This window comes from Plutella xylostella, chromosome 27, assembly GCF_932276165.1.
Source record: "Plutella xylostella chromosome 27, ilPluXylo3.1, whole genome shotgun sequence".
Classification (NCBI taxonomy): Eukaryota; Metazoa; Arthropoda; class Insecta; order Lepidoptera; family Plutellidae; genus Plutella; species Plutella xylostella.
In genome coordinates this window covers 6,299,994-6,588,351 of record NC_064007.1, presented here as the reverse complement: position 1 = coordinate 6,588,351, position 288,358 = coordinate 6,299,994, and the positions used below count along the sequence as shown (strand labels likewise).

Sequence of the window (288,358 nt, the reverse complement as noted above, 5' to 3'; positions counted from 1 at the left end):
ATTTTATGACTTTTAAGTTTATAGTGGCCAGTAACTAACGATGGCCAATAACTGGCAGTTTTACCCTATATCCGTTGTAGAATATATGTTATAAACGTTATATATTATGAACGTTATGCATTTTAATCGTTATATCAATTGAAATTATACTTTTTGAACGTTATTCTTTACGAAATTATGTATTTAGTAATTATGCCTTTCGTTTGTTATGCACAGTGATCGTTATACTTAATAAATTTATATCATATGGGCGTATACCTTGTGAATGTTATACAATTCGTTTTTATACCTCGTATTACTTACCCATATTACTTTTGTGGAATTATAAAGAGCTGCAATTACACTTCGTTCTTGTTATTTTTTTCAAATGTGAATTTAATTTCAACTTTAATTATTTTTGACGATGCCATATTATGAGGCACATTTAAGAATAAAATATGCGTCACATTGATAGACTTCACTTTGCCAATAAAGCCACACCCAAAAGACCAAGTTTGTAATTGTAATATTATTGTGAATGATCAGCGCTGTAAATACTTTTGAACTGAGATTTTAATGTAAACATTTTTATTAATGTGAAATAATCAGTGCTGTAAATACTTTTGAACTGAGATTTCAATTTTTTTATATAAACCTGTGTTTGAAATCCATTTCTCCTTATAATATAAACCTTGTGTTATTCAAACCTTCTTTCATCCATCTTTACATCAGCTTCAGTAAGACACTTGAAAAGTACCTACTGTAACATTTTCGAAGTAAATTTTAATATGATGGAATATTATGAATAATTATCGAATCAAATTTCGTTACTGATAAATCAATTATCTCTTTTAGCACCAATTACATAATTCTACTAAAATTTCATGAAGAAAATGCACTTAACCACTCTAAATACATAATAGTTTTCTAACGCTCGGGAATACGACCGTTGCCGAACAATGACGAAGATTTCTATGTGCATTATCAATTTTGGGGAACTGTACTTATTTTGATTATCAATATTTAAGTAGAAACATAAGCTTTTAGGGTTTTAAACTTTTACTATAGAATTGTTTTTAAAAAACCAGTTTTATGTGTTTTCCATTTTAAAAATATTTATTTATATGGCGTTTGACAGCCAACTGACAGCATTTACCATATGTTTCTGTTTTGATGGTAAGGGCCCAAGACTCTAGTTAGTCCTATTTATGAGGTAGGTAAGTTCTAAAAATGAAAATTGTGAAGTTACCTTTCTAAAGGCTCTGTCAAACCAGGACGCGTTACTAGCGCGCGTCATACGCAACGCAACGCTAGCGCTGGCGCTCTGTTTACCATAGTAGTACAACACATCTTGGCGTCATAGCGCGGCGTCAAGTTAGCGCTCTGACGCGCGCTAGTAATGCTTACTGTTTGACGTAGCCTTAAGTTATTTTAAATTTGCGGTAAGTTATACATAGCCCTCATTGTAACGTACTTTAGAGCGGTGGTGGTGTAATGGATACAATGGATAAGGCCTCGTCCTCTCAATCAAGAGGCCGCGGGTTCAAATCCTGGCCTGTACCAATGAATTCTTTGAATTAAGGAGTTTAAGTACAATAATACCACGTGCTCTTACGGTGATGGACAACATCGTGAGGAAACCTGCACATCTAGATTCTAGATGTGTATCCTAAGTGCATGGTACTTATCCCAAAACGGCGATATGGTTCGCAACCTATCACGTGAGTACAAAATGTGCTGCGAAAAGTGGGTGGCTCGCTTGTGAGCCACCTCTGACTACCCCTTCGGGGATTATAGTTGTGAGTGCATATGTATGTATATGTATGTATGTAACGTACTTTATCGCTGTATTTGCAGATGCGTGGTCAGAAGCTGCTGCGGGATAACTGTGGGGGCGTGATACTCACACAGCACCACGTGCTCACCGCTGCGCACTGCTTATTTCGGTAATAAATTCCTATTTTTTGTATGTTCTTAGCTTAGTTACGATTTAACGGTCAGCTATATTTCCCTGTCATTAATTTACAAACTAGTATTGACTAATCCGATAGGGCGGGTGCACCAATATTAAACTCACTTGTTACCATTTACTTATTTATTACTTTTACAACATTTGCACCTGAACATTCCACAATTAATCAGAAATAATAATATTTAATTGTTTTGCTCGGTGTTGCAAAAAGGGTATATCAAGCCGAAACCAGCATGTGCAGCATGTTATGTCTAAGCCCGGGAAAGAAGTCAGAATCTCAAAATACGGTACCGTTTTTGAATAATTAACGTCCAAAGTTTTACTCGAAAACTGGGTACCAACAACCCTGACGTGACACAGTGACCTACATATCAACGACCTTATAAAATCACGTAGCTATGGAAACCGATCCGTTCATGGTCCTCTCGCCATAACATCAAAATCAGCAAGAAAATAAAATCACAACCAAAAGTCGGCGGGCGCGCATGGAAGATTCGCGAACAGCGGCGTGAGACGGTTACGTAACGGTCGATCAGAGGTCATCGCAGCGTACTTCGAGTAATCAAGCACGAATCTACATAGAAAGAAAGAAGAAAAGGAATACGTCGCAACACGAAATACGTGCAATCCTACTGTGCGTTTCGTAAACCTGACAAATTCTCCGAAAAAGCTTCGCTGTGCCACGTGCTACGTGTCCTCACCTCGACGCCTGTGACCCCATCACAATCTTCACATCAAGCTGCTGATCAATCCATCAACGCTACGGTCGCAATCAACTTCGCCGGGTGCTGAACTTCGCTCCAGGTCATCGCCACGCGGTGCCACGCACGTCATAAGTGTTGGCAATCGTCGTCTGCCTGCAGCCATCGGGGACATCAGGATAAAACAAAGGCCGTGAGATCGTTCCAATTATCCCTTTCACATTCCCGACTTACATTCACACCCACCCAGCCAAACCTTGCCTTTTCCACTCTTAAATTAGCCTAACCTCATCTTGCATATTTAATTCTTACCTTAGATCAAAAAGTAATAATTATAACCTTAATTAAATCACCTAATTACATAAAACATTCTAAAATTTAAAGACAAAATATTAATAATCTCACTATAATTCATTTTAAAACAGTGCTTAGGTATTACACTTTTTTTCTTCGGTGTCTTTGCTAAGGATCGGACGTGTGCTGTGTTTTAAAGTTTTTGCTCTGATTTTTAAATTGTATAATTTAATTCCAAATTTCGAAAGTATCGGCGCCTCTCGTTTCATCTTGGGGACTCCACCATAAGACCCGGCGGCCATATTGCGGAGTGTCGGACTTCTCGCTCTAGCGGTGACTGGTGAGAGGATTGCTGTTACCTACTACAATTTTGCGTTTATTAATAAACGAAAAAGAAGTTGTCGGCGGAGGATTTGAACCGGCGGCCCTCGGCTCCACGACCGGCCGCTTGAACCACTGCACCAATCTGCTTGCCGACGCCGTGCCCAAAATACATACCTGTTTCGTCGTCGTGCTTGTAGCACTTGTAGTACTCGTAGCGGTGCGTTGCTACGCAGCGTAGGCTTCAGCATTATGCCAATCTGTTCGGGCTGCAGTGTAGAGTTAGATGATAAAAGACGGATTCGGACGACCGAATGGCGTAGTGGTTAGTGACCCTGACTACTGAGCCGAAGGTCCCGGGTTCGATTCCCGACTGGGGCAGATATTTGTTTAAAGACAGATATTTGTACTCGGGTCTTGGGTGTTGATATTTATATTTAGTATCTATCTATCTATGTATTTGTGTAGATATATCAGCTGTCCGACACCCATAACACAGGTTCTGCCTAGCTTGGGGTCGGATAGCCGTGTGTGAGATGTCCCCACATATTTATATTTATTCATATTTATATTTAAAAGACTGTTTTGCAAGCAATGTAAAGGGTTCTATGACCTATCCTGCGCAAATATATTGGAGAAGGACTTCAAAAAATTTACCTCGGAAGAAAAGTCTTGTTGGATTTGTGCATTTTGTAAAAGTAAAAATAGGAAGGGAGGTGACAATACTAATACCCCAGTAAGATCTAATAGCGCACCAAAGCTTGTTGAGGAAGATCGCAGTGCTCATGTCACACTTCGGAGCCGCGACCGCCAGCGCGGGCTATCCGGGCTCCCGGTGCCGCCGCCTGACCAGGACGTTGGTCATACAGGGTGTAGTAGGAATGGAAGAGTTAAAAGATTTGATAGCAAAGGAAATCAAGGAAAACTTATACTCCAGCATGTTTAGTATTATCTCAACCAAATTGGAGCCTCAGCTAAAAACCATTCGCGAGGAACTGGCGGACTACAGCCAGGCGATGAAATTTTTCAACGATAAGTTCGAAGAAATCGTAACCAAACAAAGTGAATACGTTGACAAAGTCAAGACCTTGGAGGCCGAAAATCAATTTCTTCGTGATCATGTGGAAAAGATTAATCTCTATGTATTTGATTAAACTCACGTAGAAATCAAATACATAGCTAATCATAAATGATCGTGCATGTTCTTTTATATTTTATTGGACTCATCATTCGATACTTTAAATTTTTACTACCAAAATACTAGAGGACTAAATACTAAAACTAATGTGTTCTTTCATAATTGTAGTCTTGCAAATTTTGATGTGATCGTTGTAACGGAAAGTTGGCTTAAAAGTAACGTATATGATTGCGAATTATTCGATAATAGATATCAAGTTTATAGGCGCGATCGTGAATCCACAACGTTTGATCCTCAGAAAGCAGGAGGGGGCGTTATAATAGCCGTTCATAAACGTATTAATTCACATAGAGTTCTTGAATTTGAAAGCGGCTGCGAAGATATGTGGATAGTTTTAGATATAAAAGACAAAAATAAAAACAATTGTAAATTATATATTTGTGGAGTATATTTAGCACCACCCATGAAAAAACATATCTTGGATCATTACATACAAAATACAAATAGAGTTTTAGAAAATCTTGAAAATGTTATACTGGTAGGTGATTTTAATTTGAGCTGTATTTCATGGACCCTTAATACTGAAAATTATACTTGTTCGCCTGGAACTAATAATAGTTCTTTTGGAAATGAATTGGTGGATTTTTCTGTTTCAAATAATCTCTATCAATATAATCATGTATTGAATGTAAACAATAATATATTGGACTTAGTGTTCAGCAACCTGCCGATCATCAACCTGTGCGCGGGTTCTGATTCTTTTGTCCCGATTGACCCACTTCATCCTTCACTTTTATTTTCTGTTTCATTTGTCAAAGACAGTACTTTAATTCCGAAACCTCAGCTTAAACTCAACTTCTATAAGGCCGATTATAATGTGATTAACAGCAAAATCGAATCTGTACCATGGGCCAATAAATTTTCTTTATGCAAAAACATTGATGATATGGTTGATGTTTTTTATAATGAAATCAATGACATAGTAAAGAATCATGTTCCCCAAAGTAAGATTGCTAGTTCTAGTAAATATCCACCGTGGTTTACCAATACTCTAATTAAAATACTACGAGAGAAGCATAAATTGCATATAAAGGTCAAAAGATACGGAAATCCGATGGACAAATTATCGTTTGAGTTGCTTAGGGCTCGATGTGATAAACTACGCAAAGAAAACTTTAATAATTATATATCTAAAATTGAAGAATCAGTAATATCTAACTCTAAGTTGTTTTGGTCATACATAAAACAAAAAAGGCAAAATAAAAGTACATACCCCGCAGAAATGAAAATGGGTACCAAAGTAGCTAAAACTGGCGATGATATATGTAATTTATTTGCTGATATTTTTTCTAAGGCCTACAGTCGCTTCAATCCCCAATGTAGAGATGATTCAATTAACCAGCATTCAAGCAATAACTGTATAACCACTGCATCATTTAGTCATTCGGAAGTCTTTATGGCTTTAAAAAGATTGGACCACGCCAAGGGTGCTGGAGCGGATGGCTTACCGGCAATTTTTGTTAAGAATTGTGCTCGGGCGCTTAGTTATCCCCTTCATTTAATATACAACGCGTCTTTACAGTCTGGAGTATTCCCTACGGTTTGGAAGGAAGCTAGAGTAATCCCGCTCTTTAAAGCCGGTGATAAAAGTTCAGTTACAGATTACCGTCCTATATCAATATTATCAGTAGTTGCCAAAGTTTTTTAAAAACTTATACACAAAATTTTGTTTTATCATGTTAGGCCTCTTCTATCTAATAATCAACATGGCTTCATGAAGGCGAGATCTACCTGTACTAATATGGTGGACTTTGTGGATGAAGTTTCGCAGGCTGTTGACTCTCGAATAAGTACAAGTGCTATTTACACGGATTTTAGCAAAGCTTTCGATCGGGTGAACTATTCTATACTGTTAAGGAAACTTGAAAGCCTGGGGGTGGGGGGTGGTTTGCTGTCTTGGCTAGGATCTTATCTCCATGGTCGAAATTCTAAAGTGGTAATAAATGGCTATTCATCGTATTCATTTGAAGCCGTATCTGGGGTTCCGCAAGGATCACACCTAGGCCCATTACTTTTCAATGTTTTTATAAACGATCTTCCCCTTTGTTTTCGACACACAAATTTCTACCTTTTTGCTGATGACCTGAAAATAGTGAAGCCCATATTGTCGTTAGAAAGCAATGATGAACTTCAAAGTGATTTAAGTCGTCTGGTTGAGTGGTGTGATGTAAATGGCATGCCCTTAAACACATCTAAATGTTATCACATGATGTTTTCGCGATGTAGGCAAAATTGCATACCTCATACATACTACATAAATGACTCCCCTTTGAAAAATGTGGTTGAAATCAGGGATCTAGGTATAGGACTGGACAGTAAGCTACAATTTAACAAACATGTAGAGTGTATTGTGAATCGCGGCTTTAAAATGTTGGGTTTCATAATCAGAAATACAAAGGACTTTAAAAGTGTTTCAGCTAGGCTAGTTCTCTTTAATTCATTAGTACGTAGTTGTTTGGAATACTGCAGTCAAGTGTGGAACCCCCACTACGCTGTTTACGAGAAACGAATTGAGAGTGTACAAAAAAGGTTTCTGTGGCACTTAAGTTACCGTTATGGCCTTGCAAAAAAACTACAAAGCTACAAAGAGAGACTAGAATATTTTCACATGCAGTCTTTATCTTCACGCAGAAAGGTGGCAGATATTATTTTCTTGCACAAGTTGGTAAACGGAATGATAGATGCACCGACACTACTAGCCAAATTACAAATAGCAATCCCTGTACGTTTGCCTAGAAAAAATAAATACATGCTTTTCCACATTAGAAAAAGCAACACAAATTTAGGGCAATTTTCTCCACTAAACAGGATGTGTAGATCTTTTAATACAGTCACCAAAGAAACGGATATCTGCATATCTCAAAGGCTTCCAGTTTTCAAAAAGGAACTGATGCGGTTGTTATAGCTACATATTATTTTAAATGTTCAAATATTTATTTTATTTTATCAATTAATTATTTTTAATCAATCTATCAATTTCAATGTAAATTCAAATTATTTATTGCCAATTAATGTTATTTTAATAGTGTTTCAATGCAATTATACTTTTTTATAATTTTAAATGTAAATTATTAAGGCTCTAATTTATACTTAATTTATATTTGATTTGTACTTTTTTATAATTTAAATGTAAATTATTAAGGCTTTAACTTTAAAAATCTAATTTAATTATTACTTATAATGCATGCTGTATTCGCCTGTTATTGAAGATGCATTTATCATTTAACTACTGTATTTTTATTAAGCATGAATTTAATGTAATCTTTGTTGGCGAATCATATATAAATAAATAAATAAATAAATTACATTTCATTGCCTTATCGTTTGCCATTTGCTATAAAATACATACTTAATTAATAATTGCAAAAATATACCTGCAAAATCTTTATTTCATTACGTACGCTTAGTTACGCTTATCATATTTTGTCTTTTCACAATCATCATGACAAATCCTTCCAATTTAGAGACATCTAAAGGCAATAATCACAAGGACAGGCTAGCTCAGCTTTGCAAAAAACGTGTAACAATAAAAGGAAAATTAACACTGTTTAAAAATTACATTGCCACAATTTCAGCTTCGCCTACCCTTAGTGCGCTTGAAAAGCAAGAGCTAGAACTCCGCTAAAAACAAAGTAGCACCTATCAAGATTACGACTATTCCGCGCCTTGAGTTGTGCGGCGCGTTACTAGGGGCGAGATTGTGGGCGAAAGTCACCACTGCACTTACAGCGAACATAACTAGAAGTAGGTTTTGGAGCGACTCCACCATCGTATTGAGTTGGTTAGCTACGTCGCCTAATCAGCTAAAGCCTTTTGTGCGTAACCGAGTTAGTGAGGTACAAGAAACTACAAGCGGTCACACGTGGGGCTACGTACCGACCAAAGATAACCCCGCGGATTTAATAACAAGGGGGGTGAAGGCCGATTCTATCGGCAGCTCCAGCTTGTGGTGGTACGGACCCGACTTTCTACATAAAGACGAACGTTATTGGCCTAGCATGCCTAACACTTACGTCAAAGAAACTTGTAAACAAGAATTCGTATCAAATCTTGTAACTAGTAATGAATCTGAAACATACCTATTCTCAAACTTAATTCAAAAATACTCAAGATTCATAAAACTACAACGTGTAGTAGCGTATATTCTTAGATTTATACATAATATTCGTAATAAAAGCGATAAAAAATGTGGAAATCTTTCTCTTTCAGAACTTAATGATTCTTATTATTTCATTATAAAAATAGCTCAAATAGAAATGTTTACTGAATACAACATATTAAAGGCTAGCAAGTCATTACCTCATAAAAACCGTTTATTGTCATTGACCCCATTCTTAGACAATAACAACATTATGCGTGTAGGCGGTCGGCTTAAAAATAGTCCTTATGGCTATGATGTTAAACACCCTATATTGCTAGACAGTAAACATCATCTTACACTTATAATTTTTCGTCATGAACACCTTAAGCTCATTCATGCCGGGCCGCAGCTGCTCTTATCGAGCTTCTTATATCTACCTCTGTGGTCTAGTGATAGAAGCTCAGCTTCATCACCCAGGGATCCCGGGTTCGATTTACAGGTAGGGCCATTAATTTGTGTTTCTATATTGCGGTTCCAAGTTAGGTTAGGACATTAAATTAAAACTTTTACCTCGGTTTGACAGTATATAAAACCCAGACAGTATTTCGCTTCATTTTTTATGTCACACAACATCTAGTTCGTAAATTGTTTATCAAAGGCTCTGTTCATTTTTCCATCTTGAATTCTTGACAAATGTGTCAAAAATCAACAACCCGTTGCCTGGTTACCGGTCTTAACCAAGTCTTAGCGGAACCCCACAGCAGCAATTAAGTTTATCACGCGATCAAGGGAGTTAACCGCATGATTTAGCATGGTGGGACACTCACTAACCTTAACGGTCCATGATGTAACCAAACCGAGGTATTTTTAACCTAACCGAATGGTGTGAAATTAGGCCTTAACCTTTTTCTCGTGGTTCAAGTGTTTTGTTGTTTTTCGTGTTAAGTATTATCTACTTCAAAACAGTTAGTATTGTGTAAGTGGAATGTGATTAATGTGATTATTTGAGGCTGCAGTGGTTCATCAGATGTCTGTGAAGAGTTTAAGATGTAGTGTTGTGTTTGTTGTGGAAAAGGATTGCTGTGAAAATTGATTGAACTTTGTAATTAACTAGGTATGTTTTTCTTTGATTTTATCCCAAGAATGTTCTTGTTGCAATGTTTTAAAACTAGGGAGGTATAACGTACAAAATCCAAACATACTCTTGTGTTTCGAATCAGTAATATTTCAAATTTGCGGCCCCCGATTTATCATATGTTTTTGAGGTTATGTTTTTGTTTACAATAAACACGTCAGTGTTTGACGTAATGCTATCAGAACGTAGGGTTGCCAAAAACGATACAAAATAAAATATGGATTAAATTTTGTATGGGATGATAAAAATGTCGTGCGCCTGATTCCAACATCGAAAACGTTTTCTCCGGGATAAGTTGTGTGGACCCTTTTCGCGGCATATGGCGGATCCCGGAAGTAACTTCCTCTATTTTGATCACAGAAAAACCATAGACAATGGGCGATCACAGAACAGATGTCATTCCCAGATCTCAGAATAATAATGTAAGACCAAATTACAAAGTAAGATCATTACAATGGAAAAGATCATTAGGTACTTATTTAAGGGCCCGTACAGGGTGACGTGCCGCGCCAATTTTGGGTTTTCAATGCTCTTCACACAGCACACGCAGTGACACGCACACATGTAAGTTTGCACAGTGGGTCGATAAACTTTTACTCGCCAACTTTATTGACAATTATGTTTAAGTACATTTTGGGTGATTTTAGGGTAAGTAAGTATAATTCTTACTTACACTGGTAGGCACCAGGAAAGAGTAGAAATTAATAGGGGTGCCACTTTACTCTATACTCGGAACCCGATTAGCTTTCTCAAACAAATGTGGTATTTACTTGTAGAAAGGTAACTACAAGTATTAAAGTGTAGATAATAAGTTTCGGGCATCCTCCAGCCAACTGAACCCCGACGACAAAGCAAAGTAAATACATAGTGTCGCAAAAGGGCTATACTAAGCCAAAAGGGGATGACTCAAGGGGTCATTCTGAACAACTTTTGTTCTACGCGATTTGCAAATTCGCGAAAAAATATATTCGTTTTCCATGGTAAAAAGTCCCATGTCCAACAAAGTTTCTATGAAAAAGGTTTTTGTAGAGCAAAAGTTCAGAATGACCCCCTGTCTTACTCCTTTTTACCCGACTGCCGAAGGAGGAGGGTAATGTTTTTTGATTGTATGTATGTATGTTTGTCTGTTTCTTTGTTCCCTCCTGTAGCCTAAACGGCTTGATAGATTTTGATGTATGAGGTATTGTTAGAAGCGTATTGATGGCGCGATGGTTATAGGCTATGTGACGTTCCATTAAAATGTACATAGCGCCCTCTAGAGGACATAACGTGATGATCGAAAAAATAATAATTCAACTTTGCCGTGTAAGGTATCAAATGAAAGGGCTTGATTTTCACATTACAAAAATATGCATATTGAAGGTATTTAAATAACAACACCAAAATTATTGAAATAAAAAATGATCATGAACTACTGACGTAAAATTTCATAAAATAAAAACAACTAAAAAGTTACAAATACAAAAATACAATTATAAACAAACGAAAAACCCGACTGTACGCTAAAAACATGAAAACAAGTCCCAATGTTAATGGAAAGTATCGCAGGCGGGGACCAACTTGACCGCCACTCAAGGCCGTTTTCTAAGTAACATTCAGCTAAATGGTGAACCCTCTGCTGGTCCCCGCATACGATACTTTCAATTAACATTGGGACTTGTTTTCATCTTTTTAGCGTGCAGTCGGGTTTTTTGTTTGTTTATAATTTGTTTAGTACTATACGAGTATACCGCTTTTTCAATACCTGTAAGTACATTTTTCGGTAGCAGCATAATATTTTTACTTAATTTTAGGGTTTCGAACGTCAAAAGAAAAAAAGCAACCGTTATAGGATCTCTTTGTTGTCCGTCTGTCTGACTGACTGTCTGTCACCGCCCTTTTTCTCAGAAACGGGTAAAGATATCAAGCTGATATTTCGCATAGATGGGGAGTACCCCAAAAAATATATTATGGTACTCCCTGTCCCACACAAGTAAATTGGGGCTTATATTTTTTCCAGTTATTTTGATGTGTATCCTTTTTTTTCTTTGTTGTTTTGTATAAGTATGTGTTTCTTTTCTTTAAATCTGTATTTTTTTGTTGTTGCTGTCTATGTGTCGAATAAATGTATCTTTATCTTCAAATCACGCCATCTATCGTTTGTTTTTTTTGTGGCTACTGTCTATAGAAGAAATTCCGTCATTGACAATTTTACGTTACGAATTTATTTTTATTTATTTTATTTTTATTTTTACATTTTCGTGGAGAATCAGCAGCATTTTGTTAATAAATAATTATTACTTATGAACACATAACAACTTGATGCCATTAACAGAATGAACTTAGTAAACCCAGTAAACCTAACACATCCAGAGGAAAAATAAAATCTCTTTCTCTCTCTCTGAAAAACATACTTAATAGCCTAAACTCGATGCTTTTAGCTATTAACATCTTTGAAATAAAATTGAGCCACCACCGTGTTACTGCCCTCATCAGATCCTCACGAGACCATACCTCAACCAGCACCAAGAGACTGTATTTTTGATCCCTAACCTAATGTTCGTGCGTATTGTCATCACTTAGATCCATTCGCTATATTCCTGCTCCTCATCAGACCTTTACGAGACTGTAATGTCACGAGAATATTGCACACTATCTAATTTAATTTAATGTATTGAATATACTGGAGGAATTATGCTTCCTCAATTTCAAATCAAATTATGTTGGTGTCATAAAAGTTGAAAAAGTGCAATGACAACCAATGTGCAGTGATTTTGTATCTGTACACGATAAGATCGCGAGCTGTCAGTGCTGCCTAAACCGACGTGACCCTTCTTTGGAGGCCAGCGGCCAACTGAGTCAAACGTCACTTGTGTTTATGATTTTATAACACAGAAAGCCATAGATATTTGTATGAAGATTTGAGGGAAAAAAATTGCTCAAGTTTGGGATTAATTTACACAAAATAAGTTTGTGTTTATTAAAAAACAAGGTATTTAGCGCCTAGTCCAAGCCTTTAACTTTATAATATGATAAAAATCATATGAAAATTCTTAATAATTACGACACAGTTGTTACAATACGGGAGTGTGATTTTCTGGTTTTTCGTCATATTCTGAATTTTATTTACAGTTATCCATAATCATTTACTTGAATTCGAATCATTCAGCACCTAGCTAGACTCTTCGGCTACCTGTGTGATTTTTCAAGGCTGTAGAGCATCATTTACTACATAATTCTATGACAATGCCAACCCTCGATTCCCTATTGCCGACCCTTAATACAATTCAGATCATAAAATCCATTTTGTTTACACTAGGTACCTCCAAGAGCTTCGCTGCGCCTTTAAGGCGCTATAATACGCAGAACAAGCACCGCCAGTGGATAAAAAATCGTAACTTCCGTTTGAAAGCGTTTATTCCAAAAACTGCCAAGGCCACCCCCTCGTCATGCTAATTCCAATTTTTAGAACGGCCATCGTTAGCGATTTTTAGATTAACTTCTAGATTCCAAGCACAAGGGATTAGCCGCAATAGCGGCTATAACTATTATAACTAGGATTATTTCCTTTATGGTGGAGGCTTACTTACTGTACGTAATTCTCCGCTCGCTGGCGTCGTGGACGCGGTCTAAAGGAAGTTGTCCCGGCTCTGAAGCTGTTCCTCCACCACCGCCGTTACCGGGAGGTGATGACGTCGCCAATTTTGTGATATCATTTAACATGGCCATGAAGTGTCCGAGCGCCGTCATCCTTCACGTCGTTCTCGCTGACGGAGCGTCACGGATGGTGACGGCTGTGGTGGACAAACGGCCTAAGGCACCGTGTAGCGCATATATTTACTATAATATAAAATATCAAATTAGTCAATCCAAAAGAGAAGCAATCTGAATTGTGTTATTTATAGGTAGGCCCTTTGCCACTGCAGTATCAAGTCATACAGTGGATGATCTAGGTACACCATACCTAAAAAATCTTTCCAGAAAAATCAATGACACTACAGCTGTTACTGGCACTACTATGTTGAAGGCATCTCAAGTTGTCATTCGCGTCGGATCCACCTACAATGACCGCGGAGGCTCAGTACACGTGACGTCCAAGATCGTGGTTCACGAGAGCTATAACGTCCCTCTTAACGACGTGGCAGTGTTGGTGCTGTCGGACAGTATAAGCAACTACCGGAGCAGCTCGGTGCAGCCAGCCGTCATCCCCCCGGGGGGGTATGTGGTCCCGGACAACGCGTCTGTGGTAGCTGTTGGGTGGGGACGGACTGTTGTGAGTTCACTTCTGACAGATTTCATATTATCAAAAATGATCAAATTTCTCAATCGATAAATAAATATGTAATATCCCATCACATGGGTTTAGAATGATAGATAGATTAATCAATCCTTTCGGCTTACTATTTCCAATTAAACACTCTATAGGCGAACTGCAGTAAGTCGTTGCCACTCGGTCTCCGGCACGTGGGGCTGCGCAACGTGGACCGAGACACCTGCAGCGCGCGGTGGGGGGTTCAGGGCCCAGACTCCGTGCTCTGCGCGGCGCTGCTTGATGTTGGAGGTAAGTTCGTATATCCGACTCGAGTTGACGTGCTGGACCGACTTATGCAGACGATTGACGAGTTTTATCGAGTGCATTTGAGGTTTCATGAAAAACCGACCCGCTACGAAGTGGATTCAAGAGTGTTTTTGAAAGAGAAAGTTTGTGTTTACACATGTTGGGTAATTTCCAGACTCGTCAAGACGTGATAGCTCGGCTAACAATAAGAGTTTGTCCCTTACAGGAGCCGGTGTTTGTTATGGTGACTCCGGTGGTCCCCTGGTGTACAACGGGGTGGTGGTGGGGGTGGCCTCGTTTTTACGTCTTGACAGGCCATGTGGCGATTCCTTCTACCCTCAAGTATTCATGCGCGTCGCTAGCTACAGCGCCTGGATCAATAACATTGTGAGTAATATAATTAAATATCGAAAGATACAGCCGGTGCCCCTTTAAGAGTTTCTTCTCTATTAGACGACAAAGAAAATATTGTTGTTATCAATGCCCTGGATTTACATATAAATAATAAATTTTTAAAGGTGAGTTTTGAGGCTCACGGGCTATGTTATTATAATTTTAAACTTTCCAGGTACGCCAAAACCAGGTAAAGCGCTCGCGCAGCCCCAACTCCGCCGCGGCGGCCCACGTCAACTTCGGTCTGATGCTACTCGCCTCAATATGGATAATATATTCCAAAAACTGATATATATTTTTTATTAAGAACGCATCGATGATGTTTGACGATTCTCAAAATTTCAACTGATTAAACATATGTTTGAATAAATTTATATTGAAAGATTGGTGTTAGGTATGGACCTACCTTATTTTACATTTGCATTTTCTTATTTTATTTTACTTATAGGATTGAAATTAAATGTATTTTTAACAACTTTTGATTTTTTATATATTTCCTTGGGCATCCTGTGGTTTATTTTGTATGATTTGTACCTTCTTATTGAAAATTATATTAAAAGCGTGTAAAGTAGAAATATGCATAACGTTTTAGATAAGTAGTAGGTTATTAATATTAGTTGTGCCCTAGAATTGAATGAGCCGTTTTCCTTGACAGCTGTCAGTTAAGTTTTGGTTCAAGCCGATAGATGTCGTGACAACATACTGTACCGAACGTCAAATATTGCACACAGACAGCAAAGAGGTTGAAGTATTAAACTCAGAATAAGATAAGATAAAGATAAAGATAAAAATTCATTTATTGTAAACATGGGTAAATAAAATGGTGTTACAAAATTATTAGTACGTACAACTTTTTGGATTACCTACACTATAGAATTCATGCAAATTTATATAAATTAAGTTCAAACTGAGATAACACAATAATAGCAATATAATAATTAAATAGTCATACAATAATAGTCATTCATTTAGTTATATAATAAATTATAAAATGTCATTTAGGTAGTCATTAATTGTATAATAACATTTTTTTTGGAGAATACAATTCAGTTCATTTTTAAATTTAATAATGTCAAGACATCTTATATTGTAAGGCAGTTTGTTGTACAGCTTAGGGCCCATACACACAATACTCTTGGTTAAGATCGTAGTTTACAAATAAAAGAGGATGGGCAAAAATATATGGGAGCTGGGACCACCCTCCAATAGCAATAAGACTAACATCGTTGGATAGGTCTTGTCAATAAGAATAACTTTTGCTTTGACAGCTTTGTTGTCACAGTTGTCCGTTCAGAGATATATGACTTATAAGTTCCGATACTCGTCAGTTCATCTTACTGCTATTGGAGGATGGACCACCCTCCAATAGCAGTAGGACTAACGTCGTTGGATAGGTCTTGTCAATAGGAATAACTTTTGCTTTGACAGCTTTGTGGTCACAGTTGTCCGTTCAGAGATATTTGACTTATAAGTTCCGATACTCGTCAGTTCATCTTACTGCTATTGGAGGCTGGACCACCCTCCAATAGCAGTAAGACTAATGTCGTTGGATAGGTCTTGTTAAAAGGAAAAACTTTTGCTTTGACAGTTTTGTAGTCACAGTTGTCCGTTCAGAGATATTTGACTTATAAGTTCCGATACTCGTCAGTTCATCTTACTGCTATTGGAGGCTGGACCACCCTCCAATAGCAGTAAGACTAATGTCGTTGGATAGGTCTTGTTAAAAGGAAAAACTTTTGCTTTGACAGTTTTGTTGTCACAGTTGTCCGTTCAGAGATATTTGACTTATAAGTTCCGATAGTCGTCAGTTCATCTTACTGCAAAAATACATTGCGGGTTGGCGGTAATTAATAATACAATTGCTTGTTAGCTGCCATTCTCTTAATAAGCGTGACAGGTGAACTGTCACTTCACAAAGAGGTCACCATATACGATGACCACAAACACAACACTCCTCCACCATTAATTTTAAAACTACATTTTATCCTATCGGATGTCATAAATCTCTGAACGGACAACTGTGACAACAAAGCTGTCAAAGCAAAAGTTATTCCTATTGACAAGACCTATCCAACGACGTTAGTCTTACTGCTATTGGAGGGTGGTCCATCCTCCAATAGCAGTAAGATGAATTGACGACTATCGGAACTTATAAGTCAAATATCTCTGAACGGACAACTGTGACAAAAAAGCTGTCACAGCAAAAGTTATTCCTATTGACAAGACTTATCCAACGATGTTAGTCTTAATGCTATTGGAGGGTGGTCCAGCCTCCAATAGCAGTAAGATGAACTGACGAGTATCGGAACTTATAAGTCAAATATCTCTGAACGGACAACTGTGACAACAAAGCTGTCAAAGCAAAAGTTATTCCTATTGACAAGACCTATCCAACGACATTAGTCTTACTGCTATTGGAGGGTGGTCCAGCCTCCAATAGCAGTAAGATGAACTGACGAGTATCGGAACTTATAAGTCAAATATCTCTGAACGGACAACTGTGACAACAAAGCTGTCATAGCAAAAGTTATTCCTATTGACAAGACCTATCCAACGATGTTAGTCTTAATGCTATTGGAGGGTGGTCCCAATCTGCCCATTGTCATTTCCGAAGATACCAGAAACGGCCATCGTTAGCCATTTTTAGATTAACTTCTAGATTCCAAGCACAAGGGATTAGGAGGTAGGCATAGAAGTAGAAAAAAAGACGGAAGGAATCTCGCGAACTAAAAAGTGAGGCACCCAGAGTAAGTCAGTCCGTACTCCATTTAAAATCAACGGCCAATCAATTGAAGATGTTGACACCTTCACCTACCTGGGAAGCAAAATCACACCAAATGGTGGAACTGACGAAGATATCGGCAACCGCATCAACAAAGCCCGTGGAGCTTTTGCCATGTTAAGCCCAGTGTGGAGGTCTTCCGCATTCCGTCTCCAAACCAAGATCCGCCTGTTCAAGGCGTGCGTAAAGACCGTTCTCCTCTACGGTTGCGAAACTTGGAAGAAAACGGTTCAAACAACGAACAAGCTACAGGTTTTCGTAAACAGATGCTTACGCAATATCCTAGGGATCCGTTGGTTTGACTTTGTCTCCAACGAGGAACTTTGGCGCAGAACACATCAAAAACCTGTAGCAGAAACCGTAAAAGAACGCAAATGGAGATGGATAGGACACGTTCTCAGGCGTACCGAAGACGTCCCAAAGGAAGCGCTGACATGGCACCCCGAGGGCGGTAAACGAAGACTCGGCAGACCGCGAGAGACATGGCAGCGCTTTGTGAAAAAGGAAATGGGCCAGGCGGGGATGTCTTGGGCGGATGTCTCTGAGCTGGCCCAAGATCGTAAAGAATGACGGCGCTTCACTTCGGCCCTTTGATCCCCAGCGGAGATTGGGAAGGGAATAAGTAAGTAAGTAAGTAGATTCTAAAATTGGCGACGAAGACGCCAGCGGGCGGAGCCGCGATAGCCACTATAATATCTATAAAATTGAATAGAATATTCTTTATTTTGCACCATTAAAAATATTACAATTTCAAAACTTTTATATAAAATAGTACAAAAATATCAAATTAGTCAATCCAAAAGAGAAGCCGATGTGAATTGTGTTACAGGTGTGAACCCTTTGCCACTGCAGTATCAAGTCATACAGTGAATGATCTAGGTACACCATACCTATAAAATCTTTCCAGAAAAATCAATGACACTACAGCTGTTACTGGCACTACCATCTTGAGGGCATCTGAAGTTGTCATTCGCGTCGGATCCTCCTACAATGACCGCGGAGGCTCAGAGCATGTGACGTCCAAGACCGTGGTCCACGAGGACTACAAATATATGATCAGTTACGACAACGACGTGGCAGTGTTGGTGCTGCCGACCAATATGAGCAACTACCGGAGCAGCTCGGTGCAGCCAGCCGCCATCCCCCCGGGGGGGTATGTGGTCCCGGACAACGCGTCTGTGGTAGCTGTTGGGTGGGGACGGACTGATGTGAGTATCAAACACTTCACCTTGTGGATTTTATCGGCATTTATATGTAGGTAAGTAATGACCTAATTTCTTATTTGATAATAAACGGATATATACCTACCCCATGTTTGGCATGATGCCGCAATGAGCCCTTGAATCATTTCTATGTCGGCTTCCTATACCACAACTGTAATATTCCGTAGGAGAACTGCATCAACTCAACCCCCCTCGGCCTGCGGCACGTGGGGCTGCGCAAGGTGGACCGAGACACCTGCGCCGCGCGTTATTCGATCTTCTCATACAACAACATGCTCTGCGCGGGGCTGCTTGGTGTTGGAGGTAAGCTCGTATATCCGACTCGTCGATAGGCTGGACCGACTTTTGCAGACGATTGACGAGTATTGTCGAGTGCGTTTGAGGTTTGATGAAAAACTGACTCCGCAACGAAGCCAAATGTCGAGTATTTGTGAGATTTGCTGAAGTTTGTGTTCACACACGTTCGATATTTTCCAGACTCGTCATACCTAGCTCGGCTAACAATAAGAGTTTGACCCCACAGGAGCCGGCATTTGTTCGGGTGACTCCGGTGGTCCCCTGGTGTACAACGGGGTGGTGGTGGGGGTGACCTCATTTTCGGTGACATGCGACGATTCCTTCTACCCTCAAGTGTTCATGCGCGTTTCTAGCTACACCAACTGGATCAACAACACTGTAAGTAGTTTAATGAAATATAGAAATAGAACAGCGAGGTACCCTTGCACCCCACGGCTGAGAATGCCCCCCCTTAAAGAGTTTCTTCTCTTAACATTTCTTTATTATGCTCGGTGATATTATACAGCGTGATGGGTATGAAAGTGTATTGGGTAAGTTTGGTGACGTAAGAGTGAATCAGAATGGCAGGTATCTTCTGAATGTTTGCATAGAAAGAAACCTTGTAGTTTCTAATTCTATGTTCAAGCACAAGAAGATACAAATGTATACATGGCAACGACAAAATGAAAGGAGTATAATAGACTTTGTGATTGTGGATCAAAGATAACGCGTAAACGTTGCTGATACTCGAGCCTATCGGGGTGTCAATGTTGGAACGGACCATTTTCTGGTTGAAAGGTTGGTCTACGAAACAGCTGCTTAGTTTTAAATATTTTTTATTGATTAAATACTAGTTAATTAGCTTAAAATTAGTGTAATTGTATAGATGTATTTAAAATAAGTGTGTAACAAGTGAAGTTTGAGCCTCAAGACAAGTTTTTTACCACATTGATGAGGTTGAAATTGGAACCACCTATAACCTGTCAAACTTCAAATTTCCAACGAATTATCAGGCGAGTATTGTGTAAAATTATCTAGTTTTCCCTCCCTTTAGCCTTTATACTTAGTTTAAATTAAGATATTCTAACTTTCTTTGCCGTTTTACTTTCCTTTTCTTTCTAATAAGTAGGTATTTAACTTAGTTTTTTAGTTATTTTTATTTCTCTTCTCAATCTCATCTTTACTATTTAAAACCTAGTAACTTAGTTTATCCTAAACTAAACTGTAGTCTCCCTGTCCCGTCTCATTGTTTAATTTCAAATTTTACCACAATACATAGGATCAAATAGTTCAAACAACATTTTATAAGTAAATTTTTTATTTAGGAATATTCCCTTCTAACATTACCTGCTCCCCATCCCTGTAGTCTAGTAGGTAGTCCTGGTTTAGGAATAGGGAATTAAATCCTTCTATGACTTGTGTGCTCGGTTCACTTGACTTATATGTGGAAGTGAATTTGAATGCCTGTACTTGTTACATAGATAACTAACAAAACATCCTTTTATTAGACTAGTCAACAAATAACTAAATTAGGTACCTATTTTTAGCTTACTCAAAGTATAAATGTGAATAGTGAAAATCAGTTACAATTTGAATTCTACTACTACCAAATTGCTTATAAATTATCAGTAACTTCATGAATAAACATTTGTTACTGTAACATTTGTTCTGTAACTAAAACCCTGAAAAATAAGCCCTATCTGGTGCTCTGACTATTCACCCCATATTCTATACCGATATACTACCGTAGCACCCCGTGTTTTTTCAGACAAAACCAAGATGATGTCCCGAAGCAAGGCACATACCCGTGACCTGGAACTCCGGCTGAGGACAGCCCTGGAGGACCTCAAAGCATCCCGTGAACTGACCGACCAACTCATGAAGGAACGGGATGAAAATGAAATGGAATTTGAGTGCATCTTAAAAAAGAACACAGTGCTAAAAAACCAATTAGTAGAACAGGATATCCAGTACCAAGATCTGCAAGGCAAGTGTGATGAGCTCAATGGTCTACTGAGGTCATACCAGCAGTGCCAGAACATCCATGAAGCTACTCTGTCGCAAATCCACAGCCTGGAACAACAGCTGGCTGAGGCCAACGGAGAGCTCCAAAGACGGAATGAAGAGCAAGAGCGGGATGAAAATGATAAAACCATCGCTTTGTATGAGGAACTGATCAACTCACAATGTAAAGCAGTACCTACCATAGACCTCACTACACCTTGCAAAGAACCCTGCGAACACAAAGTGACACCCAAGATTATCGGTGCGAATAAACGGAAAAAATACTGTAAAATCAACAGATCTATAAAGAGATGTCAACATACTTTGAGAAAGTTCCAAAAACCAATGAAATCTATAAAAGAAGAAAATGTTAGACTTGGACTACTGGTCCATAAGTATGAGAAGGATATTTTAGTCCATAGGCAGGACCTTTCGGAATGCAACAGCTACTACGAGATGAACATGGCAATGTTGCAGCGCAGACTGGTCAACTTAGAGTCTGCCCTAAATAGTACCCGTACGCCATACTGTGGGGATAAAACCACCAGTCCCCAGATGTCGGCACCTCTTTCGGGGTTCAACCAGAGTGCTTCACCTGAACAGCACCAGCAGCAGACAGTGTCCTACCAACTGACACTCAGCTACATCAGCTGCCATCTGCCTGCCCCCCTGATGAGATTCAGCCACCTACTATAACCTGCAACAACGAGCCCGCCGTCGCAACGAGTAGTGTCCTACTAACTGACACTCAGCTGCCACCAGCCTGCACTCTTCATGTGAACGAGCCAGCTAGTACAGCCTGCAACGACGAGCCAGCTACTACAGTCTGCAACGACGAGCCAGCCGTCCCGACGAGCAGCCCGTCACCGTGCGACCGGTCCGAGATTGCCCTGTCTTCAACACCGAGTACCTGCCTGCTTCGAGAAGCTCCTTATGAGACAATTGTCTTCTCAGATAAGCTAGGTAGCAAAATGGGTCACATGTTAAATGACTATCTTAAACAAAAAGTCATTAATATTTATGTATGCCAGGGGCTTCTTATAACCAAATTGTAGATAGAATTTTGTCAGGACAATACAGTGCAAACACTACATTAGTATTGTTAATTTATTACCTTGGATATAGATGATAAACTACGTTGGAAGGCACACGTAGATATGACTACTTCAAGAGTTCGAAAAATGATCTGGGTGTTTAGGCGACTACGTGGCATCGCGGACTTAAAAATCTTAAATATGTTGTATTACGCCCTCTGCTACTCTTTAATAAATTATTGCATTTCGGTTTGGGGCGGCTGTTGTAAAACGTTCATTATCCAACTAGAACGAGCACAGAGATCAGTACTAAAAGTAATGACTTCCAAACCATTTAGGTATCCAACAAATCTTTTGTATTCAACATGTAAAGTCCTCACAGTCCGACAAATTTTTATTTACCATACTATAGTAAATCACCATCTTATTGTCCCATATGATAAAACATTATTTGTTTCTGCTCGTCGTAACTACAAAATTTGTAATGTCCCCCCAACTCGAACGAGTTACATTCAGAAACAGCATTATTTCCTGGCTCCTTTTCTCTACAATAAGCTAAATGCAGTAGTTAAGTTCTATTCCATGACCTACACAAAATGTAAAAAGGCTCTTTTGGATCATCTTCTGACTTTAAACTACATTGAAACAGAATCACTTATTTTGACATGTACATAATCTTTTTTCCCAGTTTTTTTAAACCTAATTATACTTAACTGAATCTCATCCCAAACTTAAAAAATTCTCCATTGTCATCGGCAAATCCAGTCGTTTTTCGTTATATAACTTATATTTTCTTATTGTACCTATTTACCATTTAACTTTATTTTGTTATACGTGTAAGACGCCTAGATTTATATAAACCTGCTAAGAGGAAACTGGCGTCCATAACACAGGTTCACACCTACTATGGAAGCCATGTAACCAATAAAACATTATTATTACTTTTAAGGTGTCAGATTGTTAAGTTGGTTAAATAAATACTTTTTCATTTTCATTTTCATTTTTTAGAAAACAGCTTAGATGTGACAGAAAATGACTTAATAAGATGCTATGACGCCCTTTCTACCATGGAAATCAAGAAAACGATAATCTGTGCTTTTCCCTATTCCGCTTCACGGTCTCATAAGCAGAACACTCAGATACATGAGTTAAATATGTTGATATTTAACATGACATTTGGTCATAGGGAACAGATGATGTATTTCGATACAAATAAATTTATTCACAATTTTATTTTGACCAAGAGTACATTATTTGTACCTAAGTTTTATAAGCGACAGATAGCTAAATTGTTAGCTTACAATATTTATGACCCTGTTATAAGTAGTATAACAGAAGTAGGACCAACTGATACGATAGTTAGTAGTAATACTAATGTAAATTTAAACTGCCATGCACGACAAGAGATGAGCAACTGAGAGTTGTACACCAGAACATTCAGGGGCTTTCTCGCAAACTTCTAATGCTAGAGTTATTTTTAGAACAATACGACATAGACATAATTTGTATTACTGAGCATCACCTTAAAAATGATGACATGAATTTTCTTCTTCTTCTTCAAGTGCCATCTACTATCGTAGGTCGGCTATCATTATGGCCACTTGGGCCCGGGAAGTCGCAGCTCGGAATAGCTCTATGGTGGACATATTGAATGAATGAATGAATGAACACATGAATTTTAATGTAAAAAATTACAATGTTATTAGCTCATTTAATAGGAAATCGTTAGACAAAGGAGGATCATTAATATTTGTAAAGAAAATTTTAAAATGTAAGGATAGGAAAGATATTGTAAAATTATCGGTCGAAAGAATAGCTGAACTAGCTTGTGTTGAGATGGACAAGTATATAATTTTAAGCGTGTAGAGGCCCCCCTCTTCTGACTATAAAGTATTTGAGAAAGTGATGGAGGATAGTTTTACCATCTTATCTAAGAGCTCAAAACAAGTGGTCGTGGTGGGAGATTTTAATATTGATTTATTAGTTGAGACTTCTATGAAATGTTGTATAATTAATTTGTTCAAGTCATATAATTTATGTAATGTCTTCCTGGAACCTACCAGAATTACTCCCACCTCAGCCACTTGTATTGACAATATTTACTGTAATTGTGATTTTACTAATCATTCTGTAATCAATTGTTTACCATCCGACCACAGTGGGAAAATTATTACGTTTCCTTGTACTTTTGAACGTAAGTCAGCCACTTTCAAGTTCAGACCAGTAACATCATACAGAATTGATAAGTTTAAATCTCGATTGAACAGTAAACTTGGCTACTGTAGAAGCTCTAAAAGAAATCCCAATGATGCCTTTAAGGAAATATTTCAAGGTTTGTCTCAAGAATTTGAAAACGTGTTCACTAAGAAAGAAGTAGATGTTAATTGTAAACTAAGTCTTAATGACTGGGCAACATCGGGAATTTATAAGAGCAGACGTAAATTATATGATCTCTATGAACAGCGTGTGTACATTTACTCATGACGATAACTTTAGAGATTATGTAAAGAAATATACAAAGATATTCAAAGCCGTTTGCCACCAAGCTAAATCAGATTATATAAATAGAAAGATTAAAAACTCTAATAACAAGATTAAAACCGTATGGAATATCATTAATACTGAAACCGGGAAGAATAAACCACGTGATTTAAATTTTGAACTTAAAATTAATGATAAAATTGTTTCATCTAGTGAAGAAGTGGCTTCCGTCTTTGAAGATTTTTTCCGTAGTATACCGATAGCTACAACTGAGAACCTTGATTCATCTTGCGCTGAAGCTGAACGTTTGCTAAGAGGGAATGCACCGCCTTGCGGTCTCGACTTTCAATTTCATGGTATAAATACACAGACCATAATTACCACTAATAAAGAATTCAATTTAAAAATGACAGAAGATTTATGGGGCATGTCCGTTAAAGTTATTAGTCATGTTATTGATATCCTAGCACCCCACTTGGCTAATCTTTTTAACAGATGCATTGAGGTCGGTGTATTCCCCGATTTGATGAAACTTAGTAAACTAATACCGCTTTTTAAATCTGGTGAGAAAAATGATCCCAATAATTTTAGGCCTGTATCAGTTTTGCCAGTTGTTGCTGCAGTCCTATGGCACCCCAGAGGTGCAGAGGGTCTCCACTAACGTCCGCCACTTCCACCTATCTTCGGCTGTCCTTTTGGCCTCACTCCAGCTTAGTCCAGCGGCTCGCAACTCGTTTTCGACGCTTCGGCGCCATGTTTGGACAGTACTGAGTAAAATATTTGAAAAAATTATGCTGCATCAAATGCTTTCGCACTTTAGTATTCACGGCCTTCTCCATAACCAACAGTTCGGTTTCACCAAAGGTCGATCTACAACTGACGCTGGTGTCGCGTTGGTCAAACACATATTTAGTGCTTGGGAGGAACGTCTTGATGCTGTGGGTGTATTTTGCGATCTATCGAAAGCATTTGATTGTGTGGATCATGCCACTCTACTTATGAAACTTAAATATTATGGGCTAACTGGCAAAGCTCTTACATTATTGGAATCATACTTGAGCAACAGAACTCAACTAGTTGACATAAATGGAGTGCGTTCGGCTGGCTGTCCTGTCAGTATGGGTGTTCCCCAAGGCTCGATTTTAGGACCATTCTTGTTTCTTGTATACGTTAACGATTTACCGTTTTTGGTAGATAAATTATGTGAGATAGTACTGTTTGCTGATGATACTTCACTTATATTTAAGTTGAAGCGACAAGAAGTCAATTTTGACAATGCAAACAGTACTCTTTCCATAGTTGCTAATTGGTTCACTGTAAATAATTTAGCTCTTAACTCCAAGAAAACAAAATGTATTAAATTCACTTTGCCTAATGTAAGACAAGTAGAGACATATTTGACATTGAATAACGATAAGCTAGAGTTAGTAAATGAAACGGTATTCCTGGGTATTACAATTGACTCAAAGTTGCAATGGGGACCCCATATTGAGAGGATAGCCGGTAGATTAAGTTCTGCAGCTTATGCGGTTAGAACCATTAGACAGTTAACACATGTACATACAGCCAGGCTTGTGTATTTTAGTTATTTTCATAGTGTTATGTCTTACGGAATTCTATTGTGGGGACGAGCGGCTGACATTAATCAAATCTTTGTTCTGCAAAAACGAGCAATTCGAGCCATATATGTATTAGGGTCTAGAATTTCATTAAGAGATACGTTTAAGGAAATAGGTATACTTACTGTTCCATGCCAATATATTTATGAAAATATTATGTATGTTCGTAAAAACTTAAATTCATTTAGTAAAGTAGGAGCCACTCACGGTATTGAGACCAGAAACAAAAATAAGTTGCTTTTCCCCACACTCAGACTTTCGAAAACAAACACATCATTCATGGGGAACTGTATACGCTTTTATAATAAATTATCAAATGAAGCAATAAACCTTACTGAGCAAAAATTTTAGAATTATGTTAAAGCTACATTATGTAGTAAAGCTTACTATAGTATAAATGATTATTTAAACGACAAAAACGCGTGGTCTTGTCCACCTCAGCTAAGGCTATTGAAAAAATGAAATTGATATAGGTACTTAAGTAAAATTGTAGGTACTAGATATAAGTAAAAATTGTAATAGATTATAAGGAAAAAGTTGAAAAGATGCTCGAGGAGTTTCTTTCGCCATTTCTTTCCTTCTCAATGACGGGGCCTTTGTGAAATGGTGGTAGATGACTATCGACAAATAATCGTAAAATTTTACGTCGATTAAACTATTTGAATTTGAATTTGAAAGCCGGATTCGTGGTCTGTTTAATTATTGGCGACACCGACCTCAAGTATCAACAACAAATTTAGAGCGTATCAAAGTAGAAAAATTGCAAGATGATGTAGTAAGTGAAGAGTATAGAAGAAGTTTGAAAGAAAACTTAGAGAGCACTAATATCTTAGATGAAAATGATTTAGAAGAAAAATGGAAGCGTTTGAAAGACAATTTAGTAAATACGAAGGTGAAATTATGTGGAGTGAATAAAAGAAAGAAGAGTGGTAAGAGGGAGCTTACTTGGTGGGATGATGAATGCAAAAAGGTAGTGAATGAAAAGAAGATGGCATGGTTGGATTTGTTGTCTAAAAAAGCCAACAACAGAATGCAAGGAAATCAGGGAATGGAAGATGAAATGAAAGAGATTCGTGAAAAGTATGTTTTACTAAAGAAAAAAGTAAAAGAAGTGATTGAAAGGAAGAAAAAGGCATTAAAAGATGAATGTGATAGAAAATTTTCTGACAACTTTCGAGCGAACATTAAATTGTTCTGGAAGTTGGTAAGAAAGGCTCGAGGGAAGTCAGAGAATACAAATCTGGATGCGTTAAGGGATGAAAATGGAGATGTTTTGAATGATGAAAATAAAGTCCTTAAAAGATGGAAAGAATATTTTGAAAGTTTGTTTGAAAGCACAGATTGTATGACTGTAAGTGATGTAGAGGTAGAAAGTGAAAGAATTATAGATGAGGAATACAAGATAAGTATGAAAGAAATTATGGATGCATTAAAAAGAATGAAAGTTGGCGAATCGGCCGTGTATGATAGGGTATCTTTAGAGATGCTAAGAGCGGGAGGTGGAGTGGCTGCAAGTGAGCTTTACCAACTCTTCAATGAGTGCTAGCGTTGCGGTACGGTGCCACGCGACTGGTGCAGAGCGGTCATAGTTCCTTTGTATAAAGGAAAAGTCTTCGGGAGAGCCTCACTCCTAGGAGACGCGTCCCCAGGTGGCGGATAGGGGCACGCCCGTCTACTTCTGTAGCAGGGTAGGAATGAAATAAAATCGTCGCAGTCGTAGAACAGTGACGGATCTGATTTTTTTCGATTTTCGGATTATTGCAGATTCTTCTTTAAAATTTCATTATTTACCTATACAACAAAAGTTTTTTTTAAAATCTTTTATAATAAGCGAAATACAGAGTCGAACACTGACGGTTTTGATTTTTTCGCGTAGAACATAGGCGCTTGTGCCGTCCCGTCGATGTTCCGCGGTCACCCTCACCCCCCGCGACCCGCTCCCGCGCGACGGTTTGTTTGTTCTGTCATTGTTCTCTGTAGGAGCACATGGAACACGTAATGAGTACTTAAAATGTTTTTTTGCTATAATTATTATTTAAAAAGTTCTGTTTTCCAAGTAAATATTTTTTTAATACTTCTCCCATAGAACAAAGACGGTCTCTTAAATCCGTCGTTATTCATGGAACTTTGTTTAAAAAAAATGAAAGCCCTAGTTTTCGCTAAAATCATTGAGAAGTTAGTTATAATTAGGTACGGTGTATTAAAAAAACAATATTGTTTGTTTGTTAAATTTAGTGACGGAAATTTCAAATGCGACTATGTTCTTTGTCCTAACTATTGGTGTTTTGTATATACCGTCATTGTTCTATGAATAAGTGGTAGACGTGTGTAGATAACCGTCGTTATTCTTTGGAATTATTTTAGGATACGTCGTTGTTCTTTCATAATATTACGTATTTTCAATGGAAAATAAATAAATTTATGATTTTTCAGTATATTTTTCCTAATTTATTATGTTTTTAAAACTATGTGCTAAAAAACAATGTAAAATTATGTACTTAAGTACTTTTTTTGTTCATCAACTCTACTGCCAGAGGCAGGTGACGATGGGAGCACGGTACCATGCGGGTAGGTTTGGGATTATGTTTTTCCAGCCATTTGCATGAGTTACCAAACATACAAACCAAGTCAGCCGCAGAATCCAAATCAAACACTAAATTTCTACCGTTACATCAACTGCAAAGGGAAAGTCCTAGCATCAACCGAATGCTGGTGATTGTCAAACAGCTGAGGATAATGACCATCGCGAAGCAGTTTGAGAGGATCCTTACATGGCTACGGATAAGATGACAGCAATTTCCTTCATTGACTGACCACAGTCAGTAAATTCTCTAGTTCTAGGGGTGAATGGCATCGCGGGAGAGTCAACGTGATCGGACAGCAGTGAATTTACTGTTTGCGGGCAGTAAATAATTAAGGAAATTGGTATCATCTTATCCGTAGCTATGAAAGGATCATCTTGAACTGCTTGGGGATAATAATTTTCCTCAGCTGTTTCACAATCACCAGCATTTGATTGATACTGGGGCTTTTCCTCTTAAAAATATGTGAGCCCACTTTATTCACGTATTAATTTCCTTTAGGAAAATTCCCTGTAAATTCTGTAATTCTCACATTATACTTACTTCTCCATAAAAACGGACGATATTGCCCTATTCTCCCACTCAACGCCCGAGCTTCAACAAATGTTGCGAGAGCTATCCACGGCAAGCCTTAAAGTTGGACTAAAGGTGAACCGTTCGAAGACAACAGACATGACCAACAGCACGAAACGTAGGGTTGAGGTAGATAGGCAGGAAATACAATATGTCAATGAGTAATTTATTTGGGCGAGATAGCGTCCTTCGTCGTGGGTGCTAAGACCGCCAAACTGAAGTGAGACTGGGCGGCGCACGTCTGTCGTATGCAGCTGGATAGGTAGGGTAAAAATGCTACCAAATGGGTAGCCGATAACGGCCGCCGGCACAGGGGCAGACCCAGAAGAAGATAACGGGATGACCTAGACGTGTTTAGTAGGAACTGGAATGAGGAGGCCATGAACAGGGATAGCTGGAAGACCCAGGAAGAGACCTTTGCCCAGCAAAGGGTCACAAATGTCACAATTGAGTTGGGAAACTCCGTCACATATTCTCCTCGGCCATCCCTGATCAGAGAAGAAGACTTTTATCATTAGAGCCTGAAGACAAAAGTCTTCTTAAACCAGTGCATCTTGCTAGTGATGACGTATGGGGCAGATAGGTGGGCACTGACGGTAGTACTGGTCCACCGATTTAAAGTCACTCAGCGTGCTATGCTTGGGGTTTCTCTGATGATATCAGAAATGAGGGTATCCGTCAGAGGACTAAGGTTACCGACATAGCTGTCAAAATGTGCAAGCTGAAGTGGCAGTGGGCTGGCTATATCTGACGAAGAACCGATAACCGTTGGGGTCGACGAATTCTCGAGTCACAAATAAGGACAACCGTAGGCTGGTAGCCAGTAGTGGCTGGATGAGGAAGCCCGAGGACCGAGTCTCCACAAGCTCCTTGGGAGAGGCCTATGTTTAGCATTGGATGATTATTGACTGATGCTTGGACACAATGGGGTCTTCAAAAAACATTTTATAAAATAATTGTATTTTGTAAAAAAAAATAGGACCTAAACAAAAAATAATATAGCGCAATCAGCACCCTCCTAAATGGGTTATTTAAAGATCCGTCTTTGAATTTTTCCATATATTCCCTAAAACAACGACGAAAAGTATAATACGCCATTAGATACGCAATAAAAGTCCGTAAAAAAACGACGTATCATATAATGCGACATAGTAGGATACATAGAACAATGACCTATCTGATTTTTCAGGAAACCTAGACTTATTACAGACTAATTATACAGGCTATATTGCAAAAGTCCATTCGTATAATAATGTGACCAAATTTCAAATGAATTGCTTCAGCCGTTTTCATTTTATCGAACAAAACGTTGTTTAAAAACTTTAACTGGCTCTCCTGTAAAGTTGCTGTTTTGCAGATCCGTCATTGTTCTACGACTGCGACGAAATAGTTCCCGCGGACCAACAGGCCGGAGAAGTACACTCCGTATGAAACCACTCAGGCTGCCAGAAGCCTTGGGGTACCCCCTAAACAGACTGGCTCTGCGGGCACGGACGCACAGATGGCAGCCCCATCGTCGTGATCGGGGTGCTGTGGGCTAATCACCTGCACACCCTTAAACTTCAACCGATTATGAAACCTTTAACAAGAAGCGAAAATAACCGGACTCCCTCAACGACGACTTTTGGCATGAAACAACGGACACGACCACAAGTGGCAAAAATCATGAGGGACTACAACAAAGGAAAAGTATCGCTCCAGACCTGCAACAGTTACCGCGGCATCAGCCTCTTAAGTATAGTTGGTAAATTGTATGCAAAAATATTGATTGAAAGGGTAGTGAAAGAGACCGAAGAAAAGATCTGGGATGTGCAAGGTGGTTTTCGAAAGGGGATGGGATGTACGGATCAAGTCTTTTCTCTACGAAGCGTCACAGAAAAAGTCCTTGCAAAGCAGCAAAAGGTGTTCTGTGGCTTATGATAGAGTGAGGAGGAATGATTTATGGGAGACACTATCCGTTTATGGAGTGTCTGGCCACCTGACGCGGGCACTGGGGTCCCTTTATAGGGAATCTAGTGCGTGTGTCAGGATAAACGGAGCCTACACTGACTGGTTTGGTATCCACAGAGGTGTTAGACAGGGATGTGTGGCTTCGCCTTGGCTGTTTAATTTATTTATGGATAGTTGTCTCAAGGATATGAAAGATGACGAAAGAGGTTTGCGAATAGGAGAGTTGCTTCTTAATTGTTTCCTGTATGCTGACGATCAAGTCATACTTGCATCGTCGGTAGAACAGCTGCAACAACAAGTAACTCTCATGCATGAAAGTTTTAAAAGGCACAAAAGCAATCAAGTTAGTTTCCACAGAAATTTCAGGCCATCTTAGCCACATTATGAATTTATGTATCGACAACGGCATATACCCAGAAAAGCTTAAACCTGTAATTGTTAAGCCAATTTTTAAGAAAGAGGATAGTCATAGCATGAAATATTACCGACCAATAGCTAAAATATCTATTTTCTCTAAAGTTTTTGAAACAATTATCTACAGGGCGCTATTATCCTACCTCAACAAATATAGTATCCTAATAGAAGAACAAAAGGGATTCCGAAAAGAAAAAACTATAAATTCTGCAGTGTATGACCTACTCAAGGATATATTGACATGCAGGGATGAAAATAGGCCAATATGTGCTATATACATGGACATGACAAAAGCGTTCGACTTTGTAGATCATAAAATTCTATTCAATAAATTAAATTCCTACGGTATCCGAGGCAATGTTCTCAGTCTCTTAGAATCTTACCTGAGCAACCGGAAACAGACAACGGAAATAACAAGAGTCTGCCCAACAGCCAAAAAAGAAATAAAATATATGTCCGACTCTAGAGAAATTACGAGCGGTGTACCTCAAGGTAGTGTATTGGGTCCATTATTGTTCCTGATATACATTAATGATCTACCCAAAGACATACCCCACCCAATGGTCTTATTCGCTGATGACAGCACAGTGACTATTAAATGTATAGATATTGACATATACGAATCTTCCATTAATCAGGCTTTAAAAGACATTATCAATTGGATGAATAATAATAAATTAATAGTAAATATTGACAAAACTAAATTTATGACATTTTATCAAAATACTAATACTACTGACTTTTTAAATATAAATTATGATGGACATCCTATTGAAAACGTCACAGTTACAAAATTTCTGGGATTAAAAATTGACTATAAACTGACATGGAAAGAGCAAGCCTCAGAGGTATGCAAAAAACTGAGCGAATTAGCATATTTGCTCTATAAACTATCTCACATAGTGAACCGTAAAACAGTCCTATCGGCATACCACGGCTTCGTTGCATCTACGCTCCGCTATGGCATCATATTCTATGGCAATTTCACGGAGAGAGAAGCTATTTTCAGGGCTCAAAAGAGGTGCTTACGTTCTATATGTGGAATTAAGAGTGATGAAAGCTGTAAACCACTATTTAAATCACTCAAGATTTTAACATTTCCATCTCTGTATATACTTGAAGTAGCAATTTTCGTTAAACAAAACCCTAAACTCTTTCTAAAAGTCTCTGAAATACGCAAAAGAGAAGTTACCATGAGATCACAGTATGCTAATACTCTGTGTTTACCGATGGCAAAAAAGGCACTTGTCAGAAAAAGCATAGTATATATGGGACCAAAAGTATATAATAAAATTCCCAATGACATACAAATTCTCAATCTTCAAATGTTCAAAAATAGACTACATAAACTGTTAATAGAAAAATGCTATTATTCAATTAATGATTATTTAAATGATGAACTTTGACATAAAACTTATTTAACCTATGACCTTATCGACCTTTTCTTTAAATCTTGTTGCCTGTTATATTTTTATTTTATTCTCACTTACAATTGAATGCATGTGCATGTGCTAATTAATTATGTACTTATTTGTATGTCCCACTCTAGTTGGACAGAACATAGCGTTCACAAGAATTTTATTGTCTAAAACATCTTTTATATTATATCATGTTCTATGAATGTATGTATAATGTCTACCTGTGTTCACAAATAAATATATTTGAATTTGAATTTGAATTTGAAAGGAAAGGAATGAAAGTGAATGTTAATAAGACGAATGTTATGGTGTTTGAAAGAGAGGAACAGGTAACTGAATGTAAGATCACGATCGAGAACGAAAAAGTGGAGCAAGTGAATGAGTTTGTTTATTTGGGTAGTCTGTTTACGAGGGATGGGAAATGTGAAGGGGATATTGAAAGAAGAGTGAAAGCGGGAAATAAAGTAAATGGGGCCTTGCACTCTTTCATGAGGAGTCAAAACGTGTCTCAAAAGGCTCGTTTGGCTGTTCATGGGGGAGTGTTGGTCCCTACACTAATGTATGGAAGTGAAAGCTGGGTTTGGCAGAAGAAGAATGAAAGTAGGGTAAATGCTGTTGAGATGTGCTCTCTAAGAAGTATGTGTGGACTGAAACTGAATGATAGAATAAGGAATAGTGTTATAAGAGATCGAGTTGGAGTAAAAGAAGACGTAGTGACCAAAATTGAAAAGGGAATGTTGAGATGGTTTGGTCACATTGAAAAGATGGATGAAAGAAGACTGACGAAAGAAATTTATTGTGCGGAGATGTATGGTTGTGTCGGTAGAGGACGTCCTAGGCGAAAGTATGTCGACCAGATAGGCGACATACTCAAGAAGAGCCAAATTAGGAGTTTCCGAAACCGACGTGCGTGTATGAAGAGACTTATGAATGTGGAGGAAGCGAAAGAAGTATGTCAGGATCGACGAACGTGGAGATCCATAGTCTCTGCCTACCCCTCTGGGAGACAGGCGTGAGCATATGTATGTATGTGTACATTTCTTTATGACGAACAAGAAAAAATTTTTGTTATCATACCTATACCCTACCTAATTCGTAAAATTATATCATCATCATCGTGGCCTTGTACGTCTATGACAGACGATTTAGTTAGTGTGTGGAACACGATTTTTCGTGACTATATAAGCCGATACGGGAGCGGCAAGGCCTCCCGCAGGATCTACAAGTGAAAGTGCAGCTAGTGGTCGGTACACGACTGTGACGTTTTTGGCGCTTGTGGGCGAGATCAGAAAACCAGGCGTCGTCGTGAATTTTACGGCCGTCGAACACGTGCTTTCGCCATGCATCCCTACCCTCAGCGAGTTTCTCCCAACTTTGATAATCGATGCCAGAAGCAGCCATATCCCGCTTGACGCAATCTTTGAATCGCAGTATGGGTCGCCCCAACCCTCTCTTAGCATTTGCCACAGCGCCAAGCATAACACTCCGCGGCAGACGAGACGTTTCCATTCTGTGCACATGCCCTAAAAAATTATAAACGCGAAAGTTTTTAAGTAAGTACATACCTAAGTATGTTGAGCAAATTTGATGAAATTAGGTAGGTAAGTAGGAGCTGATACCCTCGATTTACATTATAATTTTAAACTTTCCACTGAGCGCCCCCCAGTAGGCGCGGTGATTTCCGTGATACAGGGTAACTCCTGGCTGGAAGGGTGCATTCATTTATCAATTCCAGGTAAGTCAAAACCAGGTTGTGGTTGTGGACAAGAACAGTCACAACACCGCCGTGGCAGCTGACGTCACCAGGTTGATGCTACTCGTCTTCGCAACGTCAATTGGGATTATGTATTCCAAAATCTCATTATTTTTTTAAGTAAGTAGCTACCGATGATAGTTTTAATGTCTAAATTTAAACTTATTGTGTTTAAATTATAATATTAATATTTTTTATAAATTTATGTTTAAAAAGTGGCTTTTTAGGCAAATACTGTAAGTTTTGCATTTCCGTTTATAATGTTTTTTTTTTCTTATTATACATATAGGATGTTCTCGGAGTGGTAGGTATATTGTTACCTGAAAAGGGGTGACTCAGACTCATTCTGAGCAACTTTTGTCGGGTAGTTTAACTTGATTATGTTGATGACTTTGAAATTTTGTCTTTTATTGAAATTAAATGTATTTTTAACAACTTATGATTTTTTATAAGTATCTTTCCTTTGCCCCCTTTGGTATATTAATACTATGTAGGTACGAATAGAAATCATAAGTAGGTATATGAAAAAGACGTATGTAGAAATATGCGAAACGTTTTACATATTTGATGTGTCCTAGAGTCCACTTGCAAAGCTAAGGGTCTTAAGGGGACCATAAATAGCTACGTTTACCTTAAATAAAATTTACACCGCGGTGTTGTAAAAAAACGTTGTATTAAGTAACTACTAGCTGTTCCCGCGAGCTTCGCTTCGCCTTAAAAAGTTTTCCCGTGGGAATTCCGGGATAAAAAGTAGCCTATGTACTTTCTCAGGGTCTAGACCATAATGTATACTAAATTTCATTCCAGACATTGTACAGACCTTAGAATAACAATATACGAACGAGACGGTAAAGTAATTTATGTTTACTGGCGTATTCGACGATGTATCTGTGTCAGTTCATTATATACTTATGTACAATACCTAGAAACTTACGTAGCGTAGGACATACAATACAGTGTGTTAAAAAGGATAGAAAAGACACTAAGAGTTGTAGATTTTGACCTTTACTATAATTATTTACCACTATTGCAACACCTTGTACTTTAACGTCCGTCAACATTGCTTCGCCGTAGACAAGTAAAAAAGCTACAATAAATAATATTGCGATGGCCATGGCTTGGCCATCGCAATTTTTACTTAGGTACTTTTGAGACTGGAAATAAAAAGGAAAGTGATGGATTTCAGTATGAAGTTACTAATAATGACTGTGCTATTTTACCATGGTAAGCTTTATTATTTACGGTAGTTACAAGTACGGTAGAGTAAAATTGGATATATCTATTATCTATGTGTATATGTGGTACTTTATACTAAGCTCCTTCAGTTTTCAAAGGTAAAAGAATGTAACCTTACCAATTTTTTATTTATATAGTTAGGTAGGTATACTAAATCAAAGTCTATTTAAAAAGTAAAAGAATTGTTATTTCTTTATTACCGATAGGGTACAATCAACCCCCAGTAAAAGAGAGAATTTTTTTTTTCAACATTATTAGGAAAGGAAAGAATAAGCCAGATGATTGCCGACCTCTGATAGGAGATGGTACCCAAAGAAGAAGAAGAAGAACATTATTAGGCATGTATTAATTACCTACCTTAAGAATGACAATTTTATCCTTATGCGAACCATACATTTTATGCGATCAGGAATTTCTCTTATAATTATGTTTTCAGGGAGCTGTGAGGACATGGTGACTGTGAGGGAGCCCCCCGCGCCCCCCGCCAACAGGATCGTCGGGGGACGACCCACCACCGTCGAGGCATACCCATACATGGCGTATTTAAGATCATTATATACGGTAGGTAGTTAGGTACTGCTGCTTTACCAGACCCTTTGATTGCTTTAACAGACATGTTTTGGCCATATCTTGGTGATACCTAAATCAATTTGATATTGAAATATCTCATTTGAAAGCTTATAAGTTGACAATGTTTTTAAGCTGAAGTGCACAAAAAATTGTTATATGAAATTTCTTTTTTAATTTAACTTATTTGTTTTTAGGTTTTGAATATTTTTTTAAAATGTTTATATATTTTGAGGTATTGTGTCTAATTTAAGTCGAATAATGCACATTTGATTATTTAAATAAGTTTATTAAGATGTTACAAATGCAAAACAAACAAAAAAAGTATTGAAATATGGCTAGTTTTTTTTATTTTCGGTTTTAAACATGAAATTTTGGCAAAAATTCAAAAAATCTTTAAATATTAAATATCTTAGAAATGGTTAAGTTTCGAATAATGCATTATAGGGTATAATCGACTGGAAATGCCTTCCTCTATCACCTCCTGAAAGGATCAGGTCTACTTACCAATAACCCTGTATAGCCCTCATTGTAACGTACTTTATCACTGTATTTGCAGATGCGTGGCCAGAAACCGCTGCTGTTAAACTGTGGGGGCGTGATACTCACACAGCACCACGTGCTCACCGCTGCGCACTGCTTAAAAAAGTAATAAATTCTTAATATTTGTATATACGTTAGGGCGTCTTGCATAACAAAGTTAAATAAAATTAAATAGTTTGTCTCTTGCTCTGACAGTATAATGTCAGAGCAAGAGGTCATAGATTTAATTTTATTTAACTTTGTTGTGCAAGACGCCCTTAGTTACGATTTAGCGGTCAGCTATATTTCCCGGTCATTAATTTACATGCTGCCTCCAAGAGCTTCGCTATTATACGCAGAACTAGCACCGCCAGTGGATAAAAAATACATAGTAACTTCCGTTTGAAAGCGTTTATTCCAAAAACTGCCAAGGCCACCCCCTCGTCATGCTAATTCCAATTTTTAGAACGGCCATCGTTAGCGATTTTTAGATTAACTTCTAGATTCCTATTATATATATTATATTATTATATATATATATTTATATATATTCCTGATAACTATTATAACTAGGATTATTTCCTTTATGGTGGAGGCTTACTTACTGTACGTAATTCTCCGCTCGCTGGCGTCGTGGACGCGGTCTAAAGGAAGTTGTCCCGGGTCTAAGGCTGTTCCTCCACCACCGCCGTAACCGGGAGGTGATGAGGTCGCCAATTTTGTGATATTATTTAACATGGCCATGAAGTGTACGAGCGCCGTCATCCTTTACGTCGTTCTCGCTGACGGAGCGTCACGGATGGTGACGGCTGTGGTGGACAAACGGCCTAAGGCACCGTGTAGCGCATATATTTACTATAGCTGTTGCCCGCGAGCTTCGCTTCGCCCTAAAATTATTTTGCCGTGGACGACTCCCGAACTACCTACCCAGTAACATGCCATGGTGGTATTAAATTAGATGAAAGTTGACAAATAAGTACGAAGATACTTGACTAAAAATGATTTTCATGACTTCATTGAGCAAAGACTTGTATAGCAATGGCAGAATAGTAATTTATAAATGTTTAATTTCAAGCATCTAACTTATGCAGTTTTGGTTTTATCATACTACCTACTTATTTTTTTTCACTTTAACTCCCATTTTTCAAAACAAAACCATAACTTTACTAAAGTGTGCAGACATGTTAGATTGAAAACATCTAGGTATCTTGCAATATCCTATTGTAACTAAGCTTTACGGCTGTTTTAACAGCATGCAGATTTCATCACGCACGTGGGATAGCACGCCATTTTCCCGCATCTCGTGTGCATATTCCACGCGTTACAATGAATACTTGTATGAACGCGTGCGGGGAAATCCCGCGTGCGTGATCAAATCCGCATGCTGTTAAAAACAGCCTAAGTTAATGCCGAATTTCAACCGCTAACTCCGGTTTTTGTGGGAAAATACGGTACCTAAGCTACGTCCCTTCCAAATTTCAAGTGCCTACGCTACGTTTAGCCTGTGCGTTGATATCGTGTGCGTGTCAGTCATGGGAATTCCGTGTGTAGAAAATCTCTGCACATTTTTCCTAAAACACCTACGTAATAAGTTTCATGGTTTTATCTTCAAAAATGACGCATACGAACCAAATGACAATGAATGAAACCTCGTATTGAAATGTACAGTCGTTTATTGGGTTGTTTTCGAGGACCTTAAAAACATACTGCAAATACGTGGCTTTTTTTTTTTCTAAATGAAACCTTTTTACTGAAGTGTCTGAAGTCGGCCATAAGGGACTTATAATAATAATAATAAAATAATAATAAACTTTTTATTTCAGCAAAAGCCATATTTTGTTAGTAACAATTAAACTTAACCTATGTTAGTGTAATAAAAAGACAATCTTAGGACTACATAAACAAAAAATATTAGATATTACTATTTACAAGCTTATATAAAAGTATTTACAATTTCCCCAATACCCTACTCACCCAATGCTTCAATATGCTACCATCCGTTCTTCCTGCAATGACCTCCAGCATGCCGTTGGTGCTGGCGCGCACCCTGTACATGAGCGACGCTACCTTTTTGCGCATAATTGCATGGAAGCCATCAGTATGTGCTTCCGCAAACATACCGGATGCACTGCAGTGGCGAGGCAGCCCCAACAACATCCTAAAGGCATTGTTATATTGAACTCGCAGAGCGCTGAGAGCCTTTTGCGTGGGTACACTACATAATTCCGAATTACTTTTTTACGAATATGAAAATAACGATTTTTAAAATTTCGAATTTCATAGTTCCGAATAATTCACAATCCCGAATTTTAAGTTTCCGAATAACGAAAATCACGAATAGTTTATAAACGAATTTTCAAACAACACATTTATTAAAAAGACGAAAGTCAATTTTCCGAATATTATTATTTCGATGTTTCAAAAGTACGATTTTTTATTATATCGAATTGTTAAAATTACGAATCCCGAAGTTTTAATATTCCGAAAATACAAAATCCCGAATGTATCTTAGTTAACAAGAAATGGTTATATGAATAATGCAGCATAATGCGTATAAAAACAATATTTTTTAAGCTATATTATGTGAAACGCTCCGCTCCGCTTTGTTTTTCGATATCTATGTGAACCTAACACGCTCCTCCTCGCTTTGCTCGTCGTCGCACCTATCTTTAGGTTTAGGTCCTAAGGTTTTTAAGTTTAAACACCATAAAAATCCTAGCAATTGTTTTGCTCTAAATTTGAAACGCTCCGCTCCGCTTCGCTGCGCTCCGCTTTGTTTTTCGATATCTATGTGCACCTAACACGCTCCTCCTCGCTTTGCTCGTCGTCGCACCTATCTTTAGGTTTAGTTCCTAAGGTTTTTAAGTTTAAACACCATAAAAATCCTAGCAATTGTTTTGCTCTAAATTTGAAACGCTCCGCTCCGCTTCGCTGCGCTCCGCTTTGTTTTTCGATATCTATGTGCACCTAACACGCTCCTCCTCGCTTTGCTCGTCGTCGCACCTATCTTTAGGTTTAGGTCCTAAGGTTTTTAAGTTTAAACACCACAAAAATCCTAGCAATTGTTTTGCTCTATATTTGAAACGCTCCGCTCCGCTTCGCTGCGCTCCGCTTTGTTTTTCGATGTCTATGTGCACCTAACACGCTCCTCCTCGCTTTGCTCGTCGTCGCACCTATCTTTAGGTTTAGGTCCTAAGGTTTTTAAGTTTAAACACCACAAAAATCCTAGCAATTGTTTTGCTCTATATTTGAAACGCTCCGCTTTGTTTTTCGATATCTATGTGCACCTAACAAGCTCCTCCTCGCTTTGCTCGTCGTCGCACCTATCTTTTGGTTTTGGTTCTAAAGTTTTAAAGACGTTTATGTTTTTTGTCAAAATCACGAATTATGATATTTCCGATCGGGATTTGACTTTTTCGTGATTATAATAAATCGGTATTTTATTTTTCGTATATTAAAGTAATCGTATTTTTTAACATTCGTATATTTAACAATCGTAATAACAATATTCGTGATTATAACATTCGAAATTATAATTTTCGTGAATATTATAATTCGGTATTTAAAAAATCGTAAATTACATATTCGGGGTTATCAAATTCGGAAAAAAGTTTTTCGGAATATTTGGGTGTTCCCCCTTTTGCGTATATTTGACCCACAGGCTGCCCGTGTAAAAACATTGACAATAGGATTTAAAAAGTGTAATTTTTACTTCACGTGAGCATCGAGCAAACCTGCGGGCCAACATATTCGCGCGGGCTGCCAGCACCCTGCGCTCCCGTTCAATATCATCATCATCATGCAGGTCTTCATTGACAATATGCCCGAGGTACTTAAAGCTAGATACCCTTTTCAACGGCTGACCATACAATTTTATGGGTATATTGAATGCAGTAGCCTTATTTCTAGTTTTAAAAACCATAAGCTCGCTTTTTTTAACATTATATAATAGGCCATGCGTAAGAGCATACCTCTCACAAATGTTCAGTAGCCTGCTCAGTCCGTTGATTGAAGGGCTCAGCAGAACCATGTCATCTGCGTAACTGATGTTATCATCATGCTCTTACCATCCACATAGCATCCTGCATGTGTTCTGCTGAGCTCATCAATCAGGCTGTCAACATAAACATTGAACAGTAAAGGGGAAGATAACCCACCCTGTCTCACCCCACAGTCAAGCTTGTACCTATCAGAATGCTCTGTACCCCATCGAACCTTATTCATTTGGTTTTGGTACCAAAATCTTAAGATGTGTACAACCTCGTGAGGCACATTAAGCTCTCTACATTTCTCCCACAGGATATCATAGGACACCAGATCAAAGGCCTTTGATAAATCTAAAAAACAAGCAAATACACTTGTTTTTCTATCTGTATAATATTTGACTGTGTGCTTGAGGGCCAGTATCGCAGTCTCAGTGGAGAGTCCGGGTCTGAACCCAAACTGCGCATCGTGGAGCTTTATATACCTACTAAGCTGGCCCTCAATCAAACCGTCAAATACTTTGGCTACTATTGTAGCTAGAGATATTGGTCTATAATTACTTATACTAGATATGTCACCAGTCTTATTTTTAATAACTGGCACTACAATGGTCTCTATCATATCCTGTGGGAGGTAGCTATGGCTAATACATAAATTATAAAACATACACAATATCCTTGGGAGGTGAGCACCAGCATTTTGTAGGTGCTCTATACTTAGACCATCATGGCCTGGAGATTTACCTCGGGTCATGTATTTTATAGTGTGCAACACATCTTTAGCTGAAAATCGCACCCTCAACCTGGTTTCATTACTTAGGTCTGTGTTATTTGAGCACGCTTTCTTATTTACACATGGTTCAACTTTAAAGTGTTCTTTAAAGCGGTTTGCTATATCTTTTGGTTCACACTTGGCCAAGTCTGCCTGCTTCAGTTGAGGGCAACTGAAGCAGGCAGACTTGGCTTAAGATTAAGTTTATTAGTGCATTTCCAAAATTTACCGAAATGTTTTTCTTTTCGCAGAGTAGCCAGTATATCCATTTTAATTTCATTCCGTCGACCGCCGTCGTTCGAACCGGTTGTCACCGTGCTCCCGCGTAGCTAGTTCGCTTGCCCCACTACCTGCCCCGTGCCGCTGCCGGTCCGTGCGACGTAATCGGTCATAGACTAAGAAGTATTGTGCGTACAGAAGTGACTACATCCACGATGTCAAACCCCCTAAACAGCACATTCAACCCAACCAAGAACACTGAGGCAGATAATGTTCCCGTGAACCCTGTCGGCACCCCCATGGCGACTGATGAGGCACCACTGCTGGAAAAGGAGTCCCCACCGAATTACGTTACCTTTAGGAACCAATTTGTCCGCTTCGGCGACGATTCCTTGCAAAACGACATGGCGAGTTTCCAGGCCAGCATGAACGACCTTTTGGAGAAGTGGTTTGCCAAGCAGGACGAGAAGATGACGGCCATGCTCTCCGAATTTAGGGAGGTTAACAGGGCTGTAACTTTCTTAAGTGAAAAATACGACGAAATCAATAAGAAAACTGAAGAAGCTTTGAGCAACATAACTTCCCTCAACAAAAAAGTTGAATACCTTGAGCAAAAGCTGAACACCATTGTTACACTCGAATCCAAAATAGATATCATGGAGCAACAAGCGCGCCAGTGCAACCTAGAAATAGGTAACCTACCAGAGAAACGGAGCGAAAACCTTGTGGCAATTGTGCAAGAGGTCGGCGTTGCACTGAAGCAGAATATTGCACCAAACGACATAATATCTGTACACCGAGTTCCCCATGCCAATCCAAAAAGTCCGCATCCAAAAAACATCATTGTGAAGTTCAACACACGCTCGCTTCGTGATAACATCTTGGCTGCGGCCCGCATCTCAAGAGGCATCACATCTGAGAAGTTAAACATCCCTGGTGATCCCCGTAAGGTCTACATTAATGAACACCTGACCCTTAAGAATAAGCAGCTGTTTCGCGAGGCAAGGGAAGCGGCCAGCAAGAACAACTTCCGGTTCGTCTGGGTGCGACACGGAGGAGTCTTGGTTCGTGAAACTGAAGTCTCGCCAGTGCTTGCTATTCGATCCCATAGCGACATCGCTAAAATTAAACCTAGGAATATTACTACGTAAAGTATGGACCCTGCTACTCTCACTTCTTGGCTCCCTAGATCATTTAATTATCAGCCCATATCCATGCCTACCAATAGTTTATGTGTCTTATATATTAACTCACCAAATTCACTTTTTCTTACCATACTTGTATATCTACGTTTGTCCCCCCTCCCTCTCCCCCAACACACTAATATATAAAATAAACATAATAACTATCAATTTATACCACAACACTCACAACAGCCCTGATCTTTTACAACTGGTGTCTTATCTATACACTCACTATTCTTTGCCACAGCTTGTTTACTCATTGCTACATTCGTCTTCCAATTCGCGCTTACTGATAATTTCATACCACCCTACAAGTTAAATCTCAATACTATCTTAGCACTGCCAATATTATGCTCGCCTATTTTTATTTCATACATGACTGCATGTCGTTTATCTTATTGTTACCATTACTATACTATTAGGTATTTTACTGAGGCTACCCAGCTATTTATAGGTACAATATGTTCCAATGCTTATCGCCTTAACTATAAATTTACTAACCTTTTAATAAACGTACATGTAATAATAGCATATTGGTTGGAATTTCATTCACAGTACATTTATTTTTAGTTAATTATTATACCTACCTATACCTACCAAAAAAAAATATTTGTTTAATTAGGCACTCTCAAAAATGAAGGATAAAATATGTATTTATTATCAAAATTGCGGTGGTATGCGAACCAAATTAAATACTTTATATCACAACATCCTATCTAATTGCTACGACGTCATTATTTTAACTGAAACTTGGTTAATTCCAGCGATATCCGATGGTGAGTTCATTGATAGTAGGTATGTGGTATTTCGTTGCGATCGGGACCGAGAGGCCTGCGGCAAGCTGGATGGCGGCGGCGTGTTGGTGGCGGTGCGGCGCGAGCTGGGGCTGCGCGCCGCGCGCCGCGTGCTGCCCGCCGCCCCCGCCCCCTCCGCTGCCGCCCCTGCTGCTTGCCTCGACTACGTACTTATTGAACTACCGGCAACGGATCCAGGCTCGAGACACGTCATTGCTGCCGTATACATACCCCCAAAACTACCCCTTCACGTTTACATGTCTCTGCTCGAACCGCTTAGTGAATACCTCTCTAATGCCCGTATTGCCCGCCATGTAATTGTGGGCGACTTCAACATTCCCTGTCTAACATGGACACTCAACGGTTCTCACTGTACACCTTCGTTCGAGAATGGTAGTACAAACGATATCGGCCTATACCTACTTAATTTCATATCGTTACTTAATACTTTTCAATATAACTCACTACAAAATCACATTAACCACACACTGGACCTTTTTCTAACTGATGGTGAATGTCAATGTTTACCGCCCCCAAATGATTTACTACCTCCTGACAGACACCACCCTACCCTCTTGGCGTTGATTGTCCTTGACACTAGTAACGATACTATGCCCCGTCAACCTATCCGCAAATTATGTTTTAACCGAGCTGATTATTGTATGATTAATAAAGACTTAAATGAACTCAAGTGGAATGATATATTTGACAAGTTACCAGCTGTGGAGGCGGTTAACTCCTTTTATGAAATTCTATATTCTATCATTAAGATGCATACCCCAACTAAAATATGTAAAAGATCATCATATCCAGTGTGGTTTTCAACCGCATTGATCCACATATCTAAAAATAAAAATAAAGCATGGGTTAAATGGAAGAAAACCAAGAATATTTCAGATTATGAATTATTTTCTTTATTTAGGCACAGGTACAAATTAGAATCAAAAAAATGTTTTGTTGACTATATTGAGTCCGTTGAGAATGGTATACGTACTAACATTAAAAACTTCTGGAGTTTTATCTCTAGTAGAAAATGCAATCCCGGAATACCGTCTACCGTTCGGTATAAAAATGACATCACAAGTGATCCTAAGGAAATATGCAATTATTTTTCTGCCTTTTTTGAGTCTGTTTACGAGCCTTCCTCTGCGGATCTTAGTAACTGGGATGTTGGCCTGGACCCATATAAATTCGATAACCACTCCACCGTGAACTTAAGCAGTATTCATCTTTCATGTGATTCTATCCTGCGTGAACTGAAAAACCTTGATGCCACTAAAGGACCGGGCCCGGACGGGATACCAGCCTCTTTTCTAAAAGCGACATCTGTTAGTATCACTATGCCTTTATATATTATATTTAACAAATGTCTACATGAGGGATCATTTCCTGCGGTGTGGAAGAAGGCTAACATTACGCCAGTTTTTAAAAGTGGCTCGAGAAGTAATGTAGAAGACTACCGGCCGATATCAGGTTTGTCGGCCTTGTCGAAGCTTTTCGAAAAGCTTGTACACACACATATTTATCCTCTTCTTCACAGTAATATAATCCAACAACAGCATGGTTTTGTTCACCGCAGATCAACTGTCACTAATTTAATGTTATATTCTAATTACTTATTCGACCATATGGACCATCGCATCCAAGTAGATTCAGTGTACACAGATTTTCGAAAGGCTTTCGACAAGGTGGACCATAGACTCCTTTTACAAAAATTGTCATATAATGGAATCAAAGGTGATCTCCTCCGCTGGTTTGCATCGTATATATTCAATAGAACTCAAAGAGTTGTAGTAAACGGCTTCGAGTCCAATACCATTTTTGTATCTTCTGGTGTCCCCCAGGGCTCAATCCTAGGCCCCTTAATTTTTATTTTATTTATAAATGACATAAACACATGTTTCCATAACTGTAAATTTCTACTATTTGCCGACGACCTTAAAATCTTTCTAGGTGTTCAAAACGAACATGACTGTGTTTTATTTCAACAAGACCTCGACAGGTTTAGTACATACTGTACTGATAACAAGCTTCACCTAAGTCTGTCTAAATGCTGCTCCATTACTTTTACTAAGAAAATTAATGTAGTCAAGTTCACTTATAGTCTCAATGGTTTCTATCTCCCAAAATTGTCACACATACGTGATCTTGGTGTCACTTTTGACTCACATTTACATTTTGATATTCACATAGATAATATTGTTAAAAAATCATTCCAAATGTATGGCTTCGTCATGCGAACCTGCAAAGATTTCAAGAGATATTCCACTTATGTTTATTTATTTAATACTCTAATACGTCCCCACCTAGAATACGCTTCATGTATATGGAACCCCTTTTACGCTAAGTATGAAGATGCTATTGAAAATGTGCAACATAAATTCCTTCGTTCAACCTTTTATAAAATTTTCAAATCAAAATTACCTTACCCAGGCCTACTTGATAAATTTAAAATGCCTACACTTAAATCTAGGCGGATACTTCTCGGAGCCATGATGCTATACAATCTTTGTAGACATCGGTTCGATTCCATTGAACTAATAAACTCCATAAGCTATCGCGTGCCGCGGCGAGGCGGCCGGCAGCGAGCTGCGAACCCGCACCAGCTGTTCGCGTCCTCCAGCTGCCGCACCAACGCCGGCAAGCGCGCGCCACTGCAGCGCCTTGTAGCTACTTATAATCAACTCTTTAATGACGCTGACGTGTTCACACTTACTCCCTATTGTTATAAGAAACATATAACTGAAACACTCAATAACTTACACATGTAGTAACTCATACACACTCACACTACTTAAATGTCACTTCAATCCTCTTTCCTCTCCCCCTCCCCGTCCCTTCCCCTGGGTTGTTTAGTGTTTAGTCTTTGTGTTTAATTTAGTCACTCTTTGTAAGTACTTGCAATTGTATTTAAAAACTTAATCTGTGGATAACGGTGTGGATTGTACACCAAATTACTCTTCTTATATATACGTGTTACATAATGTATGTGTACAATTGTTTGTTGTCCCTAATAAATAAAATAAAAAATAAAAATAAAATTTGATCACTATTGTTCTGACACCATTTGAGCTTCAACTTAAAGAGTTTCCTACTTTCACACATATTATTGTAAATTGGTCCACCCGACGGTCTGCCCAGAGCTACCCAAAATTGAAAGTGCGATCTTGCAGATGCATGATACTGTCTGACATATTTATTCCAACCAATAATATACTTTTTCCTATTAGGTTTAACATTATATGTACTACTTAGTGTGGCCGCCTGACTAATTGCAGTGACCAGATTGTTATACATGTTATCTATGATTTTTCTATGATCTATTTGGTTACAAACATCATCACAACAAAATCTTAATTCTGATGGAAAATCAATGTTTTTAAGAAAACTGTTACAATAGTCTTTATAACTGTTAACCGCATCACCCTCCCTATTGCCCCATATAACTTTGTTACAATTATAACCATCAGCATACACCTTTCTCCTTATCACACTTAGATTACATTGAAATGTAATAGGTAAATGATCAGACCAATAAACATCGTACAATACTTTAACATCTGTAATCGTGTTATAGGCTGACTCCGTCACCAGAAAGTGGTCCAACCATCGTCTAGTCCCATGAGATTCACTTACATAAGTATATGTCCCAGAGTCCATACCAAGGATTTCAAAGTCCGCACATTTCCACTGTTGTTCCGCACAAAAGTTCAACATCTCATTGCAAAATAGAGTATGTGGATGAGCATTAAAGTCGCCTAATATATAAACAGCCTCTACATCGCTATTTTCTATAACTGCGTTCACTTCACAAAGACACTCCGTAAAGTTCAACAAGTTTTCAGCAGAATCTGTGGGCATATACACATTCAACACTAAGATTGACTGATCAACTTATTCAGCTTTACCCTAACTGTGGGGGAGGCGCCGATAGGCGCCTTCATCCAGTTAAATACGTGGCAAACACATACAAACTATAAGTACATCAGCTAAAATCAAACCATACCGCGATCTATACGAACACCCGACAACGCCATCTAAGAGCGGACATAGCTACTATATAAATTAAACTTCTAAAACTCAACACCCATAAAACTTTCAACCCCTATATTACACCCCACACTGGGTTTTTTTTTGTGATTATGTAGTGCCTAAATACAAAATATAATGTTTTTATCTTCAAAAATGACGAACTTCATACAAAATATGAACCCCTATTTCATCCACTCACAGGTCGAAGTTTCAAAAACGCTAGAACAAAATGTTTAATTATTGCTCATCAAGTGCTTAAATATAAAGTTTATTTAAAAAAAGGTCTACCCGGCCGGGAATCGAACCCGGGACCTTCGGCATAGCAGTCAGGGTCACTAACCACTACGCCAGTCAGCCGTCATATTTTTATCTTTTAAAATTAAGTATTCGCATACAACTTTCAACCCCCCATTTTAACCCCTTACAACCTCCGTTTCGCAATAAAAAGTAGCATATGTTCTTTCTCAGGGTCTCGACCATATGTATACCAAATTTCATTCAAATCCGTTCAGTAGTTTTGGCGTGAAAGAGTTACAGACAGACAGACAGTTCCGGATATAACCAACAGATGGCACTAAAAGCGCAATACAGAGAGCTTGTATGGAACCGAGGCCAATTAATATGAAATCCTACGTCGCGCTATTAAAGTTTTTCATTTGTCTGAAATAAATACAAAACCTAATATGTTAAATCTATTCTATAGTAGGAGAGTCAGACAGTGACTTTCGCATTTATAATATTAGTTAGGATTAGGATATAATAATATATAAAATATCAAATCAAATAGTCAATCCAAAAGAGAAGCAATGTGAATTGTGTTACAGGCGTGAACCCTTTGCCACTGCAGTATCAAGTCATACAGTGAATGATCTAGGTATCCATATCTCCAAAAGCTCCTAGGTCCATACCTATGAAATCTTTCCAGAGAAATCAATGACACTACAGCTGCTACTGGCACTACCATCTTGAGGGCATCTAAAGTTGTCATTCGCGTCGGATCTACCTACAATGACCGCGGAGGCTCAGAGCATGTGACGTCCAAGATCGTGGTTCACGAGAGCTATACCTTCCCTTTTAACGACGTGGCAGTGTTGGTGCTGTCGGACAGTAAAAGCAACTACCGGAGCAGCTCGGTGCAGCCAGCCGCCATCCCCCCGGGGGGGTATGTGGTCCCGGACAACGCGTCAGTGGTAGCTGTCGGGTGGGGACGAACTGATGTGAGTATCAAACACTTCACCTTGTGGATTTTATCGGCATTTATATGTAGCTAAGTAATGACCTAATTTCTTATTTGATAATAAACGGAAATATACCTACCTCATGTTTGGCATGATGCAGCAATGAGCCCCTGAATCATTTCGGTCGGCTTCCTATACTCGTACCACTACTGTAATACCCCGTAGGAGAACTGCAGCAAGTCAACCCCCCTCGGCCTGCGGCACGTGGGGCTGCGCAAGGTGGACCGAGACACCTGCGCCGCGCGTTATTCGATCTTCTTCTCATACAACAACGTCAACAACATGCTCTGCACGGGGCTGCTTGGTGTTGGAGGTAAGCTCGTATATCCGACTCGTCGATAGGCTGGACCGACTTTATGCAGACACTTGACGACTTTGACGATTATTATCGAGTGCGTTTGCGAGTTGTGAGAAAGTTTGTGTCCGTCCACACACGTTGGGTATTTTCCAGACTCGTCAAGTCGTCATACATATCTCGGCTTACAATAAGAGTTTGTCCCCTACAGGAGCTGGTACTTGCCTGGGTGACTCAGGTGGTCCCTTGGTGTACAACGGGGTGGTGGTTGGGGTGACCTCATTTGCGATTGCATGCGGCGATTCCTTCTACCCTCATGTGTCTACGCGCGTCTCTAGCTACACCGACTGGATCAACAGCACTGTAAGTAGTTTAATTAAATTATAGAATTATACAGCCTTGGGGCGGTGCCCCACTGTACTGAAGCCTTGCACCCCACGGCTGAGAATGCCCCCCCTTGAAGAGTTTCTTCTCTTAACATTTATTTATGACGAACAAGAAAATATTTTTGTTATCATACCTTCTTAATACGTATAAAATAGGTAGGTAAGTAGAAAGCTGATACCCTCGATTTACATTATAATTTTCAATATCCCAGGTAAGGCAAAATCAGGTTGTGGCTGTGCATAAGAACAGTCACAACACCGCTGTGGCAGCTGACGTCACCAGTTTGATGCTACTCGCCTTCGTAACGTCAATTTGGATAATGTATTCCGAATTCTCATTATTTTTTAAGTACGAGTAAGTACGGTGGCCTGCGCCTAAAAGTATACAGGCGGAGTTTTTAAAATAGCGATCTCAAGCTCACATGCTGCTCAAGCACATCCACATAAACACCACTGCTACACACATCACACACAACACATCCCTGGATTTATAACAGATGTAGCTGGTTCCTTCATCATCAGGGATCGCTATTTTAAAACTCTGCCTGTATACTTTTAGGCGCAGGCCACCGTACGTACTGATGATAGTTTTAGTGTCTAAAAGAGGATGGGCGTTTTGGGACATGTCCAATAAAGATGAGTCATACATGGGTTCCGCTCATGTCGCATAATCTTTATTGACCAAAACTCATTTCGCATAACTCGTATGGTCTAAACTTTTTTGGCCGAACCATCACTTTGCCAAGACTTATGTAGCATAAGGCTCGTTTCGTCTAAAACTCTTTAGGCACAATCTTTAAACACCTAAGTTTCGGTTGCTCAAATTTATGTTCGTCTATACCTATGTATAATCTTGTTTCTCCTAATGTTATCTTAATAAATAATATATTAAGTATGTAGTAAATGTACAAATTGTGGTATTTTTCTCCTACATCCCGAAAATCACGATGTTGTATGATCAAAAAATCGAAAGTTAACGACCAATATAATTATTACAAACCCCATGAGATTGAAACCTAAAAATAGGTGCGACGACGAGCAAAGCGAGGAGGAGCGTGTTAGGTGTACATGTTCATCAAAACCAAAGCGGAGCGTTTTCCAAACAGCGGAAACAATACAAGGCACCAGTTTGCGCTATGTAGGGAGACGTTCCGTCAAAGTTAAAGCCAAACGAATATTATTACTTTGTATAAACCTATGCCATAGCATTATTAGGCTATTCAAGATTTGGCCATACCATTATTAGGCTAAACAATGTTATGCGAAATAACTTTTTACTAAACGAGATTTATGCCATACGATTTTCGGCGTAACGAGACTTTGACCAAACGTTACTATGCAATATGAGATTAGGCAAATAAATCTTATGCCAAAAAAGGTAGAACCGTCATACATCGTTGCATAGCTCTTTTCAAGTGAGCAAAAAAATATTATGACGACAAATCCTTATAAGTTGTCCATTTTGAAATAGGTAGGTATTTTTTTAAATTTATGTTTATTATCAAAAATACATCTGAGTATTACAATTAAATGTCTGCCAAACTGTGAAAACAGTTTTTTGGCAGGTTACTCTCATTTCTAATTATTAAGTTATAAGCACAATACACATAATGACACTTTTATTTGTGTAATAACACGGTACAACACAATCAAAGTAGGTATAGACAGGTAATTAAATAGGCATAGTAGGTAATTAAAACCAAAGTTAAAAAACCGGCCAAGTGCGAGTCGGGCTCGCGCACAAAGGGTTCCGTAGCAACAATAACTTAACCAAAATTACAGTTAAATCAACCTATCTCAAAAACTATAAGAGATACTTTGATCAAACCAAAAATCGTTGAAAGAGTTAATTAGCATGCATCACCTCTATTTTTTTTAGAATTTTATACCCCGTAGTTATAAAAATAGAGGGGGGGGGACATACTTTTTACGACTTTGAGAGCTGATATCTCAAAAACCGTTCACTTTAAGAAAAATGTTTTTTAGAAAACTTTATATCATTTTAAAAGACCTTTCCATTTATACCCCACACGGGTATGTACATCGAAAAAAAAAATTTCATCCCTCAGTTACATGTATGGGGGGCCCCACCCCCAATTCTTTTTTTTACTATTTAGTGTCATATTTTTGTAGCGGTTCATACAACACATATTCCCATCAAATTTCATCACTGTAGTACTTATAGTTTCCGAGTAAATCGGCTGTGACAGACGGACAGACGGACAGACGGACATGACGAAACTATAAGGGTTCCGTTTTTGCCATTTTGGCTACGGAACCCTAAAAAAAACACCATTAATGGCTACGTTTACCTTAAATAAAATTTACACGGGGGTGTTGTAAAAAAATCCTCTCATACTAACAATGCTTCTGAGGGGGGTCAGGTTTACCTGCCCCTTACTGTACCTAACTACTTAACTATATTATAATACTAGAGGTCGCGTTGTGGCGCGGGCTGCAAGCAGCCGCGCGGTGCTTTGATACTTTCGGTTTAGGTGGGTGTCTGTTTTCAGTATGAATTTCCATTTCAGCAGGGTATTGACTTGAATATACCGTAGCAAATCTTTCTTGCGTTTTGTTATGCCTTAAAAACTGTGTTCACTATGTTTTTTTTTATAATAAAAGGGTTCCTGACGATTTTGTTTGACGTGGGAAACAGTTTTTTCAGTATGAATTTCGGTTTCAGTAGGGTATTAACTTTAACATACCGTAGCAAATCTATCTTGCAATTTTTTAGGCCTTAAAAACGATTTTTTCACTATGAATTGCTTTATTAAAGGGGTACTTACTGATTATTTTGTTTCAGGTGGGATTACAGTTTTCAGTATGAATATTGGTTTCAGAAGGGTATTGACTTGAACAAACCGTAGCAATTCTTTGTTGTGTTTTGTTTTAGATTACGAGTAAAAACTGTTTTCTGTATGAATTTCGTTATAAAAGGGGTTCTGATGATTTTGTTTCAGGGGGGGATACAGTTTTCAGTATGAATTTCGATTTTAGCACGGTATTGACTTGAACATACGGTAGCAATTCTTTCTTGTGTTTTGTTTTGCCTTCAAAACTGTATTTTCCGTATGAATTTCGTTATCACGTGGGTATTGATGCTTTTCCTTTTATTTTAACAACTGTTTTTTTCAGTATAAATATCGGTCAGCTTTACAATTACGCAGCTACTCTTTCTGGCGTTTTTCTTCCCATTAATGTTCCAATAATTTGGAAGAAAAATACTGGCTTTAACTGCTTATGATTTCCCTTTAAAAATGTAGCCATTATAACTATAGGTATCTATAATACCTTTACCTATAGTTTATCTAGGTGACATCTTTTTGTATACAAATGTTGGCTTCTTTAATAAAACACCTCATAAATCTGAGTAACCGCCATTCGAGCGTTTTTCTAGCGTCTCGATTATTCACTTATGCTCCTGAGTTTTTTAGTAGAGAAACTACCTACCTATATGAACTTTCTTTTTCATGAACTTTACCTAGTATCGAGGCGATATCTTTTGTACACAAATATTGGATTCTTTAGTATTATTTGCCACATTCAGCTCTCAGATTAGTTTTGTTGATGAGGAAATCTGAGTAACCGCCATTTGCGCGTTTTTCTAGCGTCTCGATTATTCACTTATACTCCTGAGTTTTTTAGTAGAGAAACTACCTACCTATATGAACTTTCTTTTTCATGAACTTTACCTAGTATCGAGGCGATATCTTTTGTACACAAGTATTGGATTCTTTAGTATTATTTGCCACATTCAGCTCTCAGATTAGTAGTGTTGCCTCGCTTCGCTCGGCCATTCAGGGTTTGGGTTTTGGTGGTTTGAAAGGTTTTGCCTCGCTTCGCTCGGCCCTTATATTTTTACGGTAGGGTATACTTAAGTTGTATTGCCTCGCTGCGCTCGGCTCTTCAGTGGTTGTGGTGCAATGTTTTGAAATGTTTTGCCTTGCTGCGCTCGGCTCTCCAAAGTTTGTGGTATGATGGCTTGGATTGTTTTGCCTCGCTCAAGTGATTAAAGAAGTTTAGCCTCGCTTCGCTCGGCTCCTCTCTAGGTCTCGGAATGATAGTTTTGATCGTTTTACCTCGCTTCGCTCGGATTTGCAGTAACATAGGAATTTATTGCGCTTTAGCCTCGCTTCGCTCGGCTCTTCGGGTTTTCGGTTGTTGATTTCAGTAGTTTTGCCTCGCTCCGCTCGACTCTCTAGGTTTTGGATTGAGGTCTAGGTTGTTTTGCCTCGCTTCGCTCGGCTTTCCACTTCTTAAAGGGGACATTTCCCGAAGTTTTTCTTTATTGGTATTAATAATTATGATACGTAATGCCTCGCTTCGCTCGGAATTATTTTCTTTATGGCAAGGTTACTTGTCGGATGCCTCGCTGCGCTCGGCTGGTTTTATTTTGGTATAGGTTGTAGAAGGACTATGGCCTCGCTACGCTCGGCACTTAAGTGTGTGGTAAAGTTGATTTACATTTTGTATGTTTTTAGGGAAAATATGTTTTCCCCTAAAAGTAGGGAGTTATTATTTTAAATAATAATTGTTTGTGTTTATCTACACAAATGCGCCATATACCATAAATCTGTCTGACCACTTCAAAGGGGTGAAATTGCTAATGTTGGTAATTTTTTCTACGTTTTTAGGGAAATTTTGTTTTTTTTTCCCTAAAAGTGGGGAGTTTTTATTTTAAATAATTTTTGTTTGTATTTATCTACACAAATGCGCCATATACCATAAATCTGTCTGACCACTTCAACGGGGTGAAATTGCTAATGTTGGTAATTTTTTCTACGTTATTAGGGAAATTTTGATTTTTTCCCTACAAGTGGGGAGTTTTTATATTAAATAATTATTGTTTATATTTATCTACACAGATGCGCCATATACCATAAATCTGTCTGACCACTTCAAAGGGGTGATATTGCTAATGTTGGTAATTTTTTCTACGTTTTTAGGGAAATTTTGATTTTTTTCCATAAAAGTAAGAAGTTTTTATTTTAAATTAAAATTCTATGCATTTAACTGTATAAAACGCGCTATACATTTGAAACCCCTCAGACCATCTCAAAGGGATACAATTGCATATTTATGTTAAATTTCCCATTATATTAGGGTAATTTTGATTTTTTTCCCTACAAGTGGGGAGTTTTTATTTAAAAAAATAATTCTTTGTATTTATCTACACAAATGCGCCATATACCACAAATCTGTCCGACCACTTCAAAGGGGTGAAATTGCTAATGTTGGTAATTTTTTCTACGTTTTTAGGAAAAATTTGTTTTTTTCCCTACAAGTGGGGAGTTTTTATTTTAAATAATTATTTTTTGTATTTATCTACACAAATGCGCCATATAACATAAATCTGTTCCACCACTTCAACGGGGTGAAATTGCTATGTTGGTAATTTTTTATACGTTTTTAGGGAAATTTTTATTTTTTCCCAATAAGTGGGGAGTTTTTATTTTAAATTAAAGTTGTATGCATTTAACTACACAAACACGCTATACATTCGAAACCCCTCAGACCATCTCAAAGTGATAAAATTGCATATTTATGTACATTTTCCCATGTTTTTAGGGAAATTTTGTTTTTTTTTTCCTATAAGTGAGGAGTTTTTATTATTAATTAAAATTGCATGCATTTAACTACACAAACGCGCCATACATTCGAATCCCCTCAGACCATCACAAAACGATAAATTGCATATTTATGTAAAATTTCCCATGTTTAGGGAAATTTTGTTTTTTTCTTTTAAAATGGGGAGTTTTTATTTCATAGAAAAATTAAGCGTACCTAAACACACAAACGCGCTCTTCAAAATACGCGTATACGTCTCAAAACTGTCAGACCACTGGAAAACTGTGAAATAGCCTTAAAACATGTAAAATATCTCTTTTACAAAATGGCTGCCACTTCATCCGCCATTTTGATTGTTGCAGTTTTCGGAATTTTCCCATGAATTTCACCATATATCCAACCATGTTCAAAGAAAAACATCACCCCACCTCCCCCCCTTCTGGGAGATCAATTCACCTCAACTTGAATCGACGTCGAACTTTTTCAAAAATATAATCTCCCGTATTTCTCAGGGTTGCCAGCCGAAAGTAATAAAAATAGTCAAATGTCATTAGTATGAGCTTTTCTGACTTAACTGCATCATTTTTTAAAATCCAAAACGGTTATTTCTATTTTTCAGGTTTTTGGGAAAAATCTCAAAATTTTCCCTAAAAATGGGGAAATTTTATTTAACTGGTATAGTCTACCCAACAAACTACACAAATGCGCGATACAAGACAAATCTCCCCAACCACTCTAAACATGTGAAAAATCCAATCAAAAATCGTGAAAAAAAGTCACTTTTACAAAATGGCCGCCAAAGCAGTCTGCCATTTAGTTTTTTCAACTTTTCGGAATTTTCCCATAAACTGCACCATACATCAGACCGTGTACAAAAAAAATCATCACCCCACCTGCCTCCCTTCTGGGAGATCAATTCACCTCAAGTTGGGTCGACGTAAAAAAATCCGAAAAAATATAATCTCGCCTATCGCTCAGGGTTGCCAGTCGAAAGTAATAAAAATGGTCAAATGTCATTAGTGCGGGTCTTGCCGACAAAACTGCATCAAATTTTAAAATCAAAAGTGGCCATTTCTACTTTTCATGTTTTTGGGGAAAATCTCGAAATTTACCCTAAAAATGGGGAAAATTCTTTCGCATGGCAACTCTACTCGTCAAACTACACAACCGCTCCATACAAGTCAAACCTGTCAAATGCCTCGAACACAATAAAAAAATGCTTTGAAAATCCCCGAAAAAACACGTTTTTATAAAAAAATCTCCCCTCCCCCCGCGATTAAAAAAAAACATTTTTTGGAATTTTCCCTTAAATTTCATCATGTGCCCCACCGTTTACAAAAAACACCATCCCCCCACCTCCCCCCCTTCATGGAGATCAATTCACCTCAAGTCGGGTCTGACACGCCCTAAACTTTGCTTCACTGCAACTCGGCCGCCATTTTGTTTTTTTATTTTTTTATATTTTTTTTATAATCTGTCAGACACTCTTAACACACCCTCAAAATATAAAAAAATGTATGGTCACCAAAAAAGAGGAACAAAAAAAAATATTTTTTTTTACCACTTTTTTTTTAAAGTCGAGGTTTTTCTCTACTCACCCGAGCACCCTGTACATTTCCCTAAAACATTTTCATATCAAAAAATGGCTCCTTCTGGGAGAACTACTATGTCAATGAGTGAGTGAGTGGTAATCCAGCTATATATATTATAACTAGAGGTCGCGTTGTGGCGCGGGCTGCAAGCAGCCGCGCGGTGCTTTGATGCCTTCGGTTAAGGTGGGTATCTGTTTTCAGTATGAATTTCCATTTCAGCAGGGTATTGACTTGAATATACCGTAGCAAATCTTTCTTGCGTTTTGTTATGTCTTAAAAACTGTGTTCACTATGATTTTTTTTAATTAAAGGGGTACTGACGATTTTGTTTGACATGGGAAACAGTTTTCAGTATGAATTTCGGTTTCAGCAGGGTATTGACTTAAACATACCGTAGCAAATCTTTCTTGCGTTTTTTTAGGCCTTAAAAACGGTTTTCACTATGAATTTCTATATTAAAGGGGTACCTACTGATGATTTTGTTTTAGGTAGTTATACGTTTTCAGTATGAATATTGGTTTCAGCAGGGTATTGACTTGAACATACTGTAGCAAATCTTTCTTGCGTTTTGTAAGGCCTTTAAAACTATTTTCATTATGAATTTCGATATCATGTCGGTATTGATGCTTTTGTTTTTGTTTTCAAAACAGTTTTTTAAGTATAATAATCGGTCAGCTGGCTTTACTTATAATATACCACATTTCTGGCGTTTTCCTTTGTATTCAAATTTGAGTGAAGAATACTTATGGCTTTATGCTTATAATTTTCTTATTATGAAATGTTGCTATTATAATTACTTTAGTGGTCATTCATTTCGCCTTAAAAATACCAGTAGGAAAATTCAGGTAGGTATACTTTACAATGACGTAGCGGATCTTTCTGGTGTTCAAGTCAAAGACGCATCCAAATTTTCGGACCATATCCCAACTCTCCATCCCGTACTCGTACTCAAAAAAATTGGTTCCTGTTACGGATTATCTCACACAAATACGGTAGAGAAACTAATCTATATGAAAAAAAATTGGTTTCGTAAACTTTACCTAGTATCGAGCCGACATCGTTTTGTGTACAAATATTGGGTTTTTTAATTAATACCTCATAAATCTGAGTCACCCCCATTCGCGCGTTTTTCTAGCATCTCGATTATTAGTTTACTCTGTCCTGTAGAGAAACTTTTTCATAGAAAAGAAATACGTGGGTTTGCTGTTTAAGACTATTTTTACAAAACTATGTTTTACTTCAATTTAATTCATAATTGGAACTATAAACGCCCAAACATACACTTTGTATTTTTTTTATTCATTCAAGATATTTCTTAGCCACAATCGGCTCTCAGGTTATATAGTTGTGTTGACGAGGGTTTGGGTAGTGTTGCCTCGCTTCGCTCGGCTCTCCAGGGTTTGAAGTATGGTGGTTCGCCTTGTTTTGCCTTGCTTCGCTTGGCTCCTCTTTTACGGTAAGGTTATACTTAAGTTGTATTGCCTCGCTGCGCTCGGCTCTTCAGTGGTTGTGGTATGATGTTTTGAAATGTTTTGCCTCGCTGCGCTCCGCTCACCAAGGTTTGAGGTATGATGGTTTGGATTGTTTTGCCTCGCTGCGCTCGGCTCTCCAGTCAAACAGGCAGTTGGTGATTAAAGTAGTTTAGCCTCGCTTCGCTCGGCTCCTCTCTAGGTCTCGGAATGATAATTTCGGTTGTTTTTCCTCGCTTCGTTCGGCTTTGCAGTTACATAGGCACTTGCTGTTTATTGCGCTTTAGCCTCGCTTCGCTCGGCTCATCGGGTTTCCGGATGTTGTTTTCAGTATTTTTTCCTCGCTCCGCTCGGCTCTCTAGGTTTTGAATTGATGGTATAGGTTGTTTTGCCTCGCTTCGCTCGGCTTTCCACTTCTTAAACGGGACTTTTCCCGTAGTTTTTCTTTATTGATAATAATAATTATGATACGTAATGCCTCGCTTCGCTCGGATTTCTTTTCTTTATGGCAGGGTTACTTGTCGATCGGATGCCTCGCAGCGCTCGGCTGGTTTTATTTTGGTATAGCTTGTAGGAGGACTGTGGCCTCGCTGCGCTCGGCACTTAATCTGTGGTAAAGTTGATTTACATTTTGTATGTTTTTAGGGAAAATATTTTTTCCCCTAAAAGTGGGGAGTTTTTATTTTAAATAATAATTGTTTGTATTTATCTTCACAAATACGCCATATACCATAAATCTGACTGACTACTTCAAAGAGATGAAATTGCTAACGTTGGTAATTTTTTATACTTTTTAGGAAAATTTGATTTTTTCCCTACAAGTGGGGAGTTTTATATTTAAAATAATTATTGTTTGTATTTATCTACACAAATGCGCGATATCGTCACCTTAAATCGTAAACCGCCTAACTCCGGGCGAGCAAATTTTACAGGAGACAAAAAAAACTGTTTATTTTGTACTTCTACTTAGGATACCCCCTAATGTTTTTTTGTTACTAGATTAAAAAAGTGATTGCGGATTCAATGGCGTTATAAAAAATCTGCTATTTTAATCGCTTTATACACAAAATGGACTTACGATCTTTTACAAATCTCTATCTGAATACCATTATTGGAGATACGTGTTTTTCCTGGAAATACGAGTATTTCGAACTACGATTATGAAAAATATTTTTCTCTTTGATGGACTTACGCTATTCAAATATAGATAAATCTATCTACGTTTATAATAATATAATAAATAAATAATAATTATATAGTCAGCAATCATCTTAATAAGCAGTAGAAAACATAAATCAGTACTAGGCAGGCTGCGTCCATGCCCCCGCCGTCGCCGTTGAAACTCTGGTGGTAACCTGATGGTGGTACGCTGTGATCATCATCTGACGAGCAATAAGTGACAGATTGAGAGTTGGAACGGGGCGCAAAAGACTGTTCCTAGCCCCCATGGCATACCAGACTGTGTGTGGGTGCTAGCGCTCAGAGCTGGTTTGTACAGACAGTTAATCTGTCTGTTGTACCGCAGCATGAGTGCCAGTGAGGTCTCCACTGACTGGAAAGAGGCCACGTTAAAGCTCCTGAAGAATGAAAGCAGTCCTGCAGATTCTTCTTTTGTGTACCGACCCATCTGACTGCTGTAAGAGGCTGACAAGCCCTTTAATTTAGTGATACCCCTGGCTGAACGGTCTTGACCTTTTGGATTGTCAATTTGGCTTATGAAATGCACAATCGATAGCGGATACAATACAATACGTATAAGTAGAAGTACTTCTACGTTCGTTCACTGTCGGAGCAGGATGAGAACCGCGGGGAGAGTTGTGCTGGGTGTTAGTTTAGACATGGTGTACGCGTTCAACTCTATACCTTGGGGAACCTTTAGGGCCACTCTTGAATACCATCTATTGCCTTCCTACCTCCAGCAAATAGTCAGAAGTCCAACTGGTACATTAAGTACCCGATCAGAGAGGGTTTATTTTCGCAGAAGGAGGTCAGTTGCGGAGTTTCACAGTGGTCGGTCTTGGACACCTCTGCAATGGAACTTGGCATACAACACTGTCCTGCAAATCAAGCTCGCAAGCGGCATCAGCAGAATGCATTGTGCTAAATGCATTCTGCTGGTGAAATACAGAAAGTGGCTGAGAGAGCATCCTTCGAGGATCACATCCCAAAGAAGAAAGTGGCCTTGTTTGGCATAATCCACCGATTAGGCCTTAAAACAGCGCCCCTCCTGACACGCTACAAATTCCTAATAAGCAGGGAGCCACCAAATCTATCAGTGCGGGTTAGCGATTTTCACATTGGTATAGATAGGAACATGTGCTACTTCAGCCTAGTCGTCGATAGTTGCTGGTCATTCGAGGATCATTTCAGGATGTTAGTTCCCCGGGATCAATAAGTAGCTGGTGCTCTGTATGCCATGCAGTGCTCGGGGTACATCCAAATCTGGGGGTCCTCGCAAATGAATCCATCGCCTTTATACGGGTGCCGTGCAATCTATTGACCTCCAAGGAGCACCTGTCTTGTCAAGTCGAAGATAATGACTGTGATGGGACTGGTTGGAGGAGCCAAGGATTCGTCAGAAACGGGTTGCAGCAGCCGTCCTGCCTTGTTTGCAAAAAAACCTACATAAGTATGTAGTTAAGTGCTGACTCCAACCAAAATCCTTATCGTTACTAATATTATAAATACGAAAGTAACTGTGTCTGTCTGTCTGTCTGTCGGTCTGTCTGTTACTCATTCACGCCAAAACTACTGAACGGATTTGAATGAAATTTGGTATACATACGGTCTAGACCCTGGGAAAAAACATAGGCTACTTTTTATCCCGGAATTCCCACAGGAAAACTATTTTGGACGAAGCGAAGCGCGCGGGAACAGCTAGTATACAATAATTAGTTTGTGATATACGCGTAACTTTTAATTTAGAACATAATATTGCTAAAAAACAACAATATTTTACTATAAATTGATGAATAAGAATGTTAAGCACTATCATTTATTTTTGTAGTAATAAAAACAAAGTCAAAAACATAGTTTTATTGCAAAAACGTACGTTCACTCCCACCTACATCGCTCGTTGTTTGGGAATAGCAGGAGTTACGAGGTTTTATTGATTAAAAATCACGACTTCGAGTTAGGAGGAAAACGAAAATTTAATTTGCTCAGAGCTCAGTTTTTTTATCGATTTACGAGTAATACGAAAAGATGCGCCTTGAAAAGACGCTTCTAATGATACCAAAAAGTCATTTTCGCCAAAAAGTGGAGTTAGGCGGTTTACGATTTAAGGTGACGATATACCACAAATCTGTCTGACCACTTCAAAGGGGTGAAGTTTTTAGGGAAATTTTGATTTTTTCCCTACAAGTGGGGAGTTTTTATTATAATATAATTATTGTTTGTATTTATCTACACAAATGCGCCATATACCACAAATCTGTCTGACCACTTCAACGGGGTGAAATTGCTAATGTTGGTAATTTTTTGTACGTTTTTAGGGAAATTTTGATTTTTTCCCTAGAAGTGGGGAGTTTTTATTTTAAATAATTATTGTTTGTATTTATCTACACAAATGCGCCATATACCATAAATCTGTCCGACCACTTGAACGGGGTGAAATTGCTAATGTTGGTAATTTTTTATACGTTTTAGGGAAATTTTGATTTTTTTTTCTATAAGTGTGGAGTTTTTATTATTAATTAAAAATCTATGCATTTAACTGCACAAACGCGCCATACATTCGAATCTCCTCAGACCATCACAAAACGACAAAATTGCATATTTATGTAAATTTTCCCATGTTTTTAGAGAAATTTTGTTTTTTTTTCTATAAGTGGGGAGTTTTTTATTATTACTTAAAAATCTATGCATTTAACTACACAAACGCGCCATACATTTGAATCCCCTCAGACCATCACAAAACGATAAAATTGCATATTTATGTAAAAATTCCCATGTTTTTAGGGAAATTTTGTTTTTTTCCCTAAAAATGGGGAGTTTTTATTTCATAAGCAAACTTAATGCATTCAGCTACACAAACGCGCTCTACAAGTCAAAACTGTCAGACCACTCAATACAGGTGAAATAGCCTTAAAACATGTAAAATTTCTCTTTTACAAAATGGCTGCCACTTCATCTGCCATTTTGATTTTTGCAGTTTTCGGAATTTTCCCATGAATTTCACCATATATCCAACCATGTACAAAGAAAAACATCACCCCACCTCCCCCCCTTCTGGGAGATCAATTCACCTCAACTTGAATCGACGTCGAACTTTTTCAAAAATATAATCTCCCGTATTTCTCAGGGTTGCCAGCCGAAAGTGATAAAAATAGTCAAATGTCATTAGTATGAGCCTTTCTTACTAAACTGCATCATTTTTTTTAATCCAAAACGGTTATTTCTATTTTTCAGGTTTTTGGGGAAAATCTCAAAATTTTCCCTAAAAATGGGGAAATTTTATTTAGTTGGTATAGTCTACTCAACAAACTACACAAATGCGCCATACAAGACAAATCTCCCCAACCACTCTAAACATGTGAAACAACCAATCAAAAATCGCGAAAAAAAGTCACTTTTACAAAATGGCCGCCAAAGCAGTCCGCCATTTTGTTTTTTCAACTTTTCGGAATTTTCCCATAAACTGCACCATACATCAGACCGTGTCCAAAAAAAATCATCACCCCATCTGCCTCCCTTCTGGGAGATCAATTCACCTCAAGTTGGGTCGACGTAAAAAAATCGGAAAAAATATAATCTCGCCTATCGCGCAGGGTTGCCAGTCGAAAGTAATAAAAATGGTCAAATGTCATTAGTACGGGTCTTTCCGACAAAACTGCATCAAATTTTAAAATCAAAAGTGGCCATTTCTACTTTTCATGTTTTTGGGGAAAATCTCGAAATTTACCCTAAAAATGGGGAAAATTCTTTCACGTGGCAACTCTACTCGTCAAACTACACAACCGCTCCATACAAGTCAAACCTGTCAAATGCCCCCAACACAATAAAAAAATGCTTTGAAAATCCCCGAAAAAACACGTTTTTATAAAAAAATCTCCCCTCCCCCCGCAATAAAAAAAAAATCATTTTTTGGAATTTTCCCTTAAATTTCATCATGTTCCCCACCGTTTACAAAAAACACCATCCCCCCACCTCCCCCCCTTCCGGGAGATCAATTCACCTCAAGTCGGGTCTGACACGCCCTAAACTTTGCTTCACTGCAACTCGGCCGCCATTTTGTTTTTTTATTTTTTTATATTTTTTTTATAATCTGTCGGACACTCTTAATACACCCTCGAAATATAAAAAAATGTATGGTCACCAAAAAAGAGGAACAAAAAAAATTTTTTTTTTTTACAACTTTTTTTAAAATGTCGGATTTTTTCTCTACTCACCCGAGCACCCTGTACATTTCCCTAAAACATTTTTATATCAAAAAATTACTCCTTCTGGGAGAACTACTATGTCAGTCAGTGTGTCAGTGGTAATCCAGCTTTATATAATATAACTAGAGGTTGCGTTGTGGCGCGGGCTGCAAGCAGCCGCGCGGGGCTATGATGCGTTTGGTTCGGTTTCAGCAGGGTATTGACTTGAACATATCGTAACAAATCTTTCTTGCGTTTTGTTACGCCTTAAAAACTGTTTTCACTATGAATGTCTTTATTAAAGGGGTACTGATGATTTTATTTCAGGTGGGATTAGTTTTCAGTAAGAATTTCAGTTTCAGCAGGGTATTGACTTGACCATACCGTAGCAAATCCTTCTTGCGTTTCGTTATGCCATCAAAGCTGTTTTCACTATGAATTTCTTTACTAAGGGGGGTACTGATGATTTTGTTTTAGGTGGAATACAGTTTATAGTACCTATGAAATTCGGTTTCAGTTAGGTATTTACTTTAACATACCGTAGCAAATCTATCTTGCATTTTGTTAGGCCTTAAAAAAGGTTTTCACTATGAATTTCTTTATTAAAGTGGTACTGATGATTTTGTTTCAGGTGGGATTACAGTTTTTATTATGAGTTTTGGTTTCAGCAGGGTATTGACTTGGACAAACTGTAGCAATTCTTTGTTGTGTTTTGTTTTGGATTAATAACTGTTTTCTGTATGTATTACGTTATAAAAGGGGTTCTGATGATTTTGTTTCAGGGGGGGGCACAGTTTTCAGTATGAATTTTGGTTTTTCTTGTTTTAAGTTTTGCCTTCAAAACTGTATTTTCCGTATGAATTTCGTTATCACGTGGGTATTGATGCTTTTGCTTTTATTTTAAAAACTGTTTTTTTTTTCAGTATTAGTATCGGTCAGCTTTACAATAACGCAGCGACTCTTTCTGGTGGTTTTCTTCGCATTAATATTCCTATCATATTGAAGAAATACTGGCTTTAACTGATACTGATTTCCCTTCAAAACTTTAGCCATTATAACCTTTACCTGTAGTTTATGTAGCCGACATCTTTTTGTATACAAACGTTGGGTTCTTTAATAATAATATAACACCTTATAAATCTGAGTCACCGCCATTCGCGCGTTTTTCTAGCGTTCGATTATTCACTTATACTCCTGAGTTTTTTAGTAGAGAAACTACCTACCTATATTAACTTTTTTTTTCATGAACTTTACCTAGTATCGAGGCGATATCTTTTGTATACAAATATTGGATTCTTTAGTATTATTTGCCACATTCGAGAGCTGAATGTAGATAAGTTTTGTTGATGAGGGTTTGAGTATTGTTGCCTCGCTTCGCTCGGCCCTTCAGGGTTTGGGTTTTGGTGAGTTGAATACTTTTGCCTCGCTTCGTTCGGCCCTTATATTTTTACGATAAGGGTATACTTAAGTTGTATTGCCTCGCTGCGCTCGGCTCTTTAGTAGTTGTGGTATAATGTTTTGAAATGTTTTGCCTCGCTGCGCTCGGCTCTCCAAAGTTTGTGGTATGATGGCTTGGATTGTTTTGCCTCGCTGCGCTCGGCTCTCCGGTTAAACAGGCAGTTGGTGATTAAAGAAGTTTAGCCTCGCTTCGCTCCGCTCCTCTCTAGGTCTCGGAATGATAGTTTTGATCGTTTTACCTCGCTTCGCTCGGCTTTGCAGTAACATAGGCATTTGCTGTTTATTGCGCTGTAGCCTCGCTTCGCTCGGCTCTTCGGGTTTTCGGTTGTTGATTTCTGTAGTTTTGCCTCGCTCCGCTCGGCTCTCTAGGTTTTGGATTGAGGTCTAGGTTGTTTTGCCTCGCTTCGCTCGGCTTTCCACTTGTTAAACGGGACTTTTGCCGTAGTTTTTCTTAATTGATATTAATAATTATGATACGTAGTGCCTCGCTTCGCTCGGATTTCTTTTCTCTATGGCAGGGTTACTTGTCGGATGCCTCGCTGCGCTCGGCTCGTTTAATTTTGGTATGGCTTGTAGAAGGACTATGGCCTCAAACTGCACTTAAACTTTAGTAAAGTTGATTTACATTTTGTATGTTTTAAGGGAAAATATTTTTTCCCCAAAAAGTGGGGTGTTTATTTTATCTTTATTTTTATCTATTTATTTTTATCTACACAAATGCGCCATCAACCATAAATCTGTCAAATCAAATCAAATCAAATCATTTATTTTGCTGAATATAGGTACATTGGTTTGGTGTATGATAAATAAAGGAAAGTCGCTTAACTATACTCCACCCAAGAGGGTTTGCAAAGTTTTAAAATTAAAAATAAATTAGATTAAAATTAAAACATAAATAAAAAATTAAATTAAAATTAAGAAACAGTGATAAATTCAATGAATGCATGCATGTCAAAGATATACCTAATTAAATATTTATACATATAAACTTTTGACACAGCTACAAGGAACGTGACTATTACACATGGTCTTGAAGAAATTCTTCTAGGCTGTAATAGGCTTTTCTAATAAGAAATTTTGTTAAGCATTTTTTGAACAAATTGAGTACATTGATTTCTCTTATACAACTCGGCAAATGATTGTAGATTATAGGGGCCATACCAAAAACACTCTTTTTAAAAAGAGCTGTTGAGCAGCTGGCAGCGCTGATTTTATTTCCACACCTTTTACTTTTGAATTTTCCAAAACGATCGCTATTTCCTTTCACAAAGAGTGCTATTTCTAAAATATATAATGAAGGCAACGTTAATACTTTCAGTTGTATGAAGTGCGTTTTGCATGTGTCTGTTGGTTTTAATTTACAGATTGATCTAATGCATCTTTTTTGTGCCTTAAAGGCGATATGTTTATCTGTAGAATTACCCCAGAAGATAAGACCATATCTCAGAGTAGAGACCACATACGCATAATATGCAGCTAATACTGCTTTTTGATTGACCACTTTTGCAAGCATATGTAAAGCGTAGGCGAATGATTTAACTTTAGAGCAAACCCTTTCTACGTGGTTCTTCCATGTCAAATGTGAGTCTATGTACAAACCTAGAAATTTTGTGGATTCAACTAAATTTATATTTTTATTATTGTATTTTATGTCAAGATTATCTAATTCTGATTTAGGGTTGTAATTATTTTTAAATGTCATTATATTTGATTTGTCAATATTTATTAGTAGATTATTTGAGGTGAGCCATTCAATCACATCTGATAGTGTATTTGTAATGTCAGATTCTAAAGCATTTATATTATTGTTTTTAAATAGTATTGTTCTGTCTGACCACTTCAAGGGGTGAAATTGCTAATGTTGGTTATTTTTTCTACGTTATTAGGGAAATTTTGATTTTTTTCCCTACAAGTGGGGAGTTTTTATTTAAAAAAATAATTCTTTGTATTTATCTACACAAATGCGCCATATACCACAAATCTGTCTGACCACTTCAAAGGGGTGAAATTGATAATGTTGGTAATTTTTTGTACGTTTTTAGGGAAATTTTGTTTTTTTCCCTACAAGTGGGAAGTTTTTATTTTAAAAAATAATTCTTTGTATTTATCTACACAAATGCGCCATATACCATAAATCTGTCTGACCACTTCAACGGGGTAAAATTGCTAATGTTGGTAATTTTTTCTACGTTTTTAGGGAAAATTTGATTTTTTTCCCTATAAGTAGGGAGTTTTTATTTTAAATTAAAATTGTTTGCATTTAATTACACAAACACGCCATACATTCGAAATCCCTCAGTCCATCTCAAAGTGATAAAATTGCATATTTATGTAAATTTTCCAATGTTTTTAGGGAAATTTTGGTTTTTTTCCTATAAGTGAGGAGTTTTTATTATTAATTATTAATCTTTGCATTTAACTACACAAACGCGCCATACATTTGAATCCCCTCAGACCATCACAAAACGATAAAATTGCATATTTATGTAAATTTTCCCATGTTTTTAGGGTAATTTTGTTTTTTTTTCTATAAGTAGGGACTTTTTATTATTAATTAAAAATCTGTGCATCTAACTGCACAAACACGCTATACATTTGAAACCCCTCAGACCATCTCAAAGTGATAAAATTGCATATTTATGTAAATTTTCCCATGTTTTTAGAGAAATTTTGTTTTTTTTTCTATAAGTGGGGAGTTTTTTATTATTACTTAAAAATCTATGCATTTAACTACACAAACGCGCCATACATTTGAATCCCCTCAGACCATCACAAAACGATAAAATTGCATATTTATGTAAAAATTCCCATGTTTTTAGGGAAATTTTGTTTTTTTCCCTAAAAATGGGGAGTTTTTATTTCATAAGCAAACTTAATGCATTCAGCTACACAAACGCGCTCTACAAGTCAAAACTGTCAGACCACTCAATACAGGTGAAATAGCCTTAAAACATGTAAAATTTCTCTTTTACAAAATGGCTGCCACTTCATCTGCCATTTTGATTTTTGCAGTTTTCGGAATTTTCCCATGAATTTCACCATATATCCAACCATGTACAAAGAAAAACATCACCCCACCTCCCCCCCTTCTGGGAGATCAATTCACCTCAACTTGAATCGACGTCGAACTTTTTCAAAAATATAATCTCCCGTATTTCTCAGGGTTGCCAGCCGAAAGTGATAAAAATAGTCAAATGTCATTAGTATGAGCCTTTCTTACTAAACTGCATCATTTTTTTTAATCCAAAACGGTTATTTCTATTTTTCAGGTTTTTGGGGAAAATCTCAAAATTTTCCCTAAAAATGGGGAAATTTTATTTAGTTGGTATAGTCTACTCAACAAACTACACAAATGCGCCATACAAGACAAATCTCCCCAACCACTCTAAACATGTGAAACAACCAATCAAAAATCGCGAAAAAAAGTCACTTTTACAAAATGGCCGCCAAAGCAGTCCGCCATTTTGTTTTTTCAACTTTTCGGAATTTTCCCATAAACTGCACCATACATCAGACCGTGTCCAAAAAAAATCATCACCCCATCTGCCTCCCTTCTGGGAGATCAATTCACCTCAAGTTGGGTCGACGTAAAAAAATCGGAAAAAATATAATCTCGCCTATCGCGCAGGGTTGCCAGTCGAAAGTAATAAAAATGGTCAAATGTCATTAGTACGGGTCTTTCCGACAAAACTGCATCAAATTTTAAAATCAAAAGTGGCCATTTCTACTTTTCATGTTTTTGGGGAAAATCTCGAAATTTACCCTAAAAATGGGGAAAATTCTTTCACGTGGCAACTCTACTCGTCAAACTACACAACCGCTCCATACAAGTCAAACCTGTCAAATGCCCCCAACACAATAAAAAAATGCTTTGAAAATCCCCGAAAAAACACGTTTTTATAAAAAAATCTCCCCTCCCCCCGCAATAAAAAAAAAATCATTTTTTGGAATTTTCCCTTAAATTTCATCATGTTCCCCACCGTTTACAAAAAACACCATCCCCCCACCTCCCCCCCTTCCGGGAGATCAATTCACCTCAAGTCGGGTCTGACACGCCCTAAACTTTGCTTCACTGCAACTCGGCCGCCATTTTGTTTTTTTATTTTTTTATATTTTTTTTATAATCTGTCGGACACTCTTAATACACCCTCGAAATATAAAAAAATGTATGGTCACCAAAAAAGAGGAACAAAAAAAATTTTTTTTTTTTACAACTTTTTTTAAAATGTCGGATTTTTTCTCTACTCACCCGAGCACCCTGTACATTTCCCTAAAACATTTTTATATCAAAAAATTACTCCTTCTGGGAGAACTACTATGTCAGTCAGTGTGTCAGTGGTAATCCAGCTTTATATAATATAATAACTAGAGGTTGCGTTGTGGCGCGGGCTGCAAGCAGCCGCGCGGGGCTTTGATGCCTTTGAATTTTGGTTTCAGCAGGGTATTGACTTGAACATAGCGTAGCAAATCTATCTTGCGTTTTTATAGGCCTTAAAAACGGTTTTCACTATAAATTTCTATATTAAAGGGATACTGATTATTTTATTTCAGGTGGGATTAGTTTTCAGTATGAATTTCGGTTTCAGCAGGGTATTGACTTGAACAAACCGTAGCAAGTCTTTGTCATGTTTTGTTTTGGATTAAAAAGTGTCTTCAGTATGAATTTCGTTATAAAAGGGGTACTGATGATTTTATTTCAGGGGGTGATATAGTTTTCAATATGAATTTCGGTTTCAGCAGGGTATTGACTTGACCATACCGTAGCAAATCTTTCTTGTATTTTGTTATGATATAAACACTGTTTCCACTATGAATTTCTTTATTAAAGGGGTACCTGATAATTTTGTTTCAGGTGGGATAAAGTTTATTAACTTTACCATAACGTATGGAACATTTCATGGGGTTTCGTTTTCCCATGAAATCAAATTTCAGTACGGCTATGGGTATAATGTAGATATGGAAGCATTTAACGTAGCTGAAAAATAATTTCAGTATTAAATATGGTAACAGATGACTTTGCCATAATACAACGGATATTTCTGGCATTTGGCTTTACATAAAAAAAAAACTTGACAGGAAATATTTGCTTTAAAACTATTTTCATTATGAATTTAGATATCACGTCGGTATTGATGCTTTTGCTTTTGTTTTCAACAAAGTTTTTTAAGTATAATAATCGGTCAGCTGGCTTTATTTTACTTATATTATAACTTCTGGCTTTGTATTCAAATTTGAGTTAAGAATACTTATGGCTTTATGCCTATGATTTTCCTATTATAATTACCTTAGTGGTATTCATTTCGCCTTTAAAATACCAGTAGGAAAATTCAGGTAGATATACTTTACAATGACGTAACGGATCTTTCTGGTGTTCAAGTTAAAGACGGATCCAAAATTTGGACCATTTCCCAACACTCCATCCCGTACCCGTACTCAAAAAAAATGGTTCCTGTTACGGATTGTCTAACACAAATACAGTAGAGAAACTGATCTATATGAACATTTTTTGGTTTCGTAAACTTTACCTAGTATCGAGCCGACATCGTTTTGTGTACAAATATTGGGTTCTTTAACACCTCATAAATCTGAGTCACCTCCATTCGCGCGTTTTTCTAGCGTCTCGATTATTAGTTTACTCTGTCCTAAAGAAAAACTTTTTCATAGAAACGCAATGCACAGGTTTTTTTTTATTCATAAATTTCTTACTTGAGTTCGCTGTTTAAGACTATTTTTACAGAACTACGTTTTACTTCAATTTAATCCATAATTGGAACTTTATAAACGCGTTCAAACCTTTGTCTTTCTTTTTCATTAATTCAAGGTATTTCTTTGCCACAATCGGCTCTCAGGTTATATTATAGTTGTGTTGACGAGGGTTTGAGTATTGTTGTCTCGCTTCGCTCGGCGCTCCAGGGTTTGCGGTATGGTGGTTTTCATTGTTTTGCCTCGCTTCGCTCGGCTCCTCTTTTACAGTAAGGTAATACTTAAGTTGTATTGCCTCGCTGCGCTCGGCTCTTCAGTGGTTGTGGTATAATGTTTTGAAATGTTTTGCCTCGCTGCGCTCGGCTTTCCAAGGTTTGTTGTATGATGGGTGCGAAAAGTGGGTGCAGCAATGCACCTCTGCCTACCCCGCAAGGGAGTACATTAGTGCAAGGCGTGAGTGCGTGTGTTGTTGTATGATGGCTTGGATTGTTTTGCCTCGCTGCGCTTGGCTCTCCAAGGTGTGTGGTATGATGGCTTGGATTGTTTTGCCTCGCTGCGCTCGGCTCTCCAGTTAAACAGGCAGTTGATGATTAAAGTAGTCTATCCTCGCTTCGCTCGGCTTCTCTCCAGGTCATGGAATTATGGTTTCGGTTGTTTTGCCTCGCTGCGCTCGGCTCCTCTCCAGGTCTCGGAATGGTAGTCTCGGTTGTTTTGCCTCGCTTCGCTCGGCTCTGCAGTTACATAGGCACTTGCTGTTTATTGTACTTTAGCCTCGCTTCGCTCGGCTCTTCGGGTTTTCGGATGTTGGTTTCAGTAGTTTTGCCTCGCTCCGCTCGGCTCTCTAGGTTTTAGATTGATGGTTTAGGTTGTTTTGCCTCGCTTCGCTCGGCTTTCCACTTCTTAAACGGGACTTTTCCCGTAGTTTTTCTTTATTGATATTGATAATTATGATACGTAATGCCTCGCTTCGCTCGGATTTCTTTCTTTTATGGGAGGGTTACTTGTCGGATGCCTCGCTGCGCTCGGCTAGTTTTATTTTGGTATAGCTTGTAGAAGGACTATGGCCTCGCTGCGCTCGGCACTTACACTGTGGTAAAGTTGATTTACATTTTGTATATTTTTAGGGAAAATATTTTCTCCTCTAAAAGTGGGGAGTTTTTATTTTAAAAAATAATTCTTTGTATTTATCTACACAAATGCGCCATATACCACAAATCTGTCTGACCACTTCAAAGGGGTGAAATTGCTAATGTTGGTAATTTTTTCTACGTTTTTAGGGAAATTTTGATTTTTTTCCCTACAAGTGGGGAGTTTTTATATTAAATAATTATTGTTTGTATTTATCTACACAAATGCGCCATATACCACAAATCTGTCTGACCACTTAAAAGGCGTGAAATTGCTAATGTTGGTAATTTTTTCTACGTTTTTAGGGAAATTTTGTTTTTTTCCCTAGAAGTGGGGAGTTTTTATTATAATATAATTATTGTTTGTATTTATCTACACAAATGCGCCATATACCATAAATCTCTCTGACCACTTCAACGGGGTGAAATTGCTATGTTGGTAATTTTTTATACGTTTTTAGGGAAATTTTGTTTTTTTTCCCCATAAGTGGGGAGTTTTTATTTAAAATTTAAATTGTATGCATTTAACTTCACAAACACGCTATACATTTGAAACCCTTCAGACCATCTCAAAGTGATAAAATTGCATATTTATGTAAATTTTCCCATGTTTTTAGGGAAATTTTGTTTTTTTTTTCTATAAGTGGGGAGTTTTTATTATTAATTAAAAATCTACGCATTTAACTACACAAACACGCCATACATTCAAATCCCGTCAGACCATCACAAAACGATAAAATTGCATATTTATGTAAATTTTCCCAATGTTTTTAGGGAAAATTTGTTTTTTTTCCTATAAGTGGGGAGTTTTTATTATTAATTAAAAATCTTTGCATTTAATTACACAAACTCGCCATACATTCGAATCCCCTCAGACCATCACAAAACGATAAAATTGCATATTTATGTAAAATTTCCCATGTTTTAGGGAAATTTTGATTTTTTCCCTAAAAGTGGGGAGTTTTTATTTCATAAACAAACTAAATGCATCGACCTACACAAACGCGCTCTACAAGTCAAAACTGTCAGACCACTCAATACAGGTGAAATAGCCTTAAAACATGTAAAATTTCTCTTTTACAAAATGGCTGCCACTTCATCCGCCATTTTGAGTTTTTCACTTTTCGGAATTTTGCTATTAATTTCACCATATATCCAACCATGTACAAAGAAAATCATCACCCCACCTCCTCCTCTTCTGGGAGATCAATTCACCTCAACTTGAATCGACGTCGAACTTTTTCAAAAATATAATCTCCCGTATTTCTCAGGGTTGCCAGCCGAAAGTAATAAAAATAGTCAAATGTCATTAGTATGAGCCTTTCTGACTAAACTGCATCATTTTTTTAAATCCGAAACGGTTATTTCTTTTTTTTATGTTTTTGGGGAAAATCTCAATTTTTTTCCTAAAAATGGGGAAAATTTATTTAGTAGGTATAGTCTACTCAACAAACTACACAAATGCGCCATACAAGACAAATCTCCCCAACCACTCTAAATAGGTAAAAAATCAAATCAAAAATCGTGAAAAAAAGTCACTTTTACAAAATGGCCGCCAAAGCAGTCCGCCATTTTGTTTTTTCAACTTTTCGGAATTTTCCCATAAACTGCACCATACATCAGACCGTGTACAAAAAAAATCATCACCCCACCTGCCTCCCTTCTGGGAGATCAATTCACCTCAAGTTGGATCGACGTAAAAAAATCCGAAAAAATATAATCTCGCCTATCGCGCAGGGTTGCCAGTCGAAAGTAATAAAAATGGTCAAATGTCATTAGTACGGGTCTTTCCGACAAAACTGCATCAAATTTTAATATCAAAAGTGGCCATTTCTACTTTTCATGTTTTTGGGGAAAATCTCGAAATTTACCCTAAAAATGGGGAAATTTTTTTCACATGGCAACTCTACTCGTCAAACTACACAACAGCTCCATACAAGTCAGACCTGTCAAATGCCTCGAACACAATAAAAAAATGCTTTGAAAATCCCCGAAAAAACACGTTTTTATAAAAAAATCTCCCCTCCCCCCGCAATTAAAAAAAAAACATTTTTTGGAATTTTCCCTTAAATTTCATCATGTGCCCCACCGTTTACAAAAAACACCATCCCCCCACCTCCCCCCCTTCCGGGAGATCAATTCACCTCAAGTCGGGTCTGACACGCCCTAAACTTTACCTCACTGCAACTCGGCCGCCATTTTGTTTTTTTATTTTTTTATATTTTTTTTATAATCTGTCAGACATTCCGAATACACCCTCGAAATATAAAAAAATGTATGGTCACCAAAAAAGAGGAACAAAAAAAATTTTTTTTTTTTACAACTTTTTTTAAAAAGTCGAGGTTTTTCTCTACTCACCCGAGCACCCTGTACATTTCCCTAAAACATTTTTATATCAAAAAATGGCTCCTTCTGGGAGAACTACTATGTCAGTCAGTGAATCAGTGGTAATCCAGCTTTATATATTATAACTAGAGGTCGCGTTGTGGCGCGGGCTGCAAGCAGCCGCGCGGGGCTTTGATGCTTTCGGTTAAGGTGGGAGACAGTTTTCAGTATGATTTTCAGTTTCAACAGGGTATTGACATGAGTATACCGTAGCAAATCTTTCTTGCGTTTTGTTATGCCTTGAAAACTGTGTTCACTATGTTTTTTTTTAATTAAAGAGGTACTGACAATTTTGTTTGACGTGTGAAACAGTTTTCAGTATGAATTTCAGTTTCAGCAGGGTATTGATTTGAATATACCGTAGTAAAACTTTCTTGCGTTTTGTTATGCCTTAAAAACTGTGTTCACTATTATTTTTTTAATTAAAGGGGTACTGACGATTTTGTTTGACGTGGGTTGTACTGACAGTTTCAGCAGGGTATTGACTTGAATATACCGTAGCAAATCATTCTTGCGTTATGTTATGCCTTAAAAACGGTTTTCACTATGGTTTTCATTATAACAGGGGTACTGATGATTTTTGTTTTATGTGGGATACGGTTTTCAGTATGAATTTTGGTGAGATACGGTTATTCACTTGACTATAACGTATCGAATATTTTATGGGGTTTAGTTTTCCCTTGAAATTTAATTTCAGTATGAAATTGGTAACAGATAGGTATTGACTTTGCCATAATACACTCACGGGCAGTGAAAAGGTTCAACTGAGAAAAGCTAAACGGAAAATCTAGCTTAATGCCGTCTTCCGCAACAACCAACTAAAAACGGTAATATTTTGTTCCAATTTTAAATTAAAAAATCTTTGTAAAAATTGGGGTTGTAAATGCCGACACATTTTGTGAGTGGAACTTTTTCATTGCCCGGGAGCGTACAACGGATATTTCTTGAATTTGGCTTTACATACCTAAGATTAACACCACAGGAATGTTAATATTTGCCTTGAAAACTATTTAAATTATGAATAACGGATTGTCTCACACAAATACGGTAGAGAAACTGATCTATATGGTTATTTTTTGGTTTCGTAAACTTTACCTAGTATCGAGATGACATCGTTTTGTGTACAAATATTGGGTTCTTTAATACCTCATAAATCTGAGTCACCTCCTATTCTATTCTATTGTGTGTAAGTACCTACACCTGGCTCTTTCGAGTGGAACCTTTGTGCATATCCCCAAGGTCTAAACTGCCTTCCTAAGCTTGGACCATTTCCCACCACGCTGGTCCACTGCGGGTTGGTGGGTTCAGATATGCAGGTTTCCTCACGATGTCTTCCTTCACCGTAAGAGCGATGGTATACATTGTACTTAAGTTAAAAGAACTCATTGGTACATGTCAGCGCCGGGATTCGAACCCGCATCTCTTGCGTGAGAAGCGGGCGCTTACCCGACTGAGCTAACACCACTCACCTCCATTCGCGCGTTTTTCTAGCGTCTCGATTATTAGTTTACCTACTTTATCCTGAAGAGAAACTTTTTCATAGCAACGAAATACACAGGCTTTTTTATTCATTAATTTCTTACTCGGGTTTGCTGTTTGAGACTATTTTTTTTTTTATTCTCACTCTCAGGTTATATCTAGTTGTGTTGACGAGGGTTTGAGTGGTGTTGTTTCGCTTCGCTCGGCGCTCCAGGGTTTGCGGTATGGTGGTTTGATTTGTTTTGCCTCGCTTCGCTCGGCTCCTCTTTTACGGTAAGGTTATACTTAAGTTGTATTGCCTCGCTGCGCTCGGCTATTCAGTGGTTGTGGTATAATGTTTTGAAATGTTTTGCCTCGCTACGCTCGGCTCTCAAAGGTTTGTGGTATGATGATTTGGATTGTTTAGCCTGTCCAGTTAAACAAGCAGTTGGTGATTAAAATAATTTAGCCTCGCTGCGCTCGGCTCCTCTCCTGGTCTCGGAATGGTAGTCTCGGTTGTTTTGCCTCGCTTCGCTCGGCTCTGCAGTTACATAAGCACTTGCTGTTTATTGTACTTTAGCCTCGCTTCGCTCGGCTCTTCGGGTTTTCGGATGTTGGTTTCAGTAGTTTTGCCTCGCTCCGCTCGGCTCTCTAGATTTTGGATTGATGGTTTAGGTTGTTTTGCCTCGCTTCGCTCGGCTTTCCACTTCTTAAACGGGACTTTTCCCGTAGTTTTTCTTTATTGATATTGATAATTATGATACGTTATGCCTCGCTTCGCTCGGATTTCTTTCCTTTATGGCAGGGTTACTTGTCGGATGGCTCGCTGCGCTCGGCTGGTTTTAATTTGGTATAGCTTGTAGAAGGACTATGGCCTCGCTGCGCTCGGCACTTACACTGTGGTAAAGTTGATTTACATTTTGTATATTTTTAGGGAAAATATTTTCTCCTCCAAAAGTGGGGAGTTTTTATTTAAAAAAATTATTCTTTGTATTTATCTACACAAATGCGCCATATACCACAAATCTGTCTAACCACTTCAAAGGGGTGAAATTCCTAATGTTGGTAATTTTTTCTACGTTTTTATGTAAATTTTGATTTTTTTCCCCATAAGTGGGGAGTTTTTATTTTGAATTAAAATTGTATGCATTTAACTGCACAAACACGCTATACATTCAAAACCCCTCAGACCATCTCAAAGTGATAAAATTGCATATTTATGTAAATTTTCCCATGTTTTTAGGGAAATTTTGTTTTTTTTTCGTATAAGTTGGGAGTTTTTATTATTAATTAAAAATCTATGCATTTAACTACACAAACGCGCCATACATTCGAATCTCCTCAGACAATCACAAAACGATAAAATTGCATATTTATGTAAAATTTCCCATGTTTTTAGGGAAATTTTGTTTTTTTTTCCTATAAGTGGGGAGTTTTTATTATTAATTAAAAATCTATGCATTTAAATACACAAACGCACCATACATTCGAATCCCCTCAGACCATCACAAAACGATAAAATTGCATATTTATGTAAAATTTCCGATGTTTTTAGGGAAATTTTGTTTTTTTCCCTAAAAATGGGGAGTTTTTATTTCATAAGCAAACTAAATGTATCTACCTACACAAACGCGCTCTACAAGTCAAAACTGTCAGACCACTCAATACAGGTGAAATAGCCTTAAAACATGTAAAATTTCTCTTTTACAAAATGGCTGCCACTTCATCCGCCATTTTGATTTTTGCAGTTTTCCCAATTTTCCCATGAATTTCACCATATATCCAACCATGTACAAAGAAAAACATCACCCCACCTCCCCCCCTTCTGGGAGATCAATTCACCTCAACTTGAATCGACGTCGAACTTTTTCAAAAATATAATCTCCTGTATTTCTCAGGGTTGCCAGCCGAAAGTGATAAAAATAGTCAAATGTCATTAGTATGAGCCTTTCTGACTAAACTGCATCATTTTTTAAAATCCAAAACGGTTATTTCTATTTTTCAGGTTTTTGGGGAAAATCTCAAAATTTTCCCTAAAAATGGGGAAATTTTATTTAACTGGTATAGTCTACCCAACAAACTACACAAATGCGCTTTACAAGACAAATCTCCCCAACCACTCTAAACATGTAAAAAAAACAATCAAAAATCGTGAAAAAAAGTCACTTTTACAAAATGGCCGCCAAAGCAGTCCGCCATTTTGTTTTTTCAACTTTTCGGAATTTTCCCATAAACTGCACCATACATCAGACCGTGTTCAAAAAAAATCATCACCCCACCTGCCTCCCTTCTGGGAGATCAATTCACCTCAAGTTGGGTCGACGTAAAAAAATCCGAAAAAATATAATCTCGCCTATCGCCCAGGGTTGCCAGTCGAAAGTAATAAAAATGGTCAAATGTCATTAGTACGGGTCTTTCCGACAAAACTGCATCAAATTTTAAAATAAAAAGTTGTTATTTCTACTTTTCATGTTTTTGGGGAAAATCTCGAAATTTACCCTAAAAATGGGGAAAATTCTTTCACATGGCAACTCTACTCGTCAAACTACACAACCGCTCTATACAAGTCAAACTTGTCAAATGCCCCCAACACAATAAAAAAATGCTTTGAAAATCCCCGAAAAAACACGTTTTTATAAAAAAATCTCCCCTCCCCCCGCAATTAAAAAAAAATCATTTTTTGGAATTTTCCCATAAATTTCATCATGTGCCCCACCGTTTACAAAAAACACCATCCCCCCACCTCCCCCCCTTCCGGGAGATCAATTCACCTCAAGTCGGGTCTGACACGCCCTAAACTTTGCTTCACTGCAACTCGGCCGCCATTTTGTTTTTTTATTTTTTTATATTTTTTTTATAATCTGTCAGACACTCTTAATACACCCTCGAAATATAAAAAAATGTATGGTCACCAAAAAAGAGGAGCAAAAAAAATTTTTTTTTTTTACAACTTTTTTTAAAATTTCGGATTTTTTCTCTACTCACTTGAGCACCCTGTACATTTCCCTAAAACATTTTCATATCAAAAAATGGCTCCTTCTGGGAGAACAATCATGTCAATGAATAGATCAGTGGTAATCCAGCTTTATATATTATAATAACTAGAGGTCGCGTTGTGGCGCGGGCTGCAAGCAGCCGCGCGGTGCTTTGATGCTTTCGATTTAGGTTGGTGTCTGTTTTCAGTATGTATTTCTATTTCAGCAGGGTATTGACTTGAATATACCGTAGCAAATCTTTCTTGCGTTTTGTTATGCCTTAACAACTGTGATTTTTTTTTAATTAAAGGGGTACTGACGGTTTTGTTTGACGCGGGAAACAGTTTTCAGTATGAATTTCAGTTTCAGCAGGGTATTGACTTGAATATACCGTAGCAAATCATTCTTGCGTTTTGTTATGCCTTAAAAACTGTTTTCACTATGGTATGATGTATGTAGGTACCTGAACTGTTTTTACCTAAACTGTTTGTAGGTACCTAAACTATTTTTTTTTTTTATTTATTTACTATGATTTTCATTATAACAGGGGTAGTGATGATTTTTGTTTTAGGTGGGATACGGTTTTCAGTCTGAATTTTGGTGAGATACGGTTATTCACTTGACTATAACGTATCAAATATTTTATGGGGTTTAGTTTTCCCTTGAAATCTCATTTCAGTATGAAATTTGGTAACAGATGGGTTGTTGACTTGGCCATAATAGACTCACGGGCAATGAAAAGGTTCCACTGAGAAAAGCTAACGGAAAAATCTAGCTAAATGCCGTCTTCTGCAACATTGACGTACATTTAACAGAACGTCAGGATATTACCGACTAAAAACGGTAGGTAATATTTTGTTCCAATTTTAAATTAAATCTTTGTAAAAAGTGAGTGGAACTTTTTCATTGCTCGGGAGTGTACAATGGATATTTCTTGAATTTGGGTTTACATAAAAAAAAACTCCACAGGAATATTAATATTTGCCTTGAAAACTATTTTCATTATGATTTACGGATTGTCTCACACAAATACGGTAGAGAAACTGATCTATATGGTAATTTTTAGGTTTCGTAAACTTTACCTAGTATCGAGATGACATTGTTTTGTGTACAAATATTGGGTTCTTTAACACCTCATAAATCTGAGTCTACTCCATTCGCGCGTTTTTCTAGCTTCTCGATTATCAGTTTACTCTGTCCCTGAAGATAAACTTTTTCATAGAAACGAAATACACAGGCTTTTTTATTCATTAATTTCTAACGTGGGTTTGCTGTTTGAGACTATTTTTACAGAACTATGTTTACTTCAATTAAATCCATAATTAGAACTATAAACGCGTCCAAAACTTTGTCTATCTTTTTTATTCATTCAAGGTATTTCTTTGCCACAATCGGCTATCAGGTTATATAGTTGTGTTGACGAGGGTATGAGTAGTGTTGTCTCGCTTCGCTTGGCGCTACAGGATTTGCAGTATGATGGTTTACATTGTTTTGGCTCGCTTCGCTCGGCTCCTATTTTACAGTAAGGTAATACTTAAGTTGTATTGCCTCGCTGCGCTCGGCTCTTCAGTGGTTGTGGTATAATGTTTTGAAATGTTTTGCCTCGCTGCGCTCGGCTCTCCAAGGTTTGTGGTATGATGGCTTGGATTGTTTTGCCTCGCTGCGCTCGGCTCCTCTCCAGGTCTCGGAATGGTAGTCTCAGTTGTTTTGCCTCGCTTCGCTCGGCTCTGCAGTTACATAGGCACTTGCTGTTTATTATACTTTAGCCTCGCTTCGCTCGGCTCTTCGGGTTTTCAGATATTGGTTTCAGTAGTTTTGCCTCGCTCCGCTCGGCTCTCTAGGTTTTGGATTGATGGTTTAGGTTGTTTTGCCTCGCTTCGCTCGGCTTTCCACTTCTTAAACGGGACTTTTCCCGTAGTTTTTCTTTATTGATATTAATAATTATGATACTAATGCCTCGATTCGCTCGGATTTATTTCCTTTTATGGCAGGGTTACTTGTCGGATGCCTCGCTGCGCTCGGCTGGTTTTATTTTGGTATAGCTTGTAGAAGGACTATGGCCTCGCTGCGCTCGGCACTTACACTGTGGTAAAGTTGATTTACATTTTGTATAATTTTAGGGAAAATATTTTTTACTCTAAAAGTGGGGACTTTTTATTTTAAAAAATAATTCTTTGTATTTATCTTCACAAATGCGCCATAAACCACAAATCTGTCTGACCACTTCAAAGGGGTGAAATTGCTAATGTTGGTAACTTTTTCTACGTTTTTAGGGAAAATTTGATTATTTTCCTTATAAGTGGGGAGTTTTTATTTTAAATTAAAATACTATACATTTAACTACACAAACGCGTTATACATTTGAAACCCCTCAGACCATCTCAAAGTGATAAAATTGCATATTAATGTAAATTTTCCAATGTTTTTAGGGAAATTTTGTTTTTTTTTCCTATAAGTGAGGAGTTTTTATTATTAATAAAAAATCTATGCATTTAACTACACAAACGCGCCATACATTCGAATCCCCTCAGACCATCACAAAACGATAAAATTGCATATTTATGTAAAATTTCCCATGTTTTTAGGGAAATTTTGTTTTTTACCCTAAAAATGGGAAGTTTTTATATCATAAGCAAACTAAATGCATCTACCTACACAAACGCGCTCTACAAGTCAAAACTGTCAGACCACTCAATACAGGTGAAATAGCCTTAAAACATGTAAAATTTCTCTTTTACAAAATGGCTGCCACTTCATCCGCCATTTTGATTTTTGCAGTTTTCGGAATTTTCCCATGAATTTCACCATATATCCAACCATGTACAAAGAAAAACATCACCCCACCTTCCCCCCTTCTGGGAGATCAATTCACCTCAACTTGAATCGACGTCGAACTTTTTCAAAAATATAATCTCCCGTATTTCTCAGGGTTGCCAGCCGAAAGTAATAAAAATAGTCAAATGTCATTAGTATGTGCCTTTCTGACTAAACTGCATCATTTTTTTAAATCCAAAGCGGTTATTTCTATTTTTCAGGTTTTTGGGGAAAATCTCAAAATTTTCCCAAAAAATGGGGAATTTTTATTTAACTGGTATAGTCTACCCAACAAACTACACAAATGCGCTATACAAGACGAATCTCTCCTACCACTCAAAACACGTGAAAAAATCAATCAAAAATCGTGAAAAAAAGTCACTTTTACAAAATGGCCGCCAAAGCAGTCCGCCATTTTGTTTTTTCAACTTTTCGGAATTTTCCCATAAACTGCACCATACAACAGACCGTGTCCAAAAAAAATCATCATCCCACCTGCCTCCCTTCTGGGAGATCAATTCACCTCAAGTTGGGTCGACGTAAAAAAATCCGAAAAAATATAATCTCGCCTATCGCCCAGGGTTGCCAGTCGAAAGTAATAAAAATGGTCAAATGTCATTAGTGCGGGTCTTTCCGACAAAACTGCATCAAATTTTTAAATCAAAAGTGGCCATTTCTACTTTTCATGTTTTTGGGGAAAATCTCGAAATTTACCCTAAAAATGGGGAAAATTCTTTCACATGGCAACTCTACTCGTCAAACTACACAACCGCTCCATACAAGTCAAACTTGTCAAATGCCTCGAACACCATAAAAAAATGCTTTGAAAATCCCCGAAAAAACACGTTTTTATAAAAAAATCTCCCCTCCCCCCGCAATAAAAAAAAAAACATTTTTTGGAATTTTCCCCTAAATTTCATCATGTGTCCCCCCGTTTACAAAAAACACCATCCCCCCACCTCCCCCCCTTCCGGAAGATCAATTCACCTCAAGTCGGGTCTGACACGCCCTAAACTTTACTTCACTGCAACTCGGCCGCCATTTTGTTTTTTTATTTTTTTATATTTTTTTTATAATCTGTCAGGCATTCTAAACACACCCTCAAAATATAAAAAAATGTATGGTCACCAAAATGGAGGAACAAAAAAATTTTTTTTTTTTTACAACTTTTTTTAAAAAGTCGGATTTTTTCTCTACTCACCCGAGCACCCTGTACATTTCCCTAAAACATTGTTATATCAAAAAATGGCTCCTTCTGGGAGAACTACTATGTCAATCAGTCAGTGAGTGGTAATCCAGCTTTATATATTATAACTAGAGGTTGCGTTGTCGCGCGGGGCTTTGATGCCTTTGAATTTTGGTTTCAGCAGGGTATTGACTTGAACATAGCGTAGCAAATCTATCTTGCGTTTTTATAGGCCTTAAAAACGGTTTTCACTATAAATTTCTATATTAAAGGGATACTGATTATTTTATTTCAGGTGGGATTAGTTTTCAGTATGAATTTCGGTTTCAGCAGGGTATTGACTTGAACAAACCGTAGCAAGTCTTTGTCATGTTTTGTTTTGGATTAAAAAGTGTCTTCAGTATGAATTTCGTTATAAAAGGGGTACTGATGATTTTATTTCAGGGGGTGATATAGTTTTCAATATGAATTTCGGTTTCAGCAGGGTATTGACTTGACCATACCGTAGCAAATCTTTCTTGTATTTTGTTATGATATAAACACTGTTTCCACTATGAATTTCTTTATTAAAGGGGTACCTGATAATTTTGTTTCAGGTGGGATAAAGTTTATTAACTTTACCATAACGTATGGAACATTTCATGGGGTTTCGTTTTCCCATGAAATCAAATTTCAGTACGGCTATGGGTATAATGTAGATATGGAAGCATTTAACGTAGCTGAAAAATAATTTCAGTATTAAATATGGTAACAGATGACTTTGCCATAATACAACGGATATTTCTGGCATTTGGCTTTACATAAAAAAAAAACTTGACAGGAAATATTTGCTTTAAAACTATTTTCATTATGAATTTAGATATCACGTCGGTATTGATGCTTTTGCTTTTGTTTTCAACAAAGTTTTTTAAGTATAATAATCGGTCAGCTGGCTTTATTTTACTTATATTATAACTTCTGGCTTTGTATTCAAATTTGAGTTAAGAATACTTATGGCTTTATGCCTATGATTTTCCTATTATAATTACCTTAGTGGTATTCATTTCGCCTTTAAAATACCAGTAGGAAAATTCAGGTAGATATACTTTACAATGACGTAACGGATCTTTCTGGTGTTCAAGTTAAAGACGGATCCAAAATTTGGACCATTTCCCAACACTCCATCCCGTACCCGTACTCAAAAAAAATGGTTCCTGTTACGGATTGTCTAACACAAATACAGTAGAGAAACTGATCTATATGAACATTTTTTGGTTTCGTAAACTTTACCTAGTATCGAGCCGACATCGTTTTGTGTACAAATATTGGGTTCTTTAACACCTCATAAATCTGAGTCACCTCCATTCGCGCGTTTTTCTAGCGTCTCGATTATTAGTTTACTCTGTCCTAAAGAAAAACTTTTTCATAGAAACGCAATGCACAGGTTTTTTTTTATTCATAAATTTCTTACTTGAGTTCGCTGTTTAAGACTATTTTTACAGAACTACGTTTTACTTCAATTTAATCCATAATTGGAACTTTATAAACGCGTTCAAACCTTTGTCTTTCTTTTTCATTAATTCAAGGTATTTCTTTGCCACAATCGGCTCTCAGGTTATATTATAGTTGTGTTGACGAGGGTTTGAGTATTGTTGTCTCGCTTCGCTCGGCGCTCCAGGGTTTGCGGTATGGTGGTTTTCATTGTTTTGCCTCGCTTCGCTCGGCTCCTCTTTTACAGTAAGGTAATACTTAAGTTGTATTGCCTCGCTGCGCTCGGCTCTTCAGTGGTTGTGGTATAATGTTTTGAAATGTTTTGCCTCGCTGCGCTCGGCTTTCCAAGGTTTGTTGTATGATGGGTGCGAAAAGTGGGTGCAGCAATGCACCTCTGCCTACCCCGCAAGGGAGTACATTAGTGCAAGGCGTGAGTGCGTGTGTTGTTGTATGATGGCTTGGATTGTTTTGCCTCGCTGCGCTTGGCTCTCCAAGGTGTGTGGTATGATGGCTTGGATTGTTTTGCCTCGCTGCGCTCGGCTCTCCAGTTAAACAGGCAGTTGATGATTAAAGTAGTCTATCCTCGCTTCGCTCGGCTTCTCTCCAGGTCATGGAATTATGGTTTCGGTTGTTTTGCCTCGCTGCGCTCGGCTCCTCTCCAGGTCTCGGAATGGTAGTCTCGGTTGTTTTGCCTCGCTTCGCTCGGCTCTGCAGTTACATAGGCACTTGCTGTTTATTGTACTTTAGCCTCGCTTCGCTCGGCTCTTCGGGTTTTCGGATGTTGGTTTCAGTAGTTTTGCCTCGCTCCGCTCGGCTCTCTAGGTTTTAGATTGATGGTTTAGGTTGTTTTGCCTCGCTTCGCTCGGCTTTCCACTTCTTAAACGGGACTTTTCCCGTAGTTTTTCTTTATTGATATTGATAATTATGATACGTAATGCCTCGCTTCGCTCGGATTTCTTTCTTTTATGGGAGGGTTACTTGTCGGATGCCTCGCTGCGCTCGGCTAGTTTTATTTTGGTATAGCTTGTAGAAGGACTATGGCCTCGCTGCGCTCGGCACTTACACTGTGGTAAAGTTGATTTACATTTTGTATATTTTTAGGGAAAATATTTTCTCCTCTAAAAGTGGGGAGTTTTTATTTTAAAAAATAATTCTTTGTATTTATCTACACAAATGCGCCATATACCACAAATCTGTCTGACCACTTCAAAGGGGTGAAATTGCTAATGTTGGTAATTTTTTCTACGTTTTTAGGGAAATTTTGATTTTTTTCCCTACAAGTGGGGAGTTTTTATATTAAATAATTATTGTTTGTATTTATCTACACAAATGCGCCATATACCACAAATCTGTCTGACCACTTAAAAGGCGTGAAATTGCTAATGTTGGTAATTTTTTCTACGTTTTTAGGGAAATTTTGTTTTTTTCCCTAGAAGTGGGGAGTTTTTATTATAATATAATTATTGTTTGTATTTATCTACACAAATGCGCCATATACCATAAATCTCTCTGACCACTTCAACGGGGTGAAATTGCTATGTTGGTAATTTTTTATACGTTTTTAGGGAAATTTTGTTTTTTTTTCCCCATAAGTGGGGAGTTTTTATTTAAAATTTAAATTGTATGCATTTAACTTCACAAACACGCTATACATTTGAAACCCTTCAGACCATCTCAAAGTGATAAAATTGCATATTTATGTAAATTTTCCCATGTTTTTAGGGAAATTTTGTTTTTTTTTTCTATAAGTGGGGAGTTTTTATTATTAATTAAAAATCTACGCATTTAACTACACAAACACGCCATACATTCAAATCCCGTCAGACCATCACAAAACGATAAAATTGCATATTTATGTAAATTTTCCCAATGTTTTTAGGGAAAATTTGTTTTTTTTTCCTATAAGTGGGGAGTTTTTATTATTAATTAAAAATCTTTGCATTTAATTACACAAACTCGCCATACATTCGAATCCCCTCAGACCATCACAAAACGATAAAATTGCATATTTATGTAAAATTTCCCATGTTTTAGGGAAATTTTGATTTTTTCCCTAAAAGTGGGGAGTTTTTATTTCATAAACAAACTAAATGCATCGACCTACACAAACGCGCTCTACAAGTCAAAACTGTCAGACCACTCAATACAGGTGAAATAGCCTTAAAACATGTAAAATTTCTCTTTTACAAAATGGCTGCCACTTCATCCGCCATTTTGAGTTTTTCACTTTTCGGAATTTTGCTATTAATTTCACCATATATCCAACCATGTACAAAGAAAATCATCACCCCACCTCCTCCTCTTCTGGGAGATCAATTCACCTCAACTTGAATCGACGTCGAACTTTTTCAAAAATATAATCTCCCGTATTTCTCAGGGTTGCCAGCCGAAAGTAATAAAAATAGTCAAATGTCATTAGTATGAGCCTTTCTGACTAAACTGCATCATTTTTTTAAATCCGAAACGGTTATTTCTTTTTTTTATGTTTTTGGGGAAAATCTCAATTTTTTTCCTAAAAATGGGGAAAATTTATTTAGTAGGTATAGTCTACTCAACAAACTACACAAATGCGCCATACAAGACAAATCTCCCCAACCACTCTAAATAGGTAAAAAATCAAATCAAAAATCGTGAAAAAAAGTCACTTTTACAAAATGGCCGCCAAAGCAGTCCGCCATTTTGTTTTTTCAACTTTTCGGAATTTTCCCATAAACTGCACCATACATCAGACCGTGTACAAAAAAAATCATCACCCCACCTGCCTCCCTTCTGGGAGATCAATTCACCTCAAGTTGGATCGACGTAAAAAAATCCGAAAAAATATAATCTCGCCTATCGCGCAGGGTTGCCAGTCGAAAGTAATAAAAATGGTCAAATGTCATTAGTACGGGTCTTTCCGACAAAACTGCATCAAATTTTAATATCAAAAGTGGCCATTTCTACTTTTCATGTTTTTGGGGAAAATCTCGAAATTTACCCTAAAAATGGGGAAATTTTTTTCACATGGCAACTCTACTCGTCAAACTACACAACAGCTCCATACAAGTCAGACCTGTCAAATGCCTCGAACACAATAAAAAAATGCTTTGAAAATCCCCGAAAAAACACGTTTTTATAAAAAAATCTCCCCTCCCCCCGCAATTAAAAAAAAAACATTTTTTGGAATTTTCCCTTAAATTTCATCATGTGCCCCACCGTTTACAAAAAACACCATCCCCCCACCTCCCCCCCTTCCGGGAGATCAATTCACCTCAAGTCGGGTCTGACACGCCCTAAACTTTACCTCACTGCAACTCGGCCGCCATTTTGTTTTTTTATTTTTTTATATTTTTTTTATAATCTGTCAGACATTCCGAATACACCCTCGAAATATAAAAAAATGTATGGTCACCAAAAAAGAGGAACAAAAAAAATTTTTTTTTTTTACAACTTTTTTTAAAAAGTCGAGGTTTTTCTCTACTCACCCGAGCACCCTGTACATTTCCCTAAAACATTTTTATATCAAAAAATGGCTCCTTCTGGGAGAACTACTATGTCAGTCAGTGAATCAGTGGTAATCCAGCTTTATATATTATAATAACTAGAGGTCGCGTTGTGGCGCGGGCTGCAAGCAGCCGCGCGGTGCTTTGATACTTTCGGTTTAGGTGGGTGTCTGTTTTCAGTATGAATTTCCATTTCAGCAGGGTATTGACTTGAATATACCGTAGCAAATCTTTCTTGCGTTTTGTTATGCCTTAAAAACTGTGTTCACTATGTTTTTTTTTATAATAAAAGGGTTCCTGACGATTTTGTTTGACGTGGGAAACAGTTTTTTCAGTATGAATTTCGGTTTCAGTAGGGTATTAACTTTAACATACCGTAGCAAATCTATCTTGCAATTTTTTAGGCCTTAAAAACGATTTTTTCACTATGAATTGCTTTATTAAAGGGGTACTTACTGATTATTTTGTTTCAGGTGGGATTACAGTTTTCAGTATGAATATTGGTTTCAGAAGGGTATTGACTTGAACAAACCGTAGCAATTCTTTGTTGTGTTTTGTTTTAGATTACGAGTAAAAACTGTTTTCTGTATGAATTTCGTTATAAAAGGGGTTCTGATGATTTTGTTTCAGGGGGGGATACAGTTTTCAGTATGAATTTCGATTTTAGCACGGTATTGACTTGAACATACGGTAGCAATTCTTTCTTGTGTTTTGTTTTGCCTTCAAAACTGTATTTTCCGTATGAATTTCGTTATCACGTGGGTATTGATGCTTTTCCTTTTATTTTAACAACTGTTTTTTTCAGTATAAATATCGGTCAGCTTTACAATTACGCAGCTACTCTTTCTGGCGTTTTTCTTCCCATTAATGTTCCAATAATTTGGAAGAAAAATACTGGCTTTAACTGCTTATGATTTCCCTTTAAAAATGTAGCCATTATAACTATAGGTATCTATAATACCTTTACCTATAGTTTATCTAGGTGACATCTTTTTGTATACAAATGTTGGCTTCTTTAATAAAACACCTCATAAATCTGAGTAACCGCCATTCGAGCGTTTTTCTAGCGTCTCGATTATTCACTTATGCTCCTGAGTTTTTTAGTAGAGAAACTACCTACCTATATGAACTTTCTTTTTCATGAACTTTACCTAGTATCGAGGCGATATCTTTTGTACACAAATATTGGATTCTTTAGTATTATTTGCCACATTCAGCTCTCAGATTAGTTTTGTTGATGAGGAAATCTGAGTAACCGCCATTTGCGCGTTTTTCTAGCGTCTCGATTATTCACTTATACTCCTGAGTTTTTTAGTAGAGAAACTACCTACCTATATGAACTTTCTTTTTCATGAACTTTACCTAGTATCGAGGCGATATCTTTTGTACACAAGTATTGGATTCTTTAGTATTATTTGCCACATTCAGCTCTCAGATTAGTAGTGTTGCCTCGCTTCGCTCGGCCATTCAGGGTTTGGGTTTTGGTGGTTTGAAAGGTTTTGCCTCGCTTCGCTCGGCCCTTATATTTTTACGGTAGGGTATACTTAAGTTGTATTGCCTCGCTGCGCTCGGCTCTTCAGTGGTTGTGGTGCAATGTTTTGAAATGTTTTGCCTTGCTGCGCTCGGCTCTCCAAAGTTTGTGGTATGATGGCTTGGATTGTTTTGCCTCGCTCAAGTGATTAAAGAAGTTTAGCCTCGCTTCGCTCGGCTCCTCTCTAGGTCTCGGAATGATAGTTTTGATCGTTTTACCTCGCTTCGCTCGGATTTGCAGTAACATAGGAATTTATTGCGCTTTAGCCTCGCTTCGCTCGGCTCTTCGGGTTTTCGGTTGTTGATTTCAGTAGTTTTGCCTCGCTCCGCTCGACTCTCTAGGTTTTGGATTGAGGTCTAGGTTGTTTTGCCTCGCTTCGCTCGGCTTTCCACTTCTTAAAGGGGACATTTCCCGAAGTTTTTCTTTATTGGTATTAATAATTATGATACGTAATGCCTCGCTTCGCTCGGAATTATTTTCTTTATGGCAAGGTTACTTGTCGGATGCCTCGCTGCGCTCGGCTGGTTTTATTTTGGTATAGGTTGTAGAAGGACTATGGCCTCGCTACGCTCGGCACTTAAGTGTGTGGTAAAGTTGATTTACATTTTGTATGTTTTTAGGGAAAATATGTTTTCCCCTAAAAGTAGGGAGTTATTATTTTAAATAATAATTGTTTGTGTTTATCTACACAAATGCGCCATATACCATAAATCTGTCTGACCACTTCAAAGGGGTGAAATTGCTAATGTTGGTAATTTTTTCTACGTTTTTAGGGAAATTTTGTTTTTTTTTCCCTAAAAGTGGGGAGTTTTTATTTTAAATAATTTTTGTTTGTATTTATCTACACAAATGCGCCATATACCATAAATCTGTCTGACCACTTCAACGGGGTGAAATTGCTAATGTTGGTAATTTTTTCTACGTTATTAGGGAAATTTTGATTTTTTCCCTACAAGTGGGGAGTTTTTATATTAAATAATTATTGTTTATATTTATCTACACAGATGCGCCATATACCATAAATCTGTCTGACCACTTCAAAGGGGTGATATTGCTAATGTTGGTAATTTTTTCTACGTTTTTAGGGAAATTTTGATTTTTTTCCATAAAAGTAAGAAGTTTTTATTTTAAATTAAAATTCTATGCATTTAACTGTATAAAACGCGCTATACATTTGAAACCCCTCAGACCATCTCAAAGGGATACAATTGCATATTTATGTTAAATTTCCCATTATATTAGGGTAATTTTGATTTTTTTCCCTACAAGTGGGGAGTTTTTATTTAAAAAAATAATTCTTTGTATTTATCTACACAAATGCGCCATATACCACAAATCTGTCCGACCACTTCAAAGGGGTGAAATTGCTAATGTTGGTAATTTTTTCTACGTTTTTAGGAAAAATTTGTTTTTTTCCCTACAAGTGGGGAGTTTTTATTTTAAATAATTATTTTTTGTATTTATCTACACAAATGCGCCATATAACATAAATCTGTTCCACCACTTCAACGGGGTGAAATTGCTATGTTGGTAATTTTTTATACGTTTTTAGGGAAATTTTTATTTTTTCCCAATAAGTGGGGAGTTTTTATTTTAAATTAAAGTTGTATGCATTTAACTACACAAACACGCTATACATTCGAAACCCCTCAGACCATCTCAAAGTGATAAAATTGCATATTTATGTACATTTTCCCATGTTTTTAGGGAAATTTTGTTTTTTTTTTCCTATAAGTGAGGAGTTTTTATTATTAATTAAAATTGCATGCATTTAACTACACAAACGCGCCATACATTCGAATCCCCTCAGACCATCACAAAACGATAAATTGCATATTTATGTAAAATTTCCCATGTTTAGGGAAATTTTGTTTTTTTCTTTTAAAATGGGGAGTTTTTATTTCATAGAAAAATTAAGCGTACCTAAACACACAAACGCGCTCTTCAAAATACGCGTATACGTCTCAAAACTGTCAGACCACTGGAAAACTGTGAAATAGCCTTAAAACATGTAAAATATCTCTTTTACAAAATGGCTGCCACTTCATCCGCCATTTTGATTGTTGCAGTTTTCGGAATTTTCCCATGAATTTCACCATATATCCAACCATGTTCAAAGAAAAACATCACCCCACCTCCCCTCCTTCTGGGAGATCAATTCACCTCAACTTGAATCGACGTCGAACTTTTTCAAAAATATAATCTCCCGTATTTCTCAGGGTTGCCAGCCGAAAGTAATAAAAATAGTCAAATGTCATTAGTATGAGCTTTTCTGACTTAACTGCATCATTTTTTAAAATCCAAAACGGTTATTTCTATTTTTCAGGTTTTTGGGAAAAATCTCAAAATTTTCCCTAAAAATGGGGAAATTTTATTTAACTGGTATAGTCTACCCAACAAACTACACAAATGCGCGATACAAGACAAATCTCCCCAACCACTCTAAACATGTGAAAAATCCAATCAAAAATCGTGAAAAAAAGTCACTTTTACAAAATGGCCGCCAAAGCAGTCTGCCATTTAGTTTTTTCAACTTTTCGGAATTTTCCCATAAACTGCACCATACATCAGACCGTGTACAAAAAAAATCATCACCCCACCTGCCTCCCTTCTGGGAGATCAATTCACCTCAAGTTGGGTCGACGTAAAAAAATCCGAAAAAATATAATCTCGCCTATCGCTCAGGGTTGCCAGTCGAAAGTAATAAAAATGGTCAAATGTCATTAGTGCGGGTCTTGCCGACAAAACTGCATCAAATTTTAAAATCAAAAGTGGCCATTTCTACTTTTCATGTTTTTGGGGAAAATCTCGAAATTTACCCTAAAAATGGGGAAAATTCTTTCGCATGGCAACTCTACTCGTCAAACTACACAACCGCTCCATACAAGTCAAACCTGTCAAATGCCTCGAACACAATAAAAAAATGCTTTGAAAATCCCCGAAAAAACACGTTTTTATAAAAAAATCTCCCCTCCCCCCGCGATTAAAAAAAAACATTTTTTGGAATTTTCCCTTAAATTTCATCATGTGCCCCACCGTTTACAAAAAACACCATCCCCCCACCTCCCCCCCTTCATGGAGATCAATTCACCTCAAGTCGGGTCTGACACGCCCTAAACTTTGCTTCACTGCAACTCGGCCGCCATTTTGTTTTTTTATTTTTTTATATTTTTTTTATAATCTGTCAGACACTCTTAACACACCCTCAAAATATAAAAAAATGTATGGTCACCAAAAAAGAGGAACAAAAAAAAATATTTTTTTTTACCACTTTTTTTTTAAAGTCGAGGTTTTTCTCTACTCACCCGAGCACCCTGTACATTTCCCTAAAACATTTTCATATCAAAAAATGGCTCCTTCTGGGAGAACTACTATGTCAATGAGTGAGTGAGTGGTAATCCAGCTATATATATTATAATAATAGAGGTTGCGTTGTGGCGCGGGCTGCAAGCAGCCGCGCGGGGCTTTGATGCTTTTGGTTCGGTTTCAGTAGGGTATTGACTTGAACATATCGCGGGCTTCATGGCAAAGGGGCGTAAGCGCAAAAAATCGATTTTGCGTTTTTCATGCCAATCGATTCCTATACTAGTAATACACGTTCTGTAATTTTTTTGAAATTTTCAGTAAACTAGATTTTGAGATATTCATAAATAACATAAAGGCGTATACGATGTATCAATAATTTTGTGTCGTGTCAAAAAGGCGTATAGACGGCGTATAAACATCAGTAGGACGCACTTCAATAATTTCGCCATGTCAGAGAGGCGTATAGACGGCGTATAAGAATCAGTGGGGCGCATTCAAATAATTATCGCCATGTCATATAGACGTATGTGCATTTTTTTAACAAAATAAAATGACAATATGCTTTCACTGTTGATATTGATGCCTAGTCCTTTCCAGTCCAGAGTTTTAATACATCTTCCAATGCATCACGGAACAGTATCGGAGAAATTACGTCCTCTTCCCTCACGCCCCTTTGCCTATGGATAGATCTTGTGGCTGGTTCTATACTTGGACAGTAATCGTTTCAGTGTCATTAGGCACTTCAGCGCCTCGATGTATCGTCAATCTATTGGACATATCTGCAAGGATGCCAGAACAGCCCAGATCTCGACAGAGTAAAAATTTTCGTAGTCTACGAAAGCTAGGCACAGAGGCCGATTATATTCTTCCTTCTTCTGTATAATCTGCCGAACTGTGTGTATGTGGTCTACGGTGCTATAACCCCCACGAAATTCGGCATGCTCCAGCGGCTGAAATTCATCAAATCAAGTCTCGTGATGACTGTTATAAATGTACATAAACATCTTATTCACGTGGTCAAGAGTGTGATCAGTCTATAGGTTTTTAAGAGCAAATTTGTCTCATTTCTTGAAAAACAATAGACCTACACATCTGGGGTTCTGGCTGTTGCGCATGTGAAGCGTACAATCGTGCATTCCGGCTCAGATTCGACAATTCTGCTATGGCTGGTTGTCAATTTTTTCGTTAGGGTCCCTTCAAGTCGCCTGGCAAAGACATTCGATCCCCGGTTTTGTTTAATAGCTTCTTCAATCCGGAGTGTGTTAAACCACTGGAGGTCACGATGAAAATAGCCTTGCGTATCATCTTGTTGAGAGCCTCTAGTTCTGACGGAATGGTCCAGCACATGCCGTTTGGTCTCCGTAAGTCCAAGAGTCCCCCCTGAAAGCTTAGACTTCCTTCCCGTGTTTTACATTGCACAGAACCTAGTGCCATCTTTCTGTATTGCATTGATCACGTCGTTGCAGTGGTCTGGCGCAGAGTTGGTCAGAGGGTGGACTTCATCAGTCGCCGTTCTTCAAGCTTTAGGTCGATATGCAGAGTTCCTCTGAGTATACGGTGATTAAACCGACCTGAGATATCTGAATATGTGCCTCTTAATCAGTCATGATGATGAAATCGATTTCATTTTTCGTGACAGAGTCCGACTTGCACCAGGTCCACCTTCTTTGGGGCTTCTTTTTGAAGAAAGAGTTCATCAAGGAAAGCCCCTGCATTCTGCGAAGTTCCAGCCTCAGCCCTCTGTCATTTCTTTAAGGAGTTTTTTGAGTTTATGTTCACTTAATTAAGAGTAAATTTTGTTTTAACAGTAATTCTTGTTTTATTTTGTACTCTTATTGTTTCTAATAAATTATTCTGTGTTTTTTACAGCTTTACTATGTATTAAATAGTTACTTAAATAGATTGTTATTTTTTTATAGGCGTATCATCTCTCTTAAATTGAGAACATCCGTTAAATTACGCCATGGCAAAGGGGCGTATGAAATTCGAAAAAAATAGAAGCAGTTACATTTTTGGTTATATTTTGCTATCAGTATATTAAATGATTTAAGTGTAAAACAAATAAAATATATATAATATAATTGGATAACAAATAAAAAAGTTTGTTTATACGCCCATTATTCCTATACATAATATGATAAAAAAAGGATAGCAATACAATAATTTCCGTCAAGGCAGATAGACGTATACGCCATAAAGTGTACTTAAAGCATAGATATTATAAAAATTTAGTTTTAATTAAAACAAAAAATAATTAACTAAGGTATATGCAAAATTATAGCAAGCTAGATTGCTTATTTAAAAAGTTATGATGTTTTTTTGCTCTCCTGAAAAGTAGGGTCGATGCGCATACGCCCCTTTGCCATGAAGCCCGCGATATCGTAGCAAATCTTTCTTCCGTTTCGTTACGCCTTAAAAACAGTTTTCACTATGAATGTCTTTATTAAAGGGGTACTGATGATTTTATTTCAGGTGGGATTAGTTTTCAGTATAAATTGCGGTTTCAGCAGGGTATTGACTTGAACAAACCGTAGCAAGTGTTTGTTGTGTTTTGTTTTGGATTAAAAACTGTTTTCAGTATGAATTTCATTTTAAAACGGGTACTGATGATTTTGTTTTAGGGGGGATACAGTTTTCAATATGAATTTCGGTTTCAGCAGTGTATTGACTTAACCATACCGTAGCAAATCTTTCTTGCATTTTGTTATGCCTAAAAACTGTTTTACTATGAATGTCTTCTTTAAAGGGGTACTGATTATTTCGTTTCAGGTGAGATACAGTTTTTCAGTATGAATTTTGGTTTCAGCAGGGTACTTGAACATACCGTAGCAAATCTTTTTGCGTTTTGTAAGGCGTTAAAACTGTTTCAACTATGAATTTCTTTATTAAAAAAAAAAAAAACAGTAATTATGAATTTTTATAACATACGGTTATTAACTTGACCATAACGTATCCAACATTTCATGGGGTTTCGTTTTCCCTTCAAATCTAATTTCAGTATGAATATTGGTAGGTATAATGTAGAAATGGAAGCATTTAACGTAGCTGAAAAAAAAATCAGTATGAGATTTGGTAACAGATGGGTATTGACTTTTCCATAATACAACGGATATTTCAAGCATTTGGCTTTACACAAAAAAAACTCCACAGGAATGTTAATATTTTCCTTGAAAACTATTTTCATGGTGAATTACGGATTGTCTCACACAAATACAGTAGAGAAACTGAGCTATATGAACATTTTATGGTTTCGTAAACTTTTCTTGAGTTTACTTTCGTTAACTTATCGAGCCGACATAGTTTTGTGTACAAATATTTGGTTCTTTAACACCTCATGAGTCACCTCCATTTGCGCGTTTTTCTAGCTTCTCGATTATTAGTTTAATCTGTCCTGAAGATAAATTTTGTCATAGTAACGAAATTTACAGGCTTTTTTTGATACATTAATTTTTTATGTGGGTTTGCTGTTTAAGACACAGTAAGTAAGTAGGATAAAGTGCGTTTTTTTAACATTATAGAACTATGCTTTACTTAAATTTAATCCATAATTGGTTGCACACGTATGGAACTATAAACGCTCCTAAACTAACACTTTGTCTTTCTTTTTTATTCATTCAAGTTATTTCTTGGCCACAATCGGCTCTCAGGTTATATAGTTGTGTTGGCGAGAGTTTGAGTAGTATTGCCTCGCTTCGCTCGGCTCCTATTTTACGGTAGGGTTATACTTAAGTTGTATTGCCTCGCTGCGCTCGGCTCTTCAGTGGTTGTGGTATGATGTTTTGAAATGTTTTGCCTCGCTACGCTCGGCTCTCCAAGGTTTGTGGTGTGATGGTTTGGATTGTTTTGCCTCGCTGCGCTCGGCTCTCCAGTTAAACATGCAGTTGGTGATTAAAGTAGTTTAGCCTCGCTTCGCTCGGCTCCTCTCCAGGTCTCGGAATGGTAGTCTCGGTTGTTTTGCCTCGCTTCGCTCGGCTCTGTGGGTTTTCGGATGTTTATTTCAGTAGTATAGCCTCGCTCCGCTCGGCTCTCTAGGTTTTGGATTGATGATTAAGGTTCCTTTGCCTCGCTTCGCTCGGCTTTCCACTTCTTGAATGGTACTTTCCCGTAGTTTTTCTTTATTGATATTAATAATTATGATACGTAATACCTCGCTTCGGATTTCTTTTCTTTATGGCAGGGTTACTTGTCGATCGGATGCCTCGCTGCGCTCGGCTGGTTTTATTTTGGTATAACTTGTAGAAGGACTATGGCCTCGCTGCGCTCGGCACTTAAACTGCGGTAAAGTTGATTTACATTTTGTATGTTTTTAGGGAAAATATTTTTTCCCCTAAAAGTGGGGAGCTTTTATTTCAAATAATAATTGTTTGTATTTATCTACACAAATACGCAATATACCCTAAATCTGTCTGACCACTTCAAAGGGGTGAAATGTTGGTAATTTTTTCAACGTTTTTAGGGAAATTGTGTTTTTTTTCCTTATAACTGGGGTGTTTTTATTTTAAATTAAAGTTGTATGCATTTAACTACACAAACACGCTATACATTCGAAACCCCTCAGACCATCTCAAAGTGATAAAATTGCATATTTATGTAAATTTTCCCATGTTTTTAGGGAAATTTTATTTTTTTTCCCATAAGTGGGAAGTTTTTATTATTAATTAAAAATCAATGCATTTAACTACACAAACGCCCTATACATTCGAATCCCCTCAGACCATCTCAAAGGGATAAAATTGCATATTAATGTAAAATTTCCCTTGTTTTTGGGGAAATTTCGATTTTTTTCCCTACAAGTAGGGAGTTTTTATTTTAAATTAAAATTGTATGCATTTAACTACACAAACACGCTATACATTCGAACCTCCTCAGACCATCACAAAACGATAAAATTGCATATTTATGTAAATTTTCCCATGTTTTTAGGGAAATTTTGTTTTTTTTTCTTTAAGTGGGGAGTTTTTATTATTAATTAAAAATCTATGCATTTAACTACACAAACGCGTCATACATTCGAATCTCCTCAGACCATCACAAAACGACAAAATTGCATATTTATGTAAATTTTCCCAATGTTTTTAGGGAAAATTTGTTTTTTTTCCTATAAGTGGGGAGTTTTTATTATTAATTAAAAATCTTTGCATTTACCTACACAAACGCGCTCTACAAGTCAAAACTGTCAGACCACTCAATACAGGTGAAATAGCCTTAAAACATGTAAAATTTCTCTTTTACAAAATGGCTGCCACTTCATCCGCCATTTTGATTTTTGCAGTTTTCGGAATTTTCCTATGAATTTCACCATATATCCAACCATGTACAAAGAAAAACATCACCCCACCTTCCTCCTTTCTGGGAGATCAATTCACCTCAACTTGAATCGACTTCGAACTTTTTCAAAAATATAATCTCCCGTATTTCTCAGGGTTGCCAGCCGAAAGTGATGAAAATAGTCAAATGTCATTAGTATGAGCCTTTCTGACTAAACTGCATCATTTTTCTAAATCCAAAACGGTTATTTCTATTTTTTATGTTTTTGGGGAAAATCTCAAAATTTTCCCTAAAAATGGGAAAATTTTATTTAACTGGTATAGTCTACCTTACAAACTACACAAATTCGCTATACAAGACAAATCTCCCCAACCACTCTAAACATGAGAAAAAACCAATCAAAAATCGTGAAAAAAAGTCACTTTTACAAAATGGCCGACAAAGCAGTCCGCCATTTTGTTTTTTCAACTTTTCGTAATTTTCCCATAAACTGCACCATACAACTGATCATGTACAAAAAAAATCATCACCCCACCTGCCTCCCTTCTGGGAGATCAATTCACCTCAAGTTGGGTCGACGTAAAAAAATCCGAAAAAATATAATCTCGCCTACCACCCAGGGTTGCCAGTCGAAAGTAATAAAAATGGTCAAATGTCATTAGTACGGGTCTTGCCGACAAAACTGCATCAAATTTTAAAATCAAAAGTGGCCATTTCTACTTTTCATGTTTTTGGGAAAAATCTCGAAATTTACCCTAAAAATGGGGAATTTTTTTTTCACATGGCAACTCTACTCGTCAAACTACACAACCGCTCCATACAAGTCAAACCTGTCAAATGCCCCCAACACGATAAAAAAATGCTTTGGAAATCCCCAAAAAAACACGTTTTTATAAAAAAAACTCCCCTCCCCCCGCAATAAAAAAAAATTCATTTTTTGGAATTTTCCCATAAATTTCATCATGTGTCCCACCGTTTACAAAAAACATAATCCCCCCACCTCCCCTCCTTCCGGGAGATCAATTCACCTCAAGTCGGGTCTGACAAGCCCTAAACTTTACTTCATTGCAACTCGGCCGCCATTTTGTTTTTTTATTTTTTTATATTTTTTTTATAATCTATCAGACATTCTAAATACACCCTCGAAATATAAAAAAATGTATGGTCACCAAAAAAGAGGAGCAAAAAAATTTTTTTTTTTTTACTACTTTTTTTAAAAAGTCGGATTTTTTCTCTACTCACCCGAGCACCCTGTACATATCCCTTAAACATTTTCATATCAAAAAATGGCTCCTTCTGGGAGAACAATCATGTCAATGAATAGATCAGTGGTAATCCAGCTTTATATATTATAACTAGAGGTTGCGTTGTGGCGCGGGCTGCAAGCAGCCGCGCGGTGCTTTGATGCTTTTGGTTTAGGTGGGAGACAGTTTTCAGTATGAATTTCAGTTTCAGCAGGGTATTGACTTGAGTATACCGTAGCAAATCTTTCTTGCGTTTTGTTATGCCTTGAAAACTGTGTTCACTATGTTTTTTTTTAATTAAAGGGGTACTGACGATTTTGTTTGACGTGTGAAACAGTTTTCAGTATGAATTTCAGTTTCAGCAGGGTATTGACTTGAATATACCGTAGCAAATCTTTCTTGCGTTTTGTTATGCCTTAAAAACTGTGTTCACTATGATTTTTTTTAATTAAAGGGGTACTGACGATTTTGTTTGACGTGGGAAACAGTTTTCAGTATGAATTTCAGTTTCAGCAGGGTATTGACTTGAATATACCGTAGCAAATCATTCTTGCGTTATGTTATGCCTTAAAAACGGTTTTCACTATGGTTTTCATTATAACAGGGGTACTGATGATTTTTGTTTTATTTGGGATACGGTTTTCAGTATGAATTTTGGTGAGATACGGTTATTCACTTGACTATAACGTATCAAATATTTTATGGGGCTTAGTTTTCCCTTGAAATTTAATTTCAGTATGAAATTTGTAACAGATTGGTATTGACTTTGCCATAATACACTCACGGGCAGTGAAAAGGTTCAACTGAGAAAAGCTAAACGGAAAATCTAGCTTAATGCCGTCTTCTGCAACAACCAACTAAAAACGGTAATATTTTGTTCCAATTTTAAATAAAAAATCTTTGTAAAAATTGGGGTCGTATGGTGTCGGCATTTTGTGAGTGGAACTTTTTCATTGCCCAGGAGTGTATTATGGCAAAGTCAATACCCATCTGTTACAAATTTCATACTGAAATTAAATTTCAAGGGAAAACTAAACCCCACAACGGATATTTCTTGAATTTGGCTTTACATACCTAAGAAAAACTACACAGGAATGTTAATATTTGCCTTGAAAACTATTTAAATTATGAATAACGGATTGTCTTACACAAATACGGTAGAGAAACTGATCTATATGGTTATTTTTTGGTTTCGTTTACCTAGTATCGAGATGACATAGTTTTGTGTACAAATATTGGATTATTTGATACCTCATAAATCTGAGTCACCTCCTATTCTATTTTATTCTATTGTGTGTAAGTACCTAAACCTGGCTCTTTCGAGTGGAACCTTTGTGCATATCCCCAAGGTCTTAACTGCCTTCCTAAGCTTGGACCATTTCCCACCACACTGGTCCACTGCGGGTTGGTGGGTTCAGATATGCAGGTTTCCTCACGATGTCTTCCTTCACCGTAAGAGCGATGGTATACATTGTACTTAAGTTAAAAGAACTCATTGGTACATGTCAGCGCCGGGATTCGAACCCGTATCTCTTGCGTGAGAAGCGGGCTCTTACCCGACTGAGCTACCACCGCTCCCCTCCATTTGCGCGTTTTTCTAGCGTCTCGATTATTAGTCTACCTACTTTGTTCTGAAGAGAAATTTTTTCATAGCAACGAAATACACAGGCTTTTTTATTCATTAATTTCTTACTCGGGTTTGCTGTTTGAGACTATTTTTATTTTTTTTTAATTCTCACTCGAACACACACACTTTGAACATTTCCTATGATTGTTGTTTACAGAAGTATGGTTTACTTCAATTTAATCCATAATTGGAACTATAAACGCGCCCAAACCTTTGTCTATCTTTTTTATTCATTCAAGGTATTTCTTTGCCACAATCGGCTCTCAGGTTATATCTAGTTGTGTTGACGAGGGTTTGAGTGGTGTTGTTTCGCTTCGCTCGGCTCCTCTTTTACGGTAAGGTTATACTTAAGTTGTATTGCCTCGCTGCGCTCGGCTATTCGGTGGTTGTGGTATAATGTTTTGAAATGTTTTGCCTCGCTGCGCTCGGCTCTCCAAGGTTTGTGGTATGATGATTTGGATTGTTTAGCCTCGCTGCGCTCGGCTCTCCAGTTAAACAGGCAGTTGGTGATTAAAGTAATTTAGCCTCGCTGCGCTCGGCTCCTCTCCTGGTCTCGGAATGGTAGTCTCGGTTGTTTTGCCTCGCTTCGCTCGGCTCTGCAGTTACATAAGCACATGCTTTTTATTGTACTTTAGCCTCGCTTCGCTCGGCTCTTCGGGTTTTCGGATGTTGGTTTCAGTAGTTTTGCCTCGCTCCGCTTGGCTCTCTAGGTTTTGGATTGGTGGTTTAGGTTGTTTTGCCTCGCTTCGCTCGGCTTTCCACTTCTTAAACGGGATTTTTCTCGTAGTTTTTCTTTATTGATATTGATAATTATGATACGTAATGCCTCGCTTCGCTCGGATTTCTTTCTTTTATGGCAGGGTTACTTGTCGGATGCCTCGCTGCGCTCGGCTGGTTTTATTTTGGTATAGCTTGTAGAAGAACTATGGCCTCGCTGCGCTCGGCACTTACACTGTGGTAAAGTTGATTTACATTTTGTATATTTTAGGGAAAATATTTTTTCCCCAAAAAGTGGGGAGTTTTAATTTTAAAAAATAATTCTTTGCATTTATCTTCACAAATGCGCCATATACCACAAAAATCTGTCTGAAAACTTCAAAGGGGTGAAATTGCTAATGTTGGTAATTTTTCCTACGTTTTTAGGGAAATTTTGATTTTTTCCCTACAAGTGGGGAGTTTTTATTTTAAATAATAATTGTTTGTATTTATCTACACAAATGCGCCATATACCATAGATCTGTCCGACCACTTCAACGGGGTGAAAGAGCTAATGTTGGTAATTTTTTCTACGTTTTTTGGGGAAATTTTGATTTTTTTCCCTACAAGTGGGGAGTTTTTTTATTAAATTAAAATTGTATGCATTTAACTACACAAACACGCTAAACATTCGAAACCTCTCAGACCATCTCAAAGTGATAAAATCGCATATTTATGTAAATTTTCCCATGTTTTTAGGAAAATTTTGTTTTTTTTTCCCGTAAGTGGGGAGTTTTTATTTTTAATAAAAAATCTATGCATTTAATTACACAAACGCGCCATACATTCGATACCGCTCTGACCATCTTAAAGGGATAAAATTGGATATTTATGTAAAATTTCCCATGTTTTCAGGGAAATTTTGTTTTTTTCCCTTAAAATGGGGAGTTTTTATTTCATAGAAAAATTAAACTTACCTAAACACACAAACGCGCTCTACAAGTCAAAACTGTCAGACCACTCAATACAGGTGAAATATCCTTAAAACATGTAAAATTTCTCTTTTACAAAATGGCTGCCACTTCATCCGACATTTTGATTTTTGCAGTTTTCGGAATTTTCCCATGAATTTCACCATATATCCAACCATGTTCAAAGAAAAACATCACCCCACCTCCTCCCCTTCTGGGAGATCAATTCACCTCAACTTGAATCGACGTCGAACTTTTTCAAAAATATAATCTCCCGTATTTCTCAGGGTTGCCAGCCGAAAGTAATAAAAATAGTCAAATGTCATTAGTATGAGCCTTTCTGACTAAACTGCATCATTTTTTAAAATCCAAAACGGTTATTTCTATTTTTTATGTTTTTGGGAAAAATCTCAAAATTTACCCTAAAAATGGGGAAATTTTATTTAGTAGGTATAGTCTACTCAACAAACTACACAAATGCGCCATACAAGACAAATCTCCCCAACCACTCTAAACATGTGAAACAACCAATCAAAAATCGCGAAAAAAAGTCACTTTTACAAAATGGCCGCCAAAGCAGTCCGCCATTTTGTTTTTTCAACTTTTCGGAATTTTCCCATAAACTGCACCATACAACAGACCGTGTCCAAAAAAAATCATCACCCCATCTGCCTCCCTTCTGGGAGATCAATTCACCTCAAGTTGGGTCGACGTAAAAAAATCGGAAAAAATATAATCTCGCCTATCGCGCAGGGTTGCCAGTCGAAAGTAATAAAAATGGTCAAATGTCATTAGTACGGATCTTTCCGACAAAACTGCATCAAATTTTAAAATCAAAAGTTGTTATTTCTACTTTTCATGTTTTTGGGGAAAATCTCGAAATTTACCCTAAAAATGGGGAAAATTCTTTCACATGGCAACTCTACTCGTCAAACTACACAACCGCTCCATACAAGTCAAACCTGTCAAATGCCTCGAACACAATAAAAAAATGCTTTGAAAATGCCCGAAAAAACACGTTTTTATAAAAAAATGTCCCCTCCCCCCGCAATTGAAAAAAAAACATTTTTTGGAATTTTCCCTTAAATTTCATCATGTTCCCCGCCGTTTACAAAAAACAGCATCCCCCCACCTCCCCCCCTTCCGGGAGATCAATTCACCTCAAGTCGGGTCTGACACGCCCTAAACTTTGCTTCACTGCAACTCGGCCGCCATTTTGTTTTTTTATTTTTTTATATTTTTTTTATAATCTGTCAGACATTCTTAATACACCCTCGAAATATGAAAAAATGTATGGTCACCAAAAAAGAGGAACAATAAAAAATTTTTTTTTTTACAACTTTTTTTTAATTTTCGGATTTTTTCTCTACTCACCCGAGCACCCTGTACATTTCCCTAAAACATTATTATATCAAAAAATGGCTCCTTCTGGGAGAACTACTATGTCAATGAATCAGTCAGTGGTAATCCAGCTTTATATATTATAATAACTAGAGGTTGCGTTGTGGCGCGGGCTGCAAGCAGCCGCGCGGGGCTTTGATGCTTTTGGTTCGGTTTCAGCAGGGTATTGACTTGAACATATCGTAGCAAATCTTTCTTGCGTTTTGTTATGCCTTAAAAACTGTTTTTACTATGAATTTCTTCATTAAAGGGGTACGATGATTTTGTTTCAGGTGAGATACAGTTTTCAGTATGAATTTCGGTTTCAGCAGGGTATTGACTTGACCATACCGTAGCAAATCTTTCATGCGTTTGGTATTGTTTTAGAAACTGTTTTCAGTTCGATTTTCGTTATGACAGGGGTACTGATAATTGGTTTCAGGTGTGGTACTTACGGTTTTAGTATGGATTTGGTGTGATATGGGTATTGACTTGAACATGCCGTAGCGAATCTTTTTGAAGTTTTGTTTTGCATAAAAAAAGAGTTTGCATTGTGATTATTGGTATCACGTGAGTGTTGCATAATGCATTGGAACATTAAGCAGAGTGAAAGTGGTATAAGGGCCTATCGTCAGTCTGATTTCGTTTTCAAAATTTATTAGGAATGAACTTTTTCAGTATTAAAACGGGTATAGACTTTACCATAAGCTATCGGATTTATAAGTATATTTGCTACGATAATCATTTTGTTTGATTGTAAATGTGTAGCTGCATATATATGTAGGGGTGTTGCAAAAAGGATATACTAAGCCGAAACTCAGAGTGACTCAGGAGGTCATTCTAAACAAGTTTAGTTCTAAAAGTTTTGAAAATTTACGAAAAAATTATTTGTTCCCTAAAGGGTAAGCCTAATTGGGTGAATTTCCAAAACTCGTAGAATAAAAGTTGTTCAGAATAGCCCCCTGAGTCACCCTCTTTCGGCTTAGTATACATACCCTTTTTGCAACACCTGTAGTAAAAAGTCACCTGACCAACAAGTTTCCTTTCGGTTTAGTATACCCTTTTTGCGATATAGCTGTATATAATATGCTGTATGCTGTATTATAACAATAAGTATATAATTTTACTTAACACCAGGTTGCCCCTATCCTATTTCTTCTCTACGTCGAGTCGCTTAATCATTCATTAGTTTTTTAAAGTAATTCTTCTTCGAGTAGGTATGGATTTAAGATTGTTGTTCTTTATAACTTTTCATAAGCTAACGAATGATTGAGCAACTCTGAGTAGATCCATAATTAGGCTAAAAGTTATATATTTATACAATGAAAACAATTTTTTTGAGCATTAAATAGTTATTTATTAGACATTTTAACTTTTTTCTGGATTGTGCTTCATTATGCTTTTCTAACTTGTTGTAGGTGTGATATTTCATGAGTTTACCTGAAAATAAAATAAATTCTTTAATCTACAATTCAAATTCAATAGGAAAATAATATAACTATCTAACTGTGAGAATAACTTGATAATATTATACGAGTTTCTACCACAGTGGAAAAACGAATGAGCTATGCTGTACTTAGGTGTAACCGGTTATCAGCATTAATAGAATTGCAAATATAAATAGCACAATTAGGAAGTATTTTTTCAGGTATTTGGTACCACAATATAAATCTTTGAGTACATTATAATGAATCGAAGATACTTGTAATGAAAATGTGGCATAGAAACCCGAAAATGGCCTACAGAGAGGGTCAGAATGATTTTTATTTTATATTTATAGGAAAAACTTACTATATGACATTGATTAAGACTAAAAATAAATTACGTCTAACAAGTTTTAATATGATTACCTATTTTCGTCTTACAGTACCATTTTTTCAATACCTGTATATACTTAATAATTATAGTTGTGAAGAATTTATATTTTGTGTTTAAGAAAGTAACAGTAATGTAAATTGGAAAGACATCGGAGAGGTTTCCTTATGTGCAGTTGGTCCATAATAAGCTTACTGCCAGTTACTATCATAGGATTTTGACACATAAAAAGATTTTAACCAAATATTTATGTTTTTAGTTGGTAATATCATGATGCCCTATTATGATTTTTCCGTTCAGGAAGAATTTTGTGCTTTTCTCACTGGAACTTACATTGTCCGTCAGTGGCCTTAGAAGATTCTTCATCATTCAGGTTGAGGCGATGCACGCTGCGCAGGAATGCACTTTTGGCGGCTATGCGATGTGGGGGGCGTTACAGTAACTCTTTGGTCTGAAAATTGAAAAGAAGCTTCGTTATCATCAATAAATAAATTACATAATTACAATGTAAACTCTACCAGATGTTTTAAAAGCCGAAAGGGATGCCCATTTTCGTCTTACAGTACCGTTTTTTCAATACCTGTATATACTTAATAATTATAGTTGTGAAGATTATTTTATATTTTGTGTTTAAGAAAGTGACAGTAATGTAAATTGGAAAGACATCGGACAGGTTTCCTTAAGTGCAGTTGGTACATAATAAGCTTACTGCCAGTCTACTATCATAGGATTTTGACACATAAAAAGATTTTAACCAAATATTTATGTTTTTAGTTGGCAATATCATGATGCCCCATTATGATTTTTCCGTTTAGGAGTAATTTTGTGCTTTTCTCACTGGAACTTACATTGCTCGTGGTTTTAGAAGATTCTTCATCATTCAGGTTGAGGCGATGCACGCTGCAGGAATGCACTTTTGGCGGCTATGCAATGTGGGGGGCGTTACAGTAACTCTTTGGTCTGAAAATTTAAAAAAAGTTTCGTTATCATCAATAAATAAATTACATAATTACAATGTAAACTCTACCAGATGTTTTAAAAGCCGAAAGGGATTACCCTTCGTCGTTGTTTAGAATAGTCTATGGGTCACAACAACTATTTAATAGGTAATGGTATGGAACCCTTAGTGCGCGAGTCCGAGTGGCAATTGGTTGTTTTTTAGTAATTATTTATGAAGGTGTAATGCTGTCATAGAAGGGGCTAGTTAACTTTATCCCTATGGAGTACTTAGAGGAGTAAGTACATTTGTAATATAGTTTTCATTAATGATCGATTACCTAACTAAGGCATTATACATATTAATTATTTTGTGTCTGAATATTCTAAGATAAAGGATTGGATACAATAACGAAATAGTTACACACCTGAAAAATATTATTTCGTGTTTTCTTAATTTTGGTTCTTTGAAGATTCAGCCCAACTGGTTTTTGTTTTTCGACGCGTATTTGAGAATCAGCTTTCTGAAAAGTATTAACTTCATATGAGATATATAAAGTACTGGCAATAGGTACTATTTTTTTTAACACGAAAACACATTACATATTTAATTTTATAAGTCCTTTGGCACCACCCGGAAGGAACGTGCAGGGTAACTGAAGTCTGACATAGATTGTAGTTAGTTATACCTATACATAATTAATAATAATACTATGTTCTGAGATAAAGAAACATTTGTTTAAAAATATAGGACTTGGAAATGAAATAATGATTTTATTTGTAATTATTTAATAATTGATTGCTAAGTCCTGTATGCGTAAGCAAATATGTTTCTTCCTCAAATAGAACGATACGTCACTTAATCGCGGGACAATCGACTGTTGATGAACCGTTCAGAATCAGTTAATTTAGTATCTGAGATTAAAAAACTGACTTTAGGTGTACTCAAATTTCTTAATCGAATAGTCTTTATTGGTACCAACCAGCACTAATGACCATGAATAATTAAAGGCTCTATGTCAGGTTTCAGTGGTCTTGCCTGCGGACGTAGGACAAAATCCTCCCATCTAACTACTTCTACTTACTATTCTATGCCATAGTAAATAATGTACTCCCCGTTCGGAAAGGACCCTTCTACTAAAGCCCGATTTACATTTTAACAAGTACAGTAGCGCAATTTCTATGAACTACTTATTATTTAAACTGTCAAACAACTAAACTCGCTCCAACTTATTTAAGTGCAAATCGTTCTTTACGGAGAAGAACGGGGGCAAGAAACTCCAGAGTCATCTTTTTTCAGTTATAAAGCTACATAATTTGTATTAACAAATTTAATAAATAATAGTACATGATTATAATAAAAATACGTGTGTGTCTTGATGATAAATAAGGCATATAAAGCTTTTTTACTATATTACAGTCTAATAAAGATTAGCAAAATTACGAATTAAATTTTAAAAGCAATAATAAAATATTTGTGTAAGTATGTAGTGAGTGTTTGTGAACGTACATTTTATTTAAATGTACTGACTGGGGACGTCATTAAGTTTAATTGGGTATACAAGCAGCTCGATCGGTAGAAGAAATTAACACAACCATTTTCTGAATACTATTGCCGTTCCTGATATGAGAACGAATGCAATAATGATTAATGACGTAACAGTATACAAGAAAACCGAAGACCATTTCCCGGTTGTGCCAATGAGTGGAAGCACCAACAGCCAAGCATGAAAATGGATCGATAGAACAGATATCGGGAGCACCCTTGAACCGTGTAGTCAGTATTTGATCGAAGAACTGATTCTAGGTCCACCTTTATCGGAGCCACAATGGTGCCAACACTGTGACGCACAGGTCAAACACAAATATCCTCGGATATGGGCAATGGCGGGGTCGTGGTTTTTTCACAATTGTTTGTGTTCGTCGCAACGGCCGGCCAAGAGGCGGTGCCGGCATACCTACACCAGACGGTATCATGTACACCTACTATCTTCTGGGAACTTCGTGCACGAGTATCCTGCGCTGAACAGGCGGTGGCGTGGCCCAGGCACCCACCACGCTAGCGGGTGGCGCGTGGTGTAGCTCAGGGGGGCTTGCCGTGTAACCGAGCGTCTATATACGCCAGTCCATGTCCATGTCCCTTAAACTGTCTAATCTACTATAAATATGATATAGTATTTTTCAATAACTCATGTAATTTATTTGTACATCACACATATTTGTCACGTATACACTGACTCATTACAAAATCTCAGAAACTGCATGGGGTTCCTTTTAGGACTTAGGTGCTGACTAAAACGGGATTTTGCGAAAATCAATCCCTATTTCGCAAAAATAAAAAAGCAGGGGTAAAAAGGGGTGTCAAAGTTTGTATGAAATTTCTAAAGTTTTAATAGTAGGGTTTGGGAATTTCGAACAAATGATATGGTCCACTGCGGGTTGGTGGGTTCACATATCTAGATGTGCTAAATCTAGATATGCAGGTTTCCTCACGATGTTTTCCTTCATCGTAAGAGCGATGGTATACATTGTACTTAAGTTAAAAGAACTCAACAGTGGAAGCGGGCGCTTACCCGAGTGAGCTACCACCGCTTTAAATTGATGATTTAAAGTTCATTAATTAAACTACATAAAACTGGATGACATACTATCGTTCACTACATAAGTACTACATTTTAAGGTTATTAAATTTATCGTGTATCATTATTATTAAATCCAGTATCTTGATTATCTTGAAAGACTGAAGGGGCGAAATAGGGTTTTAGAGTTAAAAATAATAAAGAGGGTGAATCGCGTATTCAACATCGAGAAGTGTCAAAATTGTGATCGCAGCACTGAACAGAAGTTGAGGTCAAATGAGGTCCGCTTCTTGGGAGGTGCCTACTTACACAGCGAACGTGTATAAATTTTTAGTATCTACACAATAATAATACTTTGTTCTATTTTCATATTTTCGGCCGAGCCACTCAATCGCGCGATGGCATAGATAATAATTTCAGACTAATTAAAGTAAGAATTAATTTTACAAGTTACCTACGAAAAAGAAAGATGAGATGATAATAATAATGTATTATGGTATGCCTATTTTGATAGTTAAGTACCTATATAATGTTCTAATAATGATTTGCCTTTTTATGTATTTTTTTATTATTTCGTATTTCATTTTTTTTGTCTTTTTATGTTTTTCACAGTTTTTTTTTCTTTTTTTATCTTTTTTATGCCAGTATATTTTTGTTCTTTTTATGTTTTTTTATATTTTTTTGTAGACAAACCATTATTTACATAAAATTGTACCAACCTACATGACCATACCATAAACAAAACATATTTTACTTAAATAGATTGCAAAAGTTGTATACAAACCTAAGGGGTCATTCCAAATAAGTTTAAGAATGTCGTGAAAAAAATCTACTACCATTACCCATACCTATACTGCCATGTGAGCAACTTAGTTTCTGTTAAGAATCACTACCGTTAATTAGTACTTAAAATAAAATCAGTGAAACCATCCCGAAGAATTTTATGCCAGATTTGGTGAGACCCAATAGCTAATATCACGACCGATGATTGATGCCTTCGGATGCCGCCGAGCCTGCCGCCTTGCTTCTGGTGCTGGCGCCGAAGCTGCAGTGTGACTGCTGGTTGAAGTGTCCTTGTACTGGTTGGTCGTCGGTTTGATCATGTGAGCCTAGGCTGCCACCTCGGCCCTTGTAGTGACTGTGGGGTTCTCATCCAGTACTGCCTCAGTGTCAACTTCAACAGGAATGCGCCAGAAACTGCTGATCTTGAAGAGTCAGGGGTGTGAAGGGAAGATGCGCTGCCTGGGCTAGGTCATGAACATCCTGATGATGACTGATGATGGCTTGACTTTAAATTTCCGAAATTGGTCGTGTGGAATGTGTGTCGTACAACAAGCTTCACGCAGTGAATGTTGTATCAAAGTTGGAGACCATCATGTTATGGTTCAACGTGGATGGATCTTCACCATCATCCTTTAATGCCTGAGAAGAGTAAGGCATTCTGGCGGGCTCGGCATCCATCTTTTCTTCTTTTGTATGGCGACACTGCAGGCGCAGAATTAGCAGTACGGTCTTCTGGAAGTTGTGATAGTGCCGCGCGAGCTTCTCGAGTCTCACCTTCTTAGTGATAAATTGAAATTCCCGAAAACTTTTTACAAATTTATTTTAAAATAATAGTGCTTATGGCATTAGTACTAAGTGAAAGTTGAGACATTGGAGAAATTTAAAGGCATGAACGGTGGTTTATCGAAAAAAACTGTGACTTGAAATGTACTCAGAAAGAGTCATTTATAACTTTGCTATTTAAAGAAAGTTAAAAGACATCTGAGTCATTTAAGTCGCAATACCTATTGAAATATGTTAAGAAGAGGACACGTCGCGAACGGCGCGGCATTTCGGTTATTTTTCATACAAAATGAATAGAAGTATTGCGAGTCAACGCAAACAGAAAGAACGGGGCGCGAACGCGAACGGGGTGAGAAGACACGACGCTTCTATACATTTTGTAAGGAAATTAATCGAAAGGGCGCGCTTGTCTGCGACGCGTTATAGTCATAAGTCTTGTATGTGTTTTATTTTTAAAAGGATGGATGACGGAGGTCATAGAAAGTATCAGAAAGAGTCATTTATAATTTTGCTACTAAAAGAAAATTAAAAGACATCTGATATAACAGGAGGCTATAGTTGGATTGATACTCATAGTTACGTGCACCGTGATGCGATTTTTCCCCGAATGACTATATGATTATATTAATAAGTTAAAACAGTCTTAAGTATAATAATAATAATTAATTTACAATATTGACATGTTATCTAATACACGTCCACTGGAGGTAGACACCTACCAAGGATTATCTCAATACTCTGATCAGAACTTGAGCGAAACAAAATAGGTACGTTCCTATATACTTTTTAAATGTTGTTTTGATAACTGTGGAATATAGTAGTTGTGTAGTGAAATAATTATGTTCAGACAGAATTGCCATTCCGGTTACGAAACCGACAAACTAAGGTAATGATAGTATGTCTTCCAGTTAGATGTAAGTTTCGCCAAAGAAGTAATGCACTAAAAATAACATGAAGCGACATGATATATGTATGTAACTATACAAATAAATTACCTGAAAAATACTATATCATATTTATAGTAGATTAGACAGTTTAAGGGACAGACACTGGCGTATATAGACGCTCGGTTACACGCCAAGCCCCCCTGAGCTACACCACGCGCCACCCGCTAGCGTGGTGGGTGCCTGGGCCACGCCACCGCCTGTTCACCGCAGGACACTCGTGCACGAAGTTCCCAGAAGATAGTAGGTGTACATGATACCGTCAGATGTAGGTATGCCGGCACCGCCCCTTGGCCGGCCGTTGCGATGACCACAAACAATTGTGAGCCAACACACGCTCCCGTCTCTGCCCATATCTGTGAATAAATGCATTTGACCTATGCACCCCAGTATCGACACCTTTGCGTCTCTGACAATGATGGCCCAGAACAGCTCAACGAATCAAAACCAACTCACACGATCCTCAGATACACCCGACACTGAACTATGATTCATCGTCATGAATGACTATTAGCACTTGCACAGACTGGCCCAACAGGGAAAGTGGGTCTCCGAAGTTCATGCATACCGAACATCGTCAATCGATGATTGCAATCATTACCATATCGAGAAGTGCAATGATTCAAAAAATGGATTATGAAAATTTCTTCACCGAGAGCTTTAGTATAGCCAATTATACTCAAATTAGCACCCTGCAGTAATTTAAACAAAATGTACATTCAATGTAGGTAAGTATGTGTACATATTATTATTTACAGAATATCAATAAAAAATATATAATTCGCACCCATATTCCAATACCGTCATTATACAAAATTTTCAATAAAATTAATGAGTTACTGCAATATAAAAATATTTGGATTCCGCGTCGAATCCAAATCGTCACTATACCAAAAGTTACTAAATGTTGACGGTGTTGGAATAAGGGTGCGAATTATATACCTACATAGCGTTGTAAAAAAAAGCCCGCATAAATTTAAATAATTGAGCAGTGTATTTGTAGAGTGTAAAAATATTTGGCATGATTTACATCTTAATCTAAAGCAATAAATAAACGGGTCAAAAAGACAATATGCAACCATGATTTAAATTGATTTTATTTACATAATAATAATTTCACGAACAAAATTGATTTAACTACCCGCCAAATAGAGGTGAGAGAAGTCGCTTAATTACATTCTACCTAATAACTCAGGGAATACTACATTGTTAACGTACGGGTGATTATTAACGACACGATCACGGTTAATAAGAATAGTTAGATCGTTTCGATTTCGTACACGACCTAGCGCGACATAAAGTTGTCCGTGGCTGAATACGTCCGACCTAAGATCAACTCCCACACGGTTGATAGTCTGTCCTTGACTCTTGTGTATAGTCATGGCGTAGCAAACTTGCAACGGAAACTGACGACGTAACATTTCTATGGGGCTATTCGTAGCGATAGGCGCTTTAAATGAAATTCGCGGAATAAAATATAACTCATGTTCATTAGGTTTCCGCACAGTTATTAGACGGGGAGACGCAGCTACTACTATTACTTTAGTGCCGTTCACTAAACGATCCGAAAAACTTAAATTACGCATGACCATGCAAACGCTACCTATCTTTAATTGCAGGTCATGTTCCGGTATTCCTTTGGGCTGCGCTTTGTTCAACGTATCCGTACCTAAAAATATTTCGTCGGCATTGTCCGCAACGGTTTTATCGACTGAAAAGAAATGCAGCAGTTCTCCGGAAACCCTATTTAGTACTATATTATTAATTTCTCTAACGCCGTTATTATGTGTACACAGTATCGCTCGCTGACAACAGATATCTGGGTCATTGAGGCATTCAGTTGGGAATACAGAATCAATAAAAAAATATACTTCTGTGACATAATTTACGTTAGAGACATTGATCAAATTGGTGATGTTGCGGCCTGAATCTATAGGTTCTGACTGAATATTATTAGATCCGATATTTAATAAAAATTCTGAAAATTCTGGGTCATCTCTACTCCGCTGAGCGGTTGATAGGGCAAAACATTTTAACTGGGGCCAAATATGAGAGGACTTTAATGAACAATTAATTACGTCTGCGTTACTTCTAGCGTTTGTTACTACCGGTGGGATCTGACGGAAATCTCCCGCAAAAATAATTACCTTACCGCCGAAAAGTCTATCACAGTTCATTAAATCCCGTAAAGAGCGATCTAACAAATGCACGAGATATTTGTGTGCCATAGGGGCTTCGTCGTATATGATTACGGACGCATGATAAATAAGCTCAGCTCTCTGTGTGCCGTTCGTTATATTCCAATATCCTAAGTCGTCCACAATGTCTAAAGGAAATTTAAACATGCTATGTGCTGTTGTGCCGCCTACGTAATTTTGCGCCGCTATGCCGGACGTTGCGGTACACAACACTACGCCCCCTAATGAGCCACGGACATGAGACGCGACCACGTTTAATAACAGGGTCTTTCCTGTTCCTGCAGGCCCATCAACGAAAATCGCATTGTTATTCGTTGAATGATAGACTGGGTCTTTTAACAGTTGATCAACGTAATCGAATATTTCGCGTTGATCTTGCGATAAGACAGGCAACCAACGTTCGACGAAAGCATGCAGTTGAACTGTGCTGAATTCACTCATCTGTTCACGAATTAATTCAGTCGTGTCATCTGGAACATCCGGGAGTCCCTGTGCCACAAGATTGGTGCCGTGTTTTCGCAAAAGTCTATCAATTTGTACTAATGCTAACTTGTAAGCTCTTTCGGTGTCGTTGGGGCATCGTTCAATGAAATCTTCACAAATAAGATTTTTCGATGTTTCCCACAAAAGAGCCGCAGGAGCTCCATTAACGGCCAGTAGCACGAAAAAGCTGCGTAACCGGGGACCGGTAAAAAATGTGGCAGCTTCTTGTATGGCTCGTTGGTATTCCTGCTCATCGTTGGCAATACCTACATTCTTTGCGACTTCCTGGAACGTTTTACAATCTGGACCCCCAAAATTGAGCAAATCGTTATATCCCCGACACGGGTATAAAGCCAAAAGCATACGCAGGTAAAACTGCTCACCTCTATTTGGTGCAACCCAAAACAAACGCGTTACATTTTCTCCGCGCTGCCGTTTAGTAATAAACTTATTCATGATTTGGTGAACTTCCACCCTATTTGATTTTGGCCTTTGCGTGTGGACAATATACCGTTCATAAAAGTCTAGATACGTGAGATTGTCGAATTCTGGACCGGTCGGACGCGCGAAATATAGCATCAACGTGGAACATGAATTGTCGGCCGCGTCACTTGCAGCATTCGCTCTAAAAACTACGTTATGCGCCCCTTCAAGGTGAACCGTCAGTTGTTGGACAGTGGGCTCGCGAGCTGTAATGTCGAATTCGAAAATCCGCCACGCCGCGTCACAAGACCCTATGTACCGTTTTGTCACGTAATTCTCGACCTCATCATTTTGGTCACCGGTGACCATAGCTACGCGCGTTTCATCTTTGCCCTTCGTTATATATTTAAATAAATACTTAATAACTTTATGCGCGGAGGAGACCTCTAAATTAGCATGACAGTCATACTTGAGGAGGATGGCAGCGTTGTAAGGTACTACCCACAAATCACTCACTTCTACTGGCCGGTTACGAAACCTTATAGTACCGCTATTGTTGGCATCTCTACGAAGACGTACAAACCCTTTATCGTCTGTATATGTTACGTCTGTAGCATTTTTGGGGAAAAACTTGGAGCATTTACTTTTTTCATTATCCCAGCAAGGTAGGTCTGTTCTGTGAGGAGGTCCACAGGGTCCGTGGATCATGTGATTTAAAACTGCCTGTCGCAATCTACCTTCGGCTTCGTCCGCGGATGGTATATCTGCCCTGACAAATTTATCGATATCGGTGTTTTGAATTGGTCCGCCACCATCAACGCGGAAACAAATATGGGCATGTGGCAGACCACGCTTTTGAAATTCAATGACGTGTATGATGTATGTGCATTTGCCAAACCAAGTACCGGACCGTATGTCCCTCAACAACTGTGTTAATTTTAAGTTAAATACTCTCGCACACAAGCTTGGATAAGGTTTTTGGCCTGGTGCAAGAGATTTTTGAATTTCTGACCATTTTGGGTTACAAGTTACTGTTAAAAAGAATGATGGTGTGCCTAGCCGGTTTACAATTGCAATAGCGTCCATATATTTGGTTTTCATGTAACGTGGCCCGCCAGTAAAAGTGTTGGGTAGATAAACACGTCCCGGTACGATACCACCCTCCCCCTGTACGGTTTCATCGCCTACAAATTCGCGTTCATTGTTCCTAATTTCATTAAACGGGGCTGATCTTAGCAAGTCGGTTTTATTTTGAATATTTAATATATATCTAAGCCGTTCTTCTTCAACACGACAATACATATCGACTACCCATTCTTCTGATAATCTACCGTAATCAACAAAACGCGCTTCAGACAAAAGTAAGCAACGTACGTATTTATTTTGAGAAAGCTTTGATCCGTCGTTTGTCTGTTTGTTAATGGTCCAACCGGGAGTTCCGTGAGGGTACAACAGCGGGTATTGAAATGATTCATATAATGGGTTAAAATAATCTACCTGATGAGGTCTCCTGTTTCCGATTTTCCAAATTGCTATACAACGCGGACTAAACTCTTCCCTTTCTGTGCTAATGATCGCGGCGATTTCATTACCTAAAGGCATATCTCCGAGGATGTTACCGTGAGTTCGACGCGACGTGGCTTCAAATCTAAGGTACGCGTCATCAGATGTTTCACGAGCGAGTTGTTTAAAGCAATCTATGTACGGGTTAACACTATGCATAAAATTATTTATTTCAGTCACAGTCTGTCGGTCGAGTCTTTGTCCGCTAGCTATTCTCTGACGTTCCTCATGATCTTCGATGTATAGACCGATAGGATTTTGCGTGTCTCTATATCCTAAATCAAATACACGGTGGTAGATCCGACCTTGGATTTTGACGAATGCTAAACCACTATCGGGGTTTTGAAAACCATGAGACACGCCTAGAGCACTAAATGCAAATAAATTGTTGTATGCTCGCGGTCTGTCATTAAATGGCCGGCCATCATAAAAGTTTTCGGTCAAAGGTGGGAAATTCTGAACGTTATACTTCCCACGGCCACAACACCATTGAGTTCGGGCTTTTTCTTCAAAAAATAATGTTGCATTGCAAAGTGAACACCGATACGCATCATGTTCCTTCAGTGATTGCCTCTTCAAACTAAATAATGGCACGGTGTTGAGATCGTCACCGCTTCGAACGGCAATCAAAGATTTAGAGACCCGTAAGCTTTCATCTACGTTCCGAACTGTGTTGTACCGTTGGCTAGCTAACCTGTTAACTTCTGGATTCGTCTGTGAATAACGTTGGACGGCCTCCCTATGAACTTCCGGATTCGCCTGACTATAACGTTCTACCGCTTCCCTGTGAACTGTTGGATTCGCCCGATTGTAACGCTCAACTGCTTTTCTATTACATTCTGGATTAGATGCTCTATATTTATTAACTGCTACTAAATGTGGATTCGATACAGTTTTTTTTGGGCCTTTACAAATCTTTTTTGGTCGTCCACGAACATTTATTAATTTATCTTCTACAACGGCAGCGGCAGTTCGTTCTATAATAACGACTGGGTTCATTGATAATTTAGGATCAACCGCAACGGTATCGATTTTTCTCTTTAAATTAATCTCGGGTAATCTCGTTAATAATACAATCGGATTTAAATTACGCGGTAAATACTTGATAACGGTTAACTTATGAATGTCATACTGATTTACTCCCTGAAAACTACAGTTACCTAATAATAATCTGGCGAGAGACAGAGAATCGTGACATCTAAATAACCGGGCGACGTTCAAAGTGTTGTCGTTCGTATTGTACAGCCCTGTGGGATCGACACCGTGACTATTAAATAAATAATATTCATTCCTAAAACGCCAAAACGATACCGTTTGATGTTGTCCAGTAAATAAATAGCTGGTTGTATCATCTTGTTCGTTACACATTAAATTGTGAATCAAATTGCTCAATTCTTGCAACGAATTATCCAAATCGCACATTTGGGAAGGATACAACGCACTATGAGTATATGTAACAGATATGTCTACATCGAAATTTGGAACCTTTATATGGGTAGGTAAATCTTCGGGGCAAATAAATCTCTCTCCCTCTGGTCGAGGTACTACTGGATACAAAGCGTGTCCAGCATCAAGGATGTTGTCCATGTCAGTCTGTTGGAATATTTGTCGCTTTTTGATGACGGATATTACGGATGCACAAGTAGACATGGCCACACATTGAGCTCCTTGACCCTCACCTGCAAACCTCGGCCCGCCCTGGTGCGTAGACGCCGCCGCCACGCAGCTCACCCCGTCGATCCCGCCGTCGCTGGCCGGGCCGAGGCTCTCTCCCACCTTGGACGAGGTGGGCTGCGCCGTCGTCGTCGTGCTGCGACGACCGCGACGAATCTTCTTGGGACGTCCCGCACTGCGTTGCATTTTGTTTGTAGTCTGAAATTATTATTTTTGGCATGTTTATACGTAGTATATATATATTTATATATAATATATATACGTAGTATACAGGGTGTTGCAAAAAGGGTATACTAAGCCGAAACCAGCACGTGCAGCATGGTATATCTAAGCCCGAAACTGAAATCAGAATTTCAAAATTCGCGAAAAAAAAAATTCATTCTCCATAGTAAATAGTCACGTGACCAACTAAGTTTCTATGAAAAATGTTTTTTTTTTTTCGCGAATTTTGAAATTCCGTTTTCAGTTTCGGGCTTAGATATACCATGCTGCACATGGTGGTTTCGGCTTAGTATACCAATTTTGCAACACCCTGTATATATATTTATATATAATATACTTATTACATTATGTATAACACTACAATGATTAATAATAAAAAATGAAATAAAAAACGTTGAAGTTGTTAGTTGAGGAATTGAGAATACTTCATATTATACCTTCATAAAAAATATTAGAGCAAATGTAAGGACAGTGAGAATTTTAGCTTTGAAGTGTTGATTCTACACATAAATAATAAATCAATCCCAGTAACACAGTCATAATTTATCAAATTGTTTTCTTAAGGGTGTAATTTATCAGTGAACCTCTTATGACTGGTTGATCTAACAAGAGAAAAACCAGTTTGGTGAAGATTTTAGAAGAAATATTGTTGATAATTTCAAATTACTTTTACAATTGATTATTGTTTTTATTATCAACAATATTTGTTCTAAAATCTTCACCTAACTGGTTTTTCTCTTGGTAGATCAACCAGTCATAAGAAGTTCACTGATAAATTACACCCTTAAGAAAACAATTTGATAAATTATGACTGTGTTACTGGGATTGATTTATTTGGCCGCTATGTTCTTTGAGAACGCCAGTTAAATCTGCCTAGAAAAAATATGTATAACGGAATGTATTTGTGTCAGAGCTCAGAGTGTGTCAGAGAAGTTCTACTTGTCACCTGTCAGTTGTCATTGTTCTATCAAAGTGAAATAATCTCAATTTGTTTAGCTTATACAAATACCTACATAAAAAATATTTTGTTTTTATCTAATTGTAAAAGTAAGTGAAATCTTCTAACAGTTTCAAATAATTGGTTTTGGCTGCGGATAAGACATGATAATCATCTAATAAGGAAAAGGCTAGGAAGAAGAAGAATCATCTATCAAGGCAATGTTTATTTTAATACTTAGCAACCTACATAAGACCAGTTGGACCATAGAACCTGCATCAAATGGTGAACGTCTGATGAACTAATGTGATGACTAAAAACCTGAGAGCAAGATTGAGTGTTCCTGGGATTCCCTTGAACTAATGTGATGACTATAAACCTGAGGTCAAGATTATGAGTGTTGTTGGGAATCTATTTAAAAATGTGAAGATTAAGTATAGTTTCTTATTAATAATTACTTAACAACCAGTATTCAAATGAAGAAAAATAAAAATTGCTAAATAAATTTATCATTTTCATTTATCAGCTGATTAATTTATGGTAGAAATGATTTTTTTTTAACTATTCTGTTTCTGCATAATTAGCTAAGTATTTGTTATTAACTTCACAATAAACATGGACTTATTATACAAAAGTTACATGGGAAGTTAAACATAACATTGGGAAGTGCACGCTAAATGGATGGGAGGTTTAGGACACGACACAGGCCTAGCCTAGTGTGGTAGCCCTATATCACCATCTTCTAATTTTTACCAAACACTGCAACCTATATTTTTTGTAACTTTCATAATCTTTAGTTTAAATAAATATTTTTTTCATTTTTTCAGAATTTATTTTGATTTTTAATCATTCATTAAATTTAAAGTTTTTGGTAAATACTCATTTGTAGTTTGGTTCGTTTTAAATGTTGCCAATAAGTAATTGTTAATTATTTTGATTTTATTCAATGTAGGTACCATACTGTAAACAAAACATGAGTAACGGCCCGGGTTCATGATATCACCAGAAATTGAATTTTAAGTATAAAATCATTATATGAATTGAAAACATTTCACAACATATTTAATGAAATAAGTAATGTATTCTATTCTATTCTCTGTGGGGGTGTAAGTACCTGCACCTGGCTCTCTCGAGTGGAACCTTTGTGCATATCCCCAAGGTCTAAACTGCCTTCCTAAGCTTGGACCATTTCCCACCACGCTGGTCCACTGCGGGTTGGTGGGTTCACATATCTAGATGTGCTAGATCTAGATATGCAGGTTTCCTCAAGATGTTTTCCTTCACCGTAAGAGCTATGGTATACATTGTACTTAATTTAAAAGAACTCATTGGTACATGTCAGCGCCGGGATTCGAACCCGCATATCTTGATTAAGAAGCGGGCGCTCACCCGACTGAGCTACCACCGCTAATGAAATAAGTAATTTATTTATTTAATCTATTCATTTATGAATAAATTTCAGTAAATTTCTGGTACTTCTACTATATTTAGTTTGGAATATTAACTATATTCCATTCTAACAGGAAAATTATTAGGAATGAACACAGTTAGTGAATGAATGAAATAATAAGTTGGGATTATCTGGATTTAGAATTTTATGTCTTATTTTAATTGACGAATTAGTAATTAACTTATTTAAAGTACTATAATTAAAGTTATCAAAGGTGGTAGCTAGCCTGCCTCTCACGTCAGAGATTTGGATTTAATTCCTGACAGGATGAGAAATGGTCCATGGTTAGTAATGGAGTTAACTTGGAGATATGCATAATAATTGCACAAAGATTACATTCAAGTTAGTCACATGCAGACACTGACACCGCACAGAGAGAAAATAATAGATGTAAGTATTAATAAATTTAAAAGGTTTGTGTAGTGATCACAAAGAGGTTTCCAATTTTTGAGTTAACTACTTATATCCCACTTAGTAACTCATTGATGACCCATAAGTAAACCAGAAACATGACCATTAGTAAACCAGAAACAATAGATTTTGTATTACAGGCAACCAGATTAACTCCAAAGATAAGCCTACAACTTTTACAACATCGTTATACCTAGTTTATTGCTCATAATTTAATGTTAGTTGTTTAAGCTATTGGTATTCCAATTTAAAAAAATAAAACTTTAATAAGTATATATTATTTCCAACAGACAACTTTAGCAAGGAGTTATGGATATTGAGGTGCCCGAAAGGAGTCTGAATTTAAGTGCTACACGATTAATCTGACGCTGATCTGTCTAGCTAATCTTTTCACCGCATTAGCGTCGTTAGCATCATGACGCCATTTTAGATAAGTAGCCTAGGTTTTTTCAAATTAGTGTTAGTACGTACTTACTTAACATTTAGCACAATAAACTTCCATATAAATGTTGTAAATTTGTTAAAATGTACATATTTTCACTTTATCTAGGAACGGAAAAGGTTCCTGACATCTAAAGAAATTTCACTGTTCCCACTTTGTCTATTTTAGGTGAATAGTAATAAAAATATATATTTTAATTGCACATAACATTGATAATTGATACTTCTATATGATTATATCATAATTAAATAAACATTAATGGAATATTAAGAAAATTTACAAATATTGATGCACTCACCTGAAACTCAAAGCAAAAAGTGTCAAACAAATTTTTCACTTTTAACTTTTTTTCTAACATATTGGCGGCAAAGTTTTGTTTCTTGTAAAGATTAACTTAAAAAAATGCCCTTCTGCGGTGGCTATAACAAGACAACATTACTTGATACTCTTTATTTGACATAGACACCAGCGCCCTCGTTAAAAAGGATAAAAAACAGTGGTTGTTCATGAAACACTTATACTTTTTTTATGCAAAAACCATAGACAATGTTTTAAAAGAAAGATTTTTTTAAATTGATTCCAGACTCTCATCTAACATTTTCATGATTTATTATTAAAAAGAACTATTTAGGTATCTTTCATATCGTGTTAGTAAAGTTAGTAATGAAATACGATTCTAATTTGAAATCCCACGAGCCATCTTTTAAATAAGAATAATTTTATCGTATTGGTTTCGCTTTGTGCATGGTTTGCTTTAAGCTGCGTACAGACCGGCCCAACGAACGCCCAACGATGGATATTTATCATACATAATAATACAGGGCAGGTCTGAGGTAAAAAAACAGTGGTTGTTCATGAAACACTTATATTTTTTTAATGCAAAAACCATAGACAATGATTTAAAAAAAATACTTTTTAAGTTCATTCCAGACTCTCGCTCGTCTAACATTATACAGATTTATTATTAAAAAGAACTATTTAGGCATCTTTCATATCGTGTTAGTAAAGTTAGTAATGAAATACGATCCTAATTTGAAATCTTTAAAGAAGCGCAAGAATCTGCCACGAGCTATCTTTTAAATAAGAATAATTTTATCGTATTGGTTTCGCTTTGTGCGTGGTTTGCTTTAAGCTGCGTACAGACCGGCCCAACGAACGCCCAGCGATGGATATTTATCATACATAATACGGGGCAGATTGCAGCAACGAAGGTCAACGAAACCGCCGGTCTGTACGCAGCTTTTGGCAAACAAGTGTACGTAACTAATATTACCATGCCACTTGGCTATTCTTATTTGCTTGTTATTGAACACAACCATATCGTGTGTGGTCAGTATACATGTTTATATTCCCCAAAATGATTGCCGAATTCGCCTATATTTTTGGTATTTGGCAAATACATCAAACATCCAAAACAAATACGAATAGCCAAGTGTGGTGCCAGCATAAGATGCTGCTTCTGACGTCTTAAGTGAGTGTCGAAACCATAACGAACTCGAATGTAGAAAAATAGGGAAGGTTGGCTTGGTTGTCGCCACCGCCGCCGTGCCCATAGAGAAAATAACACTACGTGCCGTGCCGTGTCGGTCGCCTCGACTACGATTCTGCTGTTTGATCCCTGTTGGTTTTTGATTTTTTAAGTTTTTTTCGATTTCAAAAAACCATTCGATATTGTGAATTAAATAACAATAATAATACAGCAGTAGAGCGAGTTCTTCAATGTTTACCACCATGTTTTTGGGTTTCCTTTTAGTTGTAACTCCTTATTCTGATGATAATTTAATTATCTGCAAGAATGACAGATCGCATGATCTGTGGTATCGATTTCCGATGATTTCTGACGTTTCCGACCATTTCCGACGGATACCACAGAAAGATTCTTTTTTGTCTGATAAAACGAAAAACGTAGATTTTGGGAACTGGGAAAGTGGGAATATTTAATACATTTTTAATAGGTAAAGGTACTAACATCTTGCATATATTATTATCTTGACTGTAATTAAAATAATGAGTATCACTAACTATCTACCTATCTACTACTTACCTTAAGGTAGAACTTGATGTTTACCTGCAACAGGAACAATATACAATTTTCGAAAACTGCTGAAAGATGAGAGCCTACCTGACAAATTAGATGAGATCACAAAGAGAGTGAGAGTGAACACTTAGCCAAGAAGTGCCACAGCCACAACACTACCTACCTACCAATAGTGATTAATTTATTATTTTATGAACCTAATGAACAATCAATCAAGGGCAATTCTACAAAAGTATACTTACTATTAAAGAGAAACATTAATGGTTAAGTAGTTGCCAAATTCTGGAAAGGAGTCCCACTAATGTGTTTATGAAGTTAACTTGTACAGAGGAAAGAAAAACAATTAATTATAATTCAAAGTTGCTTTATAACAGCCTATGTAACAATAAACTGATTGGATTATCAAGAGTAATTAAATTATTAATTTTATGTAGGTGTCAAAATGGGTTCAATAATAATAATTTGATGAGTTAAATAAATCCTTAATCAAGAAATTAATCATTGTTTGATTTCTAATCCAATACAATAATCTAGTGACTATATCCCATTCCACGGGGAAAGACATTTGATACAAACAAAAACTACAGTTATTCGAATGTAATAAGGGTTCTGTCTGATGTCTTTCCTAGGGCTGATATTTCAATAGCCAGATAAATGTTATCTGACTAATAAAATAGCTGTGTCACAGTTTAATACAAACATTCACACAGGACAGTATGAGAATTATTCTCCTGATAACTTTTATCTGGCTATTGAAAAATCAGCCCTAATTTGGTTTAATTTAGACACAGTTTATATTATAGATTAGATTATGAGGAAGTCATAGTTTTATTATAGGTAGGTAAAAAAACTACTACACTATGACCTGCATAGTTATAGACTAACCCCCTTATTCATAGAGAAGTTACAGAACGTTTTAACTAATAAACTGTTTTGTCCCTCTCCGACAAAGAACAATTTGTACTTTGACAGAGAGGGACAAAACAGTTTATTAGTTAAAACGTATTGTAACTTTTCTATGAATAAGGGGGTAAAATTATACTTACATAGTATGTCTCTTTGTGTGGAGAATATTTAAAACATTTATCTACCTACTAAGGTAATTGTTGTTAAGACCAAATCAGTTAGTAAACCTTGAAGTAGGTATGTACATTATATCCAGGGATGAATATTGAATAAGTAACAAGATGGGTGTCTATGTCTAACTAAAATCTACCTTGAATGTTATGATCATTGTAATTAACAAAGATTGGATCAATTATATCATGGATTTGGCATACCTATAATTTGAAAGGCATATTAAGATATCATTGATATTTTTTTTCCATGTTTTTAGAGAAATTTATTTACTCCCCAAAAGTGCAGAGTTTTAATTTTTATTAAAAAAACATGCATTCATCTACACAAATGCGCCATATACCTTAAAAAATCTGTCCGGCCACTTCAAAGGGTAAAATTGGCAATGTTGGTAGTTTTTTACAAGTTTTTATGAAATTTTTGTTTTCCCCTTACAAGTGGGGAGTTTTTATTTTAAATATTAATTGTTTACATTTACCTACACAAATGCGCTGTATGCCTTAAATCTGTCAGACCACTTCAAAGGGGTAAAATTGCTAATGTTGGTAATTTTTTCTACGTTTTTAGGGAAATATTGTTTTTTTTTCATATATGTGGGGAGTTTTTATTTTAAATTTAAATTGTATGCATTTAACTACACAAACACGCTATACATTCGAAACCCCTCAGACCATCTCAAAGTGATAAAATTGCATATTTATGTAAATTTTCCCATGTTTTTAGGGAAATTTTGTTTTTTTTTCCTTTAAGTGGGGAGTTTTTATTATTAATTAAAAATCTATGCATTTAACTACACAAACGCGCCATACATTCGAATCCCCTCAGACCATCACAAAACGATAAAATTGCATATTTATGTAAAATTTCCCATGTTTTTAGGGAAATTTTGTTTTTTCCCTAAAAATGGGTGGTTTTTATTTCATAAGCACACTAAATGCATCCACCTACACAAACGCGCTCTGCGAGTCAAAACTGTCAGATCACTCAATACAGGTGAAATAGCCTTAAAACATGTAAAATTTCTCTTTTACAAAATGGCTGCCACTTCATCCGCCATTTTGATTTTTGCAGTTTTCGGAATTTTCCTATTAATTTAACCATTTATACAACCATTTACTAAGAACAACATCACCCCACCTTCCCCCCTTCTGGGAGATCAATTCACCTCAACTTGAATCGACGTCGAACTTTTTCAAAAATATAATCTCCCGTATTTCTCAGGGTTGCCAGCCGAAAGTGATAAAAATAGTCAAATGTCATTAGTATGAGCCTTTCTGACTAAACTGCATCATTTTTTAAAATCCAAAACGGTTATTTCTATTTTTTATGTTTTTGGGCAAAATCTCAAAATTTTCCCTAAAAATGGGGAAATTTTATTTAACTGGTATAGTCTACCCAACAAACTACACAAATGCGCGATACAAGACAAATCTCCCCAACCACTCTAAACATGTGAAAAAAGTAATCAAAAATCAGGAAAAAAAGTCACTTTTACAAAATGGCCGCCAAAGCAGTCCGCCATTTTGTTTTTTCAACTTTTCGGAATTTTCCCATAAACTGCACCATACATCAGACCGTGTACAAAAAAAATCATCACCCCACCTGCCTCCCTTCTGGGAGATCAATTCACCTCAAGTTGGGTCGACGTAAAAAAATCCGAAAAAATATAATCTCGCCTATCGCCCAGGGTTGCCAGTCGAAAGTAATAAAAATGGTCAAATGTCATTAGTACGGGTCTTTCCGACAAAACTGCATCAAATTTTAAAATAAAAAGTTGTTATTTCTACTTTTCATGTTTTTGGGGAAAATCTCGAAATTTACCCTAAAAATGGGAAAAATTCTTACACATGGCAACTCTACTTGTCAAACTACACAACCGCTCTATACAAGTCAAACTTGTCAAATGCCCCCAACACAATAAAAAAATGCTTTGAAAATCCCCGAAAAAACACGTTTTTATAAAAAAATCTCCCCTCCCCCCGCAATTAAAAAAAAATCATTTTTTGGAATTTTCCCATAAATTTCATCATGTGCCCCACCGTTTACAAAAAACACCATCCCCCCACCTCCCCCCCTTCCGGCAGATCAATTCACCTCAAGTCGGGTCAGACACAGCCTAAACTTTACCTCACTGCAACTCGGCCGCCATTTTGTTTTTTTATTTTTTTATATTTTTTTTATAATCTGTCAGACACTCTAAATGCACCCTCGAAATATAAAAAAATGTATGGTCACCAAAAAAGAGGAACAAAAAAATTTTTTTTTTTTTACAACTTTTTTTAAAATGTCGGATTTTTTCTCTACTCACCCGAGCACCCTGTACATTTCCCTAAAACATTTTTATATCAAAAAATGACTCCTTCTGGGAGAACTACTATGTCAATGAATCAGTCAGTGGTAATCCAGCTTTTTATATATTATAATAATAAAATAAAATGTAACATTTCCCATACTTTACTGTACAGACCTTAGATTAACAATATAAGAACAAGAAAGTGGAGCAAGTGAATGAGTTTGTTTATTTGGGTAGTCTGTTTACGAGGGATGGGAAATGTGAGGGGGATATTGAAAGAAGAGTGAAAGCGGGAAATAAAGTAAATGGGGCCTTGCACTCTTTCATGAGGAGTCAAAACGTGTCTCAAAAGTCTCGTTTGGCTGTTCATGGGGGAGTGTTGGTCCCTACACTAATGTATGGAAGTGAAAGCTGGGTTTGGCAGAAGAAGAATAAAAGTAGGGTAAATGCTGTTGAACACAGTATTCATAATTTTTGATTCATAATTTTGAATTTGTTTTCGAGAGCAAAATTCAAAAGCACTTCGCCTCTGGGACTTCTTTCTCCGTAGCCGAATCTCCCAACAGCTATGCTCTCTTCTATTTTTGGTTGGCCTACTTGTGCGTTGAAATCACCTAGTATTATTACGTTTTTACAGCTTTTTGCTAGCGCTTTTCTGATATCGTTATAAAATAGTTTTACTTCTTCTTCGCTTGATTTTTCAGTAGGAGCGTGAGCTTGTATTAGGGTGCATTTGAAGTTTCCAACTCTGTAGTTAATCATGCATACTCTGTCTGAGAAAGGTTCAAAGTCGTCTACGTTATTAGCCTGACATTTTCTTACTAGGAAACCCACACCTCTTATTCCCTTTTTTTCTCCGTAGCTGTAAAGGATATAGTCTCCTCTGTCATCTATGTTTTTTCCCGCTCTCCTTATTTCAGCTAGTCCTATTATATCGTACTTTAGGAATTGCAAGGCGTATTCGAGTTCGAGGAGGTTAGCTTCTTCCATCAGAGTTCTTGCGTTGTAAGTACATATATACAGCTTTTCTTTGCTTGTTTTGTTTAGATTCGGTGCCTCTTGGAAACTATTACTTCTATGGATTTTACCGATGCATCTTTCAGGGGCTATTGATTTTTCTGTTTTTTGTTTATCTATTTTTTCTATTTCTTCTATTTTTCCTATTTTTGTGGTGTCCGTTGAGGGGTTGTGGTCATTTACTCCCGCTGTGACCAGCAGAGGTGGGAGTATTTGCTGTTTAGCATTGTATTTATTTATCTTCTTGAACATTTTTTTGTTGTTTTTCCTCTCTACACTGTACTCTTCTGATTGTTAATCTGATTCTTTTGTTTGTGCAACTTTGATGATATTAGACCTTTTACCAGACTCTGTCTCATATTTTCTTTGGTTACTTGTCGTTGAAAGAAAGCTGGTGATGTTTTGTGATGTTTTGGATGACGATGAGATGGATGTAGAGGGGCTGCTTGTTATGAATTTGTTTTTCTTAGGTGGATTTTTATGTTCGAATGATTGGTTTTTATTTTTTCCGGTTGTGGTGTTTAGCGGAGGAGAGTGTTCATATGGCCTTTTTTGTGTTTCTTCTTTTCTATTTTTTAGTTCTTTGTCCCCGAGTATAACAATTCGGTCGTACTTGATTGTGGCTTTATTCCCCTTATCGAGCTCTTCTTTAAGTTTTTCTTGCAGACCTTGTCTTATTTTAAGCATTTTATGTGGAAAATCTTCTTTTAGGTATGCTCCGGTATTTTCTAATTTTTGTTTTGCTTTTAGTATCATTATCTTTTTTCCTAGTGTTGTGAGTGCGAAGCAAATAGGTCGAGGTTTACTACCTTTTTTCCCAATACGTCTAACAAACTCTATCTCATATTTTTTGCATGGTATTTCCATTTGAATATTTATTATCTCTGTGACTATATTTTCCAGTTCAAAATAGCCTTTTTCTTCTTCTGCAATGCCAAATAAAACCAGATTTCTTTGTCTTATTTGTCTTTCGATCGTATCTAAACGGTGCTCATGTTGTTCATTTTGTGACTTAAGTTCTTTTAATTCTTCTTTATATTCCATGAATTTCGTATCTATGTTTTTGTTTATGTTTGTAGTTATGTTTTGTTCTAATTGTTCCAGTTTAAGATTCAGATCTTTGTTGAATTGCTCTAGCATTTTTTTCATAGCTTCTTCATTCATTTTTTTTTTTTTATTATTTGTATTTTTATTTTCCTCTACCTTTTGCTCTTTCTCTATCTTTTGTTTTTTCTCTACAATTTCCTTTTCCTCTACCTTTCGCTTTTCTCTACAGAATCTATGGTCGACTGAATTCTGATTGAATGGTGTTCAGGAAAAATCTAAACAGACGCTGGACATGGCTTTCTCCAGACGGACAAACGAAGAACGAAATTGATTATATTTTATGTAACTTCGGAAACCAGATCGACAATATAGACATTCTCAATAGCCTGAAACACCACAGCGACCACAGAATGGTAAGAGCAACCTTGAATACAAATAATGTTCAAACTAAAACAAGGAGATTCTTTAAACGAGCCCCAGAATTACAAACAATGAACAAAAATTTTACAGAGAAACTTCACGATAAAATAGTCTCCACAAACGCTTCAGAGCAAAGTGTCCAGCAGCTTTATGACAATATAGAGCAGGCTATAATTTTAACAGCAAATCGAGAAGAAACAAGAATATATTGTAAAAAAGATGTGATACTGTCAGATTCAACAAAAAACCTAATAGAAGAAAGACAGAGACTGAAAAATAAAATCAATAAGACACGCAAAGAGAAGACAGAACTAAGCAAACTTTACAGTAAAACCAAGAGCAACATAAAAAGGGATTTGCAAGACTACAGACTAAAAATACTTGAAGAAAACCTACTTCACTCCGGAGCAATTAAAAAAGCCCAAAAAATACTCGCAAGAAATAAACCGCTCATGGCCAGCCTTGCGAACAGAAAAGGGGAAATAAAAACCAGCAGAGATAAAGTAGTGTGTGCAGCCACAGAATTTTATTCGGATCTCTATTCTTCTGAAGACCGGAGAAACTATCATGTAGAAAAAGGAGACTACAGTTGCTCCGAAACAAACGTAGAACCAATCACAAATGAAGAAGTAGTATTTGCTTTTAAAAACTTGAAAAAAGATAAAAGCCCTGGACCGGATAGATTGAGAAATGAAATTCTGATTGCAGGAAAAGCTGCATTACTTCAGCCACTAACAGATCTCTTCAACAAAATCCTAACGGAAAAGCAAATACCCAAGCAATGGACCGACGCACACATCACATTGATCTATAAAAAAGGGGACCCCAACGACATAGGGAACTACCGCCCTATTAGTCTCATGTCGAATATTTACAAGATGTTTGCCAACATAATTCGAACAAGAATCACACCCGATATCGATAGAAACCAACCTCCAGAACAAGCTGGATTTATGAAGAGTTTTTCAACAGTAGATCACATACATTCCATAAGTCAAGTTACCGAAAAACACAACGAATTCCAACTGCCGCTTTATCTTGGTTTCATCGATTATAAAAAGGCATTTGATTGCATTTCACACAACTCAATTTGGCAAGCACTTAAACAACAGGGCATCAAGGAGGACTACATAGATTTAATCAAGGAAATATACAAAAACAGTACTGCTAGAGTCAAAACTCAAACACTTCGACCGCAATTTCCGATAAACAGAGGTGTCAGACAAGGCGACCCGATGTCGCCAAAGCTCTTTTTGGCCGTTCTAGAGATGGTTTTTCGTAAAATGAAATGGACGGACAGGCACGAAGGTATAATTATAAGGGGCCACCACCTGTCAAACCTACGTTTTGCAGATGATTTGGTTATATTCGCCACATCAGCCTGCGATCTAACCCGTCTGCTTCGAGAATTGCACTCAGAAAGTAAAAAAATTGATTTAGAAATGAGCGAAACAAAGACCAAAGTCATGACTAACTGGAAAAAAACACCTATTACAATAGAAAACACAACTTTAGAATATGTAGAAGAGTACATCTACCTAGGGAAAGTTATATCGTTCGTAGATTGCACAAAAAAGGAAGTGGAAAGAAGGATCGGAAATACATGGAAGAGATACTGGTCGATGAAAGAAGTATTCAAAAGCAGGCTGCCAATAAATCTCAAAAAGAAAGTTGCAGACAGCTGCTTGCTACCCTGTCTTACATATGGTTGCCAAACTTGGCAACTAACAAAAGAGATCATGCAAAAAATCAAAGTGTGCCAGAGAGGAATTGAGCGTAGTATGCTTAACATCAAACTGAGACAAAAAGTCAGAGCCAATGAAATCAGAAGTAAAACTAAATTAATCGATGCCGTAGATCATGTCTTAAAAATGAAATGGCACTGGGCTGGCCACGTTGCCAGAATGTCTGATGAAACCAGATGGACCAAAATCCTGACCTTCTGGAAACCTCAGGTCGGAAAAAGAAAAAGAGGAAGGCAGAAAAGACGCTGGGAAGACGACATTGTGTCAACGGCAGGCAAAAACTGGATGGAAGTGGCTCTAGACAGACAAAAATGGAAAACACTAGAGAAAACCTACCTGAAAAGGTATAAGGAAAACGTTGAGGGAGGCCAAGGTCATATGGACCTCTAGTTTAAATATTTAAAAAAATCTAAACCATGGGGTTCTTGAGATATTAGGGTTCAAAAGTAAATTAATTAAATATATTTTTTTCGTTAAATAAGATTTTGCTGAATGGTACACGCACAAATAAGTTTTATAATCTAAATCATGGGATTCCCAATTCATAGCGCATCACAAAATGTATTACATGATTTTATTTATGCAAATAATATCATAATTATTTTTGCACATTTCACACTCAGAAACCTATTTTTATAAAGAGACCAATTTCAATTTTTTTTTCATTCTATTCAAGTTCCCGTTATCCCGAAGTAACATAAAATACTGTTTAGCCAGGAATTCCCACGGAAACACTTTTAAAATCAATTTTTAGCTCGAGGGTAACATCTAGTACAGTAGAAAGACTTGATCTTTCAGCACCTATATCTTCGTTCTCCCATGCCTCATAATAATAAAATTAATACCAGTATATGCTGTAGTCACGGACTACACATCAGTGTATGTTTCATCAATGGCCGTTCTGGGTCATGGCGCCATAGAGAAATGGCCATTCTCCTTTAAACTTATTGTGTTTAAATTATAATATTAATATTTTTTATAAATTTATGTTTAAAAAGTGGCTTTTTAGGCAAATACTGTAAGTTTTGCATTTCCGTTTATAATGTTTTTTTTTTCTTATTATACATATAGGATGTTCTCGGAGTGGTAGGTATATTGTTACCTGAAAAGGGGTGACTCATACTCATTCTGAGCAACTTTTGTCGGGTAGTTTAACTTGATTATGTTGATGACTTTGAAATTTTGTCTTTTATTGAAATTAAATGTATTTTTAACAACTTATGATTGTTTAGAAGTATCTTTCCTTTGCCCCCTTTGGTATATTAATACTATGTAGGTACGAATAGAAATCATAAGTAGGTATATGAAAAAGACGTATGTAGAAATATGCGAAACGTTTTACATATTTGATGTGTCCTAGAGTTCACTTGCAAAGCTAAGGGTCTTAAGGGGACCATAAATAGCTACGTTTACCTTAAATAAAATTTACACCGCGGTGTTGTAAAAAAACGTTGTATTAAGTAACTACTAGCTGTTCCCGCGAGCTTCGCTTCGCCTTAAAAAGTTTTCCCGTGGGAATTCCGGGATAAAAAGTAGCCTATGTACTTTCTCAGGGTCTAGACCATAATGTATACTAAATTTCATTCCAGACATTGTACAGACCTTAGAATAACAATATACGAACGAGACGGTAAAGTAATTTATGTTTACTGGCGTATTCGACGATGTATCTGTGTCAGTTCATTATATACTTATGTACAATACCTAGAAACTTACGTAGCGTAGGACATACAATACAGTGTGTTAAAAAGGATAGACAAGACACTAAGAGTTGTAGATTTTGACCTTTACTATAATTATTTACCACTATTGCAACACCTTGTACTTTAACGTCCGTCAACATTGCTTCGCCGTAGACAAGTAAAAAAGCTACAATAAATAATATTGTGATGGCCATGGCTTGGCCATCGCAATTTTTACTTAGGTACTTTTGAGACTGGAAATAAAAAGGAAAGCGATGGTTTTCAGTATGAAGTTACTAATAATGACTGTGCTATTTTACCATGGTAAGCTTTATTATTTACGGTAGTCATAAGTACGGTAGACTAAAATTGGATATATCTATTATCTATGTGTATGTCGCAGGCATCTGGTTTAGTCTCCAGTTTGAATGAACCGCTAGCCCGTTCATTGGATGACGCTGCTTAGAGCCAAACCACACGGGCGGCGCGGCTGCGGCGCGGCGCCTGAGCGGCGCCGCTGCGGTTTTCTACATACAAAAATGCACTGTAGCCACATGGCGCCGTGCGGTGTGCTCCGGCGCCGCACCGCGCGCGCATCGGATTCGAGACGAGGCGGGGAGGGGTGTAAGCAGAGCGGTGCCGGAGCGGCGCCGCAGTTGTTTGTTTGCGCAGCATAGGGAAGGACGCATGCTGGATTAAGTACGATCACGTAACCTGTACCTATTAAAATGAGTACCAGTGATGAGGGAAATATTGACATGGACTACCTCATTTCTTTAGTTCAAGAACGGGAAGTACTGTGGGATAAGTTTTATGTGGATTTTAAAAACAATAATTTAAAAGCGAAGGCATGGGCAGATGTTACAAAAAATTTTTTTCCAGAATATGATAGCTACGCTCCCGATCGAAAGAACAAAATTGTTGAGTCCTTATTTTTCTTCATACTAGTAACATGACTAAATTTTCTTTAATTGCCACTTCAAAGATCCTGTGCTGCTCATAAAATAGTTGGCAAATTCATTTCTAATGCCATTAGCTGCTGTCAATTCTTCATTTTGGGGTTGGAGAGAGTGAAACTCATCACAAATTATCGCCAATTTATCTTTTTGACGAACACCTTCCCGATCGGCCACAAAATTATGTAGGACACAACATGCTTTTACAATGGCAGTAGCAAAATCATAGGATACGTTTATCGGTCTGTGAAAAATGCGCCATTTGTTTGCCATGATTCCAAAAGCACATTCGACATATCTTCTTGCCCTGCTAAGACGATAATTGAATACCATCTGTATTACATCGAGATTTTTACCACCATAAGGACGCATAACATGTTTGCTTAATCCAAAAGCTTCGTCACCCACTAACACATATGGGATTGGTCTATTAAAACCACATAGTGGCTGGGGATCAGGCAATGGCAGCTTCTCGCAAATCATTAACTCGTACAGTTTTGAGTTTTGAAAAACAGTTGAATCGCACTCCTTTCCGTATGCGCCAATATCGACAAAAGTAAATTTATAGTTAGAGTCCACAACAGCTAGCAACACCATAGAAAAAAAAGATTTGTAATTAAAAAAGAGGGAGCCACTATTAGCAGGATTACACATGCGTATATGCTTTCCGTCGATGGCCCTGATGCAATGAGGAAAATTTGCTCTGACATCAAAATCAGATGCTATTTTTTGGAATCGGTCTGTTGTCAGTTCAGGGATGTTGTCACGAAGAAGATGTTTCCATATAGCTTCGCATACTCTCAATATCATACATGCAATCGTAGATTTCCCCCGTTTAAATTTGAATTCTAAATCTTGAATCGTATTTCCACTTCCTAGGTACCTGTAAAAAAATATATTTAAGATTATTAGGACGACTAGTGCAGCGAAACTAGCGCCACCCGTCTATTTGTTCTTTTTCTTTCTGATCACATCATATTTTAAAAATCTAATTCCATACTGCCCTAGTAAATGACTCATAGTATTTTTCGTATCAATTTCACAATTTCTCCTTTCAAAACCGCTGAGAAAAATTGATTATCGCCAAAAGGATCTCTATAGGACCTTAAAAAAAGACGTGATGAACCTACAAATATACATGTAATATTTGATTTTCATTTCAGGTAATACTGTTGTGAAAAAGTGGAAAAATGTCAAAGACACCTTTTTCAAACATTTAAAAAAAATTAAAGAAGCCTCGAGATCCGGCTCAGCCGCTAAAAAGCTTGCAAAATATCATTATTACAATCAGCTATTATTCTTAACCAAAATAGCACAGAATGCCACGGACGATAGTTTAAATGATGCATCGACCATGAGTTCTACAGATGATGAGCCTGTTCCTGGGCCGTCCCGCTATGTTCCTGTCACCCGAAAGAGAACATTACAATTGGATGATTTTGAAAAAGATACATTAGAAGCATTAAAAGCTCCTAAGGAGAAGGATAATCGCCACTTGTCCTTTTTTAAAGGCATACTGCCATCTATAGAAGATTTTACCGAACTTCAGACCCTGACTTTCCAAACAAAAGTTTTACAACTAATCACGGAAATGCGCTATGGACAATCGACTCCACATTCGTCCTTTGCGTTTGAAGAGCAATTATCACACGGGTATCAAACCCGAAATTACCAAAGTATGGGTACGTACAGTTCAATAAACTCAAATTCTGCTGTATTTCAATCTCCAAATGAAGGTTCTGAAGTGTCTCAAAATAGCGAAGAGATTGAATATGACTTTGCAAACATGTAAGTGATAATATTGCCCTGAAGTTGATTTGAAAATCTATTATAATATATAAAACAAAGTCGTGTGTGTTACACCATTTGTACTTAACTCGAATAAAGCAAGTTGAAAAAATAAAAGATTTTCATTACTTACCTCAAAGTGATACCCAACATTTCTATTGGCTCCACTGGATTCCTCATATTAGTATACTGTTTCCGTATATGGGGCTCTAAGGATTGCAATAAACCTTCAAAAGTGGATACGCTCATTCGAAAAAAATTGTAAAACCTCTTTTCGTCTAAAACCAACTCTTGATATTCTTTAAAGAAAAAAAGTCCGTCACTATTCCTCAAGGCTATAAATGGACTGATCCAGTGTTTTCGTATGATTCTACGTCGATTTCTTCGGTGGCGAAGTAATAAGAGCAGCAGCACACGTCTTTCCCGATCCATTGTTATTACAGACTGTCGTACGTAGCGATGGACAACCCCTCATTATGCTACCGCTGCGGCGCCGCCGCGGCTCCGTAGATCGTTGCGACGCCGCTGCGACGCCGCTCTGCCCGTGTGGTCGCCAGCGCGGCGAAATGGCTTGCGGTGCGGCGCCGCGCCGCCCGTGTGGTTTGGCTCTTAGTTGTATGACTAGGCCGAACGTTGATTGCGTTGAAGCGTCACAGAACGTCCAACTAGTTAGCTGACTTAAAATCAGTCAGGTGGTGAACAAAACGAATATGGCGTCTAACAGCTAACAGCTGACACAAAAAGCACCTATATTGTTAGTTTTTTGCAAATAAATTAGCTTTAAAGTGCGTTATTTGTGTTAAAATAGTGTGACAACATGGATTTACCTATAATTACGCCGCGGGCGGATAGTTTCAAAGAAAAAATTGTGGCGTAACTGGATAATTATAAACAACAATATGAAGGTACGTTTATTGTTATTGTTTAGTTAATTTGTGAGATAAGAGCTTTGTAACATAGGTCTTTTTGTTGACTCTTGTCTGTTCATGTTCACCCTAACCAGACATTACAAAGTTGCTATACTATTGTAATGTAGCAGCTCGGCAGGAGCTGGTCTGGATCACCGGGGAGCGACCCCTGGGCGAATCGACCTGCCTGGCCTCCCCCGAGAGTAGGGGTTGGGTGCTATATTGTAATGTGATACTTACCCTTATGACTAACGTCCCTAGTGCTTAGGGCTGGTACCTACCTAATAACTCTCAATTAATATGTACCGGGAAGCGGTCTTAGACTAGCTCAGCTTGACACCGGCCTCTGAAGGAGTGCCTGGTCGCCTGGGGGATCTACAATAATAATAATAATAATAATAATAATAATTTATTCATATAAAAACTTATTATAAAGATACATTTTATATTTAAGCAAAAATATAAAGGCTATAAAAACTTATAAAATTAAAATACATTTAACTATAAATTCATTAATAACAATAATCTTTTAATTTAATTTGAAATATGATTTTAAAAAAAATGAAATTAATAATAATAAGTACATTAGCGCACTTACATAGGTAATTTTCATAGGTAAAGGCGTTTTATATCATTAAGTACACTTAAAATAGCATGAGTATCTCCTAAACTAGGCAAGAGCCTGTATCTTAGGGATACTTACATTATTTAGTTGCCTGTTCGTGTGCGAGTTATTAAAATTACCAATACAATGGTTTTACTATTAAAAGATTAACAAAATATGAGCTAATTATAATAATATGAGCTAATTATAATGGTAGGTACTAAAATTTAAACTAAAAAAAAACTAAAAAAATCCAAGGAAGGATTAAAGCATGACTAAATTTACATAAAATATAGGTAAAAAAACAATAATTGTTACTGTTTTAGCTACTGTTTTACAGGTTTGAGCAAGTTTTCAGTATCATCGTAACTTAGTTTTAAAAGAAATTCGGTGACTATATTTTTACACTCGTGCTTGTTGTGGGAGTAAATACCGAGTTGTTTGTTTATTTTATTATAGATACGAGCGCTTTGATGGAAGTAATTTTGTCCAGAAAAATAAGTTCTATGTTTTGTTGTGGGAATAATATTCTTACCTGTCCTAGAGTTAGAATACCTTGATACCATTTCTGTCGATAGAGACGAATGTCTACGCAATACTACCTTGAGCACATAAAGCTACATCTACAACGATATATATATATCTACAACGACCGTGAAGCGGTCCTAACTATCCTGATCTTGATCCTGAGGCCCCTGGAGGGAAATAACCTCGGTAGGTGTACGGGGTGAGAATTAATAATGCCGATTAATTAGTGTAACACAATTCAGGCGGCACTGGACCCGCTTTATTTACAACCAGGTTAACTTATATATCTAGGGTACTTACAGCTTACGTACTTAATATTAACACATTACACAAATGCACAAATACTTATCACGGTTATTGATATTTATATTGGTCGGGCCCTGAAGGGGCCTACGCGGATGTTTCTATCTTAATAAGGGGAAGGATACAGGGTACGGGAGGTCGGGCGAATACCGGTGGTGCGTGTGGATTTGTTCCAGGGTTTGTGGAGTGTATTTGGGTCGACAAGAATGTGGCTGAAGGCCGGTGTGTATTCAGTGTTTGTATAGTTCGGTACTTACACGGATGCTTTAAACTAGGCAACCCAGGCATCCATGTACGTATCCGGGGAACCTCGGTCCGCTAATTAGGCAGCCCACCGTGTCGGGTATAGTCCGGTATACGGATGCTTTAAACTAGGCACCCCAGGCATCCGTATATCCGGGAAACCTCGATCTGTTGGGCAACCTACCTCGCGGGGAGACCGGTGTTGTGAGATTAGTGTGCGTGAATAGATTACTTGAATAGATATGGGTGCGGGGAGGGATCTCGGGAACGGAATGAAATGAACGGAATGAATGGAACGGAATCATTCCCTCGTTCGCTCTCGACGAGTGTTGACGCTAACCAGTATTACTTTTGTGACTCATAATCTGTGTGCGTTTGGTTGGCCATGCCACCTCAGTGCAAAAAATGTAAGCAATTTATGTCTTCTGCTAAACCAGAGGACACCTTCAAATGCAGTGGCGAATGTGGTGACACTTATCACAAAAATAAGAAATGCCTCAAAAGTTACACCAAATGTATCAGCACGGGCTTGTGTGACGATTGCCTCGATAAGAAGACTAAGAAGGGTACTCCCATGTCTACAAAAGCCTCAGGTCAGCAGAAAACACCAACCGAAACAGTCCGACAGGAACCGTTTTTGAGTTTGGACCCTAGTAGCGTTACTATAGACGCGCTTCTGGCTGAACTTAATTCGAAAATGGCGGTGGTATTCGAAATAAAATCAAATACAGATTTTTACGCTGAAAGTTATGATGAAATGGTTAAGTTGCAAAAAGAAACCAACGATTTGATAAAAACTCAAGCTAAAAAAATAAATGATTTGCAAAATAGATGTCAACACCTGGAAACTGTGAATTCTGCTCTGGAAATGAGAGTTCACGCAATAGAACAAGAAGATAAGAATAGAAATCTAGAGATTACGGGTCTTGAAAATAGGCCCAATGAAAGTATACCAGTTCTCGTGAACACCATTGCCTCTAAACTAGAAGTAAACCCAGGGGACTTAGACAATGTAAAACGTGCCTGGCGCCATAACAAAGGGAAAAAAACATCCGAAAATAATAAGTGTCCTCATCTTATAATTAGATTTCGTACTACGACTGCGAAAGAGGAATGGTACAACAGACGAAACCGAATTCGTAAAAACTCAGATGTGTTCTCTGATGGTTCCAGTACTCCGGTCTACATTAACGAGAATCTAACAAACCATAACAAGGAGCTTCTATGGAATGCAAAGCAGAAACTTAAGGCAACCTTCAAGTTCATATGGGTAAAGTACGGACGCGTTCTTTGCAGAAAAGATGAAAACAGCCGGGTAATACCTCTTTACAGTACCATGGACATTGAAAAGCTGATCTCTTCTACTAGAACAGGAGAACAATGTACACTCATCAAAGAACAAAATTAAAAAGTAAGGTGTATTAATATTATATTATAATGAAGAAAAATGGCTGATATTGACGACATCATTCAAACCAATGAAACAGAAAGATATCTAACGTTAGAAAAGTATGTAGAATCAATTAAAAGCCAATATTTCTTTACTGTTATTCATATTAACCTACGATCACTGAAGAAAAATTTTGCACAATTAGAAGTAGCGTTAAGTACATGTAGTAAAGATATAGACATAATTGCACTTACAGAAATTAATGTGACAGAAAATGAAATATCTGCATTTCAATTAGATGGCTACGACGCTTACCATAAATGTCGACAAGGAAGATCCGGTGGAGGTATACTCATATTGTACAAAAAGCAGTTTGTATTTTGTAATAAGAATGTAAACTTAAAATCAGCTGAGGGTGTATTAAGTACTTTTTATCACGGTAATCACAAAATACATTTAATTGTTTTGTATCGACCTCCGAAAATTTACAAGAAAGATACTACTACATTATTTATAACTGAAATTAATACTATGTTAAAATCGTTTCTTCCTAAAGATGAGGTTATAATTGTTGGAGACATGAATATTAACCTTTTAGAAAGAGAAAATACAAATGTTGTAGTACGAAAATATGTTTAGTAATTATGGCTACGATAAGAAAATCCATGGTATAACAAGAGAGGAATTTAGAAAAGACCACCTATGTAAATCTTGTTTGGACCATATATTTGTAAAAGTGTCAACTAATACTATTTCTGCGGTTATAGAAACGAAATTAGCGGATCATTACTTTATTTGTGTCACTATTGAAAGAGAAAAATATCAACAACCACGTCAATTAATTAAAGTACTTAATAATCATAAAATACTACAAGAACTAAAGAAAGTAAATTGGAAAGATTACCTAAATGAATCATGTCCTTTGGTGCTTTACAATAGAATAAATAAAACATTTAACGACATTTACAATGATAATACTAAAGAAATAACTACCAATGATTTTTCTCTGCGTAGAACCTGTCCCTGGATAACAAAAGATATTCAAAATATGATTTCACATAAAGATAACCTCTTCAAAAAATGGAAAAATAATCCAGCTAACCAAGTTTATCGCAGGGAGTATAATAAATGGCGAAATAAAGCAAATAAAGAAATAAACAGAGCTAAAAACAATCACAAAAAAACATTAATCTTGGAAGCTGGAACTAATATTAAAAAAATCTGGGATTACATTAACAAGTGGTTGGGCAAAGAAAAAAAGTCGGTGGATGAAATAATAGTTAGACATATGGGTAAAAACGATGAAATTAAAACAATTTGTGAAAAGTTTTCAAATACTTTTAGTAATGAGATAGATTCAATAAAACATAAATGTGATAAACAGTTTTTAGACCGGAACAGCTATACAATTTATCAAAACAAATCTATGAGATTCCAAAAAGTTACAACAGCTTCAGTAATTAAAATACTAAATAATTTAAATGTCAACAAATCACCAGGAATAGACAAAATACGATTGTGTGATATTAAACTAATCAAAGAAGAAGTCAGTCCAATTATCGCCCACTTTATTAATTTGTGTATACACAAGCAGCTGTATCCGGATGAACTTAAAGTTTCTATAATAAGACCTTTGTTCAAGGGTGGTAATCACAGCAATCCTGGTGATTACAGGCCTATAGCAGTTTTGCCTACCTTAAACAAAATAGTAGAGAAAGCCATCGTAAACCAAGTATCATCTTATTTAAATATAAATAATATAATCACGGAATATCAGTACGGATTTCAAAAAGGTAAAAACACAACAAAATTATTATCAAAATTTGCAAATGAAATAAACACTTCATTAAATAGTAAAAAACAAGTAGCTGTACTTTTCATTGATTTTAAAAAGGCTTTCGATACACTTGATCATAGCACACTATTAACTGCTCTGGATGAAAGCGGGATACGCGGGTCACTTCAGGGTTGGTTTGCTAATTACCTAAAGAACCGTACTCTAACGGTAAAAGTTTCAGACGAATACAGCTCAAGAAAAATGGTTAAATATGGCGTTGCTCAGGGCTCTGTGTCTGGTCCCGTATGTTACATAGTTCACGTGAACAGCATGGTATCTATAATTAAAAAATGCCAGAAGTACATGTTTGCAGACGACACCTGTTTAATGTACGCTGGACATGATCCCGTCATTATTCAGAACAATATGCAGAGTGACCTGAATAATATTATGATGTGGGCACACGATAACGGAATTATTTTAAATAATCAAAAAACTAAAATAATGAACATCTCTTCCAGCTATCGCAAAATAGATATCCAACAAATTGAGTTAAAGGGACACTCGTACGACTGTTTACATCTCGACTTCAAAAACTGTAAATGTTTAACCATCGAAAGCGTAATTAAATATAAATATCTAGGCCTAACAGTAGACAACCGTTTTTGTTGGAAATATCAAATAAACGAGGTAAGTGATAAACTTCGAGTATTGCTAAGTAAATTTAAAAGCCTCAGCTATTGTACCCCCAGATCAATTTTATATATGTTGTACCACGCTTTAGTGGATTCAGTTTTATCGTATGGGATAGAGTGCTTCGGACTTACTTTCAAAACCCAGACTAATAAAATAAAAGATTTACAGATTAGATTTCTGAAGGTAATTGTGGGTCAGAAGACTAAAAAGCAGTATGCAGAAAACTATGAATTATTATTCCAAAAATGCAAAGTTCTTACAGCACGCAAAAAATGTTTTCTTTTATTAACACTCGACGAATTTTGGAATGACGAATATAAAAATAAAATAAAAAGTAACTATAATACGCGTTCAAAAACCCAACGTAAACTTGTAGTGCCAAAAGTAATTAATTTGTATGGTAGACGGACTAAAGACTGGCTAATTCCAAAGTTATTTAACTCAATCCCAGATAAGATTAAAGATATTAAAGGAACAAAAAATATGATAAAAAATAAACTAAAACAATTCTTTCTAAACGATACGGAACTTTCAAATCTATAGATTTTATTAAAATTTATAAATACCAAGTATACACCTAAAACAGCGTACCTATACATCTAAATAATAATAAAGAAATACAATAATAAAAACACATTAAAAAATATACCAACTTACTAAAATAATTATACACCTAACTAATAGTAATTATACATGGCACTGCCAGCGCGACGCACACACAATTATTTTTGTGAACTGATTTTATGTCTACCCGCAGATACCGGTGCGGCTTGGCCGCTTTGTACTACTGTTGCGATGTACCATATTTTTATTTATTTTAGCAAGTAACTTTAGTAGTGAATAGATATTAACAGTAAATAGATTAAGATTAAGTAAGTAGTTTATAATGAGAGCATGTCTGCCGATAAACTGTTTTAACAGTTTGGCGGAATATTTGTGTATTTTTCGTGTTTATTATGATAAAATAACGTAGAACGGAACGTTAAACTGATAACACGTATTCAAATTTGCTGTGATTAAATAATAGTTTACTCGTATAGATAATCACAATTTTAACGAAATTTCTGTTGATAAAGTGAAATTAATACACAAGGTGTAAATATTCAGTGAAATATCATCAAAACTTATAATTTATACTGGAGTTTCAAGCCGTTCAATAAAGTGTGTGATACAAACGCGTAAGCGCCGCTTAAAATACGGCGGTTACGACCTTCTTCTCACAACGTCGCAGCGCTGTTGTAAACAATTATTATCTACCTTCAATCAGCGTCGCCGTATCCTACAACGGTAAAATGGCTAAGTGCGACTCATGTAACAAGATGATGGATGCTAACAATAGCATAACATGCACTCAAGCATCTTGCACGAAAGGACTGCACTTTGCCTGCATGAACCCATCTATAAAGGATGATAAGGAACAACGACTGACCTGGAAGTGCCCGTCATGCAAGGTGAAGGAGCCGCGCGCCAACCGGGACAATACGCCCATCAGGTCATCTAAAGACGATGGGAAGGGCAGCAGCGCGGAGAATGTCACTGTACGTCGAGGTACCCAGCAGCAGGATAAAAAACAGCAGCAGGACTTCTTAGCAAGTATGAGAGAAGAAATTCTGAACACCATACGAAGCGAATTACCTAAAGTCGTACGCACTGTTATCTCTGATGAATTGCGCCCAATGAACAGCCTCATTAAAGAACTTGAGAAATCGGTCCAAGCCATGAGTGGTATGTATGACTCCATCAAAAAAGAAATGGACTCCCAAGCTTCGCAAATGCAGAAACTTAAGGAAGAGAACCTGTCCTTGCATGAGAGTGTCAACGAGCTGCACGGACGCCTTTCAGACCTAGAGAATGACTTCTCAAAGCAGGAGCAGTGGGCTCGTATCAAAAATATTGAAGTCGTCGGTGTGCCGGAAAACAATAAGGAATCACTTCCACACATAATTGGAATGCTTGCTGAGCACACGGGAGTGAAGGTGACAAGTGACGACCTGGTGTTCGTGAACCGCGTGCAGGCGAAGCGCGCTGGCGGCGGCCGTCCCAGGGCCATTGTGGCGCAGTTCAAGGAACGAGCTACCAAGGACACCCTACTGTCTGCCTTCAAAAAGTGCCGCAGCATTACCACTAAAGACATAGGAATGGACGGTGATCACCGCAAGATTTACATTAACGAGCACCTTACTGTTAAGAACAAAGTTCTGCTATCTAAAACAAAAGACCTCGCCAAGGAGGCAGGGTACAAGTTTGTATGGTCAAAAAACTGTCGAATTTACATGAGAAAGTCAGAGAACTCTCCGTTTATTCTTATCACCAAAGAATCAGACTTGAAAAGCATTGTAAAATAAATAGTAATCTTAACTTTTGTTCTTATCATAACTACAATACATCTATAATAATTATTAACGTAAATAACATAACATACACATCACACACATCACACAATAAAACTTACTGTCTACGCCGGTCTTTTAGTTTAACTTAAATTCAGAAATTTAATAATGTGTGCGTCTTGCATTATATAAAGTAAATAATAAATATTAATAATTAATAAAACTAGAATTGTATAAATAAATAATTTAAAGTAAATAAGTATAAAGCGTAAAGTATTCTAATAACTAATCTAACATAATTTCTAAACGCACACACTTAGTCATCCGCACTGCGTATTAGACACGTATGCGGTTACCGATCCAACGTCACTTCCCTACTTACCGCGACGCAAGAACCATTGTCGGGTCTAATTGTACAAGTGCTAATTATTTGCTAATTTAAAATATAGCACTACAACTGAAGTCAACCCAAATCTTTTATTTTGTTCCCATCGTGAACAAAAAGTGGCGACCGTGACAGGACCTGCTGTCTATTCGGATTACTGAGCACAGGTCCAAGTTCCCGCCCAAGTCAAGCAGAGGTCATCGCCACGTGTCACACCTTGGAGCTGGTCTAAGAAGACTACGGGTCATCCCACTTCAGCCAGCGCCGAGCCTACCCCGTGCCGTGCAGCCGCGACCCGCGCCTACTCCGGGAACGAACCCGGGACTCCGCCTACGTGAGCAGCAGCCAGCCCCAGAGCCGCGCCGCCGTGCCCCGCGCCGCCCACCGCGACGCACCGCCGCAGCCGCCGCCTGCCTGCCCTTCTAACTGTGAGCCCGTTCCTATTATTTCCTACCTTTCCTATTTGATTCGTGCATTTATTGAAGCTTGTTCTCGAAATACTGAGTGATCTAGACCTAGGTATCCTAGTCGCTTTGCGATATATCTAGCTAAACGTGCCTTCTATCCGCTTAAGCTACGCATTTAAACGCAAGTTTATTAGCTTATACATTCCTAAGGCTTGTTACGTCATCTCATTCTACGTCATCGAGTCTATTTGCAAGTCATCGCCTAAACAAAGCACTTATCTTTCACAAAGGCCTAATCTAACTAGTAAACTAAACTATTCACAAAGAAACTATTATAAATAGCCAATAAATACTTACGAATTATTACGTAACTACAATTCATCCCAATTTTGCATTCCAATTTCAAGTCATTGCACAAATAAACTGTATCCACCTATCGTAATTATTATTGCTGCGGATATCTACGCTTCTGCAAACAATTAAACCTAAACATTAAACACTGCCTAATTAAATACGCCTACTTATTCCTAGCGTTCCTAATAACTTCACTTGCTTTAATTTCCCCTGCAATCATCTTTGTTCACTAGCTTCCAACTAAAATATAACTTTGATAATCAGCTGCTAAACACAACGAACGTCTCAATTCCAGCGGACTGTGTGGTGCATTCCAAGCGCGGAGACGCCGTGTTTACTGCGCGAGCGCATAGTCACCGACTGCTGGTGTCGAGCGGCCGCTGCCTGCGCGCGCCGTGCGCCGCCAGACGAACCGGTTCTGCTATCGGCCAGCGCTGCCCAGCGACAACGAAGTGAGGAGCGTATCGTTCAACTTTTGTTATTATTTCTAACTAACATCAGCTGATCTATACCGTTAAGTTCATCGCACGCTTGCAATCATGGAGGACAAATTAAAGGAATTGCTAATCAAACGTAGTTCTATTCGAGGACGCGTTACTAAATTTAAGAACAGTGTCGATTTGCTAACTACCGAATCCATTTCCTCCATCGAACTAAGTAAGCTTTCGATGAAAATAACGAAATTTGAGGCGTTATTCGATGAGTTCGACGAGTTGCAGGGTGAAATCGAGATTTTAAATGAGTTAAATCTCTCGTCTGAGTTAGCTACCAGAGATTTAATTGAGCAAGATTTTTATCAGGCCATCGCTGTTGCGCAAAATATTGTTCAGACTAAGTCACCTTCTAAGCAGGAGGACAACTTAAGTAACCCATCATGTTCCGCCAATTCCCAGTGTCTTCACCAACCGGATGAGACACTAGGTTTCAAATTACCAATAATTAAAATACCAAATTTTGACGGGACTTACTATGAATGGATGGAGTTCAAGGAAACTTTTACCTCATTAATTCATGATAATGAAAAAATCAAAAATATCCATAAATTTCATTATCTTAACTCCTACTTAGAAGGCGAGGCCTCTCGAGTTATCTGCAATTTAGAGGTAAATGACCTAAATTACGTCAAGGCTTGGCAACTCCTGTGCGAACGATTTGACAACAAGCGGCAACTAATTAATAACCACCTAAAGTCACTTCTAAGCTTCGAGTCAGTGCGAGAGACCGATAAGTCATTAAGGTTTATTATTGATCATGTTTCAAAAAACTTACGGGCTCTCAGCACTCTCGGCCTACCTACAGACAAGTGGGATATGCTAATTATATTTATGGTCTCAGCAAAATTAGATCCCAGTACATTTTTTAAGTGGGAGGAAAACAGGAACACTCTGCCAGATATTCCCACACTAGAACAATTTTTCCAATTTCTGAAGAACCGTGCCGATGTTCTCGAAACCGTGCAGCGTAGTAGGCAGCAAGATAGGTCTAAACCTAATAATAATTTCAACGCCCAAAGTAGGCCTCAAACCAAAGCCATGGTAGTGACTTCTAAAGAAGCTTCATCTCCCCCGCCTAAATTTCATTTTGAATGTGTCGAATGCAAAGCTAATCATCGTCTGTATGAATGCCCCACATTTAAGTCTAAGAAACCGGAGGAGAGAATGAGTTGATTCCGTTTCGAGCGTAACTAGGGTACCCACGTGGTCCTAATTATCAGCGCGATTTCGAGCCTTTTCTGTGCCAATTTACAGTGTTAATACTTGTTTGTTGTAGTAAGTGTGGTGGTGGTTAGTGGTAAGTGTTGTGTTCGTCCGTAAACTCGTATTTTAGCTCCATTTCAATATAATGGAGCACCACTCGGATCGGCCCCCAGATCCTGATCCCCCAGATGATCAACAGATGTCTTCCTCACCTGATATACTCACGGACTCTTCCCAGGAGACGCGAAAGCGCCCTAGGGATGATGAACAAAGTTCAACACCAAAAGGTAAGCGTGTTATTGTCGACCCCGACTTAGCATCCGCAAGCATACAAACCATATTCACGCACCCTAGTCTCGACGCCACCAAGGTGTACGACGACTCTGACCCCGGCCCATTCATCGTACATGTCACCCAGGAAAGCTCGTCGGGAAGTACAGCTCCAGCTGCTTCATCCCCGCTTAGGGCTATCAAGTTCGGTCAATTTTTGTACAAAAATAAAATTTCCGACATCACAAGGGATGGTGTCAAAATGACAGGCCGCAACAGGGTCACTGTAGAATTTAGGTCTGCGAAGGCAGCCAATGAATTTATCAAGCATCCTGCCCTGACTACAAACAAATTTAAGGCTGTAATTCCAACCTACCACATCACCCGGATGGGTGTTGCTAGGCGAGTACCACTTGATCTCTCCATGGATGAGTTTGTAGGTTCCTTGGACCTCCCGGCTGGCTGTGGTATTGTCCTAAAAGCCCGGAGAATTAGCCGAAAAGTAGTTAACAACGGAAATACTTCCTACGTCCCCACTCAGACCATTGTCATCACCTTTAGAGGTCAACTTCTCCCAGAGAAAATTTTCTCCTACCGTGCAGCGGTAGAAATTGAAAGGTATACTTACCCGACAATTCAGTGCCATGCTTGCTGCAGGTTTGGCCATATGAAGGCTAGTTGCCGGTCCAAGCCTCGCTGCTACAAGTGTGCCCAGCCACACTTGGGTGAGACTTGCGATGCCGACCCTCCCACTTGCATCTACTGTTCCGGAAGTCATGCCTCCACTAGTAAAAATTGTCCTGAGCAAGCCAGACAGAAATCCATTAAAGTCATTATGTCGCAGGACAGCATCTCTTTCGCTGAAGCCGATGCTCGACTTCCTAAGAGCAGAAAATCATTTGCTGAAGTTACTGCTTCACAACCTATTGGCCCACCTGCAAACAAATCATACAAAAAGACTGTATACACACAGCGTAGGCCTAGGTCTCCCCTCAGTCCTGGTTACGACAGACTTGCCCATCAGGCACTTATCTCTTCCCCATCTTCCTCACTTCCTAATGGAAGTGCCCTCAACTCTATCACTTCTATCACCCCTAATGACAACTTATTAGACAATCTTCTTTCCTTAGTTGTTAGTCTGCTGGCTAAATTCAGCGACACAATACCGCCCCACGTTGCCCTAAAACTCAAGGAACTTACATCCTTCACCCAGAATGGCTCTGAACCCGATCCGGGTCCTCCAGTGGAATGCTCAGAGCCTTAAAAGTAAATCACATGAATTACTCACTCTCATTGACAATATCAAGCCCGTTGTCGTTGCCATCTCGGAGTCATGGCTAGCGCCAGGTTCTCGTTTCCGAGTTCCGGGCTACTCGTGTCTGCGGGATGACAGGGATGACGGGTTTGCTGGGTGCGCTTTACTTGTGAAGCGTTCCCTTATCTTCTCCTCTATCCCTACCCCCCCTCACGGACAGGAATTTAATGTTGTGGCTCTTAGGGCTTTAGACATTACTTTCGTGTCCGTGTATTTCCCTAATCCTCATCCCTCTCTGCTTCCATCTTTTTATAACATCATTTCTTCCCTCCCCCAACCTCTCCTGATCATGGGGGACTTTAACGCCCATCATACCTCATGGGGTTCTTATCACACCGACGCTTTTGCAATCGCCCTCTTAGACATGCTTGATACCTTAGATGTTTGTATTTTAAATGACGGCTCTCCTACCCGTCGAGTCCTTCCACGTCAGAACCCAAAAAGTGCTGTTGATCTCACTTTTTCTTCTCCTCTTCTTTCAACATCAATATTCTGGAGGGTCCTCCCAAATACTTTTGGGAGTGATCATTTTCCAATTTCTATTACTATACCTAACAGAACTAGCGTTCCTGCTGATTCATGTGCCTTCCCAAGATACATGATAGGTAGGAATGACTGGTCCACATTCATCACCTCTGTTGAAGATAAACTTGATCTGATCCAACCCTGTTCCAGTGACAACTTTCTTGGTAACTATGAACTATTCGAAAAAGCTCTCACATCCTCTGCTAAAAATAAAAAATCTCGTAAGGGCCTAAGAGTCTCACCACCTTGGTGGGATTCTGACTGCACTTCGGCTATTGAAGATCGAAAAAACGCAGAGGATGTTTATCTAGCTAATATGAGCATGGAAAATTTCATAAGTTACAAAAGAATAGCCGCACGAACCAAACGGCTTCTTAAAAAGAAAAAGAAACAGGGTTGGATCAGATTTTGTGAAAATCTTTCTCCTAGGTCTCCCTCCTCTCTGGTGTGGAGATACATTCGGCGATATCGCGGTTCCCTTAATGTCGAAGATATCTTATGCAACGATCCCTCTCTATGGCTAGAAGGGTTCAGCGATAAACTGGCTCCACCTTATGTCCCACACTCTAGTGCTCTCCGCCCCCCACCAGCTCCCTTACCATCTTCAGACAGGTTGGATTCTCCATTCTCTATGGATGAACTTCAATCTGCTTTATCTGGCTTAACCGATTCTTCTCCAGGTATTGATGGCATTCCATACTCTTTCCTTTCAAAATCAAGCCTCAAGGTCAAGTGCTTCTACTTGGAGCTGATAAACTACTTTCTTGAGTATGGAGTTACTCCATGCTCTTGGAGTAAGCAAATAGTCGTTCCCATAATGAAGGCCGGAAAAGACCCCCGTGACCCTAACTCCCGACGTCCAATCGCCCTCTCCTCTGCTTTGTCGAAAATCTTGGAACACATGATTAAATGCAGGCTGGAATGGTTAGTTGAAAACAGGGGAATCCTCGCTAAAACCCAGTTTGGTTTTAGGAAAGGTATGAGCACCCTAGACAGCCTTGCAATTCTTACTACAGATATTCACATCGCATTTAAGAGGAAAGAATACCTTGTGGGTGTCTTTCTTGACATAGCGTCTGCCTACGATAACGTCCTTCTTCCTGTGCTCAGGCAGAAAATGCGCCAGCTGAGCATTCCAGTGAAGCTTACCCGTTTGGTTTGCAGCCTATTCATGGAGAGATCTATCTACATAAAATCCCCTTCGACCTTGGACTCCCCAAAATCTGTATGGAAAGGCCTTCCCCAGGGATCGGTCTTAAGCCCCCTTCTTTACAGTCTTTATACTTATGATCTTGATAAATCCGTTGACTGCTTTTGCGACATTCTACAGTACGCCGACGACCTGGCTCTCTATTATGCATCTCCTTCGTTAGAAGAGACAAATGTACAGCTGAACCTGGCGCTTAGGTACCTCACGGATTGGCTGGATGGTCATGGGTTATCTCTCTCCCCCCCAAAATGCACAGCAGTTGTATTCACCAGAAAACGCCACATCCCTGATGTCGATCTCGTTATTGGAGAAGATACAATTGCTGTAGCCAACAAAGTGAAATTTTTAGGCGTTATTTTAGATTCACGATTATCGGGAACCCATCACATGAATTATGTGGCTCAAAAGTGCGAGAGGGGCGTCAACGTCCTTAGATCTCTGTCGGGCGTATGGTGGGGGTCTCATCCCTACTCACAGAAACTCTTGTACAATGCTATTGTTCGAAGTCATTTCGATTATGCTTCCTTTGTACTGGACCCCTGTAACAAGGCTGCATTGGAAAAACTCGACAAAATACAGTACAAGTGTCTTCGTATTATATCGGGTGCGATGAGATCTTCTCCCACCAATGCCCTGCAGGTGGAGTGCGTTGATCCCCCTCTTTCACTCCGGAGGCAGTATTTGTGTGATCGTTTCTTCTTCAAAATTTGGCAATCCGACTCTCACCCCTTATTGGCCAAGCTTGATACCCTTAGGCGGTTATGTAACTCCCAAGAAAACCATGGTCTTTCTTTCCTCCTTAAAACATTCATTTTTTGCACTAACCTCCCTCATCCCACTGTGAAATTTAAAACTAACCCCCTTTTCGAAGTCCCCTATGACACCCTAGTTTTTCAACCCAACATAGCCCTGGATTTGGGCATCAGAAAGGACTCCCCTGGGGCTGATAGAGCCCTAAATGAGAAACTCAATACTGAGTGGCCGGACTGGCTCCCCATCTACACCGATGCCTCTAAATTATCTGAAGATGGCAACGTGGGTTTAGCTGTATGGCTGCCCAGATACAGGGTTGTGTTGAGTTTCAAGTGTCCTCCTGAAACCTCGGTCTTCACGGGCGAGGCAACAGCTATCTTAGAAGCTCTTCTCTACACTGAGTCCCACAAATTAAATAAAACTATCATTTTATCAGATTCGGCCAGCTGTTTACAAGCTATCATCGCTTATCCATTTAAATCTAAATCAAAATTTCCAATAATTCTCAAAATTAGAGAAACTCTTCATCGCTGTGTGACTCAGGGTATTGAGGTAGCTATTGCCTGGATTCCCGGACACAGTGGCATCATTGGTAATGAGTGTGCAGATTCCTTCGCTAAGGAAGCCGTTAGCTTGGGCCTGGATACTCATTACCAAAACTTCGCTCATGACCTTGCCTCGCTCGCAGGTCCGAGGCTAGATAGATCCTGGAAAGTGTCCTGGGACACTTCCAGGAATCTCAAAGGTAAGTTCTACTCCAACATTCAACCCCATATCCCCAAAAGGCCATGGTTTTCTAGAGCAAGATTCCTTGATAAACCTGCTACCTCCACTATTTGCAGGCTCCGTCTGGGTCATGCGTGCACCCCTGTGCACCTGGCTAGGATTCGGGTGCGTGATAGTTCTGTATGTGACTGCGGTACCAGCGAAGGATCTGTTGATCATCTTTTCTTTGAGTGTCCCAATCTTCAAACCTCCCTCCACGATTTCCTCCCCCCATCCATTCCTAAACCTGTGAATATTAATTATCTACTAACACTTGTACATACTCCAGTTGCTAACATTCTGTACAGATTTCTCAAGACTAATAATATTAAACTGTAAATTTGTATATTGTCATTATATATACTAAAACTATACTAACCCCTATTTGTGATGTCCTGTATATATAATGTGTTTGTCTATTTGTTCCAGGTATTAACCCTGTAAATATATCTAAATTACCGTAAAGACAGCTATAATATACATGTGTGTTCCTTATTACTATTGAATTTGGCGGAATTTGCTGTGTCAGTCACACACGGCATAGTGCCACAACCAAAGATTGATTGAGAATGAGTTTAGTCACTGCACTAAAATTATGCACTAATTGTTTAAGAGGAGGTCACAATTCACGCTATTGTAAGTTACCAGGCTCGTGTCGTTTGTGTAAACAAAAACATAATTCGTTACTTCACCAATCAAATGAAGTCTCCGACTCTAATCAGTCAAGCTCCCTAACAATGTCGGCCCAGTCTTCCACAGAAGTACTGTTGTGCACTGCCCTGGTTAGGTTAATAAATCCTGCGACCAACCAGTCAATCAAGGTCCGAGCTTTACTGGACAGCGGCAGCCAGAGTTCCTTCATCACTGAAGCTGTTAAAGATAAACTTAGTTTGACCCCTCAGCCCTCAAACACTAATATTGTAGGTATTGGAAACACCCCAATTAATTTAAAAACGGAGCGTTGTGCACTCCAACTACAGTCCAATGACTCATCCTATGACGTCAAAATGACGTGCCTAGTAATGCCTAAGATTTCAGATAATTTACCTAAAGTTGCATTCGATATTAGGCATCTAAATTTATCTGACTTCTCATTAGCCGACCCCAGCTTTAATGAGCCGTCCCCTATCGAAATGCTTATAGGTGCTGACCTATTTTGGGATATAATCGGATCTCAACAGCACTCGTTAGGCGAGAAAAACCCTATTTTAAGAAGTTCCAAGTTTGGCTGGCTCATCGTAGGTCCTATAATAACTAAAACAATGCCAAAAAATAATAATAAAAAATCTAATAAAAACATATTGTGCAATTTTGTGTCAAGTAATGAAAATCTTGACAGCCTAAATGACGAGTTAAGTAGATTTTGGAAAATTGAGAGTTTTCCTCAGGTAGAGCCGTTAACTGCGGAAGAAAAACAATGCGAGCAACATTTTCTCACTAACACTACTCGTTCTACAGATGGTCGTTTTTGTGTAGCTCTTCCTCTTCGAGACGATCCAGATTGCCTAGGTAACTCTTACAGTCTGGCTAAGAAAAGGTTTCTCAATTTAGAAGCTCGTTTCAGGAGACAACCAGAATTGAAAAAAGCCTACACCGACTTCATCCACGAGTACGAAGAACTGGGTCATCTCTCCGAGTGCCCAGTAGAGCAGCCTAATCTCTCGTATTTTCTTCCCCATCACCCTGTTTTTAGGGAGAGTAGCGAGTCAACTAAACTTCGTGTGGTCTTCGACGCTAGCGCTCGGTCTACTTCCGGATTTTCCATCAACGATCTGCAAATGGTCGGTCCTACTATACAGGACTCTCTCTATAACATCCTTCTTCGATTTCGACTCCACAAGTATGTTTTATCTGGGGACATCGAGAAAATGTTTCGGCAGGTGTCTCTAAGAGTCAGATCGTCCATTGCAGCAAATTTTATGGAGAGACAACGAAGACGAGCCACTGAGGACTCTACAACTCGGTACAGTCACCTATGGGTTTGCAAGTGCTAGTTTCCTTACAACCAGATGCATATGGCAGGTAGGCGAAGAATGCAGTGACCCCTCTATCAAGTCCATCATTCAGAGAGACTTGTACTGCGACGATTTATTAACAGGTGCAGATTCAGAGGAGCAGCTTCGTTACATTCAGCGCTCAGTATCCAGCGAACTTGCCAAGGGTTGTTTCAACTTGCGAAAGTACCGGTCTAACCTAACTAATCTTTTCTCCGGCAACGAGGAGCTAGAGAAAGATAATCTCCTAATCAGCAACTCTACCAGTACTTTAGGTATTGGATGGATTCCTCCATCTGATATGCTACATTTCCAAATTGAGTACACGCCTAGCAAATTTTTAACTAAAAGGTCGATTTTGTCCTCTACATTTAAAATTTTTGACCCACTTGGTCTTTTGTCCCTGTGTACAATCAAACCTAAAATTATTTTACAGGTTCTATGGACTCTCAAAGTTGACTGGGATGAGCCGGTCCCTATAGAAATCCATAATTCCTGGTCAAACTTCACCAAAAACTTAGACTCACTGTCTAACCTTCACAGACCTCGGCGAGTTTTAATAGATAATGCTGTGTCTATTGAAATGCACTGTTTCTGCGATGCATCGCAACGCGCCTATGGAACGTGCATCTATCTGAGGTCCACTAATTCCAACGGTGATGTCAACGTCAGTCTGCTGACAGCTAAATCTCGTGTCGCTCCTATCCAGCTGATGACTATTCCTCGCCTTGAACTTAGCGCTGCTTTGCTTGGAGCTGAATTAAGCTCAGCAGTGTCACAGGCTCTTCATCGCAATATCGATCGTCACGTCTATTGGACAGATTCAAGTGTCGTACTAGGTTGGTTGAATTCTAACAAAAATGCTAAAACATTTGTTGCCAACAGAGTATGTGCAATCCTAGAGCTCACCGATGCTTCATCCTGGCGCCATGTACCTACTTCAGAAAATCCTGCAGATCTTGTTTCCCGTGGAGTAGATCCCCAACATGTAGGTGGCTCAACTATTTGGTGGCATGGACCTGCGTTCCTGAAGGAGTCGGAGTCTTCATGGCCATCCTCTGAGTTTTCAGAAGTAATCGATTTGCCAGAGTTGAAAGCTAATCCCGCTTTCGTGGCGGAGGCTTCATCGTCTTCGAGCGATGAAAAAATTATAACCTTTACAAACTATTCAAAGCTCGTGCGTCTTCAGAGAATATTCGCTCAAGTTTTAAGATTTATAGATTTTGTAAGAGATCCTAAATCTCAAAGAAAAGGTCCCCTACAATCAAACGAATTAGAAAACTCCCTAAGGACCTTAATAAAAATGGCTCAGCTAGAGTCCTTCCCAAATGAGTTATCCCTATTAAAGAAAGGTAAACCTGTCCCTCAAGCTAATGTCGCATCCCTTAACCCATTTATTGACAGCGAAGGTGTTATGCGAGTTGGGGGTCGTATAGGTTCATCGAACTATCCCTACGACAAAAAACACCCTATTCTTTTAAAGTCAGATCACCATCTAACAAAACTTTTATTCGAATTAGAGCACGAACAACTAATGCATGCTGGACCTCAACATCTCCTCGCCTCTATGAGAGAGCGCTATTGGCCAATCGGAGGTAGAGCACTAGCACGACGCGTTACTCGTCATTGTTTCGTGTGTCGTCGATTTAAGGGTCAGACTTTAAACAATATCATGGGAAATTTACCATCTGACAGAGTGGAACCTGATTTTCCTTTCCACACTGTAGGCACTGATTTTGCTGGACCATTCCTAATAACAGACCGCAAGGGACGAGGCTGCAAAATAACCAAATGCTACCTATGTATTTTTGTATGCTTCCGTTACAAATGTGTCCACCTAGAAGCCGTAAGTGATCTAACAAAGGATTCATTTATTCTCACTCTCTCTAGGTTTATAAGTCGTAGAGGCAAGCCAAAAACAATATGCTGTGACAACGGCCGAAACTTTGTTGCTGCAGCTAAGGAGATCAACAGTTTTCTAACGTCACAAGCTGACTCTATAGTTGACTTTGCAGCTCGTCGGGGCATTGAATTTCGATTCTCACCTGCGTACGCTCCTCACTTCGGCGGTCTCTGGGAGGCCGGTGTAAAGTCAGCCAAATTCCACATGCATAGAGTATTAAAAGACACTCATTTAACTTTCGCGGAACTGGCGTCTCTATTTGCTCAAATCGAAGCAATCCTAAATAGCCGTCCCCTATGTCCAATCAGTCCCTCACCAAATGATCTTTCCCCCCTTACCCCGGGCCACTTTTTGATAGGCAGGCCACTAACGGCCTCACCATCTCCGTGTCTACTGGAAGCTAATCCGAATCGCCTCGATCGTTTCCAGCGCCTCGAGCAGTACCGGCAACACTTCTGGAAGCGGTGGTCGAGCGAGTACGTCGCCGAACTCCAGCAGCGCACGAAGTGGAAGACGAGAGCCACGGACCTGCTCCTAGATGACCTGGTCCTCATCAAAGAAGACGCTGCTCCCCCCCTGTGCTGGCGGCTCGGCAGAGTCGACAAGCTGTACCCGGGCTCCGACGGCGTGCCTCGCGTCGCCGACGTGCGCACTACCCACGGCACAGTGCGGAGAGCGCTAAATCGTCTCTGCATCCTACCTACTCCTCAAGCCAATGAATCTTGAAAGCCGAAGCTTTCAAGGGCCGGGAAGATGTCTACGCCGGTCTTTTAGTTTAACTTAAATTCAGAAATTTAATAATGTGTGCGTCTTGCATTATATAAAGTAAATAATAAATATTAATAATTAATAAAACTAGAATTGTATAAATAAATAATTTAAAGTAAATAAGTATAAAGCGTAAAGTATTCTAATAACTAATCTAACACAATTTCTAAACGCACACACTTAGTCATCCGCACTGCGTATTAGACACGTATGCGGTTACCGATCCAACGTCACTTCCCTACTTACCGCGACGCAAGAACCATTGTCGGGTCTAATTGTACAAGTGCTAATTATTTGCTAATTTAAAATATAGCACTACAACTGAAGTCAACCCAAATCTTTTATTTTGTTCCCATCGTGAACACTTACATTCAAATCAAAACAACGCATACAATATATATACTTACTATTACTATTATTCAACATAACCGTTTATCTATAATACTCACGCTGCCGCTGGCATGTAGTTTGTCTCGGCTCCTGTGCCTACAGGCAACAATGTTACCCCACATTAAACTTTATTGTATAGACTATAGGATGTTTTTTCTTACTCAATAATGAATAAATTACAACTTTTTTACCAAAACGTACGTGGACTACGAACGAAAACTAATCAGTTTTATAATAATGTTTTAGCCTCCACTCATGACATAATATTAATTACTGAATCCTGGTTATGTGATGGCATTTTGGACTCTGAGCTGACTGACAATAGGTACAATGTATTCCGTCGCGACAGGGGCTCGCTTGGCGGAAGCGTGATGGTCCTATGTTCGTCGCAGCTCAGTGCGCGGGCCAGGCCGGACTGGCAGCGCGACGATCTCGATGTCGAGTGTCTGTGGGTAAGTATAAATGGCCGTGCCCTTGGCTCGGAAAAGGATCTGCACATCGGGCTGGTTTACATGCCGCCAGATCGAAAGTTGCCATCTCGCCTCACTAACCTAAGCGAATGGATCACTCCTCTTGTAACTTCATGTCCAAATGATAATTTTTTATTAATCGGGGACTTTAATTTAAGCCTTGTGCGCTGGGAAAATAGCGGTCCTACTTACTTAAAAAAAGGGACAATCGAATTACAAAATTCGACCACTGATTTAATTAACCACACAAATTTCCTAGGATTTAGTCAGTACAACAGGTTTACCAATGTATCTGGCAACACCCTGGACCTTGTTTTCTCAAACTTCCCATTGAATATATCTGCTTCCGATAGTCCCTTGGTAAAAGAAGACCCTAGCCACACTACACTAAGTATAGATGCGTCTGATTTAAAGTTTTCTCCTCTCCCTAAAGTACCTCGCCTTAAGTATCTATTTAGAAAAGCCAATTACGATCTCATAAACAAGGAACTTGAAAATATCAAATGGAACGACCTATTACATATTGGCACCGTTGATGATTCTGTAAATGTTTTTTATAACATAGTTAATGACTTAATTGATAAATTTGTTCCCAAAATATTAGGTAATGTTACAAAGCGATATCCAGTATGGTACAGTAGAGCGCTTATATGTGTTATAAAGGAGAAAACTAAAGCCCATAATAATTGGAAAAGATATAAGAATCCCTTAGACTATGACACTTTTAAAATGCTCCGTACTAGGCAAAAGTCACTACAGCAGCAATGTTACAGAGATTATATTATAAGATCACAGGAGGCGATAAAAACACATCCAAAATTAATATGGAATTATGTGAACTCGAAAAGAAAATCGAATACTGCATATCCCAGCACTATGTTCACTGACGGTAAAATCCTCGGTACCGATATCGAAATATGCGAAGCCTTCAGTAAATTCTTTGAGAATATGTTTATCCAACCCGCGCCTTTCTACGACAATGATAGATCTAAAAGATCATATAATAATACTGTGAGCACATTCAATGTAAATGAGGACCTCGTTCAAAAATTACTTTTAAATCTAGATGTGAGTAAAGGCCCGGGCAGCGATGGTATACCACCAAGCTTCATAGTAAAGTGCGCAAAGTCCCTATCAAAACCCTTGACTATTATCTTTTTCCGTTCCATTAGAGATGGTATATATCCTTCCCGATGGAAAGAAGCTCACATTGTGCCTGTCCATAAAAAAGGCTCAAAAACTACTATAGAACACTACAGGCCAATTTCTATATTGAACATTTTCGGAAAAGTTTTTGAAAAAATTGTATATGACAATATATACCCAGTAATTATGCAGGGAGTCCCTAATGAACAACATGGATTTGTCAGGGGTCGATCTACTACATCTAATCTTTCTGTTTTTATTAGTGATGTCTTGCAGGGCATGAGTTCTCATGGTCAGGTTGACGTGGTCTACACGGACTTTGAAAAAGCTTTTGACCGTGTGGACCACGTCATCCTGTTGAAAAAACTTCAGGAGCTTGGCATTCATGGTGACTTGTTGCGTTGGATACGGTCGTACGTCACGAATCGCCAGCAGGCAGTGGTCGTGGGAGGATGCAGGTCTAACTTTATTCATGTTCCCTCGGGTGTACCGCAGGGTTCCCTGCTGGGGCCATTGTTGTATGCTGCTTTTCTATACGATATTAATGAATGTTTTGAACATTCAAAGTTTCTGCTTTATGCTGATGATAAGAAGGTCTATCTCGAAATCAAAAACATTGAAGATTGCGTTAAATTGCAAAGAGATCTGAATAATCTTAGCGTGTATTACGATAAAAATAGAATCGGTGTGAATGTGGCAAAATGTCAACAAATTAGTTTCAGTAGACGCAATAAAACTATAGAGTTTAATTACACCCTAAACAATAACAAGTTAACTAAAATAACATCTGTAAGAGATCTCGGTGTTATACTGGACGCTAAACTCACCTTCTCAGCACACATTGAATCAATAGTCAATCGAGCGTACAGAAATCTTGGCTTCGTTATTAGAACTTGTAAACCGTTTACTGATGAAATGTGTGTCAGAATGCTATACTTTGCATATGTACGTAGTACATTAGAATACTGTAGTTCCATCTGGAACCCCCAATATATAATTTACGATCACAGCATCGAAAGTATTCAACAGAAATTTGTTAAATATTTAAACTTTAAATTCACCAAAGTTAGCCAAGATTACACGGAATCATGTATGCATCATAAGTTAATGACGCTTCATAATAGACGGTTACTATGTGACATGTCTCTCCTGCATGATATTTGTTCTGGGGCTATAGACTGCCCTACACTGGTAAATAACATATTGCGATTTCTAGCTCCTTCGCTGCGTACGAGAAACACAAAGCAAAAACTTTTTTACGTCCCTACTGTGCGTACAAACTACGCCTCAAACTGTGTAAATTTTAGATTACCAAATACTTACAATAATAAATTCTCTGTAGTAGATATCTTCCACTTGTCTAAAAATGCTTTTAAAAACCAAATAATCACCATATTAAATAACAAATTATAACCATACGAACTCCTGAAATCCAATCAAATTCACCCGGTGAATGTAACCTCTCCCTTATACTCTTATCAATTTGTAATTAAGTATAAGTTAAATTTAGACTCCACCGACAATCAATCTTACTACCTACTTAAATACTTTATTAACTGTATAACTGTGAGTGTAATTATTTATCCAGTGAATCTATATTTATCAGTCTACCTATGTATATATTATTGTGTACTACCTATTTATGTGTATGCCTTCACATCTGCTTATGTATATATAATATAGTATATATATTTGTGTACTAAGGATGTACCTACCTAATAATTCACTTTTATTAATAATGACACACACACACTCACACACACACACACTCACACACACACACACATACACATACACACACACACACGAACACACACACAAAACATGTCTGCTTTTGTAACCTGAATAATTACCTAGTTTAAGTTCTAGTTCTAATAAATTACTATATATTAAGTTAACATAGTAAAATCCATTAATGGCCTTATTTATAAACAATGTTAGCAAACTATGTTAATTAAGATGCTGTGGATTTCTGTTAATAAATAAAATAAAATAAAAATAAAATAAAGTTTTAATAAATCAATCAATGATCACTCGTCGGAGCAGGAGGTGGCGAATGGTGCTCTAGCGGCGGTCCGGCGGCTATTTATAGGCGGGTCGCCCCGCGCCCCTTGTATTCTCCGGAGTCGTCTGTGTGGTGCCCCGCCTCGTCTCGCACACGCCGGGCGCTCTTGTGGCTGCGGTGTGAGGGTAGGTGTGTTGGACGGTTGGTTTGTAACGGCTCGTTACACTATATTCTATTCAACGATTCCGCTGAATGACGCTCAGTCATGACGTCGAACGTTACAATCAACGACTTGACGAGTGGTCCTTTAGTCATACAACTGAATAGCGCCATCCAATGAACGGGCTAGTAGATTAAACCAGATGCCTGAGACATGTATATGTGGTACTTTATACTAAGCTCCTTCAGTTTTCAAAGGTAAAAGAATGTAACCTTACCAATTTTTTATTTATATAGTTAGGTAGGTATATTAAATCAAAGTCTATTTAAAAAGTAAAAAAATTGTTATTTCTTTATTACCGATAGGGTACAATCAATCCCCTGTAAAAGAGATTTTTTTTTTTCAACATTATTAGGCATGTATTAATTACTTACCTTAAGAATGTCAATTCTATCAACTAACAAATTTAAAAATTATGGACTACGTGTAGGTAGGTATATAATTACGTTTTCAGGGAGCTGTGAGGACATGGTGACTGTGAGGGAGCCCCCCGCGCCCCCCGCGCCCCCCGCCAACAGGATCGTCGGGGGACGACCCACCTCCGTCGAGGCATACCCATACATGGCGTATTTAAGATCATTATATACGGTAGGTACTGCTGCTTTACCAGACCCACCGACATTGAACAAGTCCAAATCAAACCACTATTTGCTGACAGAAGTAATGTAAATTAACAACAACCAGAAAGTCATTATAACCCAAGAAAACTTACTAGCTGATGAGTTTGAGAGTAATTTTGAAACGAAGGAAGTTTTGATAGACAATAAAATTAAATTTTGTGACTGGGCTACAGATGGTATTCGCAAAAGCAGGGCGACATTATATGATCTGTATGAGATGAAAACATTCATACTCCGCCCTGACTTTCAATCTTATGTGAAGAAATATAGCAAAATGTACAAATGTGTCTGTCACTGTGCGAAGACAATTTTTATTAATAACAAGATTAAAGACTCGGCTAACAAATCTAAGGCCATTTGGAATATTATTAATAACGAAACGGGGAAGAATCGAACACGCGAGACTAATTTATCTTTAAAGGTAGGCAATGACATAATAACATCAAATGACGATGTGGCGAGAGTCTTTGAAGAGTTTTTTACGAACATTCCTTTAGAAACTACTTGCAACCTAGATTCTTCAGCTACATTAGCTGAAACCCTGATGAAGGAGAACGCACCTTCAACCGATAAGGAATTTAAATTCAGATATATTAATACATTAACTATTATAAAAACATTTAAGTCCTTAAATATGAAGAAAACTGAAGACTTGTGGGGAATGTCAGTTAAATTTGTTCTTTCTATTATTAATAAAATCGCCCCAATTTTGGCTAACATTTTTAATAAATGTATCGCTGAAGGTGTGTTCCCAGATCTTATGAAATTGAGTAAAATTATACCTCTGTTCAAGAGTGGGGATATGGAGGACCCTGCAAATTTCAGACCTGTCTCGGTTCTTCCAGTTTTGAGTAAAATATTTGAGAGGGTCATACTCAATCAGATGCTTTTGCATTTCAATGAAGCTCGATTGTTTCATAGCCAGCAGTATGGTTTTACAAAAGGCAAATCAACAACCGATGCCGGTACTGCGTTAATTAAGCACATATTTGACGCCTGGGAAGACCATCACGATGCTATTGGAGTCTTCTGTGATCTGTCGAAGGCGTTTGATTGTGTAGACCATCAGACTTTAATTTCGAAACTGAGATACTATGGAATAGGAGGAAAGGCTTTAGATTTGATAGCTTCATATTTAGACAAGAGGCAACAAAGGGTCGATATTAACAATACTAAATCACAGGGGGCTCATGTAAAGATAGGCGTCCCTCAAGGATCTATTCTTAAATTTAAAGCTGCCACGATTAAAGTGCCCTTGTTTATTTCGAACGTCTGCAAGGACACCAATCAAAATGATATAGCTGATTATATTAAAACTAAGACAAAAGAGACCGTCACTCTCTTTAAAATAAACAATAAAACGGAGAGGGGATACAGCTCATTTAAGCTGTATGTTTGTAGACATAAATTGGACACATTTTTGAGTAATACATTTTGGCCTAATGGAATTACAGTGCGACGATTTACACATGACAAGTATGTGTTAAAAAGCAGTACATTACAGCAAAAACCTACTCCTTAATCAATGGACGGTATACAAAATAAGAGCAACTTTATAAGCTACAACTGCCAGAATATTAAAAGCTCAGTCGATGACGTAAGACTTCTATGCCAATCAGCTGATATCGTCGCGCTGCAGGAGACATGGCTGTTCCCGCATGACCTAACTTACCTTGGTGGCATTCACGGGGACTTCGCGTACACCGGCAAGTCAGCGGTGGACACATCGGCGGGCATCGTGCGCGGCCGTCCACACGGGGGCGTGGCGCTCCTGTGGCGCAAGACCATGTTCCAGGCCGTCACCGTCGTCAACTGTGTTAGTGCGCGTCTAGTGGCTATTCAAATCACCTTGGGTGATAGGGCTATCATGGTGTTCAGTGTTTATATGCCAGTTGATTTAAGTGTAAACCTGTCAGAATTTACGGACTGTCTTAGTGAAATTAGTGCGATTATTGACAGTAGCGACGTCGAGGCCGTATTTATGCTTGGAGACTTTAATGCCCACCCCGGTGAGTCCTTTGCAACCGAACTGTTAGACTTTTCTACTGAGCAAAAGTGGCGATGTGCGGACATTGAGAAGTTAGGCATAGACTCTGGGAGTTATACCTACGTGAGCGCGGCGCACGGCTGCCGGCGCTGGCTCGACCACTGCCTAGTCACGCAGGCTGCGTGGGACACTGTCACTGATGTCACCATATTGTATGATGTGTTTAGCTCCGATCATCTGCCTCTTACTATTACTTGTCAATTAAACATTGTTTTGCCTAAGATAACACAGAGTGTGACATTATGTAATAAGGTAGTATGGGGAGAAAGAGACAGCGATCAAATAAATAAATATCGTAACTTATGTCATGATAGGCTAAAGCTGATCGACTTTCCACAAGAATTATCATTGTGTAGTGATGGTCATTGTAATAACAGTGACCATAAAGTAATTTTAGATAATATGTATAAGAATATTATTAGCATTTTATCCGAGTCCGCTGTAAGCAGTCACCTTAATCACCAGCAGTCTTTCAAAAAAGGCCGTATTGTAGGCTGGAACAGACATGTGGGGGAGGCTCACAGGCAGGCTAGGGTCGCATATCAGTTGTGGCTATGGTACAATATGCCTACGTCAGGAGGCATTTATGATAATATGTGCCTTACTCGTAAAATCTTTAAGAGCAAACTCAAATGGTGTAAGAAACATCAAGAACAAATTAGGCTCGACATTATAGCGTCTCATCGTGCCTCCAAAGATTTCAAAAAGTTTTGGAAGGCCACAAAGAAACTTGAGGTTAAGCCTGGACTGCCTGTGAGCGTCTCGGGTGTCAATAAGCCGGAGGAGATTGCAAACCTGTTTGTAGATCACTTTAATGTGCAGTCTCCCCTTGGTTCACCGCAGCAACGGATGGTTGATGCTGGGGCCTGTTCTGATGCTGACCTAGTTCGTTTCTCTGCCTCACAAGTGGCATTTGTATTAAGGAAAATGACCAGAGGGAAGTCACCAGGTCATGATGGCCTCAGCATCGAGCACCTTCAATGCGCGGGTGTCCACCTTCCACGTGTTTTGGGAATGTTTCTGTCGCTATGTATGGGCCACTCGCACCTCCCACTTGATCTGATGAGAACGGTGGTTGTTCCCATAGTTAAAAATAAAACAGGGGACGTGGCGGACAAGGGCAACTATCGGCCCATCTCACTGGCGACTATTGTAGCGAAGGTGCTCGACAGCCTGCTGGACTCTGTGCTGGGGGGATATCTAAATCTACACGACGCACAATTTGGGTTTAGACCTGGTCTCTCCACAGAAAGTGCTATCCTTAGCCTGAAGCACACGGTCCAGTACTACACAAAAAGACAAACACCAGTATATGCTGCGTTTCTAGATCTTTCGAAAGCCTTCGATCTTGTGTCTTACGATGTGCTTTGGGCTAAACTCCGGGAGAGGCAGGTGCCGGCAGAGCTGCTGCGCATCTTTCAGTTTTGGTACCTGAATCAGGTAAACAATGTGAGATGGGCCGGTAAGTGTTCTTCATCGTACAGGTTGGAGTGCGGGGTGAGGCAGGGGGGGATCACCTCTCCCAAGCTCTTCAATCTGTACATAAATGATCTGATTGTGGGGCTCAGCAGCAAGAGGATCGGTTGTCGCATTGACGATGTTTGTATTAACAATATCAGCTATGCTGATGATATGGTGCTGCTGAGCCCTACAGTCAGAGCGCTGAGGGAACTTCTCCGTGCGTGTGAATCGTATGCTCTGTCTCACGGCCTGGTATACAATGCCAAGAAGAGCGAGTGCATGGTGTTTGGAGCCGTCAGCACCTGCCTTGATAGTGTGTCCGCTATTACCCTCAATGGTGCACAGTTGAAGCGGGTACATGAGTTCAAGTACCTCGGACACCTTGTGACTGACGACCTCAAGGACCATGCTGACGTTGAAAGGGAACGCAGGGCGCTGGCCATCAGATGCAACATGCTGGCTCGCAGGTTTGCTCGTTGTAGCAAGGAAGTCAAAATTTCACTTTTTAAAGCATACTGCCAAGTATTCTACACGAGCAGCCTGTGGACCAGTGTCACGCAGAAGATGATGAGCGCCCTGCGAGTCCAATATAATAATGGCTTCAGGATGCTGATGGGGCTGCCCCGCTTCTGCAGTGCGTCGGGCATGTTCGCGGAGGCGCGCACTGATGACTTTTATGCCATTATGCGAAAGAGGGCGGCCTCATTGCTCTGCAGGGTGCGGGCCAGCTCCAACTCCATTCTGAGGACAATAGGCGGGAGGTACGACTCGCCCATCATGTGCCATCTGGCTGGGGTATTGGTCAAACACAGATAGTCATTTACCAATACCCTGGTTGTAGTTGTAATTTTTATAAATTGTTTATATTATAAGTTGTACCTGTAAATGTGTGTAGAATTAGGATACTAACATAGAATAAGAACATTGTTACTAACACATTGGGCCTAAGTTGTCAATTTAAATAAAATAAATTAAATTAAATTAAATTAAATTATTCTAGGACCATTTTTATTCCTCATTTATATTAATGACTTGCCTTTTATGGTTGAAAAATTGACTAATATAGTTTTATTTGCTGACGATACTTCTTTGCTTTTTAAAGTTAAAAGAAGTGAAAATAATTTTTATGAAATTAATTCTATTCTATCTGACATACACGATTGGTTTACCGTAAATAATCTTTTATTGAATTCTAAGAAAACGAAATGTATAAAATTTACACTGCCGAATGTTAGACAATGCGATACTAACATTATTCTAGATGGGAATAAATTGGACCTAGTTAATGATACTGTCTTTCTTGGTATGACTATAGATTCAAAGTTGCAGTGGGGACCTCACATTGCCAAATTGGCTGGAAGGTTGAGCTCCGCAGCTTTTGCTGTACGGAAAATTAGACAACTGACCGACGTTGAAACCGCCAGATTAGTTTACTTTAGTTATTTCCACAGCTTATTGTCGTATGGCATTTTGCTTTGGGGTAGAGCCGCTGATATTGAAACTATATTTGTATTACAGAAAAGAGCCATCCGCTCTATATACAAACTTGGTTCCAGGGATTCATTGAGAGAACTATTTAAAGAAATTAACATCCTTACAGTTCCATGTCAGTTCATTTTTGCCAATTTAATGTATGTACGAAAGAATATTTCCACTTTTGATACAATTGCGCGCTGTCCCGTCTGGCGTAGAGGAGCGTCCCCTGGTTGGCGGATAGGGGAATGGTCGGTAGCACAGCCTAGCTACGCTAACCGGCTAAGTCTGATGGACTCGCTGACCAACGACGGGTGTGGCCCTCCAGCATTATGGGGGTTGTGCGGCGGGTTAACGCCCCGCCCACGCAAAAAACCATTGTTACGAAACAGACACAAGAAGAAATACGATCCGATCCCAATAACGACGACCAACGGCATGGAACAACGGACCTCCGATTAGCCTCATGGAATGTGCGAAGCTTGAACAAAGATGGTGCCCTGTATCAACTCACCAATGAACTCACAAGGCATAAAATCAACATAGCCGCGCTACAAGAAGTGAGATGGCCGGGACAAGGAGAATGTGAGTTAGAAAACGGAGCCGTGCTATTTTATAGTGGTAACAGCAGCGGCCACCACATTAATGGTACTGGTTTTATCGCAAATAAAGATGCCACTAAAAACATTATTAGATTCGACGCAATATCTGAGAGACTATGTGTTCTAAGGGTAAAGAGCAGATTTAGTAATATCACAATAGTAAACGCGTACGCACCGACAGAATCAGCAAGCGAAGAGGCCAAAGACATTTTCTACGACGAACTAGAATCTGTCTATGATCAGATCCCCGAATATGACACAAAAGTTGTTTTGGGCGATATGAACGCGATGATTGGCAAAGAAGAGGCGTTTGTACCCACAATTGGCAAACATAGTAAACATGACCAGTCAAACGACAATGGCATCAGATTGATCAATTTTGCGTCTTCTAAATCCATGGTAGTGAAGAGTACAATGTTCCCACACAAGGATATACACAAAGGAACGTGGAAATCACCAGATGGAAGAACAGTCAATCAAATTGATCATATCCTAGTTGACTTAAGGCACAAGAGTGTGGTAGAGGATGTCAGAGCATATAGGGGACCAGACTGTGGTAGTGACCACTATATGCTAGGTGTCAAAATGCGGGCGAAGATAAAACTTGCAAAGAAGCATAGGAAACCAACTGAAGAACCATTTGATACAGAAGCTCTTAAGGATCTAAAAATGAGAACAACTTTTAAAATAGAACTCGGCAACAGGTTTAAACACTTGCAGGTAGAGGAAAACATCGACAGTGAATGGGCTGTAATCAAAGCCACGATCAAAGACACTGCTCTGAAAGTTCTAGGCAAAAGGAAGAAGAGAAAGCGAAGGAAGTGGTGGACGGACAAATGTGATAGAGCAAGTGAAGAAAAGCGGCATTATAGATTACTAGCAGAACAAGACGAAGTATGGAAGGCGAAGTATGAAGAAGTGAAAAAGGCAACGAGAAACACCATACGAAAGGCTAAGAAAGAACACCTAGAGAACTTAGTAAAAGACATGGAAGCACTAATGAACGCCAATGCCACACGTAAGTTCTATCAAGAGCTAAGGTCTGTGAAAAAAGGCTATCAACCAACCTCACAGTTCCTTGAAGACTCGGAAGGGAACCTGGTAACGGATGAAGACAATCGCAAGGACATGTGGCTTAAATATTTCCAGGAGCTACTGAATTGTCCTCCGGTTGACGTTCAAAGCCTTGGCATAGGTGAAGATAGTGAGAACCAAGCAGAAGTACAACCACCAAGCATTGATGAAGTAGTAAGCGCCATCACTAGGCTAAAGAACAATAAATGTCCGGGTATTGATAATATCACCGCCGAAGTCTGGAAGCATTGTGGTAATGAGGTACAGGCACGAATACACAAGCTGATTCTGAAGATCTGGGAAACAGAAAGACAGCCGGACGAATGGAATGTTGGCGTTATCTGCCCCATCCACAAAAAGGGATCTAGGAAAAGATGCTCAAACTACCGGGGTATTGCATTGCTGCCAACTGTTTATAAGATCCTCTCCTACATACTGCTACGTAGACTGGAACCGTATGCAGAAGAGACTCTGGGAGACTACCAGTGTGGATTCCGACGTAATCGTAGCACCGTTGACCAGATTTTCCTGCTTAAACAGCTAATGGAGAAGAAGTGGGAATACGCGCAAGACATTCACGCACTTTTTGTGGACTTCACGAAGGCATACGACAGTGTAGACAGGGAAATACTGTTCAAAATACTGCTAGTATTTAAAATGCCGAGAAAACTAGTGTCCATGATAAAAGTGGCTACGGGCATAAGTAGGATGCGCGTAAAGGTGGACGGTGACCTGACTGACGCCTTTTCCGTGGTAACCGGGCTCAAGCAAGGAGACGCCTTGTCACCCGCGCTGTTCAATCTGGTGTTGGAGTATGTCATCCAAAAAGTGTTGACACATGATGGCGGAGTACAACTGAATGGACAGCACAAGGTGATCGGGTACGCCGACGACTTAGCTCTGTTGGGGGAGAGTGAACGCGAGGTCCAAGAAGCTGCCAAGATACTGGAAGAGGAAGCTCACAGGGTCGGGCTCAGAATCAGCACGGAAAAGACCGAATACCTCCACATGACACGACACCGAGGCAACCATGAGGTACGAAAAAACCTGCAAGTGGGAGAGACAGCCTATAAGGGAGTGGCCAAATTCAAATACTTAGGTTGTACGATCACTGACACAAACACAAGGGAGCAGGAGATCGACATCCGAGTACAAAACGCCCTCCGATGCAGCGCTGCTCTTCATAAAGTGCTAGTGTCAAAGCTTCTCAGCAGGAAAACCAAGATCCGAATTTATAAAACCGTAATCCGGCCGATCTTGATGTATGGCTCTGAGGCTTGGACACTCACTCTCAAGGAAGAGAATAAACTTCTGGTTGCGGAAAGAAAGGTGATGAGGAAAATGCTCGGACCAACTAGGAGGGAAGATGGTAGCTGGAGAGTACGGAAGAACCAGGAAATCGAAGACCTGATTTCCGAGCCAAACATCATTGGTCACATTAAATCCCAGCGACTCCGTTGGCTTGGTCATCTGCAAAGGATGGGGGAGGATCGCGCTGCCAAGAGGGCCTACCTTGGAGTACCAAGCGGTCGTAGACCAGTTGGCCGTCCCAAATATCGCTGGAGCGATGAAGTCGGCAAGGACCTGCGCCAACTACAGGCAGGCGACTGGAGAGCGACTGCGCAGGATAGAGACCAGTGGCGACTTCTTGTGTCTGAGGCCAAGATCCACTTCGGGTCGCTGAGCCAGCGGAGTAGTAGTAGTTGATACAATTGGCAGTAATCATGACATTAATACTAGGAACAAGCATAAGCTGGCTTTTCCAGCGATGCGTCTGGCGAAAGTTAATAAATCGTTTTTAGGGTACTGTATTAGATTTTATAATAAGCTTCCAACAGAAGTTGCTCAAATGCCAGAGAATAAGTTTAAGTGTTACATTAAAGAGAAACTCAGTAAAAAAGCTTATTATAAAATTGATGATTACTTAGAGGACGTTAATGCATGGCTGTGATAAGTAGTTAGCTCTGCTCATATTATTATAATAATTATTATTAAGCTTATATGTATTGTATACCAACTAGTTTTAAGTCTTTTTTTGAAAAGATGGCTCAGGAGTTTCTTGCCTCCGTTCTTCTCCTTAGACAGAAAGAGCCCCCCCTTATCCGAACGGAGAGTAATTTGTAAAAATTGACGTTCATCAGAAAATTTTATATTTGTACGATGAATAAAAAATTTTGACTTTGACTTTGACTTTGAACTTAATACCGCGATGTAGACAATTGCATAGTGTCATCTGTTAGCGGGCATATGAACTAGACTAAGGGTGGGTTGCACCATTTAACTTTAACTATTACAGACGTCAAATCTCTTGAAGATTGATCTGTCTCGCCAAGGGATTTGACGTTTATAATAGTTAAAGTTAAATGGTGCAACCCACCCTAAGATAATATATGACGATTCTACATACCGCCCACCAAGAACATATAGTTCTTAACTACCGCCCACCATGAGGTCAAGGGGTTGTCACAAGATGCATTGATAGAAACAAAAGGTTGATAAAAATTGCATGGGTATGCATCTTGCGCGATCTTAAAAATATTTAGTAGAAAATACATGCCTTGGTTGAGACAGATTGGTACTCGGTTATAAGAAGAATTTGCATTAGATCTGACATAAATAGGTACAAAATATATTAAATGGTGAACGATAACAGTTGATGACAGACGAAATTTTAACATAGTTAATTTGCAATACAATTTATTATCACGAAATACGATACTACGACCCAATTTTTTCGAAAATTTGCGTAATCAATCTACCTAATAACTACCGACCTGGGGATGATGGTGATTATTAGAAATCCAAGTTCGTCTCCAACTGGACTGGACTTCAGAGCTGTGACTGAATGGATCGGTAGGACATGCAGATGAGTGATTGATGGATGGGTCGTGAGCATGGGACTGTGTGCTGAATGATTTCCACGAACGTTCTGATATTCGACTTCTTTTGAATGATGACCAATGGCTCGAGTGACGTGACCAAGCTGAATGTGTGTTGGCCTTGTCGATTCTCAATTTGTGGCCGCCTTCAGTATTTTGCTTACCGTTGTCACCTGATGTTATTTTTGTATGCATGCTGTTGATATGATTGGAACAGTGGAATGATGCTGGTGGATTAGAACGGTGGACTGTATTTGATGGTGAAGAAACGTGATGTGAACGGTGGACTGTATTCGATGGTAATGATCCAAGGTTATCCGATGCTGCTTTGGCATTGGCACCTGTTGCCTTGACTTCTACGGCCAGTGATGATTTGGATCCACCCACATGCGACCCCGAAGCTGGCGTCGGATGAAGCAATGAGTGGTGATGATGATAACAGATGCGGCATGTGTTGATGGAGCGGCAGCTATTGGCAGAGTGATTACGGCCTATGCAATTATAGCATAGCCTGTTGGTTAATACAAACTTGTGTCGCGCTTCATATTGTAGCTTACAGAACTCCTTGCAGTGGATGATTTTGTGGCCACGTTTGTTGCAGTAGGCCACACCCTATGGCTCCTGCATGGACACTGGTGGCAGTTGCGTGCATGACATGTGAATGTGTTGGGTTTGGTTCGGTGTCTAAGAATTCAAGGGATCTGTATCGAGCTTCTAGATACTTCATTAATTCATTCAAGGTTGGCAGTTCGTTTGAGGTACTTATTTTAACTTCCCAACTTTTTCGGCATTGAGAGTCCAACCTTGAGCAAACCACATGAATGATGAACACATCCCAAGACTCGGTTTGTACACCTAGATTCCTCAAACCGTTCAAAGTGTCATTAACTAAATCTAGCACGTTTTCGATTGCACCAGCTGTTTCATGTACAATGTTAGGTTGATCCATAAATCGTTGCATTAGACTATTGACCAAGTACTTCTTGTTATTGTACCTATTATTTAAAGTCACCCAGGCCTTGTGGTAAGTAGCAGCTGTGATTGGTACATGCCGTAAGAGCTGCTCAGCTTCCCCGGAGAGGTGCGCCTTTAAATAATGCATTTTTTGTACATTGTCTAATGCATCGTTGCTGTGGACCAATGATAAGAATAAGTCTCTAAAGGTTATCCATTCTAAATAAGTGCCAGAAAACACCGGAATTATAAGTTTAGGCAAGTGAACATGAGATCCCCCCTCGGTATTTGCTTGTTTGTTTATCTCATCAGAAGCAGCCGATGCACTAGACACGACGCGGGATAGAGCTTCCTTTAGGTCTGACTTGTACATAAAGTTCGATTCTTCTACCTCCGAGTACATGTCGCTTGAGAAATATTCGTGGTTATCTAGTATTTCATCGGATGCTTCAGACAGTATCTTTGTATGAGTATCAGTAACAATTTTGAATTGAGCCTCTAATGCCTCTAGTCTGGTTTGTAAGTATGATTCTTTAGTTAACCGGTCATTTGGTGCCTTTTTATAGTTTTCATACGCTCTTGCAATATGAGAAATTAATCCAAGTTGACCTTTTACACAAAAAGACATTTTGATCACAGGGGTATAATCGTGACAGTTGTGACATTGCGAAAAAGAGACGCTTAGCTACATTAAGCGTAAGAAAGAAACGTTAAGCTGTAAATGTTTTTTGTCCTTTTTGCTGTGGCGCCTGTTTACGTCAGTTCTCTGTGCCAAACAATGAAACAAATGAAAAATCTGTGCCAAACAAAGGCTGACAGTTACAACAAAATTTTCTAAATGCTATTTATTTTTGATTTGCTAGTGATTTGTGGGTGTTTATTAAGTTTATTAGACTATTATCATCACTTAACGAGTGTGTGACATGAGTGGGTGGATTTTGTTCGGTTGTATAGAGCATATTGAACGAAAACACGATGGAATGATGGATGAGATATATTTTCACATGTAAGTAGATACTATCAAGTTTAACAAGCTTACATTCATCATAGTACTATCTATTGGCTCGATTTTAATATAAAACGATACTAATTTTAATACTGTAAGGTCTTTTAGTATCGTTTTTAAGTAAAAATTACGAGGTACCATATCATAACAAATCACATGGTGTTGCAAGTTATTGAAAATTTATTTTACCCACAAATATTATAGTATGCAAAGAAAATACTAGAAATTGTAACGGAATCGGGTTGGGTTTACAAATGGGGCGCACGACTTCGGATTTTGTGAAGATTGTATTTTGTAGAAGTCATTCACTCCTCTTTCAAATGAGGTGCCTCTCATTGTGAGGAAACGTTCGTTTCGTTTTTTTCTTCTATGTGTGATTTCTTCTGTATAATATAAAGTTTATTGTATTGATACGAAATACGTGTTTCCTTTAAAAAAGATCACATATTTGGCCCACGATTATAATGCTCATGCTCATCCATTTATCTCTGATTCATAGGTTTCCGACAGAAAAAAAAATATCAAGAAAATGGATAGACATTACCGGTCGCACAAATTGGGAACCAAAGAAACATACAAAAATTGTGTTCGGCACATTTTGAAGAGGATTGTTTCGATTGGACGAAGAAAATGAATCATACAATCCACTCAGTTTGTGTATATTAAATAATTATATTGAAATCAAATAAGTATGAGTAAAGTTTTTTTTCTTATATCGTCGGTTGACAGGAAAAACTCACTAAGGCTGATTTTTCAATATTCAGATAAATGTTATCTGGGTAATACAAACATTGAGAAACATTGAGACGCAACAGCATCAAAATTATTTCCCAGCAAAACTTTTATCTGGCTATTGAAAAATTAGCCTTTAGTGTCTTTTTCCTATCAACCGACGATATACTCAAGTTTTGTTTTTATGATAAGTTAAATGATGATGGGCACCAATATATGGAAGCTGGGACCAGCACCAATAGAAATGAGTGATACGTCGTTGAAAAGGTAATTTTTTGCAGAATATGAATAACGGAAGCGCCAATCCTGATCTACAGTCCAATTAGAATAATCGTACCTTGAAAGTTTTTATATTTTATTTCTGTAATTTTAATGTTTTTGTTAGTTTTTCACATTCATTTTTAATTTTTATAACAAAATGATCATATTTCATATAATATTATATTTGTTTATTATCTCAGTAAATAAAACCAGTTGAAAGTAATTGCTCCAATTTCAATAATACGTGTTTACGTGTATTACGCCCTAACTGTCATCAGGAGAGAGAGTGCAATGCCATAGAAAAATACTTCCTTCCGACGAATATATTTCAAAATGGACAACTTATACGGATTTGTCGTCATAATACTTTTTTGCTCACTTGAAAAGAGCTATCCAACGATGTATGTCTCATCTTTATTGGACATAGGTCCCAAAACGCCCATTGTCATTTCCCCATATTTAGGTTTTATTTTTTTGTCGGCAACATCTATGGTTTGAGTGAGAAAGAGAATAGTGCACACGGCGATTGCGAGTCTATTTGTAGTTTTTTTTTTTTTTTAAAGACATTTATTTATAATAAAAACTTAGGCTAATACAATTTTTTTTCTGCCAAACTGCGTAACAGTTTGTTGGCAGACGCTCTTAGTTCTAATCTAAAAACTAAGTACTGACACTTATTATATTAAATTTAATTTATAAATAATTAATAATAATGGTACAGTTGATATATAATATGAAGGAATTTTATGGTATAATTTAGATGTTAAGTTTCAGAATTTAAAAAAAGTTGGTCTGAGCATTTTGATAGACGTAGACAATGATTGGAATTTTGATAAGTCAAAGAAATTTTGAATATTTTACAAGTTTTAAATTTGTTTTTTCACAGATCCAAAATCAGGCATAGGTTCCCCGTCTGACTAATATTTGTAAAATTATTCTAAGACTAAATAATTATTCTAACTACCTACTGTCTACCAAAGAGAAGAGAGCGTTTCAACTACAGATAATATTTCTATTTTCTTACTGTCCATACTGACACTGTCACTTCAATTAATTATTCTAAGGTTCACTGATCACTGATGACACTTACACTTTTGGGGGACTCTGAGCTGATAACGTCAAAATGTACTCACATTTGGTTCACTTTGTGGTTACCGGGTTTCTGTGATTCCTGTGATACACTTTCTCTCTTGCTCGTCCTTTTGACGCGTGGACCGACGTGGTGACGCTGCTCGCGGCGCCACTGCTGCCGTCAGTCGCTGGGCACTCAGGAACTCTGCCGACGCTGGAGCTGTCCGCGCTGCACTGGCTGCTCTCGCTGGCTGACGCTCTGGTCAACCACCCGAAGCACCTTCAGGGACTCCTTACTCCTTGTTCCCCGATACTTGCGTCGGATCAAAATTTGACTTTCTGATTCCGCAATTCGGCTCGAAGGACCATGAACAAGTCCAAATCAAACCACTATTTGCTGACAGAAGTAATGTATATTAACAACAACCAGAAAGTCATTATAACCGAAGAAAACTTAATACCGCGATGTAGACAATTGCATAGTGTCATCTGTTAGCGGGCATATGAACTACACTAAGATAATATAATATGACGATTCTACAGACATAATTATGGAAGCTTCGTTTGGAGCTGTCAAGGCGAGCAATGAAAAAGTTAAATTTTCATAATACCGATACCAAACAGGGAAGTAATGTTGATGTGACTGTGACCGTAGGTACACACTTGTACGGGTAGGGTCAGTGCGTCTCAGTATGTTCGAGAAATACTTCTCAAATGTTCTAAAAATTAAAAAAATGAAGGTATTCAATATCCATAATGATAGTTATTTGTTGGGAGTTCTGATGTAAGTTATCAGATCATATCAAAATTATGTGACATTACTTACTAATGATTTGATTAACTATAACTTATTAAGAAGATACGTCAGTTTTCAGGGTTTTAAACTTCCACGGTATAATAATTAAAAAAATATTATTTTATTTATTTAACTCTTCGTTGTACAAATATTACAAACATTACATTGTACAATTTTATAAGATTTTAATTAAAAAATAATCATTTATAATTTGTTTGACAGCCAACTTCTACCATGTATTTCTGTTTCGATGGTAAGGCCCCAAAACTTTAGTTGAATTAGGAGGTAAGTTCTAAAAATTAAAATTATGAAGTTACCTTTCTTTTTGTCAAACCAGGATGCGTTACTTACGGGCCTTTTCGGTGCTGGACACCATTATATTTTTTTATTATTCTTAATGTTCTTTTGTTTGATTCACTTTTAATTTAATTCGATTTGAATTCGATGACGATTGATTCGTTTTTTATTTTATTTTTTTGTGTACTTATGTTATTACTTACTATTTTTTGATGTGTGGTGCTAGACACCGAATAAAGATTTTTTATATTTTATCTTTATCTTGGCGTCGTAGCTCGGCGTCATGTTAGCGCTCTGACGCGCGCTGGTAATGCTTTCTGTTTGACGTAGCCTTATGTTATTTTGAATTTGCGGTTAGTTATAATATAGCCCTCATTGTAACGTACTTTATCACTGTATTTGCAGATGCGTGGTCAGAGGCTGCTGGGGGGTGCCTGTGGGGGCGTGATACTCACACAGCACCACGTGCTCACCGCTGCACACTGCTTATTTCGGTATTAAATTCCAAAATGTTGTAAGTACTTAGTTACGATTTAGCGGTTGGCCATTCTCTAAATTATCATGAACGTCTCACTATATTTCCCTTTCATTAATTTACAAGCTGCCCCCAAGAGCTTCGCTGCGCCTTTAAGGCGCTATTATACGCAGAACTAGCGCAACCATTAGATAAAATTCGTAACATCCGTTTGAAAGCGTTTGATAAGGAGGTAGGTACTAAAATTGGCGAAGAAGACGCCAGCGGCGGAGCTATAATAGTTAATATAATTTCCTTTATGGTGGAGGCGTACGTACTGTACGCTGGCGTCGTGGACGCGGTCCAAAGGAAGTTGTCCCGGCTCTAAGGCTGTTCCTCCACCACCGCCGTTACCGGAAGGTGATGACGTCGCCAATTTTGTGATATCATTTAACATGGCCATGAAGTGTCCGAGCGCCGTCATCCTTCATGTCGTTCTCGCTGACGGAGCGTCACGGATGGTGACGGCTGTGGTGGAGAAACGGCCTAAGCCACCGTGTAGCGCATATATTTACTATTTTAAATATCGAAATAGTCAGTCCAAAAGAGAACCCGATGTGAATTGTGTTACAGGTGTGAACCCTTTGCCACTGCAGTGTCAAGTCATGCGGTGAATGATCTAGGTACTTTACACCATACCATAAAATCTTTCCAGAATAATCAATGACACTACAGCTGTTACTGGCACTACCATCTTGAGGGCATCTGAAGTTGTCATTTGCGTCGGATCCACCTACAATGATCGCGGAGGCTCAGAGTACGCATACTCTGAGCCTCCGCGATCATTGTAGGTGGATTCGACGTCCAAGGAGACGTCCAAGACCGTGGTCCACGAGGACTACAAATATTCGAAGAGTAAAGACAACGACGTGGCAGTGTTGGTGCTGCCGACCAGTATGAGCAACTACCGGAGCAGCTCGGTGCAGCCAGCCGTCATCCCCCCGGGGGGGTATGTGGTTCCGGACAACGCGTCTGTGGTAGCTGTCAGGTGGGGACAAACTGATGTGAGTATCAAACACTTCACCTTGCGGATTTTATCGGCATCTATAGGTAAATAATGACCTAATATCTTATTTTATAATAAACTGATATTAACCCCATGTTTGGCATGCATGATACCCCAATGAGCCCCTGAGTCATTTCTGTCGGCTTCCTATACCACTACTGTAATACCCCGTAGATGAAATGCATCAAGTCAAACCCCCTCGGCCTGCGGCACGTGGGGCTGCGCACGGTGGACCGAGACACCTGCGGCGCGCGGTGGGGGGCTCCAACCGCAGACTCCATGCTCTGCGCGGCGCTGCTTGATGTTGGAGGTACGTTTGACGAGTTTTATCGAGTGCGTTTGAGGTTTCATGAAAAACCGACCCGCTTCGAAGTCACAGGATTCATGAGTGTTTGTGAGAAAGTTTGTGTCCACACACGTTGGGTATTTCCCAGACTCGTCATACCTAGCTCGGCTAACAATAAGAGTTTGACCCCACAGGAGCCGGTATTTGTACGGGTGACTCCGGTGGTCCCCTGGTGTACAACGAGGTGGTGGTGGGGGTGACCACATTTTCGATGACATGCGACGATTCCTTCTACCCTCAAGTGTTCACACGCGTCTCTAGCTATACGAACTGGATCAACAACACTGTAAGTAGTTTAATGAAATATAGAAATAGAATAGAGCCTTGGGCCAGTGCCCTGCTGTACTGCACTCTTGCACCCCACGGCTGAGAATGCCCCCCCTTAAAGAGTTTCTTCACTTAACTGTTCTTTATGACGAAGAAGAAAATATTTTTGTTATCATACCTATACCTACCTTATACGTAAAATTATAAACGCGAAAGTTTTTAAGTAGGTACAAACCTAAGTATGGTGAGCAAATTTGATGAAATTAGGTACGTAAGTAGGAGCTGATACCCTCGATTTACATTATAATTTTAAACTTTCCACTGAGCGCCCCCCAGTAGGCGCGGCGATTTCCGTGATACAGGGTAACTCCTGGCTGGTGGGGTGCATTCATTGATCCATTCCAGGTAAGTCAAAACCAGGTTGTGGTTGTGCACAAGAACAGTCACAACACCGCCGTGGCAGCTGACGTCACCAGTTTGATGCTACTCGCCTTCGCAACGTCAATTTGGATAATGTGTTCCAATATCTCATTTTTTTTTTAAGTAAGTAGCTACCGATGATAGTTTTAATGTCTAAATTTAAACATAATAAGTAAACATATTTTTTTATAAATTTATGTTTAAAAAGTGGCTTTTTAGGCAAATACTCATGTAAGTTTTGCATTTCCGTTTATAATGTTTTTTTTTTCTTATTATACATAAATATAGGATTTTCTCGGAGTGGTAGGTATATTATATGCGAAACGTTTTACATAATAATATTTGTTGTGTCCTAGAGTCCACTTGCAAAGCTAAGTGTCTTAAGGGGATAAATAGCTACGTTTACCTTAAATAAAATTTACACAGCGGTGTTGTAAAAAAGCATTGTTGTATTAAGTAACTACTAGCTGTTCCCGCGAGCTTCGCTTCGCCTTTAAAAGTTTTCCCGTGGGAATTCCGGGATAAAAAGTAGCCTATGTTCTTTCTCAGGGTCTAGACCATAATGTATACTAAATTTCATTCCAGAAATTGTACAGACCTTAGAAGAATATACGAATACCGTCTTGGTAAAGTAATTTATGTTTACTGGCGTATTCGACGATGTATTTGTGTCAGTTCATTATATACTTATGTACAATACCTAGAAACTTACGTAGCGTAGGACATACAATACAGTGTGTTAAAAAGGATAGACAAGACACTAAGAGTTGTAGATTTTGACCTTTACTATAATTATTTACCACTATTGCAACACCTTATACTTTAACGTCCGTCAACATTGCTTCGCCGTAGACAAGTAAAAAAGCTACAATAAATAATATTGCGATGGCCATGGCTTGGCCATCGCAATTTTTACTTAGGTACTTTTGAGACTGGAAATAAAAAGGAAAGTGATGGTTTTCAGTATGAAGTTACTAATTATGACTGTGCTATTTTACCATGGTAAGCATTATTATTTACGGTAGTTACAAGTACGGTAGAGTAAAATTGGATATATCTATTATCTATGTGTATATGTGGTACTTTATACTAAGCTCCTTCAGTTTTCAAAGGTAAAAGAATGTAACCTTACCAATTTTTTATTTATATAGTTAGGTAGGTATACTAAATCAAAGTCTATTTAAAAAGTAAAAGAATTGTTATTTCTTTATTACCGATAGGGTACAATCAACCCCCAGTAAAAGAGAGAATTTTTTTTTCAATATTATTAGGAAAGGAAAGAATAAGCCAGATGATTGCCGACCTCCGATAGGAGATGGTACCCAAAGAAGAAGAAGAAGAACATTATTAGGCATGTATTAATTACCTACCTTAAGAATGACAATTTTATCCTTATGCGAACCATACATTTTATGCGATCAGGAATTTCTCATAAAAATTATGGACTACGTGTAGTTCAAAAATCAAATCAATCAAAAATCAAAATCATTTATTGACACCATGTACAACGGGTAAGTATACAAGAAATGAACAGTAGGTAGGCAGTAGTGGAGTAGGAAATAGAATTAGTTAGGTAAGTTGGTTTATAGAGTAAAATAGAAAGCAGTAATAAGGAATCTCGCACTAGGCACAGCCTGTATCGCGAGAACCAGTAGGCAAAGTAACAATAAGGGTTGCAGGTGGTTAGACAGTGGTACATTTGAAGTTTAAAAGAAGGTAGGTAAGCATTAGGTAAGTAGTATACAATGTTAGGATTAAACTTAGTGAAAACAGGGGGGTAAGGTGTAGGTACATGACATTAGGATATAAGATTAGAGCTTTTTTACATAAAATTAACATTGGTTAACATTGATTAACAATCCGTTTTCAAATTATTTAAAAACTTAAATGTTAAAATCTTAAAAATTATTATGTAAGATTAGATACAAAGAAAATAATCAGTTAAAACAAAAACAATAGTTTAACTATTAGGTACTTCTCATATTGAGAATTAACAACAACATAAAGTTTAACAACAAAAAGAAACAAGTAACTTCTAATTTATGAGGCAAAAAATAACTTAAAATATAAGTTTAGTTAAGGGTAAGTAATTATAATTTAGAGTCTAAGGTAGGAAAATATATTATTAATAAATATAAGAAAAATAGATTACAATTAAATAAATATGTAATAGAATAAACATGAGTATAATAAATATATTATAGAGTATAATAAAGTAAAGTATGATATATAAAAAGTCTCTGGTCCAGAGATCAAAAAGGTACTTAGATGTTTTAATGGAAGGGAACTTTACAATTTTGTTATTTCCATAATTATCTATAGAAATTGATATTTAATTAATATGATTTTAGTAGGTCTTCTGTTTCCTCGTAGTTGAGGCTAAGCAGCCATTTCTTAATCTTTATTTTGGCTTCTCGGATGTTATCTGACTTCAGGTTGATATATGAAAGGATTTTGTTGTAGATATGAGGGTGAAGGTATTTACTAAAACGGTGTGCGAAAGTAGTGTTTGTGCGAATGGTAGGAAGATGAAAGGTTCTGCGAGAAAGCCTATTGAAGTAATCAGGGGAAGAAATAGAATGTCGATGCTGCGAGAGGGCCACCTTGTGGATGAAGAGTTTTCTGATAGATAGTACTTCGCATTCTTTAAAAAGATAAAATGTAGAAAATCTTCGGGGTTTTTTCAGCATTACTTTAAGAATAGATCGTTGTGCGCGTTCTACAGCAATCATGTGAGATTTAGCTGAACCACCCCAGCAGGAAATGCAGTAACTAAGCACCGACTCGCATAAGGCAGTGTATACTTTTTTAAGGGTCTGTACGTCAGCACTATTTCGAAGAAGTCTCATTATGTTTATTAACTTTCGGGCACGATTAGAAAGAGAGGTAATGTGAGGGGAGAAAGATAGTTTCTCATCAATTATAATGCCTAGGTATTTGATAGAGTCAACCCTTTTGATAGATTGGCAGTCGCAGTTTCCGGATTGCATAGTGCAGGAGGGGGAGTGAATTTTAAGAGTTTCAAGAGAAAATTTGGGTCTGGAAGCAGAGGTTTTGTGGAAACATAGGAATTTCGTTTTAGAGGAGTTTAGAGTGAGTAGATTTTCGTTGAGCCAGTTTGAGACAGTTGATAGGCCTATTTCCGAGTTTGAGAGTGTGGACTTCCAGGTTTTATCGTAAAATATGATTGCTGTGTCATCAGCGTAACAGAAAACTTTGGCATTAGCGGATGTGTCAAGTATAGATCCTAACTCATTAATGTATATAAGAAACAAGGTTGGCCCAAGTATGCTTCCTTGAGGGACCCCATAACAGATTGGTAATGCATCGCTAATCGTCTCGTCACATTTGATACGTTGTCTTCTGTCAGAGAGGTAACTTTGGAACCAGTTTAAGGGGTGACCGCGAATGCCCATGCATTCCATTTTTCTTAAAAGTATTTTTATTGACACTGTGTCGAATGCCTTTGCCAAATCGAGAAAGGCACCGATGCAGTGATAGCCTTCGTCAAGACGGGAGGAAATCGTGTTGATTAAGGAGGAGGCCGCATCTTCTGTGGATTTACCGTGCCTAAAGCCGTATTGAGCAGAGGAGAGAAGATTATTGGATTCAAGAAACTTAACAAGACGAATATTAACAATTTTTTCCAGGAGTTTAGAGAAGACAGGAAGAAGAGAGATAGGTCGGTAGTTACAAGGTTGACTTTTGTCTCCTGCTTTGAAAATAGGGGCCACCACTGCGGTTTTCCACAAGGTTGGAAAGGCGCCTTTTTTTAAGCTAAGATTAAAAACATGAGTGAGTGGTAAAATAATGAATTTACTTATATGTTTGATTAAACTATTTTGGATTCCATCTAGACCAGGAGCACTTTCTGTTTTCAGTAGGCGGATGAGGGACTCTACTTCAAGTTCGTCAGTGGGATTTAAAAAGAATGAAACCGGAGGAGAAGAGATTGTAATAGATGACGCGAGATCGGATTCGGTTTTACTCAGTTTCTTGATAAGTTCATTAGCAAGAGTGGCGCCAACTGTCGAAAAGTAGGAATTACAGTGATTTACAGATTCTGCAGGGGTATTTTTACAGGTTAAGAGTTCGCTAGGAGATTTTGATTTACAAGAAAGTTCACAAATACTTTTTATTGATTTCCATAAGTTTTTAGAGCTGTGCATATTCTCTTGTAGTAGCCGTTTTTCATAGTCATTTTTAGTTTTGTGCAGAAGGTCATTGCAAAAGTTTTTGTAACGGTTATAAATAAGTTTAGCTGTGGGGTCCTTGGGTGATTTTCTGCAGGACATGTGGAGTTTGTCCCTGTGTTTAATACACCTGATGAGTCCTGGGGTGATCCACGGTTTAATATTATGTTTGGACCGGCTAACAGAAACAACTTTAGAATTATTGTCAATAATTAGTCTGAGTTTTGCGGTAAATTTATCAGTAGCAGAGTTGAGATCATTTTCAGTTAAAACATCTGACCAGATTTCAAGAGCCAGATCTTTACCTACACCGGAGTAGTCCAGTATTGTTCTAGTACGTTTTTTGTTAGGTATTTTATTATGATCTGTGTTGATAAAGGCCATGGGTAAGTCATGATCAGTAACTGTAGTTGCACAAACACAACCTAGAGCCTTGAATTTTGTTTTTATGAAAATGTGGTCAATGCAAGAGGTTATTCGAGTAGGTATGGTGATAGTTAGGTATATAATTATGTTTTCAGGGAGCTGTGAGGACATGGTGACTGTGAGGGAGCCCCCCGCGCCCCCCGCCAACAGGATCGTCGGGGGACGACCCACCACCGTCGAGGCATACCCATACATGGCGTATTTAAGATCATTATGTACGGTAGGTACTGCTGCTTTACCTGACCCACCGACATAATTATGGAAGCTTCGTTTGGAGCTGTCAACGCGAGCAATGAAAAGGTTAAATTTTCATAATACCGACACCAAACAGGGAAGTAATGTTGATGTGACTGTGACCGTAGGTACACAGTTGTACGGGTAAGGTCAGTGCGTCTCAGTATGTTCGAGAAATACTTCTCAAATGTTCTAAAAATTAAAATAATGAAGGTATTCAATATCCATAATGATAGTTATTTGTTGGGAGTTCTGATGTAAGTTATCAGATCATATGAAAATTATGTGACATTATATACTTACTAATGATTTGATTTAGCATAACTAATTAAGTAGCTATACGTCAGTTTTCAGGGTTTTAAAATTCTACGGTATAAAAATTAAAAAAAAATATTTATATTATTTATTTAACTCTTCGTTGTACAAATATTACAAACATTACATTGTACAATTTTATAAGATTTTAATTAAAAAATAATCATTTATAATTTGTTTGACAGCCAACTTCTCTGACGCGCGCTGGTAATGCTTTCTGTTTGACCTAGCCTTATGTTATTTTGAATTTGCGGTTAGTTATTATATAGACCCATTGTAACGTACTTTATCACTGTATTTGCAGATGCGTGGTCAGAGGCTGCTGGGGGGTTACTGTGGGGGCGTGATACTCACACAGCACCACGTGCTCACCGCTGCACACTGCTTATTTCGGTATTAAATTCCAAAATGTTGTAAGTACTTAGTTACGATTTAGCGGTTGGCCATTCTCTAAATTATCATGAACGTCTCACTATATTTCCCTTTCATTAATTTACGAGCTGCCCCCAAGAGCTTCGCTGCGCCTTTAAGGCGCTATTATACGCAGAACTAGCGCAACCATTAGATAAAATTCGTAACATCCGTTTGAAGCGCCAATTTTGTGGTATCATTTAACATGGCCATGAAGTGTCCGAGCGCCGTCATCCTTCATGTCGTTCTCGCTGACGGAGCGTCACGGATGGTGATGGTTGTGGTGGACAAACAGCCAAACGCACCGTGTAGCGCATATATTTACTATTTTAAATTTAAAATAGTCAATCCAAAAGAGAACCCGATGTGAATTGTGTTACAGGTGTGAACCCTTTGCCACTGTAGTATCAAGTCATGCGGTGAATGATCTAGGTACTTTACACCATACCATTAAATCTTTCCAGAATAATCAATGACACTACCATCTTGAGGGCATCTAAAGTTGTCATTCGCGTCGGATCCACCTACAATGACCGCGGAGGCTCAAAGCATGAGACGTCCAAGACCTTGGTCCACGAGGATTACAAATATTCGGAGAGTAAAGACAACGACGTTGCAGTGTTGGTGCTGTCGACCAGTGTGAGCAACTACCGGAGCAGCTCGGTGCAGCCAGCCGTCATCCCCCCGGGGGGGTATGTGGTCCCGGACAACGCGTCTGTGGTAGCTGTCGGGTGGGGACGGACTAATGTGAGTATCTAACACTTCACCTTGCGGATTTTATCGGCAACTATAGGTGAATAATGACCTTATATCCTATTTGATAATAAATGGAAATAAACCCCATGTTTGGTATGATACCCCAATGATCCCTTTAGTAATTTCTGTCGGCTTCTTATACCACGACTGTAATACCCCGTAGATGAAATGCATCAAGTCAAGCCCCATCGGCCTGCGACTCGTGGGGCTGCGCAAGGTGGACCGAGACACCTGCGCCGCACGTTATCCGAGATTCTCATACAACAACATGCTCTGCGCGGGGCTGCTTGGTGTTGGAGGTAAGCTCGTTTATCTGACATATGAAGTCGACAGGCTGGACCGACTTATGGAGACGTTTGACGAGTTCTATTGAGTGCGTTTGAGTTTTGATGAAAAAAAGACCCGCTTCAAAGTCACAGGATTCTAGAATGTTTGTGAGAAATTTTATGTCTGTCCACACACGTTGGGTATTTTCCAGACTCGTCAAGTCGTCATTCCTATCTTGGTTAACAATAATAGTTTGTTCCCTACAGGAATCGGCACTTGCAAGGGTGACTCCGGTGGTCCCCTGGTGTACAACGGGGTGGTGGTGGGGGTGACCTCGTGGGGCGCCGGCTGCGGGAACCCCTCGTACCCGGGGGTCTACGCACGGGTCGCCAGCTACACCACCTGGATCACCAGCACTGTGAGTGGCATTTCCTTCTGTCATCTTTAGTGCCAATTTCTCTCTTCTCTCGGTTAGAGCATAACCATGGAGTAGTGGTTAACTTTGGACACATCTGTCATGAATTTTATAGTTATGGAGATGAGGTTTAATTTATAAATCAAACCCTGTTGGTTAGATAATCGACAATGGAGAAATTGGCACTTACGTCTACAAGGTGGGCCGAAAGTCATCACCCTATTGGAAGTTACTCTAGTGGTGGGGGTGACCTCATTTGCGATGAGATGCGCCGATTCCTTCTACCCTCACGTGTTCACGCGCGTCTCTAGCTACACCAACTGGATCAACAACACTGTGAGTAGTTATAATAAAATATAGAAAGATAAACTGTATTATCACAAAAACTTGAAACATTGTTTAATAAGTGTTAAAACGATAGTTTGGAGATTTATTATGCGTTTGACAAAACTCTCGTTAAACATCTGTTAAGTACTGTCTTTAGTTCTTGTGGTAAGGCTCACAGACTTGGGTCGCTGCCCCGCTGTACTGCACCCTTGCACCCCACAGGTGAAAATGAAGCCCCATAAATAGTTTTTTTCCCTTAATACTTATTTATGACATTTTTAATCTTCCACGGTAAGCAAGTAAGTAGGAAGCTGATACCCTCGATTCACATTATAATTTTAAAATTATTTTTTCCAGTTACGACAAAACCAGGTTGAGGTTGTGCACAAGCTCAGTCACAACACCGCCGTGGCTGCTGACGTCAGCAGTTTGATGCTACTCGCCTTCGTAACCTCAATATGGATAATGTATTCCGAAATCATTTATTTTTGAATTAAGTACCATACTGATGATGATTTAGGTACGATTTATTTTCTAAATTTATACAGAATAATTCACACGTTTGGAAATTCATATTGAAAAAGTGGGTTTTAGGTGAGTAGATATACTTATTTTTTGCATTTCCGTTTATTATGTTTTTTGTTCTTCTGAGCAACTTTTGTTAAGTAACTAGTTAACTCGATGATGTTGATTATTCGACATTTTCTCTTATATTAAAATTAAATATATTTTTATAACAGCTTATAAATGTTTTTTATATCTTTCCTTGCGCACCCTTTTGGTATATTAAGTATACCTAATTTTATTTCAGTATGATATGTACTCGAATAATTGAAAATTATATTTAAATATATGTTACTTAAGTAGAAATATGCGAAACGTTTTGCATACTTGTTGTGCCCTAGAGTTCACACGACAAGCTAGGAGTCAAAAGGGCCGTTAATAGCTACGTTTACCTTAAATAAAATGTTGACAGGAGTTTTGTAAAAGCATTGTTATATAATACTTCATATAAAAAAATACAAAATTACCCATATTTTCTTGTTGTTATAAATCGACTCTTTGTAACTAGTTATTGTCAAAAAAGTCGGAATTCCAGTGTCCCAATCTTGAACTTCTAATTAAGAGGAAAGACAGTTCATTTAAAATGTTCAAATTCCCCATAAATTATTATTGCCTTAAACTATTTTAGAATCACATTTTGGTATTATTTGTTAGGATGATGGAAGTCACCAAGGAGACTAGCAGGAGGAAGTTGACGCTCACTGTCGGCGCGCCGTTGTACCTTTGTACCTGAAACAGAATTGTAAATTATGGCTCGTTGACACAGTGCGAGCTGCTGCCTGGCCAGTAGACAGCTACTAGGTTTGTGTACTCGTACGCCAGTAGCTCAGTTCGCCTTTGCTGTCTACACGACACCCAGTCCCAGTACGAGTCGAGTCACGGCGTACTACACAAAATCACGCTACTGTCCATAGCTGGCACTGGCGAGCTACTGCCGAACGCGTCCAAACGATGCGAGCGACGGCCGAGCCGCTGTCATGGGCGAGTTAACTAGGGCGAGTTAAGTAACTCGGATGCGAGCTACTGACCAACTCGCACGTACGAGTTACTCGTAAGTTACGTCCAAACAGTGCGAGTTGGGTGCGTATTGCGACGTATAAAAACGAAATGTATAATTTCACATTAATAACGTTCACAACATATAATGAACGTTACGTATAACAACAAAATCTATATTTTCATAAGGTATAAGATTCAATTGGTATAATGTACATTTTATATAAAATCAAAATATATAATACTTACGAGGACTAATATCAATTCGTATAACATACATTACGTATATCGTTTAAAATATATACTATCATTTAGTATAAAGTTCATAAAACATACTAACACATAACCTTATCTGTTTCTTATTACCCAACGCCGTCAAACCCCCTAGCACCAAAACCTAAAGATAGGTGCGACGACGAGCAAAGCGAGGAGGAGCGTGTTAGGTGCACATGTTCGTCGAAACCAAAGCGGAGCGCAGCGAAGCGGAGCGGAGCGTCTCCCCACATAGCGCCAATAATAATAATAATAATGTCAAAACCCCTAGTACCAAAACCTAAAGATAGGTGCGACGACGAGCAAAGCGAGGAGGAGCGTGTTAGGTGCACATGTTCGTCGAAACTAAAGCGGAGCGCAGCGAAGCGGAGCGGAGCGTCTCCCCACATAGCGCCAATAATAATAATAATGTCAAAACCCCTAGTACCAAAACCTAAAGATAGGTGCGACGACGAGCAAAGCGAGGAGGAGCGTGTTAGGAGCGTGGTAGGTAGGTCGAAACTAAAGCGGAGCGCAGCGAAGCGGAGCGGAGCGTTCCCCCACATAATGTCAATAATAATGAAAATACGATACGACAATCTTTTATACTTTTTGTGCATTATACATTATGATAATTATATCCGTTGTAGAATATATGTTATAAACGTTATATATTATGAACGTTATGCATTTTAATCGTTATATCAATTGAAATTATACTTTTTGAACGTTATTCTTTACGAAATTATGTATTTAGTAATTATGCCTTTCGTTTGTTATGCACAGTGATCGTTATACTTAATAAATTTATATCATATGGGCGTATACCTTGTGAATGTTATACCATTCGTTTTTATACCTCGTATTACTTACCCGTGCGAGTTACTGCAGTGCAGCCACTCGGAAGGCTGACTCGTACGCTAGCTCGCATTGTGTAAACTAGCCATAAGGGACTTGTGACATGGTACCTTCACTCTTTCGGATTCCAAAACGTTAGAAAGTATCACGTGCTTACGTGGGAAATTCGATACTATTTTCGATACTAAGTAACTACACAAACTAAGTTGACGTAAACCGAGGTTGGAAAATCCTATAATCGCTGGTTCCTTAAATTATCGCGAACTTGTTTTGACAATGATTTTCGCATACAAACTATGTTAATAGGTACTGTGGTGCCACTCTTGAAAGGTAATGTATTGCGTCTGTCTTGCGTTCCCAACATAAAAAAAATGATAACTTCTCTTCAGAGGCGTTTTTCCAAATAGTAAAAATACTAATATGATCAGCTAGGTAATGCCTATTTGGAGAACCTAGAAACAATAATATAATGCCTACAATTTTGAAGTTAACTTGTAGAAAGGCCAAATCTGGCTTTAAGGTAAAAATCTAAAATAAATTCTACATTCTGGGTGGGTATTTAGTATGTACTTATACAGTACAGCCCCCCTACTCTTGAAAGGCAATGTATTGCGTCTATCTTGCGTTGTCAACATTAAAAAAATCATAACTTCTCTTCAAAATCGGTTAAACAAAAAGTAAAAATATTAATATTAACATTAAACATTTAGGTAAGTAAGTAAGTACTATGTTTATATATTTATACCTAATGCAGAGCCTTTTATTACAGGTTTACGAAAATCCAAAAAAGTTAAGGTTTTCTTCTATCATATGGGCCTCTAGTAGTTAGTTACGGTATGCAATTTACAAAAACGAAAAAAGTTTTGATTAAAAAAGTGTCGTATCATTCTATCGGCGGGACAATCGACTGTTGATGAACCGTTCAGAGAATCAATAAATTTTGTATCTGAGATTAAAAAAAAGACTTTAGTTACTACAAGGTGGATCAAAAGAAGTCATCCAATATTGTTTGCCTCTCATTTTTTTTCTTCACATATGGGCGATATTGCAGGGAATAATGACAGATAAAACGAAAAACAGGCGACCCGAAAACTCAATAAGTATTATACACAATTATTCCGAGTTCTTGGGGAGTACCTATATCACACACCATGGCTTCTGAACTTGTATTCTGCATTTGTCTTGTCCACAAATATCAAACAGATTTGAAATTGGTGGCCATTTGCACAAATGAGAGCAACTTCCAATAGGGTGATGACTTTCGGCCCACCTTTAGACGTAAGTGCCAATTTCTCCATTGTCGGATATCTAACCAACAGGGATTGATTTATAAATTAAACCTCATCTCCATAACTATAAAATTCATGACAGATGTGTCCAAAGTTAACCACTACTCCCTGGTTATGCTCTAACCGAGAATGGAGAAATTTTCACTAAAGATGACAGAAGGAAATGCCACTCACAGTGCTGGTGATCCAGGTGGTGTAGCTGGCGACCCGTGCGTAGACCCCCGGGTACGAGGGGTTCCCGCAGCCGGCGCCCCACGAGGTCACCCCCACCACCACCCCGTTGTACACTAGTGGGCCCCCGGAGTCACCCTGGCAAGCGTCCGCGCCTGGGGGGAGAAATGTCATCATAATAATATCATAATTAACCAATTCATTCATTTATTCAAGTAACAAGACTCAGGGTGGCTTGCACAACTCTGACAGTATAATGTCATAGATTTAATTTTGATTAACTTTGTTGTGCAAGCTAGCCTCAGAGATTGTTAGTAGAAATGGGATATATCTGAGGGGTTCAGTACAGCCACTACCAGGCCAATGTGATGGTGGTCAAAAGATTCTAAGACATACCATGTGTTACTTAACCATTACATGCAGTAATTTTCTATCCCTGATTTGGCTACCTGAAACCGTAACTGTGGTACCTACGTTTCGGGTATTCCGATACAATTCATGCAAAAAAATTACATGGACGTAGCCGAATTCACTCTGGATTTGCCTAAATTCGATCTGAATCCCATCTATATTTATATAGACGACGATATCGTCGTGGAATCTGTGGCCGGTCTTACCTCCAACATTGAGCAGTCCCGCACACAGCATGCTAGTAGTAACAGGGAACATGTTAGCGTTGCCCTGCTGAGCCCCGAGTGCGCTGTATCGAGCGGCGCACTCTGAGCGGCTCACTTTACGCACGCTCACATGGCGGAGGCTCGGCGACACTGACGAAGCTAAGTTCTCCTGGAGATAAGGATACAGTTATAGTGGGATTGGTAAGCTCTTGATGGGTGTAGGGTGGGTAGATAGGTAGGTACTTAGATATACTTAAATACGTAACTTGACCAAAGAACACGATCTTCTGCTCTTTCTTAATATTATTAGTTATGTACGTATTCATTGATTAAAGGGTATTGGGCAAGGATGAGCATGATATTATTCTTCTTCTTCGATAAGATCGTGTCGACGACAAACTAACAAAGTCGCTTAATAATACATGCCCAGAACTGGGCCACTGATACTGCACCGCTGGTAGCGGTCATGAGCTCTTCCCGCGTACAGGTGTAGGGACACGCGGGGCATGAAGTAAGGTGCACCATAGTTTGTGGCGCTTCACACAAGCAGTTCAGATTTTGTGCATCCGTGAATCCCCACCTAGCCATATTGTCCTTACTACGACCGACCTGTGTTCGAAGTCGGTTGAAAGACTTCCAGGTCTCCCAAGGCAAGTTATGTCCAGGTGGGAGGTTCTCTGACAGCTGCACAAATGGGGTTGGAAGGGACACTTTTTGACGCCAGAGAGCACACCTCGCTTGCGCTTGGCCAGTGTTCAGTGGATCAACACATTTCATAAAGCTGCGTCGACTTGGCAGCCTTTGCGGCGCAGGGATGAAGCCATGCATGGGATGTCGTGTGTCGTCCATTTTGGCCCTTTCTGCGGAACTTGCTACAGTCCTGCGGACGTCCGGGGGCGCTATGCCAGCCAGTGGATAAAGCAGCTGTACCGGAGTCGGTTTTAAACAACCAGTTATAATTCGGCACGTTTCATTAAGTGCAGTATCCACCAGTTTGGCGTGGGCAGATCGACCCCATACTGGACACGCATATTCTCCTACGGAGAACGCAAGCGCCAGTCCAGACGTCCGCAGCACCTGTGGTGAGGCTCCCTACTTTGTGGTTGTAAGGCGCTGTAGAATGTTGTTGCGGGAGTGTACCTTCTTTTTGAAATTTTCACAGTTCTTGCGATAGGTGAGTGACCTGTCCAGGGTATTCGGAGGGAAGAACTCGAAGAGTGTCCCAGGGGGCTTGTATACCGAGGTGACGGTGCAATATCCGAAATCGCTGGTGATGACTTCTATCCCATTCTGGGTTGTACATTCAACTGACCTTGTGCTTATGCCGAGAGTAGCAAACACTGCGTTACCGTGTTTCGGGTGAGAAGTCTCGGCAATAAGCTCAAGTCCAGGGATGTGTGGTCGGCTCTGAGTCTCGTCTCTGTGGGTCTCCTGCACACACATCACGTCGCACTGCGTGGTACGGTGTAGGTCGGCGAGGATTTCGGACTTATTTGCAGAGAAACCCTCGATGTTAATAGAGACTAACTTCAGAGCCGGCGCTAGAGCTGGACTCGGTTTGTCGTCGTGGTGACAAGAATTCGACAATATTACAATTGCCCAGGGTACACGCGGAGGTTCACCAATATTACGATTGCCCAGGGTACACGCGGAGGTTCCTTTCAGCATGATATTAAAAGGTTAACATGAAAGCTTTAATCCAAATTATTCCTTAGAAGAAATGGGAGCAGATCAGGGTGGTTCTGTTTACTTGATTTCTTCTAACTATAAGCCGAAGTAAAGTTACATTAAGTACCTAGGTATGCAAGACTACAGTCAGATTTGCACTGGGATGGCATACATAAAAACTACAGTAGTAAGAGTAACTCTTGAGCTGACTGTAAGTATAGTTAGGTTCATAAAATATACTCACAACAGTCCTGCCCCAGCCAATAGCGACGACGGACGCATTATCTGGCACCACATATCCAGATGGCGGCACAATGGCCGGTCTCACAGTCGAGCTATTAAAGCTCCGGATCCGGGACGCCAGCACCACCACCGCCACGTCGTTATTACTGGTCGGGTTGTTGTAAGACTCGTGCAGGACGATGGTGGACACCTTGTGGACGGATCCACCGGACATGGAGTAGGTGGACCCGACTCGGACGGTGAAGACTGAGGGGCTGATTGCTGCGCCGTTCTGGCTGGAATTATCGAAGGATGCGTTTAGGGGGAGGATAAGGTGGGTTGTGTGGTTTGCGTGTGGCCATTCGGTGATAATAGGGTAAGTATATTTTGTAGAATGTAGCATGAACCCTACGACGTTTGATTGCAGATCCTTACGTCAGGTAAATAAAGTAGATTTTCCCTTCACAGGCAAGCATAGTGTGGAACACCCTACGGCACGGGCAACAGGACTTTAGACAGTGTGGAAATGGGGTTACCACCACCGACACATAAGCAATTAACAATCGTTAGCAGCATCGCTCGCTTGTTAAATCTCACATAATTTGAATGAATCTGACAGATTTTTCACCGACGCGCGACGCTGCATATGAATGAGTCGGTGGTGGTACGGTAGCCGGTAGACCCCTCTAAGAAGAAGAAGAAGAAGAAGAATTACTTGATGAAGCAGTGCGCGGCGGAGAGAACGTGGCGCGCCGTCAGCACCATGCCGCCGCAGTTCGGCTGACCGTTCGCCAGCACCTGGAATACATCAACAAATTATTATACTTATTACCTACTTACTAGCTGTACCAGCGAGCTTCGCTTCGCCTTAAAAAGTTTTCCCGTGGGAATACGGCGATAAAACGTAGCCTAGATGTGTTAATCCAGGGTGCCAGCAAACTCCATAAGTACCTACCAAATGACAATGGGCGTTTTGGGACCTATGTCCAATAAAGATGAGTCATACATCGTTGGATAGCTCTTTTCAAGTGAGCAAAAAATTATTATGTTGACAAATCTGTATAAGTTGTCCATTTTGAAATATATTATTCGGAAGGAAGTATTTTTCTATGGCATTGCACTCTCTCTCCTGATGACAGTTAGGGCCTAATACACGTAAACACGTATTATTAAAATGGGAGAAAATAATTTCAACTGGTTTTATTTGCTTAGATAATATACTAATATAATATTATAATGAATGATGATCATTTTGTTATAAAAATTAAAAATGAATGTGAAAATATAACAAAAACATAATAAAAAATAACAAAACATAACAAAATTACAGAAATAAAATATAAAAACTTACAAGGTACGATTATTCTAATTGGACAGTAAATCAGGACGACGACGTTTTACTCATTTCCATTGGTGCTGGTCCCAGCTTCCATAGATTTGTGTCCATCTTTTTGTAAACAGTTTAATTAAATAATTTAAAGTTTTTTAATTTAACATATTTTTTATAAATTTTTATTAAAAAGTGTCTTTTTAGGTACCTACTTACAAAAGTTTTGCATTTCTGTATATAATGTTTTTCTTTTCTTATTATAGGTACATATAGGATGTTGCCGGAGTGGTAGGTATATAGTTACCTGAAAAGGGGTGACTCAGACTCAATCTGAGCAACTTTTGTTAGGTAGTTTAACTTGATGATGACTTCAAAATTATGACATTTATTGAAATTAAATGTATTTTTAACATCTTATGATCTTTCCTTTGCCCCCTATTGTAAATTAATACTATGTCGGTACGTATAGAAATCATAAGTAGGTATATTAAAAAGACGTAAGTAGAAATATGCGAGACTTTTTACATATTTGTTGTGCCCTAGAGTTCACTTGCAAAGCTAAGGGTCTTAAGGGGACCATTAATAGCTACATTTACCTTAAATAAAATTTACACAGCGGTGTTGTAAAAAAACATTGTTATATTAAGTACTAGCTATACCCGCGAGCTTCGCTTCGCCTTAAAAAATTATCCCGTGGGAATTCCGGGATAAAAAGAAGCCTAGTTCTTTCTCAGGGTCTAGAGTCTAGACCTTACCTATGTATACTAAATTTCATTCAAATCCGTTCAGTAGTTTTAGCGTGAAAAGTAACAGACAGACACAGTACTTTTGCATTTATAATATTAAGTTAGGATAATATAAATCATAACAAAATTTCCCATATTTTACTGTACAGACCTTAGATTAACAATAAACGAACAAGACGGTACAGTTATATATTTTTACCTACTGGCATATTCGACGATGTATCTGTATCAGGTCAGTACTTATGTTACAATACCTAGCAACTAGCAACTTACAAAGCGTAGGAAAATATAGTGTGTTAAAAAGGATAGACAAGACACAAAGAGTTGTAGATTTTCACCTTTACTATAATTATTTACCACTATTGCAACACCTTGTACTGTTATATCCATCCTCATTGCTTCGCCGTAGACAAGCTAAAAAGCTGCAATAAATAAAATTGCGATGGCCATGGCTTGGCCATCCCAATTTTAACTTACTTTTGAGACAGGAAATAAACAGGAAAGTGATGGTTTTCAGTATGAAGTTACTAATTATGACTGTGCTATTTTACTATGGTAAGCTTTATTATTTACGGTAGTTAAGTATGGTAAAGAAAAATTGGGTAGATATCTATATCTATGTGTCTTTGTGGTACTTTATACTTAGCCCCCTTCATTGTTTAAAGGGAAAAAATGTAACCTTGCCGGTTTTTATTTCTATAGGCATTATTCATATACACTTAATCAAAAACTATGTAAAAAGTAGAAGAATCGCTATTTCTTTATTACCTATAGGGTACAGTCAACTCCTAGTAAAAGAGTGAGAATTTTTTTTTTTCAAAATTATATACCTATATAGGTACTGTATTACCTTACCTGCCTTAAAAATGACAATTTTAACCTTATATTTACGATCCATACATTTTATGCGATCAGGAAGTTCTCATTAAAAATATGGACTACGTATAGGTTAGTATATAATTATGTTTTCAGGATGCTGTGAGGACACGGTGATTGTGAGGGAGCCCCCCGCGCGCCCCGCGCCCCCCGCCAACAGGATCATCGGGGGACACCCCACCACCGTCAAGACATACCCTTACATGGCGTATTTAACTTCATTTTTTACGGTATTGCTTCTTTACCAGACTCACCGACATAGTATGCAGTAGTGTAGTAGCTTAGTTTGGAGCTGTCGACGACGACGCGAGCAATGAAAAAGTTAAATTTCATAATACCGACGCGTATTTGTGCTGTCTGAAGCGCAACAAAATCGAGAATAGATCACCCTGTAGAGCCGACCATCTGCAAATCATTTATTGATACTCCAGTTGAAGATGGTTGATTAGCCTCGAAAACTACTCTTAATCGCGTACTACTCGTAATGCTGTGCTCGCGAAAGACACCGTGGCGTGTTAGGAAGTAATTCGGATATCCGTAGTCATTTAAGCGAGTCATATGACCTAACCCACACCTAAGCTTTCATACTCATGTAAAAAATCGCTATATAACGCTTTATGTTGAGGCGAGCGCTGCAATCGCTTTTCTAGCGCTAAAAATCTACGTTCAGCCTGAAAATACGTGTCTTCCAATGTCTTAGCCGGTTTTTTCATAGGAATGCATACCTGAACCAGAACCTTCCGTCACTATTGCTCGTCGTAGTGTTGACGAAATGTTCCTCGCACGCTCCTCGTCCGTGCGCGTGTCGCTCGCCCTGGGCAGCTCCTCAAGCTCCCAGAACTGTCTTAGTTGCCTATCGATTGATTGAGTAAAATTACATTGTATTCTGCCACTACTGTGCGAATTGTAGATGGGGCCTGAAATTATCCAACCTAATTTTGTACTCTGTAAATAAGGATTGGTTTTTAGTTCGAAGGACCAGAGCATGTAGCGGCCTAATTTGCGTATTGAATTTGTCCTATATTTCTGGTGTTTAAAATAAGGAACAACCGCTTTTTAGTCTAAATTTACCGTCGTTAAGGAGATCCCAAAACTTATCTGCGCCTATTAAAATGTCTATCGTTTTAAAGTCTAAGAAATCAGGATCTGCTAATACGATGCCGTCTGGAATGTAGTTATGTACGCTTTGTTTACATAAGACACCCGGCAATCCCAGGATGGTGGATGTTATCTGCGGTAGCACATAACAATGTGTGCTTTGTTTACGATTATAGATGGACTAGCGGGACCGGCCGGTGACGTCACATTATTTTCAGGCACCGACAGGGCGGCGGCGGCGGCGGCGCGTTGAACCGGTTCCTGAACAACGACGGAGTTCAAGTTCACGGAGCAATCAGCTGATTCGTCGCTGTGAATTAATGAGTTATGTTTTTTCGAACATATTTTACACGGCCCGAAACCTACATGAATCTATAATATTATGACCGAACCGTAGGCAATTAGTGCATAATTTATTTTCACGTACTACACTAAGCTTCGTATCTAGGCTTGCGTCAATGAATTTAACACACGAGTACAGAGGATGTTTCGCCTGACACATGGGGCAATGTTTTTTGTAAGATTGAGAATATTGCGATGTATTCCTATTGAACGGGGGTTTGTTTGATGAAACATTACACTGGGCCGGCATTGAAAAACACTTGTTCGTAAAACTAGTTGGTTTTTTATTAATGTGTTGAACCTGCGCGTTAGTGGATGTGTTGCTACGGGACACCTGTAATGTTTCTAGCATGTCCGCCCTACTCTTGAGGAACTCGAGCAACTGATTAACGGTTAACTTTGTTGATGCGTCTTGTGAAATCAAAGAACCTTTGTGCTCCTCCCATTGTCTTTCAGTGGTTTTATCTAATTTAGAAACGACAATACGAGTATAAATTATTAAAGCACACCACGAGTCTGCAGGCCGAGACTTTTTAAAGCGCGTATATTCTTTAATATCGTGTCTATTAGTTTTCTAATGAGGGACGGTGACTCCTTATCTAACTGTTGAATGTTAAACAATGCTTTTACGTGATTTTGTACTAGTAGCCTACTATTGTTGTATCTGTTAAGAAGTAGTTCCCACGCTACTGTATAGTTTTGCGAGGATAGTTCAACCGCGTCTATGACTAACCCTGCGTCCCTCTTTAGGGATGATTTAAGGTTGTGAAATTTCGCAATATTATTTAACTCATTGGATTTATGAACTAAGGACAGGAATGTGTCTCTAAATTGAAGCCAGTTTTCGTATGAACCGTCAAAGGTTGGCAGCGTGATGGTGGGCAGTTTAACTGAATTTAATTTACCCTTTTTAGCGTTATAAGAACTATCGGCGACCTCACCACATGTTAGCATTAACTCTGCTTGTGCAATGGAACTGTAATAACTATTTTTGAACTGTTCGCGTTGAGCTTCTAAATCGTGGTCAGGGACCGCTTCTTCAAAATTTGTTTGGACACTATTAAATTCGGAAAATAAACCAGCAGCACCTTGCACGCGTAATTTCATATCAACGTGGTTTTGGGGGGATCTACTTCACCATCGGTGTTCAATGTAGTTAGTGAATTTAGTAAGCCTGCCCTTTATAATGCCACGTTTTTTAACGAGATTGCGAATCAGTTCTTCCGTCTGTCTGTCTGTTGTGGATTGGTTGTGGAGATTGAGATCGTGGCGCCGTGGCATCTTTGTCTGGGTTGAGAGTCATTTTGGTGGTCAGTGAAAAGTGGAGTACTCACGTGTAGTGCGTGACGCGAAGACTGCGAGCAGGCTGTGGCCTCGGCAGTGCGGTGCAACCGTATGTTACCCGTATGAAACACGTTATTAGCACAAATGAGGACGAGGTTGGGAAAGGGACAAGATGTCGTGTTTGCTGGGAACGACGATACTTCCTTTGGCTTGACTGCTAGTCCTTGATTGGAATTACGTCTGCGTTACGTCTCCTTCAGGCACCTGGTGTGACCCGCTTGGCTTGACCTTGACCTCGCTGATGCGTAGTTGTGCGAGATGGTTGCGTGGCAGGTACAGCTGACCTCCGTCCTTGGTGCGTATTCCGGGGGTTCCAAGGTAATCTTCAGGAATCAGCGTAATCCTTGTAAATATATGGCTCGTAAGGTCCAGAGCATGTAGCGGCCTAATTTGCGTAAGTATTAATTTGTCCTATATTTCTGTTGTTTCTGGTGTTTAAAATAAGGAACAACCGCTTTGGAATACTGATATAACGTATATTGATTAAATAAGTCAGTTACAATGTACAACATCGTGAGGAAACCTGCACATCTAGATTCTAGATGTGTATCCAAAGTGCATTGTACTTATCCCAAAACGGCGATATGGTTCGCAACCTATCACGGGAGTACAAAAATGTGCTACGAAAAGTAGGTGGCTCGCTTGTGAGCCACCTCTGACTACCCCTTCGGGGATTACAGTTGTGAGTGCATATGTATGTATATGTATGTATGTAACGTACTTTATCGCTGTATTTGCAGATACGTGGTCAGAAGCCGCTGCTGGGTTTCTGTGGGGGCGTGATACTCACACAGCACCACGTGCTCACCGCTGCGCACTGCTGCTACTTAATTAAGTAATAAATTCTTAATTTTTGTATATAGTTAGTTACGATTTAGCGGTCAGCTATATTTCCCTGTCATTAATTTACATGCTGCCTCATGAGCATTACATGAGCTTCGCTATTATACGCAGAACTAGCACCGCCAGTGGATAAAAAATACATAGTAACTTCCTTTTGAAAGCGTTTATTCCAAAAACTGCCAAGGCCACCCCCTCGTCATGCTAATTCCAATTTTTAGAACGGCCATCGTTAGCGATTTTTAGATTAACTTCTAGATTCGAAGCAAAAGGGATTAGCCGCTATAGCGACTATAACTATTATAACTAGGATTATTTCCTTTATGGTGGAGGCTTACTTACTGTACGTCATTCTCCGCTCGCTGGCGTCGTGGACGCGGTCTAAAGGAAGTTTTCCCGGCTCTAAGGCTGTTCCTCCACCACCGCCGTTACCGGGAGGTGATGACGTCGCCAATTTTGTGATATTATTTAACATATCCATGAAGTGTCCGAGCGCCGTTATCCTTTAGGTCGTTCTCGCTGACGGAGCGTCACGGATGATGACGGCTGTGGTGGACAAACGGCCTAAGACACCGTGTAGCGCATATATTTACTATAGCTGTAGCCCGCGAGCTTCGCTTCGCCTTAAAATTATTTTGCCGTGGACGACTCCCGAACTACCTACCCAATAACATGCCATGGTGGTATTAAATTAGATGAAAGTTGACAAATAAGTACGAAGATACTTGACTAAAAATGATTTTCATGACTTCATTGAGAAAAGACTTGTATAGCAATGGCAGAATAGTAATTTATAAATGTTTAATTTCAAGCATCTAACTTATGCAGTTTTGGTTTTTTCATACTACTTATTTTTTTTCACTTTAACTCCCATTTTTCAAAACAAAACCATAACTTTACTAAGGTGTGCAGACATGTTAGATTGAAAACATCTAGGTATCTTGCAATATCCTACTGTAACTAAGCTTTACGGCTGTTTTAACAGCATGCAGATTTCATCACGCACGTGGGATAGCACGCCATTTTCATATTCATATATTCACTATCCATTTATTCAGTTCAATACATCGTCATACATATTATAATCATTATAAATAATAATATAATAAAGTAAATCACTTAAATTAGGCATGTAACAAATCATATAAAACAATGTCATATAAATTAATTATTACAGAAAACAATGTCATTTAAAAAATAATATAAATACAATGTCGAAACATATGCGTAGCATAATAATAATGATTATTGGTTCATTGATAACACATATTAACATTTAACATTAAGATAATCGTCTACTGAGTAGTATGCTTTCTTGTTCAAATATTTTTTTAGCTTACATTTAAAACTAAAGTACTTTGCGACTCCCTTATGTCATCCGGGATTTTATTATAAATTTTAGGACCCATTATATGGACGGTTTTATCAGTTTTAGCAAGGCGGACTGTGTTTAGGCTCAGGTCATTCTTCCGCCTCTTCTGTAGCCTCGCAGTGGTGGAGAGGGGGGTGAAGTCGGCTCGGTTCTGGCGCACGTACTTGGCCACCTCCAGCACGTACAGGCAGGGCGCGGTGAGCACGCCCAGCTGCAGGAACAGCGCGCGCGCCGGCTCGTCCGGGGCCGCCCGCATCATGCGCCGAGCCATCCTCTTCTGCAGGAGAAAAGGCCGTTCTCGATCAGCGGCCAGCCCCCACAGCTCTATACCATATGTTAAAGCACTCTGGAAGTAACCATAGTATGCCTTAAGTAGGTTTTCTCTCGAGAGTGTGGGGACGAGCCGTGAGATAGCGTAGAAGGCGCCATTGAGTTTTGCACAGACACTATCAATTTGATAGTGCCATTGCAGCCCAGTGTCAAAATGGAACCCCACGAACTTGGCGCAGGTGTCGTACGGCACCGCAGTGTCCTGGACGATGACCGCTGGCAAATCAGCAGCGGAGCGATGCAACGAGAAGGACAGGAGATTGGTTTTGTCAATGTTGACCTGCATGCCGTTTATTGTGAACCAATTAATCAGCGCCTCCATTGTGTACACAACATTGGCTGCGAGAGACTTGACGGTTTCACCAGCGACTATGACGCAGATATCATCGACGTACATAATAAACTCCGCCTTCTCAGTTACATGAGGGAGGTCGTTCATCATCACCAGGAAGAGGACGTTACCTACATTCGAGCCTTGAGGCACTGAGCGGTCCCCTATTTCACCTGGAGACGACTGCTCACCCCCCACAACTGTGATCTGCCTGCGCCCTGACAGGAACGATGACACTAGATCATACGATGATCCGCGAACCCCATAGTGCTCGAGCTTGGCGGTAATGAGCCGGTGGTCGACGAGGTCAAAGGCGCGGGACAGGTCCAGGAAGAGGGCGGCGACGCGCCTGCGCCCCTCCAGGTGCGAGGTGACGGCTCGCAGCAGCTGCCGCGCGGCGCCGCGCGTGCTGCGGCCCGGCTGGTAGGCGTGCTGCTGCGCGGAGAGCACCCCGCACCCCCCCAGGAACGACAGCAGTCGGCTGCACAGACCCATCTCGAACACCTTGGACGGGGCAGGCACGACAGATATGGGTCGGTATTTTTTGCAATCTGTCTTACTTCCCTTACCTTTGTACACCGGGGCGACTTTTACCACTTTCAAGTCATTCGGGTAATGGCCATCTGAGACGCAATTATTTATTAGGTGGCACAATCGTTCTATTAGGTCCACCGGCAGTAGGTGCAGTAGGTCAGTAGGCATGCCATTTATGTCCTTAGCTTTCTTCCTCTTGATGTTGTGAATTATTTTTAATACTTCTACAATACCAAAAGGTTGGAAAACCATGGAGTTACTGGTAGCAGGGATACTGGTACGGATAAACTGCATAGCCGCGGTGACGTCCGGCCGCAGCGGAGTGTCGCGCACCACCGACAGGTAGTAGGCGTTGAGGTGCTCCGCCAGCTCGCGCTCGGAGCCGCGTGGCCCGCACACGGCGGCGCGCAGCACGCTCAGCGCCAGTCTCCGCCGTGCCTACACTTGTTGGTTTCGGTTTGAATGACCCGCCATAACGCCTGTGAGGTGTTGTCGCTAGTAGAAATAACCTCATTCATGAAGTCTCTCCGAGCTTTTCTAATAGAACCTACGTGTTTGGCCTGGTGCAATTTATAAAACTGGTTTAGTTCCTGATTAAGTGGGTCTTTTTCCCGCATCTTGTATGCATATTCCACGCGTTACAATGAATACTTGTATGAACGCGTGCGGGGAAATCCCACGTGCGTGATCAAATCCGCATGCTGTTAAAAACAGCCTAAGTTAATGCCGAATTTCAACCGCTAACTCCGGTTTTTGTGGGAAAATACGGTACCTAAGCTTCCCTAGCTATGGTCCCTTCCAATACGTTTAGCCTGTGCGTTGATATCGTGTGCGTGTCAGTCATAGGAATTCCGTATGTAGAAAATCTCTGCACATTTTTCCTAAAACACCTACGTAATAAGTTTCATGGTTTTATCTTCAAAAAATAAGAACCAAATGACAATGAATCTGAAAAAGAAACCTCGTATTGAAAAGTACAGTCGTTTATTGGGTTGTTTTCGAGGACCTGCAAATACATACAAACTATAAGTACATCAGCTAAAATCAAACCATACCGCGATCTCATTGAGTATGAATGGTCTGGAGACGAAATAGGCAGACTTTCCCCTCTGCCGGGGTGGTAGGCCAGAAAGGCCCACCGATTTATAAAAACTAATTGCAGTCTCAATTTTCACTAGACTCAATCTAGTTGGCAAAGCGTTCGTTTCGTGTAAAATTATTTGTTTACATACTAAATGACAGCTTCATTGCATACCGCTCTGTACATTGGTCCTTCGAGCAGAAAATTGACATATATGTTTGACAAGAAGATTGTGGGGCTAGGAGAGGTTCCACTTGCAGGAAGAGCACAAATTGCAGTGCAAGTGACAAATTGACATACTATTTTCTGACAAGAACATTGTAGAGCCTAGGAGAGGTTCTACTTGCCGGAACAGCACAAATTGCAGTGCAAATGACAAATTGACATATCTTTTACAAGAAGATTGTGGAGCTTAGGAGAGGTTCTACTTGCAGGAACAGCAAAATTGCAGTACAAGCACAGGGGTATAACCGTGACAGTTGAGACATTGCGAAAAAGAGACGCTTAGCTACATTAAGCGTAAGAGAGAAACGTTAAGCTGTACAGGTTTTTTTGTCCTTTTTGCTCTGGCGCCTGTTTACGTCAGTTTTGGCAGTTCTCTTTGCCAAACAATGAATACTATGACAAACAAAGGCTGACAGTTACAACCATTTTTTTCTAAAAGTTATTGATTGTTAATTTGCTAGTGATTTGTGGATGTTTATTAAGTTTATTAGACTATTATCATCACTTAACGAGTGTGAGACATGGGTGGGTATAGTTTGTTCGGTTGTACAGAGCATAGAGAACAAATTGTTGAGAAACAGCTGTCTATGTGTACACTATCATAATTTTCCTTTTGAGATATACATGGGTGATGACTAGTCTCTAGGTACACGGAAAAATTTATAGATGTACCGATTTCAATCAAACATGACTAATTTTACCAAGATTTTACAGGACCAACAGTCTTTAAAAAGTCAAGCCTGCATGTAGGTAGACTAGGTAGCAACCTACTTAAGTAAAGGGCCAGTTAGAATAGAAACAGCTTTTGTACAGCTATTAGGCTTACACCCTTCTCTCAGGTTGAAATATAAAGTTTCAGAACCGCACATCATCTCTATCTATACTTGATAAACAATTTACTACTGCAATATAATCCACCATAAATGCAAGTAAACACTTTATAGGGACTATTCAATAGCCCAACCAATATATAGGTATTTTCACAGCCATCAGTCATAGGCTCCACATGATGTAGGTATATGGTATACATATAAAAATCAATATAATATAGGCACCTTACCAGATAGATCCTTAGAAAGGCTCATAAAGGCCAAATGTTAACACAACTTGGTGAACAAAAGTCCAGGACAATAATAGGCACTTAGACTTGTAGCTATCTCATGTTTGTACTCTCCAGAGACTACAAACTTGTGCAATGTGGGTAATAGAAAGCTACCTGGGCAAAATCATTTGACAACCACCTGCCATGTGGGTACACTAGATGAGGAGTACTCAAATCCGGGCTCAAACAATATCAGCCAACATAGTGGTAATATATGTGCAGTGGCATACACCTTGTATAGGTGATATTAATGCCAATGTCTACTGAATAAACATTCATTCTGAAGTCAACTTTACTGTTGAAATCACTGAGCTCTTCTTTATGGCAAGCCTGTGTTAGCTATTAAGACCAAATTAAATTCAGAAAAAATATGTATTGTATGCAATATTAAGTATAGGCACAATACAAGAGCTCACCTTTAAGATAGAAGATATGAGATCTCAGGTTATGTCTTTCAAGAAAAGATCCCTGAAAAAGTAAGCAAGTTACAACACAATATATTAGATTGAAAATGTGTAACTCTAGCTGCCAAGGCGCAGACGCTTCAACATCAACCCATCACGTCCCTACTGCTGGGGAACGGGTCTCCTTCCAATGAAGGAAGGGCTTGGGCCTAGAAAGCTGCTTCATCAGCTTTCATTATGTTTGGCCACTGCATATCAATAATCAAATGTCCCAATAGCACATGGCCTCCGCGGCAACAATCTTGTCATTATGGGTTTAGCCAGAAACTGTTAAGTGGTGTTATTTGTAAAAATAAATAGGGATGTGATGGTGGTCCCATGCTATCCCCACTGGAAAGGGAGGACCTCCCAACCTGTTTGGGCTGTGCTTTGTTCTGGCGGGCAGCTGCTTTGGTAAACAGGAGAAAAAATTGGCAATTCACCTTTTTATGAGTGGATTATGCCTATTATCAGTTTTAAACTGTAAGACTTATGGATGCAATAAATGATTGAGTATTAAGGATTGAAACTCCCATAAATTCTTGCTTAAAAACCCCAAATAGCTACAAAGTCAAGGGTATGACATGAACAACTTTGAAAAAGTTATAATCATGAAAATATATTACAGATAGCAAGTAAATAGTTAATTATCTTTATGTAATAATAAAATAAGTACAGTTAAGTTCACCAGAGCCCATGGCTTTTCGACTGGTTAAAAGCTATACAAATGGTTGTTAAACATCATAATATTTGCATATATAATTGCAAAAACTTGGTGGCAATGCATTTTAGTTCACCAGAGCCCATGGCTTTTCGACTGGTTAAAAGCTATACAAATGGTTGTTAAACATCATAATATTTGCATATATAATTGCAAAAACTTGGTGGCAATGCATTTTAGTTTACCAGAGCCCATGGCTTTTCGACTGGTTAAATGCTATATAAAGCGGTTGTGAACCATCATAACGTCACCTTAAATCGTAAACCGCCTAACTCCACTTTTTGGCGAAAATGACTTTTTGGTATCAATAGAAGCGTTTTTTCAAGGCGCATCTACTCGTATTACTCGTAAATCGATAAAAAATCTGAATTCTGAGAAAATTTAGTTTTCGTTTTCCTCCTAACTCTAAGTCGTGATTTTTAAACAATAAAACCTCGTAACTCCTCCTACTCCCATACAACGAGCGATGTAGGCGGGAGTGAACGTACATTTTTGCAATAAAACTATGTGTTTGGCTTTGTTTTTATTACTACATAAATAAATTATTGAACTTAACACTCTTATTGATCAATTTATAGTTAAATTTTGCAATTTTTTAGCAATATTATGCTCTTAAATTAAAAGTTACGCGTATATCACAAACAAAATATTTTGTATATTTTGGTTGGAATCAGCACTTTACTACATACTAATATAGGTTTTTTGCAAACAAGGCAGGACGGCTGCTGCAACCCGTTGCTGACGAATCCATCCATCCTCTAACCGATCTCATCACAGTCATTCTCTTCGACTTGACAAGATAGGTGCTCCTTGAAGGGCAGTAGATTGCACGGCACCCGTATAGATGCGATGGACTCATTTGCGAGGGCCCTCAGATTTGAAAGTAGCCCGTGCACTGCATGGCGTGTAGAGCACCAGCTACTCTTTGATTCTGGGGAACTAACATCTTGCAATGCTCCTTGAATGACCAGCAACTATCTACGACTAGGCTGAGGTAGCACATGTGCCGTTCTATAGCAATATGAACCTCACTAACCCGCACTGACAGATCTGTTGGCTCCCTGCTCATTAGGAGTTTGTAGAATATCAGGAGGGGCGCTGTTTTAAGGCCTAGGCGGTGGATCATGCCACTATCGTCTTTGATAAATCATCCTCGATGAACGCTCTCTCAGCCATCTTCAATGTGACACACATTGAAGATGGAGATCAGCAGAATGAATTGTGCTAACGCCTTTTGCGAGCTTCATTTGCAGGACAGTATTGTATGCCAAGTTATATTGCAGAGGTGTTCAAGACCGACCCCTGTGGAACTCCACAACTGACCTCCTTCTGCGAACATTAACCCTCTCTTATCGGGTAATTATTGTACCAGTTGGACCTCTGACTATTTGCTGGAGGTAGGATCGGCCGATGGTATTCAAGAGAGGCCCTGAAGGTTCCTCAAGGGATAGAGTTGAACGGGTACACCATGTCTAATCCTTGGTCTAATCTAACACCCAGTGCAACTATCCCCGCGGTTCACATCCTGCTCCGACAGTGAACGAACATAGAAGTACTTCTACTAATACGTAATGTATCCACTATTGATTGTACATTTCGTAAGCCAAACTGACAATCCGAAAGGTAATGACCGTTCATCCAGGGGTGTCACCAATTTAAAAAGCTTGTCAGCCTCTTACAGCCGGCAGATGGGTCTGTACATAGAAAAAGAATCTGCAGGACTGCTTTCTTTCTTCAGAGCTTTAACGTGGCCTCGTTTCAGTCAGTGGACACCTCAATGGCACTCTGGCTGCTGTTCAACAGACAGATAAACTTTCTGTACAAACCAGCTTTGAGTGCCAGCACTCACACGCGGTCTGGTATTCCATCGGGGCTAGGAACAGTCTTTTGCGCTCTGTTCCAACTCTAGATCCGTCACTCCTTGCTCGTCAGATGATAGAATAGAATAGAATACTCTTTATTTTTCACCATTAAAGAAAACGTGATGATGTTCCTAGTCCCTGGGAAACAGCGTGCTTACCAGGGATTCAACGGCAACGGCGGGACCATGGCCTCCTAGTACTGATTTATGTTTTCTACTGCTTATAACGATGACTGCAGATTATATAATCATTTTATTAAGTACATCAATAATACTATAAATTTCAAGTAAAAGGAAAAGGTAAGTAGATTTATCTATATTTGAACAGCGTAAGTCCATCAAAGAGATCAATATTTTTCATAATCAAAGTCCGAAAAACTCGTATTTCCAGGAAAAACACTTATCTCCAATAATAGTATTCACATAGAGATCGGGAAAAGATCGTAAGTCCATTTTATGTATAAAGCGATAAAAATAACTAATTTTTCATAACGCCATTGAATGCGCAACCACTTTTTTAGTCTAGTATCAAAAAAATATTAGGGGGTATCCTAAGTAGAAGTACAAAATAAACAGTTTTTTTTGTCTCCTGTAAAATTTGCTCGCGTGGAGTTGGGCGGTTTACGATTTAAGGTGACGATAAACTTCGCATATATAGGTATCCCATGAACAATGTGTGTGAATAATTGCAGATACCATATAAGATTTTACCTCTCCGCGAGGAAGGTTCCAGCAATTATGCAAATATAATATAATACATTTTACTTCACCAGAAGCGTCCGTAGTCGAGCGGGCCTCAGTGATCGTAACTGATCGCTGAGGTTAAGCAACAACTGACACGGTCAGCCATTGGATGGGTGACCAATTTCAAGTGGTGCTTTTCTGGACGCTTCCGTGCTTCGGACGGCACGTTAAGCCGTGGGTCCCGGTTGCTGCTTCGGTAGCAGTCGTTAAGCCTAGTCAGAGGCCTTCGGGCGGCTTGAAAACATCTGACAGTCGGGTTGCCCACTTGCCCGACAACTCTCTCAGCACAAGCTTGCTTGTGTTGGGGTCCACCAACCCGCACTTGGCCAGCGTGGTGGACTAGGCCTAAAACCCTTCCTTCATTGGAAGGAGACCCGTGCCCCAGCAGTGGGGACGTAATGGGTAATGGGTCGTGATGACTTCACCAGTGCCATAAACAGCATTTCGACTGGTCAATGTATTACAATGAACTTATAAGTTCAAACCTTCATAAACTTTGCATAAAATCCCCAATAATTAGGTACTTGAAGATGGGTCCCACACCACCAATGTGTGTGTCATCAATAATATTGCAGTTAGTAACTGCTACATTTAACTTTCCGAAAGTTTAATGAAATTATGCAACGTTAAAATACATTATGAGATGATCCATGAGTTCATCATAGCCAGTGCCTATCAGCATTTAGACTGGCAATGTATTTTGTTGCTCTGTCCATTACACCCGCATGTAAAAGGACATAATATGTATACCTAGGTAATAGGTAAATAGGAATAAAAAGGCCACGAGCCAGTTTAAATCCTGTGGGTGAGCAAAAAACAACATATTTATATGTATACATACATGTTGTAAGAAGTTATTATGGTTAATAACTAAGTCAATATGGTAAATAGGGGCCCCGAGCCAGTTTTAAATGCTATGTGAGCATAAAACAACATGTATACATATAAGTTGTAAGAAGGTATTATGGTAAAAAACCTATAAGACAACAAAAGTTGTAAATATAGGGATAAATATTAGCCAAGAGATTTTATAAATTATAATCTCATCAACCCATCCGCTAGGTCAAACTATGCTACTGGCTTAAGCCATTGGTTGCAAGTCAATATTGTCAACCACAGCACTGCATGTCATATTTAATTTATTTTAAGATGACAGTCTCAATAGTGAAACTGCTAATATAAGTGTAAAGTTCTCTGTATAATATACACACGACTGCAAATCCCCGAAGGGGTAGTCAGAGGTGACCCACATAAGGGCATAAATAGTGACTTATTTTCATTGTGTCACCCTTCATAAACACTTGGTAAATAAATAATGTAATCAACAAATTACAAATATTTTGCGACAACACATCTATGCATGCAGCAATTAAAAGGTTGGTATATTATGTAGATAGGTAGGTACATGTTAACTAGTTAATACCAGATGTGAAAATATTTTCAAACTTGTGAAACCAAGAATCAATACCATGTTTAGAATTGAAACATTTAAATTCAAAGTAAGCAGTGTAAAGGTTATAAACCCAACAACCAAAGGTCTAACAAGCATCTGTAGCCCATCTGAGAGGCTTCCTAATGCTAGATAACATGGCATTAAATGAATAGGAACAAAATTAAATGTTCTCATATAAGTAAGCATTCTCTTATGAGAATTTTTAGCTTTACCAAATGGAGTTAAACTATGTAAATACAGTATGTAACAACGTAAATACTATTTGAATAAAGAAACACCATTGAACAGAGCTGGTTTCTGGTTTAAAGGTATAAGCACAAAGATAAAATATCATTTGTAAATTGCAATGTTTTTGTACCGAAAAAGATTCATGCGTGAAATAGTTTTCTGACTTACTCAGTTCAGACTTCGAAGGTAGGTATGAATCCAATTGCTGGAGAGCATATTTCACACTATCACAAAGATTTATCATAATATCTTCATGTAATCTTGTGATCTTCTCGGTTTTCTGAAAAAAATATTAATACCGGCCTGCGGGCGGAGCGTCGTCGGTAGCGGCGCGAAATTATTTTTTTGTACATTGACGAAAAGTACGATGTCTCATACAGAGTTTTTTATACATTAAGTGAATTAACACTTTTATTGATTGTTTTATTCCACAAACACGAATATTATCATGGATTATTAGTAAAAAATCCATTTTCAAAAATATATAAACGCGTTTGATTCAAGAAATCAAAAAGCTATGTCAGAAATTTGACAGCGCGTCACAGAGTAGAATCCAGATTCTAGACTGCACTGTCCACTGGCTAAAGTGAAAGAGAGGAAAATACAGCAGATTGGTATGTAAAAACCCATTTTTTCCTATTTATACTAAGAAATCAAATAATTGCTTCTTCACTCAACGCTGTGTGTTTCGAAAGAACACATAATATAATGTTTTTATCTTCATAAATGACGAACTTCATACAAAATATGAACCCCTATTTCATCCACTCACAGGTCGAAGTTTCAAAAACGCTAGAACAAAATGTTTAATTATTGCTCATCAAGTGCTTAAATATAAAGTTTATTTAAAAAAGGTCTACCCCGGCCGGGAATCGAACCCGGGACCTTCGGCATAGCAGTCAGGGTCACTAACCACTACGCCAATCAGCCGTCATATTTTTATCTTTTAAAATTAAGTATTCGCATACAACTTTTAACCCCTTACAACCTCCGTTTCGCAATAAAAAGTAGCATATGTTCTTTTTTTTTAAAGTAAAAGTAAAGTAAAAATCATTTATTTGCGTAAAAGTGGTAATAATACAATAAGATCTTAAGTTTCATAATTCGTCCAGCACTTCCTGTCAAGTTTTTGACATGCAAACATACAAAGAATAATAATACAAAAGGCCTACAATATTTAAAAAAGATATATATATCTGTACAATACATATTTATCAGCGCACAGAATAAAATAACAATCTAAAAACTCCTTTCGTTTAAGTATTCATTTATTGAGTAATAGTTTTTTTCTAATAGCCATTTTGTTATTCTCCTTTTGAAGGTATAATCTGTCATTGTATCATTCCTGAGATCATTTGGTAATTTATTATAAATACTAAATGCCATGCAAAAGCAATTATTTTTGTAAATTTTTAATTTATTATGTGGCAAGCACAATCTATTTTTGTGTCTTGTTTGTCTACTCAGTGATTCACCATGTGTAGGGAAGTAGTATTTATTTTCGCGCACAAATATTGCCATTTGTTTTATGTACATACCTGCTAATGTGAGTATTTTTAGTTTTTTAAATAACTTTTTGCAAGACTGCCGTTTTCGTGCTTTGCTAAGTGCACGAATGCATTTTTTTGTGCTACAAATGCTTTATTTGCATCAGTTGAGTTTCCCCATAGTATTAAGCCGTAGTTCAGGACGGATGCGACATATCCATGGTAAGCAGCTAGTGCAGTCTCTAATGATGAGGTACTACGTAGTTTTCTTAGGGCAAATATAAATTTATTAATTCGTTCACAGACACTAAGCACGTGATGTTTCCAGTTACAATTTTTATCAATAATAAAACCCAGAAATTTTATGTCATTAACTACTTCAATATTGTTATTATTATAATTTATGTCAAGTGTAATTGTATTAGATCTATATGTCGAAAATTGCATTATTTTGGTCTTAGTCAAATTGATATTTAGATTATTATCTTCTAGCCATTTAATAATAGTATTCAATGTGTCATTAATTTCTAAGTTAAATGTATCTTTATTGTTATTTTTAACCATTATTGTAGTATCATCCGCAAAAATGATGCATTCATTTTTAGTAGCTTCCGGTAAATCATTAATATATAATATAAATAGAAGCGGTCCCAGAACACTACCTTGTGGGACTCCGCAAGCGTTTGTTTTAAACTCAGACATAAAAGTCTCTTTTTTACCATTAATAATACGGTCAATTTCCGTGCATTGTGTTCGGTTTTTAAGATAAGAGTTTACCCATTCAAATGCCTTTCCCCTGATTCCGTATTTCTCTAATTTTGTTAGTAGTATTGAATGATTAACAAAATCAAATGCTTTGCTCATGTCTAGGAATAGTGCTGCTGTTTGTTTTCCACCATCCATGTTATCAGTTACTTTACGAATTAGTTCAAACCCTGCTAATGTTGTGGATCGACGTTTCCTAAAACCGTATTGTTCGTTTTTGATTATATTTTTTTTTTCTGTAAATCTAGTAATCCTATCATGCATAACTTTTTCAAAAATTTTTGATATGATAGGTATTTTTGTCACTGGTCTATAATTACCCATATTTTGTTCATCGTCTTTTTTGAAAAATGGTCTAACATTCGAGAACTTGAGTCTGTCAGGGAATTTACCCTGTTCAAATTTATAAATTAATCAAATAGGCAATTGGCTGAGCGAGGTGCCTTGCACAGTACTTGATTACTTTTGTACTAATGCCATCGAAGCCTACACAGTTACTATTTTTTAATGACATTATTATTTTGTACACTTCAATTTCGTCTGTTGGTGATAAAAATATAGAATTTTGTACTTCATTATTTTTTTAAAAATTAACTGTGTGATTTGTATTATTGGTATTAGCATTGTTGGTCAAATTGATATAATAATTATTAAAATTCGTAGCTATAGATTTGGGATCAGTGATTATATGTCCATTTACATTTATAGATTTAATTTCATGTAGATCATTATTTACATTATTTATAATATTCCAAGTCGCTTTACATTTATTTTTAGAATTCCTAATAATATTGTCATTGTATAATTTTTGCGCTTTATTAATGAATTTTTTAAGTAATTTTGTGTAATTTGTATATTGTTCTTTGATTAAGTTATTTTTTCCTCCTTTCTTAGTTAGTTTTAAATACAATTCCCTTTTACGTTTACTAGACTGTTTCAATCCTTTCGAAATCCACTTTAGTCTTGATTTTTTGTTTACCGTCACAAGCACTGTTGGAAAACACAATTCATTAAACAAACTCAGTGTGTCATGAAATTCCTGAAAAGCTTTGTTTAGGTCACTATGGTCATAAATTTCTGAAAATTTTAAGGATGATATATAATTTCCAAATTTAACCATATTTTCGTCACTGTAGTCTTTTAATTCTATTTTATACTGTTTCCTACTCTTTGTATTTGCTTGGAATGTGATTGTCTGTGCTGTTTCGTGATCAGAAAGGGCAAGTTTATGGAATCTGGAGTCGGTTTTTTTTATGTTGCTTGCTATTTGGTCCAAACAAGCATTTTTTCTGGTCGGTAAATTAATATGTGGTTTTAGATTGTTATTATCTGCTCATTATCTCTTTTGTTTTGTTGCTACATTTTAGAAAATTTATGTTCCAATCACCACAAATTATAATTTTGTAATTTTTCTTTTTATTTGTTAGGTAATTTAATAATTGATTTAGTTTGTTAAAAAATATATCTATGTCACTTTTTGGAATTCTGTAAATATTGATGATGAGAATTTTCCTTTCAAAAATTTCAACACCACATATTTCAAATGTAAAGGGAGAGGCTAGTTCTTCACAAATTTTTAATGGTTTAGCGTCTATTCCTTTTTTTATAAGAATACTAGATCCTCCTCTTTCCTGATTAGTACGTGAGTAGTTTGAGATTAATTTAAAGTCATCAAGTTTAATATTACTCTCTTGACCTTTCATTACAAATGTCTCACAAAGACAGACGGCTTTTACTTCTAGATTTGACTTTGACAGTTCCTGTAATGCTTTTTCAAGATATTCACTTTTTTTTAATAGCCCTGCAATGTTTTGGTGAAAAATTGAGAATTTATTGTTATTCTGATTGTCTGCGAAAGGAATTTCTTGTTTCTTCTGTCATTTTATTAAAATAGTACGGAATAGTTCCTTTTTTATAATTTTGTTGGATAGTGTCAGATATCTTATAATTTTCATCTATTCGTTTTATACTGTAAGCAATGTCATTGAATATTGTTTTTAAGCCTCTATCGTTAATATGTCCGGTTTTGATGTCAAACATGCTACTGGAGTTACTTAAATTTTGGTTTGAGTCTAATACAAATGCATACTCATATTGCTGGTTACTTGAATACAGTATACTGTTAAATGATTCTATGCGCTGATTAAAAAGATAAACATTTCTTTTAACTTTGAATGTCGGGACACATAAAATGACATTTGTGTGCTGTACTTTGCTAAGTTCATTTTTAGGGTTCCGTAGCCAAAATGGCAAAAACGGAACCCTTATAGTTTCGTCATGTCCGTCTGTCCGTCTGTCCGTCTGTCCGTCTGTCCGTCTGTCCGTCTGTCCGTCTGTCACAGCCGATTTACTCGGAAACTATAAGTACTACAGTGATGAAATTTGATGGGAATATGTGTTGTATGAACCGCTACAAAAATATGACACTAAATAGTAAAAAAAAGAATTGGGGGTGGGGCCCCCCATACATGTAACTGAGGGATGAAATTTTTTTTTTCGATGTACATACCCGTGTGGGGTATCAATGGAAAGGTCTTTTAAAATGATATAAAGTTTTCTAAAAAACATTTTTCTTAAAGTGAACGGTTTTTGAGATATCAGCTCTCAAAGTCGTAAAAAGTATGTCCCCCCCCCCTCTATTTTTATAACTACGGGGTATAAAATTCTAAAAAAAATAGAGGTGATGCATGCTAATTAACTCTTTCAACGATTTTTGGTTTGATCAAAGTATCTCTTATAGTTTTTGAGATAGGTTGATTTAACTGTAAATTATATTTGCTGCTACGGAACCCTTTGTGCGCGAGCCCGACTCGCACTTGGCCGGTTTTTAATATTTACAATAAGATTATTGTAATCCTTCGTGGTAGTGAAGTCGCTTTCTCCAATAATAACTATACAGTAGTCTTCCATAGTGAAGTGTTCTAGTTTTTTCTCAATTCCATTGAAAAGTTCTATAGCTCCTGCATTTGGTTTAAGATAATGGCAAAGTTTACCATATGTCAGTGACTCTTCTGCCAGTTGAAGGCTTCGGCTTTCAGTACTTAATATCACGATTTGCCTTTTACATTTTGTTGGTTTTCTTTCAATTTCTTTTGCCCTTGTTTCTTGTGTTGGCTTTTCCTTATTGACCTTTACTTGATCTGTTTCTATATTTCTATGCTTATTCGCTTCTTCTGCTTCTCTTTCTTCCACTTGGTTACTTTGAAACTCTATTCTTTTTTTTACAGATTTTGACACTTTTACTTGTACTTTTCGCATGTTTTTTGGCAGATTTTGTTTTATTTTTATTTAAGAATGTTGGTGTCATTGACTGATTGTAGTCAAGTTTTTTGAATGCATCAATTGTTGTTTTAGCTTTTGCTAATTCAGCTTTCAGTTCTTGGTTCTCTAGGCTTAAACTTTCTATTTCGATTGCTCCATCTAATTCCATTTTCATCTGGTCAAGTTTCATCTTAAGGTCCGTCAATTCTTCGCATACTGTCGTTGTGTCATTTGGCATACTGTTGCTTGAACTATTCAATTCAGTGTCCACTGACTGGTAGTCATCCGTATCGGCTAATTCTGTGACATCGTCGAGCGATAAAGCTCTTTGTTTTCTGATAGTTACATATTCACTCATGATGTTACCTTGCAATATTATGTAGGTATATCCAATCCAATTGCTTAGATTTTAGTATAATATTTTAGTCGTAATATTTTACTTTTGTTTGAAATGGAACGTTAAGTCAAAAATATATTCTGCGCTTGCAACACTGGAGCGAGCTGTCAATTTGTGTTAGTTATGATTGTCTGCGCGTGCGCCGGTTGTTGTATTGTTATTGGCCCAATTTTCGAAATATTTTGAAAAAATATACGTTAAATCGTTTGTCTAATGTGAAATCTTGTGAAGTGGACAATTTTAAAGTGAAAATATGGCTTTCTCACCGCTGGTTTCAGGCTAAGATTAACTGCCAAACAATCTTGAAGGTTAGTTCAGTGTTGATCAATTACTTTCAGAGTCTTCCAGGCGTAGATTCACCAGTTTTAATAATTAATTAATGAGGACTTTAATAAATGCGTAGTATACGATCGGGCTCAGGGTTGCCAGTTTTTTCTCAGGGTCTAGACCGACAGACAGACAGACAGTTCCGGATATAACCAACAGATGGCACTAAAAGCGCAATACAGAGAGCTTGTATGGAACCGAGGCCAATTAATATGAAATCCTACATCGCGGTATTAAAGTTTTTCAGTTGTCAGAAATAAATACAAAACCTAATTATGTTAAATCCATTCTATAGTAAGAGAGTCAGACAGTGACTTTCGCATTTATAATATTATTTAGGATTAGGATAATAATATATAAAATATCAAATTAATCAATCCAAAAGAGAAGCAATGTGAATTGTGTTGCAGGCGTGAACCCTTTGCCACTGCAGTATCAAGTCATACAGTGAATGATCTAGGTACACCATACCTATAAAATCTTTCCAGAAAAATCAATGACACTACAGCTGCTACTGGCACTACCATCTTGAGGGCATCTAAAGTTGTCATTCGCGTCGGATCTACCTACAATGACCGCGGAGGCTCAAAGCATGAGACGTCCAAGTTCGTGGTTCACGAGAGCTATACCTTACCTTTTAACGACGTGGCAGTGTTGGTGCTGTCGGACAGTATAAGCAATTACCGGAGCAGCTCGGTGCAGCCAGCCGTCATCCCCCCGGGGGGGTATGTGGTCCCGGACAACGCGTCTGTGGTAGCTGTCGGGTGGGGATGGACTGATGTGAGTATGAAACACTTCACCTTGTGGATTTTATCGGCATCTATAGGTAAATAATGACCTTATATCTTATTTTATAATAAACTGATATAAACCCCATGTTTGGCATGCATGATACCCCAATGAGCCCCTGAGTCATTTCTGTCGGCTTCCTATACCACTACTGTAATACTCCGTAGACGAACTGCAGCAAGTCAAGCCCCCTCGGCCTGCGGCGCGTGGGGCTGCGCAAGGTGGACCGAGACACCTGCGCCGCGCGTCATCCGAGATACTTCTCATACAACATCATGCTCTGCGCGGGGCTGCTTGGTGTTGGAGGTAAGCTCGTTTATCTGACTTATGAAGTCGACAGGCTGGACCGACCTATACGTGGACGTTTGACGAGTTCTATTGAGTGCGTTTGAGTTTTGATGAAAAAAAGACCCGCTTCAAAGTCACAGGATTCATGAGTGCTTGTGAGAAAGTTTGTGTCCGTCCACACACGTTGGGTATTTTACAGACTCGTCAAGTCGTCATTCCTATCTTGGTTAACAATTAGAGTTTGTCCCATATAGGAGCCGGCACTTGCAAGGGTGACTCCGGTGGTCCCCTGGTGTACAACGGGGTGGTGGTGGGGGTGACCTCATTTGGTAGGAGATGCGGCGATTCCTTCTACCCTCACGTGTTCACGCGCGTCTCTAGCTACACCAACTGGATCAACAACACTGTGAGTAGTTATAATAAAATAAAGAAAGATAAACTGTATTATCACAAAAACTTGAAACATTGTTTAATAAGTGTTAAAACGATAGTTTGGAGATTTATTATGCGTTTGACAAAACTCTCGTTAAACATCTGTTAAGTCTTTAGTTTTTGTGGTAAGGCTCACAGACTTGGGCCGCTGCCCCGCTGTACTGCACCCTTGCACCCCACAGGTGAAAATGACAGCCCCCCCCATAAACAGTTTTTTTCCCTTAATACTTATTTATGACATTTTTAATCTTCCACGGTAAGCAAGTAAGTAGGAAGCTGATACCCTCGATATACATTATAATTTTAAAATTATTTTTTCCAGTTAGGACAAAACCAGGTTGAGGTTGTGCACAAGCACAGTCACAACACCGCAGTGGCTGCTGACGTCAGCAGTTTGATGCTACTCGCCTTCGTAACCTCAATATGGATAATGTATTCCGAAATCATTTATTTTTGAATTAAGTACCGTACCGATCATGTTTTTAGGTACGATTTATTTTCTAAATTTATTCAGAATAATTCACAAGTTTGGAAATTAATATTGAAAAAGTGGCTTTTAGGTGAGTAGGTGTATACTTAATTTTTGCATTTCCGTTTATTATGTTTTTTGTTCTTCTGAGCAACTTTTGTTAATTAACTAGTTAACTCGATGATGTTGATTATTCGACATTTTCTCTTATATTAAAATTTAATATATTTTTATAACAGCTTATAAATGTTATTTATATATTTCCTTGGTGACCTAAGTGACTGCAAAAACTGGCGAGGGATCACTTTACTGCCTATAGTGTCCAAGATACTGAATGCCATCATCCTCTACAGAATCCAAAACCGGGTAGATGCACATCTTAGGAGTGAACAGGCAGGATTCCGAAGGGGAAGAAATTGCACGGACCAAATAAACACACTCCGCATAATTCTGGAAGCATCAACAGAGTGGCAAAAGGCCCTTTTCCTGACATTTGTGGATTTTGAGAAGGCCTTTGATAGGGTACACCAGTCAGCGATTTGGGATACGCTGAAATATTTTCACGTTCCAAATAAAATGCGAAACCTTATTAAGGAAGCCGAAAATAGCGCTGATATGCAAAGGAAACTCAATGACCTCGTCCATTTGGGTAACCGAGTGGGCATGCATGTCAACAGAGAAAAGACCAAGTCAATGCGAGTAATGACTGCGGACCGTACTCCATTTAAAATCAACGGCCAACCAATTGAAGATGTTGACACCTTCACCTTCCTGGGAAGCAAAATCACACCAAATGGTGGAACTGACGAGGATATCGGGAACCGCATTAACAAAGCCCGTGGAGCTTTTGCCATGTTAAGCCCAGTGTGGAGGTCTTCCGCATTCCGTCTCCAAACCAAGATCCGCCTGTTCAACGCGTGCGTAAAGACCGTTCTCCTCTACGGTTGCGAAACTTGGAAGAAAACGGTTCAAACCACGAACAAGCTACAGGTTTTCGTAAACAGATGCTTACGCAATATCCTAGGGATTCGTTGGTTTGACTTTGTCTCCAACGAGGAACTTTGGCGCAGAACACATCAAAAATCTGTAGCAGAAACCGTAAAAGAACGCAAATGGAGATGGATAGGACACGTTCTCAGGCGTACTGAAGACGTCCCAAAGGAAGCACTGACATGGCACTCCGAGGGCGGTAAACGAAGACTCGGCAGACCGCGAGAGACATGGCAGCGCTCTGTGAAAAAAGAAATGGGCCAGGCGGGGATGTCTTGGGAGGATGTCTCTGAGCTGGCCCAAGATCGTAAAGAATGGCGGCGCTTCACTTTGGCCCTTTGCTCCCCAGCGGAGATTGGGAATAAATCAAAAAATCAATATATTTCCTTGCGCACCCTTTTGGTAAATTAAGTATACCAAATTTTATTTCAGTATGATATGTACTCGAATAATTTAAAATTATATTTTAAAAATATGTTACTTAAGTAGAAATATGCGAAACGTTTTGCATACTTGTTGTGCCCTAGAGTTCACACGACAAGCTAGGAGTCAAAAGGGCCGTTAATAGCTACGTTTACCTTAAATAAAATTTTGACAGGAGTTTTGTAAAAGCATTGCTATATTACACTTAATATAAAAAAAAATACAAAATTACCCATATTTTCTTGTTGTAGGTTTATAAATCGACTCTTTGTAGTTAGTGTCAAAAAGTCGGAATTCCAGTGTCCCAATCTTGAACTTCTAATTAAGAGGAAAGACAGTTCATTTCAAATTCTCCATAAATTATTATTGCCTTAAACTATTTTAGAATCACATTTTGGTATTATTTGTTAGGATGATGGAAGTCACCAAGGAGACTAGCAGGAGGAAGTTGACGCTCACTGTCGGCGCGCCGTTGTACCTTTGTACCTGAAACAGAATAGGGAATATGCATATATTTTTTTAATTTCTTATTCAATAGTTTTAAATCGCTTTAATATAGTAAAAAAAAATCAACCCCAAAAGAAGTTATTTAAGGTATTTTAAATAAAGTTTAAAATTAGCAACCGACACGACCACTGTAACACCCGTGATGATGGCGTGCTAAGTGTGACGTCACACTCTTGTTTCACGGCTTAGAATAATAAAATTCTCGCAAGTCGCGCCTTCGCTCAGTTCTATGGGCATAGATTATTCTGAGATTGAAATATAAGTACTAGCGTTTTACGTCACTTCCGCCCTAAGAAAATTCGTGACGTTTCTAATGTTTGAACTTACCGCAGTTTTTTACTACTTTTCAACAATTAATTACTTGCTGAAAAATGAATTATAATCAAAAATATTGATGGACGCCTAATTCTGAAATAACAAAGTTTATTAAAAATAATATGTGACCTTTATTTGAATCACTTGCATATTCCCTATTGTAAATTAGGGACTTGTGACATGGTACCTTCACTCTTTCGGATTCCAAAACGTTAGAAAGTATCACGTGCTTACGTGGGAAATTCGATACTAACTACACAAACATAGTTGACGTAAACGGAGGTTGGAAATCCTATAATCGCTGCACTGGTTCCTTAAATTATCGCGAACTTGTTTTGACAATGATTTTCGCATAGAAACTATGTTAATACTGTGTGCAACTCTTGCAAGGCAATGTATTGCGTCTGTCTTCTGTTCCCAACATAAAAAAAAATCATAACTTCTCTTCAGAGGCGTTTTTCCAAAAAAAAAAACTAATACCTGGAAGAGCTTCTGGTCCATGAAAGAGCTAATTAAGGGTAGCCTCTCTCACTAAAGCGACAGCTCATCGACATGTGCACATTGCCCGTCCTAACCTACGGCGCACAGACCAGGCTGGTCCTTAACCGAACATCAAAAGTCCAAACTCAAGATTTGCCAACGAGCAATGGAGCCTACCATATTAGGTGTGAGAAGGACAGAACGCGTCAGAAACACCACGTTACGCTCCTTGACTCAAATTTCTGACGTGGGCGCACAGACCGCAAAGCTGAAGTGGGGCTGGGCAGGCCACGTCTGTCGCATAAACCCAGACAGGTGGGCCATAGTTGTCACCGAGTGGGTGCCCAGTGACGGACGTCGGCGCCGAGGAAGACCTAGGCGGAGATAGCGGGACGACTTGGACAAGTTCCTACCTGAGTGGTCCGAAGTGGCGGAGGATCGCGATCGTTGGACCAAAATATAAGGAGGCCTTTGCCCAGCAGTGGGACACAAATTAGGCTATTAAAAAAAATATATCAGCTAGGTAAAAATGCCTATTTGGAGAACCTAGAAACAATAATAATATACTTAATGCCTACAATTTTGAAGTTAACTTGCAAAAACGCCAAATCTGGCTTTTTCGGCCAAAATCTATAATAAATTCTACATTCTGGGTAGGTATTTAGTTCTTACTGCTATGTTCTAAAAAAAATGCCTTATCTTGATAAACATTTATGTATTTGTACTTTTTGTAAAATCGATTTTGAAGAGAAGTTATACTTTTTAATGTTGAGTACGCAAGACAGACGCAATACATTGCCTTTCAAGAGTAGGGCGGCTGTACTGCATAAGTATACAAATGTTCATTTGATTTCTTCGTACCTACTTCGTTTTGCCTTCGCAAATAGCGCTCCTGTGTTTAGTTTTTGTTTGAAATTAAGTACTTAAGTACTTTTTTCGTCTTGAAACTTAGCAGTAGTTTGGAAATGCCATGATTGATTGCCACTGTAGAAGATTGATTCTCGCATACTAACCACGCCATACGATTTCTAGTGGTCAGTCTGTAGTGCATGCATAGTAGTTACGGAATTATTAATATTAAATATTTAGGTAAGTAAGTAAGTACTATGTTTATAATACATTGCCTAAGAATTTAATTACGGGTTTACGAAAACTACAATAGTTAAGGTTTTCTTATATTTTATCATCTGGGCCTCTCCTAGTTACGGGTTTTGCAATTTTCAAAAACAAAAAAAGTTTTGCTTAAGTGTCGTATAATTCTATCAGCGGGACAGTCGACTGTTGATGAAGAGAATCAGTAAATTTTGTATCTGAGATAAAAAAAAAAAACTTTCGTTACTACAAGGTGGACCAAAAAAGTCATCCAATGTTGTTTTGCTCTAAAAAATTAGAGCCAAACAACATTGGATGACTTCTTTTGGTCCTCTTCACATACATGGGCGATATTGCAGGGAATAATGACAGATAAAACGAAAAACAGGCGACCCAAAAACTCAATGGTACATGTCAGCGCCGGGATTCGAACCCGCATCGCTTGGGTGCTTATACAGAATTATTCCGCGTTCTTGGGGAGTACCTATATCACACAGCATGGCCTCTGAACTTGTATTCTGCATTTGTCTTGTCCACAAATATCAAACAGATTTGAAATTGGCAGGCATTTGCACAAACGAGAGTAACTTCCAATAGGGTGATGACTTTCGGCCCATCTTGTAGACGTAAGTGCCAATTTCTCCATTGTCGGTTATCTAACCAACAGGGATTGATTTATAAATTAAATGTCATATCCATAACTATAAAATTCATGACAGATATGTCAAAAGTTAACCACTACTCCCTGGTTATGCTCTAACCGAGAATGGAGAAATTTTCACTAAAGATGACAGAAGGAAATGCCACTCACAGTGCTGGTGATCCAGGTGGTGTAGCTGGCGACCCGCGCGTAGACCCCCGGGTACGAGGGGTTCCCGCAGCCGGCGCCCCACGAGGTCACCCCCACCACCACCCCGTTGTACACTAGTGGGCCCCCGGAGTCACCTTGACACGCGTCCGCGCCTGGGGGGAGAAATGTCCTCGTTAAACATTGTATTTTACGACGGCCGAAATAAAGACGGTCGGTGTTGATCGGTCTTTAGTTTTAGCTCGTTAGTAAATTGGAATGGGTGTTTTATCGGTAGATTTAATAGGCATTATAGGTACTTTTTACACGACCGACTGGTGTAGTGGTCAGTGAACCTGACTGTCGAAGGTCCTCGATTTAAGGTGAAGTGTGCAGTTTGCGCCCTCATCATGCTACATATTTCCAATTTATACAATCTACAGAGTCTACCGACAGCAAAATTGTCCTACCGTCCAAAAGTTGTTTATTGAGAACCTCTCAATATACTTTTATGAACGTAATAGATAAAAAAATAATCCTGTTAGCCGAGGCTGGGCCAAAGAACTCGTTTTTCAACCTAAGATAGCAAGCTACTGTTAATAAGCTAGTAAGTACTTTTGGCTTTGTATAGAAAAATCTATCTTCCCTTCTAAACATCGTTAGTACGAAATATGGGTTTGATGTTACCTCCAACATTGAGCAGTCCCGCACACAGCATGCTAGTGGTGACAGGGAACATGTTAGCGTTGCCCTCCTGAGCGCCGAGTGCGCTGTAGCGAGCGGCGCACTCTGAGCGGCTCACTTTATGCACGCTCACATGGCGGAGGCTCGGCGACACTGACGAAGCTATGTTCTCCTGGAGATAAGGATAAAGTTATAGTGGAATTGTTAAGCTCTTGATGGGTGTAGGGTGGGTAGATAGGTAGGTACTTAGGTACTTATACTTAAATACGTAACTTGACCAAAGAAGACGATCTTCTGCTTTTTCTTGATATTATTAGTTATGTACGTATTCATAGATTAAAGGGCATTGGGCAAGGATGAGCATGATATTCTTCTTCTTCTTCTTATCGTGTCGACGGCAAACCAACAAAGTCGCTAAATAATACATGCCCAGAACTGGGCCACTGATACTGCACCGCTGGTACCGGTCATGAGCACTTCCCGCGTACAGGTGTAGGGACACGCGGGGCATGAAGTAAGGTGCACCATAGTTTGTGGCGCTTCACACAAGCAGTTCAGATTTTGTGCATCCGTGAATCCCCACCTAGCCATATTGTCCTTACTACGACCGACCTGTGTTCGAAGTCGGTTTAAAGACTTCCAGGTCTCCCAAGGCAAGTTATGTCCAGGTGGGAGGTTCTCTGACAGCTGCACAAATGGGGTTGGAAGGGACACTTTTTAACGCCAGAGAGCACACCTCGCTTGCGCTTGGCCAGTGTTCAGTGGATCAACACATTTCATAAAGCTGCGTCGACTTGGCAGCCTTTGCGGCGCAGGGATGAAGCCATGCATGGGATGTCATGTGTCGTCCATTTTGGCGGAACTTGCCACAGTCCTGCGGACGTCCGGGGGCGCTATGCCAGCCAGTGAATAAAGCAGCTGTACCGGAGTCGGTTTTAAACAACCAGTTATACCTAATTCGGCACGTTTCATTAAGTGCAGTATCCACCAGTTTGGCGTGGGCCGACCGACCCCATACTGGACACGCATAAATTCTCCTACGGAGAACGCAAGCGCCAGTCCAGACGTCCGCTGCACCTGTGGTGAGGCTCCCCACTTTGTGGTTGTAAGGCGCTGTAGAATATTGTTGCGGGAGTGACCTTCTTTTTGACATTTTCACAGTTCTTGCGATAGGTGTCCAGGGTATTCGGGAAGAACTCGAAGAGTGTCCCAGGGGGCTTGTATACCGAGGTGACGGTGCAGTATCCGAAATCGATGGTGATGACTTCTATCCCATTCTGGGTTGTACATTCAACTGACCTTGTGCTTATGCCGAGAGTAGCAAACACTGCGTTACCGTGTTTCGGGTGAGAAGTCTCGGCAATAAGCTCAAGTCCAGGGATGTGTGGTCGGCTCTGAGTCTCGTCACACATCACATCGCACTGCGTTGTACGGTGTAGGTCGGCGAGGATTTCTGACTTGTTTGCAGAGAAACCCTCGATGTTAATAGAGACTACCTTCAGAGCCGGCGCTAGAGCTGGACTCGGTTTGTCGTCGTGGTGAAAGGATTCGCCAATCTTACGATTGCCCAGGGTGCACCACGGGGAGGTTCCTTTCAGCATGATATTAAAAGTTTAACATGAAAGCTTTAATCCAAATTATTCCTTAGAATAAATGGGAGCAGATCAGGGTGGTTCTGTTTACTTGATTTCTTCTAACTATAAGCCGAAGTAAAGTTACATTAAGTACCTAGGTATGCAAGATAACAGTCAGATTTGCACTGGGATGCCATACATAAAAACTACAGTAGTAAGAGTAACTCTTGGGCTGACTGTAAGTATAGTTAGGTTCATAAAATATACTCATCACAGTGCTGCCCCAGCCAATAGCGACGACGGACGCATTATCTGGCACCACATATCCAGATGGCGGCACAATGGCCGGTCTCACAGTCGAGCTATTAAAGCTCCGGATCCGGGACGCCAGCACCACCACCGCCACGTCGTTATTACTGGTCGGGTTGTTGTACGACTCGTGCAGGACGATGGTGGACACCTTGTGGACGGATCCACCGGACATGGAGTAGGTGGACCCGACTCGGACGGTGAAGACTGAGGGGCTGATTGCTGCGCCGTCCGGGCTGGAAAGATTGAAGGATGCGTTCAGGGGGAGGATAAAGTTGGGTTGTGTGTTTTTCTTGTGTTTTCAGCTCCATTAGGGTAAGTTACCTATTTAGTACCTATACTTTGTAAAACACAGCCTTCCTAAGCTTGGACCATTTCCCACGTCACTTGTCCAGTGCGGGTTGGGGGGTTCACATATCGTGCGCCAAATCTAGATAACTATGCAGGATTCCTCACGATGTTTTCCTTCGCCATAAAATCGATGGTATACATTGTACTTAAATTCAAAGAACTCATTGGTACATGTCAGCGCCGGGATTTTGAACCCACATCTCTGGCGTCAGAAGCGGGCGCTTACCCGACTGAGCTACCACCGCTCTAAGAAGAAGAAGAATTACTTGATGAAGCAGTGCGCGGCGGAGAGCACGTGGCGCGCCGTCAGCACCATGCCGCCGCAGTTCAGCTGACCGTTCGCCAGCACCTGGAATACATCAACGAATTATTATATTACTTACTAACTAGCTGTTCCCGCAAGCTTCGCTTCGACTTAAAAAGTTTTCCCGTGGGAATACGGTGATAAAACGTAGCCTAGATGTGTTAATCCAGGGTGCCAGCAAACTCCATAAGTACCTCTACCAAATGACAATGGGCGTTTTGGGACCTATGTCCGATAAAGATGAGTCATACATCGTTGGATAGCTCTTTTCAAGTGAGCAAAAAAATATTATGATGACAAATCCGTATATAAGTTGTCCATTTTGAAATATATTAGTCGGAAGGAAGTATTTTTCTATGGCATTGCACTCTCTCTCCTGATTACAGTTAGGGCCTAATACACGTAAACACGTATTATTAAAATGGGAGAAATTAATTTCAACTGATTTTATTTGCTTAGATAATAAACTTATATAATATTATAATGAATGATGATCATTTTGTTATAAAAATTGGAAATGAATGTGAAAATGTAACAAAAACATAATAAAAAATAACAAAACATGACAAAATTACAGAAATAAAATATAAAAACTTACAAGATACGTTTATTCTAATTGGACAGTAAATCAGGACGACGACGTTTTACTCATTTCCATTGGTGCTGGTCCCAGCTTCCAGAGATTTGTGTCCATCTTTTTGTAAACAGTTTAATTAAATAATTTAAAGTTTTTTAATTTAACATATTTTTTATAAATTTTTATTAAAAAGTGTCTTTTTAGGTACTTACAAAATTTTTGCATTTCTGTTTATAATGTTTTTCTTTTCTTATTATAGGTACATATAGAATGTTGCCGAAGTGGTAGGTATATAGTTACCTGAAAAGGGGTGACTCAGACTCATTCTGAGCAACTTTTGTTAGATAGTTTAACGTGATGATGACTTCGAAATTATGACATTTATTGAAATTAAATGTATTTTTAACAACTTATGATTTTTTATATCTTTCCTTTGCCCCCTATTGTAAATTAATACTATGTCGGTACGTGTAGAAATCATAACTAGGTATATTAAAAAGACGTATGTAGAAATATGCGAGACTTTTTACATATTTGTTGTGCCCTAGAGTTCACTTGCAAAGCTAAGGGTCTTAAGGGGACCATTAATAGCTACATTTACCTTAAATAAAATTTACACAGCGGTGTTATAAAAAAACATCGTTATATTAAGTACTAGCTATACCCGCAAGCTTCGCTTCGCCTTAAAAAGTTATCCCGTGGGAATTCCGGGATAAAAAGTAGCCTAGTTCTTTCTCAGGGTCTAGAGTCTAGACCTTACCTATGTATACTAAATTTCATTCAAATCCGTTCAGTAGTTTTAGCGTGAAAAGTAACAGACAGACACAGTACTTTTGCATTTATAATATTAAGTTAGGATAATATAAATCATAACAAAATTTCCCATATTTTACTGTACAGACCTTAGATTAACAATAAACGAACATGACGGTACAGTTATATATTTTTACCTACTGGCATATTCGACGATGTATCTGTATCAGGTCAGTACTTATGTTACAATACCTAGCAACTAGCAACTTACAAAGCGTAGGAAAATATAGTGTGTTAAAAAGGATAGAGAAGACACAAAGAGTTGTAGATTTTCACCTTTACTATAATTATTTACCACTATTGCAACACCTTGTACTGTTATATCCATCCTCATTGCTTCGCCGTAGACAAGTTAAAAAGCTGCATTGATAAAATTGCGATGGCCATGGCTTGGCCATCCCAATTTTAACTTACTTTTGAGACAGGAAATAAACAGGAAAGTGATGGTTTTCAGTATGAAGTTACTAATTATGACTGTGCTATTTTACTATGGTAAGCTTTATTATTTGTTCCGTAATCGATATCCGGAATCCATAATTGAGTCAACACCGTTTCCGTTTGTCCAAGTTCAGCGCCTTCCGGTTCCTTTCGTAGAGTGCGCCTCGGCCAACTTCGGGTGTTTTCGGAAGAAGTCGGCTCGCGCGGAGTGGTAGGGCACGTTAGCGTCGGGCACACAATTTTTACCTCATTATAGCGTCGTTTTCCGTGCGTTCACAAGTTCCAAGCAAGCGCTGCTAAAATTATTTTTATAAAAATTAAATTCAAATAAAACTACCCACTTTAAAAAATTAATTTGTGAAAAAGTGAAAGTGAAGTTTTTAAAACTGCTGGTTCCCTTCGTCATGGAATCGGGATCTAACCATGAGGCCCAGGAGGGTTCCGCTCATCTCGCATAATCTTTATTAACCAAAACTCATTTCGCATAACTCGTATGGTCTAAACTTTTTTGGCCGAACCATCACTTTGCCAAGACTTATGTGGCATAAGGCTCGTTTCGTCTAAAACTCTTTAGGCACAATCTTTAAACACCTAAGTTTCGTTTGCTCAAATTTATGTTCGTCTATACCTATGTATAATCTTGTTTCTCGTAATGATATCTTAATAAATAATATATTAAGTACGTAGTACTACACAAAACCCTATTACCAGCGGTGCTCACGACAGCCGAGCGCCACTCACCCGACACTATACCGAAGATATTCCGGACGTCAGTCTAGACGAGATTAGTATAGCTCCCAAACAGCTAAAAAACAACAAAGCTCCGGGAGATGATGGAATAACGACAGAACTTCTGAAAGCCGGCGGTAGACCGATTTTAATAGCACTTCGGAGGCTGTTTAATTCCGTCATACTCGAAGGCACAAGCCCGGAGGCATGGAGCAGAAGTGTAGTGACTTTGTTCTTCAAGAAAGGCAACAAAGCCCTATTGAAGAATTATAGACCCATTGCACTTCTGAGCCATGTGTACAAGCTGTTTTCGAGAGTTATTACGAATCGTCTCGAGCAAAGACTCGACGACTTCCAGCCACCCGAACAAGCCGGGTTCCGAAAAGGCTATAGTACCATAGATCATATACACACGCTTCGGCAGGTTATACAGAAGACCGAGGAGTATAATCTACCTTTATGTCTAGCGTTTGTGGACTATGAGAAAGCCTTTGATTCTATTGAGCTCTGGGCGATGCTTCAATCCCTTCAGCGGTGCCATATAGACTATCGCTATATCGAGGTGTTGAGATGTATGTACAATGCTGCCACAATGTCAGTTCGATTACACGAACATAGCACAAAACCGATCCAGTTGCAAAGGGGCGTGAGACAGGGAGATGTTATTTCTCCGAAACTGTTCACCTGTGCACTGGAAGATGTTTTTAAGCTTGTAGAGTGGAAAAGACTGGGCATTAACGTCAATGGCGAATATATCTCTCATCTACGATTTGCTGATGACATAGTTATTATGGCGGAAACGCTGGAGGAGTTAGGCGAAATGCTCACAGACCTCAATGATGCCTCTAAACAAGTTGGGCTGAAAATGAACATGGACAAGACAAAGGTCATGTCGAACGAACATGTTTCATCATCGCCCGTAACTGTAGGAGGTGTCACCATCGAAGTTGTCGATCAGTATCCCTACCTAGGACAAGTGATCCAATTAGGTTAATCCAACTTCGATAAAGAGGTAGCTCGTAGAATCCAACTCGGATGGGCAGCGTTCGGGAAATTACGACACATCTTCACTGAAAACATACCTCAGTGTCTGAAAACAAACGTTTTCAATCAGTGCGTGTTGCCAGTGATGACTTACGGAGCCGAGACGTGGTGCTTCACCAAAGGGCTTATCCACAAGCTCAGAGTTGCTCAACGTGCTATGGAAAGGGCTATGTTAGGCGTGTCCCTGCGAGATAGGATTCGTAATGAAGAAATCCGCAGGAGAACTAAAGTTACCGACATAGCCAAAAGGATTAGCACGCTGAAGTGGCAATGGGCTGGCCACGTAGCCCGCAGAGCCGACGACCGCTGGAGTAGAAAGGTTCTGGAGTGGAGACCCCGTGTCGGCAAACGGCGTGTCGGTCGCCCCCCAACCCGTTGGTCTGATGATCTGCGGAAGGTAGCGGGAAGCCGCTGGATGCAGATGGCGGGTGACCGTTTGGGGTGGCGATCGTTAGGAGAGGCCTATGTCCAACAGTGGACTACAGAAGGCTGAGAGAGAAGTACGTAGTAAAAGTACAAATTGTGGTATTTTTCTCCTACATCCCGAAAATCACGATATTGTATGATCAAAAAATCGAAAGTTTACGACCAATATAATTATTACAAACCCAATGAGATCGAAACCTAAAAATAGGTGCGACGACGAGCCAAGCGAGGAGGAGCGTGTTAGGTGCACATGTTCATCAAAACCAAAGCGGAGCGCAGCGAAGCGGAGCGGAGCGTTTTCCAAACAGCGGAAACAATACAAGGCACCAGTTTGCGCTATGTAGGGAGACGCTCCGTCAAAGTTAAAGCCAAACGAATATTATTACTTTGTATAAACCTATGCCATAGCATTATTAGGCTATTCAAGATTTGGCCATACCATTATTAGGCTAAACAATGTTATGCGAAATAACTTTTTACTAAACGGGATTTATGCCATACGATTTTCGGCGTAACGAGACTTTGACCAAACGTTACTATGCAATACGAGATTAGGCAAATAAATCTTATGCCAAAAAAGGTAGAACCGGCCCAGGATGATGCTGTATCGCGAAAGCGAGCTATCGAAGAATCAAGTTCGAGCAGTTCGTCATCGGTGGATACAGACGATGAAGAAGATGCTGCCTCAGCCGGGGAGCCGAGGGCCGAAAAATATGCCCGTAAGTCAAAACGAGCTCGCCAAGTAAGTGATCCACAATTTGAATTTTTGTCGCAACAAGTCGCATTTTTGACCAATTTAATAACCAAGTCACATGCATCGGGATCGCTTCACGGTGCCAGCAATAATATTAACGAAACAATACAAAACGAGGTTTCAAACAACGCAACTCCAAACAATAATACAGCATTAACTTTGATGCCACCAAATACTGAAGAGAAAGACCAAAATCTATTGGAATTATCAGATCTTAGTACCGTGGTCAAAGATCCGATTTATCCTCCATCTAATGACGTTCATTTGAAAAAACTGTCAGAACTACAAAGATTCAATACAAAAGACTGGAACGGTATACGATTTGCTGAAGTACAAAAGAAATATGTGACTACCCCCGGTTTCGTTGAAGTAGGAATAAATGATGAATTGAAGCGTTTTGAATCACAATCCAGCGAAGAAAATAGACTATATCTACTTGAGCGCTCTTTTGCTGCCATGACCAATGCCCTTCTGACACAGAAGGACGAGTTGTGCAAATCCTTGCAAGAATTAATTAATTGGGCAGGTAATAAAGAAACGGTGCTTAATCCTCACTCACTTTTTCAAAAAGTTGAGGAGCTATTTAGTAAACAATCCGCGTACATGAAGGTTAGTGACGATATTTTGCGAATGACCTGTGGCCGACGAGCTGATTCTATTCAGGCCCGTAGAGAGTTGCTGCTAAAGCATATTTCAGATGAATACCACCGTGAGGCACTGAGGAAAATTCCACCAAGTTCTGAATTACTTTTTGAAGGTGAGTCAATTAATTCATATATTCAAAAAATTGGGGGCGGCGAGAAACTATCACCTTTGGCTTCAGCTGCCACAACTAGACGAACGCCACAAAGCGGATACAGTCACCAATATAGAAAAAACGATGATTTTTTAAAACCCTCAACAAGTAAGCAACCAAATGATAAATCATTTCGAAACAATCCTTACAAAAAAGACAAGACTAACAAGAGTAGACCATCAGCAAACAACAAACCAGCTCAGAAAGGTCGCCACTCCTTCAAAGGTAAGAAGCCTCGATCTAACTCACCATCAAGAGACAGAAGCCGTCGCGCATGACTCGCAACAGTTTCGGGGTGGCTGTCTTCGGCAATATCGTCATGTCTGGGAGCAAATGGGAGCACCGAAGGAAATACTACAACTTCTGGAAGGTATTCGGATCCCATTTGTGTTAAAGCCACCTCTGATTTATCCCAGCAAACAAGCGCTGAACTGCTTCAAAACACGGGTAAGCAACCAAATGTCTCAACAAATAGGAAAGATGATGGCCGAGCAAATCCTGGAGGAAGCAGAGATATCACCAAGCTACCTGTCAACCTTCTTCCTTGTTCCAAAACCAGACGGATCATATCTCCCAATATTCAATTTGAGATCCCTGAACCAGTTCATCAAAACAAAGCAGTTCCAGCTGTTCAGTCACTTCCGAGTACCCAGCTTCTTACAGAAGCAAGATTGGATGGTAAAACTAGATCTCAGTCATGCGTATTTTCATCTGAGCATATCTCCAGATCACCGTCGCTTCCTAAGGATGAGCTACGAAGGAAAACTACTGCAAATGACGTGCCTACCCTTTGGCCTATCGTCAGCACCCAGGACATTCGCATCGGTAACGAACTGGATGGCCGAATACCTACGATCTCACGACATCAGGTGCGTAGTATACCTGGACGATTTTCTCCTAGTAGATCAGAATCGGCAGCGACTCATCGACCACGCCACATTCACCACCAATATGATGCAGAAACTTGGGTGGATAATCAACTTCGACAAATCTGTTCTGACTCCGACTCATCGACTGGAGTTCCTGGGCATAACGTGGGACACCGAGCTCAACACCAAGTCGTTGTCAGAGCCGAAGTGCATAACGCTCCGCAATGTACTTCGGCAACAGATGTCAAAAGGCAGTTGGTCCCTCAAACAGGCCCAGTCCCTACTGGGGAGACTCAACTTTGCCACGTTCGTGATTCGAAGAGGAAGGCTACACTGTCGTTCAATTCAATACCACAGTCGACAGCTGGCCAGAATGCCACCCCATCATCAGGTAATAATTCCAGAACAGGTCCAAACCGAACTGAGATGGTGGTCGGCTGCTCTTTCGGGGACAATGCCAATTCACAACGACCCGATCACTCACCTGCTCACAACGGATGCCTCCGACGTCGGGTGGGGCGCTCAGCTGGGCGAATCGATGATGACAGGTCAGTGGACGATACCTCAACAGAACTGGCATGTCAATCTCAAAGAGCTATATGCTGTTCACGCAGCAATACAGGAGCAAAGCCATCTACTAAGAAACGCTCATATACTCGTTCAGACAGACAACCGCACAGTGGTCGCCTACATCAACAAGGAAGGTGGGACCAAATCCAAGAAGCTTCTGAGGTTAACAGAACAGTTACTAACCCTACTAGATCAACTGAACATTTGCCTCACAGCCCAGTACTTCCCGGGCAGATACAACGCAGAAATAGATGCTCTGTCTCGTCAGAAACCAGCTCCGGAGTGGCACCTCACGGACGAAGCCACAGCAATAATCTTTCGCAAATGGGGAGTCCCGGAAGTAGACGTTTTTGCCTCGGAGACGGCTCACGTAGTGGAGAAGTATGTGTCGAGAGACCCACAGGACATGGCGGCTCTATTTCACAATGCATTTTGTCGCCAGTGGAATTTCCGCCTAGCTTGGATATTTCCCCCACCAAATTTGATTCCGCAAGTACTAAACCATTTGAACACAGCTCACGGACGTTACATAATAATAGCACCGAGATGGATAAAGGCATTTTGGATGGCGGACCTCAAGCGACGAGCCCTCGAACTTCCACTGAAAATCAGAAATCTGCCACAAGTACTGATAGACACGCGGACCGGTGTGCACCCACCACAAATTCAGGACATTCACCTAGAGGCTTGGCTGATTTTGGGTGGTCAGAGATGATGAATGATTGGACCGAGCAAGAGAAATCATTATTAATGTCAAGTTGGCGTTCATCTACACTTAAAACTTACACACCCATATGGAGAAAATGGAAGATCTGGTGTTCGTCAAATTCTATAAATTTCAAACATCCTACACCCGCAAATGTAGCACGATACTTAGCTTATTTACATAACGTTGAGGGCTTAGCATACCGTACTATATTAGTATACAAGTCTGTTATTGCTACTTTTACCAATATTGATTGTAACGTCGACCTTTCAAATAACTTTTTTATAAAACATGTTCTTAAAGCTATTTCGGTTTCAAAGGAAAAGACAGTCAAACCGCCAATATGGAATCCAAAGTTATTGTTACAGTACCTAACTAATCATACACCAGATGAAACTAATCTTTACCAAGTCTCTAGACGGGCTGCGATCCTGTTGCTGCTTTCATCTGGTAGGAGAGTGCATGACCTAACACTGCTGCAGGTAAGCCCTGAATCTTTTATTGATGAAGGAGACTCAATCACACTATGGCCATCCTTTGGCTCAAAGACAGACAATGCTAGACACCGACAGTCTGGTTGGAAGCTACTTGAAAATGCCGACAAAAACTTGTGCTGCTTATACTGGCTCCGACGATTGATCCAGGTCTCAAGTGATCTTCGAAAACCAAGTAAGTTGACCAATTTGTTCATCACTGTTAGAGGTGAGTGTAAACCAGCTTCAAGAACTATAATCGGAGGCTGGGTAAAGTCTGCACTTCGAGATGCAGGTATAGAGGTACCACCTGGCTCAGTACGATCTGCAGTGGCTTCTTTAAATTGGATCGAAAATTTTACAATAGACCAGATTTTTGCCACTGGAAACTGGAAACAAGAGCATACCTTTAGAAAATTTTACCAAAAACAGTTAGAACAATGTACAAATCATTCCAATACCAGCGTTTCTTTATCCAATTACTTTAATGCAGTCAATCATTCGTAAATAATTGTATATAATAATGTTAATGATTATCTGATTATCTATGGTTAAGATTATTATTATAATAATTGTTCCTAAGAACGTGTGTTGATTATAACAATAATAAATACATTTAAAACAGTGATAAAGTATTTACTTAATTCTAAATATTTACAAGAACACATTATAGCGTCTCTATACCGAAAGTACCAGGAGATATCAAACACATCACTCAATTATGGATTCCGGATATCGATTACGGAACAAATAATAGAGAGTTTTAACAAACAATAAAACTTACCTATTATTTTTCCTGAGATATCCGGAATCCAGGTAATTCCTACCTGGTACATCATTGAGTTTTATAATGAGGTAAAAATTGTGTGCCCGACGCGGACGCTAACGTGCCCTACCACTCCGCGCGAGCCGACTTCTTCCGAAAACACCCGAAGTTGGCCGAGGCGCACTCTACGAAGGGAACCGGAAGGCGCTGAACTTGGACAAACGGAAACGGTGTTGACTCAATTATGGATTCCGGATATCTCAGGAAAAATAATAGGTAAGTTTTATTGTTTGTTACAACTCTCTATTTTTTACGGTACCTAGTTAAGTATGGTAAAGTAAAATTGGGTAGATATCTCTATCTTTATGTGTCTTTGTGGTACTTTATACTTAGCCCCCTTCATTTTTTAATATTTCTATAGGCAGGTATACAATTAATCAAAAACTATGTAAAAAGTAGAAGAATCGCTATTTCTTTATTACGAGTACCTATAGGGTACAGTCAACAGTCAACCCCTAGTAAAAGAGTGAGATTTTTTTCTTCAACGTTATATATATGTATACTGTATTACCTTACCTGCATTAAGAATGCCAATTTTAACCTTATAATTACGATCCATACATTTTATGCGATCAGGAAGTTCTCATAAAAAATATGGACTACGTATAGGTTAGTATATAATTATGTTTTCAGGGTGCTGTGAGGACACGGTGACTGTGAGGGAGCCCCCCGCGCGCCCCGGGCCCCCCGCCAACAGGATCGTCAGGGGACACCCCACCACCGTCAAGACATACCCTTACATGGCGTATTTAAGTTCATTTTATACGGTATTGCTTCTTTACCAGACTCACCGACATAGTATGCAGTAGTAGAGTAGCTTAGTTTGGAGCTGTCGACGACGCGATCAATGAAAAAGTTAAATTTCATAATACCGACACCAAACAGGGACGTGATGTGACTGTGACCGTAGGTACACAGTTGAACGGGTAGGGTCAGTGCGTCTCAGTATGTCCGACAAATACTTCTCAAATATTTTTTTTCTAAAAATTAAAATGATAAAGGTATTCAATATCCATAATCAAGTTATTTGTTTGGAGTTCTGATGTAAGTTATCAGATCATTTCAAAATTATGTGACATTACTTACTTATGATTTTGATTATTAATAATTAAGTAGAAACATAAGCTTTTAGGGATTTAAACTTTTACTGTATATTTGTTTTTAAAAAAACCAGTTTTGTGTGTTTTCAATTAAAAAAATAATTAATTAGAAGCTAGCGCTGGCGCTCTGTTTACCATAGTAGTTGTAGCGGCCTAATTTGCGTATTGAATTTGTCCTATATTTCTGGTGTTTAAAATAAGGAACAACCGCTTTGGAATACTGATATACCTAACGTATATTGATTAAATAAGTCAGTTACAATGTACAATATTCGAGGAATTGGGGTAGGGAACAATTCAACCAATTGTAAGCCTATTTTCCACTGTGTAGTGGGTAGTGAAATTACAATGAGGTGGAAAATAAAAATATCAGAATGTGGTACAGTTATTAATATTTATTTATCAAAACCCTGCCTCACACAATATTTTATAACTCAAATAGGTCCAAAATGAGACCAGGGATTAAGTCCTTATAATTGTCTGGTTGAAGTATACAAGGTATTGCAAGGAAATTACATTAAAGTGGGGAAACCAAAGGTTCTACCCCTGTGTTTCACGCCACAGGGATAGAAAGATGGTATTAACCCCAGAGAAACTTCTATATTACTTCAATGGGATAGCAGTTTAACGTTAAGGCCCCGTAACCGAAGGACGTTGATAGCCTAGCGCCTACAAAAGGTTCAAAGTGCAATTTAGATACTACTGCCCGTCTAACGGGGCTCCCTACGAAGTAAAAAATAAAATAAAATAAAGGTTTTAACCCGCTAGAGTCCACCCGGGTTCTGCCTTTGCAATCCTACATTCAGCAGCGGCGTTAGAAGGCTGATGCCGCTGAAGATTAATAGAAATCCTAAGGAAATTCCTCAGTATCCGCTCAACGAACATACAACGGCCAACCTGGACTGTCGGACGGGGCCAGGACAGGAGCTCCGGACGGCTCGTGGCTCGCTGACGGCTCTGGTCACCAACGACACCTTCTGGAATCGCGAGAAACAGCCTTGGGTCAAGGATGGGTCGGTAAGGACAGCGAAGGCCTAGCTAACATGTCTCAAGTGACGTGTCTTGAATGGCCCCTGGGTATTTCTAACCTAAAACCTACGGTCAATCACTAATCAAACGATTATGGGAATGTTAGATCTCGTCTCAAAGGCGGTAGCTTTGCTGTTTAAACGTGACACTTGCAAAATAACCTAATCGACACGTGGAAGGTCATGGCGCTTACCTTGGGGTTGGGTCAGGTGACACGCGTCGGGCAATCGCACGCTTCACCGGGCAGGATTGAAATTGCTGTAAAAGAAATACGCGGGGTTAGACGTTGCTACGTGTAGAAATAAAGACAAGGCAGATGGCTTTCGAAATCCAAAGTCATCGGAAATCGAATAACAACGAAATGCTAGTTTACTCACTCGGCAATTCAGGTTAGGTACACATGGTGTGATGCTGCGTGGGTGTCTGTGGTACGTATCTGGTAACAGGAAATATGAAGCAAGGAACTTGGTACCAATACGGCCTGCGCCACGCGGGCGGGAAGAAAAATCTAACCACACATTTACTCCAGACGTTCTGACAGAGAATGGTTTGCCTCACAGGGGTATAATCGTGACAGTTCTGACATTGCGAAAAAGAGACGCTTAGCTACATTAAGCGTAAGAAAGAAACGTTAAGCTGTAAATGTTTTTTGTCCTTTTTGCTGTGGCGCCTGTTTACGTCAGTTCTCTTTGCCAAACAATGAAACAAATGAAAAATCTTTGCCAAACAAAGGCTGACAGTTACAACAAAATTTTCTAAATGCTATTTATTTTTGATTTGCTAGTGATTTGTGGGTGTTTATTAAGTTTATTAGACTATTATCATCACTTAACGAGTGTGTGACATGGGTGGGTGGATTTTGTTCGGTTGTATAGAGCATATTGAACGAAAACACGATGGAATGATGGATGAGATATATTTTCACATGTAAGTAGATACTATCAAGTTTAACATGCTTACATTCATCATAGTACTATCTATTGGCTCGATTTTAATATAAAACGATACTAATTTTAATACTGTAAGGTCTTTTAGTATCAGTTTTAAGTAAAAATTACGGGGTACCATATCATAACAAATCACATGGTGTTGCAAGTTATTGAAAATTTATTTTACCCACAAATATTATAGTATGCATAGAAAATACTAGAAATTGTAACGGACTCGGGTTGGGTTTACAAATGGGGCGCACGAATTCGGTTTTTGTGAAGATTGTATTTTGTAGAAGTCATTCTCCTCTTTCAAATGAGGTGCCTCTCATTGTGAGGAAACGTTCGTTTCTTTTTTCTTCCATGTGTGATTTCTTCTGTATAATATAAAGTTTATTGTATTGATACGAAATACGTGTTTCCTTTAAAAAAACCCCATCACATATTTGGCCCACGATTATAATGCTCATGCTCATCCATTTATCTCTTTCATAGGTTTCCGACAGAAAAAAAAATATCAAGAAAATGGATAGACATTACCGGTCGCACAAATTGGGAACCAAGGAAACATACAAAAATTGTGTTCGGCACATTTTGAAGAGGATTGTTTTGATTGGACGAAGACAATGAATTATACAATCCACTCAGTTTGTGTATATTAAATAATTATATTGAAATCAAATAAGTATGAGTAAAGTTTTTTTTCTTATATCGTCGGTTGACAGGAAAAACTCACTAAGGCTGATTTTTCAATATTCAGATAAATGTTATCTGGGTAATACAAACATTGAGAAACATTGAGACGCAACAGCATCAAAATTTCCCAGCAAAACTTTTGTCTGGCTATTGAAAAATTAGCCTTTAGTGTCTTTTTCCTATCAACCGACGATATACTCAAGTTTTGTTTTTGTTATGTGATAAGTTAAATTTCCCCATATTTAGGTTTTATTTTTTTGTCGGCAACATCTATGGTTTGAGTGAGAAAGAGAATAGTGCACACGGCGATTGCGAATCTATTTGTAGTTGATCTGAGGTTTGCCTCCTTGCCAGTTCCAAAAAAAGCCGTCACCGGGGATGTCAGCTCATCGTCACAAAACTACTCTGTGGCTAGTCAGCACGATCATTGTTCTGAGCGTCATGTCGCCACTGACCACTGTCCGATGACGATCTAGCACGAGTTTTCTCAAAGGACCACAGACAACAACTGAAAATCTATCCTGTGTGTCGAATTTGACAGCTGATACTTGACAAGACTAACAAAGTAAACAAACAGAATGTAAACAATAAACGAAATGTTAAGTTACAAAAATAATGGTGTTACACAATCACAGTGATAATGCTTCACGCCATCTACATCCAATCAGGTGGCAGTATTAGCGCGGCGTCAAGTTAGCGCTCTGACGCGCGCTAGTAATGCTTTCTGTTTGACGTAGCATTAAGTTATTTTAAATGATGATGGGCACCATTATATGGAAGCTGGGACCAGCACCAATAGAAATGAGTGATACGTCGTTGAAAAGGTATTTTTTTGCAGAATATGAATAACGGAAGCGCTAGTCTTGATTTACTGTCCAATTAGAATAATCGTACCTTGAAAGTTTTTATATTTTATTTCTGTAATTTTAGTGTTTTTGTTAGTTTTTCACATTCATTTTTAATTTTTATAACAAAATGATCATATTTCATATAATATTATATTTGTTTATTATCTCAGTAAATAAAACCAGTTGAAAGTAATTTCTCCAATTTCAATAATACGTGTTTACGTGTATTACGCCCTAACTGTCATCAGGAGAGAGAGTGCAATGCCATAGAAAAATACTTCCTTCCGACGAATATATTTCAAAATGGACAACTGATACGGATTTGTCGTCATAATACTTTTTTGCTCACTTGAAAAGAGCTATCCAACGATGTATGTCTCATCTTTATTGGACATGGGTCCCAAAACGCCCATTGTCATTTCCGGTAAGTTATACATAGCCCTCATTATAACGTACTTTAGAGCGGTGGTGGTGTAATGGATACAATGGATAAGGCCTCGACCTCTCAATCAAGAGGCCGTGGGTTCAAATCCTGGCCTGTACCAATGAATTCTTTCAATTAAGGAGTTAAAGTATAATAATACCACGTGCTCTTACGGTGATGGACAACATCGTGAGGAAACCTGCACATCTAGATTCTAGATGTGTTCAGTAAGGATCCTAGCAGGGTATTCTTCAATTAAAGTGGACTGTATTCTTCAAGTAGCGGTTTATTTAAAGAGCAAATAACGAAGATGCGGATTGACGTATGTTTCACTGTGTGTAGTTTAGCGAGTAATGGCGGCGGAGGGTGACCCCCGCCACCCGGCGCGCCGCGCCGGCGCAGGCCCCTCGCCCGCGCATGCGCAGACAAGATGTGTATCCTAAGTGCATTGTACAGTGAAGGTCAAGAACTCCTGACACCCCTATATAGCTATAACTACAACCCTCCCACTTAGGCGCCACCTATATAAAATAACCTTGAACTACATAAACCTTGTTTCGTTACTAAGACTTCTGTGTGTGTGTTAAAAGATGGCGCTAAATATCGACCTTTATTAATTTAAGCGCCATCTTAAATCAAATATTGGAACTAGCTTCATAAAGTTCATGCCAGAATGTTAAAACCTGTGTTGTTCACTTTTAACTATTGCAAGCCAGCTCAGTGTGATACGAAGAGATTGCATTTTTCAACAGTTTAACTACTTGACGGTGTGGTCTAATCGTTAAAGTATTCGGCTCTCAATATGGAGGTCCAGAGTTCAAATCTCTGGAAGGAGTGACTTTTAAAATTTATTTTTATGTTTTTCTTTGTTAATCATTATAGATAGGTTATTTTAGACTATCTTTATCAATATGAACAGGAAATAAAATAAAAACATAATGTATAAGAAAAAAAAAAGCTTTATTTCACTAAACAAGTATTATTAGTCTGTATGCTGAATAATTATGAACAAAAGTATACAAATTCAAAAATTGTAGATTTACAACAAAGAGAACCAACATGTTACTAAATTTCACAATTTACATCTCTTGTTGTTCTACAATTAAATTATAAATAAGCAACAATTTTATTACTAATTACTTATAAATATGTAATCAATTATCTTAACAGTATGAAAAATTATCTTACTAGTTACTAAATAAATTTTACTCATACTTAAACTGGGGACCCGTTAAATACCTACTAAACGTATACATACGTACGTAACATAGTTATAATGTTCCATTTCTTCAATGCGAGTTGTGCTGTTATCGTGTAGAAGATATTTCTCACGCAATGCAAACAGCAACCATAACATCATCTTTAAAATTCTCAAATTGATTCTTGTCATGCGTTTAGCTATTTTATAACAGTTCTTCAGGGCCCATTATAGGACATCCATCTTCGGTAACCTTTTAAAACAATAATTTGATCATGCCTTAATGAATATAATAATTGTGACATTATTACTATAGTGTAAAAAGTATATTATGATAATCTATAAGTAAAATAAATGAAAACCAATAATACTTATATAAAGTAACCAATAAAATTATAAAGAGAAAATACGAACCCAATGTTGTCCTGGCACTTAACTCAATTAACAATGACCTTGTTAATAAATTCGTTTGTCATCGTTACAAATTAATAATGTTGATAACAAATTAATAGTGTGAATTATACGTAAATATAAATCAGATGGAATTAACAAAACCCATCTCAATGCAACAAAACATTCTCTTCAAGTCTACAATTTCAATTGAGAAATAAATTCAAAATACCCTCTGCGCTTATAATATTTCATATTGTAAACAATTATCACTAGTTACATAGACTATACTTTTGCTAATGAACAGCAACATATTCACTATTTTGCAAACTAGTTTAACAAGCTTCGTGGCGTAGTGGGCAAATGATTGGTTTGCGGATAATTGCGACGCGGGTTCGATCCCAGATGAAAAACAAAAAGAATTTAAATTTTGTATTTCATAATATTATTGTTCTATGAATTCGTTAGTTTGTGTAAATGATGGATATTATCTAAATGATGGATATAAATAGGAGAATAGTAAAATAGTTCTATATCTGTCTATAGAGACGAGCACTACCGCAACATACGTCACACCGACAAATTGGCTTTGCGTAGTTAGAATTTCTATTTGAAATGCAGGGGGTCAGGTTTATCTGCACCTGACTGTACTTATCCCAAAACGGCGATATGGTTCGCAATCGCATCCTATCACGGGAGTAAAAAAATGTGCTGCGAAAAGTGGGTGGCTCGCTTGTGAGCCATCTCTGACTACCCCTTCGGGGATTACAGTCGTGAGTGCATATGTATTATGTATGTATATGTATGTATGTAACGTACTTTATCGCTGTATTTGCAGATGCGTGGTCAGAAGCGGCTGCTGGGTAACTTTGGGGGCGTGATACTCACACAGCACCACGTGCTCACCGCTGCGCACTGCTTAATTGTGTAATAAATTCTTAATTTTTGTATATACTTAGTTACGATTTAGCGGTCAGCTATATTTCCCTGTCATTAATTTACATGCTGCCTCCAAGAGCTTCGCTATTATATTATATAATATTAGCACCGCCAGTGGATAAAAAATAGTAACTTCCGTTTGAAAGCGTTTATTCCAAAAACTGCCAAGGCCACCCCCTCGTCATGCTAATTCTAATTTTTAGAACGGCCATCGTTAGCGATTTTTAGATTAATTTCTAGATTCCAAGCACAACGGATTAGCCACAATAGCGACTATAAACTATTATAACTAGGATTATTTCCTTTATGGTGGAGGCTTACTTACTGTACGTAATTCTCCGCTCGCTGGCGTCGTGGACGCGGTCTAAAGGAAGTTGTCCCGGCTCTAAGGCTGTTCCTCCACCACCGCCGTAACCGGGAGGTGATGACGTCGCCAATTTTGTGATATCATTTAACATGGCCATGAAGTGTCCGAGCGCCGTCATCCTACATGTCGTTCTCGCTGACGGAGCGTCCCGGATGATGACGGCTGTGGTGGACAAACGGCCTAAGGCACCGTGTAGCGCATATATTTACTATAATATAAAATATCAAATTAGTCAATCCAAAAGAGAAGCAATGTGAATTGTGTTACAGGCGTGAACCCTTTGCCACTGCAGTATCAAATCATACAGTGAATGATCTATGTAACCATACCTATAAAATCTTTCCAGAAAAATCAATGACACTACAGCTGCTACTGGCACTACCATCTTGAGGGCATCTGAAGTTGTCATTCGCGTCGGATCTACCTACAAAGACCGCGGAGGCTCAGAGCATGCGACGTCCAAGACCGTGGTCCACGAGGACTACCAACATTCGATGGGTTTCGACAACGACGTGGCAGTGTTGGTGCTGCCGACCAGTGTGAGCAACTACCGGAGCAGCTCGGTGCAGCCAGCCGTCATCCCCCCGGGGGGGTATGTGGTCCCGGACAACGCGTCTGTGGTAGCTGTCGGGTGGGGACTGACTGATGTGAGTATCTAACACTTCACCTTCCGGATTTTATCGACATAGGTAAATAATGACCTAATTTCGTATTTGATAATAAACGGATATAAACCCCATGTTTCGCATGATACCAACACAGGGTATCCTAGTGGGGGAGCTAGGGATCTTAGTTTTACTAACTTGTACTCTTTTTCGAATCTAATAAAGAAAATTTATTATTTATTATTATTATATACCCCAATGAGCCCCTGAGTCATTTCTGTCGGCTTCCGATACCACTACTGTAATACCCCGTAGATGAACTGCAACAACTCAACCCCCCTCGGCCTGCGGCGCGTGGGGCTGCGCACGGTGGACCGAGACACCTGCGCCGCGCGGTGGGGGCAGGAGGTCCCAGAACTCCCCGACTCCATGCTCTGCGCGGGGCTGCTTGGTGCTGGAGGTAAGCTCGTATATCCGACTCGTCGACGGGCTGGACCGACTTATGCAGACAATTGACGAGTAATATCAAGTGCGTTTGCGGTTTGAAAAACCGACCCCGCAACGAAGCCACTACAAATCGAGTATTTGTGTGATTTGCTTAAGTTTGTGTCCACACACGTTGGGTAGGTATTTCCCAGACTCGTGAAGTCGTCATAGCTCGGCTAACAATAAGAGTTTGTCCCCTACAGGAGCCGGTATCTGTATGGGTGACTCCGGTGGTCCCCTGGTGTACAACGGGGTGGTGGTGGGAGTGGCCTCGTTTGTTATGACATGCGACGATTCCTTCTACCCTCAAGTATTCATGCGCGTCTCTAGCTACACCGACTGGATCAACAACACTGTAAGTAGTTTAATTAAATTATAGAATTATACAGCCTTGGGGCGGTGCCCCGCTGTACTGAAGCCTTGCACCCCACGGCTGAGAATGCCCCCCCTTGAAGAGTTTCTTCTCTTAACATTTATTTATGACGAACAAGAAAATATTTTTGTTATCATACCTTCCTAATACGTCTAAAATAGGTAGGTAAGTAGGAAGCTGATACCCTAGATTTACATTATAATTTTAAATATCCCAGGTAAGTCAAAACCAGGTTGTGGTTGTGCACAAGAACAGTCACAACACCGCCGTGGCAGCTGACGTCACCAGGTTGATGCTACTCGCCTTCGCAACGTCAATTTGGATAATGTATTCCGAATTCTCATTATTTTTTTAAGTAGGAGTAAGTACGTACCGATGTACATACCACGGTATAATAATAAAAAAAAATATATATTATTTATTTAACTCTTCGTTGTACAAATATTACAAACATTACATTGTACAATTTTATAAGATTTTAATTAAAACATAATCATTTATAATTTGTTTGACAGCCAACTTCTACCATGTATTTCTGTTTCGATGGTAAGGCCCCAAAACTTTAGTTAAATTAGGAGGTAAGTTCTAAAAATTAAAAATTATGAAATTACCTTTCTTTTTGTCAAACCAGGATGCGTTACTTACGGGCCTTTTCGGTGCTGGGTCTCGGTTTTTAATTATTCTTAATGTTCTTTTGTTTGATTCACTTTTAATTTAAATTTCGTTTTTTATTTTATTTTTTTGTGTACTTATGTTATTACTTACTATTTTTTGATGTGTGGTGCTAGACACCGAATAAAGATTTTTTATATTTTATCTTTATCTTGGCGTCATAGCTCGGCGTCATGATAGCGCTCTGACGCGCGCTGGTAATGCTTTCTGTTTGACGTAGCCTTATGTTATTTTGAATTTGCGGTTAGTTATTATATAGCCCTCATTGTAACGTACTTTATCACTGTATTTGCAGATGCGTGGTCAGAGGCTGCTGGGGGGTTACTGTGGGGGCGTGATACTCACACAGCACCACGTGCTCACCGCTGCACACTGCTTATTTCGGTATTAAATTCCAAAATGTTGTAAGTACTTAGTTACGATTTAGCGGTTGGCCATTCTCTAAATTATCATGAACGTCTCACTATATTTCCCTTTCATTAATTTACGAGCTGCCCCCAAGAGCTTCGCTGCGCCTTTAAGGCGCTATTATACGCAGAACTAGGGCAACTATTAGATAAAATTCGTAACATCCGTTTGAAGCGCCAATTTTGTGATATCATTTAACATGGCCATGAAGTGTCCGAGCGCCGTCATCCTTCATGTCGTTCTCGCTGACGGAGCGTCACGGATGGTGATGGTTGTGGTGGACAAACAGCCAAACGCACCGTGTAGCGCATATATTTACTATTTGTGTAAATTACGATGTGAATTGTGTTACAGGTGTGAACCCTTTGCCACTGTAGTATCAAGTCATGCGGTGAATGATCTAGGTACTTTACACCATACCATTAAATCTATCCAGAATAATCAATGACACTACCATCTTGAGGGCATCTAAAGTTGTCATTCGCGTCGGATCCACCTAATGACCGCGGAGGCTCAAAGCATGAGACGTCCAATACCTTGGTCCACGAGGATTACAAATATTCGGAGAGTAAAGACAACGACGTTGCAGTGTTGGTGCTGTCGACCAGTGTGAGCAACTACCGGAGCAGCTCGGTGCAGCCAGCCGCCATCCCCCCGGGGGGGTATGTGGTCCCGGACAACGCGTCTGTGGTAGCTGTCGGGTGGGGACGGACTGATGTGAGTATCTAACACTTCACCTTGCGGATTTTATCGGCAACTATAGGTGAATAATGACCTTATATCCTATTTGATAATAAATGGAAATAAACCCCATGTTTGGTATGATACCCCAATGATCCATTTAGTAATTTCTGTCGGCTTCTTATACCACGACTGTAATACCCCGTAGATGAAATGCATCAAGTCAAGCCCCATCGGCCTGCGACTCGTGGGGCTGCGCAAGGTGGACCGAGACACCTGCGCCGCACGTTATCCGAGATTCTCATACAACAACATGCTCTGCGCGGGGCTGCTTGGTGTTGGAGGTAAGCTCGTTTATCTGACTTATGAAGTCGACAGGCTGGACCGACTTATGGAGACGTTTGACGAGTTCTATTGAGTGCGTTTGAGTTTTGATGAAAAAAAGACCCGCTTCAAAGTCACAGGATTCATGAATGTTTGTGAGAAAGTTTGTGTCTGTCCACACACGTTGGGTATTTTCCAGACTCGTCAAGTCGTCATTCCTATCTTGGCTAACAATAAGAGTTTGTCCCCTACAGGAGCCGGCACTTGCAAGGGTGACTCCGGTGGTCCCCTGGTGTACAACGGGGTGGTGGTGGGGGTGACCTCATTTGCGATGAGATGCGCCGATTCCTTCTACCCTCACGTGTTCACGCGCGTCTCTAGCTACACCAACTGGATCAACAACACTGTGAGTAGTTATAATAAAATATAGAAAGATAATCTGTATTATCACAAAAACTTGAAACATTGTTTAATAAGTGTTAAAACGATAGTTTGGAGATTTATTATGCGTTTGACAAAACTCTCGTTAAACATCTGTTAAGTACTGTCTTTAGTTTTTGTGGTAAGGCTCACAGACTTGGGTCGCTGCCCCGCTGTACTGCACCCTTGCACCCCACAGGTGAAAATGACAGCCCCATAAATAGTTTTTTTCCCTTAATACTTATTTATGACATTTTTAATCTTCCACGGTAAGCAAGTAAGTAGGAAGCTGATACCCTCGATTTACATTATAATTTTAAAAATATTTTTTCCAGTTACGACAAAACCAGGTTGAGGTTGTGCACACAGCTCAGTCACAACACCGCCGTGGCTGCTGACGTCAGCAGTTTGATGCTACTCGCCTTCGTAACCTCAATATGGATAATGTATTCCGAAATCATTTATATTTGAATTAAGTACCGTACCGATGATGATTTAGGTACGATTTATTTTCTAAATTTATACAGAATAATTCACAAGTTTGGAAATTCATATTGAAAAAGTGGCTTTTAGGTGAGTAGATATACATATTTTTTGCATTTCCGTTTATTATGTTTTTTGTTCTTCTCTGAGCAACTTTTGTTAAGTAACTAGTTAACTCGATGATGTTGATTATTCGACATTTTCTCTTATATTAAAATTAAATATATTTTTATAACAGCTTATAAATGTTTTTTTTTATATCTTTCCTTGCGCACCCTTTGTGTATATTAAGTATACCTAATTTTATTTCAGTATGATATGTACTCGAATAATTGAAAATTATATTTAAAAATATGTTACTTAAGAAGAAATATGCGAAACGTTTTGCATACTTGTTGTGCCCTAGAGTTCACACGAGCTAGGAGTCAAAAGGGGCGTTAATAGCTACGTTTACCTTAAATAAAATTTTCACAGGGGTTTTGTAAAAAAGCATTGTTATATTATACTTAATATAAAAAATACAAAATTACCCATATTTTCTTGTTGTAGGTTTATAAATCGACTCTTTGTAACTAGTTAGTGTCAAAAAAGTCGGAATTCCAGTGTCCCAATCATGAACTTCTAATTAAGAGGAAAGACAGTTCATTTAAAAATTCTCTTCAAATTCCCCATAAATTATTATTGCCCTAAACTATTTTAGAATCACATTTTGGTATTATTTGTTAGGATGATGGAAGTCACCAAGGAGACTAGCAGGAGGAAGTTGACGCTCACTGTCGGCGCGCCGTTGTACCTTTGTACCTGAAACAGAATAGGGAATATGCATATATTTTTTTAATTTCTTATTCAATAGTTTTAAATCGCTTTAATATAGTAAAAAAAAATCAACCCCAAAAGAAGTTATTTAAGGTATTTTAAATAAAGTTTAAAATTAGCAACCGACACGACCACTGTAACACCCGTGATGATGGCGTGCTAAGTGTGACGTCACACTCTTGTTTCACGGCTTAGAATAATAAAATTCTCGCAAGTCGCGCCTTCGCTCAGTTCTATGGGCATAGATTATTCTGAGATTGAAATATAAGTACTAGCGTTTTACGTCACTTCCGCCCTAAGAAAATTCGTGACGTTTCTAATGTTTGAACTTACCGCAGTTTTTTACTACTTTTCAACAATTAATTACTTGCTGAAAAATGAATTATAATCAAAAATATTGATGGACGCCTAATTCTGAAATAACAAAGTTTATTAAAAATAATATGTGACCTTTATTTGAATCACTTGCATATTCCCTATTGTAAATTAGGGACTTGTGACATGGTACCTTCACTCTTTCGGATTCCAAAACGTTAGAAAGTATCACGTGCTTACGTGGGAAATTCGATACTATTTTCGATACTAACTACACAAACATAGTTGACGTAAACGGAGGTTGGAAATCCTATAATCGCTGCACTGGTTCCTTAAATTATCGCGAACTTGTTTTGACAATGATTTTCGCATAGAAACTATGTTAATACTGTGTGCAACTCTTGCAAGGCAATGTATTGCGTCTGTCTTCTGTTCCCAACATAAAAAAAAATCATAACTTCTCTTCAGAGGCGTTTTTCCAAAAAAAAAAACTAATACCTGGAAGAGCTTCTGGTCCATGAAAGAGCTAATTAAGGGTAGCCTCTCTCACTAAAGCGACAGCTCATCGACATGTGCACATTGCCCGTCCTAACCTACGGCGCACAGACCAGGCTGGTCCTTAACCGAACATCAAAAGTCCAAACTCAAGATTTGCCAACGAGCAATGGAGCCTACCATATTAGGTGTGAGAAGGACAGAACGCGTCAGAAACACCACGTTACGCTCCTTGACTCAAATTTCTGACGTGGGCGCACAGACCGCAAAGCTGAAGTGGGGCTGGGCAGGCCACGTCTGTCGCATAAACCCAGACAGGTGGGCCATAGTTGTCACCGAGTGGGTGCCCAGTGACGGACGTCGGCGCCGAGGAAGACCTAGGCGGAGATAGCGGGACGACTTGGACAAGTTCCTACCTGAGTGGTCCGAAGTGGCGGAGGATCGCGATCGTTGGACCAAAATATAAGGAGGCCTTTGCCCAGCAGTGGGACACAAATTAGGCTATTAAAAAAAATATATCAGCTAGGTAAAAATGCCTATTTGGAGAACCTAGAAACAATAATAATATACTTAATGCCTACAATTTTGAAGTTAACTTGCAAAAACGCCAAATCTGGCTTTTTCGGCCAAAATCTATAATAAATTCTACATTCTGGGTAGGTATTTAGTTCTTACTGCTATGTTCTAAAAAAAATGCCTTATCTTGATAAACATTTATGTATTTGTACTTTTTGTAAAATCGATTTTGAAGAGAAGTTATACTTTTTAATGTTGAGTACGCAAGACAGACGCAATACATTGCCTTTCAAGAGTAGGGCGGCTGTACTGCATAAGTATACAAATGTTCATTTGATTTCTTCGTACCTACTTCGTTTTGCCTTCGCAAATAGCGCTCCTGTGTTTAGTTTTTGTTTGAAATTAAGTACTTAAGTACTTTTTTCGTCTTGAAACTTAGCAGTAGTTTGGAAATGCCATGATTGATTGCCACTGTAGAAGATTGATTCTCGCATACTAACCACGCCATACGATTTCTAGTGGTCAGTCTGTAGTGCATGCATAGTAGTTACGGAATTATTAATATTAAATATTTAGGTAAGTAAGTAAGTACTATGTTTATAATACATTGCCTAAGAATTTAATTACGGGTTTACGAAAACTACAATAGTTAAGGTTTTCTTATATTTTATCATCTGGGCCTCTCCTAGTTACGGGTTTTGCAATTTTCAAAAACAAAAAAAGTTTTGCTTAAGTGTCGTATAATTCTATCAGCGGGACAGTCGACTGTTGATGAAGAGAATCAGTAAATTTTGTATCTGAGATAAAAAAAAAAAACTTTCGTTACTACAAGGTGGACCAAAAAAGTCATCCAATGTTGTTTTGCTCTAAAAAATTAGAGCCAAACAACATTGGATGACTTCTTTTGGTCCTCTTCACATACATGGGCGATATTGCAGGGAATAATGACAGATAAAACGAAAAACAGGCGACCCAAAAACTCAATGGTACATGTCAGCGCCGGGATTCGAACCCGCATCGCTTGGGTGCTTATACAGAATTATTCCGCGTTCTTGGGGAGTACCTATATCACACAGCATGGCCTCTGAACTTGTATTCTGCATTTGTCTTGTCCACAAATATCAAACAGATTTGAAATTGGCAGGCATTTGCACAAACGAGAGTAACTTCCAATAGGGTGATGACTTTCGGCCCATCTTGTAGACGTAAGTGCCAATTTCTCCATTGTCGGTTATCTAACCAACAGGGATTGATTTATAAATTAAATGTCATATCCATAACTATAAAATTCATGACAGATATGTCAAAAGTTAACCACTACTCCCTGGTTATGCTCTAACCGAGAATGGAGAAATTTTCACTAAAGATGACAGAAGGAAATGCCACTCACAGTGCTGGTGGTGTTGATCGGTCTTTAGTTTTAGCTCGTTAGTAAATTGGAATGGGTGTTTTATCGGTAGATTTAATAGGCATTATAGGTACTTTTTACACGACCGACTGGTGTAGTGGTCAGTGAACCTGACTGTCGAAGGTCCTCGATTTAAGGTGAAGTGTGCAGTTTGCGCCCTCATCATGCTACATATTTCCAATTTATACAATCTACAGAGTCTACCGACAGCAAAATTGTCCTACCGTCCAAAAGTTGTTTATTGAGAACCTCTCAATATACTTTTATGAACGTAATAGATAAAAAAATAATCCTGCTAGCCGAGGCTGGGCCAAAGAACTCGTTTTTCAACCTAAGATAGCAAGCTACTGTTAATAAGCTAGTAAGTACTTTTGGCTTTGTATAGAAAAATCTATCTTCCCTTCTAAACATCGTTAGTACGAAATATGGGTTTGATGTTACCTCCAACATTGAGCAGTCCCGCACACAGCATGCTAGTGGTGACAGGGAACATGTTAGCGTTGCCCTCCTGAGCGCCGAGTGCGCTGTAGCGAGCGGCGCACTCTGAGCGGCTCACTTTATGCACGCTCACATGGCGGAGGCTCGGCGACACTGACGAAGCTATGTTCTCCTGGAGATAAGGATAAAGTTATAGTGGAATTGTTAAGCTCTTGATGGGTGTAGGGTGGGTAGATAGGTAGGTACTTAGGTACTTATACTTAAATACGTAACTTGACCAAAGAAGACGATCTTCTGCTTTTTCTTGATATTATTAGTTATGTACGTATTCATAGATTAAAGGGCATTGGGCAAGGATGAGCATGATATTCTTCTTCTTCTTCTTATCGTGTCGACGGCAAACCAACAAAGTCGCTAAATAATACATGCCCAGAACTGGGCCACTGATACTGCACCGCTGGTACCGGTCATGAGCACTTCCCGCGTACAGGTGTAGGGACACGCGGGGCATGAAGTAAGGTGCACCATAGTTTGTGGCGCTTCACACAAGCAGTTCAGATTTTGTGCATCCGTGAATCCCCACCTAGCCATATTGTCCTTACTACGACCGACCTGTGTTCGAAGTCGGTTTAAAGACTTCCAGGTCTCCCAAGGCAAGTTATGTCCAGGTGGGAGGTTCTCTGACAGCTGCACAAATGGGGTTGGAAGGGACACTTTTTAACGCCAGAGAGCACACCTCGCTTGCGCTTGGCCAGTGTTCAGTGGATCAACACATTTCATAAAGCTGCGTCGACTTGGCAGCCTTTGCGGCGCAGGGATGAAGCCATGCATGGGATGTCATGTGTCGTCCATTTTGGCGGAACTTGCCACAGTCCTGCGGACGTCCGGGGGCGCTATGCCAGCCAGTGAATAAAGCAGCTGTACCGGAGTCGGTTTTAAACAACCAGTTATACCTAATTCGGCACGTTTCATTAAGTGCAGTATCCACCAGTTTGGCGTGGGCCGACCGACCCCATACTGGACACGCATAAATTCTCCTACGGAGAACGCAAGCGCCAGTCCAGACGTCCGCTGCACCTGTGGTGAGGCTCCCCACTTTGTGGTTGTAAGGCGCTGTAGAATATTGTTGCGGGAGTGACCTTCTTTTTGACATTTTCACAGTTCTTGCGATAGGTGTCCAGGGTATTCGGGAAGAACTCGAAGAGTGTCCCAGGGGGCTTGTATACCGAGGTGACGGTGCAGTATCCGAAATCGATGGTGATGACTTCTATCCCATTCTGGGTTGTACATTCAACTGACCTTGTGCTTATGCCGAGAGTAGCAAACACTGCGTTACCGTGTTTCGGGTGAGAAGTCTCGGCAATAAGCTCAAGTCCAGGGATGTGTGGTCGGCTCTGAGTCTCGTCACACATCACATCGCACTGCGTTGTACGGTGTAGGTCGGCGAGGATTTCTGACTTGTTTGCAGAGAAACCCTCGATGTTAATAGAGACTACCTTCAGAGCCGGCGCTAGAGCTGGACTCGGTTTGTCGTCGTGGTGAAAGGATTCGCCAATCTTACGATTGCCCAGGGTGCACCACGGGGAGGTTCCTTTCAGCATGATATTAAAAGTTTAACATGAAAGCTTTAATCCAAATTATTCCTTAGAATAAATGGGAGCAGATCAGGGTGGTTCTGTTTACTTGATTTCTTCTAACTATAAGCCGAAGTAAAGTTACATTAAGTACCTAGGTATGCAAGATAACAGTCAGATTTGCACTGGGATGCCATACATAAAAACTACAGTAGTAAGAGTAACTCTTGGGCTGACTGTAAGTATAGTTAGGTTCATAAAATATACTCATCACAGTGCTGCCCCAGCCAATAGCGACGACGGACGCATTATCTGGCACCACATATCCAGATGGCGGCACAATGGCCGGTCTCACAGTCGAGCTATTAAAGCTCCGGATCCGGGACGCCAGCACCACCACCGCCACGTCGTTATTACTGGTCGGGTTGTTGTACGACTCGTGCAGGACGATGGTGGACACCTTGTGGACGGATCCACCGGACATGGAGTAGGTGGACCCGACTCGGACGGTGAAGACTGAGGGGCTGATTGCTGCGCCGTCCGGGCTGGAAAGATTGAAGGATGCGTTCAGGGGGAGGATAAAGTTGGGTTGTGTGTTTTTCTTGTGTTTTCAGCTCCATTAGGGTAAGTTACCTATTTAGTACCTATACTTTGTAAAACACAGCCTTCCTAAGCTTGGACCATTTCCCACGTCACTTGTCCAGTGCGGGTTGGGGGGTTCACATATCGTGCGCCAAATCTAGATAACTATGCAGGATTCCTCACGATGTTTTCCTTCGCCATAAAATCGATGGTATACATTGTACTTAAATTCAAAGAACTCATTGGTACATGTCAGCGCCGGGATTTTGAACCCACATCTCTGGCGTCAGAAGCGGGCGCTTACCCGACTGAGCTACCACCGCTCTAAGAAGAAGAAGAATTACTTGATGAAGCAGTGCGCGGCGGAGAGCACGTGGCGCGCCGTCAGCACCATGCCGCCGCAGTTCAGCTGACCGTTCGCCAGCACCTGGAATACATCAACGAATTATTATATTACTTACTAACTAGCTGTTCCCGCAAGCTTCGCTTCGACTTAAAAAGTTTTCCCGTGGGAATACGGTGATAAAACGTAGCCTAGATGTGTTAATCCAGGGTGCCAGCAAACTCCATAAGTACCTCTACCAAATGACAATGGGCGTTTTGGGACCTATGTCCGATAAAGATGAGTCATACATCGTTGGATAGCTCTTTTCAAGTGAGCAAAAAAATATTATGATGACAAATCCGTATATAAGTTGTCCATTTTGAAATATATTAGTCGGAAGGAAGTATTTTTCTATGGCATTGCACTCTCTCTCCTGATTACAGTTAGGGCCTAATACACGTAAACACGTATTATTAAAATGGGAGAAATTAATTTCAACTGATTTTATTTGCTTAGATAATAAACTTATATAATATTATAATGAATGATGATCATTTTGTTATAAAAATTGGAAATGAATGTGAAAATGTAACAAAAACATAATAAAAAATAACAAAACATGACAAAATTACAGAAATAAAATATAAAAACTTACAAGATACGTTTATTCTAATTGGACAGTAAATCAGGACGACGACGTTTTACTCATTTCCATTGGTGCTGGTCCCAGCTTCCAGAGATTTGTGTCCATCTTTTTGTAAACAGTTTAATTAAATAATTTAAAGTTTTTTAATTTAACATATTTTTTATAAATTTTTATTAAAAAGTGTCTTTTTAGGTACTTACAAAATTTTTGCATTTCTGTTTATAATGTTTTTCTTTTCTTATTATAGGTACATATAGAATGTTGCCGAAGTGGTAGGTATATAGTTACCTGAAAAGGGGTGACTCAGACTCATTCTGAGCAACTTTTGTTAGATAGTTTAACGTGATGATGACTTCGAAATTATGACATTTATTGAAATTAAATGTATTTTTAACAACTTATGATTTTTTATATCTTTCCTTTGCCCCCTATTGTAAATTAATACTATGTCGGTACGTGTAGAAATCATAACTAGGTATATTAAAAAGACGTATGTAGAAATATGCGAGACTTTTTACATATTTGTTGTGCCCTAGAGTTCACTTGCAAAGCTAAGGGTCTTAAGGGGACCATTAATAGCTACATTTACCTTAAATAAAATTTACACAGCGGTGTTATAAAAAAACATCGTTATATTAAGTACTAGCTATACCCGCAAGCTTCGCTTCGCCTTAAAAAGTTATCCCGTGGGAATTCCGGGATAAAAAGTAGCCTAGTTCTTTCTCAGGGTCTAGAGTCTAGACCTTACCTATGTATACTAAATTTCATTCAAATCCGTTCAGTAGTTTTAGCGTGAAAAGTAACAGACAGACACAGTACTTTTGCATTTATAATATTAAGTTAGGATAATATAAATCATAACAAAATTTCCCATATTTTACTGTACAGACCTTAGATTAACAATAAACGAACATGACGGTACAGTTATATATTTTTACCTACTGGCATATTCGACGATGTATCTGTATCAGGTCAGTACTTATGTTACAATACCTAGCAACTAGCAACTTACAAAGCGTAGGAAAATATAGTGTGTTAAAAAGGATAGAGAAGACACAAAGAGTTGTAGATTTTCACCTTTACTATAATTATTTACCACTATTGCAACACCTTGTACTGTTATATCCATCCTCATTGCTTCGCCGTAGACAAGTTAAAAAGCTGCATTGATAAAATTGCGATGGCCATGGCTTGGCCATCCCAATTTTAACTTACTTTTGAGACAGGAAATAAACAGGAAAGTGATGGTTTTCAGTATGAAGTTACTAATTATGACTGTGCTATTTTACTATGGTAAGCTTTATTATTTGTTCCGTAATCGATATCCGGAATCCATAATTGAGTCAACACCGTTTCCGTTTGTCCAAGTTCAGCGCCTTCCGGTTCCTTTCGTAGAGTGCGCCTCGGCCAACTTCGGGTGTTTTCGGAAGAAGTCGGCTCGCGCGGAGTGGTAGGGCACGTTAGCGTCGGGCACACAATTTTTACCTCATTATAGCGTCGTTTTCCGTGCGTTCACAAGTTCCAAGCAAGCGCTGCTAAAATTATTTTTATAAAAATTAAATTCAAATAAAACTACCCACTTTAAAAAATTAATTTGTGAAAAAGTGAAAGTGAAGTTTTTAAAACTGCTGGTTCCCTTCGTCATGGAATCGGGATCTAACCATGAGGCCCAGGAGGGTTCCGCTCATCTCGCATAATCTTTATTAACCAAAACTCATTTCGCATAACTCGTATGGTCTAAACTTTTTTGGCCGAACCATCACTTTGCCAAGACTTATGTGGCATAAGGCTCGTTTCGTCTAAAACTCTTTAGGCACAATCTTTAAACACCTAAGTTTCGTTTGCTCAAATTTATGTTCGTCTATACCTATGTATAATCTTGTTTCTCGTAATGATATCTTAATAAATAATATATTAAGTACGTAGTACTACACAAAACCCTATTACCAGCGGTGCTCACGACAGCCGAGCGCCACTCACCCGACACTATACCGAAGATATTCCGGACGTCAGTCTAGACGAGATTAGTATAGCTCCCAAACAGCTAAAAAACAACAAAGCTCCGGGAGATGATGGAATAACGACAGAACTTCTGAAAGCCGGCGGTAGACCGATTTTAATAGCACTTCGGAGGCTGTTTAATTCCGTCATACTCGAAGGCACAAGCCCGGAGGCATGGAGCAGAAGTGTAGTGACTTTGTTCTTCAAGAAAGGCAACAAAGCCCTATTGAAGAATTATAGACCCATTGCACTTCTGAGCCATGTGTACAAGCTGTTTTCGAGAGTTATTACGAATCGTCTCGAGCAAAGACTCGACGACTTCCAGCCACCCGAACAAGCCGGGTTCCGAAAAGGCTATAGTACCATAGATCATATACACACGCTTCGGCAGGTTATACAGAAGACCGAGGAGTATAATCTACCTTTATGTCTAGCGTTTGTGGACTATGAGAAAGCCTTTGATTCTATTGAGCTCTGGGCGATGCTTCAATCCCTTCAGCGGTGCCATATAGACTATCGCTATATCGAGGTGTTGAGATGTATGTACAATGCTGCCACAATGTCAGTTCGATTACACGAACATAGCACAAAACCGATCCAGTTGCAAAGGGGCGTGAGACAGGGAGATGTTATTTCTCCGAAACTGTTCACCTGTGCACTGGAAGATGTTTTTAAGCTTGTAGAGTGGAAAAGACTGGGCATTAACGTCAATGGCGAATATATCTCTCATCTACGATTTGCTGATGACATAGTTATTATGGCGGAAACGCTGGAGGAGTTAGGCGAAATGCTCACAGACCTCAATGATGCCTCTAAACAAGTTGGGCTGAAAATGAACATGGACAAGACAAAGGTCATGTCGAACGAACATGTTTCATCATCGCCCGTAACTGTAGGAGGTGTCACCATCGAAGTTGTCGATCAGTATCCCTACCTAGGACAAGTGATCCAATTAGGTTAATCCAACTTCGATAAAGAGGTAGCTCGTAGAATCCAACTCGGATGGGCAGCGTTCGGGAAATTACGACACATCTTCACTGAAAACATACCTCAGTGTCTGAAAACAAACGTTTTCAATCAGTGCGTGTTGCCAGTGATGACTTACGGAGCCGAGACGTGGTGCTTCACCAAAGGGCTTATCCACAAGCTCAGAGTTGCTCAACGTGCTATGGAAAGGGCTATGTTAGGCGTGTCCCTGCGAGATAGGATTCGTAATGAAGAAATCCGCAGGAGAACTAAAGTTACCGACATAGCCAAAAGGATTAGCACGCTGAAGTGGCAATGGGCTGGCCACGTAGCCCGCAGAGCCGACGACCGCTGGAGTAGAAAGGTTCTGGAGTGGAGACCCCGTGTCGGCAAACGGCGTGTCGGTCGCCCCCCAACCCGTTGGTCTGATGATCTGCGGAAGGTAGCGGGAAGCCGCTGGATGCAGATGGCGGGTGACCGTTTGGGGTGGCGATCGTTAGGAGAGGCCTATGTCCAACAGTGGACTACAGAAGGCTGAGAGAGAAGTACGTAGTAAAAGTACAAATTGTGGTATTTTTCTCCTACATCCCGAAAATCACGATATTGTATGATCAAAAAATCGAAAGTTTACGACCAATATAATTATTACAAACCCAATGAGATCGAAACCTAAAAATAGGTGCGACGACGAGCCAAGCGAGGAGGAGCGTGTTAGGTGCACATGTTCATCAAAACCAAAGCGGAGCGCAGCGAAGCGGAGCGGAGCGTTTTCCAAACAGCGGAAACAATACAAGGCACCAGTTTGCGCTATGTAGGGAGACGCTCCGTCAAAGTTAAAGCCAAACGAATATTATTACTTTGTATAAACCTATGCCATAGCATTATTAGGCTATTCAAGATTTGGCCATACCATTATTAGGCTAAACAATGTTATGCGAAATAACTTTTTACTAAACGGGATTTATGCCATACGATTTTCGGCGTAACGAGACTTTGACCAAACGTTACTATGCAATACGAGATTAGGCAAATAAATCTTATGCCAAAAAAGGTAGAACCGGCCCAGGATGATGCTGTATCGCGAAAGCGAGCTATCGAAGAATCAAGTTCGAGCAGTTCGTCATCGGTGGATACAGACGATGAAGAAGATGCTGCCTCAGCCGGGGAGCCGAGGGCCGAAAAATATGCCCGTAAGTCAAAACGAGCTCGCCAAGTAAGTGATCCACAATTTGAATTTTTGTCGCAACAAGTCGCATTTTTGACCAATTTAATAACCAAGTCACATGCATCGGGATCGCTTCACGGTGCCAGCAATAATATTAACGAAACAATACAAAACGAGGTTTCAAACAACGCAACTCCAAACAATAATACAGCATTAACTTTGATGCCACCAAATACTGAAGAGAAAGACCAAAATCTATTGGAATTATCAGATCTTAGTACCGTGGTCAAAGATCCGATTTATCCTCCATCTAATGACGTTCATTTGAAAAAACTGTCAGAACTACAAAGATTCAATACAAAAGACTGGAACGGTATACGATTTGCTGAAGTACAAAAGAAATATGTGACTACCCCCGGTTTCGTTGAAGTAGGAATAAATGATGAATTGAAGCGTTTTGAATCACAATCCAGCGAAGAAAATAGACTATATCTACTTGAGCGCTCTTTTGCTGCCATGACCAATGCCCTTCTGACACAGAAGGACGAGTTGTGCAAATCCTTGCAAGAATTAATTAATTGGGCAGGTAATAAAGAAACGGTGCTTAATCCTCACTCACTTTTTCAAAAAGTTGAGGAGCTATTTAGTAAACAATCCGCGTACATGAAGGTTAGTGACGATATTTTGCGAATGACCTGTGGCCGACGAGCTGATTCTATTCAGGCCCGTAGAGAGTTGCTGCTAAAGCATATTTCAGATGAATACCACCGTGAGGCACTGAGGAAAATTCCACCAAGTTCTGAATTACTTTTTGAAGGTGAGTCAATTAATTCATATATTCAAAAAATTGGGGGCGGCGAGAAACTATCACCTTTGGCTTCAGCTGCCACAACTAGACGAACGCCACAAAGCGGATACAGTCACCAATATAGAAAAAACGATGATTTTTTAAAACCCTCAACAAGTAAGCAACCAAATGATAAATCATTTCGAAACAATCCTTACAAAAAAGACAAGACTAACAAGAGTAGACCATCAGCAAACAACAAACCAGCTCAGAAAGGTCGCCACTCCTTCAAAGGTAAGAAGCCTCGATCTAACTCACCATCAAGAGACAGAAGCCGTCGCGCATGACTCGCAACAGTTTCGGGGTGGCTGTCTTCGGCAATATCGTCATGTCTGGGAGCAAATGGGAGCACCGAAGGAAATACTACAACTTCTGGAAGGTATTCGGATCCCATTTGTGTTAAAGCCACCTCTGATTTATCCCAGCAAACAAGCGCTGAACTGCTTCAAAACACGGGTAAGCAACCAAATGTCTCAACAAATAGGAAAGATGATGGCCGAGCAAATCCTGGAGGAAGCAGAGATATCACCAAGCTACCTGTCAACCTTCTTCCTTGTTCCAAAACCAGACGGATCATATCTCCCAATATTCAATTTGAGATCCCTGAACCAGTTCATCAAAACAAAGCAGTTCCAGCTGTTCAGTCACTTCCGAGTACCCAGCTTCTTACAGAAGCAAGATTGGATGGTAAAACTAGATCTCAGTCATGCGTATTTTCATCTGAGCATATCTCCAGATCACCGTCGCTTCCTAAGGATGAGCTACGAAGGAAAACTACTGCAAATGACGTGCCTACCCTTTGGCCTATCGTCAGCACCCAGGACATTCGCATCGGTAACGAACTGGATGGCCGAATACCTACGATCTCACGACATCAGGTGCGTAGTATACCTGGACGATTTTCTCCTAGTAGATCAGAATCGGCAGCGACTCATCGACCACGCCACATTCACCACCAATATGATGCAGAAACTTGGGTGGATAATCAACTTCGACAAATCTGTTCTGACTCCGACTCATCGACTGGAGTTCCTGGGCATAACGTGGGACACCGAGCTCAACACCAAGTCGTTGTCAGAGCCGAAGTGCATAACGCTCCGCAATGTACTTCGGCAACAGATGTCAAAAGGCAGTTGGTCCCTCAAACAGGCCCAGTCCCTACTGGGGAGACTCAACTTTGCCACGTTCGTGATTCGAAGAGGAAGGCTACACTGTCGTTCAATTCAATACCACAGTCGACAGCTGGCCAGAATGCCACCCCATCATCAGGTAATAATTCCAGAACAGGTCCAAACCGAACTGAGATGGTGGTCGGCTGCTCTTTCGGGGACAATGCCAATTCACAACGACCCGATCACTCACCTGCTCACAACGGATGCCTCCGACGTCGGGTGGGGCGCTCAGCTGGGCGAATCGATGATGACAGGTCAGTGGACGATACCTCAACAGAACTGGCATGTCAATCTCAAAGAGCTATATGCTGTTCACGCAGCAATACAGGAGCAAAGCCATCTACTAAGAAACGCTCATATACTCGTTCAGACAGACAACCGCACAGTGGTCGCCTACATCAACAAGGAAGGTGGGACCAAATCCAAGAAGCTTCTGAGGTTAACAGAACAGTTACTAACCCTACTAGATCAACTGAACATTTGCCTCACAGCCCAGTACTTCCCGGGCAGATACAACGCAGAAATAGATGCTCTGTCTCGTCAGAAACCAGCTCCGGAGTGGCACCTCACGGACGAAGCCACAGCAATAATCTTTCGCAAATGGGGAGTCCCGGAAGTAGACGTTTTTGCCTCGGAGACGGCTCACGTAGTGGAGAAGTATGTGTCGAGAGACCCACAGGACATGGCGGCTCTATTTCACAATGCATTTTGTCGCCAGTGGAATTTCCGCCTAGCTTGGATATTTCCCCCACCAAATTTGATTCCGCAAGTACTAAACCATTTGAACACAGCTCACGGACGTTACATAATAATAGCACCGAGATGGATAAAGGCATTTTGGATGGCGGACCTCAAGCGACGAGCCCTCGAACTTCCACTGAAAATCAGAAATCTGCCACAAGTACTGATAGACACGCGGACCGGTGTGCACCCACCACAAATTCAGGACATTCACCTAGAGGCTTGGCTGATTTTGGGTGGTCAGAGATGATGAATGATTGGACCGAGCAAGAGAAATCATTATTAATGTCAAGTTGGCGTTCATCTACACTTAAAACTTACACACCCATATGGAGAAAATGGAAGATCTGGTGTTCGTCAAATTCTATAAATTTCAAACATCCTACACCCGCAAATGTAGCACGATACTTAGCTTATTTACATAACGTTGAGGGCTTAGCATACCGTACTATATTAGTATACAAGTCTGTTATTGCTACTTTTACCAATATTGATTGTAACGTCGACCTTTCAAATAACTTTTTTATAAAACATGTTCTTAAAGCTATTTCGGTTTCAAAGGAAAAGACAGTCAAACCGCCAATATGGAATCCAAAGTTATTGTTACAGTACCTAACTAATCATACACCAGATGAAACTAATCTTTACCAAGTCTCTAGACGGGCTGCGATCCTGTTGCTGCTTTCATCTGGTAGGAGAGTGCATGACCTAACACTGCTGCAGGTAAGCCCTGAATCTTTTATTGATGAAGGAGACTCAATCACACTATGGCCATCCTTTGGCTCAAAGACAGACAATGCTAGACACCGACAGTCTGGTTGGAAGCTACTTGAAAATGCCGACAAAAACTTGTGCTGCTTATACTGGCTCCGACGATTGATCCAGGTCTCAAGTGATCTTCGAAAACCAAGTAAGTTGACCAATTTGTTCATCACTGTTAGAGGTGAGTGTAAACCAGCTTCAAGAACTATAATCGGAGGCTGGGTAAAGTCTGCACTTCGAGATGCAGGTATAGAGGTACCACCTGGCTCAGTACGATCTGCAGTGGCTTCTTTAAATTGGATCGAAAATTTTACAATAGACCAGATTTTTGCCACTGGAAACTGGAAACAAGAGCATACCTTTAGAAAATTTTACCAAAAACAGTTAGAACAATGTACAAATCATTCCAATACCAGCGTTTCTTTATCCAATTACTTTAATGCAGTCAATCATTCGTAAATAATTGTATATAATAATGTTAATGATTATCTGATTATCTATGGTTAAGATTATTATTATAATAATTGTTCCTAAGAACGTGTGTTGATTATAACAATAATAAATACATTTAAAACAGTGATAAAGTATTTACTTAATTCTAAATATTTACAAGAACACATTATAGCGTCTCTATACCGAAAGTACCAGGAGATATCAAACACATCACTCAATTATGGATTCCGGATATCGATTACGGAACAAATAATAGAGAGTTTTAACAAACAATAAAACTTACCTATTATTTTTCCTGAGATATCCGGAATCCAGGTAATTCCTACCTGGTACATCATTGAGTTTTATAATGAGGTAAAAATTGTGTGCCCGACGCGGACGCTAACGTGCCCTACCACTCCGCGCGAGCCGACTTCTTCCGAAAACACCCGAAGTTGGCCGAGGCGCACTCTACGAAGGGAACCGGAAGGCGCTGAACTTGGACAAACGGAAACGGTGTTGACTCAATTATGGATTCCGGATATCTCAGGAAAAATAATAGGTAAGTTTTATTGTTTGTTACAACTCTCTATTTTTTACGGTACCTAGTTAAGTATGGTAAAGTAAAATTGGGTAGATATCTCTATCTTTATGTGTCTTTGTGGTACTTTATACTTAGCCCCCTTCATTTTTTAATATTTCTATAGGCAGGTATACAATTAATCAAAAACTATGTAAAAAGTAGAAGAATCGCTATTTCTTTATTACGAGTACCTATAGGGTACAGTCAACAGTCAACCCCTAGTAAAAGAGTGAGATTTTTTTCTTCAACGTTATATATATGTATACTGTATTACCTTACCTGCATTAAGAATGCCAATTTTAACCTTATAATTACGATCCATACATTTTATGCGATCAGGAAGTTCTCATAAAAAATATGGACTACGTATAGGTTAGTATATAATTATGTTTTCAGGGTGCTGTGAGGACACGGTGACTGTGAGGGAGCCCCCCGCGCGCCCCGGGCCCCCCGCCAACAGGATCGTCAGGGGACACCCCACCACCGTCAAGACATACCCTTACATGGCGTATTTAAGTTCATTTTATACGGTATTGCTTCTTTACCAGACTCACCGACATAGTATGCAGTAGTAGAGTAGCTTAGTTTGGAGCTGTCGACGACGCGATCAATGAAAAAGTTAAATTTCATAATACCGACACCAAACAGGGACGTGATGTGACTGTGACCGTAGGTACACAGTTGAACGGGTAGGGTCAGTGCGTCTCAGTATGTCCGACAAATACTTCTCAAATATTTTTTTTCTAAAAATTAAAATGATAAAGGTATTCAATATCCATAATCAAGTTATTTGTTTGGAGTTCTGATGTAAGTTATCAGATCATTTCAAAATTATGTGACATTACTTACTTATGATTTTGATTATTAATAATTAAGTAGAAACATAAGCTTTTAGGGATTTAAACTTTTACTGTATATTTGTTTTTAAAAAAACCAGTTTTGTGTGTTTTCAATTAAAAAAATAATTAATTAGAAGCTAGCGCTGGCGCTCTGTTTACCATAGTAGTTGTAGCGGCCTAATTTGCGTATTGAATTTGTCCTATATTTCTGGTGTTTAAAATAAGGAACAACCGCTTTGGAATACTGATATACCTAACGTATATTGATTAAATAAGTCAGTTACAATGTACAATATTCGAGGAATTGGGGTAGGGAACAATTCAACCAATTGTAAGCCTATTTTCCACTGTGTAGTGGGTAGTGAAATTACAATGAGGTGGAAAATAAAAATATCAGAATGTGGTACAGTTATTAATATTTATTTATCAAAACCCTGCCTCACACAATATTTTATAACTCAAATAGGTCCAAAATGAGACCAGGGATTAAGTCCTTATAATTGTCTGGTTGAAGTATACAAGGTATTGCAAGGAAATTACATTAAAGTGGGGAAACCAAAGGTTCTACCCCTGTGTTTCACGCCACAGGGATAGAAAGATGGTATTAACCCCAGAGAAACTTCTATATTACTTCAATGGGATAGCAGTTTAACGTTAAGGCCCCGTAACCGAAGGACGTTGATAGCCTAGCGCCTACAAAAGGTTCAAAGTGCAATTTAGATACTACTGCCCGTCTAACGGGGCTCCCTACGAAGTAAAAAATAAAATAAAATAAAGGTTTTAACCCGCTAGAGTCCACCCGGGTTCTGCCTTTGCAATCCTACATTCAGCAGCGGCGTTAGAAGGCTGATGCCGCTGAAGATTAATAGAAATCCTAAGGAAATTCCTCAGTATCCGCTCAACGAACATACAACGGCCAACCTGGACTGTCGGACGGGGCCAGGACAGGAGCTCCGGACGGCTCGTGGCTCGCTGACGGCTCTGGTCACCAACGACACCTTCTGGAATCGCGAGAAACAGCCTTGGGTCAAGGATGGGTCGGTAAGGACAGCGAAGGCCTAGCTAACATGTCTCAAGTGACGTGTCTTGAATGGCCCCTGGGTATTTCTAACCTAAAACCTACGGTCAATCACTAATCAAACGATTATGGGAATGTTAGATCTCGTCTCAAAGGCGGTAGCTTTGCTGTTTAAACGTGACACTTGCAAAATAACCTAATCGACACGTGGAAGGTCATGGCGCTTACCTTGGGGTTGGGTCAGGTGACACGCGTCGGGCAATCGCACGCTTCACCGGGCAGGATTGAAATTGCTGTAAAAGAAATACGCGGGGTTAGACGTTGCTACGTGTAGAAATAAAGACAAGGCAGATGGCTTTCGAAATCCAAAGTCATCGGAAATCGAATAACAACGAAATGCTAGTTTACTCACTCGGCAATTCAGGTTAGGTACACATGGTGTGATGCTGCGTGGGTGTCTGTGGTACGTATCTGGTAACAGGAAATATGAAGCAAGGAACTTGGTACCAATACGGCCTGCGCCACGCGGGCGGGAAGAAAAATCTAACCACACATTTACTCCAGACGTTCTGACAGAGAATGGTTTGCCTCCTTGCCAGTTCCGAAAAAAGCCGTCACCGGGGATGTCAGCTCATCGTCACAAAACTACTCTGTGGCTAGTCAGCACGATCATTGTTCTGAGCGTCATGTCGCCACTGACCACTGTCCGATGACGATCTAGCACGAGTTTTCTCAAAGGACCACAGACAACAACTGAAAATCTATCCTGTGTGTCGAATTTGACAGCTGATACTTGACAAGACTAACAAAGTAAACAAACAGAATGTAAACAATAAACGAAATGTTAAGTAACAAAAATAATGGTGTTACACAATCACAGTGATAATGCTTCACGCCATCTACATCCAATCAGGTGGCAGTATTAGCGCGGCGTCAAGTTAGCGCTCTGACGCGCGCTAGTAATGCTTTCTGTTTGACGTAGCATTAAGTTATTTTAAATGATGATGGGCACCATTATATGGAAGCTGGGACCAGCACCAATAGAAATGAGTGATACGTCGTTGAAAAGGTATTTTTTTGCAGAATATGAATAACGGAAGCGCTAGTCTTGATTTACTGTCCAATTAGAATAATCGTACCTTGAAAGTTTTTATATTTTATTTCTGTAATTTTAGTGTTTTTGTTAGTTTTTCACATTCATTTTTAATTTCTATAACAAAATGATCATATTTCATATAATATTATATTTGTTTATTATCTCAGTAAATAAAACCAGTTGAAAGTAATTTCTCCAATTTCAATAATACGTGTTTACGTGTATTACGCCCTAACTGTCATCAGGAGAGAGAGTGCAATGCCATAGAAAAATACTTCCTTCCGACGAATATATTTCAAAATGGACAACTGATACGGATTTGTCGTCATAATACTTTTTTGCTCACTTGAAAAGAGCTATCCAACGATGTATGTCTCATCTTTATTGGACATGGGTCCCAAAACGCCCATTGTCATTTCCGGTAAGTTATACATAGCCCTCATTATAACGTACTTTAGAGCGGTGGTGGTGTAATGGATACAATGGATAAGGCCTCGACCTCTCAATCAAGAGGCCGTGGGTTCAAATCCTGGCCTGTACCAATGAATTCTTTCAATTAAGGAGTTAAAGTATAATAATACCACGTGCTCTTACGGTGATGGACAACATCGTGAGGAAACCTGCACATCTAGATTCTAGATGTGTTCAGTAAGGATCCTAGCAGGGTATTCTTCAATTAAAGTGGACTGTATTCTTCAAGTAGCGGTTTATTTAAAGAGCAAATAACGAAGATGCGGATTGACGTATGTTTCACTGTGTGTAGTTTAGCGAGTAATGGCGGCGGAGGGTGACCCCCGCCACCCGGCGCGCCGCGCCGGCGCAGGCCCCTCGCCCGCGCATGCGCAGACAAGATGTGTATCCTAAGTGCATTGTACAGTGAAGGTCAAGAACTCCTGACACCCCTATATAGCTATAACTACAACCCTCCCACTTAGGCGCCACCTATATAAAATAACCTTGAACTACATAAACCTTGTTTCGTTACTAAGACTTCTGTGTGTGTGTTAAAAGATGGCGCTAAATATCGACCTTTATTAATTTAAGCGCCATCTTAAATCAAATATTGGAACTAGCTTCATAAAGTTCATGCCAGAATGTTAAAACCTGTGTTGTTCACTTTTAACTATTGCAAGCCAGCTCAGTGTGATACGAAGAGATTGCATTTTTCAACAGTTTAACTACTTGACGGTGTGGTCTAATCGTTAAGGTATTCGGCTCTCAATATGGAGGTCCAGAGTTCAAATCTCTGGAAGGAGTGACTTTTAAAATTTATTTTTATGTTTTTCTTTGTTAATCATTATAGATAGGTTATTTTAGACTATCTTTATCAATATGAACAGGAAATAAAATAAAAACATAATGTATAAGAAAAAAAAAAGCTTTATTTCACTAAACAAGTATTATTAGTCTGTATGCTGAATAATTATGAACAAAAGTATACAAATTCAAAAATTGTAGAATTACAACAAAGAGAACCAACATGTTACTAAATTTCACAATTTACATCTCTTGTTGTTCTACAATTAAATTATAAATAAGCAACAATTTTATTACTAATTACTTATAAATATGTAATCAATTATCTTAACAGTATGAAAAATTATCTTACTAGTTACTAAATAAATTTTACTCATACTTAAACTGGGGACCCGTTAAATACCTACTAAACGTATACATACGTACGTAACATAGTTATAATGTTCCATTTCTTCAATGCGAGTTGTGCTGTTATCGTGTAGAAGATATTTCTCACGCAATGCAAACAGCAACCATAACATCATCTTTAAAATTCTCAAATTGATTCTTGTCATGCGTTTAGCTATTTTATAACAGTTCTTCAGGGCCCATTATAGGACATCCATCTTCGGTAACCTTTTAAAACAATAATTTGATCATGCTTTAATGAATATAATAATTGTGACATTATTACTATAGTGTAAAAAGTATATTATGATAATCTATAAGTAAAATAAATGAAAACCAATAATACTTATATAAAGTGGACGTAGTTACGCAGAAAGGACTCAACCCACACAAACCTAGTTCTGAGATATAGACGTTTTAAGTTCTAATCGGTATTCTTCAGCAATGAAAAGCATCTTATATGTGGAAATTATCTTAAATTATTCATATTTATTGTTATTTTACTATTGCAAATCATGGTGTAGCTGTAACGAATATTTATTGAGTTATTAATGAAAATATGCACTTGGATCCTTTCTCCTAAATTGCTTTTTCTATGCAAGCAGGGAAATTCAACGTTTCGCAGAAAGGATCCAACCAAATATTTATTTTTATAAAATATTTTTTTTAATAACAATATGGTTTTTAAAGTAAAATATTTATAATGTAGACACAAGACATTATTATTTTACACAAAATAAAAATTATATATCAAAAGTAAACCTATTATTAAATATTTTATATTGAAATGTAATCGGAAACAACATTTCACATCTATATAAAAATCTAACCGAAACTGTATTCTCAAGCGCAAAACTCTGGATCAACTTAACCGATTTTGATATTTTTTTTACAAAATAGAAGCCTACGTTTTTAGTGAGTATCTACGACCCGTTTGTATCCCATAATTTTCAGGATAAAGCATTTTGACGGAAAGCAAACCTCATAGAAAAAAGTTGGGCATGAATAAAATTCTAACCGGAAATGTGTTCCCAAGCGCAAAACTCTGGATCAACTTAACCGATTTTGATATTTTTTTTTACAAAAGAGAATACGTTTTTAGTGAGTATCTACGACCCGTTTGTATCCCATAATTTTCAGGATAAAGCATTTTGACGGAAAGCAAACCTCATAGAAAAAAGTTGGGCATGAATAAAATTCTAACCGGAAATGTGTTCCCAAGAGCAAAACTCTGGATCAACTTAACCGATTTTGATATATTTTTTTACGAAATGGAAGCCCACTTTTTTTGTAAGTGTCTACGACCCGTATTTATCCCATAATTTTCAGGATAAAGCAATATAAGCAAACCTCAAAGGATAAACTTGGACATAAATAAAATTCTCTTTTACTCTAACTTCACTTCATCATCCTCGGTATATTGCAACTATCCTCCTTTTTATGCCTCCGACTTTATCACTTCGACTTTACTTTGGGGTTGGATATTAAAATTTATGTCAAGATGCAGAATAATTATAAATCTGATAATCATTAACCATCATCACGACCCGTCACATCTCCACTGCCGGGGCATGGGTCTCCTTCCAATGAAGGAAGGGGTTAGGCCTAGTCCACTACTCTGTCCCAGTGTGGGTTAGTGGACCCCAACACAAGCAAGCTTGTGCTGACAGAGTTGACGGGTAATTGGGCAACCCGACTGTCAGACGTTTTCAAGCCGCCCGAAGGTCTCTGACTAGGCTTAACGACTGCTATCGATTTTATTATAATCATAATGATTACGATTATGCTTCTTGACATACATCTAGATCTGGATATACAAGATGCTCCTGGTTTATTGAATCTGCATCCAACTCCTCAGATGCAGACTGGTTTAGATCTTTATAAACTTCGGCAATGTGGTCATACCATCTTACAAGTCGGTCTTCCATAGTAACAAGGAGATATCCTGGGGTTTGTTGCAAAGTTTATTTGATTCTTTCTATAGATCCTTCATGGCAGCCGCTGTTTGTTTTCTCCAAGATATAGAATCAGACTAACAGCATGGGTCCTTTTTTTAAATTACGTTTGATATTTTGTTCACAAAGAAAATACTCGTACGCAACTCGTGCTTCTTTAGTCTAGTTCGATGTTAAGTCTTCCTTGGACAGTTGATCATATGCCATGTTCCTTTAGACATCCATTCTTTATTTAAGTGTTCCTTGTGCCTTATTATTTCTTCGAAAATTTTAAAACATGTCTTTAATGCCAGTTATCTTTGATTGAGGCGCGTCGCACACACTTAGTAGGTTGATGGTATTTGTTGTGGATCTGGATACTAAGTTATCTTCTGACTTCTGGGTCCTGCAGCTTATTTACAGCGACATCTTTGGCAGATCTTGTGGCCTGCTTCTGAGCTCCCGCTATCGTCAAGCAGATTTTTTCAACGACTAAGTGGTGATCACTCTTGACTTTAGCAACCCTTCTTAAGTATTTCTAACATCTAGAAGTGAATGTCTTCATTTTCGAATAATCAAAATGTGGTCGATTTGGTTCCCGGTCCGACAGTCGTGTGAGAACCAATTCACCTTGTGACATTCCTTTGGAGTTACCACCACCGAAAATTAGCCATTAACAATCCTTAGGCATCGTCGCTTGCTTATCAAATCGGGCGTAACTTGTATGAATCTGATAGATGTTTGAGAGTCGAGCGACGCTGCTTATGGATTGTTAATTGCTAATGTGACTTGCCCACACTAACATACGGTGCCGATACATGGACGATGACCAACGAAACTGTGCACCGAATCAGAGTTCCACAAAGAGCTATAGAGCGAGCCATGTTAAGTATTTCACTTAGACGTATTCCCAACGTGGTGATCCGTCAAAAGAGGAAAGTGTTCAATGTCGGTATGCGGGTCGCCGAACTGAAATGGGAGTGGCAGGACACTTGGCTCGTGGGGGGAAGGAAGGTGGAAAAATGCAATGACAGAATAGTGGCCAATAGACGGAACAAAAACAGTTTGAATCCTTTCTGCCATATAAAATTTGAACTGTTTTATTAAAAACTTTTATTCTATGAAACAACTCAGACAGTTTGAGTCCTTTCTGCTCTATACAAATTGACTTCTTTCAATCAATAAGTATTTCGCTAAAACGACTCAAGACGGTTTGAGTCCTTTCTGCTAAATACAAATTGTCTTTTTTCAATGAATAAGTATTTCTCTAAAACGACTCAGACGGGTTGAGTCCTTTCTGCTAAATACAAATTGTCTTTTTTTAATGAATACGTATTTCTCTAAAACGACTCAGAGCGTTTGAGTCTTTTATGCAAAACTAAATTTTTCATGGTTTCATAGGAAATGCGTTTCTGTAAAAGGACTCAAACAGTTTGAGTCCTTTATGTGAAACAAAAAAATGTGTGTTTCATACAATGTGGGTTGGTCCCCCACATCAAAAAAGTATGTTGTAGTTGGTTTTTTACTGTGTTTGTTTTCTTGACAGGTAGACCCTACATTAAATAGCATGTTCTAGTATATAACTCAATTTTGACCAAGTTGTGGATTGAGGCCTTTCTGCGTAACTACGTCCAAGTAACCAATAAAATTATAAAGAGAAAATACGAACCCAATGTTGTCCTGGCACTTAACTCAATTAACAATGACCTTGTTAATAAATTCGTTTGTCATCGTTACAAATTAATAATGTTGATAACAAATTAATAGTGTGAATTATACGTAAATATAAATCAGATGGAATTAACAAAACCCATCTCAATGCAACAAAACATTCTCTTCAAGTCTACAATTTCAATTGAGAAATAAATTCAAAATACCCTCTGCGCTTATAATATTTCATATTGTAAACAATTATCACTAGTTACATAGACTATACTTTTGCTAATGAACAGCAACATATTCACTATTTTGCAAACTAGTTTAACAAGCTTCGTGGCGTAGTGGGCAAATGATTGGTTTGCGGATAATTGCGACGCGGGTTCGATCCCAGATGAAAAACAAAAAGAATTTAAATTTTGTATTTCATAATATTATTGTTCTATGAATTCGTTAGTTTGTGTAAATGATGGATATTATCTAAATGATGGATATAAATAGGAGAATAGTAAAATAGTTCTATATCTGTCTATAGAGACGAGCACTACCGCAACATACGTCACACCGACAAATTGGCTTTGCGTAGTTAGAATTTCTATTTGAAATGCAGGGGGTCAGGTTTATCTGCACCTGACTGTACTTATCCCAAAACGGCGATATGGTTCGCAATCGCATCCTATCACGGGAGTAAAAAAATGTGCTGCGAAAAGTGGGTGGCTCGCTTGTGAGCCATCTCTGACTACCCCTTCGGGGATTACAGTCGTGAGTGCATATGTATTATGTATGTATATGTATGTATGTAACGTACTTTATCGCTGTATTTGCAGATGCGTGGTCAGAAGCGGCTGCTGGGTAACTTTGGGGGCGTGATACTCACACAGCACCACGTGCTCACCGCTGCGCACTGCTTAATTGTGTAATAAATTCTTAATTTTTGTATATACTTAGTTACGATTTAGCGGTCAGCTATATTTCCCTGTCATTAATTTACATGCTGCCTCCAAGAGCTTCGCTATTATTTTATATAATATTAGCACCGCCAGTGGATAAAAAATAGTAACTTCCGTTTGAAAGCGTTTATTCCAAAAACTGCCAAGGCAACCCCCTCGTCATGCTAATTCTTATTTTTAGAACGGCCATCGTTAGCGATTTTTAGATTAACTTCTAGATTCCAAGCACAAGGGATTAGCCGCAATAGCGACTATAACTATTATAACTAGTGTTACAAATATAACTCCGAACCTCAGAATAATAACAGGAAGCAATCGTATTTACACCGCGACGACGTACTCTGTGGTCGGCAGATAAGCCATGGCGGGAAACGTCAAAAAGGAGATGTCAATGTCATTGTCAAGGAAGGAGGGAGTTGATTTGAATATGGAGTCGTGATCTTGTATTTTCTGATTTAATTTGTTTGTTATCGATATAAATCCTCATGTTTTCAAGTTGTATTAATGATTTATGGTAAAACAAACCTATTTCACAAATGAGTTTACTTTTTGTGTCACCTTTTCCTTCTGGTTTTAACACTAGGATTATTTCCTTTATGGTGGAGGCTTACTTACTGTACGTAATTCTCCGCTCGCTGGCGTCGTGGACGCGGTCTAAAGGACGTTGTCCCGGCTCTAAGGCTGTTACTCCACCACCGCCGTTACCGGGACGTGATGACGTCGCCAATTTTGTGATATCATTTCACATGGCCATGAAGTGTACGAGCGCCGTCATCCTTTACGTCGTTCTCGCTGACGGAGCGTCACGGATGGTGACGGCTGTGGTGGACAAACGGCCTAAGGCACCGTGTAGCGCATATACATATATTTACTATAATATAAAATATCAAATTAGTCAATCCAAAAGAGAAGCAATGTGAATTGTGTTACAGGCGTGAACCCTTTGCCACTGCAGTATCAAGTCATACAGTGAATGATCTAGGTACACCATACCTATAAAATCTTTCCAGAAAAATCAATGACACTACAGCTGCTACTGGCACTAGCATCTTGAGGGCATATGAAGTTGTCATTCGCGTCGGATCCACCTACAATGACCGCGGAGGCTCAGAGCATGTGACGTCCAAGATCGTGGTTCACGAGAGCTATACCTTCCCTTATAACGACGTGGCAGTGTTGGTGCTGTCGGACAGTATAAGCAACTACCGGAGCAGCTCGGTGCAGCCAGCCGCCATCCCCCCGGGGGGGTATGTGGTCCCGGACAACGCGTCTGTGGTAGCTGTCGGGTGGGGAATGACTGATGTGAGTATCAAACACTTCACCTTGTGGATTTTATCGGCATTTATGTGTAGGTATTTAATGACCTAATTTCTTATTTGATAATAAACGGATATATATATATACCCCATGTTTGGCATGATGCAGCAATGAGCCCCTGAGTCATTTCTGTCGGCTTCCTATACCACTACTGTAATACCCCGTAGATAAACTGCAACAAGTCATTCCCCCTCGGGCTGCGGCACGTGGGGCTGCGCACGGTGGACCGAGACACCTGCGCCGCGCGGTGGGGGCGGGAGGTCCCAGAACTCGTCGACTCCATGCTCTGCGCGGGGCTGCTTGGTGTTGGAGGTAAGCTCGTATATCCGACTCGTCGACAGGCTGAACCGACTTATGCAGATGATTGACGAGTATTATCGAGTGCGTTTGATGAAAAACCGACCCGCTTCGATGTCATAGGATTCATGAGTGTTTGTGAGAAAGTATGACTGTATATATATACAGGGTGATTGGAAAGTCGATGTATTCCTTTAAATGGGTTGTAGACGAAGGCGTTTCCAGTCAATTGAACCCCATATTGCATTATCCGAAAGTCAACCATTTCTGAGTTATTTAAGTTTTAAATTTTTTAAAGATTTTTTCCGAAATTTATGTTTAAAAGCAAAATATTTCAAAACTAACGATTTTTTTAATACTTTTTTTTATTGTTTTGCATTGGTGACACCTTCAACGTCAACAAATTATAATCATTGATCTCCCAATATTTAACTTAATTTAGACACAGTGCTTCAAAATAGATGAAACATTAAGAAAATGTTACGAAAGATGAAAACAAAAAAGCTAATTTAAAAAAGAATTTTATCTAACAATTTTTCAGGCACTACAGCTTAAAAACATAATCAATTTATAAGCTTTAAAATTACATATTCCAATCTAAAATCGATTAAGGTATCACCAAGATATAGCCAAAACAACCGCATAGGCGGACAAATTTCAGTAGGGAAACGAACAAGATTTTGTTTAAATTTTAAGGTAAAATGTCTTATAACTGTTGACTTTCGGACAATGCATTATGGGGTTCAATCGACTGGAAATGCCTTCGACTACAACCCATTTAAAGGAATACCGACCCATATAATCGACTTACCAATCACCCTGTATATCATACCTAGCTCGGCTAACAATTAGAGTTTGTCCCCAGGAGCCGGGGCTTGCATGGGTGACTCAGGTGGTCCTTTGGTGTACAACGGGGTGGTGGTTGGGGTGACCTCATTTGGGTTTGCCTCATGCGGCGATTCCTTCTACCCTCATGTATCTACGCGTGTCTCTAGCTACACCGACTGGATCAACAACACTGTAAGTAGTATAATGAAATATAGAAATAGAATAGAACCTTGGGCCGGTGCCTTGCTGTACTGCTCCCTTGCACCCCACGGCTGAGAATGCCCCCCCTTAAATAGTTTCTTCTCTTAACATTTCTTTATGACGAATAAGACCTCAGTATGGTGAGCACTTTTCAGTCAACACTGAAAAGTGCCTCAAGACTTTTTGACTCAGCGAGGCTAAACGACCCTAATACTCGTGAAATCTTTGAAAAGGAAATTACCGCCAGAGATGTACTGCTGCATAACGAACAACTTGACGTAGAGCAAAATTGGAACGCGGTCAAAAGTGCGTTTACTGAAGTCAGTGAAGCGGTGTTAGGCTTTCAAAATAACAAAATCAAGCCATGGATGTCTGCCAATACGTGGAACCTTGTGAAAGAGCGGAAAGAAATACATTCTTCTTTAATTCAGTTGTCAAATACTGCGCCTGAATATAAGACTCTCCAGGCAAAATACGCTGTTCTCCGGAAAAAATTAAAGCGCAGTGTTAGGAACGACAAAAGGAGAGTGGTACTAAGTCTGGCTTCACAAGCGGAAGCTGCTGCCGTCGCAAAAAACATGGGTGCTGTTTACAACACCACAAAAGTACTAGTAGGTCAATTTAAAGGCAATAAGAACACTGCAAAGCCTATCAAAAACGAAAACGGCGATCTTCTTACTACAGTGGAACAACAACTCCAAAGATGGCATGAACATTTTCAAAACATCTTAGAGGTTGAAGTTGTGGCAGTAGCCGAAGACAATGAAAGCCCTTATAGACAGCAAATGAGTGACATCTGTACGGATCCGCCAAGTTTTCATGAAATAAAAAAAGCCGTTGATACTCTTAAAAACCGTAAATCGCCAGGTGCAGACAAAATAACAGCCGAGATGCTCAAAGTAGACAGTGCAAGAACAGCAAATATGCTATACCCGCTTTTTAAACAAATCTGGATCACAGAACACTTCCCTGAAGAATGGAAAGAAGGGTTGTTAGTTAAAGTTCCCAAAAAAGGCGATAAAAGCAACTGCAATAACTGGAGAGGCATCACCTTGCTCTCTATAGTGTCTAAAGTTATGACAAGGGTTATACTTACACGACTATCTGCATCTGTAGACAAAACACTCAGAGAACATCAAGCTGGTTTCCGGAAAAGTAGATCATGTGTAGACCACATTAATGCTCTGCGTATAATCATAGAGCAATGCTCCGAATGGCAGAGTGACCTTTACCTTCTTTTTGTGGACTTCGAAAAGGCATTCGACACGGTCAGATGGTCTGCACTATGGAAAGCACTTGAGAGAAAAGGCATACCTATGAAGATCATCAACCTCATTCGTGCGCTGTATGACAACAGCTCATGTAGAGTTCTACATAGCGGGAAATTATCTGACCCCATAAAACTGCGTGCTGGAGTGAGACAGGGATGCCTTCTTTCGCCTACCCTCTTCATCATATTGCTAGACGAAGTTTTGCGCAAAGCAACAGAGAGTCAGAAGGGTATCAAGTGGGGAAGTGATCAGTTGAAGGATCTTGACTACGCTGATGATATTTGCTTATTAGCAACAACTCTGCAAGATCTCACATGCACCGCTAATGCAGTTCAGGATGAAGCGCAAAAAACAGGCTTAAGAGTAAATGCACAAAAAACTGTAGCGATGAGGGTGGTGACCCCGAACCGTGAACAAATTAAAATCGGGGATAAACAGGTGGTAGATGTGCCCAATTTCTGCTATCTGGGAAGTGTTCTCACACCTACTGGCGGAACAGATGACGATGTGGATGGCAGGATTAAAAAGGCAAAAGGCGCATTTGCCCAGCTGACACCGATATGGCGGTCAAACATCATATCACGAGACCTCAAGCTCCGTATATTTGTCAGCAATGTCAAATCAGTCCTGCTGTATGGTTGCGAGACGTGGAAAGTGACCAAATCAATCTCCACTAAGTTACAAGTTTGCGTCAATAAACATCTGCGGCAAATTCTGCGAGTGTTCTGGCCTGACACAATATCCAATGAAGATCTCTGGAAGGAAACGCGACAGGAACCCATAAATAAAGAGATTCTCAGAAGAAAGTGGAGTTGGATTGGACACTGCCTTAGAAGACCAGAGGGGAATATCGCCAAAATGGCGTTAGATTGGAATCCGCCGCAGGGCAGACGGCGCAAAGGGCGACCTGCAACAACTTGGAGGCGATCCATTCTCAGCGACCTCAATGCCGTCGGAATCTCCTGGGACGAAGCCAAAGAAAGAGCCCAGGACAGGAACGTCTGGAGAAGAACTGTGGAGGCCCTATGCTCCTCGTGGAGTTAGAGGAATTAATGATGATGATGATGATGGTGAGCAAATTTGATGAAATTAGGTAGGTACTTAAGTACAGTAGGAAGATGATACCCTCGATTTACATTATAATTTTAAACTTTCCAGGTAAGTCAATACCAGGTTGTGGCTGTGCACAAGAACAGTCACAACACCGCCGTGGCAGCTGACGTCACCAGTCTGATGCTACTCGCCTTCGCAACGTCAATTTGGATATTGTTTTCCGAAATCTGATTATTTTTTTAAGTAAGATGATAGTTTTAGCTTGGCCATCGCAATTTTTACTTACTTTTTGACAAGTAATAAACAAGAAAGTTATGGTTTTCAGTATGAAGTTACTAATTATGACTGTGCTATTTTACTATGGTAAGCTTTATTATTTACGGTAGTTAAGTATGGTAGAGTACAATAAGGTAAATATCTACATAATATCTATGTGTATATGTGGTACTTTATACGAAGCATCTTCAATTTTCTAAGGCAAAAGAATGTTACTTAATCAATGTCTATTTAAAGAGTAGAAGAATTGCTTTTTCTTTGAAGTACCAGTAAAAGAGTGAGATTTTTTTTCAACATTATAAGTATGTATTGTCTATCTTACCTGCCTTAAGAATATCAATTTTATCCTTATGCGATCCATACATTTTATGCGATAATTTCTCATAAAAATATGGACTACGTGTAGGTAGGTATATAATTATGGTTATAATTATGTTTTCAGGGAGCTGTGAGGACAAGGTGACTGTGAGGGAGCCCCCCGCGCTCCCCGCACCCCCCGCCAACAGGATCGTCGGGGGACAACCCACCACCGTCAGGAGATACCCTTACATGGCGTATTTCCGATCATTTTATACGGTACTGCTGCTTTACCAGACCCACCGACATATTTATGGAAGCTGTCAACGCGAGCAATGAAAAGTTTAAATTTTCATAATACCGACACCAAACAGGGAAGTGTTGTTGATGTGACTGTGACCGTAGGTACACAGTTGTACGGGTAGGGTCAGTGCGTCTCAGTATGTCCGAGAAATACTTCTCAAATGTTCTAGAAATTCAAATGATGAAGGTATTTAATATCTATAATGAAAGTTATTTGTTGGGAGTTCTGATGTAAGTTATCAGATCATTTCAAAATTATGTGACATTACTTACTAATGATTTGATTAAGTATAACTAATTAAGTAGATATACGTCAGTTTTCAGGGATTTAAACTTCCACGGAATAATAATAAAAAACATGTTTTATTTTATTTCGTTGTACAAATATTACAAAACACAACTCTGGTTAAATTAGGAGGTACATAGGTCCTAAAAATTAAAATTATGAAGTTACCTTTCTTTTTGTCAAACCAGGACGCGTTACAAGCGCGCGTCATACGCAACTGGCTGGCGCTCTGTTTACCATAGTAGTACAACACATCTTGGCGTCATAGTGCTAGTAATGCTTTCTGTTTGACGTAGGTAGCCTTATTTTATTTTAAGGTTATTTTAAATTTGCGGTGAGTTATTATATAGCCCTCATTGTAACGTACTTTATCACTGTATTTGCAGGTGCGTGGTCAGAAGCTGCTGGGGGGTTTCTGTGGGGGCGTGATACTCACACAGCACCACGTGCTCACCGCTGCGCACTGCTTATTTCAGTAATAAATTCCTAAATGTTGTAAGAACTTAGTTACGATTTAGCGGTAGGCCATTCTCCAAATTATCATGAACGTCTCACTATATTTCCCTTTCATTAATTTACAAGCTGCCCCCAATAGCTTCGCTGCGGCGTGTTTTGAAACTATACAAGGCCAGAACGCAGAGGTTGGGACTGCTCGCGTATATTTTCAAATTAAAATGAAGCCATGATTTACTTCAAAGTATACAAGGCCATTACGCACTAATCGCGTATATTTTTAAGTAAGTTGGGCCAAAATTATGGCTTGAAAATATATTGCAGCAGTTACCACTGCGTACTAATCGTGTATATTTTCAAGTGCCAAGCGGCAATGCGAGCACTTGAAACTATACGTGATTAGTTACCAGGTAGTTATTTTGAATTGTTGCTCTCTCTTTCTTTCATGCGAAATAGTAATAAGTCTATTGCTTTCTAAACATTGCATCATCATTCCGCACTTAGCATTGTTTTCATAACGTGTTTTTTGTTTACATCGTACAGTTAAAAAGTTAATTGATTTAAATGAAATTGTAGAACTGTTGTAAATAGTAAAAATGATCTCAGAAGAGGGTGCAGATCAATTCATAAAAAAGACAATTACGGTGAATTCAAAACTTGATGAAAACTATGTCTGTTATAGGTCTATAGGATAATACCTACTACACTCACGAGCAATGAATAAGTCCAAGTAGCAAAAAGTCAACACCAAACCAAATGACCCCAATTTTTTAAAACATTTAATTTAGAATTTGATCAAAGTTTACGTTTTTAGTTAGTTATAATAATATTTTGATGGGCTATTAAATGTACCTACTTTAATATTGCCGACGGCGTCATTAAGCTTGTCTTTTCCGTTCAGGAGCTACCGTCACTGGAGCTTTTTCATTGCTCTTGAGTGTATAGATCTATTAAATACCGTTATTGTCTTTTATGAATTGTTCTACACCCTCTTCTGAGATCATTTTTACTATTTACAACAGTTCTACAGTTTAAAATTAACATTTTAACTGTACGATGTAAACAAAAAAAACGTTACGAAAACAATGCCAAGTGCGGAATGATGATGCAATGTTTAGAAACAAAAAGACTTATTAATATTTCGCATGAAAGAAAGAGAAAGCAACAATTCAAAAGGGCTACCTGGTAACTAATCACGTATAGTTTCAAGTGCTCGCATTGCCGCTTGCCACTTGAAAATATACACGATTAGTACGCAGTGGTAACTGCTGCAATATATTTTCAAGCCATAATTTTGGCCCAACTTACTTGAAAATGTATACTTTGAAGTAAATCATGGCTTCATTTTAATTTGAAAATATACGCGAGCAGTCCCAACCTCTGCGTTCTGGCCTTGTATAGTTTCAAAACACGCATCAAAGTCATACAGTGAATGATCTAGGTACACCATACCTAAAAAATCTTTCCAGAAAAATCAATGACACTAAATCTGTTACTGGCACTACTATCTTGAGGGCATCTGAAGTTGTCATTCGCGTCGGATCCACCTACAATGACCGCGGAGGCTCAGAGCATGCGACGTCCAAGACCGTGGTCCACGAGGACTACAAATATTCGAAGAGTAAAGACAACGACGTGGCAGTGTTGGTGCTGTCGGACAGTATAAGCAACTACCGGAGCAGCTCGGTGCAGCCAGCCGTCATCCCCCCGGGGGGGTATGTGGACCCGGACAACGCGTCTGTGGTAGCTGTCGGGTGGGGACGAACTGATGTGAGTATCATACACTTCACCTTGCGGATTTTATCAGCATTTATATGTAGGTAAGTAATTACCTAATTTCTTATTTGATAATAAACGGATATATACCCCATGTTTGGCATGCTGCCGCAATGAGCCCCTTAATCATTTATGTCGGCTTCCTATACCACTACTGCAATACTCCGTAGATGAACTGCAGCAAGTCACTTCCCCTCGGCCTGCGGCACGTGGGGCTGCGCACGGTGGACCGAGACACCTGCGCCGCACGGTGGAGGCAGCTGGTCCCAGAACTCCCCGACTCCATGCTCTGCGCGGGGCTGCTTGGTGTTGGAGGTACCTACGTTCGCATATTCGACTGAAGTTGAGGTGCTGGACCGACTTATGCAGACGATTGACGAGTTTTATCGAGTGCGTTTGAGGTTTCATGAAAAACCGACCCGCTTCGAAGTCACAGGATTGTGAGAAAGTTTGTGTCCACACATGTCGGGTGTTTTTCAGACTCGTCAAGTCGTCATAGTTCCGCTAACAATAAGAGTTTGTCCCTTACAGGAGCCGGTGTTTGTCATGGTGACTCCGGTGGTCCCCTGGTGTACAACGGGGTGGTGGTGGGGGTGACCTCATTTGCGATGAGATGCGACGATTCCTTCTACCCTCATGTGTTCATGCGCGTCTCTAGCTACACCGACTGGATCAACAACACTGTAGGTAGTTTAATGAAATGTTGAAATAGAATAGAACCTTGGGCCGGTGCCTCGCTGTACTGCTCCCTTGCACCCCACGGCTGAGAATGCCCCCCCTTAAATAGTTTCTTCTCTTAACATTTCTTTATGACGAACAAGACCTCAGTATGGTGAGCAAATTTGATGAAATTAGGTAGGTAAGTACAGTAGGAAGATGATACCCTCGATTTACATTATAATTTTAAACTTTCCAGGTAAGTCAAAACCAGGTTGTGGTTGTGCACAAGAACAGTCACAACACCGCCGTGGCAGCTGACGGCACCAGTCTGATGCTACTCGCCTTCGCGACGTCAATTTGGATATTGTTTTCCGAAATCTGATTATTTTTTTAAGTAAGATGATAGTTTAAGTGTTAAAAAGAGGATGGGCGTTTTGGGACCTACGTCCAATAAAGATGAGTCACACATCGTTGGATAGCTCTTTTCAAGTTAGCAAAAAAATATTTTGACGTCAAATCCGTATTTATAAGTTGTCCATTTTGAAATAAATTCGTCGGAAGCAAGTATTTTTCATAGACATTGCACTCTCTCTCCTGATGACAGTTAGGGCGTAATACACGTGAACACGTATTTTTAAAATGGGAGATATTACTTTCAACAAGTTTTGTTTACTGATATCATAAAATATAATAATATTAAAATGAATGATGATCATCCTTACTGTCTGTCTGTCTGTCTGTCTGTCTGTCTATCTGTCTGTTACTCTTTCACGCCAAAACTACTGAACGGATTTGAATGAAATTTGAAAAAATACAAACGTTCTAGACCCTGGGAAAGAACAAAGGCTACTTTTTATCCCGGAATTCCCACGGGAAAACTTTTTAAGGCGAAGCGAAGCGCGCGGGAACAGCTAGTTTGTTATAAAAATTAAAAATGAATGTCAAAAAATAACAAAATCATACAAAAACATCAAAATTACAGAAATAAAATATAAACACTTTCAAGGTATAATTATTCTAATTGGACAGTAAATCAGAAGTCGCTTCTCTTATTCATATTCTGCAAAAAAAAATACCTTTTCAACGACGTATCACTCATTTCTATTGCTGGTACCAGCTTCCATAGATTTGTCTCCGTCCTCTTGAAAACACTTTAATTAAATAATTTAAAGTTTTGTAATTTAACATAATTTTTATAAATTTCTATTTAAAAAAGTGGCATTATAGGTACTAACGAAAGTTTTTCATTTCCGTTTATATGGTTTTTTTCCTTTTATACATATAGGATGTTGCCGGAGTGGTATATGTAGATTATGTAGTTACCTGAAGAGGGGTGACTCAGACTCATTCCGTTTAACTTTTGTTAGGTAGTTTAACTTAATGATGTTGATGACTTCGAAATTTTGTCTTTTATTGAAATTAAATGTATTTTTAACAACTTATGATTTTTTATATCTTTCCTTGGCCCCATTTGGTACCTTAAAACTATGTAGGTACCTACGTATAAAGTGTATTAAAAAGAAGTATGTAGAAATATACGAAACGTTTTACACATTTGTTGTGCCCTAGAGTTCTCTTGCAAAACTAAAGGTACCTAGCGTAAAATTAATAGCTACATTTACCTTAAAAAAAATTACACGGCGGTTTTGTAAAAAACATTGTTCAGTAACTAGGTACTTAACTATATTATAATATAAAATACATACCTTAGATTAACAATATAAGAACAAGATGGAGTGTCACTTTACTGGCGCATTCGACGCTGTATCTATGTCAGTTCAGTATGTACAATACATAGGAACTTACGTAGCGTATGACATGCAATGCAGTGTGTTAAAAAGGATAGACCAGACATAAAGAGTTGTAGATTTTCACCTTTACTATAATTATTTACCACTATTGCAACCCCTTGTACTTTTATATATCCGTCCTCATTGCTTCGCCGTAGACAAGTAAAAATGCTACAATAAATAAAATTACGATGGCCATGGCTTGGCCATCACAATTTTTACTTACTTTTTGACAGGTAATAAACAGGAAAGTGATGGTTTTCAGTATGAAGTTACTAATTATGACTGTGCTATTTTACTATGGTAAGCTTTATTATTTACGGTAGTTAAGTATGGTAGAGTACAATTGGGTAGATATCTACATAATATCTATGTGTATATGTGGTACTTTATACGAAGCTTCTTCACTTTACTAAGGCAAAAGAATGTTACTTAATCAATGTTTATTTAAAAAGTAGAAGAATTGCTATTTCTTTGTTACCGATAGGGTACAGTCAACACCTAGTAAAAGAGTGAGATTATTTTTCAACATTATAAGTATGTAAGTATTATCTATCTTACCTGCCTTAAGAATGACAATTTTATCCTTATGCGATCCATACATTTTATGCGATCAGGAATTTCTCATAAAAAATATGGACTACGTGTAGGTAGGTATATAATTATGTTTTCAGGGAGTTGTGAGGACAAGGTGACTGTGAGGGAGCCCCCCGCGCTCCCCGCGACCCCGCCAACAGGATCATCGGGGGACAACCCACCACCGTCAGGAGATACCCTTACATGGCGTATTTAAATACGTCATTTTATATGGTACTGCTGCTTTGCCAGACTCACCGACATAGTTATGGAAGCTGTCAACGCGAGCAATGAAAAGTTTAAATTTTCCTAATACCGACGACCAAACAGCGACGTAGGTAGGTAGGGGCAGTGCGTCTCAGTATGTCCGAGAAATACTTCTCAAATGTTCTAGAAATTCAAATGATGAAGGTATTCAATATCCATAATGAAAGTTATTTGTTGGGAGTTCTGATGTAAGTTATCAGATCATTTCAAAATTATGTGACATTACTTACTAATGATTTGATTAAGTATAACTAATTAAGTAGATACGTCAGTTTTCAGGGTTTTTAACTTCTACGGAATAATAATAAAAAACATGTTTTATTTTATTTCGTTGTACAAATATTACAAAACACTACATTGTACAATTTTATAAGTTTTTAATTAATAAATATATAATCATTTGTAATTTATAGACAGCCAACTTTTACCATGTATTTCTGTTTCGATGGTAAGGCCCCAAAACGCTTGTTAAATTAGGAGGACATAGGTCCTAAAAATTAAAATTATGAAGTTACGTTTCTTTTTGTCAAACCAGGACGCGTTACTAGCGCGCGTCATACGCAACGCAACGCTAGCGCTGGCGCTCTGTTTACCATAGTAGTACAACACATCTTTCTGACGCGCGCTAGTAATGCTTTCTGTTTGACGTAGCCTTATGTTATTTTAAGGTTGTTTTAAATTTGCGGTTAGTTATTATATAGCCCTCATTGTAACGTACTTTATCACTGTATTTGCAGATGCATGGTCAGTGGCTGCTGGGGGGTTTCTGTGGGGGCGTGATACTCACACAGCACCACGTGCTCACCGCTGCGCACTGCTTACATAGGTAATAAATTCCAAAATGTTGTAAGTACTTAGTTACGATTTAGCATTCTCCAAATTATCATGAATGTCTCACTATATTTCCCTTTCATTAATTTACATGCTGCCTCCAAGAGCTTCGCTGCGCTTAAAGGCGCTATTATACGCAGAACTAGCGCCGCCAGTGGATAAAAAATCATAACTTGCGTTTGAAAGCGTTTTCAAAAACTGCCAAGGCCACCCCCCTCGTTATCATGATAATTCCAATTTTTAGAACCGTCCCCGTCCTAATCCCTGGTGGCTGAAATATAGAAATTACCGAAGATACCGCCAGAAACGGACGTCGTTAGCCATTTTTAGATTAATTTCTAGATTCAAAGCCGACGAGAACTGTGTTATAGGTGTGAACCCTTCGCCACTGCAGTACATGATAATTCATACAGTGAATGATCTATCTTCGCCATACCTATAAAATCTTTCCAGAAAAATCAATGACACTACAGCTGCTACTAGAACTACCATCTTGAGGGCATCTAAAGTTGTCATTCGCGTCGGATCCACCTACAATGACCGCGGAGGCTCAGAGCATGCGACATCCAAGACCGTGGTCCACGAGGACTACAAATATTCGAAGAGTAAAGACAACGACGTGGCAGTGTTGGTGCTGCCGACCAGTATAAGCAACTACCGGAGCAGCTCGGTGCAGCCAGCCGCCATCCCCCCGGGGGGGTATGTGGTCCCGGACAACGCGTCTGTGGTAGCTGTCGGGTGGGGACAGACTGATGTGAGTATCAAACACTTCATCTTGCGGATTTTATCGGCATCTATAGGTAAATAATGACCTAATATCTTATTTTATAATAAACTGATATAAACCCCATGTTTGGCATGCATGATAAATGAGCTAATACCCCAATGAGCCCCTGAGTCATTTCTGACGGCTTCCTATACCACTACTGTAATACCCCGTAGATGAACTGCAGCAAGTCAACCCCCCTCGGCCTGCGGCACGTGGGGCTGCGCACGGTGGACCGAGACACCTGCGCCGCGCGTTATCCGAGATTATTCTCATACAACAACATGCTCTGCGCGGGGCTGCTTGGTGTTGGAGGTAAGCTCGTTTATCTGACTTATGAAGTCGACAGGCTGGACCGACCTATGGAGACGTTTGACGAGTTCTATTGAGTGCTTTTGAGTTTTGATGAAAATAAGACCCGCTTCGAAGTCACAGGATTCATGAGTGTTTGTGAGAAAGTTTGTGTCCGTCCACACACGTTGGGTATTTAACAGACTCTTCAAGTCGTCATACATATCTCGGCTTACAATAAGAGTTTGTCCCCTACAGGAGCTAGTACTTGCAAGGGTGACTCAGGTGGTCCCTTGGTGTACAACGGGGTAGTGGTTGGGGTGACCTCATTTGGGAAGTTATGCGACACTTACTTTTACCCTGATGTGTCTACGCGCGTCTCTAGCTACACCGACTGGATCAACAACACTGTAAGTAGTTTAATGAAATATAGAAATAGAACAGCGAGGTACCCTTGCAGTCCTTACACCCCACGGCTGAGAATGCCCCCCTTAAAGAGTTTCTTCTCTTAACATTTCTTTATGACGAACAATAAAATATTTTTGTTATCATACCTTCCTAATACGTATAAAATAGGTAGGTAGGTAAGTAGGACACTGATTTACATTATAATTTTAAACATCCCAGGTAAGTCAAAACCAGGTTGTGGTTGTGCACAAGAACAGTCACAACACCGCTGTGGCAGCTGACGTCACCAGTTTGATGCTACTCGCCTTCGCAACGTCAATTTGGATAATATATTCCAAAATCTCATGAATTTTTTAAGTAAGTACCTACAGAAGATAATTTTAGTGTCTAAATTTAAACACATTATAATTTAAGTTATTTTGTAATATATGTATATTTAAAAAGTGGCTTTTTAGGTAAATACTCATGTAAGTTTTGCATTTCTGTTTATAATGTTTTTCTTTTCTTATTATAGGTACATATAGAATGTTGCCGGAGTGGTAGGTATATATAGTTACCTGAAAAGGGGTGACTCAGACTCATTCTGAGCAACTTTTGTTAGATAGTTTAACGTGATGATGACTTCGAAATTATGACATTTATTGAAATTAAATGTATTTTTAATAACTTATGATTTTTTATATCTTTCCTTTGCCCGCTATTGTAAATTAATACTATGTCGGTACGTGTAGAAATCATAACTAGGTATATTAAAAAGACGTATGTAGAAATATGCGAGACTTTTTACATATTTGTTGTGCCCTAGAGTTCACTTGCAAAGCTAAGGGTCTTAAGGGGACCATTAATAGCTACATTTACCTTTAAATTAAATTAGGAAATATAATACCTACATACATACCTACATGCCAATGAACTACAGCGACATTTACATTGACGACCGAATGGCGTAGTGGTTAGTGACCCTGACTACTGAGCCGAAGGTCCCGGGTTCGATTCCCGGCTGGGGCAGATATTTGTTTAAACACAGATATTTGTTCTCGGGTCTTGGGTGTTGATATTTATATTTAGTATCTATCTATCTATGTATTTGTGTAGATATATCAGCTGTCCAACACCCATAACACAGGTTCTACCTAGCTTGGGGTCGGATGGCCGTGTGTGAGATGTCCCCACATATACATATTACAGCGTAGTTTGTTGTTGCATTTGTGGATTGCAGAAACCGGTTCTGTTCTATCCTATTTTAAGTGTAGGTACTTATAATAGGATAGAATAGAACCTAGTTTATTAAGTAGTTTATTAGTTAAGTTATATTATGAGTGAGAGCTTATAACTGCCAATAAACTGCTTTGCAGTTTGGCGGTGTATTGTCATTAAAAATTTTTGTGTTTTCTTATGAATAAATAAACTTATCTTATCTTATCTTAAATAAAATTTACACAGCGGTGTTGTAAAAAAACATCGTTATATTAAGTACTAGCTATACCCGCGAGCTTCGCTTCGCCTTAAAAAGTTATCCCGTGGGAATTCCGGGATAAAAATTAGCCTAGTTCTTTCTCAGGGTCTAGAGTCTAGACCTTACCTATGTATAATAAATTTCATTCAAATCCGTTCAGTAGTTTTGGCGTGAAAGAGTAACAGACAGACACAGTAATTTCGCATTTATAATATTAAGTTAGGATAATATTAATCATAATAAAATTTCCCATATTTTACTGTACAGACCTTAGATTAACAATAAACGAGCAAGACGGTACAGTTATATATTTTTACCTACTGGCATATTCGACGATGTATCTGTATCAGTTCAGTACTTATATATGTTACAATACCTAGCAACTAGCAACTTACAAAGCGTAGGAAAATATAGTGTGTTAAAAAGGATAGACAAGACACGAAGAGTTGTAGATTTTCACCTTTACTATAATTATTTACCACTATTGCAACACCTTGTACTGTTATATCCATCCTCATTGCTTCGCCGAAGACAAGTTAAAAAGCTGCAATAAATAAAATTGCGATGGCCATGGCTTGGTCATCCCAATTTTAACTTACTTTTGAGACAGGAAATAAACAGGAAAGTGATGGTTTTCAGTATGAAGTTACTTATTATGACTGTGCTATTTTACTATGGTAAGCTTTATTATTTACGGTAGTTAAGTATGGTAAAGTAAA

At 38.8% G+C, this 288,358-nt stretch overlaps 16 protein-coding genes and 4 long non-coding RNA genes across 24 annotated transcripts; 14 read left to right on the top strand and 6 right to left on the bottom strand.

Moving 5' to 3' along the window:
• The first annotated feature begins 1,721 nt into the window (after nucleotides 1–1,721).
• Nucleotides 1,722–36,545, top strand: LOC125490753 (trypsin-like). Of its 2 annotated transcripts, none has more exons than XM_048631018.1 (5): nucleotides 1,722–1,925; nucleotides 18,301–18,601; nucleotides 18,784–18,919; nucleotides 19,140–19,291; nucleotides 36,393–36,545. In XM_048631018.1, exons 1-5 carry the CDS (start codon nucleotides 1,837–1,839, stop codon nucleotides 36,411–36,413), a joined length of 699 nt encoding a protein of 232 aa, XP_048486975.1. In that variant the 5' UTR covers nucleotides 1,722–1,836; the 3' UTR covers nucleotides 36,414–36,545. The 2 variants fall into 2 exon arrangements, with proteins under 2 accessions (XP_048486975.1, XP_048486974.1); XM_048631017.1 differs by lacking the exon at nucleotides 36,393–36,545 and adding an exon at nucleotides 34,703–35,571.
• LOC125490754 (trypsin CFT-1-like) lies at nucleotides 13,660–15,026 on the top strand. The gene is made up of 4 exons (XM_048631023.1): nucleotides 13,660–13,933; nucleotides 14,086–14,221; nucleotides 14,445–14,605; nucleotides 14,787–15,026. Exons 1-4 carry the CDS (start codon nucleotides 13,679–13,681, stop codon nucleotides 14,898–14,900), a joined length of 666 nt encoding a protein of 221 aa, XP_048486980.1. The 5' UTR covers nucleotides 13,660–13,678; the 3' UTR covers nucleotides 14,901–15,026.
• Nucleotides 36,546–41,958: 5,413 nt separating the features above from the next.
• On the bottom strand, nucleotides 41,959–47,883 carry LOC125490789. The gene is made up of 2 exons (XM_048631107.1): nucleotides 47,040–47,883; nucleotides 41,959–42,075 (listed from the first exon to the last, which is right to left on the bottom strand). The coding sequence occupies exons 1-2, from the start codon at nucleotides 47,856–47,858 to the stop codon at nucleotides 41,959–41,961; spliced, it is 936 nt and encodes a 311-aa protein (XP_048487064.1). The 5' UTR covers nucleotides 47,859–47,883.
• A 714-nt stretch (nucleotides 47,884–48,597) lies between these two features.
• On the top strand, nucleotides 48,598–49,925 carry LOC125490788 (trypsin CFT-1-like). Its single transcript, XM_048631106.1, has 3 exons — nucleotides 48,598–48,611; nucleotides 48,955–49,246; nucleotides 49,433–49,925. Exons 1-3 carry the CDS (start codon nucleotides 48,598–48,600, stop codon nucleotides 49,607–49,609), a joined length of 483 nt encoding a protein of 160 aa, XP_048487063.1. The 3' UTR covers nucleotides 49,610–49,925.
• Nucleotides 49,926–69,715: 19,790 nt separating this feature from the next.
• LOC125490766 lies at nucleotides 69,716–96,969 on the top strand. Its single transcript, XR_007267900.1, has 3 exons — nucleotides 69,716–71,247; nucleotides 76,244–76,468; nucleotides 96,652–96,969. It is a non-coding gene; the product is annotated as an uncharacterized LOC125490766 (long non-coding RNA).
• Nucleotides 96,970–105,353: 8,384 nt separating this feature from the next.
• LOC105387548 lies at nucleotides 105,354–107,391 on the bottom strand. The gene is made up of 4 exons (XR_007267893.1): nucleotides 107,201–107,391; nucleotides 106,685–106,796; nucleotides 106,170–106,287; nucleotides 105,354–105,461 (listed from the first exon to the last, which is right to left on the bottom strand). It is a non-coding gene; the product is annotated as an uncharacterized LOC105387548 (long non-coding RNA).
• A 36,077-nt stretch (nucleotides 107,392–143,468) lies between these two features.
• Nucleotides 143,469–144,521, top strand: LOC125490787. Its single transcript, XM_048631105.1, has one exon. The coding sequence runs from the start codon at nucleotides 143,469–143,471 to the stop codon at nucleotides 144,519–144,521; it is 1,053 nt and encodes a 350-aa protein (XP_048487062.1).
• A 763-nt stretch (nucleotides 144,522–145,284) lies between these two features.
• On the top strand, nucleotides 145,285–156,810 carry LOC125490786. The gene is made up of 3 exons (XM_048631104.1): nucleotides 145,285–147,315; nucleotides 152,762–153,575; nucleotides 156,514–156,810. The coding sequence occupies exons 1-3, from the start codon at nucleotides 146,192–146,194 to the stop codon at nucleotides 156,808–156,810; spliced, it is 2,235 nt and encodes a 744-aa protein (XP_048487061.1). The 5' UTR covers nucleotides 145,285–146,191.
• Nucleotides 156,811–167,016: 10,206 nt separating this feature from the next.
• Nucleotides 167,017–178,592, top strand: LOC105395445 (transposon TX1 uncharacterized 149 kDa protein). Its single transcript, XM_048631103.1, has 4 exons — nucleotides 167,017–169,395; nucleotides 177,662–177,874; nucleotides 178,051–178,186; nucleotides 178,357–178,592. Exons 1-4 carry the CDS (start codon nucleotides 167,017–167,019, stop codon nucleotides 178,590–178,592), a joined length of 2,964 nt encoding a protein of 987 aa, XP_048487060.1.
• Nucleotides 178,593–179,481: 889 nt separating this feature from the next.
• Nucleotides 179,482–186,753, top strand: LOC105395449 (trypsin CFT-1). The gene is made up of 6 exons (XM_048631022.1): nucleotides 179,482–179,911; nucleotides 183,624–183,748; nucleotides 184,382–184,470; nucleotides 184,953–185,235; nucleotides 185,408–185,543; nucleotides 186,611–186,753. Exons 1-6 carry the CDS (start codon nucleotides 179,863–179,865, stop codon nucleotides 186,628–186,630), a joined length of 702 nt encoding a protein of 233 aa, XP_048486979.1. The 5' UTR covers nucleotides 179,482–179,862; the 3' UTR covers nucleotides 186,631–186,753.
• An 8,479-nt stretch (nucleotides 186,754–195,232) lies between these two features.
• On the top strand, nucleotides 195,233–247,484 carry LOC105397427 (trypsin Blo t 3). Its single transcript, XM_048631028.1, has 6 exons — nucleotides 195,233–195,521; nucleotides 195,939–196,072; nucleotides 216,617–216,908; nucleotides 246,297–246,432; nucleotides 246,667–246,818; nucleotides 247,168–247,484. The coding sequence occupies exons 4-6, from the start codon at nucleotides 246,297–246,299 to the stop codon at nucleotides 247,228–247,230; spliced, it is 351 nt and encodes a 116-aa protein (XP_048486985.1). The 5' UTR covers nucleotides 195,233–195,521; nucleotides 195,939–196,072; nucleotides 216,617–216,908; the 3' UTR covers nucleotides 247,231–247,484.
• On the top strand, nucleotides 216,055–218,035 carry LOC125490785 (trypsin CFT-1-like). The gene is made up of 5 exons (XM_048631102.1): nucleotides 216,055–216,068; nucleotides 216,617–216,908; nucleotides 217,085–217,223; nucleotides 217,460–217,611; nucleotides 217,964–218,035. Exons 1-5 carry the CDS (start codon nucleotides 216,055–216,057, stop codon nucleotides 218,033–218,035), a joined length of 669 nt encoding a protein of 222 aa, XP_048487059.1.
• Nucleotides 219,869–227,640, bottom strand: LOC125488459 (trypsin CFT-1-like). Its single transcript, XM_038109956.2, has 6 exons — nucleotides 227,608–227,640; nucleotides 225,885–225,967; nucleotides 225,233–225,503; nucleotides 223,388–223,556; nucleotides 222,725–222,876; nucleotides 219,869–220,005 (listed from the first exon to the last, which is right to left on the bottom strand). Exons 1-6 carry the CDS (start codon nucleotides 227,638–227,640, stop codon nucleotides 219,907–219,909), a joined length of 807 nt encoding a protein of 268 aa, XP_037965884.1. The 3' UTR covers nucleotides 219,869–219,906.
• On the top strand, nucleotides 227,701–246,118 carry LOC125490746 (trypsin CFT-1-like). 2 transcript variants are annotated; one of them, XM_048630998.1, is made up of 9 exons: nucleotides 227,701–227,804; nucleotides 235,577–235,710; nucleotides 242,396–242,484; nucleotides 243,210–243,510; nucleotides 243,784–243,928; nucleotides 244,158–244,309; nucleotides 244,545–244,873; nucleotides 245,295–245,383; nucleotides 245,844–246,118. In XM_048630998.1, exons 1-7 carry the CDS (start codon nucleotides 227,756–227,758, stop codon nucleotides 244,680–244,682), a joined length of 1,008 nt encoding a protein of 335 aa, XP_048486955.1. In that variant the 5' UTR covers nucleotides 227,701–227,755; the 3' UTR covers nucleotides 244,683–244,873; nucleotides 245,295–245,383; nucleotides 245,844–246,118. The 2 variants fall into 2 exon arrangements, with proteins under 2 accessions (XP_048486955.1, XP_048486954.1); XM_048630997.1 differs by having other exon boundaries at nucleotides 244,545–244,905.
• On the bottom strand, nucleotides 236,423–237,622 carry LOC125490760. 2 transcript variants are annotated; one of them, XR_007267891.1, is made up of 3 exons: nucleotides 237,450–237,615; nucleotides 237,266–237,330; nucleotides 236,423–237,020 (listed from the first exon to the last, which is right to left on the bottom strand). It is a non-coding gene; the product is annotated as an uncharacterized LOC125490760 (long non-coding RNA). The 2 variants fall into 2 exon arrangements; XR_007267892.1 differs by having other exon boundaries at nucleotides 237,266–237,622.
• Nucleotides 247,485–252,976: 5,492 nt separating the features above from the next.
• LOC105392869 (achelase-2) lies at nucleotides 252,977–253,935 on the bottom strand. Its single transcript, XM_048631026.1, has 2 exons — nucleotides 253,804–253,935; nucleotides 252,977–253,422 (listed from the first exon to the last, which is right to left on the bottom strand). The coding sequence occupies exons 1-2, from the start codon at nucleotides 253,851–253,853 to the stop codon at nucleotides 253,032–253,034; spliced, it is 441 nt and encodes a 146-aa protein (XP_048486983.1). The 5' UTR covers nucleotides 253,854–253,935; the 3' UTR covers nucleotides 252,977–253,031.
• Nucleotides 253,936–255,639: 1,704 nt separating this feature from the next.
• On the top strand, nucleotides 255,640–281,636 carry LOC105392565 (trypsin, alkaline B). Its single transcript, XM_048631101.1, has 7 exons — nucleotides 255,640–255,723; nucleotides 277,922–278,055; nucleotides 278,752–278,840; nucleotides 280,288–280,588; nucleotides 280,765–280,909; nucleotides 281,126–281,277; nucleotides 281,511–281,636. The coding sequence occupies exons 1-7, from the start codon at nucleotides 255,675–255,677 to the stop codon at nucleotides 281,634–281,636; spliced, it is 996 nt and encodes a 331-aa protein (XP_048487058.1). The 5' UTR covers nucleotides 255,640–255,674.
• Nucleotides 263,471–281,967, top strand: LOC105392868 (trypsin, alkaline B-like). Its single transcript, XM_048631013.1, has 7 exons — nucleotides 263,471–263,629; nucleotides 272,114–272,202; nucleotides 273,247–273,538; nucleotides 273,721–273,865; nucleotides 274,716–274,870; nucleotides 277,309–277,437; nucleotides 281,641–281,967. The coding sequence occupies exons 1-6, from the start codon at nucleotides 263,486–263,488 to the stop codon at nucleotides 277,432–277,434; spliced, it is 951 nt and encodes a 316-aa protein (XP_048486970.1). The 5' UTR covers nucleotides 263,471–263,485; the 3' UTR covers nucleotides 277,435–277,437; nucleotides 281,641–281,967.
• Nucleotides 264,342–265,800, bottom strand: LOC125490759. 2 transcript variants are annotated; one of them, XR_007267889.1, is made up of 3 exons: nucleotides 265,369–265,800; nucleotides 265,185–265,249; nucleotides 264,342–264,939 (listed from the first exon to the last, which is right to left on the bottom strand). It is a non-coding gene; the product is annotated as an uncharacterized LOC125490759 (long non-coding RNA). The 2 variants fall into 2 exon arrangements; XR_007267890.1 differs by having other exon boundaries at nucleotides 265,185–265,800.
• A 1,271-nt stretch (nucleotides 281,968–283,238) lies between the features above and the next one.
• LOC125490752 (trypsin CFT-1-like) lies at nucleotides 283,239–286,806 on the top strand. The gene is made up of 7 exons (XM_048631016.1): nucleotides 283,239–283,347; nucleotides 283,719–283,854; nucleotides 284,625–284,713; nucleotides 285,172–285,472; nucleotides 285,661–285,799; nucleotides 286,034–286,185; nucleotides 286,403–286,806. The coding sequence occupies exons 2-7, from the start codon at nucleotides 283,825–283,827 to the stop codon at nucleotides 286,529–286,531; spliced, it is 840 nt and encodes a 279-aa protein (XP_048486973.1). The 5' UTR covers nucleotides 283,239–283,347; nucleotides 283,719–283,824; the 3' UTR covers nucleotides 286,532–286,806.
• The last annotated feature ends 1,552 nt before the right edge of the window (nucleotides 286,807–288,358 follow it).

What these genes read in the sequence shown, in the direction of transcription:
- LOC125490789 (XM_048631107.1), bottom strand. Translation starts at nt 47,858, where the DNA reads ATGCCCACAGATTCTGCTGAAAACTTGTTGAACTTTACGGAGTGTCTT. An exon ending in GTCAGAACAATAGTGATCAA is followed by an intron (nt 42,076 to 47,039) that starts ATTTTATTTTTA and finishes CGACGGAATGAA; the next exon opens with ATTAAAATGGATATACTGGC.
- LOC105395445 (XM_048631103.1), top strand. Translation starts at nt 167,017, where the DNA reads ATGGGGGTTGTGCGGCGGGTTAACGCCCCGCCCACGCAAAAAACCATT. An exon ending in GACACCGAGGCAACCATGAG is followed by an intron (nt 169,396 to 177,661) that starts GTACGAAAAAAC and finishes CGATCATTGTAG; the next exon opens with GTGGATTCGACGTCCAAGGA. An exon ending in GGCGCTGCTTGATGTTGGAG is followed by an intron (nt 178,187 to 178,356) that starts GTACGTTTGACG and finishes TTGACCCCACAG; the next exon opens with GAGCCGGTATTTGTACGGGT.
- LOC105397427 (XM_048631028.1), top strand. Translation starts at nt 246,297, where the DNA reads ATGAAATGCATCAAGTCAAGCCCCATCGGCCTGCGACTCGTGGGGCTG. An exon ending in GGGGCTGCTTGGTGTTGGAG is followed by an intron (nt 246,433 to 246,666) that starts GTAAGCTCGTTT and finishes TGTCCCCTACAG; the next exon opens with GAGCCGGCACTTGCAAGGGT. An exon ending in CCAACTGGATCAACAACACT is followed by an intron (nt 246,819 to 247,167) that starts GTGAGTAGTTAT and finishes TATTTTTTCCAG; the next exon opens with TTACGACAAAACCAGGTTGA.
- LOC105392869 (XM_048631026.1), bottom strand. Translation starts at nt 253,853, where the DNA reads ATGGTGCTGACGGCGCGCCACGTGCTCTCCGCCGCGCACTGCTTCATC. An exon ending in GCCGCGCACTGCTTCATCAA is followed by an intron (nt 253,423 to 253,803) that starts GTAATTCTTCTT and finishes CAATCTTTCCAG; the next exon opens with CCCGGACGGCGCAGCAATCA.
- LOC125490785 (XM_048631102.1), top strand. An exon ending in GGGGCTGCTTGGTGTTGGAG is followed by an intron (nt 217,224 to 217,459) that starts GTAAGCTCGTTT and finishes TGTCCCATATAG; the next exon opens with GAGCCGGCACTTGCAAGGGT. An exon ending in CCAACTGGATCAACAACACT is followed by an intron (nt 217,612 to 217,963) that starts GTGAGTAGTTAT and finishes TTTTCCAGTTAG; the next exon opens with GACAAAACCAGGTTGAGGTT.
- LOC105392565 (XM_048631101.1), top strand. Translation starts at nt 255,675, where the DNA reads ATGGTTTTCAGTATGAAGTTACTAATTATGACTGTGCTATTTTACTAT. An exon ending in GACTGTGCTATTTTACTATG is followed by an intron (nt 255,724 to 277,921) that starts GTAAGCTTTATT and finishes TTATGTTTTCAG; the next exon opens with GGAGCTGTGAGGACAAGGTG. An exon ending in GGGGCTGCTTGGTGTTGGAG is followed by an intron (nt 280,910 to 281,125) that starts GTACCTACGTTC and finishes TGTCCCTTACAG; the next exon opens with GAGCCGGTGTTTGTCATGGT.
- LOC105395449 (XM_048631022.1), top strand. Translation starts at nt 179,863, where the DNA reads ATGGTTTTCAGTATGAAGTTACTAATTATGACTGTGCTATTTTACCAT. An exon ending in TCGGGTGGGGACGGACTAAT is followed by an intron (nt 185,236 to 185,407) that starts GTGAGTATCTAA and finishes AATACCCCGTAG; the next exon opens with ATGAAATGCATCAAGTCAAG. An exon ending in GGGGCTGCTTGGTGTTGGAG is followed by an intron (nt 185,544 to 186,610) that starts GTAAGCTCGTTT and finishes TATTTTTTCCAG; the next exon opens with TTACGACAAAACCAGGTTGA.
- LOC125490753 (XM_048631017.1), top strand. Translation starts at nt 1,837, where the DNA reads ATGCGTGGTCAGAAGCTGCTGCGGGATAACTGTGGGGGCGTGATACTC. An exon ending in GGGGCTGCTTGGTGTTGGAG is followed by an intron (nt 18,920 to 19,139) that starts GTAAGCTCGTAT and finishes TTGACCCCACAG; the next exon opens with GAGCCGGCATTTGTTCGGGT. An exon ending in CCAACTGGATCAACAACACT is followed by an intron (nt 19,292 to 34,702) that starts GTAAGTAGTTTA and finishes TATCAATTCCAG; the next exon opens with GTAAGTCAAAACCAGGTTGT.
- LOC125490752 (XM_048631016.1), top strand. Translation starts at nt 283,825, where the DNA reads ATGGCGTATTTAAATACGTCATTTTATATG. An exon ending in TAAATACGTCATTTTATATG is followed by an intron (nt 283,855 to 284,624) that starts GTACTGCTGCTT and finishes CTGTATTTGCAG; the next exon opens with ATGCATGGTCAGTGGCTGCT. An exon ending in TCGGGTGGGGACAGACTGAT is followed by an intron (nt 285,473 to 285,660) that starts GTGAGTATCAAA and finishes AATACCCCGTAG; the next exon opens with ATGAACTGCAGCAAGTCAAC.
- LOC125490746 (XM_048630998.1), top strand. Translation starts at nt 227,756, where the DNA reads ATGGTTTTCAGTATGAAGTTACTAATTATGACTGTGCTATTTTACTAT. An exon ending in GCTGCGCACTGCTTAATTGT is followed by an intron (nt 242,485 to 243,209) that starts GTAATAAATTCT and finishes AAATCTTTCCAG; the next exon opens with AAAAATCAATGACACTACAG. An exon ending in CCGACTGGATCAACAACACT is followed by an intron (nt 244,310 to 244,544) that starts GTAAGTAGTTTA and finishes TAAATATCCCAG; the next exon opens with GTAAGTCAAAACCAGGTTGT.
- LOC105392868 (XM_048631013.1), top strand. Translation starts at nt 263,486, where the DNA reads ATGTTTTCAGGGTGCTGTGAGGACACGGTGACTGTGAGGGAGCCCCCC. An exon ending in GGGGCTGCTTGGTGTTGGAG is followed by an intron (nt 273,866 to 274,715) that starts GTAAGCTCGTAT and finishes GTTTGTCCCCAG; the next exon opens with GAGCCGGGGCTTGCATGGGT. An exon ending in CCGACTGGATCAACAACACT is followed by an intron (nt 274,871 to 277,308) that starts GTAAGTAGTATA and finishes TAAACTTTCCAG; the next exon opens with GTAAGTCAATACCAGGTTGT.
- LOC125488459 (XM_038109956.2), bottom strand. Translation starts at nt 227,640, where the DNA reads ATGGATATAACAGTACAAGGTGTTGCAATAGTG. An exon ending in GGGACTGCTCAATGTTGGAG is followed by an intron (nt 222,877 to 223,387) that starts GTAACATCAAAC and finishes TTCTCCCCCCAG; the next exon opens with GCGCGGACGCGTGTCAAGGT. An exon ending in CCACCTGGATCACCAGCACT is followed by an intron (nt 220,006 to 222,724) that starts GTGAGTGGCATT and finishes ATTCTGTTTCAG; the next exon opens with GTACAAAGGTACAACGGCGC.
- LOC125490754 (XM_048631023.1), top strand. Translation starts at nt 13,679, where the DNA reads ATGTTGAAGGCATCTCAAGTTGTCATTCGCGTCGGATCCACCTACAAT. An exon ending in TTGGGTGGGGACGGACTGTT is followed by an intron (nt 13,934 to 14,085) that starts GTGAGTTCACTT and finishes AACACTCTATAG; the next exon opens with GCGAACTGCAGTAAGTCGTT. An exon ending in GCGCCTGGATCAATAACATT is followed by an intron (nt 14,606 to 14,786) that starts GTGAGTAATATA and finishes TAAACTTTCCAG; the next exon opens with GTACGCCAAAACCAGGTAAA.
- LOC125490788 (XM_048631106.1), top strand. An exon ending in TCGGGTGGGGACGAACTGAT is followed by an intron (nt 49,247 to 49,432) that starts GTGAGTATCAAA and finishes AATACCCCGTAG; the next exon opens with GAGAACTGCAGCAAGTCAAC.
- LOC125490786 (XM_048631104.1), top strand. Translation starts at nt 146,192, where the DNA reads ATGGAGGACAAATTAAAGGAATTGCTAATCAAACGTAGTTCTATTCGA. An exon ending in AAACCGGAGGAGAGAATGAG is followed by an intron (nt 147,316 to 152,761) that starts TTGATTCCGTTT and finishes ATTGAGAATGAG; the next exon opens with TTTAGTCACTGCACTAAAAT. An exon ending in AAATTGAGAGTTTTCCTCAG is followed by an intron (nt 153,576 to 156,513) that starts GTAGAGCCGTTA and finishes GATCGTTTCCAG; the next exon opens with CGCCTCGAGCAGTACCGGCA.
- LOC125490787 (XM_048631105.1), top strand. Translation starts at nt 143,469, where the DNA reads ATGGCTAAGTGCGACTCATGTAACAAGATGATGGATGCTAACAATAGC.